This window comes from Condylostylus longicornis, unplaced genomic scaffold (genome assembly GCF_029603195.1).
Source record: "Condylostylus longicornis isolate FDR11 unplaced genomic scaffold, ASM2960319v2 ptg000004l, whole genome shotgun sequence".
NCBI classification, from domain to species: Eukaryota; Metazoa; Arthropoda; class Insecta; order Diptera; family Dolichopodidae; genus Condylostylus; species Condylostylus longicornis.
This window is the reverse complement of record NW_026577973.1, coordinates 14069826-14272481: the sequence shown is the minus strand read 5'-3', so window position 1 is coordinate 14272481 and position 202656 is coordinate 14069826. Positions and strand designations below refer to the sequence as shown.

General features: G+C 24.3%; 7 protein-coding genes across 10 annotated transcripts; 3 read left to right on the top strand and 4 right to left on the bottom strand.

Moving 5' to 3' along the window:
* The first annotated feature begins 8746 nt into the window (after positions 1–8746).
* On the top strand, positions 8747–12233 carry LOC129614542 (ras-related protein Rab-1A). Its single transcript, XM_055529215.1, has 7 exons — positions 8747–9006; positions 10329–10401; positions 10463–10510; positions 10580–10627; positions 10700–10728; positions 10791–10989; positions 11056–12233. Exons 1-7 carry the CDS (start codon positions 8984–8986, stop codon positions 11248–11250), a joined length of 615 nt encoding a protein of 204 aa, XP_055385190.1. The 5' UTR covers positions 8747–8983; the 3' UTR covers positions 11251–12233.
* Positions 12234–13193: 960 nt separating this feature from the next.
* On the bottom strand, positions 13194–14551 carry LOC129611211 (protein FAM50 homolog). The gene has a single exon (XM_055524212.1). The coding sequence runs from the start codon at positions 14346–14348 to the stop codon at positions 13317–13319; it is 1032 nt and encodes a 343-aa protein (XP_055380187.1). The 5' UTR covers positions 14349–14551; the 3' UTR covers positions 13194–13316.
* Positions 14552–16298: 1747 nt separating this feature from the next.
* Positions 16299–18327, bottom strand: LOC129611347 (prenylated Rab acceptor protein 1). 2 transcript variants are annotated; one of them, XM_055524445.1, is made up of 6 exons: positions 18275–18327; positions 18140–18214; positions 17870–18076; positions 17611–17817; positions 17361–17554; positions 16299–17308 (listed from the first exon to the last, which is right to left on the bottom strand). In XM_055524445.1, the coding sequence occupies exons 3-6, from the start codon at positions 17947–17949 to the stop codon at positions 17211–17213; spliced, it is 579 nt and encodes a 192-aa protein (XP_055380420.1). In that variant the 5' UTR covers positions 17950–18076; positions 18140–18214; positions 18275–18327; the 3' UTR covers positions 16299–17210. The 2 variants fall into 2 exon arrangements, with proteins under 2 accessions (XP_055380420.1, XP_055380429.1); XM_055524454.1 differs by having other exon boundaries at positions 18136–18279.
* Positions 18328–20261: 1934 nt separating this feature from the next.
* Positions 20262–21891, top strand: LOC129614263 (beclin-1-like protein). The gene is made up of 3 exons (XM_055528781.1): positions 20262–20490; positions 20547–21594; positions 21647–21891. The coding sequence occupies exons 1-3, from the start codon at positions 20379–20381 to the stop codon at positions 21771–21773; spliced, it is 1287 nt and encodes a 428-aa protein (XP_055384756.1). The 5' UTR covers positions 20262–20378; the 3' UTR covers positions 21774–21891.
* A 316-nt stretch (positions 21892–22207) lies between these two features.
* On the bottom strand, positions 22208–33341 carry LOC129614254 (carnitine O-palmitoyltransferase 2, mitochondrial). Of its 2 annotated transcripts, XM_055528767.1 has the most exons (6): positions 33171–33341; positions 28657–28697; positions 25034–27068; positions 23998–24958; positions 22550–23633; positions 22208–22489 (listed from the first exon to the last, which is right to left on the bottom strand). In XM_055528767.1, the coding sequence occupies exons 4-6, from the start codon at positions 24794–24796 to the stop codon at positions 22360–22362; spliced, it is 2013 nt and encodes a 670-aa protein (XP_055384742.1). In that variant the 5' UTR covers positions 24797–24958; positions 25034–27068; positions 28657–28697; positions 33171–33341; the 3' UTR covers positions 22208–22359. The 2 variants fall into 2 exon arrangements, with proteins under 2 accessions (XP_055384742.1, XP_055384732.1); XM_055528757.1 differs by lacking the exon at positions 25034–27068.
* A 1461-nt stretch (positions 33342–34802) lies between these two features.
* On the top strand, positions 34803–38415 carry LOC129609537 (116 kDa U5 small nuclear ribonucleoprotein component). Its single transcript, XM_055521509.1, has 7 exons — positions 34803–35162; positions 35229–35467; positions 35524–35792; positions 35846–36003; positions 36081–36172; positions 36231–36422; positions 36484–38415. Exons 1-7 carry the CDS (start codon positions 35046–35048, stop codon positions 38342–38344), a joined length of 2928 nt encoding a protein of 975 aa, XP_055377484.1. The 5' UTR covers positions 34803–35045; the 3' UTR covers positions 38345–38415.
* Positions 38416–45367: 6952 nt separating this feature from the next.
* LOC129614378 (protein roadkill) lies at positions 45368–133895 on the bottom strand. Of its 2 annotated transcripts, none has more exons than XM_055528956.1 (8): positions 131425–133895; positions 99011–99164; positions 47277–47398; positions 47018–47179; positions 46635–46930; positions 46356–46534; positions 46142–46284; positions 45368–46023 (listed from the first exon to the last, which is right to left on the bottom strand). In XM_055528956.1, exons 1-8 carry the CDS (start codon positions 132537–132539, stop codon positions 45879–45881), a joined length of 2316 nt encoding a protein of 771 aa, XP_055384931.1. In that variant the 5' UTR covers positions 132540–133895; the 3' UTR covers positions 45368–45878. The 2 variants fall into 2 exon arrangements, with proteins under 2 accessions (XP_055384931.1, XP_055384939.1); XM_055528964.1 differs by lacking the exon at positions 131425–133895 and adding an exon at positions 112387–112487 and having other exon boundaries at positions 45377–46023.
* Between the last annotated feature and the right edge of the window lie 68761 nt (positions 133896–202656).

Sequence of the window (202656 nt, the reverse complement as noted above, 5' to 3'; positions counted from 1 at the left end):
CAAAATTTTTTTAAAATCAAGTGAAGAAAGGAGTAAACTAAGTATTTTAAAAATATAGAACAATTCTTCAGGCCACTACAGCTCTATTGAACATAATAAATCATTTTTGCAAAAATGTTGGGTAAAATGTTGAGCGCCTCATTTATAAAAACCGAAAAATTTAGAATATAAATCAAAAAAAGTTTAAAAACTTTTTAAACTAAAAAAGTTTAAGTTTTTAAATACTTAGTGAAAAACTTAAGCTTCACATTTTAAATTCGATTGATTCAATATTGTAAAAACTGTCATGAATAATGGTCCCTATAGACAGCGATAATCGCACGAAATATCGAAATATTGTTCAACCCACTGATTTAAATAGGGTAAGTTATATTGATGTGACATGCAACACCGACAGTTACAGAATTTCGGAAAATTGAACATATTTCGATTCGATGACAATTGCAAATCACATACGATGACAATTGAAAGAAAATGAAAATGACAATTGAAGAAATTAAAAGAAATTAAAAAAAAAAGTGAAAAAAAAAATGCAAAAACTAAAAGTACATACTTAGAGATTTAATGAATATAAGATCAGTTCAGCTGTTATTTTTAAAAGATTCGCTACATCCTAATGAGAAACGTTTACTTTTAAATATTTTAATTATTTTATAATTTGTAACATATTTTTGTTTTAGAAGCGAATCCAACTATGCCAGAAATGTTAATATTGGTATTTGAAGATGCATCAATAATTATAGTGAGTGACACAGTGAAAGTGAAAAATTTAACAATCATTTAATAATAATAACAAAAGGAATAATGACATTTTTTAATTACGTCAATGCTAAGTAAGATAACATTCTCCTGAAGCAGGTTTTCTAAGTATAAACATTTTAAGATGCGATAAAAATACCAAAAAAGCACATCAAATTCATTTCCATTCAATCTTCTGGCTTTTATGAAAGTTGTTTCGAAAAGTTCATAGACTGACCTTATTCACCATTTTCTTTTTTTAATTTTCTTGTATCATAAATACGCAGTACTTGCAATTATAATAGTTTTTTCTATTTTTCTCGAAATAATTTTATATTTATGATGCAATTTTGATCATTTAAATTTCAAATTATTTTCACAATATAATCACAAAACTTTGCAAATTTGTTACATTGCAGTATTTAAATAAAAAAAACTAGGTTTCAAGGCTCTTTAAAAACGGTTTTAAAACTGATATTCTTAAAATATTTAAACCCTAATCTATCAAGGGTTTTGAAAATAATGTATAGTTTATATTTTGAACTTTAATTTTGAATTTCAAGCTTCACAGTTTAGAACAGTTATAGCAGTTATAAGAAAACGTAATCACAAAGTCTTAAAACCATCATATAAGACAAAAAGGTTTCGAAATACCTTATACATGTATGACAAACTGTGTTATTTACAGAGATACTTCTATTGAGAATATTATAATGATCATCTGTAATAAATCAAACATAAGCATCCATTATTATTTTAATGAAATTTTTTTTTTTAATATATACTTCATATGTTTCTTACCACAGTCTAGGATTAACAATGAAAACTTTCGAATTAAATCGATGCACTGCGCAGCCGATGTATAGTGGCAAAAAAATATGATCATAAAATTTCACAATAAAACTTTTATTTGCATGTGACTTCTTGGTTCAATATTTAAACTTTTGAAGGTTAAAAGGAATTTCTTCCCCAAATTTCATACATTTTTAGACGACAATATTAATAGAAGTTTTTTATTTCAATTAAACAATTTCTGAATCCTAGTAAGTTTGAAGTAACTTTTTCTTTTCAAAAACTAATTGTTATAAAAGTTTATTCAAATATAAAAAATATTTATTACTTAATTTATTTAATTTATTTCAATAACATTTGGAAAATGTTTGTTAAAATATAAGCAAGTTAAAATATAAATTAACTGAATGCATTCATTTAATGTGAACAATTATTGTAAAATAAATTACATACATACTTATATGCAAACATTATAAACTGATGCCAAAAATACATTTTGCAATTTGATGTTAATTCATAAATTGTTATAAAAACTTTTGTCTCTACTATAAATAAATGCTTAAGATATACGTTTGAACTTTCATTAAGCAAAATTTGGTTTTTCATATAGGTAGTGAGGAAAATTCGGTTTCATTATTATATATGTATATGTACAACGATTTTAATATTCGTATTTTGTATTGTATTATGAATAATACGAGTAACACCATAAAGTAATGAAAATGTACACAACAGATTGGCGAAAATAGACTGGCAAAAAAATTTAAGAAATAAATCATTAAAAATTCAATACAGTCCTGAAGTGCATAAATTACATTGTATATATGTAAGTAAATATACTTATTTATGTATAAACAAATTTTAAATAAAAAAATACGTAGATGCTCTTTAAATTTCACTCACATTTGATTACGTGCATAAAGATAAAAAAAAAGTAATCATAAAAATAAGTACGCGCAAATGAAAAGTATATTAAGTGATTGGTGTTAATGCAATTGCTGCTATTTATTACAGCTTTTATTTCAATTTTATTTATTTTCTTATTAAGATTGTGGTTAAATTTTTTCAGATGATATTAAAAAAATATAAGAGCAGTATTGGGGATCCAATAAAGTGTTAGATCTTGATAGTTAATATTTTCAACTCGATACAGAACTCCTCGATGATATAGACGAACTTAAAGATGAACGTTTTTATTTATCTTTACGTTTATGAAGTTCTTTTATTGCATTTCTCAGTAATATTTTTAATTAATTAGCTTATCAATTTTAAAATTTGAAATAAAATAAATTTTTTTAATTTTCGTACAATATTTTGTCAGGCAAACCCCTATATGCGTTTTGTTATGCGCAAAAAAATGCAGGATTTTTGATTTAATTAAGCGTAATGTAATATTTAATTTAATTTACCGTTTAATTGAACAATCGATTAATGAACATAATACAATTAATCGATGAAATATATACATAAGTATATACATTTTAATAGTGATGGAAATTTGTCTCAGTCTTTCGTTTAAAAAAATGAGGAGATCAATTTTTTGTGTGATGAAATTAACTGAAAATAACAATACAATCCAGATCATATCACAACAGTTTTGTTTTTTATTATTTCACACTTTTTTGTTTTGTTTCAATTGGTATGTAATTTACACATCTTTTTTCTTAAACACTTTTCCAAAAAATTTTTGAAAAAAAGTGCTTATTAGTTTCACTCTGCCTCTGCGTGTGGACATGTTTACAAAACTTCTACACCTTTAAAGATAAAAAGCTGAAATTTTGTATGTACATAGATCTTTACTAGAAACTTATTTCGGTAGAACAAAATTTTTAACTGTCTCCCACCCTCTAAAAGTTATACCCCTCTAAAACCCTAAAAATAATATTTTTTAACTATTTATTTATTGCAGTGAAACCATAAGCATTTTTCAAATTTTTTAAACGCAGAAATATAGTGACTGGCTTCTACTGCGGTATGCTGTATTTGAACTTTAAAGAAACAAAATGGCCGTTAAAATTTACCATTGTAAAAAATTCGTTTTTTCTTTTTTAGACAGCAAACTTGAAATTGTAATTGTCTGAAACTTGAACATATTTTAAGCACTAATAAATAGCTCATTTCATTAAAAGAAAATTTTTTCCCACCTCCACCCCCTCTCAAGTTATCCTGTGATTCTATACACCTGCTTTCCAAAATTTGATAAGTGTTACATACATATGTACATATGTACATTATTTTAAAGAAAAGGTAAAAACTTAAAATATCGATAGATTATACTAATTTTATCAAAGTTAATTGTATAGTTTTACAAATCGACGGTATGTATGTTTGGCTTAACTTTTAATAAAACTCTGCACGCAATTTATTATTTTTGAACAAATGTCAAAATGAGTAAATAAATAAATTAATGTTTGTATGTGTGTATTATAGCAATATTTTATAAATACACAATGATATATATGTATATTTATACACAAATGCAAAAATACTATGTATGTAGGTATGTATATCAAAAATTAAAACGGCAAAAAATAGAGTTAACCTACGGTTATAAGAGTTCTCATACGGTTCCTGTTGACATTTTAATGTTGTTTGCTTTGTTACGAAACTCGTTCTAGTGTCATTTGAGTACTGTAGGCTTTTCCAATTTTTGAAATTTCTTGGTAACTCTTGGATTTATAACAACAACTGAATTTCACCAAAATAGTAGCCCAATTATTAATTCTTTTAAGTAAATTAACTTGAATACACTAAAGGTTTTAGAGTTATCGAAATATGATCTGTTAACTGTTTAAAGTCATAGAGCAGCCGTATTACCGAACTTCTTCATTGAAAAATTAAATATCTTATTCTTTATCGCAATTAAATAGGAATCCAACCGTAATTGCTATAAGTAGTATATATATGTGAATGCATTTTTGAATTAATTTTAAGACGGGCGGAGTGACAGACAAAGCTAAATCGACTCAGAACTCGACGCTAATCGTATACATACATATCTTAACCATCTATTTCTTAAAGTTACAAAGGGAGTGGTAAACTTATAATATCCCCCGCGTTCCAATCGGTATTAAAATGATTTTACCAGTGTACATTTATTCAAATTATCTTAAATTTTTATTAATTTTGTTTATATCTAAATTATATATCTATAACAAGAAAGTGCACATATGTACATATAATTAACACACTTATATACCATGGCTTATTTTTATATTTTTTGATCTGAAATATAAATTTGCAACTTAGAAATAAGTAACAACTCCAATGTATGTATAACATATCATTTTTAAAAATTTTTTTTAATTAAAATAAGTCCTTGACATCAATTAAGTTATACATATTTACAGTTTTGTCCCCAAGTACTCCTAAACATAAATACTTGAATAATGTATATCTCCTTAATATGACAATGCATTTTAGTGCCTAAGGGTGACTTATCTACATATACTCGTATGTATATATATATACATACATACATATGCATATGTACCAGGCTAAAATTTGAAGAATAAAAATTTATTATAATTGTTGTCCAACACATAAATAAATATGTTTTATGTATTTATATACACACATATATGTATGTACTTAGAATTTTTAAAATAATTCATTTCATTTATTATAAAAGTATTATCTTTTTTTTTACACTAAAAAAAAAAGATTTAAAAAACTTTAATAAGTTTTTCACAAGTTTTCACATATTTTCAATCCAAAGATATTTAAAACTTTAATTTTTAAATCTGGTTCAATAAATCTAGAAATACATACTGAAAAACCTAACTTAACACATTCCGCAAGTTTAGCTGTAGAAACAGATTTTTATGCACAAAAATAATTTATACATACCATAGTACCTACAGCACAAATCAAAAAAGGTCGGTCATAAAGGAATTTTGCATGCATAAAAGCCCAACAAGAATCACATAAGAGAATTATGTTAATATTAAATTAAATGTAAAAAGCACATCATATTATAACATAATATGACTATACAAAAATAATGAAAAACTACATATTACGAGTATATATAAAAAGTATAATACAACTGTAAAATAAGAGAATAAAAAAAAAATGAAGAAATATTAAAATTTCAGATATTTGCGTTAACAAACTAAAAGATCTAAACGAAGTAATGGATGAAATTGAAAAAAAAAAACAAAAATGCGGACAGATATTTCTATTTTGTATAGGAAAATGTAGGATGAATGTCTGAAATGTAGGAACCAAAATGACCAAATAGGTGTTTGAAACATTAGTATGTCTTTAGAAATGTAGTAAATTTAACATAAAATTTGGCAGTTAACATTTAGTAGAAATTGCACTTTTTAATAAGAATATTACCCATAAATCATGAGACCAAAACCCCAAAATACAAGTAAGAGAATCCTATATTTTGGAAAATATCTCCAAGCAAAAAAACGTGTCTGCTACAAAACAGTAGCTCTAGCTCTATCACAAATAGGGTATTTATTGAAAAAAAACGAACTGATTCCGTTTGTTCACATAGTTTAAAACAAAAAATTTATAGTAATAGCTGCACTTTGTATAAAAAGAACAAGTTTTCAAAAGCCAAAAAGGTGTTCATTGCAAAAAAAAAAATCTAATGTATTCAGCACAAAACTGACCGCAATGTGTATTGTTTAGTTAAGTTAAAGTGTTACAGAATATTTTAAAAATGCCTGTTCTTTCCAATTTTTAGGGCATTACTAAGCTTATATTTAGCATACCTACAAAAATATAAATTTGAATCTTAGTTGAGTTTCGGTTTCGTGCTACTCGAATTGGCTGAAATGCTCGCCAGTTAGTTTCGGTAAGAACCAGAACCCCAACATCGAATATCAAGAAATTCTATCAATTCGTTCCATAGATATGGTAAAAAATGTAAAATCGACCCTCAGATCAGCTTTCGAGCCCTTATGTTTCAAAAAATTTATATGTCCATTGTTTCAATATGAAAAATTTAAATATTAAATTTCAATAAAATCGGTTGATTATTTTCTTCATAATGATTTTCTTCAAATCGGTCATCCGAACTTGAGATACACGCGTGCACACGCAGACCGACAGACCGGCTGACAGACAGACCGACGGATCGACAGACCGACAGGTTGCTAAAAGAGTGTATTCCCATCGAAAACAAAAATTTCAAAAAATTTGTATTAATAATATTAAGTAGCATGCTATACAACACTAGTAATAAAAATAACAGTTTTTTAGTGTTGTTTTAATGCCATACAAAGCTATCACACCACCAAGCAGTGTTGCCGAATCGTGGGAAATTTCCCATTTGAAGGGAATACTAAAGGGAAAAAGAAAAAAGGCCAAAAATCGTGCGAAATTCCATTGAAAACTTTTCATTAACATATTATTTTTTTTTATTTTATTTTCTTATTTTTGAGCAAATGCATTTTACACTTGTAGCAAATACATTTTATAAAAAGCCCTATTAGTCTCTAAACTGATATGGTATTACTTATATTACAATTTGAAAGTACATTTTTAAGCTTTGATTATTAAGTTATGCTTTTGAAAAATTCATTAAATACGAATTTTATCAAGGTACATAGAAGAATGGTTATAAATAAAAAATTTTTCAAAGAGAAATTATAGGGGAAAAAATAGGGTTTGAAAAGGGAAAAAATGGAAATGTTTGAACAGGGTAAATAGAGAAAAAAAGAGTTTGCAATCGGCAAGAGGTACAACAACAATATTCTTAACGTTTTATGCTTTCGAAATATTCCGATTTAAATATTTTTTTATTTTTTTTTGTGAAATTTATGAGTAATCCTCTTAACTCTTATTTTACTTAGTATGGTTTTAAAAGCGATCTAAAATCTAAATTATGATAATTTTTTTTTCTTTTTAAATTCAATTTCTTATTTAAAAATTTTACTCCTTCGTTCAGTACCCCTATCCTTTCATTTGGAACACAAGAAAAGTTGACTGGGTCAAAAATTGCAGTTTTTTTTCTCAAACGGAATTTACCAACTGATTTTTTTAAATTTAAATTTTCTCCTTTAATTGAAACTTCATATAAATTTGGAATTTATTTGTGATTTACTCTCTGAGCTTGGTGGCCTGATGATATGGCATTACATTAGTTGACTTCAAAACCAATATAAAAAGTGTATTTAGAATATTGTATGTATTTTGTATATTGTAAAACATAAGCAAGTGTTTTTTTTTATAAAAGAAAAAGTTAGAAATTTTCGAATCATGAATAAAAATTCTATTGCACAAAATTTGAAATAGCTTCAAAAACTCTAGTGAAAGGCGAAAAATAATATTACTCCAAATGACAATTTGGTAGTTGACGTCTTTTTTTTTTCAGAGCAATTATATTGAATTTATTGCATATGTATACATATACGAGTAATAGTTTTCTTTTCTAACCCTTTTTTGTATATGTACATATACATATTTTATAATCATACTCAAAACACAATCATTTTTTTAATAAAATTAAAAAAGTTTGTTTAGTTTTTAATATCTGCTTCATTGACTTTCCTAAGAAGAACAATATTTCATATTGAACTGACAATTTCAATTTGACAATTTTCCGGCTCTGGAAAAAGACTTCATTTCAAATTTTTTCCTTAATTTTTTTCAATAGACTTTTTTGTCTATTAGAAATGGTTGGCTATAATAACAATATTTTTCAAATAAAATGTGCAAAATGTCCCAAAGGATTCCAAGAAATCTATTTTTGCTTAATTGAAAGTATTCAATTTAAAAAATCAATTTATTTGTATATGAAATCAATGTTAATACGAAATCATAGCACACTAAAAGAAAATTTAAGGATTTCAAGTTTTTATAGTCACAAAAACTGATTGAAGATATTTGGTGCCAAAATATATTCTGCTTTTGCAATGTGAGAGTGCAACCATATGCACTACGTTGTCAATCTTATGTAAGTAAATTTTATTGAAAAATATGAATTGTATAACTATATCTGATGAAAAGAGTATTCAATAGACCAACATATTCTTAATATTTTAAATTTTATTTATTTATTATAGATATAATATGATATTTTATTTATTTATTACAAATGGAACACCACTTTTCATAATAAAGAGTATGACCGGTTGTTGAATTATTTTAACCAACCAGTAGTCGTAACAGTACTTCTTCTAGTACAAAAATTATCCAATTTGACAGTTTGACATAATTTTGACAACTATTCAAAACATCAATCAATTTAATTAGTTCGAATACCAGACACTTGAGTGCGTTGTAATATTAAAGTGTTGGAGGAATAAGAGAAAAATTTTTATCTAATATTTTTTTAACAAAATAAAAAAGCCAAAAATATTAATTATTTTAGTGGGGAGTAATAATTTAAAAACATAGTTTTTTTTGTATTAATTTCGCTACAAGTGAAAAAATTAGTTATAATATAATTTCATATTAATTACGAACCAAAACAGAAAATTAGCAAAAAAAAATGTCTGCGATGAGTCCAGAATAGTAAGTAAAAAGAGAGCTTAGTATCATTTATTTTCTAAAATTGACAAACTTGACGATTTTTATGAAAATTTTTATCAAAATTCATGTAATTTTTTAAATATGTAAAATAATTATAAACTTAGTATTCCAACATCGCTCATAAAGTGAATTATTTAATTGCTACGTCATTAAAGTTCGAAAGTCTCATTTTTTGCTTTTGGAAAGAAAAATGAAATTTTAACAGCGCAATTAAAAGCCTTGTTGCGCCTGCATTAATATTTTATTCAGCCTTAATTTTAAACAGTGAAACGAAAATTTAGTTGAAAAAATATAAATTAATCTGAAACTAATTTTGTACATTAATGTATGTGTATGAAGAAGTAATTGAGGTGGCGATAAATTTTTTTAAGGTGATGACGGTGATGACTCATAAACAGTGGACTTCATTCAACTATTAAATACACTTTTGTTAACAGTGCTAGAAATAATTGCAAGAAAACTAGTAATTTTTATTTAAGTAGAGTTCTTTTGTAGATTGCTCTTAAAATAAAAAATATTTATTCTTAAATATACAAGCAAATCTATATACATATGTATATTACATACATAATACATATAATATATATATATATATTAATGTACGTATGTATGTATAAGATCTATGGAAATTTAAAACAAATTTTAATAAAGAAACAAGAAAAAATTGTTCTTTTTTCATAGAACAAAGGAATGCTATTTTGAGTTTAGACCTAATTGGTTCTTATTGTAAAAATTTATAAAACGCAACCTTCCCATTAAAATTGTAAAAATCAAAACTCTCAAACGATTATTTAATTAGAGGCAGTAAAACGAAATGATTGACAAACTAAATGGGCGTTGATCTCAAAATCACTTAAACTACGTATACTAAGATATCTACAAAAAAAATTAGATAACTTGTTGAATTTATAACGTATAGTTGAAATTATAACAATTAGTAACATTGTGATGAGATTTATTTTTCTCGAAAATGTAGTTATAATATTCAAAGTTAAAGATCTAAATCTATACAACCTACCCCAAATTATCTTATCATTCTAAAGGTTGCCAATAGATTAATATTTATTAAGGGACTTTAAAGAAAAAGCCTCAAAATTTTAATAACAAAATAATATTTAATAAATACATATAATATTTGAAGATTTTGACTGATATATAACACAATAACAATATAATATTTTGTTTTGTTAATATAAAATTCATTCATGCACGTGTGTAATAATGCACTAAATTTTTATTTACTAAATTAAAATTTCGCCGTATTGATATGTTATTTATTAAATTTCATTATGTTTTTTTTATAGTGACTATTTATTTAAATTACTGTTGATTGGCGATTCAGGTGTTGGAAAATCGTGTCTTCTACTACGATTTGCTGTAAATATAAAAATCATTCGAATAAAAACTACACTGAAATAAATTATTAAATTATTTTCAGGATGACACATACACAGAAAGTTACATCAGTACAATTGGTGTAGACTTTGTGAGTTTGCTTTTTGTATATATTTTTTAATTTTATGTCCGAAATTCACTTATGTATATTTATTTTTAGAAAATTAGAACAATTGAATTGGATGGGAAAACTATTAAACTTCAAATTGTAAGTTATAATTATCTTTCATGAAATGAATAATAAAAAATTTATAATTATTTTCTTTAAAATGTATTATAGTGGGATACAGCTGGACAAGAGCGTTTCAGGTACTATAATGCATTTAAAATTTATAAATGTTCCAAAAAATGAAAGAATTTTGTTGATTTAGAACCATAACATCATCATATTATCGGGGTGCACATGGCATAATTGTTGTTTATGATTGCACGGATCAAGAATCATTCAACAACGTTAAACAATGGCTTGAAGAAATTGAAAGATATGCTTGCGAAAACGTTAATAAATTACTTGTAGGAAATAAATGTGATCTAACAACAAAAAAGGTCGTTGAGCACTCAACAGCTATGGTAAATCTTGCAATAACAAACATTTATTTCAATAAAGTAATGAAATTTTTTAATTTTCTATTTAAGGAATATGCAAATCAACTTGGAATACCATTTCTTGAAACTTCAGCTAAAAATGCAACAAATGTTGAGCAAGCTTTTATGACAATGGCGGCTGAAATCAAAAATCGAGTTGGACCGCCATCAAGTGCCACCGATACAACAAGTAAAGTGAAAATTGAAGGGCGCCCAGTTGAAAATACCAAATCCGGTTGTTGCTGAATTAATTAATAAAAACGAGATAATACAAAAATTAAACGTACATTAAAAATATAATTACAATTTTAACATCAGCATTTATTTATTTTTTTTTCTTTTTTCAATGTCAATATTTACATATATTGAATTGTATCAGAAAGTTAAAAAAAATAATATTAAAAGTTTATTTAAATGCTAAAACTTTAAAAAAGGAATCCAACAGTTGTGCTACATTTTCACAATTGAATAAAACCAATATATTATAATTATAATAAAACGTTAAATAAAGTAAGAAAAGCAAAAAAAAACCGATTAGAAACAAAAATTTAATTTTTATTTTTATAGTTTTAGTTACATAATTTTTTATGAAAAAAGTATGTATTTCTCAATTGAAAATTTAATAAAACTATAAAATTAATCACACATCAAAAATTTTACCTTCACTTAAGAATAAAGTATGTAAAAAAATAAGAAGTTCAAATATGCCACACAATGTATAACTTAAGAAAAAATAACAAAATGTTAAAAGAAATTTTAAAGTAAAATAGCAAAAGATTTTATGTGCATGCATATAGAAAAAGTTTCAAAATTTTTAAATGCAGCTTTCTTTTATATGTATTATTTGTGTATTTGAAATATATAATTTTTCATTTTTAAGATACATATTTAAATGTAGGTATATCTCGAATATATTGTACAACTTACAAACAGTAGTGAAGTCAAATTCGTTTCAATCTATTTTTTCTTTAAAGAAACATAAGGACGCATTGTTTCAAAAGCTTCAGCTGTTTATCAAGTATTAAAAGTGAAAGTATAATTTATAATTTAGAATAATTTTTTCTTTATATACTATTAATGGGATAAAAATATAAATGAAACAGAATAAATCGTGGTTATAGGAAACATTCTTATTTTCATACTATTATTTTTTTTTGTAACAAAGTAGATTGCTTACCTGTATTAATTTATAACATAAAAAGAATAGTAAATAAATTTTTAAAGATAAATGTAATAGTAATTATTTCAAAAATTAGTTAAAAATAATAGTAATTTTAATATTACGGTTTAGTTATTTATGTACAATATCCCTTCCTGGTATATTGTACTGTAATGGTATTTCCAAACCTAATAATATTGGCAAACCAGAAAAAGTTATTAAAAAATCTTATTGTGATTTTTTCCAAACGAAGTCAAATATTTTTTGTTTTTCATTTCAAAATATTTAAAATTAAAGAAAACTCAAAGCTATAAAAATTACTTTATAATGAAAAAATGTCTAAAATCCAAAGATTTAGAACTTTAAGTCTGGACTTTTCCTAAAATAACAAAAATTTGTCTCCATAAAAAATGTACAAAGTCTGTCCTAGACAAAACTCTCCTGTAAATTTTTTACATGTAATGTGTATTTAGAATGGGAGTTAAAATTACAAATGTATGATGTATATGTGGACTCGCGGAATATAGATATTTTTAATGCTATCGCAAGTGCAATGAATCATTGAAAAAGAAAATTGATATTAATTTTCATATTGTTAGCAGTATGAAGCGTGTCTGAAAAAGATACCAATAATCCCAAGGTTCGTAAACCCTAATCAAAATGTATGTAAAAATTTAACTTGTAAAAATTATCTTATACCTACTTCAAAAAAGTTATGCAATAGGATTTATGCATTTACGTTGCCGATAGGGTCTTAACCAGATATATACTTAGCCCTTATATCTTTTAAAGATTTAGCAAGAGTGTCGAAAACTTAGCTCATTCAAAACAGTTTAGACCAAAAAAAAAACAGATTTGAATAATCGACTTTAAAAAACTAGAACTAGCACACTTGTTCACTCAAGAAAAATTGAGTACTTTATTCCGAACACTTCACAGTAACACGCTCAAAGACAAAACATCATTTTTTAATACAATAATAGGTATGTGTAAACATTTATGTCAAAATTTTATAACAAAACTACGATAGTCTAAGAATTCAAGGTATATTTAAAAGTATCTTTTATTAAATTTTTCCGCAATTAACAAATAAGAAAAGCTAAAACTATAAAATCAAACTAAAAAAAAATAAAATTGCTAATTTTTTGATGCTTTACTTCTTGCTTTTATCTTTAATAGTATATTTGTCATATGTTTTTGTTGGATCATAAGGTTCCCAACGGCTAGCTGGGAATATATGTTTATTTCTTTCATACCAAGATCTAAGCAAAACTTTTCCAGCATGAGATTCCTCCTTTTCTACTGTAGCGTCGCTTATCATTCGAACGTCGTCATGCACATCAAATTGAAATAACGGTCCACTTTTACCCCTAGCTTTTGTTACGATAAAATCATAAAAGGTATAATGTTGTGGTAATATCAAATCTTCTTTAACGTACATTAATTGATCTGCCATAACTGTTTTCAATTCGCTAAATTCTTTTCTTAACATTTCTAAACATTTTTGCAAGAATTGATAAATTGAATTTCCTTTTTTCATGGTAACAGATCGCCTGTGACCAGACCCATCCCAGTAACTAAATGTAATGTTTATATCTTGATCTTTCAGAGCAGCTTGCTGAGCTACCCATTCTTGTCGTAATTCTTCTCTAACTCGATTTTCTCTTTCTTCTCTTTCGCGGTCTGGCAAAAATGATGTATCAACATCTGGATTTTTACGAATTTTTTTTAATGGTTTCTCATCTTTTATTTCTGTCCATTTTTTTTTTGTTATTTCTCTAATCTTTTCTTCACTTTCATATTGGTCATCTTCATCTAAGCTAAAGGATAGAGCTTGAATTTGCTTTTTCTGTTTGTTCTTTTCAGCTTGCTTTGCTTCAAGTGCTCTTAATTTCTCTCTGTCTTTTTCTTCTTTTTTTTGTGCCAATTTCTTTTCACGTTCTCTTACTATGTCCTCTTGCTTGGCTTTCATTTCGTCCAATGTAACCAACCCAATTGTGGAAGATTTAAGCTGTTGTTCAACTGCATCATAATGGCTAGCGAATTTGTTCTCTATATTTGCAATCCTTAAATCTTCTTCAATCTTTTTTTTGCGTAATTCAATTTCTTGTTGAGCAATTTCTCGCTTCTTCATCAATTGCATGGCTCTGCCAGCTTCACTGGCAGCGCCTTTATAATGAGCCATCTTTTCCTTTTATAAATTTACAAATATAATTATTTATCAATTTAAAAAAGTATACAAATATATGTATTTTATTGAATTGATTTTTATCTTATGTATGTATGTTGAAATTAATTTTGGAATGAATTTCTTGTTTGAAAATGAAATTTCTCAAAATGTCACTACGTTAAATATTGAGCTTGTTGATACCAGTTGATATACAGTGAAAATAAGCACATCCATATTGCTATTATTAGTCAGTTGTTTATTTGAAGGAAGGTTCCATGCCTTATAATCTAAGAACATTGACAGTCTAATTAATAATCATTAATACAAAAAATATCATCTTTAATGAATGTGACATCATTCCGAAGAAAGCATGAAATGATATAAGCAATTCTGATATAAGAATTCGCAAAAAAAACATAATTGTGAGATTTTTATTGTAATTATATTTTGTGTAACATATATGAAACATATTTCAACAATTGATGCGACAGTCGTCATGTAAACGTAGTTAATAATAGAAATTACTCTATTCTCACCAAATTGACTGTCAGATCTTTTAAAAGTAAAGTGCTGTTGCCATATTATATTCAAAATCTAAGACTAAATCTGCGATAAAATTTGATGAAAAGAAAATGCGTTACTAAATGTAAAAACATAAACAAAGCGGTGAACGACAACGGCGAAAGATTTTTGAAGAAAGAAGTTGGTAACCCAGAACAACAGTGGATCGGCGAAATCAACTGTACAATATTTTGAATATAATGTCGCGCATACGAGAAAATAGAAAATGTCAAACAACACCGCCAGCGGCAAAATAGTATCGAAAAGTTATTTTACCGCCGGTCCCAGATCGTTTAACTCCATAGCAAGGTTCGTCCAAATTTCCTTCAATATACTTTTATTGAGTCTGAACTTAACTCCACCACGAGCTTCCTCCGCATTGCTTTCCATTAGTTCTACTAATATTCAAACTAAAATTTATGAAATAGTACATTATGTACATATGTATATACAAATGCTACTTTTGTTTTGCCATAAAAAATCAAATATTTTTATTACATGCAATAGATGATACTTAGATAATTTTTTTTTTAATTACACTTAGCTCGTCATAGATATTTAAAAATTAAAAGTTGTTTTACTACTGATGTTTCAGCTTCTTTTCGCAATAAGTTGTATGCATCATAAAGTCTATAAACTGAAAACCTCAACAAAATTTTGAAAATTATTTCTAGTGACATATAATTTTTATTCACCTAGTTTTGACATTTCTCTCGAAACAATTTCATAATACCATTTAGGTTATTCGAGATCAATGGCCTTATTAATACCCATATGACCCCATAATATCCCGTTTACAACGCTTAAAAATTAACGTCAGAAATATATGTATGTATCTATGTATGTACATATTGTCTGAGCACAGTTCTGATTCGACTTAAATATATACTTATGTATGTATGTATGTTTAATGTTTGTCCGTCCGCCGGTCTGTCTGTGCATCCGTCCGCTTATCTGTGCCAGTAATAACTGAAGAACGAATTCCAATATAGCTCATATATATTTAATAAAAAATAAGAATTCAACAAGGAGTACATTTCCATAAAATACAGTGTACATTTTCGTCATATTGGTGATGCCAAATTTTGTTAGGAAATAGTTAATGTAATAAAAAAATAATAATCCTTAATCGTTAATTTTCTTAAGTAAATGCACTGGCTTTGTGCTAAATTTAACGTTGGAAGTAAACACGCTTCAACATTATTAACTTTTCTAAAATTTCGTCGCTTACTTCATTTTTATATTTCTGTAATAATTTTCTTTTTAAAATTATACATTGCTCATTATAAATAAAATGAGATTCATAAAGAATACTCAAAAATTCCACAAAAAATTTTGTATTTATTTCTGATTCAAAATTTCGTAATTTGTTTAGAATTTTAGATATAAAAATATTGTCTCAATAAAAGAAAATTCAACTTTGATGCTTTATTCAACTTTGAACTATATACAATATACATACATACATACATATGTACATATTATTAGCAAATTAAAAGATTTTTTTAATTTAACATTCTTTTTGGGTAAGTAAAGTCTATTTGTGGCCTGTTGTATCCTTAACGAGTATTTTGCAAACTCATTATTCTTGCATATAAGCTACAATATCATTTCTTTTGCTCATCGGTTATGAGCGTTCTTTGTTTTAGGGTGTTTTTAAAAATGCAGTTCTTAATCTTAGAACTGTAAAGCTTTAAAAGCTCTTCATTTAATTTATATATGAAGCTTCAAAAGCTTTGCAGTTCTTAGCTTAAGAACTGCATTTTCAAAAACACCCATAGTGGGTAGTGTGGAATGAGTCCGAGACTTATTTTTAGAATGTATACTACGGATTTTTTTTAAATTTCAAGTCAGAATAAATTCCGCCAAAAGAATCTAGAATTTTTTCTTTACTTCATTTTTCAACTACCCTGGACTTGGGAATTTCAAATTTAGGGTTTTCAATTACCTAATATGCTAATATCAAATAGAATATGTATTACATTGCACGTTATCGCATAAGAAAAAAATATTACCACTTGCAATTTAAGTACTTATGTAGCTTTCTGAAAATTTTATTATTCGTATTTAGTATTCTTTTTCATATGGTATATACTAATTTTCCTTATTCTTGTGTGAAACAAAAATTAAATAATTTTTAAAATTAAACTACGTACATATGTATGTATGTATATATAGTTATAAGTATTCTTATATTCAAGCAATTTTAAACAATAAGTATTGTTTTTTGTGTTACAAAAATTTGTGTAGAGATTAATTGAAGATATTAATTCTATTAATTTAAAATCTAATAATATATTATAATATAATAATATTTTAAACTACTTCCGACAAGAAACCTTCTGTGTCTTCAGTCACAATAGCATCAATATTATAAAAGGCAGCATGTAATGAAATCACAAAACATGAAGCGCCTAAAATATTAAATATGAGAAAATTTATTTAACTTTTAATAAAATGTTTTACCTATCACCCAAAATATAATTGCACCTGCCCCAGCTATGTATAAAACTGGTGCTGCGGCTATATTAACAATAATTCCCTGCTGATATGAATTAATTTGTCGGCCAAACACTTGAACGGTTGTATCAGCTTTTTTTATTCGATAAGTAATATAGAAAGCCCCGCATAAAACAATTAAAATTAACGGTGATGTAATACTAAAATAGTCAATATAAAAATTTTAAAACAAATCAAATACATATAGCTTACTTACAGGCAATATAGCATCAAAACGATGAAAACACATAAGTAATTGCTTTGAAAATATGCCAAATTTCTTATTAGTCTACCAGTAAGCCTTTGGAAACTTGCTATAGTTTTAAAATTTTGTGTGTTTAAAAATTCAGACCATGGACGCAATTGAACCCGAATCTGTTTTAATATTTCCAGTGGTGCTAAAGTAGACGACAAATTTGACATACTAATTTTAAAATTAATTTAATTTCTGTTTAGTAGTAGGATGAAAATTATACTTTGTAAAAGAAAATCCTCCTTTTGAGTTAGCTGGTGCCGGAGCTTCCATATCACCACTTACATCAACTTTAACATCCATTGTTTTTTTTTTTGAGATTACACTCTAGCAATTTTCTTTATTGATATATGTTGAAACGTGTTTCATGAAGTCAAAACAAATATAATTATTTATTTAAAATTTCCACGTCGAGAAATGACGTCTTATTCTAAAATCAAAATACAAACAATTTTAAACTAATCAAATTTTTTGTAACCTCATACATACATACATATATGTATATAAGATGTGTGTTAAGTATAATATATGTATTATATTCTGTTATAATTATGTACAATAGCTTTCGCTGTGAAAAAATTAAGATTTATTTATTATTTAAATTAGAAAAAAAGAAGAGTTCGTTTACTCTTAATAATTACGTTTACTTTTTTTTCTAAATTTACTGTTTAGATTAGTAACTTGTTGGTCTTATTTGACATTGACATCTATCTAAAATCTTGTATCATATACTGGGTTTATATGCAGCTTGAAGCCGACTTCAAACGGATTTCGAGTTCATTTTGGTTTATCAGATATAAGAAAATGCTTAAAAATTTTATGAAACTTTGCAAACTTTACAAAGTAGTATGCAAAGCGTCTGCTATTATAATTTTTGAGAAAAACGAGAGAAAACTATAACGTCAGCATTTTCTGAATGATTAAAGTTTTTTCAAGTGTTTTAAATTAAAATTTAATGTTTTAAAAATTTTTAAAATCATGAAGCTGCCAATATATATGTTTTTCTTGGTTATGTCTGAGGGTTTTATTTTTCAATAAACTCTTTTTCATTAACAATAAATTTCTTTTTTTTTCAAACTTTAACTGATTAAAAATAAAATAAATAAAGTGGATTCACAAATGGTTTTTATAAGTTTCACACTTTAAAAACCGAAAATCAACATTTTCTTTGTTTTGTATAACTAAAAAAATGTTTGGTTATGTCTGGTAAATATTTTGACATTCAACGTTTATTACCAAATTTATAAAGTTTCCGTCTTGTTTATTTTTTTTTAAATTAAAATGTTTTTCTTTTTGGGAAAACTTATGTCACGATTACATTTTTTTTAAAGAATCATTTATTTTTTGTTGTTTTTTTAGAAAAATTATGGTTTTTGCCTATTTTCATTTCGAGTTTTTTATACGAAAAGTTGACTAAAACCTAAACATAATATTTTTATACTAACATGAAATATGGAGTTTTCTGAACAACATATCAAAAATGCAAATTCAAATTTCAACTCAAAATTTTAACTATAATTTTGATTTAATGTATTTTCGAGTTTTTTCCGCATTTTTTTTTTGTACGGCCAGACAACATATCTGAGAGAATTGAGTAAAAAATGATAATACAGTGAATAAAAAAAAAATTTGGTGCCATATTTGTTAGTCTAGAATGCATAACTTAAAATAAAGTTAATAAAAATTTTATTAGATTTTAATTTAAATTTGCATTTATTTGATTTTAAGTTTTATAATTATGAAAGTGCTTTTAAAATTTTATAATCGTTGTAAAAGATGCGTCATTTTAAGTTGTCCCCTATATAAAAATAAACATAATAAAAAATTATAAAGAAACTTGTATAAGTTCGAAAGTTTCTGATTCGGTAGTTTAGGTAAATTAGCGAATTAGACTTACTAACAATTTGAAAATAATTTCTAATAAAACTATAATCATATACATACCTAAAAAAATTATATGGACTTTTTAATATACATTAGTGAGTAATAACCAAAATTATAAAAAAAAATTTTCACTTTTGTTAAAAAGGGAAAAGTTTTGGAGTCATTTTGTATCCGAAATTCAAAAAGTTAATGAAACAATGTCTCACATTGAAAAATGTTTTGCTAACACCATCGTCATCAACAAAAAGAGCATTGTAAGTAACACCCAAGACAGTGCAAAATATCAAAAAAAATATGTTCAATTGCACCTTATAATATTATAATATAAAAATATGTACATATATTTAATTCCAATTTATAAAATAAATTTATTCAAAGAGAAAAAAATTAATTAGTTTAAATTTTGTTTGTTTTTTTTTGCAGGTATTTTAAATAAAAATATGTTTTTAATTTTTACTTGAAAAAAAATTAAAAAAAAATTAAAATGTTTTTCTGCGAATTTTATGGATTAAATTTTGCGATCCAGATTCAGGAAGGCTGGATTTCCTTGTTGTAGGCCGATTTTGAGTAGCAACTCCCTACACAATTGTAATGTTGTGGTGTAAACGTAACATGCAGTACAGCTGACACTCAACCAGTAATGACATAAACGCAAGCGAATTATATACATATCGTATTAATTTATAAGTCCCATCCTATGAAATTTCATATGACTTTGACAAGTAAGTCACTTCGCGTAAAATAAATGAATAGAAATGAACACAATCAAAACAAAAACTTTCATAGCTAAATAATATACTTATTCTTACATTGAAAAATATTTGGATTTTAAAACCGCGTAGAAAATTATGGTAGACGACAAAATTAGCATTAATTTTGCGTGTCAAAGGTGCTTGCAGCCTATTGTTTTGGACGACAGTTTTGAAAATATTAGCATTCATGACCATGCAGAATTGGCTTGTAAGTAATTAGTCAGTATGAAAAAATCAAAAAGACTAATTGATATCTTATTCTAGTGCCAATTTTTTCAAATACTGCCCCAGAAATTGATACCCAAGATGAAAACAGCTACGACCATTTCATTCCCCCTTATATGACAGATTCAATAAATGGTAACAACGGTTTTATGGTCGTTTCTGATGGAAGGGAAAATCAAACATTAAGCTCAGCACTAAAAGTTAAAGCAGACCTTTTTGATTTCTTATCTTCAAATTCAGAAATTGACCATCCTTTATGTGATGAATGTGCTGACTCCCTTTTAGAATTAATGGATCGCCAATTAAAAATTGCTGAGTCTGAACTAGAGGATTATAAAATTTATTTGAAAAAACTTGAAAGTAGTGAGGAAAATTTAGACTTAGATGAATTACAAAAAGAACTTACAGATTTAGACGAAGAAGAAAAACGTTTATTAGATGAATTAAGTAAGTTGAGAACTAACGAGGAATCTATTAAAGCGTCTATAAAATTTCGTGAGGAAGAGAAATCCCAATTAGATGAGCAAGAAGCTACTTACTGGAGAGAATACACAAAACATAGGCGTGATTTAATGTGCACTGAAGATGACAAAAGGAGTTTAGAATGTCAAATAGTGCATGGTCAAAATCAGTTAGATAAATTAAAGAAAACGAATGTTTTTAATGTTACATTTCATATATGGCATCATGGCCACTTTGGCACTATTAATAATTTTAGACTGGGGAGATTGTCTTCAGCACCAGTGGATTGGAGTGAAATAAATGCTGCCTGGGGACAAACAGCTTTGCTTTTGTGCGCTTTGGCCAGAAAAGTTAACTTGACATTTAAAAGGTACAAAATTGTTCCATATGGCAACCATTCGTATGTTGAAGTTTTAGGAGAAGGTAAAGAGCTTCCTTTGTATGGAACTGGGGGTTTTAAATTTTTTTGGGACACTAAATTTGATGCTGCAATGGTAGCGTTTTTAGATTGCTTAAGCCAATTTAAGGAAGAAGTGGAAAAAGGGGATACTGGATTTTGTCTACCTTATAAAATGGATAAAGGAAAAATAGAGGATTCTTCCACTGGGAATTCATATTCAATAAAGTACATTATTAAAAATAATATTTCAATTTTTAAAAAATTAATAAAATTTTAGAATTCAATTTAACTCTGAAGAACAATGGACAAAGGCCCTTAAATTTATGCTAACCAATTTAAAGTGGGGGGTGGCATGGGTTTCCTCACAGTTTACCGAAGAAAAATTAGAAACACCTAAAGTGTAAAAACATACAAAATTAAAATCCCTTTGTAAGTTGTGATCATTTAATATATTAGGTTTAATGAAATGTAAGTATGTATTATGTATCTAGATGTACCTATGTAATATTTTAAAAAAAAATAATTCATAGGTACATACTTATATAAAATTTGCTTTTTATTTAAAAGAAATTATTGGAGTTTTTAAAATTTTTTGTAATATAGATTTTCTCATTTTTTATAACAGTAAAGTATAAACAATTGTTTATTATTGTAATAGTACAATTGTTATCGGCAAAAGATATACGGTAATATGTTATTGTATTAGATATTTTAATAGGACTAATTAAAATTTTAGAAGGACAAAGAAAATTATATGCATTATAAACTGCAACGAATTGAATAGGAAATCGGTCTTATACGAAAATTATTTTATAATAATTAATTCACAAAATTTTACAAGACGTAAATTTTTATTGAGTAAAAAGTGTAGCTTTAAAAAATTAGAATGGTAAAACATTTTAAACAAAGAAGTTTATCTTTAAAAACTTACATCATAATAAAATTTAATAAATATTTACACAAATTGGTAAACATATGTATGTATGTATACTATTTTGTTTCTAAAATAATCTGAATTTTCTTAAAAGCATCGTTCAAGCTATCAACAAAGGCTTTTCCATCTCTTTGACCTTCATATGATGTGACAACTGCTCCACATTCATCATTTTGAATTGAATATCTGGATAACAATAGAAATTTCATAAAATTGTAAACCTTTTTTTTCTAATGGCTATCTTACCCGATTCCTAGCCCGTCTTCAACAACTGGTCCAAAAGAGCCTGCAAGTAAAGCCGGCGACCCTAGAGTACTTGTTGATATAATATTGTAATTCATTATTTGATATGCAGAGTCTTGGTATAAGTTAGGTATTTTCATATCATGAAGTTCTGCTACATGCTTTAAACCGAATAAATGACGATCAAAACCTTGTCCCATTGCAGCTTCTTTAGTTAATTCATTATGTTTTTGGGAACATTTTTGTATCAGTAGTCGTAATTCATTATTACTAAGCCTTTCATTTGGTTTAGTTCCAACAATTGAGTCACAAAAGTTTTTAGTTTCAATTGTACATGGACGCATCGTTTCTGTACGTCCATGACGAAATGCTGCTGTACTACAAGATTCATATGTTCCAACATATTTTCCAAATAATTGACGATAAGCTAATTGAAATGCCAATTGTATAATAGCGTCTGGGCTAACATTATTTGCCTTACATAACTTTTTATTTATATGAGGATTTCTAGTAAATGCGATATTTAAAGATGATACCACATTATTTAAACTATTACGGGTTTCTTCTACTCCCTTTTTTATTTGATCATCTAAATCAAATTCTAAGGAACGAATGGATTTTTGTTCACTATCATTTAAATGTGCAGTTGTATTTGGATGAACAAACGGTGATTCGGTTATTTCTTTATAGATTTCATTGAAGTATCGTAAAATACAAACGCCATCACCCCATGAATGCTCAAAATTAACTGCACTGATACCATCTTTACCGACAAACACAGAAAAACTTTTGTCAAACCACCTATTAATACCATCTCCAACTAAATAATGCTTAACGAGTGGTATAGGATCGTTGTGATCGTATTTTGTATTTACGTCTAGACATAGACAAAATAGAGCTGAATCAATCAATTTCATTGAATTTTCGTTTTTCGAACTAATTTTAGTCAAATGATACCTTAACATAGCCCACTTATCTCTATTACCAGCGGTTAATATTCCAATTGGATAATCTGGTTGAAGTATATTTTTCGATCTCAAAACTTGTTTGATTCTTCCTAATATAACATTTGGTGACTCAATATTTCCTAATATGTAAGCAATACAAGTAAAATAAATTTCATATTGATACTTATTACATGTAAGTGATTTATAAAAATAAATTTAGTCAATCATAACACATTCAATTTTTAATAAACTTTAGTGGCTAAACACAATTACATAAAAATATTTAATTGTGTTTAATCAAAATGCTAAAAGGTTAACACTACTTAATATGAAACATTATTATTTCGTCAGGTTTATCATAAATCTGTTATTTTAAAGTGATGAAGCATTATTGAAAAGTTTCCAAGGTTTCACTATAAAACTTTAATTTTAAAAACTTTTTGTTCACTTTCATAAAAACATTTGTACAATTTTTAGTTTTTACAAAAACAAAATGAAACTTACCATCTTCATCAATTACGTCAACTGCATAAAAATTTCCATTTAACATCACTAAAATGTGGCGTGATGGTGTAGGACTTACAAAAATTCTATCTTTATCTAATTCTGGAATTCGAGTTGCATTAAACATCCCTTTGTATTGACTCATATCTAGTGGAAAAGCTTTAAATGCATATGCGACATATGTTGCTATTGAAACTGGCGCAATTTTAGTAATTTTTCTAAATAAATCCGTATCACTTTTTTTAGGGTTTAAGTGAAATATTTCTGGTTCTAAGTTTTCTTGCATCAAAGATTTATAAAAACGTAGAGTACTGACTACAATATTAGCTGCACGTATAAGTATATTATTGTATTCAGGTCTGGTATCTTGTTTCATTACTATTAAAGGATTATAATTTATTGGTAAAGAACGCCTATCTCTTAAATACATATCAAACCATGGTTCCGATATATAACTTGTGTGCTTGTTTTTTGAATCTCTGTCTTTTAAAATTTTCTGTAATTGCGGGCCAGATGAAATTTTAAACTTTTCAACAACATCTTGAGTTTTTCGGTAGCCTTCATCGATTAAAAGTGGTTTGACAGATTTTAAATATCTCTCACAAGTTTTTTCTATAGTTGGGATAGGTAATCTAGGCAATGATGGCTGAAAATACATCGATGGTAACATAGAATTTTGTAAAAATTGATATTCTGGGTTGCAATGCTCTCTTGTTCTTGTAGAATATTTATTATTTAAATACAAATGAGGTCGACTGCAAAATTTCGAGTGAAATTTGAAATGATGAAAGCATTTCATTTTACTTGTGTTAATTTATTTGAATTGAGTGCTAAAATTGCTAATTGTGTTTTTAATTATATTATGGAATATAAGCGGAAACAATTCCAAATATATTTTTTTTAAATTTTATCGTTTTATATTATCTAATCATTAAATTGTTAAGGTGTAAACCAATCAACCCTGCAAAAATTTAAAATGAAAATTATTATATTTGTTTGTTCAATTATTTATACTTTTATGTCATTTTATATTTACTTTTATGTAATAATAGCATAAGCGTATAAGGCTAATCTAAGTGGTGAAAACATCATTCGTTATATATACATGGTAATCATTCACGCTCAATTCATCTACTACATACACATGTAGTTTTTACATATTTAGTCAAATTTATATTCAGTTTAATTTTCTTTCTTTTCTCTTTTCAAATGTCCGCAAGACCAAGTTTGCTAACATAACTCTGTTAGAAAGTTTACACAACTAAATGTTCCTAATTAGCAATTGAAACAAACGGATTGAATAGATTCACTGATTTCTAATTAAAAAAAAAAACTATGTTTGGTTAAAATGGTTTTCTTTTAATTTCTTTTTTTTTTTTCAAAAATTCTGAAGAAAACCTTTAATCAGAAAACTTTGAGCATATTTTTCAAAGTAATTAGATAAGTAATTATTTTTTTTCAAGTTTAAATCATTAGTCTCCATCATCATTCACTCCAATTACAACCACATGCCATTTACTATGCTTGTTATTTTTAAAATCTTTAATACTTTTTTTCAAATAATCATTGCATCGCACCCACTTTATAAAAAATTGACAAACTTTACATGAAACAACAAAATTTATGTAAAAAAATAATTTTTAATGTTATGATCTCATTGAACAATTTTTATAATTATCGAGTCACTTAATATTAATTTTTAAGCTTATAATGTAAATGTGCCAATTATAAAGTATTTAAAAAATATATAGAGTGGCAAAGTATAAAATTGATTGGTTATTTAAATAAATTTTCTCATAAAATTAAAGATTTTCCATGATAATTTTTATGTATTTTGCCACTCATTTCATTAATGGTGTTATAGTCGATTTTTTATACCATGAAATCGAAAAGCAAAAATTGAATGTGTTTATCACAATATCATAACTTTAATGTAAAGTTGTGATTATAATTTTTGATTTCTTGTGCTGTTTAGTATGAATTTCAATCTTATAATTTGGTTTGCCTGAACTGGCAAAAGAGGGGATGAATTAAGCCACTTTTTTGTGCCAGGTTATATGATATAACAAGGAAAAAAATTTAGCACTAAAATACTGAATATAAAATATTTTTTAGCTAACAAGTATAATTAAATGAAATAATAAAGGTAAAGAAACTCAAATGGAAAAGTATTTTCAAAAGAAGAGGTTTTCTGCTATACTTTAATTTTAAATACAAACAAGAGTACAATCATAATTACTAAACCTAACCCATAGGCCAAGAATTTATATGTTTTTTGTTTTTGTTCCAATGACCTTTTATAGTTATTATTAAAATTAGCATTCTGCCATGCTAACACTGATTGAGCAGAGCCGCCACATGTTTTATTACTATCCATTGAATCGTTACTTCTTATATCTGTTGCGAGGCTAGAATTTGTAGTACGCTTTCGTATATCCCTTTTTTGGGAACTGGAATGGGGTTGTTTTTCATTGATCCTACGAGGTATTCTCTCTTGAAGTGTTGAGAATAAACGTTCATAATAGTTTTGTAAGCCATTGAATGCAGCATTTTCAATCATGGATTGAAATGGCCATACAGATCTTGTAAAAATTATTTTATAGGAAACAAAGATTGAACTTTCATATTCCGTTATTTTTTTAAAGCAATTATGTACATATACTACAAAACAATCACCCTTTATTGTTTCCATTTTAGTTTGTATTCTGACTGAATATAATTCATTTGGAACACTACATTCCAGTAATTCATAACTATTGGTTACCCTAGCTTTGTGTCCGAAATTTGGTGGGAGAGAATATGCGACTTTTTTTGTCTTTCTTATGGATTCTGAATTTCCGAACCAGTTTGAAGATACTATATCAACGTAACCTAAACTTTCATAGAAGTTTAACATAAATTCTGAATTCTCCAAAATCAAGTCATACAAATTGTCAACATTCATTGAAATTACATTGTCCCATAACACTGCTTCATCATGAAATGATACACATTCAACAGCAGAATAAAAATCCTCAGATGATGATGAGCACGAATCTGACATGATTATGTGATATTGAAGTTTAAACCAACTGTGTATAAAAATAATATCTCGTTAATAAATCAGTACATCCGATATTATTACAAGTTTTATTTAGAATATTTAATTTTTCTTTTATTTTTTAAATATTTTTTTGAGCAAGCTTAAAAAAAGAAAAAAATATAATAAGTTGCAACATAGTTACATTTATGATTGTACGTTTCGTTTTAGATCAATATTATTAAGCGCAGATTTTCGAATGAATGACTTGCTGCAAGAAAATTTATGTTTTTGTTATTGATTAATTATAGTATTATACAATATACTTTATAACCGTTGATCATCAAATTGATTGTACAATATACTTCACAACCGCTTTTACTCGTCATCAAATTGTTTGCCAGTCAAACAATTGACTTTCAAAACATCTAAGTTTACTAATAAATTTTAAAATAAAGAATCTTGTGATTCTTTTCTTGATCATTATAGACATGCATAAATTGCAAAAATATAAAACAATTTTCAAAATTTAAAACAATCCTTATTCAAGGAAACCAAGGTACAAAGGAAATACGTAGGTATTAGTGTAATTATGTTTTAAATATCTTTTCTTCAAAAATTACAAGCAACTCACATTATCACTATTATTTCAAAGTAAACCCTTATAATGAAATACAAAATTGAAATAAAAATAAAGCGTTTTAATTTGCGTTGTTTCATTCTTACGGTTAATAAAGGGCTTAATTAAAGGTTCAGGACCTAGTGTCTCTATTATTATTTAATTTTTATTTTAAAAATATAAAGGTGACACTAAAAAATTACACATTTATATACTCACTAAAACGAAAAATATCAAGAGCAAATCAATTTATTGGATAAAGTTACTATTGAAATATTTTTTATTTTATCTTATAGGTTAACATTGTACTTTGATATTGGTTTCATAATATGCACATAGTTTTGATTAAAATATTGAATAATTCTCAAAATAAAAACATTGTATGAATTTAGAATGTGGTTCTTTATTTTAAAACATAAATTTCAATTTTTAATCATAAAATATTTTTGCATGCTTTCATCAATTTGCTTTGAAAGGGTATTAGCTTTTTCTAATAAATTTTCAAAATCGTTATAATGAGAATTTAAGGATAAACAAAAATTTTCCGTTTCTTGTAACGTATGTAATTTTTCATCTATAATTTGAAAATGATTTGCCTCATGGTGAAAATCATAATTGGTCTCAACAAAAACATATTTTTGTCGCAATCTTTGAATATGTGAGCTTAAATCCTCACTAAGCTTAATAATCCCATCGAATTTCAATTTACTGTTCATTTTAATATAGTCAACGAATATTCAAATCAATCTAATTTATTTTTGATACCCAATTTTTTATGATATAATTATGCATATAATTTACAAATTTAAAAGATTTGATTTAATAACAAATCTCATCTGGCAAAACAAATATTTTAACAGTTATTGTATATAACTAAGCTAAAATTTGTAGTCTGCAGTTAAGTAATACTGAAATATCCTTATTCTTTGTACTTTATTCTGTTATGATATAAAGCGTTTACTTTATTTCATTGTTTGATTTACTATATGTATTAAATCGTAGCAAAATGTATACTACTTACAAAAAATAGAGGTCTTTGATTGAGGTAGAGCAGTTGATATTCTGAAAAATTAAGAAAGAAAAAAAGTATTAGTTGTTTATTTTATTATAATTCTTAAATTTGGTTATTCTTTAATATATAGTCTTTAAATATCATATACTGTTGTGAAGTTGTGAGCTTTCTTAACAGAAAACTAAAGATGGAAAAAGTATTTTATTTAATTTACATATAAAATATGAAACTCAAATAAAGTTTTCTTATTAATTTTTATTGTATATTTATTTCTTTCTTTTGTCTTACTTATAATTATTAATCCATAGAATTATTGTAGTAAATGGAATACTAAAATACATACATATATTTGCATTTAATACACTTATTGAAATGCGATAACTTCATTTATATTATTATTTTTTCTATTATCTTAAAAAAAATACTCTTAATTTTTGTTCTATTAATGTTAAATTTCAGAATTTTAACTATTCATAATTTTCACAAATTTTTTTTTGCTATTTATTAAAACTCTGATCATGCATAATGAATTGCAACAATGTTACAGAACATAATAATTTTTTATCCTAGTTTATTGAATTAAAACAATTTCAAACGACTTTCACAAATATTACTTTTAATAATAATATTTCTGGAGGTTGTTTATTTATTATTGACTTTATATAAAAAGTAAAGAAACATATTGAAGAAGAATATTGGAAAGAAAAGTTGCACAATTCTTCAAGTTTTGAGCATGCTTCGGAACAATTAATAGTGTGCAATTAATTAGTATTTAACTAATTAAAAATATTCAATAAATTAATTTTATCACGATTTGAAAATTATATAATTGCTTCGACAGTAAACATGCGGTTAAACTTAACCGTACTTTATGGTGTATAGTTTCTTCTAGATTATCCAGAGATTTTACATCAAAAATACATACTCGTATTTGTTGCGCAAAGGTTTGTTATCAAAGGTTTTTTTACAAAAATTAATTGCAAAATTAAAAAAGCAAATAGCTTATTAATAACCGAAATCGAATCGTGAAAGTACGAATTGAAATCACATGTAACATGATAAAATGTAAAATTATAGATAATTTTCCTCCCCATGATTTGTTACTTCCTTTAACTTTAGTTGCGAAACTGAAGTGCAATAAAAAACGTTTATTTATATGGATTTCGAAAGGCACACCCTTCTTTTTTTTTTTTTGTAAATGGGTTGTTATACTTAATCTCTGGAAAAAGCTCCAATCTCGATCAAAATTGAAAAAATTGATCTGTGTGTATAAAGTAATTTTATAAGAATACGAAATCGCATCGAAATTTGAGTTTGATAAACAAAACAGAATTGACCGTTCTAAAAAAATTTTATGTATGCGAATACTAAAGTACAGTGTAACTTATAGTAAATTATACATATATGTATACAAATATTGATTACAACTATTTCAAAATTAAACTTTAATTATACATTTTTCATAGAAAATACAAACAAAAGTTCTTACATAGTTTTTCATTTTTGTTATCCCTTTTGTTCAAAAATATAAATTAAAAAAAAAATTTCTTTTAAAATTTGATAAAACATTTAATTATGTTTAAAATTTTATTTTCGGTAATTTATGTTTCTATTAAACTAATTATTATCTCATGCAACACGTTTTCTAAAATTTATTATAGTAAGTAACTCAAATAGCACTTATCTTTCCAATGTTTTCAATAACTTTGAATTATTTAAGTTATTTGTTGTTGCTTTTCTATATATTTATGTTTAGTTTACAATTCCTCTCCCAAATTTCTGATTTCTGTGTTATCAATACCAATATTTTCATTTTTTATTAAAGTTTGACAAACATTATTTACTTTGTTTAGTAACTCAATTGCTGTTTCTAATATTTTATGCCACTTCTCCATTTCAGTCTCGTGTAAAATTTCCTGTTGTCTTAATAGCTTAATCCAATCATCATGATTGTTTGGTAAATTTTTAAAGTTGGATAAATTAGGAATATTTATGTTATTTTTCTCATTATTATTTAAATTATTAATATTAGGAAATTTAATATCAGTTTTTTCCAACTTATACAGCCTCATTAATAATATTATATTAAAAATAAATAACAAAATTAATAATATCAAAACAAATATTGATATACGTTTATATGGGTTTGACAAGCGACCACCACTAACCACATTTAGTACTTTAGTTGAAACTAATTCTGAATTAATTGAGTTTGGTGTTATATCGTCATTTAACTTTGTTGTTATCGTCGAACCTCTTTTAGGTCGCCTACGACTTTTCGCTTTTGCCGGCGGTATGCAATATTCATTTTGTAATGCTCGTCCTAATGCACTATAAAAATCCTCTAAGCCAGCCCACGTGTTTTTTTCAATAAATCCTTTAACCGGACCCCATATTTTCTTATTATATTGTATCTGAGCATGAACCGACAACATTGTATGATCGTCTACTGTTTTAACAAGACAATAGTGTAAGTGGACTTCAAAACTGTCAGCATATGGAATACCAGCATTTGTACTTTGGATATCAATTGAATATAACTCCCCCGGTTTACTGCATTCTCGCATCTTTTGAAATTCGGTAACATTCGAACTTTTCGGTCCAATGCCAGTTAAAGCTACAGTTAAATTTACGGTTCGTGTTTTTATACCATCATCGCCTTCCGCCCAGTTGCCATGGACGATATCAGATGATTTTCTAAGTGTATGAAAGTCTTGAAGAAACTTAGATTTAGAAAATAACATATCAAATAAAGCATCTACTTTTATTGGGAGTATAGCATGAATTAATTGACGTCCTTCGTGCAGCGATGTACATTCCGTTGTACTAACAAATGGAATACTTTTGCTTTGGTCGGAATCACTAGAATCAGACATATCAGTCGGAATTTGCTCCGAATCTTTTGTTGAACTATCATCGCGTTGTTTTTTTGGAATTTTTCTTTTTGGTTCATTTCCGGGCACAGTTGATTTACTGCCATCTTCAGTTGTTTTTTTGTTTTCCATTTCTTATGTAAATTAATATGGTTGGTTGAAATATTTGCAACACGTTTATTGTGGGTGATTAAAGCGAAGAAGTTAAATATTCCTAATGAAGTTTTTGAATCAAATTTTCTTAATAACCAACAATATTTTTGTTTTTTTTTTTTTTATAATAGAAAATTTTAATTTCTGTTAACTTAAAATTGTTCTTAACGTGAGTTTTAAGTTTTGGTGATGTTCATATTCAATAAGTTTATAGAACAAATTCAAATCCTGATAGTTACATTTCCTCATTTCCAGCTGCAGCTGCGTTTTGGAGCTTTTATTTTTTGATATTCGTTATTAAAATATATTTTAGAACACTTTATGGCCTACTCCCTGTGCTTTATTAGAACATCATTCACAAAATACTGTCAAATAATAAGTGCTGCATGTTAAGGGAGGACCTGTTTCAATACGAAAAAAAAAAACAAAGAGTAACGAAATATTTTTCATTTAAACTTTCATATAAGATTCGTTTTATTGAAAAATCTTTTAATAACACATAAAGTATCTTTTAATCAAGTTATTAAAATCAAACAAACTAAAAACTTATAAAATAAATTACATACTTAAAATATGTGCATAAACAAAAACGAGTGCAATAAACGAAATTTTTACAAGGTTTAAAAAACTTTTTATTTTCGGCTAAGTGCAAAATACAAATTTTTTAATATTATTCACTTAAATAAGAACGTACTAAGCCGTACCTAAGTACGGAGTTTTAACAATAATTGACAAAGCGTCATATACTGTATTATATCGAAAGTTCTTAACGCCAATAACGTTAATGGAATAATATCCTTTCCTTCTTGTATGCCATAATGCACGAATACATTTTCAAACCCCTTAAATAAGGTAGGCGTAAAATAGTTTGAAAATACTAAACTTAAAAAAAAACATTACATTATAATATATGAGATTTTTCTACTTTATTTCTAGAGCTATGTATTTTATCGAAACTCAGTCGTTGGATTGAATTAAATTTTCGATAAAAAAAATACAAGACAGGTAAATATTGTTTTGTTCCAAATTTCTATAAAATTAAGCAAATTAGCATTAAATATAAAATAATAATTTATATGGTCTATAAATTTGGGTGTATATATGAATAGCAAGCAGTAAAGTAATCAGTCGAGATTATTTTATCAAATTTATATATTGCAAAAATATTTTATTAGATAAAATTTTATAGAACTCAAGAGCGGACTTAACAAAATGTCCCCCCTTCGAACTACTTATGTGACACGTTGCAAGTAGAAATTATGATTATTTGACAGTAACTTATTAACTAATCTTGTATTCTGTAATATAATTTCTATTAAAGCAAGCTTAACTTAAAACAAAAAAGCAAACATTTCTATTTCTTATGCTAGAAGATATACATAATAGAACAAATTTTAAAATGTCTTTCCGAATTTTTGTTGTAACTTTTGAAAATAAAATGTACAAACTCACATTTAATAAGTAAACAAAGATTTAAAGAACTAACCACAATATTACCTTTAAAAGTATTTTAAAATACTTCTGAGCATTAAATAAATCTTTAGTGATGTATTTAACTTCTTTCACACTATTTTTACAATTTTTTTAATTCGTACTTTGCACCCAATATTTTTAATGCTTAAACTTTGTTTTAGCAACTTCAGTGACAAGACAAGACAAAGTAATTATGATTTACCGTGTCTAGTGCTGCCTATAATACATATACATTACAGTTTGAAACCAATTTGTGTTTCCGTTTTAATTTTTCAAATAACAGTAGATAACAATTTTTCAATAACGATAACACTTTCCAGAATGAGATAATTTAGACATCGAAACCTAGTTTTGATTTTCAGTACAAGCAACATATCTTACTGAATAATAAACTTTTCCTGGTGAACGTATTTTTTTTTTATAAAAAATTATTATTCAATTTTTTACTTTTTGAACATATCCTTTAAAATTGCAAAAAAAAAAAATAATTATAAATAACTTAGTTATTTTTTAATTAAATTATTGTAAAAGATTTCCTCAAAGCTTATTATTCTTTTATTAATAAGTTATTCTACATTCTTTCTTTTATATGATTTGTCTGAAAATGTAGCAAATTAGCGGATTTGCAGGAATTAGTATTTAAATGAGTTGTTCTTTATTTCTTGTCTCGTGAAGAGGTAAAGAAAATTTTAAAAGCCAAGTATTTCCTAAGAAAATTAAAAATTGATAGCGCTGAAAGTTGCCAAAATTTATAAATTAGAATTAAATGTAGGATAAATAATGACTGTTTAAATGTAGGATAAATGATGACTGTTTACATATCAGACAGAAATTTTCTGATGACACTCAGACTTTACATTTAAATCTAATAAATTTACTACAAAAATTATACCAAAAACAAAAACGCTGGAGGATGTTACCCCAAAAAATGAATTGTCGTCATTTTACTTTTAAAAAACTGAGATTAAATCTGATGAGAATATAGTAATTTTTATTTGATGTCAAAAAAAATCTGCATAGATCATTTATTTTGTGCAACGTGCTTAAAAGTTTATAAGTTACTTCCAAATAAGACAGCTGCAAGAAAAATTACGCTTTCATTCCATGCAACTACATGATGGTACATGAAATATACAGGGACTACAATTTTTAAGTAAAACTTTGTATTTGAATTTATTGTCGGTCAAAACAAACGAATTTGATTATGCAAACAATTTTTTTTAAAACTTTTTTAGTAATATGCATATTTTAAGAACAAAAATTGAAATAAATAAAGCTTTATTAAAAAAAGATAATAAAATTGCAAATAAATTTACATACATACTCATATAAGCTTCACATTACCAGAACTTGAAACAACTAGTTTTTCAGTATTTTAAAACTAACACGGTCTAATATGGAAATGAGCAATTGAATCTCTAATTGTAAGAGTGTGATAACTAATTTTATTGATTTATTTTGAAGGTCGTGTTATATTTTTATAATCAAATGTTATATAAAATTTTTTTTGATCAAATACGACTAAATGTGAAAGTAACAGGTTTGAAAGTAACAATTTAAAAAAAAAACATGGCGCACGTTTGATCCTTTTGGGTCAACATGGCAAAACTGAATTTATAATGTTTAGTAGCTCTTCAGTCTTTGTTCCGTAATTTCCGAAAACGGCCACCTTGTTAAGTTTTGCGAAATAAAAGATAAAAGAAGGCGAAGAAAACTCGTTTTAGAAACACTGATTATTTTTTATAGGAGATTTGTAAATATTCTTTGAGAAAAACAAAAACAACAATGTACATATACCCTGTCAAATCAAAGTAGAGCGGCATTTTACAAGTTTTTTTTTTGATATTTCATTATTATTATAGTTATATTATTAAAATTTAAAATAAATCTAAAAAACTAATGGATTCGGAGTTGTATGACGAATTCGGAAACTATATTGGTCCGGATTTAGACAGTGATGATGATGACGATGATCAGAGTATGTATGGGCAGGCGGATTTGCAAGATGATCAAGATGTAAGCATTTTTCAATTAAAATTAACCTATTAATTCTGAATTAAAATTCACCGTAAAATATATAAGGATGATGCCTTGGAAGAAGATGAGATCGAACACGAGGATGAAAAGGAGACACATGCCGTTGTGCTTCATGAGGATAAGCGGTATTATCCTACTGCTGTAGAAGTTTATGGGCCGGATGTTGAAACTATAGTTCAAGAAGAAGATGCACAACCTCTAGATAAACCGTTAATTGAACCTGTGAAAAAAATCAAATTTCAGTTAAAGCAACAAGATCTGCCTGAAACGGTTTTTGAAATGGAGTAAAAAAGCCCTGAAATATTAAAGAAAAAGACTTCAAAAATAATGTTAATTTCAGGTTTATGGCTGATTTAATGGATACACCACCCCTTATTCGTAATGTTGCTTTGGTTGGTCATTTGCATCATGGAAAAACAACATTTGTGGATTGCTTAATACGACAAACACATCCTCAATTTGACACCATGGAAGAGAAAAGCATTCGATATACTGATACTCTCTTTACAGAGCAAGAGAGGGGGGTTAGCATAAAAGCCGTTCCTACAACGCTTGTTTTGCAAGATGTTAAACATAAAAGTTATTTAATGAATGTTTTCGATACTCCAGGTTTTTTTCGTGGAAATATAATACGATATTTTTAATTATTGTGAAGTTTACAGGTCACGTAAATTTCTCTGATGAAGTGACGGCAGCAATAAGAATGGCTGATGGTGTTTGCGTTTTTATTGACGCAGCGGAAGGGGTAATGTTAAATACAGAGAGACTCTTAAAGCATGCAGTACAGGAAAAAATGGGTATAACGATTTGCATTAATAAGGTACATATAATAAAAAATTCAAATTCTATTTTCTGAAATTTAATAATAATTGTATATTGTGAATGTATTTATTTTAGATCGATCGCTTAATTTTAGAACTAAAATTACCACCTTCTGATGCTTACTTTAAGTTAAAACATATTGTTGATGAAGTCAACAGCCTACTTAGGTAAGTAAGCATACATACATTAGGTTCATAATCTGACATAAACTAAACTATTATTCAGTGTCTACTCGGAGCAACAAGAAAATTTATTGGTTTCTCCCATAATTGGGAATGTATGTTTTGCGAGCTCTTTATATGGGATTTGCTTTACATTGAAGTCATTTGCAAAATTGTATGCAGACACATACGACGGGGTTGATTATGTGGAATTTTCAAAAAGGCTTTGGGGCGATATGTATTTTCATAACAAGTCGTAAGTTTCTCTATAATGTTAAAATATTTCTCCTACAGCATTATTTAAAATCATTTTCTAGTCGAAAATTTACTAAAAAACCACCACATAACTCAGCACAACGTAGTTTCGTTGAATTTGTTTTAGAACCAATGTATAAAATATTCGCTCAAGTGGTAGGCGATGTTGATAGCACTTTAGCTGACACTTTAGCTGAGTTAAATATTAAAGTAACCAAGGAGGAAATGAAAACTAATATACGTCCACTACTACGCTTAGTGTGTAATAAATTCCTGGGAGATTTCAGTGGATTTGTTGACATGTGTGTTGAACACATAAAATCACCTTCTGAACATGCGAAAGATAAAGTTGACCACATTTATACAGGGCCAAAAGAAGGAGCTTTATATGAAAATATGGTAGAATGTGATCAAAATGGAATTTTAATGGTTCACAGTTCTAAAATGTACCCAAATGACAATTGTACATTTTTTCAAGTTTTGGGTCGTGTTTTGAGCGGAACTCTTCATGCTGGGCAAGAAATTCGAGTTCTAGGAGAAAATTTCTCTTTACAAGATGAAGAGGACTCTCGAATCTTACAGGTAGGCAGGTTATGGATATATGAAGCGCGGTATAAAATTGAAGTGAATCGAGTTCCAGCTGGTAATTGGATATTGATTGAAGGTATTGATCAATGTATTGTCAAAACATCGACTATAACTGATATCAACGTTGCTGAGGATCTGTATATTTTTCGACCTTTGAAATTTAATACCCAGAGTATCATAAAAATAGCTGTAGAGCCAGTTAATCCATCGGAATTACCAAAAATGTTAGACGGATTGCGAAAGGTAAACAAATCTTATCCATTACTTTCTACGAGGGTTGAAGAATCAGGTGAACATGTTATTCTTGGAACCGGCGAATTATATTTAGATTGTGTAATGCATGATTTAAGAAAATTATATTCTGAGATCGATATAAAAGTAGCAGATCCAGTTGTGGCATTTTGTGAAACTGTAGTCGAAACCAGTTCGCTAAAATGTTTTGCAGAAACTCCAAACAAAAAAAACAAAATTACAATGATTGCTGAACCGTTAGAAAAAGGACTCGCGGAAGATATCGAAAATGAAGTGGTTTCTATTAATTGGAATAAAAAACGATTAGGCGAATTTTTCCAATTAAATTATGACTGGGATTTGCTGGCTGCTCGCTCAATTTGGGCGTTTGGTCCTGATAATGCAGGACCAAATATTTTGGTGGATGATACATTACCATCAGAAGTAGATAAAGGTTTACTTAATTCAGTTCGGGACTCAATTGTACAAGGATTTCAATGGGGTACCAGAGAAGGACCTTTATGTGAGGAACCAATACGAAATGTGAAATTTAAAATATTAGATGCTGTAATTGCAAATGATGCACTTCATAGAGGTGGAGGTCAAGTGATTCCTACTGCTAGACGAGTAGCTTATTCTGCTTTTTTAATGGCTACACCTCGTTTAATGGAACCATATTTATTTGTTGAGGTGCAAGCACCAGCCGACTGCGTCTCTGCGGTGTATACGGTTTTAGCAAGAAGAAGAGGTCATGTTACCCAAGATGCCCCAGTTTCTGGTTCACCTTTATACACAATAAAAGCTTTTATTCCAGCTATTGATTCTTTTGGATTTGAGACTGATTTGCGAACTCACACACAAGGACAGGCATTTTGTTTGTCTGTATTTCATCATTGGCAAATTGTACCAGGTGATCCTTTAGATAAATCAATTATAATACGTCCTTTGGAACCCCAACAAGCTACACATTTGGCTAGAGAGTTTATGGTAAAAACTCGCAGACGAAAAGGTTTATCAGAGGATGTATCTATCAATAAGTTCTTCGATGATCCTATGTTGCTGGAGCTGGCGCGACAAGACGTTTTGCTTAATTATCCTTTATAATTAGATCAATATTAATTGAAATTATAAAGAAAAATAAAGACAAAAAAAAACTATATATACTAAAAAAATAATCTTTTACTAATAATTAGGTATTAATGTTTTGTTTGGTAAATTCGTCAAATTGTTCAAATTCGTTAGTTTTCTTAAACAGAAATGGTAGTGAATTCGGTTTAGCATTCTTTTATTAAATAATAAATTAAATAGTCTCTATTAATTCGAATTAATGTAGCATTAAAGTTCGACATTGTTAAATTTGTACGCAGTATAGAGCAATGAAAAAATTGCGATGCGATTACGCCATACCGAATTTAAACCGCGTTGAATAATAATATTGTCATAAAGGTATGATTGAATTAATGTTTGTATAAAACGTCAATAACAATGAAATTAATGTTTTAACTTAGGCCATAAACATTTAGAATTTCGAATTGGGTGTGGTGATTTTGGTGGTGTACCAGCGATTTTAATAATTCAGTTCAAATTTTGTATTAAATGTGTCCTTTATTTTACAATAAAGTATTGTACGTAGTGTCAAAAAAATGTGTTTTGGGTGTTTTTGATAATGCAATATGTTTTCACATTTCCAATTTAGAACTTAAATAGCTTAGACAACAGAAAGACGCAGCTGTAAAGGCTATAGGTTTGATATTAGCTATAAAAGCTTTTTAAATTCTGAAAGTTCCAACTTGGTTCTAAATTTGCGATTTTGCACAGTATTTCAAAGAAATTTTATATATGTATATATAAATTTTAAAATAAAATGTACAAACATTTTTTAGATGCCCAAAATGCTTCAAAATGACAAAAAAGAAGTTTTAAACTTTTACTTAAGAGACTTCAAAATAACTTGCTAATACTTGCTTGTACTCAAGCGAAAAACCTTCGGCTATATCAGCATTGTATACAATTAATTTTGTTAAAAACTCAAATTTCTCATATTTCTTATCCTTTTTGCTCTGTAAAATACAAAATTTTTACTATAAAATTAATTAAATAATTTTTGTAATTACTAACTTCCATTTTATACATTAAACCTAGGAAAATACTGATCTGATGATGGTTTATCGGTTAAAAATACTGAAGTGATAAAAAATTACTATCACGTCGTATGAAAAGTTTTACAGAAAGAGCACACAGGGTGATTTTGACATCTGCCATCACATCAAGATTGGTAACACTTTTTCTTATCACACAAAATCATTTCCCACAAAAATACCATTTAGTCGTTTAATAGTAATGGGCTGAAATTTACCAAATTTACTTTTAATATAATATAAAACAATCAAAATTGTAAAATTCCTTGTGTAGCGAATTCGCTATATTATAATATTATAATAAGCGTTTAAATTTATTTTTTTAATTAAAAATTTTACAAAATATCTAAATTTTTAACTCACGAAACATTTGATATGCTTGCTAAAACTGTAATGCCAGTGTATATGATAATATTTCCTTGTTTTTGTTCCATTATTTTCTTTAAAAGTTGCTCGAAACCATGTTAGAAATACGAAAAACGGAAGAAGTGAGGAATATAATAGAACGGCATAAAAATGTAAGTATTTCAATTCAAAAAAATTTGAGTGCTAAAAGGGAGTACATGCTTATGTATATTTATGATAAAGATTTATTTACTTGATGTACTATTATACTTTTCAAACTCGAGCATTACTTTGCGGATGTTTTTGTTAAATCATTAATAGTTAGGTAATGTAATAATTTATACTAATAGAAAATTATAAAAATATTGTATATAAAAAATAATTGTATGAGCATCCACGAAAGGAAGTAAAACAAATTGTGCTTTTTGAGATCTTGATTTATTCTAAAATTTAAGCATTTTTATATTATTTTCAAATTTGGAAATAAATTTAAGATATCTACTAAAAATGTTTATTCTTGTTTTGCATTGCCTTCTTTAAATGTGTCTTCTGTATTATTTTTTTTTTTTGTTTTTCTTTTTTTTTTTTTTTTTTGATGAAATTTATATATACGTATGTTTGTATTAATAGTTAATTATTTTTCTTAATTAAAAATGATAAAAATACTAGAAATTAAAAATGTAACGCTTTAATTAAAAATTATTGAACTTTTTATTCTTATAATAATTTTTGTTTTATTTTATTTTTTTTAAAACTAATTTAGTGTTTGAAAATCAAAAGTAGATATACAACAACATTTAATTAATATTTAATTTCTTATTATTTTAAATTAAATAATACAATTATTTAAATCATTTATTAAAGAATAAAATTTATTTTTAGAGAAGAAGAAAAAAAATGAAATCAAAAAAATGTAACCGAAATATAAATATAGTCCTCGATTATTAAAAATTTCATGGAAAATTGAAAATTTTTAACATTTAAATTTTATTTTTTTTTTTTATTTAAAGGAATTCAAGAACAATCAAGAGTTACTCTTAGTTTATATTTTAAATTATATTATTACGTAATTAAAATATAAAAATATTTTTATTTAAAAACGGAAAATTAATTACACTGAAAAAAAAAACAACATAAAATTTCAAATATTTTCAGAAATTATGATTGCAATTAAGAATGTTGAACAATTAATTAATTTAAAAAAATTTTTTTTTAATTTATGAAATTTTTCTTTTTCAATTAGTATAAGTAAATAATTGTAGTTTCTTGAAAACAAACGTAACAAATTTGTATAAAACACCACATTTTGGAGTGCCGATAACAATTTTGAATTATCAATATTCAATGTTATCGGTTCAAACTTTGTTTTTTTGCTTTTTTATTTAAAAAAAAAAAATAGTTTAAATTAAATATTTCGAATGATTTTATAAAATTCCGGGACTATATTTACTATACATTTTTATAATATTATATTTATAGTTTACAATCCTTTGAATTAAAATGATTTCCTTTTTTTTTTGTTTTATCTACATAATTCTTAATTTATATATATATATGTATATATGTATTATTTTAATGTTTATATACTTAATTAGATTTGTTTTTAGATTTTTGTTTCTTTTTTTTTTTTGAATTTTTTATTTTTCAAATTTTAATTTCAAATATAATTTAAAAAAAAAGAATAAAAAAAAAAGTTTTTTTTTTTTTAATTACAAGTAATTACAATATAGTAAAACAGAAAAAAAAATTATTTTTATACACGGAAATAAAATTATTTTAAGAGATTTTGTGTTTTTTTTTTTATAAATATTTCGTTTAATTTTCATTTGGTAGCAGGAAAAAGAATAAATAATAATTAGAAAATTTTTTTCAAGCTGTTAACAAAATTATTGGGTTTGTTTTTTTTTTTAAATTAATTTAAATAACATTTATTACAATTTTTAAATTTTAGAATATTTTGAAATTCTGGATTTAATCACAAAATAGTGTAACATTATAAATGCATATATGTATGTGTCTACGAACATCCTTTCTGCTTCAAATAATTTATTTCCGCGCAAAAAAATTATTAAAATAATAAAAATAAAAAAAAACGAAATATGAAACACATTATTCTTTTTTTTTGTTTTTGTTATTTTTAAAATTTAATTTTTAAACAGAGAAAATTGTTTTATGAATTTTTCAAAGGGGGAAAAGTAAAAATAATAATAAAATAATAAAAATAATTAAAATTACAAAAAAAAAATATTTTTTTTTTTCAATTGATACAACAAAAAGATTTTTATTTCAAAACTATTTTATGATTTTCTTTTTTTTTAATTTTATTTAATGATATTCAATAATATTATTTTTTTATTTTGTTTGTTTTATTTATACTTGTATTTTATTTTATAATCATCGTCATTTTCAATTCAGACTGTTCAGATGATTTCATTTGTGAAATATTGATTTTGTTTTACTCAAATTTTAAAATTTCCTGTTTTTCTTTCTTCTTCGGTTTTTTTTTGCTTTCCATTCTTTTCATTCATCTTCATGTAATTTTATTTTTCTTAATTTTTATTGTATTTTTGTTTTATACTAAAATACATATACATTTAAATTACAATTATTTTTTATTTTGATTTTATTTAAGTAATTATGTTTTCTTTTTTTTTTTTTTTTGATTTTATTTAATTTTTATAATTCTAATATTAAAATTTATTTATTTTCTTTTTTAATATTTTATATAATATTATGTAGTTAAGAAAAATTTGGCAATCAATGGTATATTAATTGTATACACACACACATATACATATATTTCTATATATAATATTTCTTTTCTAAATTGTATTTATGTAATATATCCTTATATATATATACATATATATACACATATATATAAATATATATAAACATATTTTTTACTTATATATTATTATATATAATGTATATTTTATTTATATTATAAGTAATATTTAATATTTTAAAAATAAATTTACAAAATTGATTGTAAACTTAAAATTAAATATTCATTTAAAATTAAAGGAAAATTTATTTAGATTTGTTTTTAATATTAATTTAATAAAAATAATAGTTTGTGACTCTTTTAAGAAAATAAAAGTAAAAAAAAAAGTTTACGCTATCTAGCATTAATGACGAATCAATAAATATATTTTGACGACCCCGCAAGTCATATATGCCCAGAGAGCAATTTAGAACTAATAAGTTGTATATTTCTATGTAAATATTATGTATGAATCTTGTTGAACTTGTACTAAATATCTTAATTGACAGTAGATAAAATAATAATAATTTAATTTTAAAAAGTAGTGCGCATTCAATTTTTTTCGCCCTCTATATGGAAGTGAAGTGCATTGAATCAAAGAGAAATTTCTAAAATAAAATTATTGAAAAAACAAAATGTTTTGAAGTTATTTTATAAATTAAAATAAGAATTGCTGCCATTAATATTTCTAGACGAACTAACAAAACGTATTGAAAATTCTCAAAAATAAAAAAAAAAAAGAAATGATTTATCAATCGTGCATCGGAGTCGTACAATATTAATCACTTTTTTTTTGTTGTAAACTTTGTTGTTTCGAAAACTGATTTCATCTTGGTGGCCTAATAAAATTTTTGCATACATATATATGTACATATGTTTATTCGGTATAACTTGTTCTAATCAAGAATAATTTGGACTATTAATTTCACAATTTAAGAAATTTTATTTTTTTAAATTTAATTATAAAAATAAAAATTAAATTATTAATAAATTTTTTTCCATTTTTTTTTTAGAGATTAAATTTTTGGAAAATTATTAAGTGGTCTTTGGAGCCATTTTATTATTTTTCTTTTTTTTTTTTTATTTTAAATACTGAATAATTCTTTTTATATGTGTGTATATATGCACAGTTTAAACTTTAAAGGATTTAAAATTGTGTAAATTGTGTGTTTTTCTTTTCCCATAATATGAAATTGAAATTATTTAATAATATAAAAAATTAAAATAATAAATAATAAATTTGCTTTAAACTTGCACAATAATATTAAATTAAAAAAAAATCTATGTATGTAAGAGAAGAAAAAATTTATTTTTTATTAAGCTCATAAAAAAAAAGTAAACCAATTTTAGTAATTTCTTAGGTCAATTACAAAAATTAAAAAACAAATTATTATCTATTTTTATTTTAACAAAATTATTATTTAAATTTTAATAAATCTTGTTGTAAAAAGTTTGAATTATAAAAAAAAAAACGATAGAGTAAAAAGATTATCTTTAAAATTCATATTTCAACACAAATTAAAATTATAAAATATGAAGAACAATAAAATATTTATTTAATTTGATCAAATTTATTTAAAGAAATCTTCCAATTTAATTTTTATTTTAGAAAGCATATTTTGTATTTATATATAAATATAATAAATTTACATTATATGCAAAACGAAATATAAATTTAATTATAATATGAAAAAGGTAATGATTTTTAGATTATATTATTTTACAAATAAATATTTGTAAAATAATCAAAAAAAAAATTTTTTTTTTAATTTAAATTTTTCTTTTCTTTCAACAGCAACACTGAAGTTAAAGTTATTTATATTTATTTAATATTCGGTATGTTTGAAATTTTACATATTTTCTAATTTATATAAATCATAATGAATTGATATTGTATTTAAAATGCATTTATGAAAATTATTTCTTTGCATGTATAAAGGATTCTTTTTGCAATTAACATTTTTTTTTTACTTTATTTCGTTTTGCATAAATTTTTTGTAAAAATATTACTTTCCAGATTGCTTATAGTTTTATTTTGAAATATTTTTGTAAATTATTATTTTGAATTGTTGAGGGATTTGGTTAAAACATAAAGTATTTTAAATTACTTTCAATTTATAAAATGGAAAATTTCAATAAAAGTATTTTTATTAATTTATAATATTTTTTTAATATAATTTATACGTTTTTCTTTTTTTTTTTGGTAAGTGTTATTTCCAATTTTTTATATCTTTTTAATTTTCATAGTATAATTTTTATTTATTGTTTTATTACAGAGATTATAATAATATGATTTTGTTTCATAGGTAAAAATATATTGTATAAAATGGGATTATTTTTGAAAAAAATGGTTTAAGGTTGTTGATTTTGGTGGTAGTTTGGATTTTATTGATTTTAATAATGAATTGTCGAAATTTTAATGATTTTAGCAATACATTGTTTTTTCACTTAAAATTATTATCTTTTTCTTTATATAATTTTTAATATTTGTTATTGTGTATTTTTTAAAATTTTTTTCAAATTTATCAAACTTTTTTCCAATAATAATTTGATTTTTTTCTTCACATGATTCAAAATACTTATTGTTCTTGTTACAATTTTTATTTTTTTCATTATTATTTTTATTAATATTTTTCTTATTGTTTTTATTATTGATTACAATATTCTTATCATAATTATTATTATTATTATTATTATTATATTTATGAATATTATTATAAATATATTTCTCATAATTGTTTAGAGTATATTTATTATAATAATCGTAATTATCATTTCTATTAATATTATTTTCATGTAATTTATCATAGTTATTGATATAATTATTACAATATTCAATATAAATTTTATTTTTATTATTATTTGAAATAAATTCATCATAGTTTAAAATAAGAGGAAATAATAGATTGTAATCATTAATGTTATTTAAAGTGATGATTGATATATTTTTATTTATTTTATAATTAATAATTTTTTGATTGCATTTATTATAATCATTACTGAAATATTTTGTATATTGATATTTAATATTATTTCCATTATAATTAATACAATTGATATTATTCATGTTATTTTGGAAATAGTAACAAGTTTTAGTGAGAAATTTAAATTTTTTTTTCAAATTATTTTTATAATTTTTCATATCCTTAATATTGTTTATAGTTTTGTTGGAAAAACAGTTTTCTAGTTGTTTATTAATTTTATTATAATATTGATGTTCTGGTTGTTGTTGTTCTTCTGTATGTTCTTGCTTGACTTTATTTTGTTGTTGTTGTTGTTTTGGTTGTTTTTGTTGGTTTACAAATCTTTTTTGTCGAATCAATTGTTTTTTCATTATGCTAAATTTATGCGGTAATAAATGTAAAAATAATGAAGACGTATTTTGTTTTCAGCTCATTTTTACACGTTTTCTTGGTGGTCCAATTGGTGGGATTTGTTGTGTTGCTAGCGCTCGAAATGCCTCAGCTATCAAATGGGGATGTGATGCGATCATATTTTTCCATCCAACTGTTTCTACAACATCTGTTGGATGACTGAAATGAGAAAACATAAGTGTTTTTAAAAATAAATTCTAAAATTTTAAAATTGATTTTGTTTTTATATAATAAATATATTGCATATATAAGTATTTAAAAAAAAAATGTCACTTACGTATTAATAAAATCTATTGTTTGTGCTTTTAATTGATCTGCACTATGGAGATCAGCTAAAATTAAAGTTTCAGCTGCCGTTTCAACAGAAAGATTAACACAGAGCGCTTCTTCACACATAACTTTGAGTTTTTCCAAAGCATACTAAAATTAATTTGTAGAATTTTTTATTAAAATTTTTATTTAAAATATAAAAAGTATTATTATAAAAATACCTTATCAGCAGCAGCCAAGAGATCATCAGCCATTTTTTCTAAATTTGGAGCTTTCCCCGTATATATAAAACGTAACATTTCTTTTAAAACTTCATGATCAACATCAGTTATTGCTACCCGATTTAATTTTCTTTCTTCCATTTCATGTTCAAACATAGCAGCAAATACAGGGCTTCTTGCTGTTTTTTAAAAATATTTTGAATTATAATAAATATTTCATTTACTCGTACTTATAAACATATAATATATATTTAAATTAATCAAACATTATAACAATACCTGCTAATATAGCTTTATGTGCTTGAAATTCTCTTCCTCCAACAGCTAATGTAACATCACTAAATTTTTCATTATCAAATAAATTACCCAAATCATCTGATAATTTACATTCGGGAACTTTAAATTGTACAATATTACTCTGACCAGAGATATTAACACTATCTGCTACAACACTAACTTCACAAAATATTGTTAATTTATCTTCAGGTAATAAACCATTTGCTTCATCTAATAGAAAATCACGTCGAATAAATTTTTTGAAACCCCAATCTTTACCTTGAACAAAACGATATGCCCTACAAGAATATTATAAAAATAATAAAAATATATTGGAAATATTTAATAAACATACATATGTAGGTATTAATTAAACAAAAACAAACCTTTGTGATTCCATTGCTTTGGTTTCCTCACGTTTAGCATTTAAAATTGAAAATTTGAATTTTGCCCTTACTTCTGATTTGTTACACGATACTAATAGTAGATATAATGATAAATAATCTTTGCTTTCTTCATCGAGGCCCTTGGGATTAACTCGCAAACACCTGAAAATAGAAAAAATAAATACAAGTTAATAAATAGTAAAGACTTTAATATAACACTATAACAGTTAATTGATAATAAAATTTTAAAAGAAATTACCATTTTAATTTATCGTTAGCACCTGCTGAAAAAGTTGATGATTTTAAAACTTCACCCATTTCTTCTCGACAAAAGCTAAAATTGTTTATAGTCCACATGTAACTGAATTTAACAACTTTAACCTGAAAATAAAAAAACAAAAAAATGTATTTTTATTAATATAAATTGAATTTTAATTTTTTAGTAATAATGATTTTATTTTTCTTAACTTAATAATTAAATTTGAAATTCATTTTGGTCTTTCCTTTAATAAATTCATACGCCATTACAATAGTGTACAAGATGTTATAATAGGTTTTTTTATTCAAAAGAATTATTGGCTTCAATTTGGAGGTATATATACATATGTACAAAGCAATGCACAAAAATCCGCAAAATTCAAAATTCAATGTAGTTATGCAATGCGTACAAAATGTGTAGAACATGGGTAGCAATGTCAATAAATGCTATCGATATTACAGTCCCTTATTGACACTTTCGTCAAATGCTGTAGTAGTTTTAGTGCTGCATTTATAGCGCATTAACATATGTGTGTGCACAACATAAGTCAGGGTAAGATAATTTTGTTTTCATAAATCCATCAATCGTTTTAGTATTAACTAGCATTTATTTCATTACCGAATTTGCCCTTATGCCAACACATCGTATAAAGTAGTTTACTGACATTATATTTAGTGATTTACTGACAGAGTATAAAATAAGCCCTGACAGTATTGTAAATGTTATTATAGATAAATATACAATCATATGCCATTACGTAATTCGAATACACTAAATGTACCTTCAAAAATACTCTATAAAAAGTTTTATAAGTACGGCATTAAATCGGTTCTGCTATCGCCTCAAAGATTTTAGTAACGCTAATTTTGAAAAAAAAAAATACTGAAGCTATTGAAACGTTTTTAAATAAATTTTATGCATATATTTTTTTTAATAATTAAAAATTTAGCATTTTCATGCTAGATCTTAGATTATTTTATTAATTCTTAAGGGTTTTAGCAATAAAATATAGATCAAAATATACAAAATTCGTTTAATTTAATTTTCTTAATTATCTCTCAGTATTATCACAGTGCACAATTCTAGAGATCGTTGCAAGAATTACTAAATTTTTATTATAACATACTGCCGAGTTTCATATATGTACATATGTCAATTGTTTTTTAATAGAAAAGGAAATTCAGTCAACTAAAAGCTCAACTATTTAGGTTTTGTTAATTTGTTTTTATTTTTTTTTTATTAATCTTTAATATAAATTTAGATTTTGCTACATATTTGCAATAAATTGGGGTAAAAACACATAAACCAATAATCAAAGAATGCCGCCTGCTCACTGCTTTGTGTGAATGTTTTTTTTTTTTTAGTTTTCAGTTTATTTGCTTTTTTTTTTGTTTCTCCTTTAACCAAATGCTAAATATTATATTTCATCAAATATTATTTAACAATAGCAATAATGAATTTATCTACGCATATACTTATATATATGTATATGTACATACTTATTGGGTTATCTTCTAATTTGCAAAGATTGCATTGAACTCTTATTATATAAACATACAATAAGCGTTCATACATTATGTACATACGTGAATAAATATACAATATACAAAAAGTGCTTGAACTAAAAATTAAATTTTAAATATGACAATTATAAAAAAAAAATAATATTGTTTTAAATTGTTGAGGTCTTTTAATATGCAACGCAACATTAAATATTTATTTTTGACATACTTAATTTTTGTAGATACATATATGTATACATATTATGTAAATTTACATATAAATAACCTGCTTAATGAAAACTAAAAAAAAAAATTAAGTACAAATTTTAAATATAAATTTTAACATTTTTTTCTTCGAAAATTTTTTAAAAAATCTTAATTTTTCATTCAATTTTAATTAATTGAAATATTAATTATATTTATAATTATTGCATTCAAACAAATTTATCTACTCTATGCAATATGTGAAATTATCTTATATAAATTAAATTTTCTCTAGATTTTTTAAGTAATTTTTTATAAATTAAAGTCAAAGAGTGATTGAACAAAAATTCATTAGTTTAATTAACAGCATAAGATTTTAATCATGAATAAGTGATTACTGATTATATTATAGAATTACTATGCCCTTTTTTTGTAATTTGGCTCTGAGGCAAATGATCACCTTATTATAATATATTATTTAATATTATGTGCATCACTTTAGCTAATCTAATATTATATTTGAAAAATTTTATAATTTTCTAATTAAAATCTATAAATTTTGAAATTTCAATTTCTATATACTCTAAAAACCTCAATAATCTTAAAAGTAATGAGAATAATTACTTCAAGCGATTCCTATTCTAACACCTTATGCATTTAGCAGAATATAATTGAGTACAGTAAAATTTTAAAAATAAATGAAAAAAAAAAGAAAAATTCTATTAAATTAGGAATGAATTGAAGCTTTTATTCTTATATATTTTTTGAATTATCAATTTGAAATTGATAAATTTCATAATATGCATACATATGCATTGTACATTAGTATAAGTATAATTTTAAAATATAAACAAAATAATGTTTATTATGTAATTTTTCATAAAAATTGAGACCATGGCTCAGACTATTGCAAATAAATCTTCATTGAAATTAATTTAAAAAAAAATTAAACAATTAAATTTTATGTTTTTTGTTTTTTTTTTATTAAAATATGTTATTGGATGTATGCATGTGTAAGTATATGTGTAACATACATTTGTACATGATATATGAAATAATTACTTAAAAATTACGTACACTCTAAATATATTTGTACGTTACGCTTCTACTATAATTTAAGAATTAATGTACATAATGTATGCATGTATGTATGTAAATATGTATATAAGAAATAGTACAAGTGACATTATTACAATTTTAAATTGCATTTTAGTTTTGTATATTTATACATTATTAAAAATATGACATTTTTTTTTTGTTTTGAATTGAATGTTTCTAGGTTAAGATTTTTGGGTCATGGTATATTATATTTTATATAACAGTTATTATTATTATTGTTATATTAATATAGATCAAGGTGCATAGTATAAATATTAAAAAGTAGAAAAGAAGAATAATTATTTTGTATATGTAATTTTTTTGACTATCTATGTCACAGTTACAGTGTTTTATTGAAAACTAAGTTTATTTTTTTATGATGTACGTAGGTATGTATATGTAAATTGCAAAAAGTATTCTTTTTTTTTTATAAAATCTACAATTTTACTTATATTACACGTATAGTTGCATAAACTGTTATAAAATAAAAATTTTTTTCTCATCATAAAATCTACCAGAAATAATTGATAAATATTTAAAAAAAATATTTTAAATATAATAAGTAAAATTGTATGTATGTAATATGTATTTGGATATATAAATCTATGTATATACGTTGTAGGATAATCTAAATTGCATACAACTGAAATCAAAGAAAAAAAAATAAATCTTATTAGAATATTACTATTATTGAAAGTGGGGCAATAGGTATACAAATTTAGTAGGGGCAATAGGTATACAAAGTTTGGGATATGACTATTTCCAATTACCAGGAAGAGAACATGAAAATCGACTATGTGCTTGTATTATTATTAATTTTTTTGAAAATTTTCTTCTTATGGTCCACTTAATTTTATTTCAAAATACGAGTACTACAATTTATTGCAATTTTAATGTCAGGGATAAGCCCAAATTTTTTGAAAATAAAATTTGAATACGATATTTATCTAAGAAAAATCATAAAGCATGTCATGACTTTCTTGTATTTAAATTATTTATGTAGCACAGGGCAGCACTACGAACTTAAAACTTATGTAGTAAACAAGATTATTTTGGTTTCCAATATAGTGTAAAACAAATTTAATCTCAATTAGAAATTCTATTATTATCTAAACTTCTCTTAAATTTTTATTAAATTTAAAATATTAGTTATTCTGTTATAATTAAAGGTTATGTAACTTACTTTTTTTGACCAAAATTCAATTATGTACAAAAATAATTTTGTAATAGAAAAAATAAAAATTGAATGAAAACAAAAGAATTTCAATAATAATAATATGAAATAAACCTTCTAATATTAAACAGATTTTATTACTGCAGTATGCTGTATAACAAGTAAGTATAATGGATTTAGCAATAAAATGATAAAAATCAAATCAAATTTTTAAAACAACCGTTCAACAACGAAAAGAAAAAAAGAGAAAAGAAGAACAAGCATGAATAGTAAAAATATATGAAAAGAATTAACTGTAAAACTGCAAATATTTTAACGGTAATTTGGTGGAATTGTTTCTTGTATAAAGTAATTTTGTGTATTTTCGTTCAGGAATTAAAAAGTGACAGTGGTAGACTAAAATGAATACAATCAAATACCTACATACTTACATATATAGATATCTACAATACTTGTACATATTTTAGTGTTTCAAAATAAATTATGTAATGAAAATTTAGGCCAGTCTACGGCTATTATTTGATTTTATCCATATCGTACCATAATTTGGTATTTTCTGTTTTTCTTTCAATTATTTTAGCTTTCATTTTTGTTTATTCTTTTTTTTTTTTTGGTTTATTTCATGTGAGTAATGCAGACCAATTTAATGAATATTTTTTTTTTTTTTTTTTTTTGAAACGGGTTGAATAATTTTATCATAACAACACCAAAATAAGAATTGAAAAATATCTAAATATTAAATAATTTATTTTGCGATCACTTAACTTTAGTGACGTTTTTTTCTTCTCTTAGTTTTTATTTTTCTTTAATTTTAACACATTTATTGTCGTTTGTTTTTCTATTAGGAAATTTGGTCAGTTACATAGATTTATTTTTATGTAATATTTTATCTTATATGTTTGTGTGTGCAATAATGTATTCGATATTTAAGAAAAAAAATATGTATATAAGCTAGTGGCGCCCTCATTTTTTTTATACTTTGTAACATGAATTTTATACACTAATGTATTTTAATTAATTCCATATTGGGTCTTAATGCATAGGTATGCTCGGTGATATATGGATTTATGTACCAATTGAAATTATATTACCGTTATCTATAATGTTACCTACTGCTCTACTGTAACAGATTAATAGTAAATTATTGCACTTCAAGCATAATGTTGCATAAATTTTATGTTATACGTTAACCTACATATGCAAGTATATATAATACATATATTTATATGCATACAAACGAATGTATGTGTATGGATAGGTATGTCAATGCTTTGACTACATTTTTTTTTTAAATTTTACAAATCTGTATAGTAAATGTACATAGGTTGATTTTTAATGCTATATATACATACATATATATATATATATATGTAAAAAATTTAGTGAAAATTCTTTTAATGAGTAATACAAATATGTATGTATGTATCACAACTATTTAAATATTATGGATTAGTAATATTTTGTAAACATAATCCTTGTAGATACAAAAGAAAATTTGACATCCATGGATGTGTGTATATATTTAAGCTGATAAGTATTTACGATATCACGTGTTAAAATAATCATTTTCCATAATATAACCATATAAAATATAAAAATATTTCATTGCGAACAAATTTTATTTTGAAAAAGATTAATATAGAAAATTTTAATTCTTAACACTTAAATAGCATATTTGCAAAAATATACATGGATTTAATAATAGCTAAGCATTTAAATTAAAATTTTGAAAATTTTTATTCCTGTAGAAATTTGAGTTAAATTTGCTTAAGTTACAAGAAAAAAATTCAAATTTAGTTTTCGTTACATACTGCAATTGTATACATTACAAAAACGAGTAAAGATGTAAAAATCGTAAAGGTTCCATCTCTACATATGGATTCCAATTCCAAATTGACGAGGGCGCAACTTTTTTAAAATAATAAAATTTAATGATTTATGCTTAAATATTTAACACATAAACATGTGTACATATTACATATATCTATATATAAATAGTCTGATTGAAATAACACACTGATCTACTTATATTAAAATATTAGATATGAAAAATATTGAAATCATAAAATTTTATGAAATATGATTATTATCCATAATGTACACACAAATATACATACATATTTAAAACATACACACTTATATGTGAATAAAATAATAAACCTGCATATGTAAAATATTATGAAAAATGTAAACTTTTCTTATTTGTCATATTTATAAAATAACGGGTGACTTTTTTTGCAGTTCGATTTTTTGTATTAAATTATTTTAATTTCCAACGTCATTCCAACATCATATAGTGTCATATAGTGACTCACACTCACATGATATTGCGTATGTATATTAAAATAGTGAAAGGCAACGATTTATTTATTGAATGAAGTAAAAATTGTGTAAGAGAAGTTTATAATTTTCGGTTTTTTACTACATAACTTAAAAAACTGAATTGATTAAAAAATCACCCTTTACAAATTTCAGTGGCTGCTGAAAAAAATTTAGGCTAAATGATTTTTTTTTTAAGTTTTATTTCTATTTTTAACGATTTATTAATAGAGCAAAATTTTCTCAGAGAATATTATACAAAATTGTAAATCTTAAATTATTATTAGATTACATTAGATATTAAATATATTTTAAAATAAGAATAATTTCAAATTCGTAACGAACATAATCGAATATGCACAAAATTACTTAAGTGTTACGTATAGTTTAGGTATAGTTATTATATTATGTATGTTTCCAAGGATAGTGATTGACATAATTGTATAAATATTGTAAGACCTAGAAACATATTTCTGTTGAAGACAATTTTTATTTATCACCCCCGCCTAAAAGTTATTGACTTCAAAGTCTTAAAAATGCCATCTTTTGACTATTTATTAAGTCAAAACCACAAACATTTTTCTGCAAACGCCAAAAGGTAGTGACTGGCTTTTTCTACCGCGAAACAATTAAAACCAAAATTAGCGAAATGGCAGCTGAAATTAACCTTTATCTAAGATCCATTTTTCTTTTAACTTTCTTGTATAAACATTAAATTATAAACTTTTAGACATTAATAAATAAATAGAAGAAATTTTTTTCCACCTTCATTCCCATCCAAACTTATCGCTTCACGAAATTTGCAAGATTTTAATTTTGTGAGTCTTATATTAACTGACTTAATGATTCGCATTATCTAGTCGAGTTCGATCATTAAGTTCTCTTTCATTTTTTATTCCTCCCTAAATGTATGCAATTATTTGATATTTCGATAATAAATAATAGTTCGAATAATTTTAATAGCTAGATAGTATATTGTTTTACTAAAGCTGCATTATTTTTTAAATTGCACAGAGATTTTCGAAACCGTGTTTTATGACATATTCTGATGCTCACAAGTATATACATATATACATATATTGTATATGTACGTAAGCATATAAAATAAGTTTTTTGAATTTTTAAAGAAATTATGAAAGAGAATGACCCTTTTTTCATTAATGCACATTGAATTTTTAGAATTAATAATCTAATTTAAAACAATTTAATTAATAATTATTTAAAAAATGGAGATAGGCGTACATTGCAGAAAGTTGGAATTACTTAACTTTTTTAAATCTAGCCGAAATTATTTTAGCAATTAATGCACGATACGTGCAAAGTATAGTAATAAATAGCTTGATAGTAATTACTTAAAATACGATTCAATCTATTTCAATTTTACTGTTACGATAGCATACAATAAATTTCTTTACACTCAAAAAATACCACATGCATACAAGCTTGAAAATATTCCATTTGTGTTAGAAAAATTATTTTTCCAAAAACTAAACTTTTTGATTCTCTCCTTCTTTTAAATTTTATAGTCTTTTCACAAAATTTTCTTTGTCCGCATGTACATATGTATCTATGCATTTACATAAAAAAATAGGTTGTTAATTTAGATATAATATTTTATAAGCTTGTAGCCTAGATTTTACTGTTATTTTTTTTCGCATTTAATAAATAAAACGGTATTTATTTTGAAATTACATTCCAAAAAGCTTGCGCCATAATATTACAGTTTATCTCCAACTACTCAAATGCATACAAACACATGCATACTTAAATTTATAGTTTAAGAAAATACCAAAAAAAAATGTTATTCATGTAATGATTTTTTACTTTTTAAATGGTTGTATAGAAAATTTTGTAGTGTGGGGGCAATGCAAATAATAATAGCGATAGTAAAAAGTGAAGTGATGCTGGTGATTACGGCGCTTAAATTATAAAATTGTAAAATTTTTTTATTAAAATTATAATATGCGCGTTGGTAAGTATTAAGACAATTTAAAATAATTTTTAACAAAAATATTTTTCTTATTTATTTTGTTTTTAGTTTTTGAAAAAATAAATTCAAAAATGGAAAAAAATTGCTTAAAATTGGCCATTTTCACAGTTCAGTTGGAAAAGTCAATTCATTTTCTCGTTTGTTTATTTTATTACAATAAATGGTTGGTTTGTTTGGGTATTACAGAAAAAACTTATTACAATATTCCACCACCATATTATTTCATATTTAAAGGTTTGGATATCCAGCAAAAATTAAAAACAAAAGAAAAAGGTTTTTCTTTAAATGTTGTTTGTTTTTTACTTCTGTGTTTAGTACCTGATTGTGTTTGGTTTTCTGTTTTTTTTTCACAATATTAAATTGGATCATTGTCTATGGCGCAATAATTTTATGCCTATATCATTTGCAAAAAAAAAAATAATAAATAACAAAAAAATAAACAAATATTTTCTATTATTGCTGCTATAATCACATATATACATGAATACATACTAATTCATATACATACATATGCACACATCAGTGGATTTTGAAAGGAAAAGTGAAAGTTTAATTTTGAGTTTTTTACTTAAAAATATATGAGCTTTTTTCAATAAGCGAGTAAATAGTAAAAATGTGCTCGTTGATTGTTTCTTTTTGTAGTACTACTAAAGCAATTATACAAATTAGGAAATTGAATACACTGCCGAAAATAATAAGTATATATAGGTACCTAAATTAATAATACTTAAATATAATCAAAATTAACGAAAGCATTGGATCAAACAAGGAAATTATATTGGTGATAGTATTGAAATTGAGATGTTGAGTTTTGAACAACAATTTATTTCCTATTTAATCTTTTAAGTAAAGAAATTATTTTTAATGTTTGTCGGATTTTGTACTATGCATTTTAGATTTAGTTGAACCGATTTCAATGAATATTTATACGTGGGTTTAGTTTGCCAATATATTAGTGAATTGCTTAATTTCTTAAATTTTCAGCAGATATCATAAAATTTTTTACGCTATAATAATTACTTTATAATAATATTTTACACTTTAATAATTTACTTGAAATGCGAAGCTACTGTTTTGCATTCTTTCAATATTATATTGTTTAACATTTTTTTTTTATATTTTATATACACATACATATGTGGACGTACTTATATTTCAATATTATTTCCAAAATATGCAAACAATTCATTTAGAAGAATGTTTTCTGATATTTAGGCAGAAATTATTATTTTACATATGCAGTAATAATTTTATTATGAAAAAGATTTTGTATTCAATATTCGAATTTTTTCAAATTCATAATTAATTGTAACAAAGTTTTCTTAACAATTAATTATTAAAAGAAATCATTTGCAAATTCATTGTAAATTAAATATTTATTTAATACATCAATTAAAATTTCTATAATATTCGAATTTTAATTAATCTATATCAGCTTTATATGAAAAATAAAGTAAATTTTCTTTTTTATTCAAATTTTTTGATTAATTTTTTTTGTCAACTTGTCATCTCTAATAAAATAAATTTAATTACTTCCTCCATTCACTCATATATATATATATATATAAAATATATATTTGAAAATTAACATATTATAAATTTATAATTCAAAATAGAAATACCAATATATGTATATACTCTTTTAAAGAGAAAATTTGTTAATCTAAAAAGTTAATCTATAATATTTAAAGAAAATAGAAAGAAAATTTCACTTTACATTTAAATGAAAATATAAAAAGAAATTAAAGTAAAACTGGTGGGCGATAAATTAATGAAAATTTTCTATTATTTCCTTTAAAAATATTTTAATATCTATATTATACAAGAGCATATCCAACACTGTCTTCAATAAATATTATGTATTACATATTTACTTATATTTTTCACATATATCTACTTATGTACCTTAAATGAATAATAAAAAAAGAAAAAATACGAAAAATAAATTTTTATATTACAATGGAAAATCTCGTTACAAAAATTTAACTACGATTTATTCATTTACAAACTTACTTAGTTTTCAATTATTATAAATTTCTGTATGTGTGTTTGTGTGTATTTTTATACCCGTACGAACGTATGTTCGAAGGGTATACTAAATTTGCCTTACCGTTTGTAACGCTAAGAAATAACGGTGTTAGATATAGACTCAAGTGTATGTTTTTGATCAGCGTCAAATTCTGAGTTGATTTAGCTTTGTCTGTCCGTCCGTCCGTCCGTCCGTCCGTCCGTCCGTCTGTCCGTCCATCCGTCCGTCCGTCCGTCCGTCCGAACGATAACTCAAAAACTAATTGAGCTAAGATCACCAAATTTTCACAAATGATTTATTGTAGTAAGTGCCAGAACCCTATTTAAATTGGACGTGATCGGGTACCGGTTCGGGTAGCTGCCATACAACTTCAAAATTTATTTGGCTATATCTCAGAAACTATAAAAGTTGTGGTATTGAAATTTCACACAAACGAATATATTAGTAGGGCCAATGTGTCTCATAAAAGTCGTTGAAATTACTTGGCTCCTTCTGGTACCTGCCATACAACTTAAAAAGTTATTTGACTATATTTCAGAAACTATTAAAGCAATGGTATTGAAATTTCACACAAACGAATACATTAGTAGGGCCAATGTGTCTCATAAAAGTTGTTGAAATTACTTGGCTCCTTCTGGTACCTGCCATACAACTTCAAAAGTTATTTGGCTATATCTCAGAAACTATAAAAGCTGTGATATTGAGATTTCACACAAGTGAATATATTAGTAGGGCCGATGTACTTGATAAAATTCGCTAAAATTTCTTGGCTCTTTCTGGTAGCTGCCATACAACTTCAATAGTAGTTTGGCACAACCAGTATTTTGAAAAACACATAGTACTGAAATTTTGCATAAATTAATATGTTAATACGGCAACTTAAAGTCATAGTCTGCCCCATAGTTAGTTATGGCACATTAGTTATTCGCACATAGGATAACAAATTCGTACGGGTATCACAGAGTTGACAAGGTCAACTCTACTTTTTTTCTCGTTTTTTCTTGTTATTTGAAGAGAGAAAATTTCGATCATTTTAATTTTATAAAAAATTTTTTTTTCATTTTTTTTCAACTTTCAGCTTTCTATTATATTATTACAATACAATTTCACTGAAATAATTCAAATATGCTGATCGCTTGTCTCTATTTGATCGTCTACAACTTGCTATAAACTTTACATATACACACTGTTGCAAGATGATTTTATTTCCTGGATTTTTCGTTCGTAATCAGTTTTTTTTTTTTTTGATATTTAATCAATTTTCACTTTCTCATACAAATTTATTAAAAATTTTTTACTATTATTTAAAAAATTTAAAATTTATTATTGGACCAACTATATTGTATTTATTAAGTGTAGATAAAAATTAGTTTTTGTATTTTGTAAGTAGAACAATCTAACTTGATTTTGCTAGTTTTATTTTTGTATAACAATAGAATATTAAAAGTGTTGCAAATTTATGCTGGAGACTAAAGTGATCCAAAATATTTTCAAAAAGTGTGTCCTGTTCTTGAAAGCTTTTGAGAAATGCAATGAAAATTAATTTAGAGTTTGTTTAATTGTTTTAATAAATTAAAAGGTTTCAAATGGGTATAAAAAAGCTCATATTTAAAATATATTAATCTTAAAAAATTAATAAATTCTTCCAAATTGTTAAAAATTTAATTTCCCATTCAGATATTTTTTATATGATTAAGATCACGTGTTTTAATAGCTAAATATGAGAGAATGATTTTGAAGTGAAAATTTGATTTATTTTGAATTGAATTGATGTAATTATTTTGGATAAAAATCTTGATTATTAAAATATTTCTTGATTATTAAAAATTTAATATTGGAAATATTGTTGTTTTACATAATTTTTGTCTCTAGAATAGATTCTTAAAAATTTACAAAATTAAAACAAACTCTATATACGAGTACCAGAAATTCCCTAAAATATAAGTAAAGAGAAAATTACGCAGAAAATTTCATTCTCTCCCAAAAATGGGAAATACAATATTTGAAAATTTCATTTGAAAGTGAGAAAGTGCAATTAAATGATGATATAATAAAATTTAAAGCTCTCCTCCATTGATAGAAATTATAATACATTCTTTTTGAAGTTATTTGGTGAATAAAACTATGCATATATGCATGTAGATTTCCTACAGAACCATAAAATTTCAGTTCATGTTTAACAGTTTTAAAGAAATTTATTATTTTATTTGTACTCGTATAACAGAAGATTTGGACAAATCAAATTATGGTGGATTAAGGTAAGAGTTCCCCTTTTGTTAATTAAAAAACAAGTTGTTTTTTGAAACCGTCGATCATATTAATAATTATGTTGCAAGTTATAAACCTTCAATAAGCATTTTAGACCTACATATAATGAACAATTTTATAGTTCTACATTGTTACTTTTTTTAAAACAAAATCAATCAAATATTAAAATATTAGTCATCATTTTTAAGGCTTTAAAAAATGTTTCTACTGTAATAATTGTAAATTTTAATTAATGAAAATTTTTGCCAGCAAATTAAATTAATTTAGAAATTGCAAGTTTTATTTTTTTAATCCTTTCATTTTTAAGCCTTTTGCATCAATTTCTATGCATGCACACCGTGATATGTGTGTTTGTTCGTGATGTTCCATGTAAACTAATAAACAAAAAGTGAAACATTTATAATTAAATTGTACGAACAAAGGAGGAAGAGAAAAAAAACTACAATTGTTTTAAAAGTAAAATAAACACCAAAAGAAAAATAACAAAATAAAACAACTTGACTTCTTGTGCACGATTAATTTCATTCAATTTACTGCACGAACTTATTAAATACACACATTCAAACAAAATCATACATAACATTTATGTTTATAAAAAAAAAAACGAAATTGGTAAAGAGTAAAAAGTCTCAAATTACTGATAAAGAAAGGAGCACAAGAAAATGATTGAAAAAAAGTGTTTGTTGTTGTGTTGCTATTATTTTGGTTTGCTGTGCTATTGGGAAATCATCAACAATAAATATACAATTTTCTCTATTATATTGCTTTCTTAATTTTCAGTTCATATAATAGTAAAAATTATAATATTATAATGCACATTTGTACGTACATATGAATACAAATATTATTTAAATATGCGCTAGTCAAATGTATAAAGGTGAAAAGGTGAAAATGTTAAATTTATTTCTGTGTAAAAATTTTATTTAAACTCTTTTACAGGTATTTCACATAATCCACAAATTGTATTACATATAACAGCAATTAAATGGTATGTACACATACCGCGTACACACTGTTTATTTAAATAAAATACATGTATGTAAATATATACAAATATACAAACATGTGTTAAAACAACATATAAGTATGATAATGTAAAAAAACAATTTGAATCAAAAGAAGATACAAAAAAAAATTAAAATTGGAGGTGAAAATTTTTTTCTCTTTTTTTTTTGAGACCGGAAGAGGTTTTATGGTCTGTGAGAAATTATATGTTCAAACAAACAAAAAAAAAAACAAATAAAAAGTAAAATGAAATGGAAGGAAAAGAAATGTTGTCGTTACCGTTTACGATTTGAGAAGAAAATCATGTCCAAGCACAGGAAATTTTACAGAAAAAAATGTATACTAGTATATGTATGTATGAATGTAAGGACGTATAAATCATACATAAATTTTTGTTGACTAAAATATTAAAATGCAACGTTCATAAATATAAGTAGGTATGATCAATGGTATTTTAAAGAAAATTATTCCTTATTAACAAAATGATGCGAAAAATTTGAAATTAATTATAAATAAAGTTGGGTCAAACCAACGGTTTGTATTGTAGCACTTTTCCCTTCAACAAGTGAAAATTCTGCTTTTACAAACACTCTATGTATACCTATCACACTATAAAAATTATTTTCATTCATACACAAAACTATTTCTAGGATTGCATATATTTAGGATGACGCATATATGCATAGTCTTTGAAATAAAGCAAAAATTAATATAAAAAGGGGTTAACATAATGCTCGATTTTAAGGGTCAATTGTGTGAGTTAAGAAAAATAATTATATTTTTTAATTTCATGGAATTTACCGTTAGCCTTTTGAGTTCATAAAAATTTGGAAAAGCTTGCGGTTTCGGAAATATAAGGTGTCAAAAATTCAAATTTTACGAATTTCAAGAGGTGATAACTTGAGAGGGGGTGGAGATGGAAAAAAATTTTCTTCTAACAAAATGAACTATTTGTTAATATCTAAAAGCCCCTAAAATTTCAAAGTTCTAGATTATGGGGTCTAGAAGAAAAACGACATCAAAAATTTGGAAAAAAAGGGACTTTAGATAACGGTAAATTTGAACGGCCATTTTGTTTTTATAAAGTTTAACTATAGTATATCACGCTAGGGGAAGCAAGCCACTGCCTTTCTGCGTTTGCAAAATTTCAAAAATGCTTATGGTTTCATTGCAACAAATATTTAAAAAAGGCCATTTTTAGGGTTTTGGGGGGGTATAACTTCTAGCGGGGGGGAGATAGGTAAAAATTTTGTTCTACGGAAATAAGTTTCTAGTAAAGATCTATGTACGCATGAAATTTCAGCTTGCTATCATCAAGGGTGTAGAAGTTTTGTAAACAAAAAATGTGTCCACGGACGGACGGACGGACGGACGGACAGAGTGAAACTAATAAGCACTTTTTTCAAAAAAATTTTTGGAAAAGTGCTAATAAGTTCGTGCCAACGTAATACCAGCTAATGTGCAATGCAATATTATTTGCGAACAAATTGCGATCATTGATTTGAATAAAAAGTTTTAGAAGGCTTTCATTAAAACGTTTCATAAAATAAAGGTGGATTTGTTCAGACACAATGCAAAGCAACAAAAAATTTCGAGTTTAAGACAAGATTACAGATATTTTTTATGAAATTTTGCTCTGTATATTCTGTTTCTGACATATAATACATTTATTGTAATTGAAAGTATTGAAGGTACAAACATAGAAACAGTAAATAATAGAGAATATTTTCCCTTTTTTACCATTCTGTCGATGTTCCTGAAAAGCATCAAGTTTTTATATTTTTCCATTTACATAAAATATAACGAAGACAAAGTCAAAATTTTAAAATTGGAGTTTCCGAAAGTTTTATTGAAAATTTTCTAACAATAACATTTCCTATAGAATAAATTATGCATCTACTTACGTATTTGCCATCTAATTTTTAATTAACTTATGATTTAGAATTAATTTTGTACTTATAGCCTTTAGTGGTTGAAATTTTTTTTATTAATAAATCATTATTACCTGAAAGGAAAAAGAAAAAAATAAAATTAAATAAAAATATTTTCAAATTTATAAGAAAAAAAAAAATTTAACATTATATTTTAATTACATACTTTAAGGCGCATACAGTTTTATATAAAAATTTTCTACGCATAATAAATTTTTTTATTAAATCAGGAGCTTGTTTCAATGTTTTAAAATTATTAAATGTTTTTTTCTTATTTTAAAAATGTGTGTTTTATCCAACAGGAGGTTCGAACTGCCTTTATAATAACAAAAAATCTAGATTTTAAAAAAATTTTCATTCTTAACTAAATTTTAATACAATAAGCCTGACGCTTAATGTTTCATGTAGATTAGTTCATAAATTTTTTTCAGTGTGAAACAATAAATAATATTATGTACATAATTATGATGACCCATTACAAAATTCAATAAGTATAAAAAGAGTAATCAACCTACGTATACCTACTCTTTTTCATTACACATAAATATTTTAAGCATGTAAATTATGTACGTATATTATCATTATTATAATTATTAGCATATGTACATATATATGCATATATGGTGTCAATATTTTTTAATGTGTCAAAAGCTTGTTACCTTCTTTTGTCATTAATAACTGGAATCGTTTCTTGTAATAAAACTGATATATGATATTTTTGATTTGATCTTTTATTTTGCTCCTAAACATCAACAATCAAACATTAATACAAGAATTACCTTTATTTTATTGTTTATATGGATAATACACAGAAAAAAATTCTTATTTTTTTATAGTAATAAAAAACACCATACTTGCAAAGTTATGTGAGTTGAATTTTTTTTCTTTTAACAGAATTGAAATAAATTGCAATTACATATTTATGCTTATATTTTAAACGAATAAGGAAATTTTATTTTTTTTTACATATGCACATATTTATCGCTTATAAATCTTTAAAAGTATACAGAGATTTTTGTATCGTGAAATTTATTTAGTTAGTGGGTTTGTTGCATTTAGCAATAGCAATTTTTTACATTCATTTGTATGAATGTACATTTTGTGCTTATGACGAAATGAAATGGATATTATATACAAACAGACAAAAGTCAGCAATTTTAGGGGGGAAAAAACATTCAAATTAAAAAATACATGACTTTCTGCATTGTATGAATTAAAAAATCAGAAAAAATAATAAAAAAAAAAACATATTAAAAGAGGGCAGTTAAAAAAATGATCAGTTAAAAATTATGGTTATTTTTCATTGAAAATAAAAAAAAAAAATGGTACATTAAAGTCAGTAGAAAATTTAAAAATTTATTTTTAATTCTACACTTTAAATAAGATAAAGAAGAGGAAGAGAAGAGAATGGGCATCATACACGCACTCTCATTTATATACATATATATATGTATATGCGTAGATGTAAATATGATGCAAATAATGTGACGATGATGATGACGGTAATATTATTGTTTGTTGATGTGGTGCGATTGCCGTGTTGCTTGCTGTTATGCTATTTGTGTTACTTTTCTTATTATTAGCATTAATTTATTGATGAAAGTTAACCAAAAATATTGTTAAGAAAAATAAAAATAAAAAAAAAAATCAGGTCGTGGACGATATTAAATTTTTATTTATGGTTGAAGAAAGGTTCAAAAAAAAAAAAATTGTATTTATTTTATTTTACTTTGTTTTTAATAGCGGATTTTTTAATCAATTTAAATTTGTTACAGGGTTTTAAGCCTTTTCTTGGAACAACTTTAAAAAAAAAATTGCGTAGGCTACTTTTTGTAAGTAAATGAATAATAGATGATTTATGACAAGATTTAATAAAAATTTTTATTGAAATATTTTTAGATTTTTTTTTTCTAATATTTTTTTTTTCAATATGTATTACGAATCATTATTAAATATAATAATCAGAACATAAAGTCGAAAATTATAAATTTATATAATACGCAGTTAATTTAAAATTTAAATTTTTAATATACTTACGGATAAAAATCCTACACTGAATTTAATCGAAATTTTAATTAAGATTAAAAAATTTGAATATATTTAAATACGCTTAATCATGAAATTCCGATTCGAAAATAAAAAATTATATAAATCATGTGAATTTTTCAGAGCTATAGTATATTTTCCTATACTCTCATGCTTTAAGTTTTCACTTAAGAAAAACATTTTACAATATTGTGAGAAAAGATGGCTTAATTTAAAATTATTTAGGTAATTTGTTTTAATTATAATAATCAGAAGATCACATTATTACCCAATTATTAAATAAATTATTATTAGTGTTATAAAATTTTCTCGCTTAAAATTTCAAATAATTTGATATTTCATAATAGATTAGTTTTCAAAATTTATATTACAATATTTTTATACAGTTAAAAACTTAAATAATTTGGAAATAGCGCTTTGAAAATAAAATACATAAAAATTATCTACATATGCAATATACGTATGTATCATAAATAAGTATGAGCCTAAAATGATTCTCTGAAAATGTTGTAAAACATGTTGAAAACTTCAATTATGGTTCAAAATAATTCTTTCCCAATTATTATTTTTATTTTAAAATTAATATTAAAAAATTGTACCCATTTTGTTAAACATCAAATTTTTATTGCAAATTGTATTCTATATATAATTTTAATTTGAATACAATTAGATTATAACTGGTTAAATTACAGATCATTAAAAAATTTTTAAAATCAAAAACAATTCACTAATTCATAATCAGGTCATTGAACTAATTTTATACTCGTATAATAAGCAAGCCATTTTCAAAAAATTTATAAGAAAGTTTCTTAAATAATTTTGTAATAATTTTGTAATAATTAGTTTTAAAGGTTTTAATAATTTTCATCTATTTTTAATTAATAAATTAGACAAATTGTTAGACTAAAGAAAATATGTAAATAAAATTTTTATGTTTCTGTTCAATTACAATTTTATTATGTAAGACGAAAATATGCCTAATTTGAAAAATTATTTTCGAATAAAAAAAAGAAACAATTGGGGCCACCTAGTGATTGCAATCATAAGAAAATCTAAATTTGTATGTTTGAATGATTATACACCCATATAAAAAATATACCTCTAAAATCGCTGTATAAATTTATTTTCATTAATATTAACAAAGTTACGTAGGTATTTTTAAAAAAAAAAATTTAGGACAATTACAGTAAAAATATTATTACAAAATTTTAATAAGAGTAAAATGTAAAAACTCTTAATGATGTTAATAAAAATGTCTTCATCTATTGTTATATTATACAATTTTTTATTCTGTAAAACTTTCAACAGTGATATATCAAACAATCAACTATGAAACTATTATACAAGATTACCAAAGCAATATTCCATATTTCATTTTAATGTAAATAAATTATGTGTGACATCGCGAGAAAATGAAATTTAAATTAACTAATTTTTGGGATAATATAGCTCAGAGTAATTTCAGGAAACGAGAAAAGAAACAAATAATGAGAAAATAAAACACATGAAAAATATTAAAAAACAATATGAAGAAGACTGAGTACTTTTCTTTTTTGTTTCTCTTTTACATCGGGCATAATATTATTTCTACTTGCATGACGATGGCATACAAGTGAATTTGAAAAAAAAAATTAATATAGTATGTGGGGGGCTATGAATTTATTTTAAGGGATTCAAGAATGAAAAACAAAAATCTAAAATTAAAAATTTATATTTAATGTTTAAAGATGAACATATCATATTTTATTTTATGTAAAATTTATGAGATCACAGTAGATTCGTAATAATGGGAACAAACTAAAAAGATCTTTTAAAGAAAGAATAAATTGTTGAACATAAAACTGCACAAGAGACGATAATAAAATAAGTATAATTTGAAGAACAATAAATCTAAGATGCATTTTAGATATTTTCCGCATATAAAATGAATAAGTTCTAAAGTTTCCAAAATTACAACAACCAAATTGTAAATACAGTAAATTTTGTTTTTATAATAAACACTTTATATCTAACGACAATCTCTATTTAATAATCAATTTTTCATGGTTGCAGAATTTCAAAGTACATACGTTATGTATGTATATCGGTTTTCAAGTGTTTGTTGTAAAGAAATTCTACTGTATGCCCGTGATTATAGTTTAATTTCGAATTAAAATAATTTAATAATACCCATAGATTTACGGTTTAAATATTTTATATATTAAATTTTGCAATTAAAATGTTTCATATAAAGAAGTTTTACTGTATACCTTACATAAAATTAAAATAATAACATAATAATTGTATTGAATTGAATGTTTCATTTGTTTCGGATCGTACATATTTTGTTTTTCATATCTTAACCTCACAGTAAATTTTATTATAAAATTTGTATATGTTTGCTTATTTTATGAAAAGTATACCTTGGATGGTATGTACACAAATTTTGTTAACTCATAATCTTAAATGGCAATAATGACAATTATTTACATTAAAGTTCATCATTAAATCGCACCATTAAGAAATGTTTGTTGATTGTTTGTTGATTTGACATAAAAAGAGAAAAGAAAAACTAAAAAGGAAAAGTAAATTATCGTTTACTTATTTGCTTGTCAAAACCGAATGAACACCAGAAATAACAAAAGAAAAATTGAAAAAAAAAATATTAATGAAGCCCGATGAAAAAAGGGCCCGTTTCACTTCGTTACATTTAAATTGTAAATTTATGAAACAAAAACTATAAAAATATTAAAAAACAAAAAAAAAAAACAATTTAAAAATATTATGCATGAGTAGGATGCACACATATCTCTACTGTCTACAGTCTGCAAACGCATTTATATACATATGTATACATAATAATTATTAAATTTAAAAAAAAATTCAAAAAAAAAAATTGAAATTAAAATTTTAATATTTTCAGACGATAGATAAGCTTTGTGTACCTTCTTTTACGACAACCAAATATTTTAAATGGGTTTGCTTAAATGTTTTAATGCTTGTACGGTTTAATGATTAACATAAAAATCCATTGTATGCTCTTCACATGTTGTAATTCAAGGAGAGATGAAGAAAATTTTGAATTCTTTTTTCTTATGCGGTTTTCTCTTCTCCTGTAATGAACATTTAAGGAGGGCAATTTGTTGTATTGAGTACGCAACAAATTAACAACACGAACAAAATAGACAATAATAAAAATTATCTACATAAGTAAAAATAATAATGTTGAGTTGACTTTGGCGGGAGGTGACATCCAAATGCCTACCAACATATTTACATACATATGTATGTTTGCTTCAACATGCAACACAACCTACAGACACACACACCAACTGATTATAAAGTACACACAAATTAAATTTTTGGCCTTCATATTTTTTATTTTTGTCGTAAGTAAAAGAAAAAAAAATAAAAACAGTTTTTCTTTCGTTTTTCTTTAATAAGCCCTGTTTTTTTTTTTTTTAAATTTCAACTTTTTCTTTTTTCTTCTTTTTGACAATAATTTTCAATTGACCTTTTTTTGTTTTTCTTCTGCTGCTACATAATTCATATGCACGCATTTATAATAACACAATTAGTTACGTGTACATTTTATTGTACAATGGTTAAAAAATAATTTCGTTATGGTTGTTTTTTGTTAAGAGAGGAAATTGTACACAGTTTCTTTCTTTGTTTTTAAAAATTCAACAATTTTCACTATTTCGTAACATTTCGAAAATATGCTAAGATGGATTACAATAATTTTATTTTAAAAAATTGTGATTATGATGATTATTGATATTGATTGAATAGTTGATTTCGATTTTATATTTAGTAGAAAATTAAGATTATTAAATATTTTTTACGTAAATAATATATTATATAACAGATATAACAGTGTAAAGGAAATTGATGTTATTTAGTTATTTTTTTTTGTTTTGCCTTGCTTTTATATTGTCGAAGGTGTTTATGGCATTTAAAATTGTGAAGCGGGTGATCATGAACTAAAAATATTGTTTTAGTAATAATTGTTATATTTAGATAGTGTAATTATAAGAAAATTATTGAAAAATAGATTTAAAAAAAATTATAATGAAAATTTAATTTGCATAGTAATTACATACTTATAAATTATAATTATAATGCAGTTTCCTGTTGCATTTCTAATTTAGATTTTAAATAAATTTAATAGCAAAAATTATTGGTCTGGGAAAATTTCATATTTGATTTGCGAAGCAAAATTCATACTGTTATAGACTTTGAAATTTTAATGATGTTCAAATCCTCAAAACCATATTAAAAATTTAAAAAATTAACAAAACTTGTCATAAAAATAATTAAATAGAGAAAAGAAATTTTCAATAAATTTTTGTCAATTGTAAATATTTTTGTTAAAAACTAATTCTTCTATACTCTTTCAACTGTTTTCTAAACTGGTCAATTTAGTCTATTTTCAATAGAAGCGTCTTAGTAGTTTCTTGTATTGCACCATATTACTAAGTACGTACTTTTTACTGTATATAAGTTTATATACATGTATTTAATGTTCTGGTCTATTCAAGATGCGAGAAAAAAAAACTTAATTTAGTTTCATATACTTACATATGTACATACATAAGTGCAATTTTCCCTTTAACCATTAAATAAAGTACTTATATAACGTTGAACATGTAGACATGTAGGAATTGTATAAAGTGATAGTGATAAAAGTTCAGTACCATTATGGTAATGTTTTTATACCCTTTAGTGTATACTGTTTATCTAGTGTGCATTTATTTTTAATACAATTGAAATTGCATGCTACTTATAGGAAAATATCTAAGTATATACTTTCATATATTTACCTACACATATCTATACACATACAATGAGTGTACAATTTTTTGTTTCGGTTTTATTATACTCGTCTAAGTTTATCATTAACAATATCAGAGGAGACCATCACTACCATATCTTTATGTTAATTTAAAAAGAGAATTAGTTTCTGCTTTTTGTTTTCTCTTTATTTTCTCCATTTCTTCAATTTTCTATTTTTAATCTCGACGGAATACAAAAATCGAAATTAAAAAATAAAAATAAAAAAATAAAATACAAATCGTAAAAATTAAATAAAATCTAAGATAGATAATTGTACATCACGAATTCTCGTTGCATCATGAAAAATGTTCTCTAGTATCAAAACATGGAACACTCTTAATAGATAAATAAAAATAAAAAAACTAAAAAAAAAACAAATGGCATTAGCATCAAAAAAAAGAGGAAGAAGAAGAATAGTGTACATATAATTTCGCCGGTCACCGCCGCCGTCCGACTATATTCACGTCTTCTGCAATGCAACGTTTACTACATCAGTTCATCCGTATATACTTAGAACATGACATATTTAGTTTATATTACAGTATGTTTTGAAATTCTAAGTATAAAAAAGTAATTTTTCGCTAATATATTATTATACAAACTCCATTAACATTAAAGTGATGTTCTCGAAATTGAAATAATTGTGTTATATCGAAAAAAATATCCTGACAAAATTTTGATTTAACAAATTAATCCAAATTTCTACAGTTACCAATATTGGAAAAAAGTGATTATTCGATTCAATAAAAATGTCTGTGCTAATATGGGGAAAAATGGGTTAAAAATGTTCAAATTTAATAAGAATTATAAATATATGTATGCGTGTATGTAGTTAAGCTTAAAATTATCACAAATTTTAGAATTATTTTGAAATTTTTGTTAGTTTTAAATAGAATACATGGATGCAGTTAACAAAATTCCAATTTAATTCATCTAATTAAATTTTTTTTTATGTGTGTGTATGTCAATTAAAATAATTTTATAACCAATGAAATAACTCACTTTTGACAAATTTTTGAGTGCTAAAATTTCATGAGTCTTAATTTAAAAACTTTATGAGTGCTTAAGACTATTTAATTTGTTATAAATTGAAAATTTGTAGTTTTTTTTAAGGCTATAGGAATTTTGATAAATCTTCACATAATATAAATAAATTATATTTAATTTGAAATAAATATTTTCGAAACATACTGTTTACATATAAGAAGACGCGTAGGCAATGAATAAAACAAGATTGAAAATAAATTTTGTTCGCATCTTAAGAAATCTTGTTTTCCATATCTTTGTTATACGAGTACCAAATACCATTTGATATTAAATATCAATATCTATGTATACTTATAGCATTCATATATGGACATTAGAAATTTGAAAAACTTGTTGAATATTTAAAGGAAAAAACTTAAAACAAAACAAACAGATCCGAGAACAACATTAAAGAATTGAAAATTTTTATATAAGTGTAATTTTAGAATGCAAGTTTTAAACATAGAATCGAAAAATCAATATAAACAAAACATTTAAATAGATAATATATAATGCACATACATATGTACATATATGTTTGTATGTAGTATATAAGTAGGCATACGGTGTACTAAATTGTTCAATGATATATCAAGATTTTTAAATGCTTCCACTTTTTTATTTGCCATCATCAATGATCGGATTATCATCATCATAATATCATCATCATTATTAACCAAAAAAAAAAAAGAAACAAAACATGTCAACAAAAATAAATTAAATAAGAGAAAAAAAAATGTTTTTTTTTCCACTTTAGGCCAGTGCACTCTTTTTATAAAAAGTCACTGACTGGACTTATCTTAGTTGCCTTGCCGGCATCATCATTATCATTATTATTTTGATCATCATCAATACCGAGTATCGTCGACTATCATTTTTACAATATCATATCATATCATCAACATCATCATCATCATCATCATCATCATTAACTAATAATTTAGAATATTTTGCGTTCGAAATTAAATTGCGTTCGCATTCATTTCCATTTTTGTACAATAGGTATGGTACGTAACCATACTACTCCTAAATGTATTGATGTGTATACATACATATGTATATATTTAGTACATCGAAAAGAACGAATTGCAAAATTTCATGTGCGTACATGTGTTATAACATGCACTCGTAATATGTATGTATGTTTTATTTAAGTGTTTGTTTATATTATGAACGTAATTCTTTCACAGTACGATAGCATAATAAAGAATCATACGTAATGTGGTATAGACCAAAGTATGTAATAATTTATCTTAGAAGCATTAAGAATATCTTATACGCATATGTACATATATCTTGAATTTTATATACATACATACATTTTGTGTATAAAATGAGAAAAATTTTATAAAGAAATCAAAATTTATTTTTAATCATTTTAAAAATATTTTGATTTTCATTTTTTTTTTCTAAAGATATTGACTGCATTACTCATTACTTGTTGAAATAGACAACCGAACACTATAGATTATAGACAAACTAGTCACCAGTCTATCAATAAAATATTCTTTATAAGCGTGTAGCGTAATTTTTTTTTAAATTTACTAATACAATGGGAACTTTAAGAAAAATAATTGGGAAAATGGATAAGTTTTCCTTAAATAAAACAAAAATGTTGAAAATTTCCGGGGAAAATCGTACTAATAAAATGTTTAAAAATGATTTAATAAAAAATTATTTATACATATTAGTAAATAATATATGTATATGTAACTAAGTTACGAAGGTATTTAAAAAATATTTCACGATAGCCTACATATGTACATACGAGTATATTGCATTCGAGAATACGAGCCAATTACATTACTTATGTACCAAGTTTTTTTTCTCCGTTTTTTAAAGTTAATAATTAAGATTGCAATTTTACGATATTATTTTCACATATTACACACACAACTGATTAGAAATCTGTAGACAACTCTATTAAATATTATTTAATTTTTAAACAACCTACAACTAAAATTTTATCAATTATCAAATTTTATAGGCAATAATAGAGCAGCATTTGACAAAAGTCAGACATCTGTAACTAAAAATATTTAAAGAGAAAAATTATAATTAAATTAAAATGTTATACGAGTATGTATATAATATAAGTTTGACAGGAGGATTTTAGCTTAGTTAATATTGTAATCATTAATCATCAAGATGTTAAAATAATTATGATTGAAGAGAATTACCCACAAAAAAATTAATTATTCTTTGTTTATATTGTTAACATTTTCGAATTTACATGCCTTGTTGCATTTGCATTTTGTTAAACGCATACAAAAAAAAACTTTCACAATTTCTCTTTATTGTGCGTGCGTAATTCGAATAGATTTTCCTCATTTCTTGTTTTGTTTTTTTATCTCATGTAGTATTTTCAAATTAAGTTCTTGTTGTGATTTCAAAGGTATGATAAAAAAAGAAGAAAAGGATTAAATTAAGAATTTATTAAAATTCAAATTTTTTGTGGACTTTTTTTTCTTCGTTATTAAAATTTTCTTATACAAAAGTAAAATTTTTTTTCTTTTATAAATTTTGACAATGTCATTGTACCAGGCTCATTTTGTTAACAACAGCGTTAACAACAGCAAAAGAACAAATATTTAAAGATCAGTGAACCATTTTATTATGGCTTTTATAGACACTTATGTATATATAGACTTGGACAGTGCATATACAAAGTATATTTTGATATGATTATAAATGATACTTACATACAAACAGATATGTATGCAAATGTGTGTGTATTTACATCTTATATATGCATTTAACGTTTCCGTCTGTTTTTGGTTTTATTTTTTTCTTGTATAATTTTATTAATATCATTGAACTCAATTTAAAGATAAAAATAAAAAGAAAAAAAAGAAATAAGTGTCCGTCTTAATGTTGTAATAATAAACACTTATTGATATGTGTATAATGTTGGATATATATGTATGTACATATGCACATATATGCATTTATAAATTATTGTCGAGTATAATGGGAAATATGGCGCAAACGAAATTATAAAATATAAAAAGATATTATGTACGTAGGCATAATGTGTTTTATTCGTTTAATGCACAGACATACACACACCTATAAACACATTTCAATAAGAAAATAACCTAAAAATTATCATCAACATAATCGTATCGTTCTTTATTATGGAAAAGTAAATTTCAAGCACCTTTGTGTATTTCCAAAAATATAAAGCACATAATGTATGTATGTATATGTATGTAATATTATATAAAAGGCATTTTTTTGTTTTTTTTTTTAATTTTTTCTTATTAATAAATTATGTTCTCTTCAGCTGCGTTTTTTTTTTCTTGTGTCTCTTTTAGACCTTACATTTTGTTGATTTCATTATAAAACAAATTTTCATTTGTGTTTTGTTGTTGTAGTTATTCCGAATTTTTTGACATTGTTTGCTTTTATTCATCTCAACAAGAGGTTGTCATTTAATAAAAAATATTCCTATGGGTTATACAGGAATCATATAACAAAAAAAAAAAATAAAGAAAAACAAAGAATGCATTTTTCATTCTTATTTCAGAATTTTTGATTGTGACGATTTCAACCATGATAAATGATAATGATGAATTATAATTATTGTAATGTATACATATACATCTACATAATGTGAATAGATAGAAAAGCGATAATATACACGAATTGTATCTAAGTATGTCGGAATTATTTTTTTAAAAATTATTGTAATATTACACCATTTACATGGGGAAAATGCATAGGGTGACTATCCAAAAACGAAATGGACATACAAAAGATACTAAATACTCGTACATAAATTAAACATACTTATGTATGTTATGTACATATATATGTATGTGTATATTTACTAACAAAGTTCAATTTATCGTAATTTCCTTTTGTTTTCATTTACATACACATTTATTTCATCACATTTTGTATTGCATCACGTCATTTTTTGATATAATAAAGAAGAGTGTATATTAATATTTATTTAAATATTTAGGTAAATCTATAATATACCCTGGTTTCTAAATTATAAAAACAATCGGTTTTTACACTATCTTTAAAGCACCACGAATTTTTTTATATTTACTAAAATGCTGCAGCGTAAAAAGTTTAGACTCTAAAAGTCATAATCGTGTGTTTTCACATAGTGTTAAAATCATTTGTCTTGAAACATTTTGCAATTTGTCTTGAAATTCACTAACTTTTTGAAATTAAATACTTTGCATTTCTTTAAATATGTATGAAGTTTTTGAATATGTCCCCACAATTAAGCATTATGCATGAAGTTATTTCATCTATGTGAGCTTGTGATTAAATACGAGAGATCATAATTTGAGGAAATTGTTTACTAAAGGTAACGATTATCTACTACGATATTAACGATATACTAACTCTTTGATTATCTATGAAAGAGTAAGTATATCGTTACTTTACTAATTGTTTATAAGTAACAATAATCACTATCCCATAAGTTTAATAAACTTTTTAGCAGCACAGAGAGAATTTGATTCGTTTACAACAATTACTGTTATAATAAATTACTGTTATGCCATTTGTATAACAAGAAATTATACAAAAATTGAACTAAAAATTGCATATTATTGTTATTAAATTGCATAAAAATATTTTGAAAAAGAAAACGTTCCGGCTGAATATCAAAATGGATTGTTATTTTTCCCGTTGAAAACAGTAAATTGCTGGCCTGGCCATGTAGGTTCCATTAATTCAGGTTATTTAACTTTTTGTTAATACTTTTAAATTTCGTTTTTTTTTATTTGTTTGTAATGCAGAGGTATGAAATTTATTGGAAATTTGTTTTATTATACGTTTTTTATTTTGACAGAAATTATTGAAAAAAAAAAACAAATTAAAAATGTGATAAACCAAAATAATAATAAAAAAAATTATTATTTTTTTTTGTCTGGTATAACGAAGAAATTGATACCAATTTTTTTTTCTTTTTGGGGAAAAAGCAAAAAGTCAATGGTCGAATTGCGAACAATGATACCTTTAGAATAGCACAATATACTTATATGAATATTGTCATACAGCTGACATTTATTGCTCAAAAGAGAGAGGAGAAAAAAAAAACATTATGAAGGATTAGCATTCATTTTATATAAATTTTAATTTTTGTTTTTTTTTTATAATAAAAAAAAATATTGGCATTAAGAGGCTAGAGCGCTCCTTATTCTTTATTTTCGGAATATTATAATATAGACATGCGTATATATAACGCATTATTTATATATTTGCATGAATACCTATGTATATGGACAAGAAATGTAATTTGTCGCTTTACTCGCTATTAATCGCAAAATTAATGCGGATAAGAATTTATGGAAAATTGATTAAGCAAAGTCAAGGTAAAAGTAATCAAATTAATTCAAAAAAATCATTAAAATAATTTTGGAAAAAAATTAAAATATTGGGTTTTCATTATAAATTTTTGTTATTTTCGATTAAAATTGAAATGAACAAAATTTTTGATTGGCTACATATTTTTAACATCTCAAAGGTATTTATCTTAAGCGAACAATGTATGTATACATGCATATGACATACATACCTATTTTGTATTAGAATAAAATGCCATAAAGAGAATTTTTAATAATTGACATTCACTTTTAAAAAATATCTGAGTATACAATAAAAAAAATTGGTAGTTAAACCTTTGAAATGTGAAAACAAGATGGGCTAACGAACTCATAATTTTTCTTATTCTTAAATATCAAAACACAAATCATCACAATAACCTCATAAAAGAATTTTTATTGGGAATTTATGAATTTCTCTTACATAATTACGAAAAAAAAAATTTTTTTTTTATATTTTAAATTTAACCATAAAAACATAAGAGACAACAAGCGGCCTAAAAAAATCGAAAAAGAAAAAATCATAATTATTTTTTTTCTTCACATTTTAAATTGCTCTTAGAATAATTTAATTTTTCTCATTTTTATCTCCATATAAATCTCCACTAAAATAATATTAGAGCGTAAATAAAATTCTCAAGTAATCACCTGAACGTTAAAAGTAATTAAAATATACTTACATACATATGCACACACACTTAGTATTTATATAGATATAAAAAAAAAAAACCAAAAAAAAAAGAATGAGATTTGAGAATAATTAAAAGTTTTTTTTCTTTACAACCGGCTTTTTTTTTTCTTTGTAAGTTATAAAGAAAAATAACAGTTACAGTTTAGTAACCTAAAAGCGCGTTTAGATTTAATAAACAAAAAATAAAAATGTAAAAAATACGCAATCATAATAAAAAAGCATGAAGTTTTTAAGTAGAAAAAAAAACAAAAAAGCTCAATAACAAAAAATTTTGTATAAGAAAAACTCAAAAGAGGAAAAGAAAAAAAAATTCAAGAACAGGTCCATTAATCGAGACCAATTATGATTCGATTTCAAGGCGAAATATTGTTCACGAAACAAAAAAAAAACCACCAAACAAAGAAAAATCAAACCGATTAAATAAAAAATTTCTACTTCTTATTTTTATTTCCAACTTATATTTTATGGGTGTTAAAAATATGTGCGAGACGGGAACATACATACTTACATATATATATATATATCTATATATAAATATATAGATATATATATATATATATATATATATATATATATAAATATATATGTGAAGAGCTTTTCACACCTCCGTATTATTAAGTATGTTAATAATTTGAGCTAGTCAGTATAAATCTATAGTATAGCTAAAATAATGTTATTATTAATATTTGATTTCGAGATTGCATTAAGCAATTTTATCAAAAAAAGCTGGATGGAGACAATTAAAAAATATTCGAAAATCATAACAATGAGAGTGATTATCAACTGAAATAGTAAAATTGTAAAAATTAATAATTGAAATTGTTGAGTATACACATGTAATCAACATACGCGCTTGGCATGGCAAGTGTCATTTATAATATTTATTCCAAAATAGTGTTTGAACAAAGTGAATGTATTTATGTATTTGTTTATGTTCGATAATTTTTACCACGACTTGACTGTTGAAAAATATGTTTAATCGTTCTATGTATATATTACTAATAGCCATAAAATATAATAGTATGGTCTGATTACGTCATGAGGTAGTTAAATATCTTAATTTTTAATTAGAATATTTGAGAAAAAAAAAAACACAAAAAAGTAACATAATTGAATGAATAGGCGAGACATTTAAATCATTATAATTTTTTTATAGTTTATTCTTTTGATTTTTTTTGAATTGACATTAAATTAATTTTTATAATTAGATACACTATTATATAATTATACATATATACATAAAATACATACATGTGTAGAAACCAGTATTGTGTACAAATCGTTGTTTTAATTAATTCAACATAATATTGTATTTTGTGTGTATATGTAAACGAATATTAATTTCACTGTTTGTTCATTATTTTATGACAAATAGCTACATAAATGTTATTCAATTTAAAACATTTCATATTTAATTATTAATTTTATTTTGATTTAATTAATATATTAAAATGAGATTACATTAATTTGACCTTTTATAAGTAAAAGTATTGTAATAATAAAAAATATTTTTATATTATGCATTAAATTTACTAAATATAAATATTATTTTAGAAAAACAAACAAATTTGAATAGATTTTTTTTACAATTAATTACAGATAATTAGAAATTATTTTAATAATTTTAATAAATATTAAATATTAATTAATTAATTTAAATTATATGAATTCAACCTACGAATTTACATTGTCCTATTATTGTCCTATACAAGGGAAGGGGACTTATAAGTTTCCATTAATTCTTTTCTTCTAAGAGACTACGATGTTTTCTGCACATTGAACAGTGCAAAAAGAATCAAAATCATATTGCAAAATATCCGATTCGCTTCAAAAATGCCTAAATAAGTCCCGTCCCGTCAGTTCGAAAACACAAATACTATTTTCATCTACTTTAAAAAACTCTCATAATTGCACTAATCATTTACTCATTTATTCGTAGTTTGTACATGGAAATAGAATGCAAGTAATATTATTAGCCTTAGTGATTACTCATATAGTGATAAGTCAAAATATTACATGTGACATTAAAACATTTTTCCCCTGTATACTGTGAAGAACATATATATTTTGTTTTCCTCATATTTTTTATAATTAAACAAATATCATCAAGTTGTCAAATTAAATAAGTGGAAGTGTTAATTAAATATCAATTTAAATATATTAAATGCACATACATATGTACATTGTACACAGAAAAAAAAAAGTGAGTTAAACATTATCAAATTCCATTTTTCAACATCAAAATATAAAAAAAAAATGTTGAAAAATACCAGAAGAAAAAATTATACTTAAAATTCTGTCAAAAGGCATTTAGGCTTTTTTTATACCCTGCACTTCGTGAAGGGTATATTAACTTTGGTATGGAGTTTGTAACTATTTGAAGGAGTCATCTGCGGTATGGACATATATATATATTCTTGCTCAGCGTAAAATTCTGCGTCGATTTAGACATGTCCGTCTGTCCGTCCGTCCGTCCGTCCGTCCGTCCGTCCGTCCGTCCGTCCGTCCGTCCGTCCGATCGCACGATAACTCAAAAACGAATAATGCTATCGACACCAAACTTTCACAAGTTTTTTCTTTTGTGCCAAGGACGAGCCCTATTGTTATTGGACTAATTGGGACAAAGGGTTCGGGTAGCTGCCATACAACTCAAAGAGTTTATTTTAAATATTTCAAAAACTAATAAAGCTATAAATATAAAATTTTGTATACATGTGTCCAATTATATTCTACATATGCTCTAAAAATTATAATGCGATAGCTGCACCGGTTCGGGTAGCTGCCATACAACTCCAACAGCAAATTTTTTATATTCGGAAAAATAATAAAGTCAGATTCATGAAACTTGGCAGTCATGTGTCCAATTATAGGTCAAATATATTTCTGAAGTTTTAGAGGAATTGCATGACAGGTTCGGGTACCTGCCATACAACTCCAGAAGCTAATTTTAAATATTTGGAAAAATAATAAAGTCAGATACATGAAACTTGACAGTTGTGTGTCGAGTTATAGGCCAGATATATTTCTAAGGTTTTAGTGGAATTGCTTGACAGGTTCGAGTAGCTCCCATACAAGTCTAAAAGCTTATTTTAAATATTTGGAAAAATAATAAAGTCAGATTCATGAGCTTTGGCAGTCGTGTGTCCAATTATAGGTCAGACATATTTCTGAAGTTTTGATGGAATTGCTTGACAGGTTCGGGTACTTGCCATACAACTCCAAAAGCTTATTTTAAATATTTGGAAAAATAATAAAATCAGACTCATGAGCTTTGGCAGTCGTGTGTCAAATTATAGGTCAGACATATTTCTGAAGTTTTGATGGAATTGCTTGACGGGTTCGGGTACTTGCCATACAACTCTAAAAGCTTATTTTAAATATTTGGAAAAATAATAAAGTCAGATTCATGAAACTTGGCAGTTGTGTGTCGAGTTATAGGTCAGATATATTTCTGAAGTTTTGGTTGAATTGCTCTACAGCTACGAGTAGCTCCCATACATGTCCAAAAGTTTAAATATTTGGAAAAATAAAGTCAGATTCATGAAACTTAGCAGTCGGATGTCCAATTATAGGTCAGACATATCCGTGAAGTTTCTATAGAATGATTTCACAGGTTTGAGTAATTGCTATACAACAACGAAAGGTGCAGGGTATAATTCAATCGGTTTATACCGACTGAAACGTTTTTACTTGTTTTTTATTTTTTTATTTTTATTTTTTTTTTGGAAAAAGAACCCTGGAATTTGAACGCACTTGACACTATCAAAAATAATTTTGGTAAAAAAAATAATTTTTTTTTGCAAAATTTTTTATTTTTTTATTGTCGTTCTTGTTATACTCGTACGTAAGTACTTTTTAAAAAAAAAATTCTATGATAATTCGTAAACATTTGAAGAATTTTCTAAATAGCAAAAAAGAATTGTATGAAAAAACAACAACAAGAAAAAGAAAAAAAAAACAAATGTACTTGAAAATGATTTTTTTAATTGAGTACTCAAAATAATGCGGAAGAATTGATTGTTTTATTGTAAAATCATACAAGTCCATGAATATTATGTTGTGTGTGTTGTGAATGTGAAAAAGATTCATGAGTATATGTGCATGTGTAATTAATAGTTGTATTTTTTTGTAAGTTGAATAATCGCGATAAAAAATATCAATAGTTTATTTTCAAACTAAATTTTTTTTTTGTAATCCCATAGCTTTGTCATCAACACAAAAGCGGTGTTTGATTACAGTCTTGAATTGTCTAGAGATAAGATTTTTTTACACGTTTCATACAAAATGTTTAATTTCATGCGAATAAATTACATGCATATATATACATATATTGTATACAAGAGCCTGTTTTTGATTTTCAAATTAAGATAGACCGCTCAATAATTCAATGTGGGTCATTTTAATTTAACTTTTAAATTTTAATTAGAACTCATATAATGCTTTCAACAACGAAAAAAGTAACATTATTGTATTTTTGGAAATTAATTTTTCGTTTTGAGTACGTGAATCACTCTTGATTGCAAAATGAGTTGTAATTTTTAAAGCGCAATATTAACACTATTCACTTATACTAGTTCATCTTAAAAATAGATGAGAACAATTTATTTCATTCAATCAAACAAGAAGGCTGGGCATTTTTTATACATGTTTGGATTTCATTTCTTTGCATGATAGTTTTGTTTGATTAACTGTTATATTGTTTGACTAGATCATTCTCTTGTACAAAATGAATGATTTTTAAAAATTTTTAAATTTATAAAATTGCAAATTAAGTTTTAATTTTTTCTTTATAATTAAAATGAAGTTTGAAAATCATTGTTTTATGTTGATTTCAACTTTATTTCATTAGCATAATCTAAAAATTTTTGTTTGCTAATCGTTTTAATTTTTTTATTTATTTTTTTTTCCTAATTTTATTTCAAAATGCCCCCCTTTTTTATACCCTGCACTTCGTGAAGGGTATATTAACTTTGGTATGGAGTTTGTAACTACTTGAAGGAGTCATCTGCGGTATGAACATATATATATATTCTTGCTCAGCGTAAAATTCTGCTTCGATTTAGACATGTCCGTCTGTCCGTCCGTCCGTCCGTCCGTCCGTCCGTCCGATCGCACGATAACTCAAAAACGAATAATGCAATCGACACCAAACTTTCACAAGTTTTTTCTTTTGTGCCAAGGACGAGCCCTATTGTTATTGGACTAATTCGGACAACGGGTTCGGGTAGCTGCCATACAACTCAAAGAGTTTATTTTAAATATTTCAAAAACTAATAAAGCTATAAATATAAAATTTTGTATACATGTGTCCAATTATATTCTACACATGCTCTAGAAATTATAATGGGATAGCTGCACCGGTTCGGGTGGCTGCCATACAACTCCAACAGCAAATTTTCTATATTCGGCAAAATAATGAAGTCAGATTCATGAAACTTGGCAGTCATGTGTCCAATTATAGGTCAAATATACTTCTGAAGTTTTAGAGGAATTGCTTTACAGGTTCGGGTACCTGCCATACAACTCCAGAAGCTAATTTTAAATATTTGGGAAAATAATAAAGTCAGATTCATGAAACTTGGCAGTTGGATGTCCGATTATAGATCAGATATATTTGTGAAGTTTTAGAGGAATTGCTTGACAGGTTCGGGTACCTGCCATACAACTCCAGAAGCTAATTTTAAATATTTGGAAAAATAATAAAGTCAGATTCATGAAACTTGGCAGTTGGATATCCGATTATAGACCAGATATATTTGTGAAGTTTTAGAGGAATTGCTTGACAGGTTCGGGTACCTGCCATACAACTCCAGAAGCTAATTTTAAATATTTGGAAAAATAATAAAGTCAGATTTATGAAACTTGGCAGTTTTGTGCCGAGTTATAGGTCAGATATATTTCTGAAGTTTTAGTGGAATTGCTTGACAGGTTCGAGTAGCTCCCATACAAGTCTAAAAGCTAATTTTAAAAATTTGGAAAAATAATAAAGTCAGATTCATGAGACTTGGCAGTCGTGTGTCCAATTATAGGACAGACATATTTCTAAAGTTTTAATGGGATTGCTTGACAGGTTCGAGTAGCTCCCATGCAAGTCTTAAAGCTTATTCTTAATATTTAGAAAAATAATAAAGTCAGATTCATGAAACTTGGCAGTTGTGTGTCCGATTATAGATCAGATATATTTGTGAAGTTTTGATGGAATTGTTTGACAGGTTCAGGCACTTGCCATACAACTCCAAAAGCTAATTTTAAATATTTGGAAAAATTATAAAGTCAGATTCATGAAACTTGGCAGGCGGATGTCCAATTATAAGTCAGACATATCCGTGAAGTTTCTATAGAATGACTTCACAGGTTCGAGTAATTGCTACACAATAACGAAAGGTGCAGGGTATAATTCAATCGGTTTATACCGACTGAAACGTTTTTACTTGTTTTAATATAGAATTAATTTTAATTTAAACGTACATACTAGCTATGTATATAGAATAAGAAGAACCCAACAAATCGTATAATATAGAAATATAAATAGATTTCTTTAAGGTTAGAAGATTTAGAGACAATACTTTTGTTTTTTTTTTTTCGTTTTCTTGTTATTTTTAATATTTTGGAAGAGTTGAAATGAGTTCAAAATTGGAGGTTCTATTCTAACCTTCAAAATATAATAAAAAAAAAATATATTAGAAAATATGTTCATATATATATATATATATATATATTTTTAAATTAGAGTTAAGTACAACAATCTGCCATTATTTAATTATGAGTGAACTTGAAATATTCAAAATTCAAATACATAGTTGAAATATTTTTTGAGTTAGGTGAATAATACATACGAAATAGTAAAATTTGGGATGATTCAAGTGATTTTTATTTTTTGTGTGTTTTTCCTTTTTGGTAATGAAAGTTTGTTGCCTGGGTTAAATTTTATAATGATATTAATAAATAATAATTAAAATTATATTTGTAATACTCGTATTAAAAATATTTTCAAGGATTTTAAAATTTATATTACCGGGTTTTAAGTAATATGCATATATTTTTTTTTATCAAACGAAGCTTCACGCGATTAGATTCTTTGATGAGATTTATTAGAATGTAAATTATTTGACTTTGAATTAAAATAAAATTATATGAATTAAAATTGCTATTTTGCAAAATTTTGAACCTTTTATTCATTTATGATTTGGAAGATAAATCACGAATCAAATGCATGCTTTTTCAGACAGAAAGAGATTTTTTTTTACTAAGAAATTTTTACTTATAATTAATGTCTGTACATAAATTTACAGAATCATATTGTCAGAAACGAAGATTAACATCAACTGCACTATTGATAACAAGAGTTAATAGTTATTGTTAAGTATGAGAAATTTGGAAGTAGTGAGTAGACAAATTTTTATCTCTTTCAAAATTACTTTTAATACAAAAAGGAAGATATTTATACGAAAATGTGTCGAATTGGATTTATAACATTTTGGGTCTGGATTTCCCTAATAATAAGTAAGAGTAAATTATGTAAATATAAGTATGTGATTGTTGATATATGTACATGTAGTTAAAAATCAATCTAATAGAATAGATCGGCAAAAGTTCTTCAAATAAACTATTTAAATTTTTGATATTTTTTGTATTTTTGGAAAAAAATTTTTTATTTATTTTTTAAATTTTTCATTAATTTGGATAACATACTTATTTCTAATTCCAACTAAACGTTCTCTTATTCCATTAAAAATTTAATTTAATTTGAACTTTTTTTTTGTACTAAATTTCTATTTTCTTTTGTTCTCAAAAATTTAAAAAAGAAATCACAACGTACCAAAAATCAAAAAAAAAAAGAAAAACTATCCATTTTTATAAGAATTTTTTTTTTTATTTGCCTGGCATATTTTACTTTTCGATGTCTTTCATTCAATTTCTTTTCTTCTTTACTGATCTCTTCCTTCTTTCAAGACATTACTTTACAACAACCTAGTATTGTCATTTGATAATCGTCATATTCACTGTCATCGTAGAAAATGATGATAGCGAATGGTAACGAAAAAAAATTTGCTGTTGCTATTATGGTTATCTACCTAAACAGATACGCTGTTCTACTTTTTAGTTAAGTGAGAATAAAATCATCTATCAAAATGTTTTATTATTAATATTGAGATTAACATAAATCTAGAAAAGGAGAAATTGTTCTAAAAACATTTTTTTGTGAATACCCGGTGTGTGTATTCTAATTTAAAATCTTTTAATTATTATTTTTTTAGTTTTTTTCTTTTCATGTACCCCGATGTTTTGTTATAATAAAATTGTCTTGGTAGGTGTTTTAGATTAACATCAACTAATAGTTATGAATGAAAAATTTGGCACTACTAAGTGGAATTAAATGATTTTCAATCTTATAATACGATATTGAATTAGTATAGAACACATTAAATCAAATTTAATAATTTACTGTCCACAAAACCTTTAAAATGATTAAAATTATTTGTAGGTGAGGAAAAACTTTCTTTAAATTGCATTTTTGTGTTAAGCCATGTATGTATGTTTTTTAATCCAAATGTTATTTAGCTAAATGTTTACAGGGGTTTAAATAAGAAAAATTAGCAAAAATTTTCCCAAAAGGTACATTTGTAGTTCCAATATTATTCGTTTAGTTTAAAGGTGTTGCATGGTTCAAAGTAGGATACTTAAATATCCCAAAAAAAATCCATTAGAAAACTTAAATTTTTAAACTTTTCGAATTTTTATGTTAATTTTATTAAATTTTAATTTCTATGCTATTATTATTTGATGATCAACGTATAACTTTTATGATTTACGAATTAATTTTCAAACAAAATTTTCATGTACTACTTATACACAAAATTTACTATCATTATAATTAGTAATTGTACATTTTACATTATAATCATTTTCTTAAAATACAAATAATTTTGGTTTATGTAATAGTTTTTTACTTTTAAGTTTGAATTAAAATACTGAATAAAAATATTAAAAGTCTTGTACTTATCCGGGTGGGAATAAAGAATATTTTTAATTAACAAAGGAAATCATATGGTAAAATAAGAGAAATGATATAAAATCAAATAAAAAATTAAAATAAAATAAAATTTATGTATAAAATTACATCGAGAAAAGAAAATTATTAAGAAAGTTCTAAATTTAAAAATTAGAGAAAAAAATATAAAAAAATAATTGTATAACAGAATTGTAATGGTACTTAAAGAAAAAATATATTTTACATTAAATTGGCATACGAGTACAAACATTCATAATACGAGTACATGTATATATGTACGTGTAAGCAAATATGCTTGTTGAAAAGAGAATCTATGGGCCATATAATTTCTTTTTATTGCAGATTTTAAATTCAATTTTTCCTTTCTACAATTTTAAATTTTACATTTTACACTTGTGTACATTTTCAAAAATCATCGAAATAGAAAAAAATTATATAACACATTAGTAATATTATTTACATGAGTATGTACATATGTATAGAAATTTATATACATACTCAGTACTTTCCTGGACTCTTTATACTTAAATTCATGCATATTTACATATGTATATATACATATCTATGCGGACATGTAAGTATCATTTTTTTTTCTTTTTAATTTTAGCTTTATTTTTATTATTTTCTCAGTTCAATGTCCCTGAAAAATTATATTTTATTTGAATTCATTTCATAAATATAAATATATCTGAATTCTATATTCGAATTACGTATGTACGTATGCTTGTATGTATGTGCATACATGTTTTTAAATGGTATGTTAAAATAACATGCAATAATAATTCTTTTAGTTAAACTACACTCTATAACGTACTGGTTGACCTCCTATTAAAATATCTATACGAATAAAATATGAAATACTAAAGTGTTATGAATAGATACAGCGCTATACATAAATACTTACATATGCATATACGAGTACACATTCAAAATGTAAGTAAGGTGTGTACATCTTCTGCATATATTATTAATAAATATATTTATTGTATGGATGAGTTAGAGTTGATACCGTCGATGGGTAGTTGATGGGTTCTTTTATAACTCTGTTTTTTTTTTTGTTAATATGTGTGTGTGTACGTTCGTTATTCATAACTTCTTTTTTAATTTTATTATTTTTGATTTTTTTTTGGTTTTGTTATATTATTTTACCACATCATGTGAATTTGGTTTTATTTCGAAGTTATATTAATTTTAAAGTAAAGAAGCTAAAAAAAAAAATATGGTGAAAAGTATAGAAGCGCAAGCTCATGTAAAATTTTATTTTATGAAATTCAAAAAAAGGTAGTGCAATCTAAATATATATGACTATACATAATATAAATGTATATATATATATGCATTTTACATACATTCTTAACTATAGTTATTTAAAAGTTTTCAAAAGTTCATAATAATGTGCATTACTTTGCTAATTGAAATTCACTTAATTAAATTTTTGTATATATGAATATTGTATATATTTGCACCTATATGTATATACTATTCATATTATACATAATATAGTTTATATTGTGGGTTATGCTTGAGAAATAAAAGAAAAATAGATTATGGGCATATATAGGTATATAGTCCACTTTATATTGAGTATCTATATATAATACTACTAAATACTATTTATATAAAGAAATATGTTGAGATAAAATATTGTGAAAAGTGAAAAATTGGGATATTTGTTTTAACAATATTAAATATGATTATATTTTAAAGAATTTTCTATAATATAAAGTACAGTTTACACATTAATAACACTAAACATTAAAAAATCTATGAACTATGTTTAAATTAGTGTAAACCAGTTATTTGCAGAATACATATGTATATTTTGCATAATTATTTTATGCACGGCTTGCGAAAAAATTTTTAAAAATTTGTTAAATTCGATCTGGTATAAATCTAAGATAATTGCCGGTAAAGGTTTCTGATGTTCAAGTCGATACTGAAACTCATGAGGAATAATTTTAAATAATAACGTTGGGTAAAATTGTATGTTCTTATAAAGGAACTTATTTAAATTTGCTGCTAAATGTCAATAACATAATTGTAATAAAATTTTAACAATATTAAGAGTGGCATAGGGCTGACCTATCTTAAATTATTAAAGAATTAGATAAGTACCTTCTAAATAAAAGAAAATTGTTTTGAGATAGAATTCAAGTGAAACCATTTATATTCAATCACAAACACTTACACATATATTGACAGTATGCGTATTATTATAAATTTAAAGAATTTCCTGGAAAGTCACATAGCCTCGCTTATATACATATGTATGTATATTTATACTCTATTTTACGCAATATTGTTAAAACTAAATCATTTTCTATATTATGTTCGCGAAAATGGGGAAACGTTTTATTTAATTTATTTTTTTTTTCAAATAACTGTAAATTAATATTATGTACATATTTATATTTTAAATTGTATTATGGAAACAACTGTTTATTATTTAACCGTATATTAAATGTATATGTATATGTACGCATAATTTATAAAAAAGTTGCTGTGTTTTTCTTTCCAAGGACATTAATAAAAAAAAAAACACAAAAGTAAAGCAACAAATAAAAAAAAAATAGTGGGAAAAAATTGTTCAATAATAAATGCTATTTTCGTTTTTATTTCTGGGTTGAAAACTACACATACATACATACTAAATATAGATAATGATATTAAAGTTAAGCATTATACTTAAGTGTTTTTTTTTTGCGTTAATTAAATAACGCACAGTATGTTCATTTATGGAGTATGTAATAAATATCTCGAGTCTCTTAATAAAAGCAAAATTATTAAAAAATTTAATACATATGATAGCGAAAATCGAAAGATAAACGTAATTGAGGTGTGTATGAGCGGCGGCGGCGGCGGCAACGATATCTACTATATATGCATGTACGTAGGTATTTGTGTGCGTAAAATGACATTGAAATTTAAGTTCAAAGAAAAATCACGCAAAAAAAAAATTTTTTTTTGTTTTTTTCTCTTCGCTTTTTAAATTGTATATTAAATGAACACAGGGTTATAATAATTTTTAAGCATGCTAAGAATTTGAATTATATACATACGCACTACATACGTATATTTATGCTTTATGATAAAAAGAGAGCAAAAATAACAAAAATTGAAAGTAATTGTATATGTACATAAATTTTTATGGTATTTTACATACCCATGTACATTTGTACATTAAATAATACATTAATACATAATGTATACATATGTAGTTCAGTTACTATGAATTTTAATAAATTTTAATAATATCGCACGAGAAAAAATCTGATTAAACTAGTTTTTCGCTATGATATAAATAAATATTTATTTAGGAAGGTGCGTAAAAATATAAAATACAGATGTTCATAAATATACATATACATATACATATGAACAGCAATTTATTCATATTTATCATAGTATCTAAATTTATTGAAATTAAGAATAATAAATAATGATAAAAGCTGTTTAAAACACATTTAAATATTTACACGGAACTATTTTAGAGCAATTTTGTAAATTTAGTTACGATGTATATATATATGTACATACTGATATAATTGGGAAAATTGTTTTGAATTTGTCAATTTTGTTGATTATTGAAAAATAAAAGCAAGGTATACACAATGTATGTACACATACCGGTTTAGATAATAGTATTATAGTTCAACTTACAATTCAGAAATGTAACCACAAAATGTTTTACAAATTATTTAAAGATATAGATTTTGCAAAATCTACTCTAGACATTATTTTATTTGAAATATAAATAGTTAACGAATGAAAATCGAAATATATTATTGATCAAATCAATGGTCTGTAAAATGTCAAATTTTCCTTTAATTAAAATAATTTAGAAATACTTGGGAATCAAAACAACCTGCTGAAGGCAATGAAACAATTTTTTCTTTTCTTTGATTTTGCATAAATTTGGGCGCAATTTTATAATGATAATTTTTTGAAATAATTAAATTTATATTGAAAATTTTATAGTAATAATAAAAAGAGCTAAAATTATATTGCTAAATAATTCAGTTAAAGCAAGAGGATACAATTTTGGATTAGATGGCAAATGGTGTTCTGCTTTTATAGAAGTTCGATAGAGCTAACGAAAAACAACAATCGAAAATTGAAATTTTGCAAAAGGTGTTAAATCTTGAATAGGGGAGGAGATATTGTACAAGAAAATTTTTTTTAATAACTATCTATAAATTGTTGCCATTTGATACACAACTGAGTTGCCGTTTGAAGGAAAAAAATTGCAGGAAATTTAGTGATAAACCGGTATGAGAAACGCGCAATGTAAAGGATCAATTCAACACTTTAACATTTGTTTGTTTTTGAATTACTGAATTTGGAAATTTATTTTGGTTTCATTACTACAAATTCGTTTCGAATTTCTAGAGCTAGAAATATGTCAAAAACACCTTTTTTTTCTAAAAACTTTAATTTAGTAATAACTAGAGTGTGAAAATTATTTTTATGTTTTTCAAGTTCAAAGGTTGTTCATGTAAGTTTTGGGGTTAATGAAAAATTATTAAAATTCTGGCTCAATAAATAGATTTTTTAAGTGGTGTTTCTTTCAAATTTGATTAACGTTCAAACAATAATGCACATTATTTATTATTTAATATAATCTGTATTAATTATTTATTAATTTATCTTTTATATTATCCAAGTGACGTAAAGAATATACAAACCTATTTTTAAATTTTAAATAACAAATGAATATTCAAGTCATAACCTCACTTTAATTTTTTATTAAAGTTATTGTGTGCTATGTAAAGAGTTTGACAACCTTATATAATAGTACATACTCACATTATACACTACACATAAAATTATAAAAACGATATAGAAGTATGACATTAAATACCATATATTTTAAAATTACTATTGCCTTAAATAAAATAAATTTTAAAATGAGGGAAACGTTTTTTAAAATTTTTTTTTTATTTTTTTTCCTCATTGGCGTAAAAGAACACAAAACAAAAAGAAAAATTCTGAAGACGTAACGCTCTACCGATGAATAAGAAAGTGAAAAGTTTAATATTATTAACAAGAGGAGTGTGAGGGAGATGGAAAGGACTTAACGAATAAATGTAAGTTATAAGTAAGTAAATATTAGAGGCTATGTGGTTAAAGTGAGTATAAGGTGCAATATAATTCTTTGCTTTTTTAACACCTAACTATTTCTTATGTATAATACGTGTAAACCGCCTATGTTGTGCACTCATAAACAAATATTACATTAAATGCATTTATATACTTATGCTAAACCTAATTGATATTCAAGAAGTGTTATTTTTAATAAAATTTAATGAGCCTATAACTAAAACAATTAAACTATTAAAAATGAAAAAAATTTTTTTTTACTTTCTTGGAATATTTGTTATAAGAACATCAAATATTTTTAAGGAACTTCAATAAAATATTAATAAATACTTTCAATTGAATAAAATATATAGTATATGTACCCATGTGTGTATAACTATTTGTATTAGGTTCAAGAATCGCGGAAAAAATAGTTCTTGAATTATAATTATTATATTTTTTGTTTGTTTCTTTTTCGGTTTTTGAAAATGGTATGTCGTCGTCGGCTACCATACATATCTTTTGTTTTCTTCATAGTTATTTATTTTATTAGGAAGAAAGGTTATCGTACTCCAATGATTACCATTATTGGTTTTGCTTTATAGTATAATAAATGACCATAATGTATATGATGGCTTAACATTTATGTTTATATGGGCTTATTTTAAATATGGTATTAAGTTTTTTTTTTTTTTTTAATTTTTTACACCTTTACTAAAAAATATTTTGATCGCGGTGTATTCTATGATGACTTTTAATTTAATTATTTGAATTTAGTATATTGAGATTGATTGTGTGAGTATGTAGATTGATGATCAATTATTGTTGACTATTGAGACACGAACTGAAAATTAAGTCTAGAGACAGGAAACATACAAATATATTCAAACTTTCATGAATTTCTTAAGAAATTTAATAAATCAGTTGATTTGATTCTGTAATTGCTCGTTCTACAAGTACGAACTATAAATCGCTAGTTGAATCCATTACAATTATTTATATTATGGCTTAGTTCAACGCTAAATTTTAGAGGTATTTTGGAAACTTCCTTAATAAGAAAATATTATACAATATATAAAGTATACTAATTGAATTAGTTAATAAATGCACTATTAAGAGTGCTAATATCTTAAATCTTGTCAGTACCATCTATAAAAAAATAGACGTTTTGAAAACTCGTTACGCAATATAAATAGGTTATTTACTTCATTCTATATCAACGACATGAAACGCATATAATAAAATGGTGGCGGCGGCATTAAATATGAGAAACACTTCAAATTTTCTTCTTTTGCACAAACATAGGCACAATCAAAATTCTACTTTTAAAAAATATTTAAAATAATTTGTAATAATAATAAAATGAAAGGTTATACATATATAAAATTGTTCTTTGTAGATAAGTAATTTGCACAAACAACAAATTTTAAATAAAAAAAAACAAAATATAACAAAAGGTTACATTTTATTCAAATTAAACTTTGTAAATTTTTGCATTTTCTCAAAGGATTCGTTTTTATATTTAAATAGGATGAAAGTGTGATATTTACAGATTAATTTCTTTTATTTATTTATTTATTATTATTATTTGTTTTTCTATTGTAAATTCTGTATATGTATATAAAAATATAATGATAAAAATAACTACTATATTTAGTAAAGTTATAATAGATTGTGTGTTAGTGTATGTATATAGAAATATTAAAAAAGATTTTATTGCTTTGAAGAATATTTGGAGCATATGTTGAGGATCTTAAATAACAAAACATAAAAAAAAATAAAATTCAAAATATTTTAAATAAAAAAAATATCCCCAGTACATAATATATAGTTATTTTTATATTATAATTGTATATTACATAAAAATATCCTTGTAATTATTATATAAAAAAAATTACAAAAACCACATAACGTACGTGTACATGTAAGTATGTATAATATTTTTCATTGTATACCGCCACACATACTATGAATAGAAATCAAATATAAAAGTTAAAAGTTTAAATATATGTAGTTTTTGTATATGAACTCTGAATGTTGTTAAAAAAAAGAAAAAAAAATAGTGTTATTGCACAAAGGGAAAATCAGCGAGAAAATGAGTAAAAAGTTGTTGTGTTTTATAAAAGAACAAAAAGAATTTTTTTCTTCCTTTACATTCTTTTATATGTAGGTAGATACACATGGGTGTGAAAAACGTTTGTTCATATGTATATATGTATATTATTATTGCAGAAAAGTAAAAAGAAAATTCCTTTGAATAATATTCTTCCATTATAATATGCCAACATTAATACATACATATTTTCTCCTTTTACACAAACACATTTAGAATTTAATGTAAATGTAAAACGTTTTTAAATTCTTTTACTTATGTAATAATAATAATAATAATCGTACCTTTATATAGAAAAAAATGTGAAAAAAGAGTTTGTCGGAAAATGTTAACATGCATGAAAAATATTAGACAAAAACTTGAAAAAAAAAAATAGAAAAATTCGCTGAAAACTATTTTCTATATAAACACACATGAAAGAGCGGGATATGCGTTTGTGATGAATATGTATGTATGTACAAAGTATGTCGAAATATTTTTGTTAAAATTTTAAGTATAAACAAAAAAAAAATCTACATCTACTTTATTATACTAAAAATATAATTTTATTTTTACTTAGAAATTTGGAAAAATTCGTTTGATGTTCTTTATCATTTTGTTATAAAAATATTAAAGGATTCTATTTATAAAAGGATATCAAAGGAAATCAAAGAAAAATGATTGGAAAATAAAAATAATTTTTCAATATACACATACATACATATATAATGTAAATTAGGTGAAAATTAATTTTAAAAAATTGGAAAATAATCTTTGTTCCAATTAATTTTGAACTAAAATCAAAATTATTAAACTGTAAATTTAAATAAACAAAAAATTTTACATTTATTTTGAAATTATTAATTTGTAACCATAATATTTATTCACGATTTTGTAAAATTATTATTGCCATTTTTCGAAAAATTCTAATATTTCAATATATAATTTTAGAACTAAGCTATGAATTTTATTTACATTAATACCGAATTATTGAATTATACAATTTGTATATTGGCGATTAAGTTCTGATTAAAATTAAAAAAAAAATTGTATGTATACATATTGATGCAATAGTTTTCATCAAATATTTCATTAAATTTTAACAACACGATTTAGAATTTAATGCAAATCTAAAAGGAATCTAGTTTAAATATGGAATGAAAGAGGCATTTAACCCAATAAACATAACATCGATTAAAATACAACAAACATTGCTAAAATGCAGTTGAATATCATGAAGAAGTCCAAAATTTTTAACAATTCTCATTAAGAATTCAATTCCTAATATACGATTCAAGATGTGAATTATCATTTGACTAGTAAAATTAGAAGTTTCCGTTTGTTTTCGTGTGAATCTGTAAAATAAGAAGAGCTTCTAAATACTATTAAATGAAAAGTTTTTAAATTTTACTCTCTCTGTTAACAAATCTTGCCATACGAATCTCAATTTCGTATGTTTTTTCTTTGGTTTAACAAAAACTGTTATTTTATCCAATTAATATTAAAAATTCTAAAATAATATTTAAGCAATAAAATAAAATTTTATAAATTTACACAAATTTCATAAAAATTTTTAGGTTGTACACAAACTGAATCTTTAGTGTACGTGCATACCTGACTAGACATATTAATAAGAATTACATAATTTATTGATATTGAAAATCAATAAAATTTGAAACAATTTTTTATTGAGAAACTTATCAACAATTTTAATTAATTTGTTCGTAAAATCTAACTTTATTTACCTTACGTGTGTGTGTGTGCGCGCGCCTAACAGTGTGCTACTATTTATACATTAATATTAAATAAAAGAAAATAATTATTTTATCTATTAATGATCTAATGATAATTTAAGTTTACATTTATGTATCTATATATTTATGCGGTTGTATAAATACCTAATTAAATTATAATGACAATTAAATGGAAATTGGCGTCACAATTTTAATTCGTTGGCCTTCAAATTTTTTTATGTCCTTCGGAAAATCATTAATTTTTTCTTCTTGTTTCTTGTACTTTTTTTTCTTCTGATTTTGATTTTTTTGTCAAAAAAGAAAAATTATAAATTTTATATCGGTTTTAATTAACTTTAAATTACTGTCAAATTATTTTTAATTGCGAATGTATTTTAGTCATTTTTTTTTATATGTAAATAGAATATGTTTGTGTGTAGGGAAACAAAGCGCGATTATTATTAGATAAAGAGACACCATTGTTTTCGGGACAGTTTTTTTTTCTTTTATTTTAGCATCGCATTGATTGACGACAAGAAAGAATAAATACAAAAACGAAAAAAAAAAGAAACAAGAAATTTTTTTTTCGCTTGATTCTGTTTTTGTTTTTCTTTTTTAATTCTTCTTCCTCTCCCGACCAGAACACAAAGAGATTATTAAACAATAGCAAATATTTAACAGAGTGACTATATAAAAAACGCGAAGAAGACCTTGAAATATTTTGACGTTAAAAGTCAAGTTTAAAATACATACAACAATGGCGATGACAAAAATCGATTTTTTCGCTTCTTTTTTTTTCATTTTCAATAAATCGCGATCTTTTACAGTCTTTTTCTCTATATTTATTGTTTTTTTTTTGTGTAAACGGGGGAGGAAATTTTTTTTTACTTAATTTGTTCCTACGTATATATGCAAATGACTATACACAAAAATATTTATTTGAAAATTTCACACACGTTATTAAAAAATATTGGCTTTTTTTTGCAATTTTATTTTTTTTTTTGATAAAAAAAAATATTAATGCGATTTGACAAATTATGTAGCTAATTTAATATTTATGATTTTCTGATAAATGGCAAAGAACTCATTGAATTCGAATTGTGATCTCTTTTTTTTTGTTTGTCTCCAAATTAAATTATTGATATTAATGCCCAATTCATCAAATTTTAATCAATTGCCGTAAATGTTATTGAATTTTTTTATTAAAAATAATGTTCGAGGCATAAGTAAAATCAATGGCTTTTATAAATTATAACATTTCTCTTAATTATATTGTTAAAAAAGTGTTTTTTATTGCATATTTCTAGGAGACGGAAAAGGGATTCTTGTTTGACGAAACTTAAAGGTTTTTTTGGTTGAGAAAATAGATTTTTTTTAGGAAAACTAGTTGTACATGTCTAAAAATTGATGACATTTTAAAAAACTGTTGCTTTTTTCGATTCCAAGAGAGCAAGTAGCCTGTATAGTAAATGGTATCAATAATTTGAGAAAACTATTTTAATGATGATATTGACATGTTTTTGTGCTATTCGGCAGTAGAATAAGAAAGGTGTTTTTTCCTTTTCGAGCGGACACATTTTTAATAGTAACAATTTTAGTATATTCAACAGTAAAAATTTTGCATTTTAAAAATTCTGAAAAGCAAGTACAAATTTGGTTCAAAAAATTTTTACTAAAATTTATTTGTGAATAAAATTTAAAATTTCCGTAATAATATAAAATAGAAGTTCTGAAATGGAGATCAAACAGTAGCACATACGATTAACGAGTAAATGTCAGTGCATAACCGCAAAGTAAAGCAAAATTATTTTTGGACTTAGACTTTGTAAAATGTTTAGTTTTAAATAAATACTGCATAAAATGTGTAAAAAAATATGGCGTTGCATCGATTAGTGCGTAAGTGGAAGAACAAAGAAATTGAATGTTTAAATACCTAAAATAAAGAATTCATCAATATTTAGTAGACAATATATGTATTTTTTATCTATATAGGTATTTATCACAGAGATCTGCTTAAAAATATTTAACTTAATAATTTTCTATACTGATTCAAAATGTTCAATCGTGTCTCTTATCGTTATTCAAGATTTAATGCATCAAATTCTAGTTAACAAAAAACAAAGTGACGGGACACTGATTTGTAAAGAACTGTTTTATTCACTTTAAATAAATTGATCTGAATGATTTTTTTTTTCGTTTTGTGTTTGTAGAAAGCGTTGAAATAAATGTCATGATTTTTAATTTATAAGATTAATAATTTAAATGAATTTTTTAATTTTTTCCTTTTGATTTTGAAATAAGATAATACTTTGGAAAAGATACCCAATAATTTATAAAATCAAATTAAATCAAATTGAAAATGTATATCTAAAAGAATTTAAAAATATAAAATATCATTAAGAAATAATCTGGTAAACGCATTTATCAATAAATTAAATACAATAAAAATCTCAAATTTCAAGGTTTCAAAATGAACAAACCATTTAAAATTTTTGAAAATTGAATGGAATTTTACGATTTCTTTTTCTTAGTATGTACACATGTACATAAGTACATAGTTATATGCATTTTATACTTTGATGACTCAGTCTAATAAATCAAATTGTTATTTTAAATGAAATTCAAAATTTGATGTTTTTGACGAAAAACAAAAAACTAAAACCATTGTTAAGTCTAAACAGAATTTAAGTTGAAAAAAGTCTTTATGGGCTCCTTATATGCTGAAATTTTATCAGAATAAATCAGTTAAGGTAATAAATTTTAAAGCGGTATACAAGGTACACACACACACATTTTATTTAGAATGGTGAAGGATAATTTGTGATGAGAAATGTCAAGATTTATGGATGTTTGTTAAGGATTTTTTACATATTTTCTTTTGATATAATTTTGATAATTGATTTCTGAAGAAATATAAGAAAAAAAAAAATTAAATACAAAATCAAAAGAAGTGTTATAATGCATGGGGTTTTTTTTTCAGAAAAATTTAATTCATATCAGTTTTGGTTTTATTCTTTTTAATTCAATAAATTTTAATCTTTTTTTGTGTGTTTATTAATAAAATAAACACACAAAAAAAGATTAAAATTTAAACATAAATTTATTAATAAAATATTTATTAATAAATTTAGATCTCATACCCTCTTCAGTTTATTTTGCATCAAATTCCAAATTTAGATCAGAACTAAGTAAAACAAATAATCCTCATAACATTTTAACACATTGTTTGCCCGAAATTTTTCACCTTTGTAAGCTGCATTGTCATCGGAATGTGTTAATTAAGCAGTGTATTGTAAAAAAAAACGTAAACTTTAATGATGGATCGATCACTTTCCATATAAACAAATTTTACAATATTAATGCGTTCCGAGTTAAAGAGTTTTCCAAAAAGTTTAAGAATTTTATAAAAAAGAGTTTTCGAAACGCCAAGTAAAGGTGCGTTACTCTCACTGTCCGAAAGTCCGAAGGAAATGACTTAACATATCTTAAATTTTTCCTTAATGTTGTGTGAAATAGATGGTGTTTATACAACAAAGTACTTCGAATTAGAAAATTTAAACTTAATTAGCTTTAAGGTTTGTCATCAGTTGACTTAGACTAGCTCCTCAAAAATAATTGTGAAAATTATTATGAACGAAAAAAATCAAAAATTTAAAAAATGTGAAATCAAAATAAAAAAAAATAATTTGACGACAGATTAAGGAAAAAATAGAACATTGGGTCGGTCTTCTCATATTTTTTTACCTTTTTTATTTTGAACACAATTTGTATTACTTTCAAATATAATTTCAAAAAATTTCATTTTATGTCCTAAATTTGAAAGAAAAGTTTTTTTTTTTAGAATTTTTTATTTATAACCCTAAAATACAATTCTTTTTCTCTCTTTCTTTTTACAATTTTCTCTATTTTTCGTTCGTCTTTTCTTAAAAATAACTTTATTTTTATTTTAAAATTTTTTTTTTTTATTCTTACAAATTTGTTAAATTAATAAAATCCCCTTAATAAACATTAATAATATGTTTATTTTATTATACAAAATATTTTATATTTTTTTTGTCTTCTTGTATTTAAATTCAATTTTTTTTAACGAAATTGACATAATAAGGTCAAAGTAATTGAGAATAAAAACCTCATTTTCATTATTCTTAGTTTTTTTGTTATTTTGTATTTTTTATTTTATAAAAGCGAAGTACACAAACATACATAATTAAGTATGTATAATATTAATAAATATATATAAAATTTATATACGAAAATTAACAATAAAACTGTAAACTATGTTACAAAATAAAAATAAAATGAGAAACAAAAAAAAATCTAAAATAACTTTTATATTTCTTTTTTTTTTTGTTATTATTATTTAAAGCTCACCTGTGTATAACACCAATTCTCTGCAACTGGTGTATTGACTTCTGTTAATGGCGGTGATGGTACACGGCTAACCGCCATTGTACTTGTTGATGAATGCAGGTTGGATGTAACTCTAGCAGTTTGACCTGCCGGACATTCGTTAACTACCGGCAATCTGAAAAGGAGAACAAACAAAAAATTATTAGAGAAAATTTATACAAAAAAAAAAAATAAAAAAATATAAAAAATTTTTCTCTTCTTCTCATTTATTATTAAAAAAAGAAGAATAATAAAAATGCATTATAGTTTATAATGAATGAAAATAACAAAAAAAAAAACAAAAACGAAAGGAAAATCAAAAAAAAGAAATGTGTATGTTTAATTATAAAATTGTTGGTGTGTGCATGTTTCATCGACTCGTTCAAATGTAGTTTGGTGTATATGTACATAAAAGAGAGACAAGTTTGTGTAAGATAATTAATTTTCTTTTTTAATGGGATCACAACAGTCCACACTTAAAAAATAAAATATACATAAAAATTGACCTTAAATGTTTAATCTTCTTTCCTTTTTCTTTATGGAGTATAATAAAAGCAATTTTTTTTTGTTGTCTTTTATTGTTCTGAAAGATTCTTTTGAGATTATTTTTTATTTTTTTTTTTAAGAAATTATTTTGTATTAGTTAGCACATTTAGCAGGTGATTATTTTTACCAATGTTATGGTTTACGTATTATTTAAGAATATAAAAACTTTCTCTGGAATTTTTTGTTTCAGAACTTAAACTTATATTTTATTAAATTTGATAGGTATATCTGTAAGTTAGTCATACTAGAATATAATATGGTTATTAAATTCACTTCAAGCTATAAATGAGTTCCTGAATTCAATTTAAACCAATACTTTTGCATTGGATTTGAAGAGCGTATTACTGCATTATGTAGCGCTCAAGTAGGTACTTATAGTGGTTTTCATAAGCACTGTGCTCCGAGTTTTCATGTTCACAAACAAAAGTTGCGAATCTGTGTCGTTCAATTTCAAAACTTATCAACCGGTAAACTTGTTTTGAGTAGCGCAATTAAATCACAGTTTATTTTAGTATACTTAATAGTCAAAATATAGATTGCACATGTTTCACGTTATTGTTTTGTTTTTCTACTTTCAGGAAAATCTCTTACTTATATTTCCATCGAACAAAAGTCTGTAAAATTGAATCTCTCATGAGATTTTTAGAATCTATTTTGAATTCTCTATTTGAAGCTCTAATTGAAAATAAATGATCATTTTAATTGTAAATATTTTATTATTAAATTCCAAACAAAGTATATACAATATATAATTTTATAATATTTTCAATAGCTTATTGTCAAATAATTTATAAATAACAAAAATATGTCAAAATTTGACAATTTTCAAAACCTGTTGCCATATTGAAAACAATATAAACTTCAGATTATTTAAATTGATATGGTTCGAATCATAAATCAAAATATTCTTTGATTAATGAACTTTATTAAAAGGAATTAAGTAAACACACAAAAAAATAATAATAATAAAATAGCAGCTACCACACCTCTATGAACTAATTTCAAATTTAGTTAAAAACCGAATTAAAAAAAAATGGCGATTTTTTCATATTGTACTTGCTTAAGAGCAAAAAAAAAAACATAAAAGTCTAGAACAGACACACATAAGAATAATGTGCTCCAAAAATAAAGCAATACACTTTTTTTTATTAATTTTTTGATAAATGTTTCGGTTTTTTATTCTGATAACAAACAAAAAAAAAAATTAAAAAATAACAATAAAATTTTTGCAAATAAAAAAGCAAAGAACTCACATTTTTGCTTCAAATAATTTTTTATTGTATTTTTTTTTTTTTATCACAATTTAATTAAATTATTACCCAGAATTTTAATGATCCAGAATTATGTTCACATTTTTGGAATGACTTATAATTTGTTGTTTAAGTAAAACAAAAAGAAAAAATCGTTAAGAAGCATGTCATAGGCTATAATAGGTCCAAAAACTTTTAAAATAATTCAAATTCTAAAAAAATATAGGATTTAATAATGAATATTATAAAAGATGACATGGTAGAGATTAGAAATTACAATAAGAACGTCTATTGTGCTCCGATTTAACAAGTAATAATAGATTTTAAAAGTTTTTCTTCAAAGAATGTGTCCTAATTTATAAATGATGGGATGCTACAATAAATCTTTATGAAATAGAAATTTGAACTTAAATAAATCTATAAACTCTAAAATATTTATTTCAAAATTTAAGCTAATGTTATTCTTAATATTAAATATAATTATATCTAATTCTTGTCCACTTATAATTTGGTTAAATCTGTTACAAACGTTTTAGCACTTCTATGAATACCATTCAAAAAAAAAAATACCTACATTTCTCGATACTTATAAAAATTTTAATTTGAGTTCAGTGCCGCGTTTATATTACTTATTAAAAATTAAAAAAAAAAATTAATCACAAAATATTTAAAGAATAATAATAAAAAAAACAAAAGAAAAAAATAAACTAGACAAATTAGTACGAGCGATAAACAATTTAAATAAAATTAAAATATGCGAACACGTACGTTTGTATGTAAATATTATTATATATACACACTGTTATAAATAAACCAATTTACCAAGTTAAGATAAGAATAAAATTATTAATAATTATGGTGAATAATAATTTCAAAAAATTTATTAATTATATTTCAGTATACGAAGAGCAAAACAACCCGATATTAATCTGGAAATTAAAAGAAAAATGTAATGAGGTTATTAACCAACGTTTAGCCATTGAAATCAAAATATTTTATTTTATCTTCTTTTTTAAAAGAAGATACACAAAATGTGAATGACTTTTTTTCATAAATTAATCATCGCAACGCATTTAAATTATTTTAATAATTACTAACTTTTATTTTTGTAATCATAATGTTTAACAATGTATTAAATATTAACTAAAATTCAAGCTACAACATTCAACACTTTATTGACTAAAATATTGTAATAAAACTGAATAGGTTCATTATTGGAACTTCATGACTAATAGACAAGAATTAAGTTAAAAAATATGGAAGATTTTAGTATTGTGTGCGTAAAATGTAAGGGACTCTTGAATTTAGAATAGAAAACAAAATAAATATTGTCAAATTCATACTTTTTGTATATGTATGTACATATGTACGTAGGCATGCATGAAGAATGTTTTTGTTGTATATGTATTTAATAAAGTGTAATCTTATTAACATGGAGAATAAAACAAAATAAAGAATTGAACAAGTACTTTAATTTAATTATCTGAACCAAGACATTACCAATCATTGACACGTTATGTATTCGTTTATGATCACGATCATAGAACCGGAATTGGTGTCGGGAAATTCGTGTTAAAATGTAACGATTTTTAAATATTTCAAGTCAAAAGTAACAGGGTGGAAAATTTAAAAAATTTATTTTATAAAAATTTTATTGGAAGTAATACGAAAAATAGCCAGAGTTCACAGCTAGAGTCGGAATGGCAGTCACGTTCGAAATCGAAATTGGGGTCGTAGTCAAATTCAGAGCGGGAGCCTTGAACTGGAATAAATATACTTATATGAACGAGTAGATGTACTCGATAAGTGAATTTCAAATCAAACTTTGAGCTTTCGACAGGAACTTGAGCAATAAAATAAAAATAAAACCTTTACATATTTGCAAATCAACAATAATAACATTATTATTATAAACATACATATATAATAAAAATATTGAATTTTATACGTAGCATTTTTAATAATACTGACATGGAACACAGAACATGAAATACTTAAGAAAATATTCAGTAACCGCATTCATTATATTACGTGTCAGTCATTTTATTTTATACTTTTCAACTTATAACTATTATGGTTGAATATCTGTCAAAATTAGCATAAAAATTATATAAAAAATGTAAATAAAAACTGCACGGGAATAAAGAAAAAGAAAAATAAACAATTTCATTTCCGAAATCTTTGATATTTATTTAAATATGAACATGCAATGAAAACTTTTTCCTTAAACGGTTAACGTAGAGACAACCTAAAAACTTAAACATAAACGTATATAGTAAATTTTAAGGTTTCTTAAACAGTTTTTACATTTATAATATCAGTTAACGTGTTTTACTTTATAAATTTTGCCCCTGCATTTACGATTACAAGTAAAACAAAACTTATGAGTTTCAGACACGGTTGTGATTTCTGGTTATACCATAATGATCGGAACTTTTAATATTTTGACTTGAGTATGTAAAACACTTTAAAATCAAAAGTTTATTCAGTTAAAAAATAATAATTCTCAACTGATAACATACCTCCATTTTACTACCTATAGCCTTATAATTGCCAACGTTTTAAAAAGTGCCATTTACAAGCTATGATTTGTAAGGCTTAAATCGCTTATTTAATATTAAGAAAGACCACAAAAATTATTATTAAAATCACTTATGTATGTTTATAATGCGAAGAACACTGTATTTTTCATGTTTAAAAATTATAAAAAAAAGAAAAAGTTCTACAGGTTTATTTTCCTGCTGGGGAATGATTATTAATATAGTCACAGGAAACATTTACGTGTATTCTTACTTACATGTAATGCAATATGTAAAAAGTAATATTAAAACTGAATCATGTATAAATACAGGTGCTAAATTAAATTGGGGTTCAACTATTTTTTGCCCTCTTTACTGCTTTTGTTTTATTATTTTTTTTTTTCAGGAGTTTCCTTTTTTTTAAAATATTTAATACATTTTTTTTTTGGTGCTTGAGAAATAAATATAAAAAAAAATTAAAGAAGAGAAAAAAAATTCAGGTAAAAGTAACCAAAAAACTAAAGAGGAAAAAAAATGAAAAAAAACTGGGATAAACTAAAAAGTTCTTCATAAAAAGAAGAAAAAAAAACGGAACAGATTTAAAAAAATGAAGTTTTTCCTTTATAAAATTACACGTTTAAAGGCATGTAACTAAGTAGAGTAACTTTTTTTTTTAAAAAAAAAAAGAAGAATAAAAAAATTTTTTTTGAATAAATTCAAGGAAATCATTCTCTCAACTGTAAAAATTCAACTTTGAAAGAGAAAAAAATTTTAAAATAAATCAAGAAACAAAAAAAAGAGTGGCGTTACCGATTACGTTATTAGAGTTGCCTTCATTTCTCAAATATTAACCCAATCGAAATCTTTTCGAACTAATATTTTGGAGAATCCCACATAAGTACTTGTGTACAGTAAATTTTAATTTATCATAAATTAAATGTCTCTTAAATTAATGAAGGTTTACTGTTATCGCAAAGCCAAATATTAATTGTACAAGTTTAAGTAGATTCTGAATAAACTTGTCTACTTTGCATACGTAAATTGCTAAATGTAAAAAAAATTTAAAATATCACAATATAAAAGTTTAAAAAATTGAAATTTCCGTTCTCAAAAATATTCTGTACTCTTTCTTTTATGATAAGAACAAAAAATAAAACAGAGAAAAAATAAACAAAAATATTTTTTTTCTTCGTTGGAAAACTGAATAAATTTTCTCTTTCTCTTTTTTTTTTATTGAAAAAGTTAGTGTACAAACATATATTTTGGGGTACTTCTATTTATATAAAATTTTGTTACTTAAACAGAGCGAATAAAATTTTATATATATATAGATATATGTATATTTATGTATGTACACTAAAATAGCTAATATCCTTTTTATAAAGATTCGACCGCATTTCATATACGATAAGGTAGATATTGTGATCTCACCGAATATGAAATATTGAATTGTTAATAGAAAAATGCACTTCTCCGTGCTAGTAAACATTTTTAATCTAATAAATTTTGACCATGTATAAACATACATTACTCATAAGCAATCAGAATCCCAAAAGTCCAATTTTACATTTATGGATGTTTCACAGTCAAAACTTTATTAATTCCCTTCGAATTTAAAACAAGATTATAAGAAGTTATATTGTATGCAATTCCATTTCTATACTGATATAAGTATAAATATATTTCCTGAAGCGCATCAAACTCACGGTTGATTATCAAGTACTGATCACATCACCCACAAAGTATTTTTCTCTGTATAAATATGTAAGTATATTATACCTATGTATATGTAAATATATCACGACACGGGGTGTAATGGAATATTTTAAGTTTTAAGTTTATTATACAGTTAAATTTAACAAAAAAAATCTTTGACATGACAACCAAAAAGTTTTATTTGAAATTTGTTTAGAGAAAAAAATTCAAAAATTCTTAGAAATATTGAAAACGTACATCTACTGTGAGTGTCAAAAAAAACCGCTCACTAAAAATTATTTTATGTAGTGTTTAATATATTTTGTTTTAATTGTCCAAGTCACAAACTAATTTATAAATAATAAAGTACATTCAATTACCAACAAAATTAATTAAAAAAATTTTCATAAGAGTAACAAAAACAAAACAAAAAATAAATAAATTCAAAAATTCTGACTTTTTTACGCGTCAAAACAAACCGCTCAGCTCTAGTTTTCTGCAAAAACTTCGGGAATCCCCCAAAAATATTTGTTTAATAATTTTTGCAGGTTTAATTAAAGGCATATCGTTGTTTTTTCTGAATAGTTCGGACTATTTTTTCGTTTTTTCAATAAAATAAATCATTCTTTAGAAGATTTTAAAAAGTAATTTAAATATGGTGAAACAAACCACTATAGAAACGAGAGAAATTATTATTAATCTCAATAAAGCAGGTAAATCACACCGCGAAATAGGCAAACTTGTGGGCAGAGCGTATTCAACCGTAAAAACTATAATTGACAAGTATAAGAATACAAATAAAGTTAACGATCTCAGACGCTCAGGTAGGCCGAAGAGTTTAAACCCAATTCAAATAAGAGAAATTGTTAAAAATGTTAAAAAAAATCCACATACAAGTGCCGTGATGGTTGCCCAAAATATTGGAATTAACACAGGCAAGCCCGTTAGCGCAAGTACGGTACGTAGAGTACTACATGACAACGGGCTATTTGGAAGAGCACCACGAACAAAACCTAGTATCTCGAAAAAAAATAAGAAAAAGAGACTTAGCTACGCAAAAAAATATAAACAAAAGGATTTTAATTTTTGGAAAAATGTATTATTTACTGACGAAAGCAAGTTTGAAATATTTGGAGCCAAAAAACCAGTTAAAATATGGAGAAAAGTTAATAAAGAGTTTGAAGACAAAAACGTTATTAAGACAGTAAAGCATGGTGGGGGTTCAGTTATGGTCTGGGGCTGTATGGCTGCAGCTGGGGTTGGTAATTTGGTGTTTATAGAAAGCACTATGAATAAAATGGGGTATTTAAAGATTTTGCAAGATAATATTGCACCAAGTATAGAAAAATTAGGATTATAAATAGGTGGTGTAGTACATTATTCATATGTACATAGTTTCGAATGAAAAAAAGTTTTATATCTAAATCTAAATAAATAATGTTTCTCGTTTTTTGGAAATTTTTAATATTATGCAAAACAAATAACTATTGTTTTGAAACCTTCATTTTTAAATGACTTAAATAGTATTTGAATAAATTTATTATAAAACGAGAAAAAATAGAGTTGACACGGTCAACCCGTATGAATTTGCTATCCTGTATGCGAATAAATATGAGACTATGCGACAGACTATGACTTTTAGTTGCCGTATTAAAATATTAATTTATGCAACATTTCAGTACTGTATTTTCAATATTTTCTAAGATATGGGCAAACTTATGACTGTGTTACTATTGAAGCTGTATGGCTGGTACCAGAAATACCGAATCAGTATCGCGATCATATCCAATTTAAATATGGATCTGGCATTTACTACAATAAATCATTTGTCAAAATTTGGTGAACTTAGCTCAATTTGTTTTAGATTTATGGTTGGGACGGACGAAAGGACAGGCGGACAGAGAAAGCTAAATCGACTCAGAAATCGACGCTGATCAAAAACATACACTTGAGTCTATATCTCAGATCGTTATATCTTACCGTTACAAACGGTAAGACAAATTTAGTATACCCTTCGAACATACGTTTGTACGGGTATAATTATAACGTAGAAGTTGTAAAGTATGACATTATATTGTTATTTTATCAAAAACAAAATAGAATTTTTAAAAATTGTAAATTTTAAATATTTTTAATAAATACTGAAGCCATTCAAATGTGCATTGAAGTATAAAATGAAGGTGCATATTCCTTAGTTGTTGGTGTTAGAATTGTCAAATTCAATAAATTGTAATTATCAATCAAGTAGTGGTTTTTTTTATTACCAGCAAAAAATGATTCAACCATTTCTGGTGTCGATGAAAGCGTTATATTCAAACCATTCATCAAATTTGATGTCAGAGCGTTAATATACTTACACATATATTTTTTTACAAGGCGCATTACTTTGTTTTCATAATAGATAATTAATTTTTACAAAAAATCTAAGTATTTTTAAATCTAATTATTAATCTGCTGAATAAAAAGTATAAACAGTTTTATCGTAAATGAAATCGTATAGATTTTATTTTAATATGTAAACACTATATTAATATTAATTCTATAATCACTGTCATAGCAATAAAGGAAAGTACTAAATAATTTAATTGAAGAGAAATTCTATATTATGTCAGTTTTTTTGATTGAAAGGTAAAGTTTTTCTTTATAAGCTTTAGCTTATTTTCACATTCATCATATATACTTACAATACGAGTATTAATCAACTCTCACATCCTTAACAAAAAAAAACTATCTAATTTTTAATAAAATTTTTCTTTTAAACTATACACATATTATACATAGTTACTTTGCGTATGACAATATTAAATTAATTAAATAAATTTATAAACTAAAACTATACACAATATAATTTTCCACATTTCCATATATATTTGTATAATATCTAGGACGTAGGTATGTATGTATGTATGTTATTTTAAACTTAATTATATTATACAAGCATACATTACATCGATGCACGCATACTATAGCTAGCGTATATTTGCGTATTAAAATTATGTAGGCAAATGTATGTATGTACGTAGACAAATGTATGTACAGAAATAAATTGATATTTTGAAATTTTATGTAAGCATATGTATAAATATATGTATATAAACGTGTTGCATTTCTGACTTATTGTAACTAATTTGCTCTATTTTTGATGTTGAAACTCAATATAAAAACTATAAAATACAAATTATATAATATAAATGTACGTAAATACAAAAATGTAAATACTTTGGGTATGTACATACATATGTACACGAGTATTAATAAGCATAACATAAAAAAAATTTCACAAACTTGTTAAATGATTTTTATTACAAATTTAAAAATAACAAGAAAAACAAAAAAAAAAACACCTTTTATAAAATTATTTCAAAATGTTTTTTCTATTAGTAAAATTTTATTTTATACTTTTGTTTTTTTATATTAAAATTTTATTAAATATATTGTGTAGGTATGTACATATGTATATACATATAATATTAATTTGCAATAGCATATTGTGCGTTTGTGTGTTGTAATATGTAAAAGTGTTTTGTATACATTTTCTATTTTACATAACGCTTTGCTTTCTTTATGCTTTGCTTATATACATTACATACATATGTAAGTATATGAATAATATTTTTCTCTTTTGAAATTTCTTTGCTTTTCACCAAGTTTCTTTTTTCAATTTTTTTCTATGTACATATTTTTTGGAATAAATTGTTATTTAAGCATTTAAATTTTTTCTAAAACTGATTCCATTTTAAACAAAAAATTTGAAAATACGTACATAAAAACTCTTTTTCTAATGATGGAACTTTTCTGTTTTGGCCTCTTTTCTCTCTTTAAATTATTGTTATACACAAACATACCTACTTCAGTATGTGTTTACTACTCGTATATGGAATAGTGATAGGAAATATTAAAAATTTAATTTTATATTTTATTAAAAATTTGAAAAATTAAATGAATTAAATATGTGAATTATTAATTGAATATTAAAAAATTTAAGTGTTCTTGTCTCATAAATATGCAATAGATTTCTTGTATTATGTGCGAACGTTACATACATTCTAAGTAGTAGCTATCTATTGAGTTTTTACAAAACATAAGGCGCTTTGGAAGAGCCAATAATGTTGTTCCTTTGATTTAATAATATTGCATAATATAAAAATTTGGACGTGTTGTCCAGTTTTCCTAATTTTCTTGAGAGTTTGTTTTCAATTTTATGGAATTACCGCAATATTTGGTTTAAAGAAATTTAATAGTCCTATTAATGTATATTATATACCGAAAAACATTTTTTGTTCAAAAGTAGTAAAAATACTACAAAATCACTTGAAAATCACATCATTATTTTTTTTTACAATAGCATTTAAAATAAGTAAGTAGGTAGGTAGCAAATAATTGAGTTCAAATTTTTTTTTTCTCAATAGAATGAAAAACTTTAATGATTTGTTTGCTTGTGTATACATACATATGTATGTATGTACATATATACAATATGTATGCATATTTTTATTTGTATCTTACCTAAATACTTCTGATTTTTGAATAAAGCAGCTCAATAATGAATAAATAAGAAAATAGAAAAAAAAAATTAAAAAAAAAAATGAAATAAATTAAGAAATACTTGAGAAATCTAGGAAGTGGATCACCTAAATTTTTTTTTCTGTGTATGTGTAGGTATATATTTTATATTTTCTTTATTAACCGCGCGATTTTATTTCTACAAAATGTAGAAATAAATATACATATGTACTTATATATTTATAGAATATAAATATGTACATCTACATTGTGTTGTAATATATATGAGAGCTCTTCTATAAAACGATAAAGATGAAATGCAAAAAAAAAAGAAAAATTAAAAGAAAAAATGAAGATTTTCTTTTTAAAAAATATACACAAGCACAAACAAATTTTGAATATGAAAATCGAAAATATTTTTCTGTATGTGTATACTTATGTATAATGAGCAAATTGTACTACTAAAAGTGTAGGTATTTATTAAAATATATGTACATATATATTAGTGTGACCAAACCTCTTTTTTTCCAGTGCTCAATATTTTTTCAATATTCTTTCAATAGACAAAAAAATGTTGCAAGTTTTGTTTCTTTTTATAATATGTATTTCGAAATACGTAATGACAATTTTAAAGAAGTTTTTATTGCAGTTAGTATCAGTAAAGAGAATAATTTTCAACTACAACTTTAAGTTTTAAAAAGGACAGTAATTATAAGAATTTTTCTGACAATATTTTATTAAATAAAGAAAACTTCTTATCTAATATGAATTTAAAAAAAAATATAAATGCTTATCTACAGTTCCTTGCTATACCTGCTTGCTTCTTAATTTTTATTATGTAATTGCAGATACTAAGTATCTGCATACTAAATAATTTAAATTAATTATATTTATACTCTTTAAATTAATCTCTTTTGTACTTTTGACAAAATGGTCACCCTAGCATTTAATATTTGTGTACTATATTTACAAAAAAAAATATAAATAAAAATTGTATAGAACACCGCCAATTGACCTTATAAATTGTTCTCAAAAACAAAAAAAAAAAACAGCAATTTTTTCGATTAATTCATTATTTTGTTATTGCAGTTGTTGTTATTGTACTTTATACTGACATGAATAATAGGGCGAGAATATGGCTGATGCTGATGAAAATGACTAAGAAAATTTAATTAAAATCAATTTGTTTTTTTTTTGTTTTCGCCTGATTTTCTAGACTACAAAATTTAATTCAACCAAAAAAATTAAAAATTCAGGACAGTGATACTTAAGTACAGATATTCCTACATACATACATACATGTACATAAGTAAACATGTATTTTATAATTTTGTGAGAATAAGAAAAGAGGGATTAAATTATTTTTTAATGAATTAAAATCTGTTGATTTGTAAAGTGAAAAATTTACAAGGAAAACAAAATAGAAAAGAATTTTGTAAAGAAAACGTCAATCATCAAGTTTACAAAAGAAAAATATTTTTACAAGAAAGATGGAGGCGAAGTAAATTTCTTGTTATTCTTAGATTTGAAAGAGGAATTCTTTACGAGAAAATATTTAACTTTTGTTTTAAAAGTACTTATGTATGTATGTATGTAAATTATTAAGAGATGTATTGTAATTTATCTTAATTATATTTTATTAGAAAAAATGAACAAATTGACTATTCCGATTTGGTATGTTGATCTATGGCATGTGTACGCAATATCTAGTTATAAAGTATGTTTATAAGTGCACTCATAACATAGAAAATAATTAATAATAGACAAAATTAAACCAATTTTATAAGAAGTAATTTCCGGAACTTCTCAATATTTTAAAAAGATTTCCTCACATATTTTTGAAAAAATATTTTTATATACATAACTGAAGTACTTAACATTATGTACAATTCAATATTATGTATGTATATATACAAGTAAAAGTGTATGTTTAAGAATATCATATATAAGGGTTAATACTAGCGCGCATATTTACATATGTATGTATTAAATTCAATTAAACAATGTTTCGCTTTTATCTAAAAATAAAATAGCTTCTATAGCTATTCCGAAACTTCCGAAAATTATTTTTATACATGAGTTTATATGTAAGTACATATAAAAAATTTTGTTTAAATAAAATAATTGGAACTTAAATTCCAGAACAGAATAATCATTACAAAACAGTTTTTGTTTATTAAAATTTTCAGAAATTTTAATGCTTTCATAAATTTTAATATTTTTGTAATTTTAATAATTATTTGTATATATGTATGTATGTATGCACATAATATGAAATTTTAGGTAAAATATTTGTATGAACACCACATAGTTTTAATTTAACTAAGCTTAAATAACACAATTTAGATTTATTTGTTGTTTTATTTTCTTAAGAGACAAGTAACACTTAATACAGTATTTTTGTTTTCGATTTAAAATAAGGATTTCATTTTTACCTGAAGTAATGATGTTGACAATACGATTACAATTATGTACCTGATAGATTTGGCCGCCTAATATGATTCTTAAAGGGTCAAATAAATTTGGGAGAGTGCTACTTACTAGTATATAAAATAAAAGCGCTAATTTTGAAGAAATTACCACTTTATAACCAATAGCTATTTGTTAATTATTTCGTAATAGCCATAATCGGAGTAATTTCAATTTTTCCATGCAGTAAAAATTTTAATTTTTTAACTTTCATAATAAGATTTTTTGATACTTGATTTTTTTTATAATTATTTTAAGGCAGTATTTTTCTCATATAAAAATACAATTCTTCTATATCTAAAATATTTCGAAAAATAAAATTATTTTAAAGTATTAAAATTTAATTAGTAATATTTAATAAAAACAATTCAATTACCTTTCAATTACATACTCTGGTGGATTTAAAAAATTCATTATATTGCTATCGAATTCAATATGAATTATATTAGACATAAAATTTAAAATTTTTTACACTATATTGTAAAATAAAAAAATCTTTTTAAAATAATTCCAAAAAAAAATAGTCCACAACAAGTTAAAATTTTATTTAAAAAAAAAATTCAAGCCATAAATAAAATCACAGTAATATTTAAAATTTAAAAGAAAAAAAATTAAAAGTTTAAAAAAATACAGTATTTAAAAAAACATGTTACAGAAGTGAAGAGTTTCCAAAAAAAAATAAAAAAAAAAAAATAAAAGAAGAACTGAAAATTTTAATCACAATGTCATTTTAATAAGACTTTTATGACAACACTTTAGCAACAAGTACAAATGTACTCATAATTAATTGAATTATTGAGAAATGTTGCAGCAACATTGGGAGAAATATCGCCTTTTTTGCATAAATATCCAGTTCTTTTGTAATATCAAAAATCAAAATTTAAAAAAAAGAGAGAGAATTTTACAGTAAAAGAGAGAATTTCTGTATCAGTAAAAGTTCCCGTTTTAAAAATTTGACATTTTGTCATTTAATTAAAACATGAATGCACAAAATTCACAATGATTATTTAAGTAAATAAATATGTAATTCACAATAGTGAAATTATTTTTTTTTGAGTCTGTGAACCACATATGTTTAGTAATCAAAATTAGATAAATATCGTAAAAACATATTTATTTTCCTTCACTTTTCAACGGGTCATTATAATTAAACGAAAATAATCTTGCGTATTATTTAAACGAATTAGTTCACAAAAGTATAAAGTTCATTCAAATTTATTCAATAAATTTGACACTTTCAATCTATATTTTACACATCTGTATGTAAATATGTGTATGTATCAATATGTGCATATTTTACGTGCAAATTTATTTGTATACATACATACAATATGTAATGCATGTATAAAATTAATTAAAAATTGTATTTTGACACTATTTTTTTTTTTTTTTTGTAAATACCGCATTAAGTTTTATTTTAATTATATGACATTCGACCTTATAAATAAATAATGTAAAACTTGTAATAAGTACTTAAATACTATTAAAATTTAAAAATTCATTTAACGTTACAAATATCACTTAATATTATTCCGACATTTTGAAATTCCCTTAAGAAAAGGACAACAAATTTGAACAAAACAAAAAAATTAAAGAAAACAAAATGAAAATTTAATGATGCCTGCTGCACCACTTTCAAAAATAGACTAAACTAAACAGTAATAGGTCCTATGAAATAAGGACATGTTAGAAAAATAGTTTTAAATTTTTTTTTTATCTTTTCTTTTTTTTTTTGGAAAAAGTGCATTATTATAATTCATTGTTTTGTTGCTGTTAATGTTACTGTTTTCTGTAAGAATTTAGCAAAAAGGTATGAGAAAAAAGAAAAAAAGAAAAAATTAAAAATAGTATAAGGAAAAAAACGAAGGTAAAAACTGCAAAGTAACAAAAGAAGAAATCCTTTAGGATAGCATGTCAAAAATCCTTGAAATATTTTTACTGCATATAATTTTACTTTTTTTTTGTTGTTGTGTTTTCCTTAAAAATTTTTATATTAACACCATCATATACTTCTTATATATTTTTCGTACAAAAATTTTATAAAGTGGTCTGGAACAGTGTAAGTACTCTAAGGAAATGTAACGAAATACGATCTCTAAATTGTTATTGTTGTTGTGCATATACACACATTATGAACATATATAGACCTTATATGCATATACATACATAAGTAAATTTTTTTAAATTATTACATTGCAATTCTGATTTCCTTTCTGAGTCAAAGGTATTTTAATGTACATGTATACAAACCCATGTATAAAAATATAAAATCAAATTTTAAAACTGAATATAATATTTACCTTTTTGTACACTAAAAATGTACTTTCATCTACAAAGAGTACCCAAAATAGTGATAACAATGCAACAAGGATATAAAATTTATACATGTATTAGAGCTATATTTCGTATATTTCAAAGATATTATGTGCATTGTTCATTTTAGAAATATTTTGTTTTTGTAAACACATTGAAAATTCCTTGAGGAATTAATATCAAAGTTTAAAAAAATTGGTTTTATGAGTATTTGGTATTGTACATGTATAAATAAAGTTGTGTACCTAAAAGTATAGTATGCAAACGTTTGTTCTATACTGAATTTTACATTTAATTTCTGAGATCAAATTACTACAATCATAAAATAAATACGTTAGTTATTTGTTTGTATGTATATGTATAAGTATTATTTTTTGCATTTATACAATGTATTTGAATATTGTGATTAAAATTGAAAATATATAAAATTTTATGAATGAGAAAATGAGTTTAAAGTTTTTCCTCGAACTTAAAATTGGATTTTGGAAAGGCCTTGAATGGATCCTGCCTTTCTAAATTTTAACCTTAATATATGTACATATATATTTAATTTAAGCCGGGCTGTTTTCACTTCGTGATCATACGTGATCATAATAATGTCACTCTTACGTAACTGTACAATATAAAATGTCAAACTATTTTCTAAATCACAAAAAAAAGAAAATTATCTTTTAATTTTAATTAAAAAATTTTGAACTAAAATCCATTTTTAAGAACTTCTTTATTCCAAGTTACTAACCTTTTGAAAATTCCGTTTTAGTTGTTAGTCATAAAAAATATCAAATTTTACTTGTCCTTAAACAAAAAAAAATTTAATTTGATACACTCATCCTGTTTAGTCCAATAAAATTTGTTGTTTTAAAAGAACAATAAACCAATCGCATTCCTAGAATAACATTGCTTGCCATTACACAAAATATAATCAAGCACAAATAAGATCAGGTATAAGACGGAATGTCTGTTTTCATCTGCTTCGTTTCTGGATAGCCAAAATGATATTGTGGATGATATTTTAGGATTTCACGAATTTTACATGTTATCACATCCAAATTTAGGATGCTGTATTACTTAATTTGTTAAAATAACTCTGTCTTACTTTGAAGTTATTCAATCTGCATAAATACAACGATAAAGCCGAACATTTCTTAAAATTCTTTGAATATAAATATCTCAGAAGTAAAGTTTTGAAAGTCTTAGAGGTGCGACAAAATGTTTCTTATATTTGTGTATAAAATTTCCTAGGCCGATATAAAATACATAGGCAAAAATATTCTTAAAAACTAATAATAAATAAAAGATAAAATAAATAAAGAAACAATTGAAATCAATAAAAAAACCATAATAATTCGATGCCAATGGTTTATTCGTATCAGATTTTGTCAAAAAAAAAAAATAAAATTCATTTCAGTACACCGAATGTCATAAAACAACATAGAATTGTCAAAGGATATTCATTTGTAGACCTTATCATTGTTTAAAGACAAAATTAACCACAAATACATTTTTGCCCTTTTTTTTCGAAAATTGTACGCAGCTGGAATTTCATATTTCTTTTTAATGTTTTGTATGAAATTTTCATTATTCCAATAACACATAAAACAAAAAATTTTCATGAATAATTTTGAAAGGATAGTTAGATCCCTTAATACCTATGGACTAGTCTGCAGGTAACTTTAACAATTATTTTCAAGAAAGATTTCATTTTTATGATAATAAATGGTAAATTGATCTTTATCAGCTGTCAAAGATTTGCAAAAATTTTAGATTTGAATGAATTGAAAACTACTGTGTAAATAAATTGAGAAATAAAATGTGTAAATATTGTTAATAAAGAAAAAAATAAGAATGGGATTAAAGAAAAGAATAAAGATTAAATTTTGACATACCCACACACAAATTGTAGAGCGAATTTTACAAAAAAACGCAAAATGTATTTATAAATAATTTAAAAAATTTTCAAGGGAAACACTTATTAATTACTTAATTGTTAAAAAATTAAATTTGATTCAAAACCGTTCCTATTAGTTTAGTACAATAAGAAGGATGTTATTAGAATTTCGACAATTTTCTATTATAAGTAAACAACATTTCTTAAATCCAAAGTGTGGCCCTTTGAGAAATTTCGAGAGAGAAAGTAAAGATTATGAGCAAGTAGAAAATCGCCATCTCTTTTATTAAAATTATTAGAGAAATTAAGAATAAATTAAAAATACAATAGAGAATGCATTAAATTAAAATTTTATCAACTGATAAAAATTTATAGAACGATTAATTTAATTAATATATTAAAGTTTCTATATCGTTTAAGTTTTCAAAAATTAATTTATAATCCTGATAAGAAAATAAAAAATTTTTAAAATTGCTTCAATATTACTCTTTGTAAATAATTTAGCTATTCTTATTCACAATAAGTAAGTATTAATTTAATCCGAAATACAAAAACGATATTGATTCATAAAACAGGAAATTTTCACCTGTAATCGAATACGCATACACACACACACACACAAAACTTTCTTGCGGTCTTTAATATTAATATTATTAAAGTAAAAAAAAAATTGTTTTACTTTATGAACTTCGGTTTCCATTAATCGAAGGTCACAATTTATAATACGATAAAAAAAACATGTTGATATTTAAAAAATATTAAAGTTAAATATTTATTTATCAAAGTTTTAAAACACAAATGAAAAAAAAAGAAAGAAAACAAAGAAAAACATAAAAGCCTTTAGCAAAAATTAATTACGTCTTTCATATATGAGTACAAGTTGTACATTAAATCTTGAAATTCTAAATTAGAAAATTCCTCAAACATGTCTTGCGTGTTAATCTGCTGCTACTGTTACTATTTCTTATACTTTTAGAGTTATACATACATACTTATGTAAGTATATAAATATAAAAAAATATTTAAACTTAGAATAGAATTTGAAATTCGATTTGTAATGTTAAAAAAAATTGAAAAGGGATAATTTTTTGTACATTACAAATTGTTTTTTCAAATAGAATCATGGTGTTCATAGTCACCCATTGAGTGAGTAATAATATTTATGACAGTAGTCAGTAACAAAGCAAAGTGTTTATTTCACAAAAAAATAGCCATTTTTTATTCACTCCCATTAAATATAAATAAAATTTTAGCGAGAAATTTTTGACAAATTTTATTTTAAATGAGAAAAGAATTATCTAATATTTGTGCTCTCTTATAATGTTATTAATTCTTTGATTAATATAATTAAGTATTATTTATTGTGAAACAATATTGAAAATAATTAAATAAACCTTCCTGATCTATAGATAATGTATAACTTCCTTACAAGAAGTGATACGAGGAAACTCCAATTTCAAATTCAAATTTCTCAAAATCATTGAACGTGTTTTTGAAAAAAACAAATAACATTACTCAATATTTAAAAACAGAGACAAATTAAATTTGACAAGTAATATTTGCAAATAGACAAGAATTCGAAACTAAACTAAAACTGGTTTATATTTGAAAAGAGAAACCAGTAAATTGTGTAGTATTAAGTATTTTTTATTGTAAAAAAACGGGACAACACCAAACACAAATGTCAAAAATTGAAAATTTTTATTACATAAAAACTTTTTTTTTGTTTACCATACAATGTTTTTTTTTTGGAAATATGGTGGTTTACAGTTATCTAGCAAATGAGAGTAAAAAAAATTTCGAATTTCGAATTTTTTAAATATTATTTTTAACAATTTAATATTTCTTAGTCGTTACGTTGACATTTGTTTACTATTTATTTTTCGAACTGTAGAACGAAATTGTAGTTATAAATATTATAATTTACAATTTAAATAGCAAATTAACTACATACATACATATATGATTTCGAGTATCCTATAGTTGACCTAATCTACTTAAAATATTTAAATTTATTTGTTCTTGTATTTGAATTTGTGCTTAAAATTTTTTTCAAAATTTTGATAACAACTACTAAAAGTTTTGTATTCAAAAATCGTATAAATTATAAAGAACGCAGAAAGAAAAAAAAAAAACAATAATAAAAAATAAAAAATTTAATACTCAAGCGATTTTTTTTGTTTATTTTTTTTTAATCGTTCTTATTTTTTAATTTTTTGTGTTGAATCAACAAAAATTAATTGTTAATAAATTAAAAATTAAAAAAAAAATGAGAAAAAAAAATCATGAAAATCAAGGTCAATGATTTTTTTTTATTTATTAAAATTTTATATAACAAAAATTAAAAAAAAATCGCGATCGAATTACAATTCTATATAAAAAAAAAATTTAGAACATTTTGTTTATTTTTTTTTGACACGTAATTAGTCGGAAATTGAATATTATTTTAAAGAAAACAAAAAAAAAAATGAAGAGTAATGAGAAGTAAACGATATTGGGTTTGGGTACGCAAAGGAAGGTGAAGCGATTATTCAATTTGAAGCGTTTAAAAAATAAAAAATTTTAAACAGTAGAATTTTGTTTATTTTTGCGTTTTTTTAAAATGTCGGATAAAACAAATTCATTTAAAACAAAACATATTTTGTATATTGATTTAAAAGCTGACCTAGTACATACATTCATACTTGTAAAACAAATTTTCATAGCTACTTTATTTTCAGGAAATGAAAAAAGAAAAACAAAAAGAAAAGAATAAAGCAACAGAATGAAAAATAAAATTAAGGTAAGCTTAAGAATTTTTTCATCAAATTACAACAGTAATTAAGTACATAGAATTTTTGAAGGTGCTTAAAAAAAATCCACAGCACAGTAGTTGATGTGGCATTGAAATTTGATTATTTTAAATTACAAAAAATGAAAAACCAACAAAAAAAAAAAAAACACTTTTTTTAAAGCTTTGTGGTCAGCGAATTTTTAAGAAAAAATTATGGAATATTCCGCATTTAAAATCTAAAAATATACGAGAAATTTAAATTAACAGAGCAAATATTTAATTTACTTAATTAGCTTTAATTTAATTAATTTCATAAATTTTCTATGATTTATGGTAATGTTTTGAAATTTTGGAATTTCTATATTGAAAATTAAAGAAAATTCAAATTTAAATCAACAAGTGACAGCGTTTACATACTAATATTTATTTGTTATTTGTTAATTTTTTTATTAAAATCAATTCCATGACGTTTTTATATTAAATTTTCATATAAAATTTAACCAAATTCAAAGTAATTCTTTAAAAATTAATGATGTGAATTCTATGATGACCAAGTACATATTATGTTAATATTTCCGAATACCAATAGCTATAAACACTATATGTATGTGTAATCAGTCAATATGTGGTACCTATTTGTTTATTGTATGTGCTATGATCCAATTTTATAAAATTTTGGTTTTTACATTACCTGTACATTACAGCAAATTGCGTGTCTAATACTTTTATACTACAATATTGAGATCAGAATTCTTACTAATAATGTTTTATTAATAAAATGTTGAAAATTTGAGAAATTTACCTGAAAGTAGAAAAAATATAAAAAAATTGTTAATAAATTTGATTTGAATAATTATTTTTTTATTTTAATAAAATAAAATTTTTATAATCATAAGAATTACAAAATATTTTTTTTTAAAAACATTCTAAAACGCCGAAAGTTGGTTAATCGAAAGTAAATTCTTCAGATCGGAAAACCAAAAATTTCAGTTTTCAATAGCAGTAGAATTTAAGAAAGTAAGCAAGGAGATGCTTAATCCCATTCAAACAATTTTTGTCAGGAATTTAAAAAAAAAAACAGCAAAATTGAGGAAAATTTTAAGAAAAAGAGAATTTTGTTGGGTCACAAATTAAGATTTCCAACTTTTCCTAAAAATCTTCATAGAATTCAGTTAAATCACAAAATTAATCCTGGAAAATCTTATAAAAATAGAAACTATTAGTGAATAACTCCCTTTACAACTTAAAATTTTTATTAGTTTTAAATTGATTAAGCATTTTCTTTCAAAATTGGACCCAAAATTGAGCAACACTAAAATATTTTATAATCATACTTTTATGTTTTTCAATTAATTGAAATAATTGACTGCCATAAAGCAGTGAAATTCGATAATTACATACTTATTTTATACCAATCATAATTTCACATAAATTTAAAATAATAATTTTTTTTTTTTATCAAAATGAAATTGCATTAAAATAACAATTTAGGCATAAAATAAAAGCTACAAGAAAAAAATGAAAAAAAAATAGAAAAAGTTTAATCAACTTTATTAAATTTCATTTTGAAATAAACCGAAAAGAAAATGAAAATATTTACAGTAGATTTCGAAAAGTAAATCAATTTTCAAATTTAAGTAAATATTTAGAGTTTTCCATAACTATTATTAATTATAGGTTAAAAGAAAAATTGAAATATTGTTCATACTTTTTAAATATTGCTATTTTACATATAGGCACACATATTTTATGTTCATATTCATTCATATACATAAAACGTGAGCATAACTATACAAATATTTTAATGTGACTATTAACTACTTTAAGTGTTACATTAAATTTAAACCATGCTTTCATTTGTTTAATAATTTTCTCTTATTGAATATAAGAAACTGAACAAATTTTCTGTTGTTGTTGCTGTTATTTATTTATTTTTTTTTTTTCAAGGAGAAAATCAAAAAATTTCTCTTATTGTGAAACGCTACTATCTAAAAAGAAAAGCAAAAAATTAAAAAAAAAAAAAGATATTGAAAAAAAAGGTTGTTGTTATGGAATTAAAAGAAAAGCACTTCGTTTGCCATTTCATACCCATACTCCAAAGAAATTTTTGACGACAACGGTGATGACGATGACGCCGACACCGCTCTATTTAAAAAAAAAAATGAAAATTGTATTCAAAATAAAGAATTCCATTTATTCACACTTTGGTTTTTTTTTTGTGTTTTCATTTTATATTTACGTCTAAAAAGATCATTTAAAGCTTTTACTACTATCTCCTTCTCTCACTCATTCTTACTATACTTAATATACAAGTTTATAACAGTAAAATGAAAATTGAAAGACAGAATGAGAAAGAGAAAATCAATTTCGCATTCGAAGAGAAAAAAAGCTTCAAAATCAGTTTTTTCTTTTTCTTTGTTTCATTTTTATAAGTCAGAAAATATGTACTTAAGTCAGTCAGTCAGTTAGACTTACTATTTCTGAAATTGGCAGCCCATTCACAAAAACCAAAGTAAAATACTACTAAGTATTTCGATATTATTTGTTATTGTTTTTTTTTTCGCTCTAACTCTGAAATATTTTTGTTATAAAACAAAAAAAAAATATTTTTTTTTTAAATTTTATTTAAAAAAATTTCTCTTCCTTATACCATCGAGCGGTACCATGTCGTTTAACTTTTCAAAAAAAAAAAATGTCTTATTACATATTATTAACAATCTAATAGGTTGGTGAGTGAGAAGTGGTGGAAAATACCAAATAAATAAAAATTTCATTCAAAATATTTTCAGTTTCAGTAAATTATTCAATACATTTTTGGTAAAAAAAAACAGCCTAATAAATTCGAATTATCAAAAGAAATTTAATTGAAAAATAAATACATAAAAGTATTGGTGCCCAGAGTAATTTCAGTAATAGAAAATTTTGCTTATTAAATTTAAGTAAGTCATTTTTTAGCAGTGCTCATATGTAATATTAAAATTAGATGGGCCAAATTAATGATCACAATCAAAAAGGGAAAATTAACGAGAATAACAGGTTGCTATTAACATTTAATTAGGGTTGCCACTATTTAGCACTGTTTTAAAATTCTTTCTTAAAACTATTATATTTACTGTAAGTACTTTTTTTTTTTAAACATATATTTTTGTTTTTTTGGCATTTAATCAACTTCCCTGTTACGTGATAATATCAAAATATTTAAAAAAAAATAAAAAATAATATAAAATTTTTTTAATTCTAATTTTGCTACCTTCTTATAATTTAATTTAAATTAAACTAACGTACACATCAAAAGTTCAAGAATTTAAAATTTAAAAACGCTTACATTTATCAATTAATAAGATATGACGACCACGGACTAATTAAATTGACACGCACAATATTAAAGTGACATTTCGTTACCTCTAAATATCAATTTACAATTTTACATAATGAATGTAATTGTACAAAATATAATTGAAAATTTTTTCATGCTTTTTATTTTCAGTATCCGATCGTTCCACTGTTTTGTGGTGATGTAGTAAAAATTTTTTTAAAGCAATTTATAATTTTTGATTTATTTGATTTTGTGAGTACAAATTTTAAACGACAATACGTGTGTAGTTTATTAATGTTGGATTTTGTAAAAAAGTATGATAAACATGTTTGATTTTATAACAACATGTCGCTTGTTTTATTTATAATGTTTTATGTATGTTCGTTTAGTTTTTTTTTTTGCAAAAAATTTAAAATGAAATTTTAAATTCGAGAACAACAGGGTTAAAAATTATAATTTTAAATTGGTTGAGTTGAGTCATTTGCAAAAAAAAAACAAAGATTTAAATAAAGAAAAATTTCAAGAATCGACATAGTTACAGGAAGCAGCAACAACAAGCTGCAAGTTTTCCCAAACCATAATTTTATTTCAGTATATAGGTGCTAATTTCTTAAAAAAAAACACTTGAAAATTTTTAAATGGCACTTATATATGTACATTGTTTCAGATAACATACGAATGAAGAAAATGTGGCGTGAACAACTAAAAGGGCAGCCCTAAATACACAAAAATGCATAATTATGTACGACAAATGCTTTTTCCAATAAATAAAACAATTTTTCTAGTAAATAAAGCTTTTAGATAGAACTATTTTAAATAATGATTTTTTTTTTTGTTCAAATTAATTACGAGTACTGAACAAAGAAATGTAAAGTAAAACGATTTTTTCAACGTGATCTTAAAATTGAAATATAGACTGTGAAATATCGATTAAAAATACACGTAATATGTATACACTTTTCTAGAAAAAAAAGCTCGATATTTTATTTGCCAATAAAAATAAAATTATGAACGATTTTTATTACTTTGGTTGTAAAACGATCTATTCAATTATTAATTGCGGAAATTCATTTTTAGATTATTTAGAAATCAAGGAAATTTTTTATTTTAGATTTTGTTTTTTTTTTCTTTTTTGTTCCCTTTCGGATAATATGCATAATATATGCATACATACATTTATAACACATAACAATTATATATATTGGAATACTAGTTTTATATTGCACTAATACATTCATATATATACCTAAGTACGTATATTTATTTTACATTATAATAAATTACAAGTAGTTATTGTAAAGCTTCAGATTACGTCAAATTTTAAAATTTGAAGGACAAATTTTTATAATAAAAAATTAAAAGAAAACAAAAATCTAAACAAGTATGAATCATGTATAAAATGTAGCAAATTACTGCTTATGTAAGGGCAAACAATAAAGGTTATCTGTAAGTAGTGAAAATAGGAAAGTTTTTAAAAATAAAAATTAATATTTAATGTTTTTTTTTTTAATATTTAAAATGCATTTAATGTAAAATCAAAGGAAAAATTTTTTATTTTCAATAAAAATTTGCATACAAAAGCAACAATGTAGTAAAAATATTAGCATTTGGTTAAGTGAATTGCTTTTTAATATTTATATATATAGGTTAATAATAAATTTATAATAAGTAAATCAAATATTCTTATCAATCATATTTTTATGGGTTTTATGGTAGTATAACTCCTGATATTGGTTCTTGAGCTTGGTCATATATGAAAATTTTAATAGTTTTTCAATTTATGGCTACAAAACTTGCAAATTTGCTTACGAGTATTACAAGAATTTTAATTTTAAAACAGTTGCTATCCACAATATTTTATTTAAAAATTTTTCTCAGATTAAGTTTAGGAAATAAAAAAAAAATTAAAAAGTAGAACGTGTTGAATAAATATTTGCGGTGAAGGTGAAAAAAAATATACATATGTAAGTAGTTAAGTAAGTTATATTTTTTTACTATATTTTATATGTAAAGAATATAGACTAACTAATATATGTAGAAATTCAATTTTAATTTCTATATAAAATTGAAATTTTCATTTTTATACTTAATTGAATATTTTCTACTTATAGCTCAACAAAACATAAATAATTTTTTAATTTTGTATTTTTCCAAATTGTATAAATTAATTACTTAAATTTAAATGAAATCCCATTCGTATGGAATATAAGAGTGTCTGAAATAAATTATAAATTGAATTTCAAATAACATAAATAATTTAGTATGACATTCACATATCAAGTAAAAAAATGATATTCTTAATATTGCATTCATCACTTTTCCAAAAAATTATAAAAGTCTTCTTGTAAGGATGCAGCTATTACTTATAAATTCATTGTAAATGCAAGGTTTTTTTTTCTCTATAAATGACCTTTTTTTTTGTTTAAAAAAAATTAACAAAGCTTTTCATGAAAATTTAAAATAATAGAACGCAAGCTGTTAAAACAAATTTTTTTTAAAATAAAAAATCGTAACTATAGCAAAAAAAAATTTAACGCCCTTTTCAGTTAATATTTTTGCATTATGTAAAATAAAATTAAATTCAGATAAGTACTCAATAAATTCAGCAACTTTTAAAATAATTTTAGAATAATTGATAAGGAAATTTCAGTTTTTCTATGGAAAAAAATATTTTTATTTAAAAAATTTTACTTAAATTTACATAGTCAAATATTAGATAAAGGGCTTGAATATTGTCCAAGAGTAAGTTTACAATTTTTTCTATATTATTTAAAATAAGTATTCAAAATACATTATTAATTTCCAGAATATCATCCAGTTCATAGTAATAACTTTCAAAATTAAAAAATTAGCAGATATAGAACTTGGGTTTTTTTTGTTTCTTTCGGTCTTTTAAGAAATTAATAATTATATAAAAGTTACAGGGAAGTTAGGTATAAAAAATTTTCCTTTTAAGATTTGTAGATAGGCACTCAGTTATTAACATGAGTATGTCATGAAGTTATAAACTTTAAAAAAATTTTTCTTGTTACTCAGGCATTTTCTTAGAGTGCAATTACAAGTAAAAATTTCATAGTTAAACGTGGGTGTTGAAATAGTTTCATAAATTCAATTTCTTAGGAAATCTTTCTCCAACATTATGTGAAAAAGAATTCAATGTTAACGTCAATTAAAATATTTTTTAAATAGAAAATTTTATTTTGTATAATACACGTGAAAATTATTACTTATTTAACGTGATTGGTCATTTTTTTCTTATCCAGAATTCCTTTATATTGTTTGCCATAAAATAATATTAAGTCATCCTTATTTCGTATAATATGTACAAATAAAATGACATTTGAAAATTGTAATCAAACATCTCATTTCCTATAACTTTTCAATTGAGTGTGACAGTAATATTAAAATTTTTATATTCATTTATTGAATAGTTTCTAAATATATAAATATGGCGTGCCAGTTAATTAACTCCTCTTTGACTTACATTAAGTACTTACTTTGCGTAAACATTTTCTGATTTGCTAGCTAAAACTCAAAACATAACTATTTTGAATAGTAAAGATAATAATTTTAAAATTAATTGTTCACGAAATATTTTCCAAACCTTTTGTTTTTTATTAATTAAAATTTCATGGACATTTTATTCAATTTCAATAAATAAATTTTAATAATTTCTTAAGGACATTTACAAATTTACTATACACTAACTAAGTATAATAATTGATAATATTGGTGATTTTAGAGAAAATAAAAAAATTAACATTTCTTTTTCATATTTTCAATTTTTTGCAATTCCTTTCGTTTTGACTTTCAAAAATTTCTCCTTAAATATTAAATGACCATATAATATTTTCAATTTTTTCTTTCTCAATATTTTTCACTTAAAATAAAATATTGTAATAATAAAATAATAATGATGATAAAAAAAAGCCAAAAAGAAAAAGCGCGCGGTATTACGTAAAAACACAATTTCACTTTAAAATTGTTTTTTCCATACCATTTTTGTATAAAAAAAAGTATTTAAAAGCGTTCCAAGCATGCGATAAATATAAAAAAAGAAAATTTGAAAAAAAAAGATACTATATCGTGTTCGAGCGCGCGCGCGCTTTTAGTTTTATGTATTTTACATTTCGCCGCCGCACTCGCGATATCAATATCATAACATGACTTTCTTCTTGTTGTCTCCTTTTACTTAAATTTTCATTTACTTTTTTTCTGCACCATATAAAATAACACGTTTTTTTTTCACTGTAACTATTTTCTCATCTCTTCCAATTGAATTTGTTCAATTTCATTTTATTTTCTTATTTTTATTTTTTTTTTTTGGGTTAAAAATTTCTTCTTCGAAATTTCTAATTTTCATTTCGGAAAAAAAATTGTCTGTTAGTAAAAAACAAAAGAAAAAGCGATAACAATAATAAATATGAAATTTACTAATATTTTATCTTTACAAAATAGCCATATAAAAGTTAGGGTTGCCATTATATAATTAATTGTATCATTTAGCTCATATTTTTTTTCGATGACCGTTTAAACCAATACAAATCAGTCGAAACCATTAATAAATGGAAGAAATAGCTCCAATTTTTTAATTGTGTACTTTAAAAATTTTTATGAAAGTCTATTCGACACGTTCAGTTTTTTTCCCTGGCTATTCAAAAGGCCATCGTTTTAGAAAATGTGTACTTTTTTAAGTCTTTCTCAGATTACCGAATACAGATTAAATCTTTAAAAGCTTACAATTTATTTTGCTGTTGGTTTACTAAAGATAAAAGATATTAAATACTAAATCAAAATTAAATATTAAATTTACATAATTACACAAAAGTGTTAAACACTCACATTATTATTTAAATTTTAATAGTGTAGCGGCAAGCCTTACGGATATTTTACTCTTATACACATTATTTTATGAATATAATAAGCCTACATTATAAAACTTCATACTAGCATAAATTTAATGTACATATGTGCGTAAGTTTGTATATCCAAACATATATTTTTGTTGGATAGTAAAAATATCAATTGTCATGCTACTATCCGATAATATAAAACTACGATTAAAAATATCACCTATTGATTTTTGTTTGTTTTTATTTTTCTTATTGTTTCTGGAGATTAACTTTTTCCCATGATAGTTTGTTTGTATGTGTGTACCTTTTCTCTTTGTTCATTAGTATTGTTATTTTTACTATTATTTCACTTCTTGTTATTATTTTGTATTTTTTTTTTGTGCAAGTTATGCAACATTGAAAAGAAAATCAAAAATAAAGAAAACAAAAAACAAAAGCTTCATCAGATTGAGTCAGAAATTTCATTATTTTCTCTTTTCTCTTATTTGCCAATTAACTATTGTTTTTGTTGTTTATATTTTGAAAGTACATAACGTGCCATAAATATTTTATTTCTATACATATATACATACATATGTACATGTGTATAATATATGAAATTAACTAACTAATAATTTAATAAGATTATAAAACCTACAATAGATTAAAACTTGATTAGGATTAAAATGGTTTTATTATTTATTGTTTTTATCAGGCGACTGGACTAAGTAAATTATAAAAGAAAAAAGCAAATGGAATTGGGATTTTTTTTTTGTTTTTTAAATATCACATTTTAATGTGACGTCATTATGTTTTATGACAGTAGAAAAGTGATAGTTATATTGTATAGTGTTACGACAAAAATGTAAATATGTACCTGATTTTATTTGTTACAATGGATTTTTTTATTATAGATTTTACAACAGTGTGTTTTTTATTACTTGCTTTTTCGATTTTAAATTACATTGAGGTAAAATAGTTTTGAGTACAAAAAATATGTACGCGCAGTTGCATGTTACTATTTCCATTACTATTTTACACAATATCAAAATGAAAACTCATTAATTATTTTGTTAAAACTATAATGGTGGTAGAGGGATGCTTTTTAAATATAATTTATATGAAAGAGAAAGATAGAGATAAAAAGGTAAGAAGGGGAATTAACTGAATATAAAAGGGGAATATGTAATAATGAAAGTTACCATCAATATACAATCATATGTACATAAGCATTAAATAAGTTAAATTAATTATAATAAATTTGAATATAAATTTATTGTACCAAAAATAATTTTTATTTTTCAAAGGTATTATAATTATATACATACCTATTATATATATGTATATGAAATTATAACAATAATTATTTGAAACTTTTAAAAATTACTTGAATAACTAACAATTTTTGTTTTCGTTTTTTTTGTTTGAGAGACATTTGTTATATAATGTAGTTTACATTTTTTAAGAGTGAAAACGTGTAAAAAAGAAATTTGTAAAAACCCAAATTTTATAATAAAATTTGTAAGAGAGTTTAAATTCATTTCTCTTCTAAAATACGAGCAAAACATTTTTAATTTGTAAAAGTTACTGCAATTTTAGATGGTTTTAAAATATCAATTTCAATTTTACAAAATCATTTCATGTATGAGATGATTATAAATAATATAAACTAGTTAATTATGATTGTTTATGAAAATTTTATATATTAAATAAAATATAATAAAGTTTTATTAGAATATAGAAAATTTGAAAGTAATAAAGAGATTTTCGAAATGAATAACAACTGGTTACAATAATAATTTGTTACGTGTAGGTATTAAGTATAAATAATATTCTCAATTACTCTTAATAAGCTCAAATAAGTATTTAAATTTTTATAGCTAAAGAATATAAAATACTAACTATATATGCATTCCATATTAACGCCAAAAAGGAAACGAAATAAATTTAATTAATTTTATTTAATATAAACATATGCAAATTAAATCGGTATTTTTAGACAATTATTCTCAATTACTTAAAAATAGCTACTTCATACTTGTACTTAATATGCAAACTCAATTCTAATTTAATTTTCCTTTACAATTCAAAAATATATTCAAATATGTATAATAATAACTTTATTTATGTACACGTATGTCAAATGCAAACTGTAACGATAATAATTTTGAAATAAATTTTTTTTAATATAAAAAGAAGTGTTATTTAGAATTTAAATAGAAAAAATAAAATATAAACTTGAGCATAATAGAGAAAAGTAATATTACATCATATTATTATATATATTCATACATGTATATATATACTTGAATAAATGTAACTGGAAAATTATATTAAAATGCCCTGAAATCGCAATGAATGAATAAGAGTTGAATAGTTTGTGGATAAACATATACAATGGAAATATTCATATTTGATAGTTAATAAGGGTGATGGCATTAAGGATACTCTCAAAAAGCTGTTTTGTACATATATATATAAAATGTTATACTTACAATTATTTTATTAAGTATATTTTAAGTAGTAGGAAAATATACAATTTTCCCCTCAATAAAAATTATTTACGTGTAAAGTTAACACAGTTGGATGACAAGGAGTTTTAAAAATTAGATTATATTTTTTTTAAGAATGTGTGGCTATTTTTTAGGTAATAATTTCATTATCTAGCGTTTGGTAGAAATTATATTGTTTATTAAAGATTACAAGTTTTTACATTTTGAATTGAAAAATTTCATTCTTTATTATTAAATAACATTCAATTAACATTCTATGAATAGCTTTTTATTAGTCTCGTTATCATAGCGTTTGTTAATAACTTCGTACCAGATCATAAGTAAATTTAAGATAATTCATAACGATTTACCACAAATTGGATCAAATTGATTACTGTTGGTTTCAAGCAAAGAATATTAAGAATCCAAGTAATTAAAAAAATGTTACAGATCTTGCAAATAAGTATACTGTTGTTGTCGAATTCCCTGAATATTTCGAGATATACTTAGGTATATAAACCTACATTGTATGTAGACATAATTTATAACTGAATACAATTATACAATGTGTATAAAGCCCACTAGTGATAATTATTACATTTATTTTATTATCTAACACTTTTTAGTTTCATATAATAAGAAAGTATGGTATGTGAAGTACCCTGAATTCATATCCACAAATGTATACCAGTTACATATAAGTTGGGTTGAATATAAAAATCTAAAAATAAAAATTATTATAAATACCGAGATGTTTGATTGTTACAATAATTTCAATGATAATATTTAATTATATTTCAAAAACGGTTCTTGACCCCCTTCTATTTTATATTTTTTTCTTTCTGTGTAATTTTATTTGACTTGTTTTTTTGAATTTTGTTTTTGTAATATGATGAAAATTTTGTTCTATTGTCAATTTAAATTATTATTTTGTATTTATTTTATAAATTCATGCTGAGTTTTAAATAGGGGGTTGATTGACATTATTACAGAGTATTCGTTAAATATACCCAGTAATGTATAAATTTATTGTACATATTTTATAAACGCACATAATGACAACGGTTATTCAATATTGTTTACATTGTAATATTTAAGGTTAGTTTTATTATTTTTTTTATGGTGAATTCAATGCAATGCATTTGGTGTTTACTAAAAAAAAAAAGAAACGGGGATATAACTAACTCTGATTGTATATAGAATCTGAAAAGTGCCCCTTTAATGACAATTTTTTGATCTACTTTATATATATATAATTTTTTACAAAATTATTGCGTGTATGAACTTATATTGTTATATGGTCTTAGTTTATTTGTTATAAAAACTTATTTTCTTATTTAAAAATCACTTTCGTGGGGTGAATTATATATACAAGTTGCTAAGCCAGATTTTTATATTTTTAAAAGAAAAGTATGTAAGTATGTAACTACATTGAAAAATATTAAATTTGAACAATATTGTTGATGTTTTCGAAGCTGAAAATTTTGTCGCTTTTATTAATTTCAAAAGAGCATATCTGTCTTTTAAAATTGTTAAACAAATTGTAACAATAAATAATGATTGAGTAATTAGAAGTTTACTACTTAATCGCATAAAAAAGCAATACAGATGCTTTGCAGTTTAAATTAATTACTAAACCTAAAAATTAATTTGATAATTTTCAGATAAATCCAAAAAAAATTATTTATGTAAACAATTTTTAATCACTATACACTGATTTATTTTCACTTATGTTAAATAATAATTAAAATTTTTCTTTTCGAACTATATTTTCAAAATAATTTTTAATTATTTTATTACCTTTTATCACAGAAATTTGCAGTACACAATTCCTTTGAATTTGGACATTTAACTAATAACACGAGGCACATAGACGAATTACTATTATTACCATTATTATTATTACCGTTATTATTATTAATTAAATGATTATTACAGCAACTATGATTATTATTATGAATTTGATTATTATTATTATTATTGTTATTAATAGTATTACTATTATTATTGGAACTGCAACCTTGTTGTTGATTTAATAAAATATTTAATCCATTATTATTATTATTATTATTGTTGCTTATATTATTATCATTATTTGAACTGTTACTATTATTATTATGATTATGATTATTATTATTACTATTTAAACTTGATAGTAAAGAAGATGATGAATTTGACGATGACGATGCTGTTGAAGATGATGATAAATTGTTATTACTTTTATTATTATTACTACAAATAGTATTTGTAATTCTTAAATTTCGATTACTCAATATTGATTGAACACTTAAATTATTATTATTACTAATATTATTTAAAAATTGATTACAATTATTATTATTATTATTATTATTATTTAAAATATTCACTAAACTATTATTATTATTATTAGAATTAGTATTATTTGAATTTGAACTTGTTGAATTTAATAGACTACTCAATGATGATGGTTGACCATTTAATGATAAAACACCATTACTATTATTATTATTGTTATTATTAATGTTATTATTATTATTGTTTGAATTGTTGCTTTTATTATTTTGACAACTAGTATTATTATTATTGTTATCAAGATTATTATTATTGTTATTATTATTACTATTGGTGGTAATATTAATATTATGTAAATTATTCAAACGATTATATAAATTTGATGTTCCAGGATCAATTAAACCATAAGCTGGTTGTGATTGATTTGATTGTTGTTGTTGAGATTGTTGAAAATGATGTTGGGATTGTTGTGGTTGAGGTTGATATTGTTGTTGATGTTGTTGTATTCCAATTGAATTACATGAATTCGATTGTGAAGTCGATGGTGATGGTATCGCTGGTGGTATTGTTGGTGTACTTGGACAGCAACAACATCTATGTTGTGCATTTTTTTTCTTAATTTTAACGTATGGATGAAACATTTATATGTATGTGTTATGTATATTAATAAAATTTACAATTATAGTTGATATTTTTTTTTTAAATTTATTTATTTTTCAATTTTAAATCAAATTTCACTAGCAAAAATTGAAAGAGGGAAGCAAAAAAAAAAAAATTACACCTCTTTAAAGATTAAATAAAATAATTTTTCATAAATGCATTTTTCTTTTTTGTTGTTTTTATGAAAATACTGAAATTTAGATTTTGTTTTGTTGTTTTTTTTATTAATATACACTTTTTCAATGTTCACTTTGCAATTATTAAAAATTTTTTATTAACTACGGTTGTAGATGTTCGGCGACTATTTCCGATGATTTAAAATAAAATTTTTTTATTAAAATATTTTTATATACTTAAAATGTGTTTCTTTTAAGGTAATGAAACCGTTTATGTAAATTTAAAAAAATTTATTTTTTGAAAATTCCATTTATTTTTATAATACTTTTTTTGGCAATCACAAAATCCTTCATGGAGATCAATCACAAAATTTTATTTTTATTTTTAAAATGAAAAAAAAAATCACATTAATTTTATTAAAATTTTCAGCAAAAAAGGTTTTTTCATTTTATTTTCTTTTATTTTTGTATGTATGTATGTACTCTTATAATTTTTTCTAAATTTTTTTCATACACATTAATTTTGAATTTAAATATTTATTCTTCACCAATATTGAAAAATTTCAAAGTTTTTTTTTTCTTTAGTATAAATTTTATACTTATTGTTTTCTATTATGTATATATAATTTTAAGTATATAATATGTATGTATATTTTCTTTTGCCAGTTATACACAAAAAAAAAAAATTCTCAATACCTTAGCGAAGGTTGCACTTGAATTGAATGATCAAGAAAATTAATTTATTTTCAATGAAAATGTTTTATTTCCGGATTTCATTAGCTTTTTGATTGAAAATTTTTTTATTTCAAAGCACACAATCAAATAGCGGAATAAAAAAAAATATTAGCAAAAATATTTTTTTTCTTCTTTTTAAAATTTTTTTATTCAATGTAAATTTTTTTTCACTTATAATTCAATTTTTATTACACTCTGTTCATTATTTAATATTTTTTTTTTTCAATTATTAAAATTGCATTTAAATCTCTTTTTAATTTTTATATAACTATGATTTCTTTTTTTTTTTCAAAAATTTTACACAATTAATGCCTCCTTTATTTTTATAGAAAAAAAATTAAGTTTCAAAAAGTTGCAATTACAAACAAAACAATTAAAATTTATGCAAAAAAAGAAAATTTAATGGAAACAAAATTAAAGAAATATCTGGTATAATTAAAAAACCAACCGAGAAAATAAATTCGAACCGTTCACGTTTAAAGAAGAGCAACAACTGTGAAGTCAGATAAAAATTTTCTTTTACATATGGAATAAAATTATTTTATGCTTTTTCATTTTTTTGTTTTTGTTTTTCTTTTATTTGCTTACCTATGAAAAATGTATACCTATATTCTTTTATTAAAATTGAGAGAAACGAAAAAGAGAAGAGAGAATTTTAAAACAAATTCCCTATTTTTTATATTTATTTGAGTGAAAATTAAATTGAATAAAAATTGAGGGAAAATCAAGTTTGAGTGAGCATGTCCTCTCTCTTATATTTTTTTTACTGTTTTACTTTTTCTTTTTTTTTTCTACTTTTGTAGTACGTTATCTCTTAACAGGAAAATAAAATCACGTTGCTTTCAGATACAAATATACAGTAAGTAGTGACTGAGTGATATAAGTACTGCTATAACAATAAAAATCTAAAGAATTTGTATAGATAAGTCACACTACTAAAAACGTGTATACATTATTTCTGCAATAGTAAAATTATAATATGTGGTAAGGCAATAATGTTACAACACTGTGCTATATTATAAATGTAAATAGAAATTGCACTTTCTATAATTAATAAATGGAGTAAAATTTAATTTATATATGGTCATTTGTATATGTATGTAAACGTAGTATATTTAATTATGTACATACATATATGGAAATAATATTAAATTATGTATGAAGAAATGTTAAAATAAAATAGAATATTACTTAATACCTAAATTGTAGAAATTTTAATTTTAATTAGTATATTATAAAGATTTTTAATTCTATATATTATGTATATGTATATGTATTAGGTATATAAATTATTTGAAATTTTCACTACTCCTTTTCATATGGCAATTCAGACCGATTTTACAGGGTCTTATTTAGGAAATTTTTAAAAATTTCAAAATAATTAATGCAATAATGTTTTGCTTAAAAAGATAAATATCAATAATTAACAAATATTTAATAATATTTTCTTAAACGCACAAACGCACATACTACCTGTGATAAAGTATAGATAAAAAAAAATTCAGCTAATGTGCTATATTTACAGCGCTGTTACATAATATTTAATAAATAGGGATACAGCAAAAATTTTTGGTTACACAAAATGCTATTGAAATTGTGTATGGCAAGAATTTTTGTTGCTTTGAAATTTGTAAAAAATTATTTTTCTGTTTTTCTGTGGCTATAGGTGACCGAATCGTTGGCCACACCACACAATCATTATTTAACAAAATAAATATGTATGTAACTATGTACGCAACAGTATAAACATATTTAATAAAAATCTGTTTATAATTTTTATAATCAAAAGAAACACTAGAATATTGGATAATAGATACATAAATTTGTCGCTTTATTTAAATGTATTTGTAGCATTTGTAGCAAACATTTATTATATTATTTTAGGTGTAGTTGTGTTGTGTAAGTAGCTGTCTTAACATATTATGAATGTAGCAGTGATATCTGTTATGAACTCTTTACGTTACTCTTGTATTTCTTTCTGTTTATTTTCATTTTTTTTTAATTTTGTTTTGACAACATTCAATATTTTTGCTGTCCCCCTTTTGATAAATATTTCTTTCCTTTTTTTTATTTTTTTGGTTTATTTTTATTACATTTTTATTCTTTTCTTCTATTTGGGGGGATATGGGTTTTTAATTTTGGTTTGAGATATTATAGCAGATCTCCTTTAATCTTTTAGCCTTTTTATGAGCAACAACTTTTTTCTCCTCTGGTTTTCTGTTTATCTTTTTTTTTTCAAATTTTGGCAACTACAAAATATATAGTGAAACACAAAAGGAAAATTGGAAAATTGTAATAAAAATGAAAATGAACGAGAGCAATGGGGGATTTTGCATTTTTTTTTTTGTTACTTGTATATTTATCTCCTTGGTATATTGTAGAGCAGTGTAGAGTTATTTTGGTAAAGGTATGAAATCAGCAAAGTAACAAAGAATGATATGAAAATAAAACAAATGAAAAATCATAATAAAACCATAATAATATGTATATATGTATGTAGTATAATGAATTGCTATTGTAGGCTTGCCAACATTATTAAAAAGTTTAGTTATTTTAGCCGAAATTTTTTTTTTTAATTCTTACAATATAAAAACAAGATAAATAAAATTCAGATGATTACATTGAAATTATAACAATAATATTCAAAGCATAAATAAGGAAACTTTTAAGCAAAAGAATCTAATTTGAATCATTATAAAATTGTCGTATATAGGCGACATTTATTCATTCAAAATTAAATAATTATCGACGAATTAAATTCGGAACAATGAAATTTATATTATGGGACTAATTTCCAAAATATTAATAAAATTTTATGCCTTTAAATTCATTAATAATTTTTGTCCTTTGTATTTTTTATTTAAGAAGCCAAAAAAAAATGTTGAGTCACTAATAATTTCTTGCTCATTAGAATTTTATTTTAATTAATTCGGTGATCCTTTTTTGTAGGTATCTAAGTACAAAACAAAAAAACCAAATGTTCGAAGTGACAGAGGACTTATAATCAAAATAAATAGGCATGTACGGGTGTATGTACATATTGGGGATATTTTAATGCCAGCTTTTATGAAAACAAAAATAAATAAACAAAAAAAAGTAGAAAAAGTAAATAAATTGAAACACTGGTTGGATTGAAGTAAAAAGTATAATTTTTGTAGTTTCCGTTTTAATTTTTCTTATTGTTGTTGTTTTTTTCTTTTTGTATTTATTTTTGTAATGGATGGATGAAATTTTCTGTATCTATTGAATGTTACATTAAGTACTCCCTAAAGTGCGGTGGCGTTATATTCAAAATTTCCCAATAAAAACAAAAAAAGGCAAAAGGCATAATAAAATGAAATTAAAAAAGAAAACACATTTTACATTACATGATTACACATTCGCATAAACACATTCATACTTATGTACATGCATATATACCTACATACATACTATATTTTGGTAAAATTTTATTCATCTTTTCTCTCTTTTGCTATCATTTTTTTTTTTTTTTTGTTGAAACATTTGTCAAAGATACTAAAAATGGGAGGAGGCCCTTTTTTTATTATTTGTAGGCTATAAAAGCAGACAATGTTAAGTATTTTTTTTTGGATTTTACTACACTTTAGGTACATACATATATATAAAATTATATTAAATAAACTATGCATGTCTTTTCTTTATGTCCAATATTTTCTTGGCTTTTTTATTAATAACTTAAGGGGATAAAAATGATTTCATATTATGTAAAAGAGAAAAAAAAGAGGATAGAAAGAGAAATCAATATTATAAAAAGCAAAATATTTTAGGTGTACATACACACGCACATGCTCATAAATACATATTTAACATACATAAAATGTACATGCGTTTAGAGATATGTAAAATATTTAAACATATTATAAATATGTATGCATGGGGAACTACTATACATAATTTATTTTTTAATTTTATATTATGTATGATTAATAATAATAATAACAATTGAAAACAAGGTGAACAAGGTGTTTTATGCAAAAGAAAGTTAAGAATATGTATGTATGTATAAGGCAGTTCCATAAGTCATATATAATTTGATTTAAAATTAATTTAAATGTTTTAAAATATTTCATTAAATAAGAAGAAAAATGCATAAAATCAATTTAAATTTTTCTTAAACGAAATGAATTTTTTGAGAATTGATTACTCAAAAGAATAGTTTTGAAAAAATATACCAATTAATTTCATATTATCTGTCCGTATGCTCTTATATTTGAAAGAAATCTGAAAAGGCGGCAAAATCTTAGGTAAAACATTCTTTTACTAAAACCAGGTAAGTAGGCGAAATTTATTGTGCTGTATGTTACGGGTAATGGGGAGAGATACGTTAAAATTAAGGCGTATAGAATATATAAGACAATTTGTAAATTTTGTATACACAGAAGGTTAAAAATTTATTATTTCTTTCTTTAAAAACTGTAAAAAAATGTTAGGCTGCTTAGTTGACCCTGCATATTATCGTTAATTTTTTTATCTAACCATGGCAAATCAGGAAATATTTAATTTCATTAGAGCAAAATTCATTTGTGTTATTCACAATTTCTTTATTGTCTCTCCATCGTCCAAAATCTATCTATTCTCTATTTCTTCTACAGTATAAGCTTCTGCAACAACGAACTTATATAAGAAAAAAAGGAATATGACACTAAAAGAGTGAGGCACTCTTATACAAAAGTGTGCCCTTACTTCGTATAATAAGTATGTATAGTCATTAACCTGATTCAATCTATATAAGCTTGTAGCGTATTTTTTAAACTTAACGTTTCTCCTAAAATTATGCAAAACTATTGTGTAATAAATTAATTATTTCCGTAGAACGTTTTAATTTTTTTGAAAATTTGAGAAGTTTTCAGAACATTATTTGGAAATGTGAGTAAAAACTTTGAATAAAAGCATTGCAATATTTGTTAAATAGTTGAAGCAATTAAATAACGACATTGGCTTATTCGTAAAACTCACAATCGTTTAGAAATTTGTTCAATATATTTAAATATGTACATGTGTTTTCGTATACAAAATATACACAATATGCATGGTTTTGTATATTTAAACAACAAATTAAAATTTGAAAAATGAATAAAATACTATTTTCATTAATTTCACTTACGTTTTCCCATTTAAAAATTTTTTCTCAAAATTTTTCCCAATAAAATCAATAAAAAAAATTAAATTAAAAAAATAAAATAGAAAATATGTTTGTACGCATGTATGCCTACGGTATTAAAATTTGATATCTATAAAACTCTACTTACGTAAAACCGTTTAATTTGGAACTAATTTCCTGATATCACTATGATGAAATGAAAATTTTAATTTTACAGTATTGCCTATATGTGCCTAAATATAAATAGATACCCTCAATATCATGTGCATATAGAGACAACTTTCCAAAACTAAAAATTAAATTATTATTTATGGTTTATCATATCACACACAACTACTTATATATTAATATATACATATATCTATAAAATATTTAATATTAATTTAACTATCAAACTCAAAGAGATATTCTCCTCCAATTTTAGCGCTCTTAACATAAATTTTAAATTCACATAAAAAACTGACAGAAAATATATGAAATTTATGATGTACATAAACACAGACAAGCTTACAACATAGATAAATTAGTGCCTTCCTAATTTAGACTTTATTATTTTCATAATTTTTATTAAAATTTATTTCTCTTGTTACATAAAATATGCAAAGAAAAAATTGTCTTATAATAAAATGGCTTAAATGTAACAGATCTGTTACATTTTTGCATATTTTAAATCATATATAAGTAGCTTCATTTAGTTTTTTCACATAATTGCTATTGTGAATTTATAAAATCGGGACCATTACTTCTGTATTTTGGGGCACTTCTTTTCCTTTTCTGATAATTGCATTATAAGTAATGCTTGAAGCTGAACAAAAATTTTCTTTTGACAAGTATTGTTTGCTTTAATTTAGTTTCTGTATTTAAATTGCCTTATTTATGGAAAAAGTATCAAATTTACTACAATTATTTTACAAATAAAGAAAGTGAATATATAGTACTGAATATATAGTATTAAATGTAAAATTAAAATTTTAGATTTTATCAATTTTGCATGTATTTTGATTTATTCCGAGAAACCATTGACATATGAAAAACTTTGCCCTCCTAGTAAGATTAACTTTATTCACACATACTATATGGCATGTTCAGTCAAACACGCTTAATATCAACCTCGTTTAATACCACAAATTTTGTTAAATTAACAAAATTTTTGGAAAGAACACATATTTGAACTCGCTTAACAAAAACTCTCCTAAAATCATGTAATTCCCGACATGAAAACGTCCAATTTCCTTTGATTTCACTAGCTTAATACCACTAAATTAAAATTTGACAAAAAAAAAAAAGAATTACAACAAAAATTATAGAAGAAAAATTCTTAATCTATTAAGCAAAAATAGTGTAAATCTTTTTGTTAACGACATCTGTTGGAATTTTTTTTTTGCAAAACTATTGAATGTGAAAGCCTTCTTTTTTTGAGAAGGTACCCGTTGTCAATTACGATATATAGTTGCCATTGTTGTTCTATCCGTTTAAATATTTTTGTCATTTAAAAACATTTTTAGCTATTTTCAATAACAATTAAAATGCTAATTTAGGAGTGCACTGTTTAATTTTACAACTCGTTTAAAATCACAAATTCTTGTACATTTTTCTATGTAATCTAAGCGTGTTCGACTGTATTTTTATTTTCTACCATCATGTGAGAGAGAATTAACAAAAAGCATGAATTATAAAATAGAAAACAAAACAATAACAAAAATTGAATTAAAAATGAGAGCATAAAGGAATCCCATCCCATTACAATATTGTCTTTGACTGGATATTTATGATGCCGTTACTGTGTTATTTACAGCCTAGATATATAAGTGTTGACAGTGAGTAACCACATGTAGTAAAATTATTTTACTAAAAAAAAGGAACGATAATTAGTGTATTTATAGTAAATTATGAAATTTCTTTCACAAAACCATAAATTTTTTTGTTCCCTTCTTACCGTTTTTCATTCCATTTTTAGCTAAAATTTTAAATTTCAAAATACACTTCTCTGCCTCTTAGTAATATTAAAATACTTAATTTACTTAACAGCAAACACAAAATTAGTTGGCCGATTTATTCATAACAAAAATGTTCCAAATAAAATAATTTACAACCATAATAAATTTTTGGTACGTAGCTGTTAAGATAAATACAAAATTTTTGTTACAAACTATTCAGAAGGTGTGTATGTGTACACCTTACATACTTATTTCTAGTTCTGCAATTTTAAAATTTTAAAAATTTAAATAAATTGTAGAATAATACAAATATGTTTTTCGTTTTTTTTTTATTTACGGTAATATTTATTGTTGTTCAATTTTAAATATTTTCAAAGTAAAATTAAAATCATGTTATAAAAGTAAAGTAGATTAAACTAATTAATTTAGAACAATATTGTTTACACAACAATTTAATCAATTTTAAACAATAAATTTTGTAATATTTTTACACTAAATCATAAAGACATTTGGTCTAATTTTTTTTATCGTAAATTTGAATGTGATTTTATTCTACTTATACAAGGAAATATTGACCAAAATAATAATAGAGAATAAAATGTTTTTTGAAAGTTGTGTAAAATACGTTCAATTTGATTATGAAAAAAATTAGGCCAAATGTACTTTTTGGGTCGGGTGTTTTTTTGAAAAAGGTATCAGAATTAGTCAGATTCCACATGTAGGTTTAATTATTGTTCATTTTTAAGTAATAGACAAAAATTCAATATTACACGCAAGTAGACTTCAATTTTTAAATTTTTTTCATCAAATTTCCGAGTAAACCACAATTATCACCAAATTCAGATACAATATTATTTAAATTTATTTTATTAAATTGTCAAAAATTTGACAGTCATTTGTTTTCGATTTCTTATCTTGTTTTTAAGGTTAATGATTTGATAAGTAATTTTCCACTTGTCCTTTAATGTTTTGAAAAGTAATTGGACACCTAAATTCCTAAACAATTGTAGAAAAACTTTCATTAGACCCAAAATGATTCCAGGTTAAATAAATAACCAAACAGCGGACAATTTCCGTTATTAGCCGAGAACAGCAGCAAAATGGGAAAATCAACTGCTCAGTATTTCGTATTTATATATTCGGAAACAAATGGTATCAAAAGAAAACAACAGGCTGAAAAATAACATTTCAATAAATTTACCGCCGACTATATCAAAATTTTTTCTATATCAATTTTGACATTTCTCTGCAAGAAATTCGTCTTGTTTTGTTTTCAACTTAAAATTGCATTAAATTTTGCAGTCAGTTTCTAGCAAAACTTGCTAATTGACGTTTTAAGAGCATTTTAGAAATGTCGTTGATTTTTATCAAGTTTAAAATATTATTATAAAAGTACCATTTTATTTTAGTACTTTAAAAAGTACTAAAGTAAAAGTACGTGTCCCAGAGTTTTAAATTGAAATATGAAATGACAAGACTGGTTTATTGCTAATAAGTTGCGATTGCATTGTTTTTTATTTTCCTTGATTTTGCATTCATGGTTTTCTGTTTTCATACTTTATGTGTATGTTTCTGTTCAATATGTAGTGTACAATAGTATGAAAATTAAATATGTGTACCTATGTAGGTGTGTATTTTGTCTTGAATACTTTTCATTTTCATTACAAAATATTTATTTTACTGTTATTATTGTTTAGTATTAACAAATTTTTCACATTTTTTGAATTCAATTATTTTTTTTTTGTTTTTTGATTTTTTTTAAATATTGATTTAAATTTAAAATAATTTTTTTTAATATTTACAATGATTGTTTTGCAACAAAATTTTATGCTTTTAACAAAACTGTTGCACGATACTGCTGAATTGCATACACGTTGTGCATCTACATAAACATATGTTCGTAGGTTACACCAAATATTGTTTATATACAAACAAACACACATATCAACACGGCATATAGTAAACCAAATGTGAAAATGAATGTTTGTGAATGTTTTGAACTCCACATTTTTATTATGCGCGCAGATAATTTATTACAACAAAAAAAAACCATGTTGCATTGCAGGCCAGGTGATATTTTTTTTCGTAGTTTTCCTCATTTTCGTTTTTTGCCTGTGTGTGTGTACTCAATTTGTGAAATAAGTGAATGTTTTGAAGTAAAAGAGGAGAACAAGAAAAAAAAAAAGGAAAAGTTCCAAGTGCTTGGCATTTTGGTTGCTATTTTAACTATGATTTTGTTTTTATTGAAATTTGTGATGGTTGTGTTGTGTTTTTTTTTACTTTTTAGCTGCTTTATGCCTTCTGTTTAAGGTGATGGTGGTTTTTCTTTTGTTTTTTTTTTTGTTTTTCGTTGTGTAATAGCATAAATTTTAATTTCGAAACAGAAAATAAGAAAATATTTTGTTTTTTTTTTGTTAAGATCAAATTATTCCCATTAAAATTGGAGTTGTGGTTTAGTTTTTCTTGTTTTTTATATTATTATCGGCTATTTTATTATTTTTGAATGAATGTGGTTTAAAATTAAGGAACAGAGGCGATGTAAAATTTACTTTCAATTTGATTAATTTTGAATTTTTATTAAATTTTATTTAAATTATAAGAAATTTAATGGTAAAATGGCGTTGCGTGTATGCCTACATGGCCATATACATACTTGTGTATTATGCGCTTATGTAACGCATGGAAATGTGATTTGAAATATGGAAAAAATAACAGCATAAATATGTCATATAATGCATAATAAAAAATGAACAACATTTGCATGTTCAATTAAAATATTTCCAATTAGAAAACCAAAAAAGTAATACTAAAATCAAAAAACTAAAAAAATTTATTTAATTGTTATTTATTATGCAGTTATATAAAATGTATATAAAAATTTTCGGTTAACACCCAAATATTTAAGTATTTTCCAAGAACTCACAAACATTTAAACTCAAAACGTACGTACAATAATCCCTCGAATAAGGGCGATATAAGTCTCTGAAATTTTTAATATAATTTTATCACTTTAAGTCACTTAAACCTCGCTAAGTGTTTTTTCTTTATAAATAACCCAAAATTGAAGGATTAATTTATCTTATACAGAAATAAGGCACAAACGCCGCTTTGAGTCAATTCGTTTAAAGTCGTAAATTTTCGGTCCCAGAAACGATTTTAAGTGAGAGATTTTTGCTCTTGCTTTTGTATAATATTGAAAGTAGAAACTTTAATAATCGTAGTATAGAAACTTCAATAATCAGTGCGACTCAAAATATCAACCGAATCACATAAAAGGGATATTGAAAATTGATTCGGGCACAACCGAATATGAGATATTGCAAATTGACTATAAATTTTTACGAGTATAAGTTTTAGTTGAACAAACTTTAATTCAATTTTATTTTATTTAAATGGTTTTTTATACAAGTATTTCAAGTTTTCTCACATACAATTTTCAAAATTTGTCAAGTGTCTCGTGTTCGATATTTAAAAATTTGTAATGCATATTTATTTATATACATTCCTATTTATATAAAAGTCTAAAAAATGATTGTACAATTTTCTGTGAAAATTTATAAACTAAATATTCCAAATATTGCATATTTTGCAAATGCAACACTTTTTAGTGAAAATTTAATTAAACAGAAGAAATGAAGGTACAATTTTAAGGAGTCATATGCCTTTAAAACGAGAAAAAATTGTGACAGTCACTTAAAATATAAAGCGTGATTTCTGTCACTTTTTTTTATGTTGAATCAGTTGGTTGCCAAGTGATGAAATTTTGTAATAATTTTAATATTACTAACTGAAGAGGTGAGTGAGTTTAAATGGCAAAATACAACATTTTTATGTTGCAATGTAGAAAGTAGCGGCGATACTTGTGACTGCTATGTTGCTATCACTCAAAAAATGAAACGAATTTTGGAATATTATTTCAAAATAAATTCATTTTAAGATTTGAACTACAAATTTTTATATTTTAAAGCCTAATATTTAGAGCCTAATTATGTGTCTCACTGTTTTTTCACACTTTCAAATCGAGATTTCCATTTTTCAAAGACAAAGCAGATACGAAAAAATTCTTCTCACTCGAACTTTACAACAATATTATGATACTCACTTACTTGGCACTCGGCGAGTAAAAAGTTCGGCGAGATGCATAGTCAAGCCCTTTATTAACAACAAAAAAGAATGGCAATCTAACATGAAGCAAATGCCGTTTTCACATTGTAAATCTTCTTTTTGAATGAAAACTTTAAGTTAAAGTTTTCGAAATAAAAGTGAAACAAAAAGAAAGAAGAAAAACAAAAAAAAAACAAAACATTTATTTTGTTTTGATTTTTTTTAAGTCAGGGAAAGTTTAAAAAGTGTTGCGCAACATTTTTTCGAATTTCAACAACATATTTTGATGTTTCTAAATATTTTGTTACTTTTTTATTTGTGTTGTTTTTCTTGTTATTATGAGTTTATGACTAAAGTGAGTTTTTTTTGTCTTTTCTCTATTTTTTCTTACTTTTGTTGTTGCAATAGAGTGAAAATTTTTTTTCTTCATCTTTTCTTCCTGAAAGAGTTTTCCTTTTTATTCAATAAATTTTTATTATTGTTATGTATGCATGTGTTTTGTTGTATATATTTTTGTTTTTATTAAAACTGTTAATAGTGAAATTGTTGGCATAGGTAAAATGAACGCGTACATTTTATTTAAAATAATTGTTACTGATACCTTCATAGAAAAACAAATTTTTCTTTTCGCAATTATCATTTTATTGTTTTATTTTTTGTACCGGCTTATTTTATTGAAAAAGTATATCGTTGCATGAACACACATACATTGCATTTTTATATATGAGAAGATAAATTTTGTTAATAATATTCACTAATAGAGTGCGCATAATATTTATACAAGACAACGACGATGGAAATTTTATTAAAAGTTTGTAAGGCTTAAATTTATAATATTAACAATTTGAACTGAAATTTAAAATACAATACAAATATGATAAAAACACAATTTAATTATGTTTAAACATTTTGATTAATATTTAATTAAATAATAAGATATTTATTAACAAACGAGGGTTCCACTATGTACAGTTATTCTTACTATAAAATTAACATAGAAAAGTTTGATAATAAGGCTTAAAAATTTTTATTGCCATTTCCTCATGGTAAGTTATTTAAAACTAGCAGAGAGTCATTTTTGTTTATAAATAAGCTCAAAATTGAAGAGCTAATTTTTTAATAGAAAAATTAGGTATTAATTTCGTTCTGACTCATTTAGCTTATAGTCGTAAATTTTCGGTTCCAAATGTGACTTCAAGGGCAAGGATTTATTGTATTATGTATGCAATTTATAAATTATGGCAAATATTATAAAATTTTATATTAAATTCCTTTATTTTCATTGTACATGGTTTTAGAATAAATTCAATTTTTAATGAAGAATAAGAATTTTGTGATAAAAACTCTTGTTTTCTGAGTACCAGAGTTAGGTTTAGCTTATGGCATTCATTCAATAATTCGCATTATAAAAATTTAAATGTTATAAACGAAAAATTTAATTTGTTATTGTTTTTAATTTTTTTTTTCTGCTAAAATCGCAAATTAAATAAAGCAAGTCGAAAAGGAGTTTTATAATATTGTTATTATTATTTTTATTTTTTTGGAAAGTTTTGTTGATTATTTTCCAAATGAAAAATTTTCCTGGCTTGCTTTTTTTTATGTAAAAGCGACAAAAAATGAAAGTTTTTATTTTTAAATTTTATTAAATTTGAATATACTAAAAGTGGGGGCGGCATTTTTTTTTTTATAATTTCACTAAAATGAAATTTATTTTTTCTCTTCAACACCATCTTTTCAATACCCACCTTGTATATATATATATTTTTTTTGAGTGTATTTTGATTTGAATGTGATCAAAATCACTTCCTTGATTTTATAATTTTTTGTTTATTTCTGTTGTTATAAATGTTTTGTTGGTTGTTGTTGAGTTATTGGTGAAATGGAAAGAAAAATCGAAATTTATTAATTTTTGTTGTTAATATTTGAAAATTACAAGAGAAAAGACAGTAAAAAACGTACTGATTTATTTGGTTACATTTTTACTTTATTTTTTAAGGTTAATTATAAAAAATATCCTTCACTTTTACTTTCATTTTTTCTTCTCTTCTTTTTACTATTTCACTTAATTTTTATTTGTGAATGAAAAATACGTTTATTTGAGTGAAATTGTAATTTATTAAGTTGATGGTAATTTAAAGTTTTAATGTAAAATATATTTTTTTTTTATAAAATATAAAGGAAACTTTTTTGAACGTGCACATGTGTAAAGTATAAATTAGTATAATAATAATGAGTGAAAAGGAATCAGTATTGTGTAAATTGGCTGCAGGTGATAATAATTTTTTTGTTATTTTTATATTTTTTGGTATATGATGGGTAAATATCAAAAAAAAAATTTGATATGAGGAAAATTGGATGTATACCTGTGCAAATAAGAAATGTTGAAATTTTTCTTCTTCATTTAATTTTATTGTTTTGTATAATTTTTATATTTTTAAATTGTTATATTGTTAATTTTAAATTATATTTCAATCATGCAATTTAGTAGAATAAAATTTTATTTAAAATTAATTTTGTTACTTTAATGAAATCCTGTTCATAACTCCATGGTAATACTGCCATAATTTTTGAAAATTTAAGTTTAAAGTTTATTTATTTTAATATTTTTGTAATACCACAGAAAAGTGTCATATCTTAAAATGAAATACTGTTTTTAGTTGATATGCGAGGATTGCAGTAAAATCAAAAGAAATCAAAATGATTTTTTGAACAAAACACAGTTGTCGTCTAAATTGCAATTAATTTCATATGAAATGATAATTCACAATAATTCACGATAATTGTCGTGAAATTACTCAAACAAATTAGAGGAAATAAAGATATGCAATTCGTGTTGCCATTATTATTTAATTTTTAATACATTTCAAGTTGTAACAGTATTATAAGTATGTTATAGCATATTATTAAAATTTACAGGTAAGATTTTATTTACATGTCAATTATACGTCATATTGTAGATAAATAATTTATTGTTTTTATGAATAATTAAGATATATTTCAAACAAAAGTGGTGCCTAATTAAAAATTTTAATAATTTATTATTTAAGTTTTGTGCGCTGCTCACATTGCTGCATCGTTGCAACAGCCAGAGTTGAACGAGAATTTGCAAAAATACCGTTGTTGCGATTCAGTTCACATTGGCAGCGGTAGCTACAGAAAAATTAATCAAAAATAATCTAAAAAAAAATGTTCAATTTCTTCTTCTTTAAGTTTTTGCATTGTTTTTTTTTTCACAATTTTTTAAATTTGAAATTGCAATATAATTGACTGTTTTCTTGCAATTTTTATTTCTAAATTAACGTTTGACATTCAATTGTCATCGCAGGTTGCAGCGACATGAGTGGGTGGAATAATATGTTGACACTTCGTGTGATTGCAGATGTAGCTGCGCTACTATAATATGAACAGCTCATTAAATTTTTACATAAAATTTCAGAGTTTCTATATGCGTTTGTATTTTTATATCTTCATTTACGAAAACCGTAATAGAATCTATTTTATGTAATTATATGAATAGTTGTATATATCACCAGAATCAATTATTTTTAAATCTATTTGAACAAATAATACAAAATTTTCCAATTTCATATTAAACGATTTCAGCATGACAGTGCTACACAACACAATGTCAACATCATCTAGAATTAAATGTTGCCCATTCTATGAATATTTTGTATATGTTTCTACTTATTATTCAAAAAGAATATGACAAAAATTTGTATAAAATCACAAAAACTCAATAAATTGCAAATATTTTTTGATATGTTCAAATCATATACACTTTTTTTTCACCTAATATTCACGTAATTTGTATAAGTAATTCAGTTTTGTCTATAGTAAATTTACTCGATTTCACATTTTTCATTTTAATTATTTCTCTTCTCTAATAATTTACTTATTACATCATTTCATTTATGTATTTATTTACTAGTCGATGACTTTTATAACCTTTAAGGTACAAATGCTAATATTTATCAAATAAAAGACGAAAAAAAAAAATGGGCCCATCAAAAAAGATTATTTTGTCTTGTACCCAAAAAAAAAAAATTTCAAATTTTAAATTTAAGATAAAAAATAAAAAACCTAAAAGAAAAAATTCAAATCAAAACAAACTTTCAACTCACGATTTCTCATCACTTAAATCACTTTACAACACAAAACCAAAAAAAACGGAAAAAAAAACATTACAACGACAACACTCCTATCTCTTTCATTCTCTTTCTCTCTTGTTGTTTTTACATTTTTCTTTTTTATTTTCTAGTTTTAATTGTTATCTAACATTTTGTATCATTTCATTTATTATTCACAATAATTTTTTTTTACCAACTCCAAATCTAACTCCATAAATATAGCCTCGAGTTAATTTTTTCTTTAATGAAAAATTACAAATAGGTAAAAAATAAAAGAAAAATTTAAATTAAATGGATCAAAAGGTACAATTGACTCATTGCTTATATGGGTATGTAATCGGCACTATTTTGAAAGTTTTAAAACAATAGAGCCTCGTATACAGTGAAAAAGTAATATTAGAAAAATGCGAATAAAGTAATGAACGAAAAAAAAACTGCACATTTCGATTACATACAAAGGGAAAATAGCAAAGAAAAATAACAAAAAAACATTATTTTTCAACTCATTTTTAAGTCTCGTTACAATACCGCTCGCTATAGTTTTATAAAGAAAAATTCAAAATCATCAAATCATATGTATGCAGAAATTAAACCACATGTGCGCAAATGTGTGTCTTATACAACAGATTTTCCACTATTTTGACATAACATCAACTTATATAAAAATCATTGCATACAATGTAACTGAAGTTTATCATTGTCTACACGTAAATTTGTCAATTTTTTCAAATTTTTCTTGAAATTAAGCTCAAATACTTTTAGTTTTGGAAAATAAACACTGAAAGCAAATCGAATTGCAAATTATTTCAAATATTTTGATTTAAAATTATTGCTTAATGTCATAAATAAAATGGTAAAATTTAAATATAAATTTTAATTTAGACTCTTAAAATAGTATCGTGGCGCGTTTTACAAATTAAATTTACAGTTTAATCATTTGCTAATACCATTTTATTTTAATGACTATATTTAAGGCGTGTGTGAAGTCTGAGTGCTACTAGACGGCTCAGAAACATAATTAGCCCATAGAGGTGCTACCAACAAGCTTCAGGTTTTTGTAAACAGATGCTTGAGGGCAATCTGTAAAATATACTGTTTCCGTGGTATAAGTTATAATAGGCGCTAATTGGTCAAGAACAAATTTCAATAACAATAAAGCGTAGAATAACAATAAACAGTATAAGGTGTATTCATTCAGAACTATCGCCAAATTGCCACTAGAGTGGAACCTACAAGAAAGAAGTTAAACACTCTAAAAACAGTTGGCGGAAAGCAATTCTAAAAAAAAATAGAAGGTACAGACAACAGTTTATTTTTAAGTTGTTCCCTTCAGTTCCTATATTTTTGATATTAAAAAATTTGGTATTTAGGCAGCAAATTAAAGAAAAAATTAATTTATTATTAATTTATTATGTACGGCTGGCAACCTAAAGCAAAATTTTTTAAAAATTACTTTCATTACGATTTTTACAACAGGCACATTATTATTGTTTTCTATAATAACAAATAAATAGTGACGGTGTAAAAAAACACGTAAAGTGCAAAATTCAATTTTTTGATGATGGTGAATGGATTTTGATTCTATCGTTTTGGTACTATGTAGTCTAAGTACTTGTTTCTCTTCAATTGAATCCAAATTAATGTATGCATGTAGGTATATATTAATTTGAATTCAATAGGTATATACATATGTATATAACTCTGTTATTATAGTATGCAGTTTGAAAATTAAAAGCTACCGATTTGAATGAAATCAATTCATCAAAAAAAAAATTAAATTTAAGAAAAACTATAAGAAAATATTTTAAAGGGTGGATCAAAATTTATTGCCTATCGTTTGATGTCTCTCAGGAATGGAATTTTTGTTTTTATTGGGTTTGGCTTTTACTTTGATTTTCAATAAATTATTGCATAACTTGTATAAAAATTTAAATTTATTATCGAAAGAAAAAATCCAAGAAATTAAAAAAAAAAATTGTAAAATTATAAAATAATGTCAATTGTAGCTTCTTATGTGGTTGATGATTATGGGTGATAGAAAAAGAAAAAATATCAGTATAAAAAAAAAAGTATGAAAATTTCATGATGAAGGATGGTTGGTTTTTAATAGGCAATTGAAGATTTTTTTTAATAATTTTTTGGGTGAAACATTTCGTAAAGGATGCAATTTTTTGTCAAAATGATAAAGATCTTGAAGAATTTTTTCTTTCATCGTATCATAATTGTGATATTCATGGGAAAAGTCTGAAAGTTTTTCTATAATTTGGATTACTTATTTAAGGTACTAGCAAAATTAGTTTCAAATAATGGCCAAAATTAAAAGAAAAATAATTATTTTTTTCGGGGGTTTAAGTTTTAGGGGGTTTTATAAAAACTTCAAAACTTCGTATGTGGTGTCTAGACAGCAAAAATTTTAAAATTTCAAAAATGCAAACTTCCCCTTCCATATTATAATCTTACAGATTTGCCAAAATTTAAAATTTCAGCAACTATCAAAAAATATACTTGTTCATTTTAAAGAAGCTTAAATGACTTAATTAGTCGATTAATTTTAACCAGTACGTTAAAATGTTTTTATCTTAAAGATATGCAATGAGAGTATACACCAGGGGCGGCCAAACTTCAATTCTTTGAATTTCAGTTTCTCAATTTTTTTGTGGCTCTCGATAAATCTATCTAAGTTCCCTTTGATTTTTGTGTTTTTATGTTTTGTAAAATTATTGTCGTTTCATGAAATTACAGAAAAAAATATGAAAAAAAAGTTTATAAAAATTTTTATTTCTGGATAAGATAAGACTCATCCAAAACCACAGGAAATCGCCCATTCCAGGCTCATATTGAATTTTTAAACCTATATTGTAATGAACAGTTCATAATAAGATTTGAAGAAATTATTTGTGTCACTCTTGTATGAAAAGCTTAATTCCACATTGTATAAATATGACTGAACCCAAATGAATCATAAACAAGAAAATATACTTTCGTTAAATGAAATTTCATTAGAATTTTAATTAGATTTAATTTGAGTGAGGAAAAAAATTCAAAAACTCTTTCCATTGCCACATTAATATGAAGTTTAATTTCATAATTTTTTCACATTTTAAACAGATTTTATACATACATATACATATATATATATATTTTTGTGTACATTTATGTATATATATGTACTAATAATAAAATTAAAATGCCGCGGAAGTTATTTCGGTGTACATAAATACAAACATTAAAATATTATATGGGGACAACATTAAAATTTTTAGAAATAATTATGTATACATGCTTGTTTACAATGATACGCAATCCAATTCGTATAAGAATGGGAAGAGCTCCAAAAAAAAAGCCCTTAATTACTAAATGAACATGTTCAAATGAATGTACGTTGTACATGTGTAAGTGAGTACACGTATGAAAAAATCTTATAATTTTTAATTATTTTCATAAAAATTTCTGTTAATTTTTGTTTTCTTATTTTTTTTCTTCTTTTTAGCACTTTTCCAATAATAAAATTGAAAAAAAAAGTTCTTATTATAGTCCCATTCAGTCTGTCCTGAGATAAGAAGCTGAGATTTTATACACAAATGGATACTTACTAAAAAAATTTCTGTATTAGAAAATTTTTACCTGTATTTCTCTTCATTAACTGTTAATAGCCCTTAAAAGTCACAAAAATGCCATTCTTCGACTATTTTTTGTATTGAAATTGCAAATATTTTTAAGCTCTGTAAGGGCAGAACATGCAGGATTGATAAATTGACTGTTAAAATTAACCGTTATCTTAAACTTGTTTTAAACAAATTTTCGATATTTTTAGACGGTAAGTTGTAGAAGCCTGAAACTTTAATAGACTTTTGATACTGAGTATAAAAGCTAACGATAAGTGCCTTATTACTAAAATATATTATTCTTTATCCTAACAAACTTACTTGAGCGAATTCATTGCATTATGTTAACGGTTCTTTTAATTCTTTTTATTTTTCTAATCCTAAATGTATGCAATTATTCGAAATATTTTAATATTTCTATGGAAGTAATTTAATTATTATTTTAGTGGAAGTAATTTAAGAGTTTAATTAGACTGTTCGAGGGAAAAGTACTATTTTTCAAACCATTGGTTTGATTCGAATTTATTACTTTATAAAAACTCACAAAGGGAAACAAAAAGGAATTAAAATTTAAAATGATATTCGAGGAGAACGCCACACAATTTGAAAGTAAAATTTTTTCATCCTGAAAATCAGGCATTTCTTTTTTTTTAAATATTATGTAAGTAACAATTTCCTGATTACATTTACACATTTGGATGTACGTGTGTAAATTTTTGTATTTGAAAAATGGTACTAAAGAGTATAAGGTTTAGTAATAAAAAAAGTTACTTTATTATTTTTGTAGGGTTTTGTTAAGAAAAATAACGTTTAATATTTTTAAGGAAACGACGATTATAAAATAAAGAAGAAAATTTGAAAAATTTTTTCATAAATTTTCTTGTCTTTTTATTTTTTGTTGAATTTTTGTTAATTAGAGCGGAACAGAGAAATAAGAAGGAAAATGTTTTTCAAAAACCGCAGACATTAAATAATTTAAATAAAAGTGAGATGGTGATGGGTCATAAAAAAACTCAGTCTTTACAAAGTAAGAGAAGAATAAGAGAATAATTTCGGTTTTAGAGGATATTTGGTTAAGAAAAAAATTTGATTTTTGTTTTTTAAAGGAAATTATGTAATAAAAAATTGTGGATTTTGAGTATTTAAAATAATTTCAAAACTTTTTTTCTTCTTTTAAAAAGTATTTAGCATTGAAATGATTCAATCTTCTTTACCAAAATAAATAAATAGATCGTAAGTAAATTTTAAACGGTTGATGATTTATTTTGATCAAAATCAAAAAAAATTAACAAAATCAAACTGCTTTTGCAAAGGTCTTAAGAAATGAATCCAAATTAAATGATTATTCGAATTTTGCAATTGAAAATTAAATTTGATTTTGAAATTTAATCCCAAATTTTACGTTGTAATTGAAATTTATAAAAATTTCAGCCGGTTTTCAGCTCCATTTCCCGCTTTTCGGAAAAAAAGTACTTATTGTCTCACTTAAAATTATTGAGTTTATTTATCGTCGTCTCGAAATTTTATTGAGTCTAATTTCATTTTAAAACAAAATCTAAGAAACATTTGGATTTCTTGTAAAATACGAGTAAAAAACTTGAAAATGGACTTAAGCAGGTATAAGATTGAAAACATGAAGGTAGGATACGGTTTCGATTGAAAGTTGCATAAACAAACAGTGGCGAAGAACAAAATTTTTGAAATATTTATAAAATGTTTCTCATCAGGTGGCTTATGATCTCTCCGACAAATCCGAATGGAATTATATTTAAAATGTTAAATATAACCCCATGTGAATTCTCATGGGGTTAAATTCATGCGAATTGACAAAAAACCCCATTGATTTCTTTGTGAGATGCCTGTGGTGTTGAATCAGTTTAAAATCACCGATTTATATTGTGAAAAATACAACAATGTGAAATTTTCTTCCATAAACACAAAAATTTTTTCGACCACGAAATCTAAACTTCAAGAGAAGACAATTCTTTCAATAACTCTCAACTTGTACTCGTACCTCAAACTCGGACGCCATTTCAAGGTTTGAATATTTAAATGCCTTTACATAAACTAATTTGTATTCAATGCAATTTCGAACATTTTATTTTTTTTTCTTATCATTTGAATGATTTTAGTTTTCTTTCCATTTTGAAATTTTTGCAAGCAATGTAGTTGTGATTATTTTTGTAATTATAATTTTATTTTGCTCTATTAATTATGTAGTATTTTAAATTTAATTCACTTTTGTTACATTATTCTTTTTGTTTTGGAAGTTATGATAATTAACTACATAATAAGTATTTATGCAATATGTATACACTACGCGGTCATATAAACATTATTGCATTAATTCTAATCTTTCATTGCAATTGTACTTGAGTATAAATTAATAGCACTAAATAAGGGTAAGTACAAAAATTTTCATTACTTTCGATAAAACTTGGAAAAAGTATAAAAATTTATACAAAATTGAAAATGCAAACAAAATTAAAAGAGGGTAGGTAACAAATAAAATTGTGTTGACAAGAATAGTTTTTGATTTGGTGGATTAAGTGATTAAGTAAGTGACTCCGATTACCTATTCTTCAAATTAAAATTAATGAAAATTAAATTGAATTTAATTAAAATTAAAAATAAAATAACTTTTCCCGTTTCCACTCAGTTTAAACTGAAATTTTCCAACACATCTTAAAAATTCGACCAAATTTCAACGATCCCAGTTTTTCTTTATTTTCTTAAGCCCAAAATCTAGTTACGTATTACGCAAACACTAACATACATAAATACATTATGTTCGCTAATTTTTTTTAACAGTTTTTTGCAAAGAAATGTGATACATTTGTTTCTTTTTTCGATAATACCATACAACAAAAGGATAAACGTAAATATGAAATTTATGAGACTTCCGGCATATTTTTTTTTCATTTTAAAAAGTTCACATTCCAATCTCCGTGAAATAATATTAAAAAATTTATAAAAAAAAATTACAAATCTAATTATTTTGTTTTCTTTTTTATAATATGACAATTGAATATTTGAGTTTTACTAGTTTTATTAAGCAGTGATTGCTTAATGAAAAACAACAATTTGGAATACTTTCAATTTTAATTATGAAAATAGTCAATTGAATAAAGAGCTGGAAAGAGCCACATAACTGGCAAATCTTTTAAATACGACAAAGTTGTTAGCTTACCAACAAAAACTGATTATTTAAAGAATAGGCCTACTAGAATATTGCTGAAAAAATGATGATGAAAACTTACTTTCAAAAAAATTTTGAACTCATCTATTGTGTAGAAAAATATAAATTTTGGTTTCATATAAGAGAAATACAATGAATAATAAGAGTTTAAGACAATGAATACAATTAATTGTGAAAAAAAAGAAAGAGATAGAGAATAACAAAAACTTGTAAAATAACACAAAATGTTTAAATCGTGATGGTGAATTTTGCATTACAGAGAAAAGAGAGAGAGAAACTTTTCCATGAAAACTTTTTTCATTTTCACAAAAAAAAATTAAATTTTAAATGCCATCTATTGGTATGATCTTACAATTAATTCACCCTTAAGGTAATTTTTACTATAATGTAAAAATATAAGAAATCAAATAAAATGTGATGATTGCATATACGAAACTAATATACAAATTAAACTTTTCGATAATACATGTATGTATAAGAGAGTTTGAAAGCGTAGGAGAAAATATTGAAAAATCATTCATAAAATTCAAATAATAAAAAAAATAACAAATGTAAATGTAAAATAATAAAAATGGGGAAACAAAAGAAATCTTTTGGAAGCCTTGAAATCGTGCTGTTGCTACTTTTATTTCTTTTTTTTTTGTATTTTGTGATCGGATCATTTTACAATTGGATTTTAGTGAATATCGTGTTTGACATTTTGGTATTTCAGTTTTTTTTTTTTGAGTTTAATCTCATTTAACTATAGTGAAATGTTGGAACATTATAATAAGCTTTAAAAGAAAAAAAGTGAGAGTACCTATAAAAAAAAAAACAAAATAACACTGGCGTCAGCGTCTTCATAAAAATTCAACTACATTCGGATATTGAAGAAGAAATGGTAGGAAATTCAAGTAGACAAATCAACTTTTAATTTTAAATACAAAAACTATTATTCAAAAATACAAAAAATTTTGTCTTTTAATTTTAATTAAAATGAATTTACAAATAATTTAAAGGATATTAATTTTTTCTATTACCCTTCTTTAACAATATGCAAAAGATGAAATATAAGTTTAGGAATTTTTCTCAATTTCCTGTTGAGTAATATCTTTGGGATATCTTGATGCCGAGTTTGTACATTGTATAAATATCACAAGAAATTCAATGACAATGCTAAAATTTTAATATTCAAAATATTTTTAAAATAAACAAATTCGGAAGAAGTGCGGAAATGGGGAAAAAATTATTTTTATTTATTTTAAATTAAAAGAAAATAAATAATTTGAATTGTTACCATTGTCATTCAATCCAAATCCTTAAGTTTTATTCTCTGAAACATTCTAATAAAACGAAAAATTAAATTTTTTCGTGTTAATTTTTCTGATAGATATAATTAGCATTTTAGATCCCAAAAGTTGCATTGGCCGGACTAATATCCTGAAGGTAATAATAGAATAACATAGTTGGAATAAATGCGAACAAAACAAAATACGTAAGAATAAATGCAAGTAACATTGATTCTTTAAAAATATAGAGGATGTGTTCGATTTTTGCTACTTAGGTAATGCAGATATACTATGCAGATTGAGGCTCCAAAAGAAGAATAGAAAGCAAGCTCACTCTTGCTCGGATGGCATTTTAAAGACTGTAAGTGGTCTTGAAACAATCGATGCTCGTGCCCTATATGGTAGTGAAACATGACTTATTACAAGGAACGGTATGAACAGCGGGCAGACCTTCATTAATAAGCACCTAATTGTAACATAACATGAATAATTGTAACATAATAGAATTTGAAGAAATTGGGCAAAAAAAAAAGCATGTAAAACAAGAACCTTTTATATAACGCTCCTTTGAAAATTTCCGAAATGGTTTCAATGAATTGAAAAATTTTTTTTTCTTTAATATCAAAAAATAAAAAGATTTGAAGCTCATATATTTCCACTATATGTAAGAATTAATCTAAACAAGAAGAGGCAAAAAAAAAATTTATCAACTTTTTTTTTAGCACCGCTTTACATCAAAACAAAACAACAAGTGAGATTAAAACACCCAAAACGTTTACACACAACTTATATGTGTGCATACATACATACACATATATATATTGATGTTAATTTTTTTTTTATTTATTTTTTTTTTCTGTATAGTTTTTATTCCCAAGAAATTGGTTGACTTTAAAGAAAACTGCATTGCATTACAAAAAGTTGAAAATATACAAAAATTACGTAAAAAAAAAACAATATTTGAACACCAAAATTTACTCTAAGACCCCCCACATTTTTTTTTTTAATATCTCTCCTTATTTTTTGTTTTTATTTTTTTTTTTTTTTGCCTCAATCCAACAGACATTAGCAATATAACTTCTTTGGAAACAAGCAAAACTAAAACAAGCAAGGCAAAAGCACTTTTAAATTTACTTACACAGTGTAACACCATACAAAATATCCCATATCCAGGAAATTTAAACTTATAATGCCTCTTTCCTATTATTATACTATATTGCAAAGTTTATATCATTCACATTGGGGATCTACGTAATGTGCTTATGTATACATGCATAGCGTAGCGGAGAGATCTGTCAACTAAATTTCAAAACATTACAAAAACGAAATGCAACAAGAAAACAAATAAAACAAAAAATTAAATTAGTCATGACATGAGTAACAACAACAACATTTTAACATAGGAGCATTTGTAATTCAACTTGCAAGACAGCAACGACAACAACAACCATACATAAAACATACACAAAACAAAAAAAAAACAAAAATAAGCAAGAAGAGAAAATGCAAATATTTTACAAAATTGCAAAGAAAATTATCATCAGACATGAATGAGAGTATAAAACACACACGGGTCATGGTAGATTCATGGATGTGAATTATCCCCCAATTACTATTTATGTGCATTGAGTATAAAAAAAAGCAAAAGTGATTTTATAAATTATAATAAAAAATAAATAAAAAAAAAGAAATTTTTTTTTTGATTTGATTGCATTCAAAATTTATTCGATACAGTGGGGTCCTCGCAAAATATGCACATACATATATGACCATACATATGTACATGCAACGAAAGATTTGAACGAAAACATAAATTGTATCATGCACAAATCATTTTTTTTTCATATGTAAAATACATGTAAAGTGTGCACATTTTAATATCAGAGATCCTAAAATTTATAATACTCGTATATACATACATGCGTGTATGTATATACAAATTTTTAAAAGGAACATTGTGATAGAAGCTCGCTATTCATCTTGCATTTGCAATTTATTATTAAAGATTTTTGATATTTTCTTTTAATTCTTTTTCTCATTTCCGCTCATCATTTATTGATTATTATTAAAATATTGACATAACGTTCATAATTATTGTATGATTTGATAAATAATAAAGATTAATGTTGGTAAAAAGAAAAAAATAATGTTTCAAGCATTTTGACGAAATTTTATTAAATCTACAATATAATCGTAATAGAGAAGTTTAATTGTAAGAATACTATACATATACTCATACATATTTTATATTTCGACTCAATTATACACAAAATTTATCAACATTTTATTTAAGAGAACAAAGAACAAACATTTGTTGGCAGTATTACAATATCAACTGACTTTTCCCATATTATGGAAATTTGAAAAAAAAATAAGAAGAGAATTTATAAAAATATATGATAACTCATTGGAAGTCACAAAACGTTGACTACTCTGACGAAATATCAAAATGTTATAAAATTAAAGTAAAATGTGATTTGATTTTGCTAAGCAATTCAGAAGAAAAACTGCAAAGTTAAGTTTGTTTAGGCTCCCAAAGTTCACGAGATCAGCTTTACACTTTACAATTTTTATAAAGTTGTTGATGTGTCTTTTACCGTAAATTTTTATTTTGCACGGAAAATATTTTCATTTTCAATTTTAGCTGATTATATACAACTGTCTTTCGAATATTTGTTGTCTGTTATTTTGTTGCTGTCAGATTTCGCTGGGTTGTTTACGTTTTGTGGAAAATTCTATATAGATTAAACACTTTATTTCGTGGTAAATTTGAAAATCTAGCAACACTGCTCCGGTTTTAAAAAATTGTCTTAGAATACTTAATTGATATTAAGTTCCTAGAGTAAATGGAATTAACTTTACTTTTAAAAAGTTAAAAATTTAACATTTTTAAAGCAGCATAATCGGTATAAAATCGAGGATGATTCAAAAAAAAAAATATATATTTTTCGCTTTGATATTTTGCGAAATTTTTTTGTTTTGTTTTTCTTTTCTGTTAAAAATTCCCGGTTTTCCTCGCATTTGTTATTTTTATTTTTAATTTTTTGTTTTCTTTTTATTTTAATTTCATGAATAATTGGAGAGAGCGCCTCATTTATGAAGTGGTAAGTACCCATTTTAAATAGATACACAAAATACAATGTTGACGACCGAGACGACGATTTTAAAATATTATTGCCTAGCAGATCTTTTATATTTTTTATATATGTACGTGCATACGAAAGTACAAGCATAAGTATAATAAGTGGGTATACTGAAATGCAAGCTGTATGTATGTATGTATGTATGTAATTGAGTTTATGAAGATATCGCGACTTTCATTTAGTATGTATTTAAATATGGCAGAGCGATAAAAATTTATTTCAATTTTTTTTTTTTTTATTTGTATAAATTATAATATGTATGTATGTGCGTAAGTATATTAATATATCTTTCATCTTATTTATTTCACTTTAATAATTGAATACAATAAAAAAAAATAATAAAAAACAAAAAAATGTTAAATTGAAAATGAGTAACAAAAAGATGAATGGGGAATAATTCATGTCTACTATCGGACCGGAAATACTTTATTCATGTAATTATAAAATAAGTGTTTCATGTTTAAAAGTATTCGTTAAAGGTTTTATAATTAAACGCTACTTCGGTCTTTAAATAAATTAATGTCAAACAATTTGAATAAATTTGAATGTCTGAAGGCTTACTGTATACCAAAATTCTTTGTGGGCATACAAGTATATACTATTGGAAAACTCATAAATAATTTGAAAGTACTTTAAATGTAACATATATATAAATGCTTTCTAAATAATTTGGGAGTTTAATGTTTAAAAAACTGATGTGTGTTGTTGATAAATTTAAAAATTTCAAAAAAATGAATAAAAATTATGCAGAGCATGTAAATAAACCGATGTCAAATTAATTTCTTTTAAAAAGTTGCTATACTTATAATAAATTGAACAGCATGTAGGTAGTAAGGCATAAAAAGACCTTGACTTCCAAAATTCAGTAAATACCGTATTAATAGACAACTCAACAATTCATAATTATAAACTGAATTGTGTATTAATACCGTATTTTCTGGATTTTGGAAGTCAAGGAGAATTATCTTTTTACATTCGTAAGCATTTTATGACAAAGTTTTAAATATTATTTAAAGGGAACCGTGGAAAAATTTACTTGATCATGGGTTGTTTGAATAATATTATCTAAAATAACATTTTTATAATACAAATTGTTACACTCTCAGTTTCTACTATGAAGGAATGAAGAAATGTTACTTATTTTAAGCTAGATTTTGTGAAAATTTACTCTAAATTCATAGAAATAACCACAAATTATTTGTACGTGTAAAAATGTTTCACGATTTTTCAGAATCTATAAAATTTACTGGAAAGTCTGTCAATTTCTTCAAATCAAAAATGCAATGAGTTTATGTAAATTATTTAATAAGCAAAAGAGAATTTTAAAAGAAAAATAATTATTTTAATTCATTAAAATTACATTGAAATTCATAATACCTTTCTTAAATAAAATATTTCATGTTTTAAAACGAGCGTATATGTATGCATTGAAAAAAAAATATTAAAATGATAAATAAAAATTGTAACCAATTCTTTTATGATGATGATGATGAATTCAAGTTGGTTGGGTGAAGAATAAAAAAAAAAATTGAGAAGTGGATATAATTTGAACATTAATGTGCGAATAATAAGTCAGTTTGTATGAAATTGTTGAGATGGATGGAGATAATTTTCATAAAAAGAAAAAAAAAATATTTATTTCATTATTTTATTTTAAATTTTTATATGGCTCATTCATTTTTTTACTTTTTGAATTTTTATTTTCCCGGTTTTTAGAGGGGGGAAATAAAGTTAAAAATTGAATAAAATTAAGTTTTTGCTTCAAATGAGCACATCTCATCATCGTCATTATGTATATTACTATTAACGCTGACATACACAAGAAAACATTACAGTAATAGTCATCAGACAGTATAGAATAAACGACAGGCAGCAGTAAAATGAGTAGCTAAGCAACACAATTTAATTTTGTATTGTTGGTAAAATAAGTAATGAAAAATATACTTGTGAAAGTATTTGAAAAGTAATTCAGCATAAAAATGAGAAAAAAGCAAAATTAAATTTATTCAATTTAAGAAAAAGAAATCAAAATAATAAGTAGAAAGAGGTGGCGAAAAAATGAATTAATTTCCAGACCATATTGTTTTTTTTTTTTTATTTTCTATTGTTTTATTAACTTTAGCTGTAAAATGCTAAAAAGTTCATAAATAATGAACCTTTTAAAATTTTAAAATTTGTTAATAACATGTTAATTATATGGTTGCAATATGAATGTTATTATTCAATGATTAAGCAATGTAGAAACTGTTAAAACAAACCTAATGTGGTCAACACTGCAATGTGCACAAGGTAATGAAAATGTCCTTTAAATAATTATTTTAAATTTTAATAGAGCTAGTAACCCTCTTTAGTTAATATATCTAGAAAATACAAATTTACTTCTTAGTAGAGGTTCACTTTCTATAAAAAGTGTAGTTGACAAACAGAATACCTAGGTATAATAGAAATTCGACTTCCAGTGATAGTTCAGTTTCGATATAATAGAAAACTTTCTTCTATGATATTTTAAAATCGTTTGAATATTTTTCTATACATGAATAAAAATTTCAGCTCGGCCAGTAGTAAAAAAGAAGTTGCTTAAAAATTAACAAATATGTAAAATTTCGACTTCATCAATCTGCCATATGGCGAAGATAAACTCGAATACAAAAGTTTTTCACAAAAACTCAAAGTTATTTTATACAAAGATATCAATAAATTTTTAATTGAAATTGTGACAAATGATTGGACAGGTAGGCGAATTCTCTAAATATTGTTCATTTACGTTTCTCCACAACTGAGGAACGTATTTCCGTTGGAAACATGATATCATGAGAAATTTATTGTCATAACATAACCTCTCTGATTTGTATGCAACACGATCGCTAAAAATGTCCGGTAATATAGATATTCTTTTTTACTCTTTTTGACAACTACAGTTGTGAAGTGGAATACGTCATATTTTTGAAAGTCAAATACTTTTGCCATTTCTCTATTTATCTTACAATTTAGAGCCGAATCGTGTATCTCGCTTTTTCATTTCACTTTCTATTCACCTTCAAAATAGTATTCTCCTTTTTTCTAATGGATAATTTATTTTTCTAATAAGATTATCCATTTTTTAAATTGGGTTTTTGAATTTTTGTGTAAAAAAACAAAGTGAATAAATTTTTTTCAAAAATTACTCGAAAATTGCATTATACTAATATGTATATGATAGTTACACAGTTTCTTCTCAGATGGCGAGATGCACTACAAGGATCAAAATCAAATTATTTGACACATTCTCTTTTTAAGTCATAATTTCGTAGATGTAAGGGGATGGGTTCTGTGAAATTTAAAATGTAAGAAATGTGATTGAAATTATGTTCAATTCCGCATTGATGTACAAAATTGAGCTAAATCGTATAATCGCTTGTATACCACATTAGACATTATTGTTGGCGCTTTATAAAATTTCGGTTTCTTACAAATTTTTGAGAATTCTAGAAAATTATTGGGTCAAAATAAAAATTTATTAGAATTTATAAAGGAGAAATATGATTTTCTATACTTATTTTTTTCAAAAACATCTAAAATTTATATTTACCTTAATATTGGAACTGTAATAATTCCAAAAGTTTTAATATAATGTAGATTTGAACACTCACCTGAAAAATAAAAAATAAAACAATATTAATTTACAAGATTTTTTTAATGTTAAACAATTAGAATATTTTTATTTATTTCAGAGTGAAAATTTAATCATTTTTATTTGTCTTCAAAAAATTTGAAATTCATCAAACCGACATCAAACATTTTTATAGTTACTTAATAGCTTGTCAAAGTTTTGGGAGTATTTTAGGTGTATAAGCTCCGGTTCCTATAGAAAAGTTTCAGGCATATGTTATCAAATAATCAAATAATATATGAAGAGATTGAGCATTAGCAGTAAAATATTTAGTTAGCTCAAAGATCTCATAAGGGTAACGAGAAAAACGATAATTAGCTCACATTATCGAATCGATCCTAGTTATTATTTAAGGAATTAATCACAAAAAAAAATGTTGAAAATATAATTAAATTAAAGTCAATTGCAAGATACGAAACTGAAAATAGTAATTACCAATAAATTTAAAATGAATGGTGTTTTACGACATTTTAACTATTTCCTTAAAACTCAATTAAATGTTACAATTTTTTTTTTGAATTGTAATTTAAATATACGGATACACACATTACGTGTACTCATTTCTTACTCTCAAAACATTATTTCAGAAACAGTAAATATTTTAATGACATTTTATAACAACGTAATAATTAAAAAGTGTGTAAAATAAATAAAAAAAAAACATAAACTCCTTTTTTGTAGATTTTAAAATGTTGTAAGTTTAATAATAAAAATGTTGTTACTTTTTACCCACCCCTTTCTATTTTATTTACCTTTCTATTTTATATTACTTCAAAAGTGCTAAAATAGTATAGATTTGTTCTATGTGAGTATACTTGTACATCCGTATAATAGCATATTTCAAAGATTATATAATAATAAAGAAAATTGGCACGTGACTTGGGTTATTTTTTATGGCACGTGTCAAGAAATAATAAATTACTTTTATTTTTATTGAAAAACAAGTAAAATATTAATTTTGGTTAAAACCGGAAAATATATTTACAAAAATTACTTAAATAAATAATAATGACAATAGTTATTATGATGAAAATTACACACATCCCTGCTGTAAGCGTAATAATACTCGTATGTGTATGAATCGTATACTTAGGTATTATAAAACGAATACTTAATTTTAAATGAATTATAAAATATGAATTTGTATGGTTGTGTTATTTTCGTTAGTAAAATGAATAAGAAGATTTATACAAATTTTCATCGTTGATAATTTATATTGAGTGTCAAAAAAATAATAGATACAGTTACGTAATTTCGTGTTGCTTTAAGTAGACAGAAGGCATTACGAATTGCATATGTGCATGTGAAAAGTTTATGGGCTAGCGCATTTTAACTACTGTGAAATTAAAGAAATTATTTTTGTTTTAATTAACCCTGTAAATAAAATTAGGGATTTTGTATTAGCTGTGCTACTATAATTTCAAAAATATAAAGCAACTGTCACAGATATGACAAAAAATTTAATGGTGCGCCCGTAATTAGGAAATTATTAGCGGCCGAATGATTGATTAATTATTTTTTTTTTTCTTCCCTTTGAAATAAATTCAGCTACATGTTTCTTATGGAAATAGAGATGAGAAATGTAGAAATAAGGGAAGAAAGCGAAGGAAGTAGTGTTTATAAAAGCACATTTTGCATATCAATGCTTTGTTTTTACATTTTGATTGCAAAATGACAAATTTTTATTTTTGGAATGGCTCTGATTTCGAATGAGCTGACAGTTGCCAAAAGAGTTGAACGTAGTTGTAATTCGGTCTAAGATTATTTAGCCGACAAGATCCCTTAGATATATTTTTTAAAATTGATAATATCATGACTATGTGTCTTCTTTTCAGTTATCGTTTTTGGCCAGCTTCAAAACAAAATTTGAATTATTTTTCCAATGTAATTTAATCTTATAAAATTTCGATTAAGCTTGCCCCTTACAAAAATAAAGTGACTCGATAATGACTGAATTTTGTGTATTTTTCAAAAAAAAAATCCCCACTTGAAAATTACTTTATAATAGCATATGATTTTCTCAATCACCTTCTTCTCATCCCATGAATAAAAAGGAAGGTACCCGATCAGATAAAAATTTATTAATAGCAGTTTTGAAGACAGCAGAAGGTGTTGCACACTTCATTAAAAAAAAAGAAATGTTTTCAGCAAATTAAAAATAAAAACAGTTTAAAAATTGAAATCAATTTAGTTGAAGATGATCTTGAAAAATAGCAAATAATTTATTTTAAATTTAACAATTAATCTTGAACTAATGCTAAATTTGAGATTATTTGCATTATGAGCTACACTTATAATACATATATATTTTATTATTTTAAATAAGTATGCCAAAAAGTTCATAAATTTAGTAATTATCTAAATGCATTAAAAATCTTAATTTAACCTCTCAATTTTTCCTGACCATGTATAGATAAACTTGTCATGTATATAAATGTCGTATGTCAAATTAACAGTAATAAAACTATTTTTAATAGCCCTGTAATATGATTAAATTAATATTTTCAATTATTTAGCATAAAATAAATAAAAATTAAAAAAAAAAATAGTTTATAGTGGGATTATAAAATTATATTTATTTTTAGTATTAGTGTGTGTGTGTGTGTATCTTGGATGCATTTTTATTTTATCAGTCGCATTTTTTTCCGCATATTTTCAAGTAGCAATGAATGTCACATTTATTTACAAATTTTTATTTATTTTCTTTTCTTTTTTTTTTTGTTCTTTTTTTAATATTTGAAATATATTTGCATGTATTCTTTTAAATATTTAAATAGCTTTTGTTTTGTTATTAAACTAAGTATAACAGTAAGTAGTACACTTGTATAACAATATACACAGTCTATGTAAATTACATTGAAAATTAAATTTTATTTCTACTTTTTTTTTTGTCCAAGTATAATTTTTTCAGCTTGTGTTCTCATTCTTTCACATTCACTTACATATTCGTATTCACATACAAGATGATATGTTTAAAGCTGTCATAATTGCACTTGTGTTTAATTTACTGTTTGTCTTCTTTTTATTTTATCGTATATATTTCAAATAATGACGTTTTTAGGTGTTGTCGTTTTCACTTTATAATTTTTATTTTATGTTTAATTTTAATTTTGTTTGAATAAGCAAATATGGCTTTGATAGAAAATAAATAAAAAATATTTTTTTTTTGATAATATTTTGTACGTTTTGAATATTGAGGTAAAATAAACTATAAAATTAGAATGCACCTTAATAATAAAACCTAAAAATGCGCATAAAAATAAAATTAAAACAGTAATAATTGAACACTCAATTTCAATAAGTTCTTGTTAAATTATTATAGATATTTGATGAAGTGAAGGCGGAAAACAGATCGAAACTATTCAATTTTTTGGAAACGTTTTTAATAAGAAAGAGAAGCATTCAAATTATATTTGTTTTCTATTATTATACCAAAAATACTAAATCAATCTCTTGCTAAATCGGTCTCTTGGGCTCCCCTCATTAGCCTGATTTTTCGCTTAAATTTTAATTGTAAACTTAGAATACTTTGACTTAAAAAAATTTATGTTTGTTTTCTACTTTCGTCCAAGACAATCTTCGTTGATGACAGATTTTGCAGAAAATGCCGTAAAATTTTCTTAACCAAAATCTAATTTTTAAAATTTTTCAAGGAACCAAATAATATAATATCTACTATAAATTTTGAATTAAAGGAAAGGAAACTAAGGAATTATAACAGAATATTTTATTAGAATTTTGGGACTAAACGAAAACACAAATTATTGCATGTTTATTTTATTGCTGCTATACAGGTGTTGCCTATTAGAAATAATAAATTAATATGCACATGCATATATAAAATTGAATTATAACAGTTGGTCTCATTTATTTTACATTATAAAAATTTAAATTACAATAAGTATGTGGGCAGGTCCCTTAAAATTTCTTGAAATTTCTACATCTTTTACTTAATTTTTATTTTTTTTCAGACTTCTGGTTTTTAAATATGTTTTTTTTTATTTATAATATTTTATTTTATATTTTTGTTTTATTAGGTCAAAGATAATTATTAAATAAGTCCACAAAATAAAACCCAAAACAAAGCAAAATAAGAAAAGTAAATGCAATGCAAAATAATTTTTTTCTTATGGTTTTGCTTCTTACAAATTATATAATTAAATATTAAAAAGTGAGCGAATGAATGAATAAGCAATAAAGAAGCGTTAATATACAAATTGTATGTGTCATTGAAGTGATCGTCATCTGCCACCACATTACTGTTTTTTTTTCTTTTTGTTTGTGTTTCTTTTTTTTTTTTTTTTAATAAAATACCAATTGCATTTTCACTGACATACATTCCAAATTTACATGTTAAGACAAAAATTTAATGGTTAATAATGTTGTTTATATGTTTACGATCTACATATTAAGTATGTATGTATGTATGTAGATATATGTAAAATAATTAATTTTAAGTAAAATCGATTTCCCCTTGTGGTTATGGTTATACATTATGAACCATTCATACATATTGGCACCTGAACGTTATTATAAAAAATAATAACAGTAAGTAGTGTAACAATAAATGGAAAGAAGAGAAACATTCGAAAGGATCGAGGTAATTTTAAATGAAGAAAATTTTTTTATTATTATTTTAAATGAATTGTTGAAAAATAATTTTCTGATTGAATTTCAATGAAATTTGTATTATAAATTAAATTATAGTGTATAAATCAATTTGAATCAAACCAATGAATTGTAAAGAAGCACGTTTTACTTGAAGAATTGTTGAATTCATTTTAAAGACAGTGATTAAATCTTATGACTGACATTATTTAAATTATGCTATGACAATTCATATATCGATTTATTGCATACTTTTGGGATGAGTAGAAGGAGAAAAATGAAGAAGCGTTAACATAATATAGTTCAATTGAACGAGTTAGTAAGTTAAGATAAATAATAATACTTTTTGATGGCATTGCATTTACCAGTACCTTTTCGCTATAAAAATTGGGAAAGTCTTGCAGTGTCGGAAATATAATTTGAAATCAAATAAATCAAATTTAATGAATTTCTGGAGGAAACAACTTGGAGGGGAGGAGTGGGGTTTCAACCTTATATCACAAATAGTGTAGGGTTTTGTAAACAGACACACGGACAGACGGGCGGATGGACGGACGGAGTGAAACTAATAACCATTTTTTTTTTAAATATTTTTTGAAAAAGTGCTAACAACGAAACGAAAATGTTGAAGGAAATTTTTTTTAAATTGAAATTTGAGTTTTCTTAACCTGATCTCTGACTTTTACTTGAATTCAATTTTGGAAGTTACGAATATTACTGAAATCACGTATAATTATATATGGATAAATACAAACATACTACAGAAAATTTAAAGAAGCTTAATTGTTATCTATAATAAAGGATAATTGAATTAAAAAAAAAAACCTTAAACCTTTTAATGAAAGGATGAAAAAAGTAAATTCAATCTTTCCCTGCACTTATGCTTATGAAGAAAAAGAAATCTGCTTTGTATTGACGACCAAAATTATTAAAAATTATTTTTTAAACGAAATAATACGAAATGGAAAATTCAATTTCCCGAATGTGAAATTTAATACTGTAAAATTATCGGATTTCACTCATTTGGTTTGGAACTCATTTTAATTTATAATGGTAATCCTGTTTAATTTTATCACAATTAATTTCAATACCTTCAATTATAAATATCTTATATTTGTATAATATTATATTTTGTATTAATTATTTAGAAATGCTTAGTATCCGTACTAAAATCCAAGAAACTGTTTGTGCCTTATATTATTCATTATATACATAAATTATTTAATTATAAACTTTACTACTGACAGAAATTCATCTCAACATTTTGATTTCTCCAAATAACTTATGATTTAATAGAATTGGGGTCTTAATATATTTACACAATTATTTTACACAATTATTTTACACAATTTCAACGAAAAGTACTAAAAACTAAAAAGAGTTCTTTTTCCAATAAATTAACAACAACCTTAAAATTCACCTGAATATTATTAATGACAAATTACAATAAAAATGGAAAATTAATTTTAAAAATTTTCATTTTATTTGTTTTTAGTACAAAATTTTATAGCCTTTTGCTACAAAATTTAAAATTAAATGTACAAAAGCTTTTTTTAAAATTAATTATTATTTTTACGAATATTTTAACAGCATTGTTACCATGAGTATATGAATTCAATTCAATTCAATTTAATTATGTTGTGTCCAAGGGCTGCCCAAATATTAAGTATAACTCAATTTTTCTCGTTTGTAAAATGTAACATTTTCTCTACATTAAAATTGTGAATGAGAATAAATTATAGTGTTCCCGTTTCTTTACCTCAGAATCGTCGGAAAACTTTTCTGGATTATGGGCAAATATGTACTATTTGAGTATGGGCCACTCAAGTTTCTTACATTACTAACTTATAAGAAGAAATGGCATTTTCTTTCAAGTTAAATGACCCACACTTTAATTTGCAAACAATTTGTAAAACATGTTCTATTTTACATAGTTATAATTCGATTAGTCGTATTAGATAATTCGAAAACACAAGTAAAGCAGAAAGTTTTTAAGTATCTTTTTAAGAAAGGCTAATTTTAAAGATGAACAGAAATTATTTAAATTTTATATTAAAGACTTAATTGAATTTGATCGAATTAGAACAGTTTTGGAAAACGTTTTTCTTTATTGAAAGTTAAATTTGAATGATTTAATGTGCTTGAAAGCATGAAGAAAACTAAACCGCTGTTAACAGAAATAAAACTGAAATTTGAACAAAATTTTATAAAAAAATCAATTAAAAACGAATTTTACAATTGCATCAAAATTTGTAGAGCAAATTAAAATTGATTTAATTGTAAAATTACTTTTTAATTTTGTAAAACATTTTTAATATTTTTTTAGGATTTCTTACAGAGGGGACGTAAAATTTCAATATTAAGAAAAGAGCGTTGATAAATTTTTATTCGTAATTTTCAAAAAAAAAAAATTCATCTTTAATTTTTATTTTTATTATTCCTTGTATTTTTTTTCTTTTCGTAAATTGAATGAATTATCCACTATAAAGAAAAGTGATAGTCAATAATGAGCTATTAAACATGAATAAAAATAACCATTACTTTTTCATTTACAAGTTTTTTTACTACACTTATGTTTTATAACGATGTTCAATAAAAATTGAATTTAATTAAAATTTTTTATTCAAGTTTCACGTTTCACCAATTTTTTTTTCTTTTATGTTTTGGAAACGTACACTCGCATTCTATGTATGTACGTAAGCATCGCTGCATTATAATCAGTATAACATCATGTACAATAATAAAAGTGACTTTTAATGCTTTAGTTTAATGCTTTTTCTTATTAACATTTACAACACATTAACATTCACAATATATATATATATAATAAAATAATATCATGCATTCTCTAACAAATTATTTTAACAGATTAACAAATGTTAAAATATAGTAAAGTTGATAAAGAGCGCAGCATAGTTAAAAGCGTGTGATTGAATCTGAAATGTAAGTAAAAATAAGAAAAAACAAATTCATCACAAAAAAAAATGAGAGAGAGGAAGTATTGTAAATTGTTTCTCCTCTACTTTGTTACGATTTACGATTTACGTTTTCTTTTTGGTACTTTTCGAAGAAAAATTGAAAAAAAAGGACGTATCAATTTCATTCTGTTTGTTTGTCCGTGTATTATAAAACGTCTACGCTCTTTTAGACAGGAAGTTGAAATTTTCTATTGTAATAAATTTTTATTAAAAGGTTATTTCTTTGAAAGTTCTAAAAATGATACTTTTTGGCAATTTATTATAACGAAATATCAGAATAATTTTTTAAATTCGCCACACTACTTCACAGTCTAGCATGTTAATGGTTGCTAGCATAGTCGTAGCACCACGACGAAATGGTCGTTGAAATTATAACCGAATCTCTTAAAGATGATAAGTTCAACGTCCCTGAAGTTAATAATTTCAGCTTTTTCTAGAGATCGATAAATAATTTATTTCGTTAGGAAAATTCCAAATTATCTATCTCCTCTCGAAATTAGTGAAATTTCAATTTATGGCACCACACATTTGCGCAACTGCATTCTTTCCCAAATTTTTATAAAAGCTGGTACATAAGTGTCTTGCCATCAGAAAATGCAATTATTTATTTTAACTCTTTCAATTAAACATAGCGTCGAATTCGAACATAATGTTAACATTTCTTTAAATTTTTGTCTTATCCCCAAAAATATGCAATTTTTTATTACATCAAATAATTGTGGGATATTAATAAGAATAATAATTTGAGCATAGTAAATTATTTTTAAAAAACAATTATTTTCTACTGTTCAAGAGGAAAAGTGCTATTAAACAAACCATTGATTTGAACTGAACTTTTTTTTTTTTGTGTGCATATAGTGCTGCCGCTGTGATGTTGTGAGTTAAAGATGAAATTGAAACAAGTTTATTATGTTTTTTAATTAATTTTAATTTACAATTTATTTAGATCGCACCGAATAAATATACATATATGTATGTCTGTGCGTATATATGTACATGTATATATTAAATGCATTTGTATATAGAAAACATAAACAATATAAAAATTTGTAAAGGTTAAAATTTTCGAATTACAGTTTTTAAAGGTTAATAGTAACCGTAATTTTTTCGAAAGTCTATAAAACATTTATTTTGGTTAATTTTCTTTTTGTTTTTTAATATTAGCTAGTCAATAATTCGTATACAACAATCACATATCAAATATTTTCATTGATGATAAATTTTGCTTTTTTTTTCAAAATTGTATGATAAAATTGATTGTAAGATTTTTTTTTTTTGGAGATGTTTAATGTCACAGTGATGAAGTTAAAGGTGAAAAATATGTACAAATATTTGTACAGTTATTAATAATCAATGAAATTTCATTCAACATTATTAAATAATACAGTAAAACAATAATCAAGTTGGATACTTTTTAAATTTGCTAACTATTAAAACTTAATTAATTTGATATTAAAGACAGAATTTCTCTATTCTATTTAAATCAAAAAATAAAATAAAAATTCAATTAATTTACAGATTAAATTTTATTTTAAAATTCCTATAATTAATTAAGAACCTGAAAATATTCAGTATTAGAAGCAAAACCGTAAATTAAACAAAATATTAATCAAATGTTTTGAAATGTTTAGGACTGAAAAGACTATTTAGAATATTTCTATAGCAATGAGAAACTAAGACAATAGATTAGGTTAAGTTGAGTTGATGCGGCTACTTGACGGTACACATCCCTATGATGCCGCTAGATCACAGAATATCCCACCATGATATTTCTATATCTACAAAATCCGCCACTCTCATAAGGTCCAGCCTGAGCTGCTCAGAAACCGAATAATTTCTATAGCATTTAGACTTGGTAGGTCTGTAGTCCGTAAAAAGAAAAATGACAGAGTGATAGAGGCATCTTCGTGTCTGTTAGTTGCCAAAGCAGAACATCAGCAAAGAAGATAGATAAGCGTTTCCTCCTCCTCCTCCTTCTCGTCGTCACAGCAACTTTTACTAATAGTTATGTCATGTATATGTTGGAATGTTATTCAAAGGTATTTAGGTTTTTAGCACAGAATTTCAAATTTTAATATCCAATCATTTCAAGTAAAGCATATTTTATTTAAATATGAATGTAATACTCGTACGCAAAATTTTGAACTGTCTTTAACATTGAATTGTAAGCTTGCTGTTGTCTAGTATAATTTTTAAATTTCAATAACAATTCACGCTAATAAGTAAATTTGATTTTGAAAGAAATTTTATAAATACGGATTTCATTTACGGTCTTAAGGACACTAACAGTTTAATTATAATATTTTCTGACTCATATTATTTGATTTTACCTTCTAATTTTCAAAAATTAGTTGGATAACAAAGAGTCAATTGACCATCAATTTTACGTCATCAATAGCAGTAAAAATTAATATATTTTTTGATTTTAATTAGATTTCATTTTTATGATTTTTGTACATATTTAGAAATTTATTTTAGAATAGAAGAATAATTTCAAATTAAAAAAATTTATAAACTTTGTTTTTTTAATAGTTATAGGAAAAATGACAAATTTGGTGAATAAAAAAATGTTATTTTTGTATAACGTCGCCATGCCATCATTTAAATTAATTTTTAATATTATTTTTTATAAATATAAATTATCAAAACGCTTAATAACATTTATTAATATAAATGAATGTAATTTGAAAAAAACATAGCAAAAAAAAAATTTGTGAATATTTTTGTTCTCTTTTTTGAGCATTCCTTTTATCGTAAATCATTCAAATTGAGTAAAAATTAAAATATCGTATCAAAATATTGCGATTTAATAAATTATTAATTATTTTAATAATTTATTTTTTATTTTATTAACTAGTGACAATGAATATATCAAAACAACACACAAACAATTTCTCATAAAGATTCTGTTATAATTCCGTATAGTTAATTTGTCAAACTTGAAATTTTTTTTTTGTTTTATTACCATATGTCATTCATATTGATTTTTGTTTGAAATTTAAAAAAAAAAAAAATTAATTTAATTTTTATTTTCTATTTAAAATTTAATGCTTGCATATATATTTTTATAAGTATGAAAATATGTGAATTTTTTAATAATATAATAAAAAAGCGTATTGTGAATTGTTTATTAATGGTGTCGCGACAGTAGCATTGGGAATAATTTGTTTGGCTTTTTTGTATAAAATCAAAACATAATTATGTATATAACAAAGTAAATATAAGCAAAATATTAATTTATTTGCAGCGTTTTCGGAAAAAAAGTTGAATTTGTTATCCAATTTTGGATGGTTTATAATAAAAATTAAAAACTATACTATTACCTTAATTAAAACACATAAATTATTTAATAAAATTAAAATTTATATTTTTCTATTAATTTCTATAATAAGATTTTAATATGATTTTATGAAAGCTAATAAATAAAATTTTCATTTCATGTAATCCCATAAATTTAATAAAATATTCAAATATTCTTATGTGTTTACATTATTTTACGATCTAAAGTTAATATGAGCGCAGCCTAATTAAGAACATCTCAATGTTTTCGCAATACTCGGCTAGAAGATTAATCATTTAACTTAAAAATTGTCATGTAGCAAATAAATAATCATCATTTATTCGGAAGCAGGGTGTATTTGTATGATTATTTGCCATTAGGGCTACATGTCTAATATATTTATGAAAATCTAAAATATTTCTTAAGATTGTAACAAAAAATTATTTTGTAAAAATTTTAAATCTAAATTTTAAATTTAAACCGAATACTACACCATTTTTAGGATAAAGGGAAATTCATTAGTTGCACAATTTTAAAAATTCATTGATTGTACAATTGTAAATTATCAATAGACCAAGTGAAATTTTTGCATGTAAATTTTAAATGCATCAATGCTTTAAATTACTCCAATTTTAAAAACGTAGCGCGAACATTTTTTTTCTCTGCTGATTTAAAACACTATCCGAATATGTACGCTGCATTAAAGCAGAAATATCACATACATATATATACGTACGTACTTATGTTACAAAATATCCTAAAGTATAAACAAAAGGTCCAATTTTTTGATAAAATTTTATTCTATTGTTAAAACTGTTATACAAGATTTGTTTATTGAAAATTTTAATTAAATTTTCATTCAATATCAAAATTGAAATTCATAAATTATTAGCATAATACAAATATGTGTGTATGTGCTTATGTATTTTGTTTTTGAATTTTTTTTCCTGCTCTTCATATTGTTGATTTTTATATTTTCAACTTTTTTTTTTTAATTTAATCATTTTAATTTTGTTAACCTTAAAACACTGTTCAATATGCAATTTTTCATGCTAATAAACCGTTATTTTATGACAATGAAACAGATATGACGTGTGCATGTATGTTAATATGATATTAAAATAAATGACAGCAGCAAAAAAAAAAAAAATAAAAACAATGAAAAAGCTAACTGAACACAATAAAATTAAATTTCAATAATCAATAGAAAAGAATCGTAAAGTGACGCGATGTTGCGTTGAATTGTGATTCCTACAGTCGTAATACATGCATGCATTCGAATATGTATCTGATCTGATCACAATAGATTTTTATTTTAAGAGATCAAGTCCATATTAAATTAAATATGAAATAATAATAAAGAAAAATAAAAACTCAATAATTATATTGCCGTTAAAATTTTCATTGAAATGAAAAACATTCAATATTTCGCAATTATTTTCATTCAAAAAATTTTTCGCGTTTATCATAAATTCAATTTTCTATATTTTTTATGTATGTATGTATATCAAGATGTATGCTATTATATTTTATTATAGTTTCAATTTTATTTTTAAATAATAGAACAGCGGAGTAAAGTACTAGTTGTAGGTGTGTATACGTTTGCTATACACCTGTATTAAATTAAAATTTTACATGTGCATGTGTGTTTGAGTACAGTAAATTGTAATTAATAATGACCATAATACAAATATACTCGTATATACCGGTAACGAGGCAGGGAAGGAGGCGACTACAATTATCAGTGAACGCATTTTTATGTTAGTCATAAAATTTTATGAAATTATACGAGTATCATTGCTTAACATAATTTTTTTTTCTAATTGAAATTAAAAAGCAGTCAAAATGACTTCCATGGGCAATCTAGTGTTAAGGAAAATTTTCTTAGCTAGGTTTTAATTCACTTTCCTCTGTGATTTTAGTTCATTCATTCGCAGATATTTTTTTCATTTGCCAAGCAAGCCCCTCGTATAATTCAATCAAAGAACTAAAACTCTTCTCCTTTAGAATTTATTTCAAAAGTATTCCTAATTTTTAAATACCCACAAATAGATGAGTGCAAAATGAGAGTACAATTATGTAATGTAATGTATAATTTGATAGAAGATTCCAATTTAGCTAGTATTTTAAATAATTAAAACAATTTCAAATAATAATTACAATTCCCTTTGGCTGTAAAAAAAACACCATAAGATTTTCAATTTTTCAAAACTTATAAATTGTAAATACAATGTAGTTTTACTGTTTCTAAGTATATATATGTATGTATACATACATATGTATTTTTTTGTAATTTAATAATAAAATTTTATGATGGCCACAGCCACATTATTTAATTTTCAATTGTTTCTGGTTATTATTGTTATTACTTTATGATATGTACAATATTTGTAGGTATAGGCATTTTTATATTCGAGAACAAATATATTTTGCAAGTTTATATTACATTATGTAAGGATGCATGTACATACATACATATGTATCAAAAATATATATATATATTCAAAAATATATGCATGTAGAGGAACCTACTTTTATGCATGTACTAATGAATATTCAATATACATATATGTAGGTACTTAAATATGAAAAATATGAAAAATCTCTGCAAGTTTATAGGTAAATATGTAGATACGTTGTATATACATATACATATGATAATGTTATTTATATTTTAAGTATATTTAGGTTTGTGGGTACACAATTGGACCAGATTATATAAGCACATCAAAGATTGCACGAATTTCGTTAGCTTATATCCGGTTTCTCTTATATAAATGATTTCAGTTATAAGCACAAATTTTGCTTCTAAGAGAATTTTCTACTTATGTACGTAAAATGACGAAATAGAAATATCATAGATTTGTGGCAACTGTAATATCAGAATAATTAAGCTTTAGAAGAAATAAAATAAAGTTTTTGTGCTTAACATGTGTTTTGCTTAAAAATGGACTTGAACAAAGAGAATAAAATTGTAAACTCGGCAGATTCAATTGTTTCTCTAATAGATTTTTGCTTTTAACCAATATGTTTGTAAGCCTGTTAATTACAAACAAAAAGTAAAAAAAAATGTATAGAGGGTTTGACAGGCATGTAATTTTCAATTTTGTAATTACGCACTTCTAACCATAACTAAACTATTGCGTCAATTCAATGCGAATGCATTAAACAAAAATTGTATAATCTGTTTGTACAAAATAAAAAATCGGATGTGGTCAGCACATAACCGACCGCAATGTGTATTGTCTAGTTAAGTGAAAATGTCACAGAATATTATAAAATATCTGTTAAATACTTCTTTCCAATTTTTAGGACATTAGTAAGCTTATAGTTAACATACCTAGAAAAATGTAAATTTGGCTCTTAATAGAGTTTCGCTTTGTGCTACCCGAATTCCTTGAAATGCTCGCCAGTTAGTTTTGGTGACAACCACAACTCAAATATCAAATTTCAAGAAATTCCATAAATTCGTTCTGTAGATATGATGAAAAATGTAAAATCGGCCAATCAGTTTTCGAGCCCTCATCTTTCCAAAAAATTTTTATGTTCATTGTTTCAATACGAAGAATTTAAATATTAAATTTCAATTAAATTGGTTGATTATTTCTCTTTATATACACAAAAATGTATATTTGGCCCGTAGTAAACGTCCAGTTGCTGACGCCTGATTTCTTCCAAAACATAGGAATTTTCGCGGACGGTCGAGCTGAGCTTATATATAAAATTTCAAGTAAATCGGTTCAATATTTTCTTCAAAATGTTCAAAAATGTAAAACAGGCCCGTTAAAAAGTGCAGTTTCCGAGGCCGGATATATCCCAAAAGTTGATCAATCCATGCCATGGTGGAAATAAACTTACATATAAAATTTCGTCAAAATCGGTTCAGCAAAACTTGAGATACACGCGTGTACACACAGACCGACAGACCGACATGTTGCTAAAAATAGTTTATTTACACTTCCCTACTATGGCGAAGTGCATTCCCACCGAAAACTCGATATGCAAAATTTGTTGCCTTCACATAACTTGCCTATTGTATACACAATACGGTCGGTAAAAATGTTTGATTGCTTAATTGCATGTGACCATACAATTGCATTATGTTCGCGTTTGAATATAAAACTATGGAACACAAATAAGCAATCAAACAGTTTCCAAACTAAAAATTGCATGTTTATCTGAGCCTACGATTAAATTGCATGTTTATAAAACCTACGATTGTTTGGCCAATAAAGTTTTGTTTTTATTCGAGTTGTTTATATACGGCTGTGACTGTACATACTTTTTAAATTATAATTTATAAAGTATATGTTTGTTTGTTAGTTTATTCGTATATGTAAGCATGTATAATTATCTATTAATTACAATTTACAAAAATATAATTTCAATATTTTTTTTTTAAATTTTCTAAGTCGCCATAGTACTTGTGTACGTACATACTTGTATGTACGTAATAACACGTGTAACAAATTACGTGTTTGTTTGTTTGTAAATGGAAAATGAAAATAAATCATTTAATATTTTATTTCCGCGTTTCTTTTTTTTCATAAAAATAAAACTTTGCGATATACTAAATTACAGTTTTATGATTTCGATTAGAAAAACAAAAGAACAATAATGGAAAATAATAAAAAATTGTCGAAACTAAAATTAAATTTCAATTTATTTTTTTTTTCTGTTTCACTTGTTTAGCGGGCGGGCAATCGTTTAAAAAAAAATTAAGCATAACATTGCGATAATGCGATAATTAGTAATTGATGCGATTAATAGACTTTTAAGTGATGATAATTATCCGAAAAGATCATTCAAATGTTTAATTTTAGAATCGAATTGTTGTTAAAGGTGCCACAATAATAGCAGTATTATTGGCAACTTAAATTCAGAACTATGAAGTCGAACCCAATATATTGTTTTTCTGTTTCGGGTTTCGTCCCCGAACTGTAACAATTGTAAAATTTCAAATTCGACTCAATTCGAACTTTTTTAAATGTTTGATTGCGACTACTATTAATTGGCCACTTTAGAAATTCGAATTCAGTTCATCTGCCTGCTTTTATTTCCGCCTTATATGTTCGGAAAATTTAATTTTAAATAAAAATTATACTTAATACACTTGTCTACTTTCAAATCAGTTTTAAGAATCACCCTTTATAGTTTGAAAATAAATTATAGATACAAGATACTACCACCTTTCCTGTTTTATTGTAATTATCAATTTATCATATCAGAATTATTGAAAAAACAAAAGTAACATAAGAACATTTTTTTGTCATAATTATTTTCATTTTCGAGGTAATTTAAGTGATTACTTAATAATTAAAATTATTTTTGACCTTGTACAATTATAGATGGCGCGTTTTTAATAATACATATACAAAAATTAATTTTTGTGTGTATGTATGAGTGCGGGTATTTTGCTTTAATTAATTATCTGATTACCTATATGTATATGGATCAGTTCTAATAAAAATTTTATCATTTTTTATAATTAAATGAAAATATAATAAATATATAATATCAAAAATTTTATCAAATAATTTATAATGGGTGAAAATTGTGTTCAACAAAAGTAAATTTTGAAAAGAATTTTTGCATAATGAGTAAATATTGAAAAATAATGGTGGGCCATCAATTTGTTTAACATGAAGAATATTTTAATAGAGCATAAAATAGAACACTACTCTTTTGCATTATGTTAATTTGTGCTTCAAGATACCTGAAAGTAGAATAGAATCCATACTAGTTGTCATTTTTTCGAATGACATATAGTTATTTCAGTTGTAATTCAAAGGTTGAGCAAAAGTGAATTTTGTGTTAGAAGTTTTAGTCGATATTTTCAAATTTTTACACGATATATTGAGAAATAATGAGAAATTCAATTGAAAGACCTCTAGAGAATAATTAAAGTACTAATTATTTCAGTTTGCACTAAATATATAATTCCATTAAATTTTTTTGGTCATCTGTAATGGTCGGTCATATTTAGTTCTACAATTGAAGCAAAGTAGAAAAAACAAAGAGTACAGTGGTTGGTAAAGAGTGAAGTAGAGTGATTTCATCAAAAAATTCAGCTTTTGAAAGGCATTCTGCCCTTTATTATTCCCTTGCAAATTAATGTTTTAAGAGTATTATAAATTTTTCACTCGGTTGTATAATTAAGAAACACGTTTCCAAAATATAGACGCAAGTATATGTTTTTGATCGAATTCTGATTCAGTTTAGTCATGTACATTTTTCGTTCACCTGCACGTCTCAATGATTAGACTGGCTAGGGACTGGGCTAACCAAATTTTCACCAATTAAAAAAAATTGATGTCGCAAGAACCTTATTTAATTAAAGTAGTGGCTCAAATAGCTGCAATAAAGTTTTTAAAATAACTTAGTCATATTATGGGAACTGTAAAACTAACGCGATTATTAATCTTGAAACGTGAAAACCTGGACATCAAAATTTGATAGTGATTGCATGATTTCTTGCAATAGCTGCCATATAACTTCATAAATAAATTTGTAAAATATTGGCTATTATATAAAAGCGTATTCAAATTTTGTATGTGTATGGAATGATGGATGAGATTCAAGTAAAATTTGGTTGTGGTTGTATATATGTGTTGTCATAACAGGTGGCATACAAATTCATAATTAACTTGCATTTAGCACATAAAAATGTGCGCAGGTTTAGTACTGGGACCATTCTTCAATCAAATAGCTTTTGAAAACCATTTCTCGCGGGTATCGCAGATTTGACACGGTCAACTCTACTTTATCTCACATTTTCGATTAATATTCTTTTTAAAATTTGTCGAACACAAATCGTTTTTTTAATTGAATTTTAATTTTTTTTGAAAAATTGCTAACGCGCTGTGCCAACAAGCTTTAAATTATTAAAATTTTTTTTTGAATTAATTTTTTTATACTAAAACTCTTTTGTTCTTAACTATTAATATTATGCTTGAAAATCAGTAGAATTATTCGCTTTAATCAAAAAAATCAAGTTCATATTAAATTTATTGACAAACTCGAATACTCATACTTTAATATTTTCATTTTCGAATTTATAAACCTATGATTTTCTTTTAAGATTAAATTTTTAATTTAATTCACCTTCTATATTACATAATTTATTGTTCTACATTAAAATATGAGTAGCTACTATGAATGTAATTAGTAATTAAGCGATTGAGTAATGATATGACAAAAATTTTGCAAAGAAAATTTACAAAAAAAAAAAAAATTTTTTTTTTTCAACTAAATATGGTGTGTCAATAAATCCAGGAAGTTAACTAAAATAACAATTAAACATGATTTAACCATGTACTTATTTAAAAAAAAATTTAAAAAGTAATTTTTTTTTATGATATTTTAAATATTTTTTAAATAAAGTCATGTACTTTGATAATAAAATTAAATTACAAGCTTTCATCTTTATTTTTTTTTGCTATTGTTACTTAGAAAATTATTTTTACTTGATGATAGTGATGATGATGATTATCATTATCATCACTATCATCACCTTCATCATCGTTATATTGTTATAATAAATTTTAATATTATTTGTTTTAATTGTTGTTAAGAGGAAAAAAAATAAATGTAAAAAAAAAATTTTTTTTTTTTGCAGGTGTGTAAAAATAATTAACCTTTATACGTCAATAACTATCATTTACAATTTATTGAATACTTATTAATAATATGCACAATATTGTTAATCACAACATCGTCTTAATTAAAAAAAAAAAAAAAAATTTAATTTGAAGTGACGAAAATGTGTTAAAAGTAAAACAATAAAAAATGACGTTTTGTTTTTGGTGCTATGGAAGTTATTGAATACATAAAGTATAACAGTACCTAATAAAAGTATTGGGGTGTATGAATATTTGATTTTCCAATTCGGTAATAGATGTCGTTTATGTTGCCACTCGCTGAGTACCTATTTTAAATTGCCTATATTTAGATACGCACATACATACATATATTATATTTTCGATGTCATTCAAGTGAATACCTGAATCTTTCCACACTTATTCAAAATCATGTATTACAAATATTTGGTTACTCTTTTACATTAGAATCGTTATACACAATTAAACATAATATTGCGAAAAATTAATTTACATTAAATGGAGGAACAAACAGTTTCGATTTGTGTCAGATAAAGAAATCGCCCAAGAGCATTCTGGATGGGTGCAGAACTGATTCACTTTGAAAAAATAATCATGTTGTAGCAACATCATTGAACATTTAGAATTTGGAACAAAGCTTGTTCTTTGAAATGTTTGGATCCTACAAATTGGACGTAAAAATTAACGCTATTTTTTGTTGAATTATTTCTGTATTGAAATTTTTCATATTGAAAAAGATGAAATTGCTGCTTCAATATGATTCAATTGAGACTGTTGTTTCCTTATAACAAAAACGAAGTCGTAGAATAAAACAGAAATATTCCAGAAATCATTCAAAATTTGTGCTTTTTTTTTAAAATTTAATCAGCGTGAAAGTTGTTATGTATGAGATTCTATAGAAAAAAAAAATATTTTTCTTATTGAATTTTTTAAAAATTTTATTAAACACTTAATAAAAGAAAAGCCCTTTGCTCATTTCTGTAAAACAAAGTTAAATTAAAGCTAGAAAATAATTTTAGAAATATATTTTCACTTGTATTACAATTTGGTCTGCATTGTCCTAATTACTGCCATGGTTTTAAAATTGGAAAAGAAACTGCCTGAATTTTATTTTGAAAAGATTTTCGAAAATTAATATTGAAATATTTTTTATGAAAATCTCACTGGTGTGTCAAATAAATCTCAATTAATGAATAATATTTAAAATAATTATGTAATTGATAAATTAGTATTATATAATACAATTTATAATAGCACCCACATAATACAGAAATACAAAAATTTAAGAAATTTGAACATTTATTTAACTCTTTTCAAATTTTAGATTATTTAAATGAAGTAAAATTGAATATTTTACAATTTGTAATTTATAAATTACACCTCCGCATCATCTGTTATAATTTATATTATGTTATGCAACATACATATGCACATATAATGTATATGAGTATAGATAATTTTTATTCATTTTAATATACAATTATGCTATAAATTTAAATATAAAATTCAAATTTTCCACCTTAATATAAAAAATGTGTACACAATAAAAAATGGTGTTATAAAAAAATTTCTTATCAGTTAGTATAAAACATAATTTTCCTGTTTCGTACACACATTCAAATATTTCATATACAAGTACGAGTATGTAGAAGAAAAAGCCGAAACTTGATAATAATGAATTTGATGAATGATGTAATAATGAGTTTTTTTTTATTATTATGATTTTTTTTAAGAATATTTCGCGTGTTTACTCTACAAATTTTTGTTGCCATTTTTTTTTTTTACTATTATTAAAATATAAGAGTTCTACCCACCTAAAACTCATCATACGTGCATACATACATACATGTTATATTAAAAATAATAACATTTTTATAACAGCGAGAAAAAAAAAAATCAATTTTATAACGTAAACATAAGCATTCCTGTCAGATGATTTTATTTAGCATTTCTATAAATGTAGACAACTTGTTAACATTTTATGAATAAATTTTGTTACTTTTTTGTTTCTATTAAAAAAATTTTTTTTTTCAAAATTAAAGGTCAAACAATTTAATTAAGATGATCATGTTTTATAATATTTGACATAAAAATTTTGTGTGCTTAAATTTTATAAGAATTTTAATGAAAAATTTTAACCTTCTTGTATTAAAAAAAATTTGCGAATTCTCAAAGTTAATGATACCAAATCTGCTATTCTTAAATCAAATTATGATTATTTTGTATTAATATTAAATAAAAATGGAAATGACAATCAGATAAGCACGATCAATTCGTTTACGTATGTGGAGACATGTTAAAATAAACGCTCAAACATCGAAAACTTTACCGTTATCTCTCTTTTCAAATGTCAAAAATTTTATGATTATCTGATGTTAATTTTTGTATTTCATTTAAAAATATTCAATGATTTTAGGAAATAATTCTATTGTGTATGTGTATTATACTCTATCGACAGTGCAGAGAAGTAATTTGACACCATATGACAAATATTCATGACATTTTTTTGTTTTTTAAAAATCAAAGTAGTACACGTTGGAAAATTATTCAAAATTTTAAATAATTAAGTAAAACAAAAGCAAAAAAAAAATAAAAATTAAAATTGTCATCGCGTGCACACTGAACATGAATTTATTGCAGGTACATTCGAGTTAAATTTTACAACCAATTGCTAACAAAACTTTTTAAAATTTTAGATTGACGTGTCATATAATAAAAATTTATTTAAAAAATTATGAAATATTCTTCAAGTTTACGTCAAATTATTTTTACATTTACCACGTACAGGGGGTTTATTAAATGGATACTAATACTATTTACTATAATTACACTGATAAAATGTTAAACATGTCATGAGAATAAGTAATTTTCAAATTAGTAAAAATTATTATACAATATGAAGAAACTGGTTTCTGTCTCTGCTGAGATAAATTGTATTAGCGCGAATAAATCAATTACGATCTTAGATATTATAATATATTCATGAGTAGCATCAGTAAATGGGTATACAATTACAGTTTCGATTACTTGGGGGTTAAATATAATAAAAACAAATTTTAATGTTTTTATTATATTTTTTTTTTGTTCTGTATTAACTCTACTATAATATAGTGATGCGCATTTATTTTGTTTAAACAGAAATTGTTGCCAAAAAAAAAATAATATTAAAATTTTATATACACAACATATACGAATTATTAAAACAGGAAGAAATTATTTAAAATATTAAACAATATTTTCTAATTTTAAACATTAAACAAAGAATATAACTATACAGTGATTTTTGTTCTTTTGATTGATTTAAATTTAAAATATTAGGTATGCTTTGTATGTACATATGTAAATTTACTATAATAAATTATAAAAATAAATAAAAAAAAAATTTAATGTTTAGAATTTTAAGGTTAAATTATTCAGCAATTATTTTATGAGACGCATCATTTGAGATGATGGAATATTATCAAAAAAATTTGTATTTCTATTTTCGAAATTTGAAATTCTATGCCGCGAATCGTAATATTTTTGAATAATTTAATTCAATCACTGAAATTAGTTCAAATGATGAGAATATTAGATAATAATATGGGTGATTAAAAGTTTTTGTAAAAACACACGTCCAATTTTAATAATTTTGAACAATGAAAAGCAATTTTTTCAATATTAAATCAAAATAAAAAAATAGTTAATAATTTTAGATCAAAACAGGTTATAAACATTTACCGACCTCTATTTATATTTTGTTGTCCTAAGCGGTAAGAACTAAGAAAGGAGAGCAATTTATCGCTGACATGAATTTGTTTTCAAATCTTCGACTTGTCATAAATTAGGAGGTTTTTAATTTAAACAAACTAGAAAGTGCAGGACAATAGAATGGTGCAGAAATATGGAAATATTCGGTCTTAAGTCTAAAAATTATTCAGATTATGTGGATTGGGTCGTGTGCGCAAATTAAAATTTGAATAACTTGAATCATCATCAAATTCACTACTTTTTCTATTATTACATTCAATTAAATCTTTAAATATATGATTTTAAAATCTTAATGTAAATTTAACCATTTTTACTATACCTTCCAATTATTTTGTAATCAGTTGATAACCTTTTTTAGTCAACAAAAATTTTTTATTCTTGAAAAAATTCCTATAATTTTTTTTTTGTTTTATTTATTATTTTTTTCAAATTTATTATGTGTAATTTTAGTTTTAACTATTTTAAGGGAGTATACTAACTAAGTTATTTGGTTTGAATCAGTTATAAGCATTACTAATTTTACTGATTTGCAAATTCTACGTTTACTTTTTTTTTTCAAGTTCACATTGTAATTTTTATGTTTATTTTAAGTATTAAAATTTTTCAACGTTTATATTTTGTTTACTTAACTTTTTATCTTTTAGTATAAATTAAAGTTCTGACAAACATAATTATCACAGTTAAAATTAAATTACATAATAATTCCTTATTTATTTTAAATGTTCACACCTTATACTTTGTGCGACTAAAATGTTCGAAGAGAAAAAAAAATATTTTTTTTTATCATGTTTTTATACTACAGTAGTTAAAATTGTTGACGTTCTTTTAATGTAGAAATTATTTTTAGAATATTAGAACGTTAAATTGTTGCGATGTATGAAAAAATAAAAATTCTAATTAGACTTAAACCAAAAACTAAATGAATTGGAAGAGCACAAGTTTAATGCGTTTGATCAAATAAAAATTCTGTGTGAAATTTAAACAAAATTTTAAACATTCCTCATGTTCCAGATTGTAAAAAAATCAACTTTGAAACTGCCTTCAAACAGATCTTCACGAATATTTCTGAAAAAATAATACGAAAGGCATTAATTTCCCAAATTTAACGTAGTTCTTTCTTATGGAAGATCATACATTTTATATTTGAATGAAAATTGAATTAATGCACAAAGGTAAATTTTTGTTAAGAAATTCAATTGGTAACTTCAATACATTTATGAGTCGAGAATTTACACTTTTATGAAGAAAAATTATTTAAAAATCAAAACAACAATTTTTGATTTAACAATTCAAATTTTTAAATTTCTTGACAATATATTCAATTAATAAACGATTCGATTGAAATTTTTTTTTTTTTGAAAATTAAAAATTGTTCAAATTTTTGTTTCAAACACGAATTTCATAAATTTTGTCACATCGTATTACAACAATATTAAATTAATGGATGACGTAATCAAAGAACGAGTTGTCTACAATAAAGGTGACTTACTCTTACCTTGATCTTTATATAAATTAAATTTTTATAAAATTTTTGACTTTTGAACGAGAAATAAAACCTTCTGAAAGTTTTTCTTCGAAACCACAAATATCACGGGACGGCATTCTTACCCTATGAAGAGTGTTTGGACTTTCCAACCGAGTGACCACACTTTGTGGATATTTAAATATTTTTTTTAAGTGTTGTCGCAACAATTTAACGTATACGTTACAAATAAGTTGAAAATATGCGAATGGATAGAAAGATGAATTAAGCTTCAAACTCAAACTTTTAATATGGATCTCAGTTACGCTAAAGATAGTTCTTTGAATTCCTAAATAAATATTCATAATTTATTGAAATTTCAATATACATATATATTTAAATTACAGAAGAAATCAACAGGATTAACAAAATTTTTTTTTAATATACCCGGCTTATTCCTTTCATATCGTATGAAAATGATGTAGAGAGTAGGGACACTTTAAGAATAAATAATCTATAATTAATAACTCCAAATTAACAAAATTCGTAACACAAAGTTACACACAATCAATTCTAAATATTTTTAATTTTGAAAAACACTCGCACTTTACTTATTTGCCTCACATACAAACCAACAATTTTAGTACCTAAAAAAATATGAATCGTTTTTTTTCCTACTTACTTCAAGGACGAAATAAAATTAATTTGTTCAAATTTGCTAAAAATATATACAAAATTGTTATAATAAACAAAAACAAAAAAAACAAAAACGAAAAAATATCCGCACACCTTAAATTATTTTATTTCTGCCATGTGCTAATAATGAGATTTTCAAATAAAATAAGAAAAAAAAAACAAAATATTTTGTTTTATTGCTTTTTGACTTAAAGCTCCCCAGGGTAATGACCAATTAAAGGTTATTCTAATAATTTAAATTTTACAAAAATAAAATTTATAACCTTTTGGCGTTCAAAGAAACAGAAATTTTTTTTACGCGATACTACAAGTAGCATATTAAATTTATTTGAGGAAATTATGTATCATCCTTGATTCCTCATTAAAATTTCAAAATTTTTTAGCTATAACAACAAAAATTTACTTCTTAGTGTGTACGTTTTATGTAGAAATAAAATTTTAAAAATTTTAATTGAAAAAATATTTAAATTAAATGAATAAAAATTCCTTTCGTAAATTCTAAATAACATTCTTAAATACAATTTTTCTTCGAAACCACTCAAATTCATGGTCAAATTACTTTCTTTTAATAATAATAATCAAATGAGTTTCTTTCAAATAAATAATAATCATTTACATTTTTTAGATGATGACTGTTTTTAATTGATAAGAAAAATTAATTTTATTTTGCAAGTTTAAGCACAAATTCCAACAAAAATGGGAAATCTAAAATATGATTCAAATCTTATTCAAATTAAATATTTGAATTCTAAAATCACACATCTGAAATTTTTGTATTAGTTTCCGCCTGATTTTTTGTCATGTGTTAAAATAATTCTAGTGAAATAAAGTGTTATTTTAAATAATGTAAGTATGTATGTATGTAATTATGTACAAGTGTTAATATAATCTGTGCTGTTAAAATTTTTTAATATTTAACAGAATTAATAAAGCTGTCATTATTCTAGTTCACGAAATGTGTTAAATAGAAAACTTTGAAATTATTTCAAAAATTCTCACTGGAAAATTTTACAAATTCTTTTGTTTATGCGACGTATATAGTGAATTATTAAAAGCTAAGTAAATAAATTAAGAAAACCAATTGTAAATAATGTAGAGGAAAATTCTGAAAACAATTAATTTCCAGTCATTTTGTATAAATATTGTTACTAAGTTTAATTTTTGTTGTACTTTGGAATTTAACAATTAAATAAAATTTATTAACTTACCCAAAGCGCATGTTAACAAAACTTTATTTGAGAAACCAAAAATTTTATTGATTTCTTGAAAAATTTATAAATGTAGTTGACCTCTTAAACTTGACGAGAAATCAAATTCTTCTCTGAATTTTTGATTTTACCGCAGCTATGTATTAACTATTTAGCAAAATTCTGAATTTTTCGATTTCACCACAACTACACTATATAAGTATGTCTCCCCTATTTAGGACTTTCTGAATTTTTGTTTTCGGTACAGCTATGTATGTTTGTCTTCCTTATTTAGGGCAATTCTGAATTTTTGATTTTACCACAGCTATATATTCACTATTTAGCAAAATTCTGAATTTTTGATTTCACCACAGCTACACTATATATGTCTCCCCTATTTAGGACTTTCTGAATTTTTGTTTTCGGTACAGCTATGTATGTTTGTCTTCCTTATTTAGGGCAATTCTGAATTTTTGATTTTACCACAGCTATATATTCACTATTTAGCAAAATTCTGAATTTTTGATTTCACCACAGCTACACTATATATGTCTCCCCTATTTAGGACTTTCTGAATTTTTGTTTTCGGTACAGCTATGTATGTTTGTCTTCCTTATTTAGGGCAATTCTAAATTTTTGATTTCACACCAGCTATTTATGTCGTCTTAAATTTACCAATTTTCTTTACACTGATAAAATTTAGTACTCGCATAAATTATTTCAATTCTATTTTTCAAAATATTTTTCCAAAATTTTTGTAAATGTACACGATTTAGAAGTAAATACATTTAATTTTCAATAAAGCAAAATGAAGAAACAAAAATTTTATTTTTGATTTTATTATTAATAGTTTACATATGCTTCCTTAGTTTAAAAAAAAAAAAATTTAATAAATATTTTTTGGAAAATTATTACAGAATATTTTTAATTCAAGAAGATCAAAAAATCACTGAACAAATTTCTTATTCGTTCTTTTTCGACCCAAGATTCGAATAATACTGAAATATTGTGTACAAGTTATTCAATACAAGCTTGTTTATTTGAACATATTTGTGAATTACAATATGAGATAGGGCTCCGATAGTGTTTTGGGATTTACCCTATTCCAGATCATTAAATTCATTTCACGCTATTAATAATGTTTTTCACCTCAACATTTTTGCTTTTCCATTTGTAGGAGTTTAAATATTTTATAAATTGAGAGCAGTTTCAACTTGTAAACTGTCAGAACTGCGCTGTTTTAATATTCATAAACAAATGTTGCCAAATTGTTGTACATAAACATTTTTGACTTATCAACATCTGTTCTAATTTTGATAACGCAGAGCTGTTATTTTGTTAAATATGTACTCTATCATATCACTTAATCAATCAAATATTTTAAGTTCAATTATTGTTGAATTTCCGATACAATACAAAAAAACTTATATTAAATATTTATTACAGTGGCCTATACTAAAAAACGAATAAATTGACTATCTTACAAAAAACAAATAAAGTGAGACTTATAAAACAAAAATACATACATATGTATATAAGTATGTATGTGATTTGTATGTAGGAAAGAAAGATTTTTAATTATTTTGTATTTATATTTTCTTTTCTCTGTTTTTTTTTTGAAATTTTCATTTATTCCTCTTCTTGTTTTTATTATTCATTTTATTATTTCTATTGTATTCTACATTAATATTGACGTGTGCCACCTTGAATAATTTGCTCTTTTCAAGGTTGCATTTTATCGCGTCGTCGCGTTTTCTAATTTGTTTTACTACAATAAAATTAAATATTATACATACATAAATTTAAATCAATGTTACCGTATGGCATAAAAATATTTATTTTGTATTTATTCGATAAGAAATTGAAGAATCTAAGAGTAAGAACAGAACCAAAGCGGTGGTAACGACAGACGATTTCCGTTTTAATCTCTGACAGAAACGGAATGACAAAATCAGCTGTACAGTACATATATGTGTGCCATTATATGAAACTAAAACCATCAAATGTTAAAATAGGAATCTATGCCTTTTGTGCGCCGCAGCGGTACTTTTAATTAATTGGAAAGCTCCATTTAAATATAAATTCTGACATTTCGCCGCAAAAATTCGCTATTGTTCTGTTCTTAACTTAGTGTGCCTCGAAATTTTATTTTATGACAGTTTTTTGTTACGTAATATGTCAAACTATGAAATTTAGATTAGTATTAGAGCTGACATTATTAGAAACGCCACATTATACAAGTGACGATGTATGTAAGCAAAGTAGAAATTTAAACAATAATTAAAAATTTTTTAATAGCGGCAATTCTAATTTGAACACATGCTACATCAATTGAATATACAAGCTGTTTTGAATAACAAAAAAAATGCGAAGTATTGGAGAAGTAGACGTCATGAATTAATTTAGTAGTTTAAGAATTTCAAATAATTTAAGTGTTGTATAAATTTTGTTATAACTTGAGCTTTTAAAATTGGCTATTTTTTTTTTTTTTAATGTAACAATAACAAAATCTTTTGTTTTAATAATTCTATACAGTCTACACTATATTTAAAAATTCATTATAAATTTGCACGCTACAATATACTGTGAAAGGGTAAAATACACTTGTATGCATGAATATGTATGCACATGTGTCCGTGTAATGTATGTAAATAAATTATAAAAATTTAAGTGCTTATTAATAATTGTATTACTAATTAACGTATCGTGTAGAGCGGAAATAAGAAAATAAATAAAATGATATTTAAATATTGACAAATTGACATTTGATTTATATTTGACATTATATTGCTAGGTATGTCTTATGACATTGTCAGTTGAATTACAATGAAAATGGCAATGTGATTCAAATTTCAAAACTAACATAAAAGTAATTTTTTAAATCATTAAATGCAAAGATTTGTGTTAGAATATGTTGGTAAATTTTAGTTAACAAATTTGCGCTCAATTGCTTTACCGAGAACCTGCAATAAATTTGGTTGGTACCAAAAAACCTGAAACCTACTGAGAACCTGTAATAAATTTGCTTGGTAACAAAAAATTTTATTAAATATTTTTTGCAATGTGGAAATTGAATGCTCTAGTTTTTGAAGCATCTGTCTGATATTAAGTACAAGAAATGTTGTATTTGAGGTTGCATACACTAGCAAGCAAATACTCTACAGCATTAAAGTTAAAATGACAAATGCAAGTCAATAATCTTTTTCACAAGTTGAGAATGGAATTGAATCTGAAATAAAATCTATTGGATATTTAAAATCTTGATTACCATTCGTTTGTAAAACAAATGTTCACCAACCGCACATGCAGCTTAAAATTTTTTAACAAATTTTTAAGCTACATTAATTTTATATAAACTCTACAATAGCTTTATAGCATTATGTAGTAAGTGCATATGTATTTGGCATGTGTAAGAAATTAAATTGTTTAAAATGTTTTTTTTAATGGAATAAAATTTAATCAAGCAAAATTATTTTATTTAATATTTTTATATAACAATTTCATAGCAAATCATATAATATTAGATTAAAATTTCAATTAAATTTAATGTTCTTATTTTCAAGTGCATGAGCTTTTCAAGTACAGTAGAATCGAATTTATTAAACGTATGATTTTTAGTGCTATAAAAATTTTCCCAATTATTTTTTATACCACACATGTATGGGAGTATGGATCTTGGGTACACACATGTATATAATTATGCAAAAGCTATTGAAGCCACTATACTATGCTGAAATTTCGCTTAATTGGGACAGCCATGATCGTTCGGGTTGCAGTGCTGTTCCTGATAGCTGCCAGACAATTTCAAATGTCATATAAATATATTTGAAGTAATATTCGAGTTAAAGTAATCAACTTTAGCAGGAACAACATAGTTATATGATCAACAAAACCGTTGTATAAAAATCAATAAAAAGTGGTATGAAGCAATGCAGTAATTATCAAGAAGGCTTATAAGCAGGAAGGTCGCAAGCTCTCTGAAACTAGACTCTGTACCAACTTCAGTACATTTTTGATTTTCCAATTTAATTTTACTATCATTTCAATGTCAGAAACTTAAACAATTTGTTTTATATGCACATATTTGCAAAATTACTACACACGCACGCGTATATATAATATTATGTATTCAAAGAGCAACTGACTGTAAAATAACGTTATATTTAACGATTTAAAAAAGATGACGTCATTTAAAGGCTGCACCATCTATATTTATCTGTATTATATACATAATTATATTAATCTTACTAAATTATAGAAAAAATAAAGCTGAAATCAAATAGATGACATGAAGGTCATCTTTATTGAATTATAAGGTTTTCCATTTCATTATATCAGCGTCGCATTTTCATTATATATACCCAATTGTATGTATGTATGTGTAAATATTACATACATACCTATGTAAGCATGTTATAAATGAACTTTTTTTTTTATATTATTCAGAATACTTTAGAACATGAATTATTTTATTAAAAATCATGTTTTATTGTATAATTTATCCTTTAGCGTGTACACAAGTTAAGCGAAAACAATTTGTATACCTATATACACATTTATGAATCTATGTACATATACTGTACATACATATGTAATTTGTGGTTAATGGTGTCATATAACCAACTTCAAACAATAAAAATCTTAAACAATAATATTTTGTTACATAAAAAATAACTTTATAAAATTTACAGTTATTTATAAAAAAATATTGAAAAATCATAATTTGAAAAGAATTTATAAATCGTATACAGTACCTATGTATAAAATAAATATTATGTAAGTGCAAAATACGTAACTGCATAACTGTTTAATATTACATTCATTGCAATATTAGAAAAGTGAGTTTTAGGAAAAATGGTTACATACGAATAAATTTCAGGAATTTTTTATAAAGAAAAAATTCTTTTCAAAGGTTTGTTAATTAAATAAGTGTTATAGGATTGAAATTGATAACTGAATGCTTGCAATATCAGGGGTGTACAGATAGTTAATTGTAAGAGATATCAAATTTGGGAGTGTTTGCAATATTTTTGGCATGGTTAGAATCGAAATTTATTCTTTATTTATTGAATTTATTTGAGTAATATTAAAATTATAAAATTAAATTTTAAAATCTTAACAATAAAATTGTCATTATTTACATAAAGCAGCTTTCAAATTAAAGAAAATTCATCTTTACAAATCCATTGTAGGAAACAGTGAGATATTGTAATCCCGACAAATTTGCTTATTAATTGCTATTAAATTAGTTGAGTTCAGTTTGCGCATTAAAAAAATAATAAGTTTTGGGAAGTAAACAAATTCCTTTGAAATTTAGGACAAGACTAAACGAATTCCTTTGAAATTTTAAATCAATAAAAGCCTCTTGGAAAAAATCAGGAACTAGGAACTGAATGTGTTTTACAATTATTAGCTTATAATTTTATTAGGCTTCATTCGACCAATCACATAATAAAATATATTTTCACATTTTCAAGTTTTAAAACTTCGTTTAAATTTTGGAAAACTTTGGAAACATACAATGCAGTTACACATGTGCTGCTTACATGTATTTCCTATTAAATAGTTGCGGACTTTTAATGATTAAGTCAGTTTTGATTTTCCTTAGGAAAATTTCTGAAAATATTTTTCAATAGACTGTACTTTGACGAATATAAATAACACATACTTCCTTTCATTCAATGTTCTAAATAATAATTAAGATTGTTAGATCATGGAAACCGTTATCGTACAGAATACAAATTAGTAAAAAATTTAGAAGGTAGAAGGTATTGAAAGGTTAAAAATTTTCATGAAAATTTAATACACAAAATTAATAAAATAAACTTAAAATAATATTTTTCTAATCATAATTTGAAAAAAAAAAACTTCAAAATTAGATCAATATTGTTAAAAAAAAACTTTATTACTCTTAATAAAAAAAACGAAAAAAAAATATTTACTTTGATAACTTTCATGAGAACGTCATATAAAAACTTAAATTTTATTGACTTAAAATTAGAACCTACATTAAGTAAATATGATACAGTCTAACCCCTATAACACAAACTCTCGTAACAGGAAATTCTCCTTAACACTAATTGCAATTGGCATTGCTTTGTTGCATAATGAACACAATTCTTTAATGAATATTTATGATCTCTTAACAGGAAACCTCTACAAACCATGATTTTTATTAAAACAAACAATTTTTACGCAAATTGACTCTATATCATAAAATTGGTAAAGTCGAGGTCTTTCGAAAACATTTTTAATACGACATTTTGTAGGATACTCTACGTGTGCATGGTATTTTTCTCATACTAATAAATAAGCAAGTTTGGGATAATTAAGTGGATCTGAAAATTATTTATTCGTACTTTGTGTTTTATTACCCATAACGCGAATTCTATCTAACCAAACTGATTTGATTGCAAAATAATGATTCGTGTTATTAAGGTTCGACTGTATGTGTTTGTGCTTAAAATGTAATAATTTTTAATTTTCATCGAAACCTTAATAAATTTGGGTGAGCACAAAAATGAAAACCAGAACAATCGAATATAATTAAATTAAATTTCGTCGTATACGCAACGAATGTAGACGTAAACATGTTCGAATACTTAATTTTTTATCTATTTAGAACGAAACGACAATAAAAATCGAAAAAAAAAACAAAAAATTTGAAAACTATTGAACTATTTTTTATCAAAGAGAATTTTTGTTTAAAAAACGAATTTGTGACGACCGACCAAACCACAGAAATACAATCAAAATAAAGAAAAAAATCAAGAAAACAAAATTTATTAATATTTATTTTATCATTTTGGAACAAGAGCACAACAAATAAATCCTCCAAAAAAAAAAAAATATAGAAAATAAAAACAGCCTGCTATAGACGGTTTTTTTTTAATTTTTTATTCTTTTCATTTTCGCATATTTAATTTTTGATCGTTTTCGGGTTTTTTTTTGGAAAAGTTCATTAAACTTTCAAGGTAAAATGACGAATGTTCGATGTACGAAAGGGAAAAATATTTTGGAACCCCAAAAATACAAGTTTGTTTTATTAATCCAAGGGTTTAATTTAAAAGTTACGGACATATGTACATGTGTCATGCATCTCTAATATGGAAGTATCAGAAAAACATTGTAAATTCATAGAAAAATTAGTTTTTACACATAGTATTGGTGTCTATCACGGGAATGGGTATACGATAAGGTGTTACACAGTGGTACCCCAAAAGGTAAATGGAATGAACAAAGGAAATATTAGTTTAATTTTCTGTTTTTTTTTTTTGTTTCTTTGTCATTCCTTAATGCCTAAAAACTTAATTTACGTCATTTCATGTATTGACAACACTATATATGTATGTGTCTGTTTCGATAGTAATGAGTTAATGACAGAAGTATATAGTAATTATAGCGTGATATCAAAATGATAAAAAAAAATGAAGGCATTAAAAAATAATTTATTGCATTCATATGAAAATGTTAAGGTTTGTGAAATCTTTGTACGTTTCTATTAAATTCATAGTACGTTTATAAATTGCCATAATATGCCAATACAGTAAATGTGCTATAAAAGTGTGTTCGATCTTACGGCATTGCTTTATTTATTAATTCGTCAATCGAATTAATAATTTAATTCAACAATGAAATAATTCTGAAAATTCATTTAATTAAGGTTTTAAAACCTTATTTTCGATAAAATATACTTTTGAAGTTTGTTCTGGCATTGTATAACATTAGCACAAATATAACATTTAAGTCAAATAAGAATTCGAATTTAATGTAAATTCAAAAAAAATTTCATTTTCCAAAATGAATGTCATGTTTATATCACATGTAGAAGTATGACAATTAAATGTCATAAATTTAAAACTAACTCAAATTGAATTATATTGCAGTGCTGTCTCCGTGACCTACTTTTACTGCAGTTTAATATTTAAAAACCTACTTAATATAATAATTTTTGACTTTTTCTTATGATTAACAGGAATTATTCTATTCGCTTTTTACCATAAATTTGTGTGCACGTGTATAATTGATTTTTCTTTGTTTAACTTCTTAATCTTTTCTTCTACACAACTTTATAACACGATATGTTTTTTTTTATACATACATACATATCTATATTATTTTATTATGTTACTCACGTCTTTATTATATTCCAAAAAACTAAAATTTGAATTAAAAATTATAGATATGTATACAAAAATTATATTTTCATAGATTGTTAACTGTATACAGTAGAATACGCTTATATGCTCACTATTTTTTGTACATATGTATGTTTATCCAAGTGTTGCAATTATCCAACCACATTTTTGACACTTAACAAAATTTAAAAATACAAGGGGTAATAATGTGTATAATATTGCATATTAATCTAAGTATAAAGATTTTGTGACTGTGAGAGCCATCTGATGTAAGATATAAAAAGTATATCTATATATGTTCGAAGGATATTATAAATTTGTCTTACCGTTTGTAACACTAAGAAATAATTGCCTAAGATATTATAAGCATAAGTGTATGTTTTTGATCAGCGCCGAATTATGAATTGAATTAACTATATGTCTCTCTGTTTGTATGAAATAAAACTGTTAAATGTTTTTCTGCTCACGAAAGTTTTGTTGTAAAAATTACAGAAATTACTTGTTAGGAAAATATGCTCCTTATCTGTAACAACTGCTCAATGCATATAACGCGTATAACAAAGAAGCATGTTCGACTGTATGAGCATTACTAATAATACATATGTTTTATGTGTTATGTAAGGAAAACGAAAAACTGATTACTCATATTTCTAAGGTACTTTGCTATGTATATATGTAAGTATATACATTTATAATCAAAAAAAAAAGAAGGCGAAATTTTAACAGAACAGTATAAATTTTATACGTTTACTTTTTCTTTAGGTCTCTTTTTCTTTTGGCAAGATTTCAATTATGCACATACATAATTTGTTAAGATTATAAGATTTATTGCAGACATTTGTTAATGACTAATATCATTTTAGTATCCCGATTTAAAATTATTATATTCATATCTTTGTATAATATAGAAATATCTATGGAGACCCCACCAAATAGCCATCATTTTGTGTAGACATAAACTTTGGACAAAATGACGGCATTTAGAACAGCGAATGCATGACTATTGATGTTGCTAAACTATTCCGCTAAGTTAAACTACACAAAAAAAAAACTAATTAAAATGAAATTTAAAGAGAGAAAAAAATTAAATAAGAGATAAAAAACTTAAAATTTAATTATCTTATGTCTTTGGGGGGGATTTAAACACAATGAAAAAGAATAAACAAATAAACCTTTTTTCAAAGAATTCAAAATATTATGAGTTTTATTATGATTAATGCGTTATATAACAATAATAAACACAGTAGCTAATTGGAAGCAAAATTTGAAGAAATATAAAATTAAAAAAGCAAAACATTTTAACCCTTTTTTTTGACTTGTTTTTTTTCGAAGTTTTGGGTGGCTTTTATAATAAGGAAAACAAAAAAATAAGTCGTAAAAATAAGACTTTCAGAAATGCCACTGAGAAAAAAACAAAATATTTGGAATTCATCAGAAAATGAAAAATTTAAATTTTAGGTTCTCATAAAATTCTTAGTAAATTGGAAAATATTATGGTTTTTAATGTAAGTATACATACATTACATAATTTACCTGTGGAATACAAAATACGAAAAAAACAAAATATGTGGTGGCGCTTATGAAGACTACCTCAAATTATTTTTATGTTATCTTTGTAATAAGATTAGCAACTGATTTTGTAAGTGGGCACAAACGTAGCATAATTAATTTTTAAATTAATCATTGTACTCGCCCACTGTGTATACTTGTATTTATTAAAATACGCTAAATGGTCTTGATTGGGCTTAGACCGTAACTTGATTTTGCAAAGCTCTTAATGGTTCTTTGTATTTATGTTTGATGTATGCTGGGGGTGTATTATTTATATAATGACTTCGCATTACTTATCGAATTCTCTTGAACTGTCAAAATAGTATCGCTAGTACATTGACAGTATTTTCTTTTAAATTCTTATTTTTAAAGTGAGCTGCTATCACAATAAAATTCCTGATACGTTATCATATTTTCATTCACAAGATTTCATTGTAATTTTTTTTCAGGCCGCATTCGCCAGATTTCATGTCGAATTCATCATACTTTGTAACACAATAAATTGAATTTTACGTAATTTTTTTTTTGTTTTTCAATATATTAGTTTTATGAATTCAAAATTTAATGGCAGTCCATAATATTTAGTGCATTTCAGCGGGTTTTCTATTCTAAAATTAATATGGTTGTAGAGAAGTTTCAAATATAATCTAGCCACTTCCCTCCTGTGACATCATAACATTGCTTGACAGTGTAAGACATACGCATTATAGAATCAAGAATTTTTTGAATACATTTATGATCGTGCGATATTGTAAATTATTTGCGGTCTTAGTCATTATCTTGTATAGATCATATCACCAATGACATCGTATTGTATATATGTATGTAGTTCATTCGTCTGTGATCATTTGTACAATTTGTTGTACAAATGTTGGCTAGCGAATCGCATGGCTTACACTGTCAAAATATTATCAGAATTCATACACGTATGAATGGGCAAAATATGGGAACAGTCAACAAAATTTTCACATTACGCTCATGTGAACGTATTTAACACCAGGTTGATAATGTTACCGTTATGAAACTCTATTAATTTTGTAACTACGTATATTAATTCTCTTTCCATTGAATGCTAAACTGATAATTTGTCACTCTAATAAAATGATAACCGCCAAAAATGTGCCCATGTTTCTAAATTATTATACATATCAATATTATGTCACCAATTCAAGTGTACATATCATACATACCATATTATTATCGTCTGTATAAATGAAAAAATAAAATCTAATAGTTTGAAGAGCCTCTTGGATCAATTTAATTCTTTAACTTAATGATGAATTTTCTTCTGTACTAACCATACACAGATAAAAAATTTATTTTATGAATTTCATGCGAATTCTTTAATTTAATTAAGAAAATTATAGTTTTAACCTACTAACCTATAACTTTGAAAAAAAGAATGAAATAATTTTTCATTTTCAAAAATAACAAAGAAATAAGAAAAAAATTTCCCTTTTAATCAAATTAATTGTGTATTGGTTCTACACAATACACTCATACATATGTATATGTATACATACATTATTGCATGAAAATTTTCTTATTATACCCGTATCGTAAATTTGTAATATGAAGTATATTCAATTTGCAAAGAGATATGTAACACCAATAAGGAATTTTTCTGGCCCCATAAAGTACATAATACATTGTTGTTCGGAATTATTCTACATCGATTCTATAGCTAAGTCGCCCATCGGTTGCTGAAGCGCTCATTTGAGAAGTTTTGAAATATACGCAAATCGCAAAATAAGTAATTTCGACCCACAGGAACTGGTCCAACTAAGCACAATACCGGTAAGATACCGGTAATGCGGCATATCATCAAAAAGGCTGTCGAAATCTCTGCAATTTTCTTCTACAACTTTTAATCAACTTGGGTGTCGGGTCTTGAGAAACTTTTTAAATAACTAAGCTAATATGGCCATTGTTATTAAGGGCTTTAAAATACTAGAAGAAGATCTCTCTAAAAAGTATTCCCTTTATAAGCCTTGATAATTTATAAGGACTGATTTTGCGTTGAGATAAAATGAGCTTAAAATAGACGGGTATTCAATTTTGGCAAAGCCTTAAATTAATTTTTTTTAATTGTTACGCTTTTCGTTTTTGTTGTTGTTTTAATTCCACTTAATGACAATCATATTATTAGAGATTTTATTAGATTCACCGTAATTTTTCTCTCTTGTAAATTAAATAAGTAAAAATTTAGTAGTAAAAAAAACATTTATGTTTAATACTTTTTAGAACAATATAGAAGTTATGAAATAAACTAATACTAAAATAATGTAATAGTAATAAAAAATAGAGTAATAAAATGTGAATTGGTACGCACATTGAATAATTAAGGAAAAAAATAATATTGATAAAAGAAGACAGAAATATTTTGAGTACCGGACGAGTTGGGTGAAATTTCCCATTTTTTTTGAAAGCATGCTTTTATGGTGCATTCTTTTTCAAAATCGAAAAATAAAATTAAAAAATTGAGCAACTGGTGGGTAAAAAGTGGAAACATTATAGACTCAATCACAGCATTAAAACATTTTGTAAATTATTTATAATTTAATTTAATTTTAATATGTAAATTTAAACGCTACCCATTCGGAGGTCTTACGACTCCCAGAGTGGTAATACTAAAATTCGTCAGGATCGAGGTGAGAAGAGTCAGAGCGTTCCAGGCCCTCGCAAAAAGGTTAATGTGATAGTTAAATTGCTAAAATATTACGTTCTCTGAGGAAGAAAGGCGAGAAAAACGAATTATCAATAACTATATGAAAAGCGTTATTATTTATTAAATTAATTTTAAACAATAACGATAACACAAAAATTTCGATTCCTAATATTTTGTACACTGAGGGAAAAAAAATGTAAAATTAAGTAAAAAAAATCTTAAATCAAGTATAAATCACGATGATTATCGACCAACACTGAAACGAACTTAAAATAAGTTTAAACAAATTTAAAATAAATATGCCTAAACTTAAATATTTATTTACTAAAATGAAATGACTTACACTTGATTTAAGATTTTTCATGATTGTTTTAACTTATTTAAGATATTAATTTAAGTTTGAGTAAACTCAATTCGAATTTTGTTAAAATTTAAATTGAGAGTAGGGCCTATAAATTTAAGTTTACTTACATATTAATTTAAATTTAAATAATTTTTATTTCAACAGTTCAATTCAAAAATTTAATTAAAAGATTGGAAATTTTGAAAAGAGAACGTGCTTTAAAAAAAAATCAAACTATGGTGCGCAAAAAAATTTTTAAACTTTCAAGGATTGAAAAACATGGTTTTAATTTATTTTTGTATTACTTTTTTAAAAATTGGATATTTTTCGCTCTTTGAATACCATATTTCGTAGTTTTGAATATCATATTGATATTTTGTGATATGAAGTTACTTTTTTCAAAACTCCCAATTTTTCAATCAAATTTAAATCAATTGAAACAACAATTATTATTCAAATTTAAGCAATTAATATGTAAGTTACCTTAAAATAATGGGGAATGTGTATCAAAATCTCAATTTGATAATGAAAAGAAGTTTATTTGCAAATTCGATCTGAAATTTTACAGAACTCTCTTTTTTTAGGTAAATTTCTTATACTGTTCTGAGTTGCTAACTTTTTGCGATCTGAAAAAGAAAATATGTATAATTAACAAAATGGAAACTTAAAGATTTTGACACTTTATTAACATAAATTATTTGTTTTTTAGTAACATAAATGATTATTTTTCTTCATTGATGATAATTCTTACATAAACGGTTTACAAATATTTAATTCTTATATAAGGTTTTCCATTATTAACTGAATATA

Coding starts and splice junctions, on each gene's coding strand:
- LOC129614542 (XM_055529215.1), top strand. CDS start 8,984: ATGTCTGCGATGAGTCCAGAATA. Junction 10,628..10,699: donor AAACTATTAAACTTCAAATT/GTAAGTTATAAT, acceptor AATGTATTATAG/TGGGATACAGCTGGACAAGA. Junction 10,990..11,055: donor TTGAGCACTCAACAGCTATG/GTAAATCTTGCA, acceptor TTTCTATTTAAG/GAATATGCAAATCAACTTGG.
- LOC129611211 (XM_055524212.1), bottom strand. CDS start 14,348: ATGGCTCATTATAAAGGCGCTGCCAGTGAAGCTGGCAGAGCCATGCAA.
- LOC129611347 (XM_055524445.1), bottom strand. CDS start 17,949: ATGGATGTTAAAGTTGATGTAAGTGGTGATATGGAAGCTCCGGCACCA. Junction 17,818..17,869: donor GGAGGATTTTCTTTTACAAA/GTATAATTTTCA, acceptor TTTTAAAATTAG/TATGTCAAATTTGTCGTCTA. Junction 17,555..17,610: donor GTTTTGATGCTATATTGCCT/GTAAGTAAGCTA, acceptor TGACTATTTTAG/TATTACATCACCGTTAATTT.
- LOC129614263 (XM_055528781.1), top strand. CDS start 20,379: ATGGTAGACGACAAAATTAGCATTAATTTTGCGTGTCAAAGGTGCTTG. Junction 20,491..20,546: donor TGACCATGCAGAATTGGCTT/GTAAGTAATTAG, acceptor ATCTTATTCTAG/TGCCAATTTTTTCAAATACT. Junction 21,595..21,646: donor GGGAATTCATATTCAATAAA/GTACATTATTAA, acceptor ATAAAATTTTAG/AATTCAATTTAACTCTGAAG.
- LOC129614254 (XM_055528767.1), bottom strand. CDS start 24,796: ATGAAATGCTTTCATCATTTCAAATTTCACTCGAAATTTTGCAGTCGA. Junction 23,634..23,997: donor TGACGTAATTGATGAAGATG/GTAAGTTTCATT, acceptor CTTACATATTAG/GAAATATTGAGTCACCAAAT. Junction 22,490..22,549: donor GAAGACGGGCTAGGAATCGG/GTAAGATAGCCA, acceptor ATTGTTATCCAG/ATATTCAATTCAAAATGATG.
- LOC129609537 (XM_055521509.1), top strand. CDS start 35,046: ATGGATTCGGAGTTGTATGACGAATTCGGAAACTATATTGGTCCGGAT. Junction 36,004..36,080: donor TAACGATTTGCATTAATAAG/GTACATATAATA, acceptor TATTTATTTTAG/ATCGATCGCTTAATTTTAGA. Junction 36,423..36,483: donor ATGTATTTTCATAACAAGTC/GTAAGTTTCTCT, acceptor ATCATTTTCTAG/TCGAAAATTTACTAAAAAAC.
- LOC129614378 (XM_055528956.1), bottom strand. CDS start 132,539: ATGTTTCATCCATACGTTAAAATTAAGAAAAAAAATGCACAACATAGA. Junction 47,180..47,276: donor GCTAACGATAAATTAAAATG/GTAATTTCTTTT, acceptor TTCTATTTTCAG/GTGTTTGCGAGTTAATCCCA. Junction 46,285..46,355: donor TCTTGGCTGCTGCTGATAAG/GTATTTTTATAA, acceptor AATTAATTTTAG/TATGCTTTGGAAAAACTCAA.